The sequence below is a fragment of the Felis catus genome, chromosome D3 (genome assembly GCF_018350175.1).
Source record: "Felis catus isolate Fca126 chromosome D3, F.catus_Fca126_mat1.0, whole genome shotgun sequence".
NCBI lineage: Eukaryota > Metazoa > Chordata > Mammalia > Carnivora > Felidae > Felis > Felis catus.
The window spans coordinates 82,427,509-82,715,866 of NC_058379.1; positions in this window are offsets into that span (position 1 = coordinate 82,427,509).

Consider the following 288,358-nt stretch of genomic DNA (forward strand, 5'->3'; position numbering starts at 1 on the left):
ACCCTTTGATGTGGTATCTATTTATTACTCATGATTAATCAGAATAATGGCCTTCCAAAGACGTCCATATCCTGGTCCCCAGAACCGTAAGTATGTTACATCACATGGCACAGAGGTATCAAGATTGCAGATGGAAAAAAAAAATCAGATGACTGTAAAATAGAGAGATTACCCTGGATTATCTGAGTTATTCCAATGGGATCACAAAGGTCTTTACCAGAGGAAGAAGAAAGAACAGAAGAGCAGAGTGACAGGATGTGATAAGGACCCCATCCATCATTGCTGTCTTTGAAGATGGAGGAAGACATAAGCCAAGGAACTCAGATGGCTTCTGGGAACTAGAAAAAGAAAGCAGGATTCCCATCCGGAGTCTGCAGACAGGGATTCAGGCCTCTGACACCTGGGGTTTAGCCCAGTGAGACCTTTGTTGGAGTTTTAACAGAACCGTAAAAAACAGTGTATTTGTGTTGTGTTAAGCCACTAGTTTATGGCGATTTGTTATGGCAGCAAAAGAAAACGAATACAGATACAGTTATTTGAAGTAATTTCATTCATTGTCCACTCAAATAGCAACTATTTCATTTTTTTTTTTAATTGGGAATGAAGGGGCCAGGGTGGGGATGGTGTTGTTAATTGTTTCTATTTATCCTTAGATAAGACATGTGGAAATTATCTCATCTTTTTATCTGTGATGCACTTTACTCATTTCCAATTCTGAAGGCTGGGAAAACTTCGATTAATGGAACCCAATTACAGAGCTCTCCAGTTAATTGAAAACAAATATTTTTCCTTATTCAAAATACTAAATGTAAGGAAACTTATATGAGGAATCCATGCCAAAAAAGCAAATAAGCCATCCACTTAAAAAAATTATAAATGCTGCCTTCTAAAATTTCTTCAAAAGCAAAAGGAGCTTTACAGACAAGATTCTTCTAAAAAAGAAATAGATAAAATGTTAAGTTTAAAAAATTCTGATTTCATCTAATAGTCTGTCAAACTTTATAAATCAACTGTCTATTAATTCCATTTCTTTCATTTGACAGCTAAAACTATCATTTTCTCAGGATTGTTGGAAATGCATGAATCTCTATGATCCCATGTATTATTTAACCTCCTCTGCTTTGAAATGTCCTTTGAAATTTCCAAACATATCATCATGACTTTTCTATATTCAAGCTTATGTTTTAAATGAGATAAAGCCCAGTATTTTTAAATATGCAATTTTTCTAATAAAAAATATATCAAAATTCTTTGTTTTCCTTATTTGGGGGATTTATTTTCTTTTCCTTCACCTTAAATGCAGAAACCGTAGCAAGAGGGGATTATGATTGAATTGATTTTTGGTTTTAAAGATAACAAATTAAACACACACACACACACACACACACACACACACAATATGTTCAATTGTAATTGTCCAAGTCAAACTTTTAGGGGGAAAAAGTGTGTTTTAATAAGTTCATTAGCTATAATTAATTAATTAAATGTAATTTAAAGTTTATTTTTTAAAAAACTGACTAACACAAAAATAATGAAATTTTATGGTATTTTACTTTATTACCTTCACATTTCCATATCAATTGCAATCTATAGACCTAGCTGATGAGCATTTCAGACTACCTCCTGTAACCACCTAGAAACTCCTCAATGACTTTGATTTATTATTCTTGGTAGAAACTCTTTAGTTCACAATACTTATGTAATAGAGTCCATTTAGGTAAAGAGAAACTTTACTAAGTTTTTCAACTACAAGACAATTAATAAAGATGATTAATTATATAAGAACTGACTATTGAAGTGAGTAAAAGAATCTGATGAATATTTTATTTTATTTCAGAAAAAAGCAATTGATTTCTATGGTAGACATGGTTGTTTGGGATTCTTCTGCTGAGTGTACCGTTTCCTTCTGTAGTAATTTTTTTTTTCTATCATCACAACTCTGTCCATGTAGCTCTTGTAAACTGACTTCATCCACCACTCTTAGGGGTAAGACAAAATCCAGCTGTAAACTAATTTATGCTTCACATTTATTTGGCCAGATAATTGGTTCAAGGATTGGCAGATGAACCAATCAGAGCCAATAATGAACCCCCAAATTCTGAATTTGTGTTCTCAGAAAAAGACTTTCCCTTTTTAGAACTCACAAGATGGTTGAGAGACAGAGGGCTTTGTGTCCCATACGTCATACCATATGATGCTGGAGTTTATATCCAACAAGCAAGCACAGAGCTCAAATGTTGAGATAGGAAAGCCCAGCCTTAGGTAATGCCTGTCCCATGCCTTAAAATTTCAGATTATTTTAGTCAACAAATACTGCTTGAGCATAAGCCAATTCAGGTTGAGCTTTCAATTACATATTTTTGACTGAAAACACCCTAACCAACTAAGTACAATATATGCTCCATATGGGGTGCTGGTTTTAAATAAATGATTCACTGATATGTCTCATATACCAAGACAGTTTATTATATATAATAGAGGCTTAATAGCTATTGTTGGAGTTAATGAACTTTTAGAAAGTGAATTTTACCCAAGGGAAGTTTGATTTTGTAAACCTTAAAAATCACAATTAGTTAAATACTGTCATCTAAGTTTATGAATTTTCAGTCATTTCTAAATGAAAATAAAATAATCTCCTGCATGGTTTAATGGATTTTTATCTTTTGTTTTCTAGCTTTTACTGAGCCCAAGTTTCAATACGAACAGCATGATTTGAATAATACTTTGAATAAAAATACTTTACTTTGACAACTGATTAAAATTATTTATACTATGACATTGTTCAGTGCATTGTAGATTAATTAATTGCATTTTTGCCTCATTATCGTAAAAAAACTTCTAATATCTCCTCAGATATCTATGGGATACCATTAGAATTCACATCTTTTGATTATTAATAGCTATACTTAGTATACTTAGTATCATCATCTTTCATCTATTGACGGTCCAACAATGACTTTTCCACTTTATTTCATTATATCATTGCTATCCATGATACAGAAATGGCTATATCGAGCATACCAGAAATGTAACATTTATTTTCATCTTACTCTCTTTCTCTTCACTTTCATGCACTAGATCCTCTGAAACAATGGAGAACTTATTATTCTTTCATATTTTCTAATTGCATTGTAACCAGTATATTTAAATCCTGCATGGTCTTCAATTATGTCCTACATTCCTCTTGATTCTGTTTGCTGTTTAATCATAAGGATTCCTTTCACAAGCGTCTTGTCTGTATTTACAGTATACTGTTATATTTGAAAATATGAAGAATTTTCATCTCAAAATCTTTTTATTTTTCTTTTTTATATTTACATCATGTCTGTGAACTACAGAATGTATTTTTTTGCATCACTTGAGTTGACCTTTTTTTTTTTTTTGTTTAAAAACATTTTTTAATGTTTATTTATTTTGAGAGAGAGAGAGAGAGAGAGACAGAGACAGAGGCAGAGTGCAAGCAGGGGAGGGGCAGACAGAGAGGGAGACACAGAATCTGAAGCAGCTCCAGGCTCCGAGCTGTCAGCACAGAGCCCGACACTGGGCTCGAGCCCACGGACCACAAGATCATGACCTGAGCTGAAGTCGGATGCTTAACCGACTAAGCCACTTAGGCGTCCTGTGATTGGGATGATTTTTAAGGTCAGTTTTTTAAAGGCTTAATTTCCCTTCTCTCCCTCTCTGTCTCTCTCTCTCTTTATTTGGTTTTGAAATAATTTTAGACTTATAGAAGAGTAGCAAAATAGTACAGGTAGTTTCCATATAACCTTAAGCCATTTTTTCCTGTGATAATATCTGACAAAAACATGGAAAAAGGATCAAGAGTAAGAAATTAACCTTGGTGTAATACTATAAAAACTACAAAATGTATTCAGATTTCACCAGTTTTTCCACTAATGGCCATTATCTTTTTCCCTATAGCTGGACCCTACCATGCATTTAGTAGTCCTGTCTTCCCAATCTCCTTTAGTCCACAAGAATTCTTTAGCTGTTGTTTGTCTTTTATGACCTTAATGCTTTGGAAAGCATTGGTCAGGTATTTTGGAGAATATCCATAAATTTAGGTTCGTCTGATGTTTTCTCATGACGACACTGGGATAAAGGGTTGCAGAATACACTACCCCAAAACAGGCCACATTGGCAAATATCCTCTGTATACTCACTGTGATATCACTTATTCGATGAAAACTTGGCCTTGTCTTCAGCTTAGATAGTACTAGTTAGAGCGTGAAAAATAAGACAGGTTATGAATTAATAAATAATTATAGCGAAGTTACTATAAGGTCAACATTATAATTAGGTGCAGATTTATTTTTTTAACCATCCATCAGGCAAAGTGCAAAGTGTGATCCGCTAAGAATTTTATTTTTAACAAAAAAAATATTTGGGTACTGATTTTACAAAACAGTCCATTCTAGGGCGCCTGGGTGGCTCAGTTGGTTAAGCATCTGACTTCAACTCAGGTCACGATCTCACGGTTGGCGAGTTCGAGCCCCACATCGGGCTCTGTGCTGACAGCTCAGAACCTGGAGCCTGCTTCGGATTCTGTGTCTCCCTCTCTCTCTGCCCTTCCCCCACTTGTGCTCTGTCTCTCTCTCTCTCGCTCTCAAAAACAAATAAACATTTAAAAAGTTGAAAAAAAGTCCATTCTAAACACGAGAATAATTCATATAGTTGGATAGGACACCTGCTTCCCACATACATTTCCAATTACAAACATTGGAAAGAATTTGTTACAAATTATTTAACACACATTCTGGAGTGAGAGCTAAAATGTGTAAGTGTATAGCTGATTTAGGTGTAAACATATGAAGCAATATTGTGATCATGATGCATTCAGTGAGCTTCTGGTGACAACTTCTAAAAAGTGTATCTACAAGAATGATCTCATCTGACCTACGCCAAGCTCCTGCTGTCCTAGTATCCTGATGAGGATACTTTTCTAGGTGAATAGATCTCCATCTTCCTTTACTCCCACAATCCTCCAATTAGCTAATCTCCTCAATTTCTCCCACTCCATTCAGGGATAGGATAGCATTTTATTAACTAAGTTAATTATTTCCAGAGATTCCTTGGTGTCTAACTCTAAAAATGCTCCAATGTGACACAAAGAACGCACTTTTCAAAGGTTTACAAAATGAGGGCTATGGACTTGACTTTGAACCCGAAATTTGTGTTTATCACCCTGCATGACATTCTAACCTGGTCATCCTTTATCTACCCACTGAGATTGTCTGCCATTTTCTCAGTGAGAAAATTTCACAGTGGGAGCAGAATTCTATCCCCACTCACTATTTTTTGATGTCTCTAATCTCTCTCTGCTGTGTTCCCTGGTACAAATCATTCTCCAGAGTAGATGTATTAAATAAGTCCTTTGTAAACTGGAATATTGCAGACTAACCGTGTAGCATTCCTGGCTTTGGCAAGGTCCATTTATACACACCATTTATATACCACTTACAATAGTTTTCAGTGGATAAAGACTATTTTATTTTAAAACTTTCATATTTCATACTTAGCGTATGAAAGAATTTACCCATAATTAGGCCTCTACTGTTTAGAGTAGCTCAGTTTGATTAAAGTCTTTGCTGTCTCTCCATGACACATGCTGAGTAACATTGTTCAGCAGAACATCCCAGGGATCATTCTGTTTATACACCCCAGACCTACACTGGGTGTTTATTTAATACAGGCACGCACACACACACACACACACACACACACACACACACACACACACCCTGCATGTAATAGATGAAAAAATAGATCAGAAAATTAATTTGGCCAGTTACTAGATCAAGATTAGAATCCCAGTGTGTTAAACACCAGAGTGTTTTTGTTTTCTTGCTGTTTATTTGTTCGTTTCAGTTAGACCTTAGTGCCTCAAGTACTTAAACAGGAGAGGTTTAAGATAAGTGCACAGTTAAAATGGTAAGAGTGAAATCCAGCCTCTAAGAAGGGTAAGAGTGGTCTGAAAACACCTGTAAAATTTTTGTGGAAGAGCTAGAATGACTGGGTCTTCAACCATAGTTAGCATTTTGTGAGGCAAGTAATGGGTGGGGTGATAGGCGTGCATAAGTTCAACCAGAAAGAAAAACGTAATTGAATACAAGTGGGTTCATAGGGGTAAGCTTACAAGATAACATATAACCCATTTGGGGTGATGCACAAGGCATACTTGGAAATTAGTGTGCATCAACAATGTTTCATACACTGTAATTGAGAAGTCAATCCAATGTCTGTGTGCTTATAAAAAGCCTATTAAAAAATCATCCACTAAACTTCTATCAGTTTCATATATGAGGCTAAGTCTATTGTATAGATTATGGACATTAGTATTACTTTTCAAAACCAGCTTTCAAGGTAAGAAACAATTTATTTAGGAGCGGAGAGCAGAGACATTATATCGTATTATATCTGACATATTTATTATTTATATCAATTACATTATATCACATCATGTTATACTGTTATTTCAGCTTTCTGATGTATCTAGATGATTCTAAATCACTATACTAACACTGGGATATTTAACCTGAGCACCACCCATACCATATATAAGGCTTTAATCATTGTGCATATCATATCTGGACTTAATTTCTTTATCCTCATAAAATGGAACTAATTCATCAAAGGATTCGGAGGATATTGACCTATCATATATACATGAGGGTCACAACTTCTGGTACATGCTCAGCAATTGCTAGTTCCTTTCCTTCTTGGATGGTGTGCAGAATGTAGTGGTATAAACAAGGTACATGTATTCAGAGAACAGAAAGTCAACATGGGCTGGAATATTGGATAAGATTGAATGGAATTATATTAAATTTAATGGCTTTTTTTCTCACTTTGTAAAACCTACAAGATTCTCACCGGCAGCAGTCAAGAACATGTATGTACATGGGAGTGCCTGTGTAAGAATGTGTATATGTGTGCGTGGCACGCTATTGGCATATCAATATGGCAGATAAAGGAGATCCTTACCCACCTAAGAGAGGGTCCTTGTGGGTGCCAGGTATTGTCATTTCAACACGACAAAGTTGAAAAGTAACTGAAGGTTGCTTCCGGGTATATGCACCCTACTCCGTTACTTACTTCAAGGACAGTCCTCACACAGAAGTTTCCTACTCTGAAGGCTTAAATGCTTTTGTCTGTATCTCAGTGTGGGAAGCTCTCCTCCCCAGATTGCCCTGCTGGGCTAGGGGGGATTTGTTTTCACCAATTCCAGTGATTACTCCTTTTGCTGGCTTTTATGGCTGTGCACTTCCACAGTTCATTAAATAGTACAGATGTGGGCAAGCACAAAACTGAACCCACAATTTATGAGCATCCATGACATATATTGTTCTATTTACTCCCACATCAGAGCATCAGTTAGCTGCCTCAATAAACAGCAGAACAGCTAAATGTGGCAGGTGGCTTCCAAAAGAAAGAAAAGGAAGGAAGGAAGAAAGGAAGGATGGAAGGAAGGAAGGAGGGAGAGAAGGAAGAAAGAAAAGAAATGGAAAGAAGGAAAGAAAGAAAGAAAGAAAGAAAGAAAGAAAGAAAGAAAGAGAAAGAAAGAATAAAGATGGAAAGAAAGAAGGAAAGAAAGAAAGAATAAATAAGGAAAGAAAGAAAGAAAGAAAGAGACATAGATAAAGGATTTTCAGCCAGATGTGCTTAGTTTTTGCATTAGATAAATTTTACTTCTTTATTCTTTCTCTGAATATTAGAAATGTCACCACCTTTGAAAAGGTCAGGCTGACTTTAAATTAGTCAAGAATGAAAAAAATATATAATTACTCTAGGGTATCTTTTTAAAACTGCATTTGCTTCCTAAAATTTTACAACACTTGTAAACAGTAATCTAATTTGAAGTGCTGTGTGATTTTCTGTATTTTGATGCTTATATTGTGAAAAAGGAAATCAATTGTAACAGTTTGCAATGTCCAGCATATCTGATCTGCATGTATCTTTAATTTTTAAAATGGTCATACATTAATATTGTCATTGAATATTATCATAGAATGCTTAATTCTATAAGCCAAAGTTATCATAGAAATGTAATTATAAATCCTTTCTCACATTTAAATTAGCAAAACTCTCAATTACAATATAACTAAAAAACACCCTTCTTATTAATATATTTACTAATATATTTTCCTCATTTCTGAGCTTTAGCCCCAGTCTATTGTTACATTTATTGATGCAACATTCACTGTATTACAGAATTTTGCATTCTTTTAATGCCTTGGTTTCTGTTCATAAAAAAAACAGACATTGTGGCTTTGGAAATAAAAGGTGTTATTTTTACGACTCAGGGCTTTGTAGACGTCATATATATTTTCTTTTTTTATATATTAAGACGACTTCATCCAAAAGTCAAGGGTTGGAATTCTCTTCATATGCACTTTTCTTCGTATACCTTCATTTTGACATTGGGAAACTAGCAATTTCAATGTAAAATCTGAAATTGCTTTTCTTTCCCATGTTTTAAAGTAGAAGGATTTTTAGGGAAAGTCACATCCGATTAAAGTAGAAACTAACTTTGCTCACGACGACCTGTGCTCTTCTAAATGGACTCCCTCATTACTACGTGTAAACAATCATGTTCTCATCCTCTCGTCTCTGGTTAGGAACTGCGTTATCTTTTCTTATCGTATTAGAATCTTTGAAATATGGATTTGACACACTTTCACTGATAAGGCTCCTTTTAATTCTGACTGACAGGAAATATAGAAACAATTTAACCTATTGTTTTATGCATGCCTTTTCTGCTGTTCAGGAAAAAGAGCTTGTCTTGCAAAAGAGAGAGGAAACACATGCTTTCATTTCTTAAGTCCTACTGTTTCCCATTAGGACTCCTATACATGGTGAGGATATGGAAAACGGTCTTGTCTCAGTTCTGTGCACCCCATCCATAAGGAATAAAAGACCACTGCTTGTGTGCTTCGTTTGATTTTGGACACCACAATTTCAAAACCAAATAGTCAAGAGTGTCCTCTTAGTCTAGTTACCTGTAAAGAATTATACCTGCAAGCCTTCTGTGAATTTGGTCAAGGGATTAAGCCCACACATTCTTATGAGCACTGTGAAAAAAATTATAGTATCTAACTATATAGGAAGAACCATCAGTGGTACATAGTGGGTCACGATGAATCTCTAGTTCCTTATTTCTAAGGAACACCCTTAATGACTAAGCAAATGATCTTGGAGAGCATCACGTTAAGCTCTTGGTCAGGTCACCTGAGATACAGTAGGATATCAATGGCTTCTTTGGGGGCCATATAACTCTAGGTGTGAGTGTAGCTCACGCTTTCGCTCAAAATTAGTTTCTACTTTCACCTGTGAAGCGGGACCCGGTGCTGGTGTTCTCCAGGCCGAGTGTGCTGGAACTACATCCTGTTTGAGGATATCAGCTATTGTTTTACTTGGTTGAATGCAGCGCCTTCTTTCCCTGATGGCTGCTTTCTATCTGTGTAGGAAGGATATTAATGAGGGTTGAAAATAGATGCCTCATTCCTGTAGAGCCATGATACTTGATGGGAAATACCAGTAAACATCCTTTTAAAAAATGAAAGCAAGGGGAAGTTCAGGGCTGTTTTATCTTCTACTAGATAAGCTAACGTATGCCTCGAATCCAGTAAACTTTTATTTCACGTTAGCTCTATGATGAGAAAATAGAACAATGGAAAATCAGAAAAGTATCAAACAGAAAATGTTAAAAACATAATAATGCCAACCCAAAAGGTAACTTACATGCATTTTTGTATGTCACTGGGCAGAATTTCTTTTTTTTTTTTTTTAGTACAATTTAAAAAGTGACTAGATTGTCATTGAACTGACCTCCTATTGTTGTAGGCAAGCTGTTCCTAATATTTCAAAAACTACAGTGAATCATTTTCTAGATATATCTTTGTGAAAAAGACTGAATGTATCTCTAGATTTTTTTAAAAAAATACCAAATGAATTGCTCCTAATTTGTGCATTTTTTAAAAAGTTTCAGGTCGGGTGCCTGAGGGGCTCAGTTTGTTGAGCGTCCATATCTTGATTCTGGCTCAGGTCATAATCCTAGGGTCATGTGATTGAGCCGCGTGTTGGGGCTCTGCTCTGCGTGTGGAACCTGCTTGGGATTCTGTCTCCTCCCTCTGTCCCTTTCCTCCACTTCCACGCACTCTCTTTCTCTCTCAAATTAAAAAAAAAATCTTTAAAAATAAAGATAAATAAATAAATATTAAAAAATTAAAAAGTTTGGGGTACATAGGCGAAAAAGGTTGATATAATCATGATGGTGATTTTTAAAATATTTTATGTTAAAGGGATTATAGAATCACAGGAAGTTGCAAAAAAATAGTAAGAAATAATGTCCTTCACCCAGGTTCCTCCAATACTGACATCCCATATAATTACAGTACAATATCAAAACCAGAGAGTTGATACTGGTACAGTGAGTATATGTAGTTCAGGGCCATTTCATCGCACCTGTAAATTTGTATAACTGGTTCTGCAATCCAGATATAAGACGGTTGTATCAATACAAAGAACTTTCTGTGCTAGTCTTTTGCAGCTGTATCCGTTGTGCTCCATTGCGCTCTTACCCCACCAGCCCTAAACCCTGGCAATCCCTAATGTGTTTTCATCTGTAATTTTACCGTTTCAAAAATGTTAAACATATGGATAGTGATACTTTTATTAAGAAATTACCTGGAGTTTTCATAGAGAACAGAGTGCAAGAGAAAGCCAAGAAGATGTAGAATTCAAAACAGCGGTATTTACAAAGTGTGGGAAACAATGATCTTCCAAGCACTTAGAATACCAAAGCTTGCTTCTGGTTTTCTTATGGAACCTAAGGACAGACACAGGTAGTGATAATATTACTAATAGAATAGTTATGAGAAAAAGGAGCAGTGAGCATTCAGGAATAATATTAATAACAAATTGAAAATTCAACAATATATATTGAGGGGGATGATTCCCGTTCCTTCAAAAAATCCATGAAGAACAAATGAGCTTAAATATCTGGCTTCATCTGACTTTTAATTTGTATGAGTTTAGGTTTATTTAAATTTAAAAATTTAAATAAATTTTCACAATTACATATGTAATTCTCATAACCATACATGAGGAAACTGAGCTTGGGAGGTAAAGTGCATTTAGTTTGTGGAAAGAGAAGTGGCTTCTGAGGGTGATGTACTTAAATTCCTGATCTGTCACCATTATCTGTGTGCCAAAGGCAAGTTACCCACTTTGAATCCTGGTTCTCTCACTGTTAGAATGAAGACACTTCTAACAACTATCTTGCAGGCTATTCCTTACTCTTGTTGAAGAAATTGATTACATTCATATGTGTTTTATGCATCTACATGTGCAGATTTCTTCTTGCATTTGAAAACGCAGAAGTAGAACTGCATGAGAGAAATTAGTGTAAAGATAATGGACTTACAAAAACAAGTCATCATGATGTTAGATACTGGGATAGAAGTTTGCTGGGATCAGATAATTGAAACCAAGAATGCAAATCCTTTCTCATACGCGGGTCAGTTTCAGTTGGAAAATGTGTTATTCTTCCTTACATGATAGGATGCTGCAGAGAAATCCAATGAAAGTGTATCAACTTTCTCTTTTGTGAGATATTTAGAGAATCATCAGTATATGTAAATGTTTGCAAATGTAAATGTTCATTTTCTTTCCTGCCATCCAAAAGTTGGAAGGAATAAAAAGGATAGAGAAAGTAGGAAGAATTGTTTTCCCCGATTATAAGGATTGCATTTCCCAGTTGCCCATGGGGAGTTCAACACCGATTCCATTCACATATATCACCTTCCAAGTGATATCAACTGGCATCTGCTTTCTCTCTCTCCTTCTACTCTTACTTGTGACAGCATTTGTACAAGTGAAAATAAAATCGAGTTTTAGGTAAATAAGCTGGAGGGTTGGTTGGAGGTTTTTGTTGTTGTTGCTATTGTTTTGTAACTGCACGGACTCAGATTTTTCTTTGCAGTGTGTTTTAGAACAAATCACTTTCCTCTGAGTACCTGAATCTTTCTTCCAGGACAATCGTAGCTTTTGGATCAGAAGAAACCTGAGCCAACACCTCCCCTTTCCAGTCCTAACCTGACTGTGCTAAATCACCATCACCTCCTGCACGTAAAAGTCTGAGGCTACAAGGATGAAAAGTAAGGAGGTGATTATAAGGTGTAATTTAGCGTGCCTTTGTTAGTGTACCTCTCTGCTCTGGGGGACACGGGTTAAACAACAGAGACCGTGATATTTTCAAAACTGTGCTGTTAAATACTCACATGTGGCTTCAGAAGCGAAATATATGAGGAGATATTCTTCTCCCTGAGAACATGCTAATAAGGTTGCACTGTCCATAGTCTTTTTGGCGGCTAATGTATTTTTCCTATGGAATCAGCATGGTTCTGTGAAGTTTGGTGAGGAGAGAAGGTTCACATCTCTCGGTGGGAAGAACTTTGACGAGCAGCTAGGTCGAATACTACTATTTAATCATATCTTGTTAATTTGGGATGAATTATACATTCTCTTTTAAAGTATAATTGTATAGGTAATGCTATTCATTGTAGTTGTAGTTAATATTTATACCGTAATGCCATAAATACAGTAGCATAGAATCACTTCAAGTGTTCAACTATTATCTCATTGGAAAACTCAGAAGGGTGTCCTCAACTGATAAGACACTTCATGTGAAGAAGGAAGTTTCAGTAAAAAAGATGATGTGCTGCTAGGTAGAGCCTTCCAGGCATGAAGAAGACAGTTCTTATGGGCTTACTGGCATAAACGTGAAAAGCTGAGTAAGAACACAAAACCACTCACTGGTGACCGAACGTTGTTGACCAGGTGTAGTTAGACCATGACACTATAGTATTTTCACAAACTAGCAGCACATACTTATTGCTAAACACAGCGCGTGTATCTACGGCTTGCACTACTGATGGATGGACGTCAGATACCTCGTAACTTAAAAAAAATATTCTTCTGTCCCCGTTTGACTTGTTTGGAGGGTTTGAGGACAAGTGTAACTTTTCATTCGCTTTTCAAAAAATATTTATTAAAGTTTTTTTGGGAGCTCGCGTTGCACTCAGATCAGGGGTTCAATGGTGATGAAATCCAGACCAGATAAAGACCAGATTTCTGTGTTCATGGGACTTTTGGAATAGAACAAAGTGTATAGATTTCCTGCCTGAGGTTTAACAGAATTCTAATTGGAGCCTTTGGTTTCTTGTTGATGCTTTATGTTCAGGGATATCTATGTAATAGTGCGATCAATTGCAAGGTTAGGAAGGATTTCTTTTTTGTTAATGTTTATTTATTTAGTTTTAGAGAGACAGAGAGACAGAGAGAGAGAGAGAGCACGAGTAGGGGAGCAGCAAAGAGAGAGAAGGAGAGAGAGAACCCCAAGCAGTCTCTACACTGTCACTGTGGAGCCTGATGAGGGACTGATCTCACTAACTCTGAGATCATGACCTGAACTGAAATCAAGAGTCAGATGCTTAACTGCCTGAGCCATTCAGGCGCTCCAGGAAGAATTTATTTTTGACTCTATTCTTTTGTTGTCAAAGAGAGATTTAGAGATCAATTATGCCAATTATGTTTGCTTTTTTATTTGCTAGATTCAGGTCCAAGCTGTATTTTGTGATGAGTATTATTTTTGAGGATCAATATATTAGTTGTGATATTATTAAAAGGCAATCTCCAACTTTGGGCACACTCTTTCACCCAAATATTCAGACACACACACACACTCACACACACACACACACACACACACACTATATATATATATATATATATATATACACATACATATACATATATATATATATATAGAGAGAGAGAGAGAGAGAGAGAGAGAGAGACAACAGAATAAACAAACCAATAAATAAAAGGAACAACTTAAAGCACAAGTAATATTTTTAATTATTTCTCCTTAAATACAAAAGGAAAATTCAAAAATGGATTCCAGGGGTTGATTGATAACCAATAATAAAAGCCACTTAACATTATGTATATTTTCGTAATCTGCTAGGCTATGTCGTGAGGAGCTGTGCTGTGCAGAGAGCAGATACATTTAACACAGAGCTTCAGAAAGCTCTCCTAGGTAGGTTAGATGAGCACACAAGCAATAATATAGGTAAAAAATTTGTTTGGCCAAGAAAACGCAATTTTTCTTGAACTAAAGGTCACAATTCCCCATGGAGTGACTGTTGCCTCATTATCCCTTCACAGTGCTCCTCATCTGACAAACTCACCAAAAACATTCATCTTCTCTTAATCAATAAGAAAGCATTGTTGATGAAAAACAGATACCTCTGTATTTTAAAGCTGGCCAAATTTACTCAGTATGAGAAATACTCAGCAATTATTTCTCTAATGATGATTCATTTATTTGCAAGGTACTTGATTCTTCTCATTTCCTCAATTTAAGATAGAAAAAAATGGAAATGAGTGGACCACATTTTGTGAATAAAGTGAATGTGTTAGATATTGTATTCAGATTGTGGTTTGCGGATCATATTTCATTTAACATTTCATTATTTATGTTTTACAGCTACTCAAGGTTTGGCACATGAAAAATATTTTTGCTGATTATCTTAAGTTATTGATCACATACCTATAAAGTACATACACGTTTAGAAAGAACCAGGAGTTAAATCAACTTCATTTCAAGCCGTGTGGTCTCACATCCAAACATTTTAGATTAGGTGATCCCAGGTTAACATGAGTAGCAGTCTTATAGATTTTAAAAAGAAAGTTACAATGACAATGGATCCAGGGATGTGTATTAGAAAAGGAAAATTATACAATTCATACCTGTACAAGAAAGCCATGTTCGGCCACCCTTACTAGGATTCTTCCTTAAATCACTCTCTGGTCAGGATTCAACTGATAGGCAATCAGGAAGCTGGACCCCATGCAGAATTTAGGTCCAGGGTCACCACTCCAACTTGTTAGTTCCAACATCTATCAATGACCATCTTTAGTGCATAAGCAATTATTGAACTAAAATTTTAACTACTGCTTTCAGAAAAGTTGTATTAGAGTGTACTGTCGTGGCTAATTTTATGTGTCAACTTCAGTAGACAACAAGGCATCTATGTTATGTGTAGGTGTGCCTTTTTCCGGATGAGACTAGTGTTTGACTCCATGGACTCAGTAAATTGCCTTCCCCAGTGGAAGGCCTAAAACAAAGAAAGAGGAAGAAGGAATTTACCCCTTTTTTCCCACCTCACTGATTGAAATGGAACACTTCCTCTGATTCACTCCTGCCCTTGGACTGGGATTTACACCATTGGTTCTCCTGGTCCTCAAGTCTTCGGACTCAAAACTGAACCACACCACTTGTTTTCATGAGTCTCCAGCTTATAGACTACAGATCCATGGCACGTTGGAGTTCTTATAATTCCATAGTTGCAGAAGCCAATTCTTCATAATCTATCCTTCTTTCTATATATAAATATGCATATATTAACATATATAATATATAATATGTACACATATTTTGATATACATATGTATACATATAGGAGACATAGATGTACATATACAGATACAGATACATATGCATATACATATACATATATAGATAAGGTATATCCTACTGGTTCTGTTGCTCTGGAGAACCCTAACTAATACATATACACAAACACGTCACACTCCAGATACATAATTTAGTAGAAGGAACATATTGTTAAATTACTAAAAGTAAAATAATGTTTAAAAAGAAAATAGTGAAGGTTAGTGATAAAATATTTTATCAAAAGTAAATTAAAGCAAGGGGCAATATCAGACTATATTATTTTTAATAATTTTTATTAGTATTAGAGTCTAACAGTAGTAATAATAATAGCAACACAGATTTGTAAAACAATCCATCTCCTAATTTGAACCTCAGGAAATTTATTTAAATTTGATGTTATTTTCACTCTATAAAAGAGAAAAATGGGTGTTAGACCAGTTCAGAGACATGTCAAGACCTACCCAGAGGCACATGCCTGAATAAAGACGAGGCATCTACCCACTTTCCTGGTATGGCTCCTGCTCTGCCTGATACCAGCAGTAATGGAAAGTGCTGGAATTCTTCAGGCACTTTGCCCACTTCTTCAAACTTTGTGAAGACCAAACTCACAGGACTGTTAGCAATTAGTCTCTGTTTCCCTTTAACATCAAAACATGTTGTGTATCTTACACTTTTTGTTAGCTTTCGTATGTAGTCCTTCTTCATGTTATGTTGTTTTCTCAAATAAATTTTAAGCTCATTGTAGGCTCACGTGAAATCCGTTCCCAACTTTTAACATTCCAGAAGCTACTGTAGTGCTAAGATCACAGACGATTTCCACGCTTACAAAAGAAATTTATATTCACGTGTTTACTGATTAATTTAACTCCTCTCCTCCTAAATTTTTTTTCTGGAAAATGATGACAGATGAATGCCACACTTTAGGTATCTAATGTTTGCCCAATTGATCCCTGCCGTTAAGTGTATTGTTAGTAATAAGATTTATTTTTAGAAAAGATATTTTCTATGTATTACAGCATCTAATCTTGTTAAAATAAAGATGAAATAAAGGCCCTACTGGATGCGAATACAGATAGAATTTTATGTAAGAAATCGTAGCCTAAAGGACAAATGAAAATGGTTTCCTAGTCTCCCTACTGTGTTTTAATGGAGTTGTATCTAAACTAGCCAGTTTTACACCAAATATTTCAATCCTGAAAATTTGTTGAAGATCAATGGATCCATATGAGGAACATATATTTCCTGTAGTACTTCTCTACAGCTTATTTGTGAAGATTAAGTGGTTATATGGAATTTCTAAGATGTTTGTTGGTTTCTATCTATCTTCCTTCAACTTAATATATATACTTCGGGGGTTATTTCAGTTAGCGATTGATTCTTGTACATCATTTAGCGATGCTGTTTTCTTTTTAGCTCTTCTTTTCTTAAAAAAAGAGAGCACCTTTCTTTTTGTTAATTATGAAAATTGAGATAAAAATCACCATTTGAAAATGTTCTGGGTTGGGGGAGCCTGGATGGCTCAGTTGGGTTAAGTCTTTCAGTTAGGAGTCTTGGTTTAGGCTCCAGTCACAATCTCATAGTTCATAGTCACAGAAGAAGGAAGCGTAGGGGTGTGTGTGGGGGTGTTTATCTCAAGGGTAGTTGGGAGATTCAGATCAAAAACTTACATTCACCGTGATTCTGCTGGTTGTTACTGAGGGCTAGTGTCAAAGAAGTTTAAAACTTAAAATGTGTAAAAGTTCAAGGCCGCCACTGGTCCCTTGGCCTCACAAAATGGTGCTGAGGCAGCAATATTATGGAGTAATTTAGTCAACTCTCAATAGTGTTTCATGAATACTGTCAACATTTGCTCACATTTGATTGTTTACTGTTTAATTTTGTGTTTTGTTTACCTATTCCCAAATCAACCTTTTTATTTTGATACAGTGAGACCTGTCACCCTGTTTGTTTTTGGTGTCAAGATTTTCTGTGTGAAGATGGCCGATGTCAGCTTGAACTTTGTGCATATGTTCCTGTATGTTTTTAAGTTTTTTATTTATTTATTTTTTTTTTTTTAATTTTTTTTTTCAACGTTTATTTATTTTTGGGACAGAGAGAGACAGAGCATGAACGGGGGAGGGGCAGAGAGAGAGGGAGACACAGAATCGGAAACAGGCTCCAGGCTCTGAGCCATCAGCCCAGAGCCTGACGCGGGGCTTGAACTCACGGACCGCGAGATCGTGACCTGGCTGAAGTCGGACGCTTAACCGACTGCGCCACCCAGGCGCCCCTGTTTTTAAGGTTTTTAATGTAAACTTAACGTAGGACGAATTTTTAAATCCACATGGGATTGCCGTGCCTGGGTGGCTCAGTCGGTTAAGTGTCTGACTTTGGCTCAGGTCATGATCTCACAGTTCCTGGGTTCCAGCCCCATGTGGAAAACATTAAAAAAAAAATTCAAATCCATATGGGATTATTTTTATAAAATATATGATTAATGGAAAAATAGCTCTGAAAATTTATTTATAGAAATATATGTGATAGAATTCCCAATAAAGTTTTGAAAATAAAAATAGGGGCACCTGGGTGACTCAGTCGGTTGGGCATCTGACTTCGGCTCATGTCACAATCTCACGGCTTTGGAGTTCGAGCCTAAGTCAGGTTCTGTGCTGACAGCTCAGAGCCTGGAGCCTGCTTCAGATTCTGCTGTGTCTCCCTCTCTCTCTGCTCCTCCCCGACTCATGCTCTGTCTCTGTCTCTGTCTCTGTCTCTGTCTCTCTCTCTCTCTCCAGGAATAAATAAACATTAAAAAATAATTTAAAAATAAGTAAAAACATGGGTGCTCTTCTGCAACTGCTTTCAAAATCGCACATGTTTCACGTGCATTTTCCACATTCACCTTCAAAAGAACAGAGGTCACAGGGGCGGAAGGGACCACCCCTGGGCACAGATTCAGTCATTTCAGCAACAGTAACTGTGTGTCCCGCTATGCTGACAACTGGTCTCTATTGGCCAAGCTCACTTGTAAAATTCTGCTTTGCTCGACTCTTCACTCACCATCTGTAGCATTACGCTATTTTTCCAGATTCTGGTCCACAAAATAAAAATTAAATTTGTGTCTTAGTGAAGGGCTAAGAATATTATTTTCTAAGAAAAAGAGATATTTCTTTCCTACCCTCTTTATTTTGTCTTATCATTTTCTACATGGAAAGAAAAATGAACAAGCCAAGATGAAAGCTACATTTCTCAAATAGTTTTTTAAAGTTTATTTTGAGAAAGGGAGAGAGAGTGAGAGACGGTGCGAGTGGGGTGGGGCAGAGAGAGAGGGAAAGACAGAATCCCAAGCGGGCTCCCTGCTGTCAGCACAGAGCCCAAAGGGGGCTCGAACTCACAAACCATTAGATCATGACCTCAGCCTAGATCAAGAGTCAGATGCTTAACAGATTGAGCTTCTTAGATGCCCCTCAAATATTAATACTGAGAACTACAGAGAGACCTCTTATGATTTCGAACTTCCTAACTATTCCCCTATATGAATTACAAAAGTACAGCCTCTCCATTCTCACTAAGCATGATTGAATCTTTAGTTTCCATATTATTGGTATATCTATGGCCTCAGATTGTCAACAACAACAGCAACAACAAAACTCTAGAAACAGACAGCAAAAAGAACAAACAAATCACCACCACCCACCATTTTGCATGTTTGTGAATGAGGGGAAAGTCACATTTCAGTTTTCGCAAAACCAAGTAGATTTGAGAAAATCTGAAAATGCAGAATCATTGATGTATTAATGGTTGTGGTAGTCAATTGGTTACTTATTGGAAATAAAATCCTCATTATATGGATATATGGATATATGGATATATGGATATATGGATATATATATATATATATATATATATATATATATATATATATAAATTGGTAGGTGATGGCTTTCACCTACAATAGGGAAGCAGTCCAGTAAGGCTGATGGGAAATCTACCCGAATTCCAACTGTTGTCTTGGAACGAACTGCACGTTTTCCCAGTCCTATGTAGATACCTTCAACCAAATGTCTCAGGAGTGTAATCAGGGCAGGAGCAGGAACCCCGGGACTGAGAGTAGATGAGGGGAAAAAAAAACCCAGGAGTCATTTTCTCGTATTTTCCTCTTTGCAAAAACAGGGCTGATAAATATTAATCAAATGAGCATCTTCACCTGATGTTACTTGTTCTAGAGGCTAAAGATTAAAACCTTTGCCTGAAGAGCTGTGTTGGGTGAAGAGTGAAAAACCACAGGTTTTTGTTGCCTAAGGGTCTTACTTTCTGAGCTAGCTCATCTGCAAGAAATGTTGCTTGAAAGGGTAGCTGATACAGAGTTGAATCTGGTAAAAGCAAAAAAAAAAAAAATCATTCAAGGAGCAAATTACTTCAAAAGGTAGTCAATATGCTGGATTGTGAACTTCATCAGAAACAAAAATATTAGGACTAAGACTTAGAATCGGTATAACAAACCTCGTAAAAGAGGAAGATGTTGGCCACATGAATTAAGAGCAATGCAAACAGTGGAAAAGAGACAGTCAAAAAAGTGTTCCAATTTATGGAATTTTGATAGATAGCAAAGTGGTATGTCATTCCTCTAGAGAAAGAGGATCTATTCAGTAACTGGAGAAGGGAAAATAGTTATTTATAGGTAAATGATATAACCAAATTCTTCAAGCCATGTCCAAAAATAAAATCCAGACATTTAAAAAATTTAAAAAATTAGTAGACAATAAAAATACATATATTTTAGTCTCATATAAATAGTCTTTTAGTCTTTAGGGTAGGGAGATATTTTTAAATGAGATACACAAATTGACAATATGTAAAAAATAAAATGATCCATAAGACGAATATAAAATTGTGAAACTGTGCTTATCGAAAGACACTTTAAAGAAAGTATAAAAGAAAAATTTAAACAAAAATATGTCTTTGACATAGAAGCAATAAATACATTAAAAAACAATTTCTATGAGTGAAGTTTTTTAAAAGCTCAGAATTCCTTAAAAAGATAAGAAAATGTATGAATAAACGTCTCAGCAAAAGGAAGCAGCTGGCATCTACACACGTGAAGAGAGGGACGGCTGGGTGGCTCAGTTGGTTAAGCGTCTGACTTTGGCTCAAGTCGTGATCTCTCGGTTTGTGGGTTTGAGCCCCACGTCGGGCTCTGCGCTGACAGCTCAGAGTCTGGAACCTGCTTCGGTTTCTGTGTCTCCCTCTCTCTCTGCCCCTCCTCCATTCATGCTCTGTCGCTCTGCTGAAAACCATCAATGGTCAGGGAAATGCGCTTCTGAAACATTCTGAGGTACCATATTTTTCTCTATTTGATGGAAAAACAAAGTCTATATATCAACTGGTGCTGTGCAGGCATAGGCACTTGGCTTCTCCTCCACTGACTGTGAAAGCACAAATAAGAGCAACCTCCTCAGAAAATCATCTGTCTTATTTCTTAAAGTTGGACCTTCAAAACTTGTAATTGCCAGGAATTCTCTGCTAAGTTGTGTGACAATTTCAACGTATACAATTCAGTACATGGAAGAGAACAGTAATGCCAATCCTGTTCACGATGGCAATAACCTAGAAAAACCCAGAATGCTCACCCAAGGGGGAACTGATGGAAAGCTATTTATATTTATACATTGGGCTATTATAGAAAATCACTGACTACACATTAATATGTAACAATATGGATGAATCATAGCATCCTAATGGTAAAGTGGAAAAAATTAATTTTAACAAGTGATAGGGTGATATGTTTTATTAAACACAGAACAAATAAAATACATAACATATTGAGGGTATTTTTATTTTAGAGATACATATTAAAACAATAATTCTATTTTTAAAAAGCAAATGGATGATTGATATGGAATTCAGGAGGATGCTTACTTCTGAGAGGGGGTAGATAGGATGAGGGGGCATGTGTGTATATATGTGGAGATTATTTTCAAGGTATTATATCTTATTGGCAGTGGTGAGTTGTGGTGTTTGTTACATTATTAATGAATAACTAGACATAAAGGAAGTAAACAAAAATCATGTGTGTGACATGATTCAATGATTATAATTCATCAAAATTTATGCACATGAAACATTTTTTCAAATAAAATAAAAACTGATGATGGCCCAATTAATAAGACCATATCAATATCAATATCAATATCAATAATTTCCTTTGGAATTAGTGTTCTTTAGACTCATTTATTCTCTATAGTCTTGAAAGAAACGTGTTACGGATACATCAGTCAGCACAGAATTATACGTGGAACTGGATGAAATCATCACATTAATAGAATTACAATTGTGCAGCAACACGCTGCCTTCAAAATTACTGCTTTCTGATTTGACAAACATCACTGGATATGTTTTATAACAACTTAGTGTTTATCCACCCTAGGAAAAAGTGGAAGAGGCCATGTTTGGAGGAGGGGTACTTAATTCTTGTTCATGTGTAGTAATGACAATGTTGGACGATTACAAATTATTGTTAACGAGACACCCATTTGTCATAAATAGATACAGTTGTATGTGTTCATAAATATTAAATTTTGATCATTTTGAAAAACTTGTGAAAATTTGGCATAAACTCTGTGAAGGAAAGGAGACACAGATAATTGAGTTGGTGGCTTAAGGACACTTAACTAATTCAGGGAAATGAGTTAGAATTTAGATCTTCTTCCTAGCTTCCTATACTTTCCGTGTTTCGCCTCATATTGGCTGAGTGAAGAAAGAAGCACGTAGCCATATGCAGGAATGTTCTGGGATATATGATATGGATATACTTCACATCTTTGTGATATATCCCATTGTTTGGGATATAAGATAGGTCTGCTTTAATATTTAAATATGTATATATGTAAAATGTATATCCAGATAGCAAATCAGCTTTATTAGCACAAAAATCTGGACGTAAAAATAAATCACATGAATAAAGCTGTTGCATTTAGACAGTCACCTCCAAAATGTACCACTTTGAAAACAAGCAACAGAAATACAGGATACTCAGGACATCAGCACTCAAAATATTAACTTTTTACAAAGACAAAATATGAGTGATAATGGTGTCCACGCTTGGAACATTTTAGTATTGCTTAGAGGTGAAGCTAAATTAATCATGATAATTTGCTTTAAATTCTCAAAAGTTCCCATTACCATTTCTTTAGCTTTTAGCATTAATATTTTATATGCATTTTTATATTGGGAAATTCTGTCAGAGAAACTGTTACTATGAAAAATATTTTTTTTACTTTGAAAATTAACTTATATAGTGAGTAATGTGAAGACCACTATTTTAATTTTTCTTCGTAATTACTTCTTAAATTTTAAATTGCCCTTAAATTGCTATTGAACAGCCAAGGGAGGAGAAAAACTGTTCATAACAGGCAATAGATCTCTTAGAAGGAAAATGTTGAGGCCTGGAAGATAATCATAGGGATAGTTGGCAATTATTAAATAATTCCTAAAAAACACATTCCGTACTGTCTTAAGAGTGTGCGCAGACTTTTATGCTCTAGGGATAGAGAGTAAAAATGTAGTTAGGCAATGCACTTTTAGTGTATTTGTGCTATATATTTCATTTAAAGAAGCAGCTTAGAGGAAAAACCTCAAGACTTTTTGTAAGACCCTTCTTACCTCAAATCCATTTTCCAGAAATAAATTTAAATAGATCACAGAAATGAACAAACATGTTTTAAAAATCTCTAATACCCCTGAAGCTTTCATTCGGTCTGGTCCTGTCATTAACCCTATTCCCTCCCCCAAAACACTGATCCCCAAAGGGAGATAAAATAATGGTGAGAGTCGGGCGGTAACCTTAATGCCTGGGTGATGACAGAATCACTGAAAATGTTCCCCTCAGGTCTGCACGTCTACCAATTACCCTCATGGTAGAAGAATCCAGGCTTTGGCTTAAATTCATGGAGTTTTCCTCAGAGTGAAAATTTCCCTGCTATCTATCCTGTTTAGCCCTGTTTCCTTATCAGTGATTTACCCCCATATGGCAAATCGGTCTTAGACTTGTCTTCAAATGAGCGTTTAGAAGGCCAGCTCGTTCAGACAACAGATCCTGGAAAATAGAAGTCCTGTGGACAATTTTGGCCTAGTCACCAGGGTCGATGATGTCGAGTGAGGCGAGTTCACATTTTCCTGGGTAGAAAGGTGACGTTGACAGGGTTTGTCTAAGGACAAGATGTTTTAGTCTTAGGGGTTCCATGGCGGGGCCAGCAAGCTGTCAAGCACGACGTGATGTCCCCTCTTTCACAGTGGGCGGTGGTTGGGGAGAGGCTGTCCAGCTGTCCGGTCGGGGATGAGATTGCATACCCGCGTTCGCCTGGCGGCAGTTGTCATAGGATTTGGACCGCGCTCAGACACGGAGTGTAACAAACAGCCCTGTCTTCCCTGCCCTCCCATCCTGCCTCTGCCAGACCGAGCTCCCAAGGGGAGGTAAAAAAGCACACGTTGGAAGAACCCGTGTGCTTTGATTGCTGCATGCAGGAAAGCTGCCCGCAGAGAGGACCTGCCTTGGGTCTTTCTATGAACAAAACGTCAACTTTTATGGCATTGCAAGCCTAAAATTGGAAGAAGGGTGCTTTTTAAAGCCGTCGGTTGTCGAGAAATGAACGTAAACACTATTTTAGGTTCATTGGTGAGTATAGGGAGGTCATAGCGATTGAAGAGAAGGTCCTCGATTGGCCTTTGGACAGGTAATAACCGGATGCTCCTATGAGCGCCTGTATACTCCTCCCCAGATGTGCCTTCCTAACACAGACCATCATTACTCTTCATGGACCTCTGGACGCTTGATTTGTCTTTGGGGCTTTGTCATAGTTTAATGTCTCACTCCTTTCTTCTGGAGATATTCATCAGCGTACATTTTTACTTGTATCTCGGTGATTTCAGGCTTTAGGTTTTTTGTATATTTAACAACGCGGCCAAAATTCTATAACCAAGGAAGCAGGTGCTGAACTTAGCCAAGAGAATCAACAACTGAAATATGACTTCACTCCAGAGAAAGTTCATTCTTTGAATCAGTCTGACAAGCATTCAAAAACTAAATTTAAGAAGTTCAAAGAGCTATATGAAGAAACAGAATTGCTTAAATAAAAAGCCTGTGAAAGAATCAGGTACAAGGAAACAAAACTAGATAAAACTAAAGGGAGAAAGTCTAAGAAAGAAGAAAGAAATGTGGAAGAAATCATAGAGGTTAGTTACTTAAATGGACTCTTTACTTAAAAAAATATTTTATTTTATTTATTTTATTTTATTTTTTAATGATTAATTATTTTTGAGAGACAGAGAGAAAATGAGAGAGACAGGGTGAACAGGGGAGGGGCAGAGAGAGAGAGAGAGGGACACAGAATCTGAAGCAGTCTCCAGGCTCTGAGCTGTCAGCACAGAGCCCGATGTGGGGCTTGAACTCACGGACCGTGCAATCATGACCTGAGTCGAAGTCACACGTTCAACTGACTGAACTATCCAGGCACGCCCAAAATAATTTTATACTGTAGTTTTTATGGCTATGAGAGGTGAAACAAAATTCTGGACCACAGTAATGGATCCCCACCTAATAGAAGTAAATGGAGAATATTATATTTGGGTAGATTATTTCGTAGGAGAAGATAACTCGATGGAAAAACACATCATTAGACATTTATGTTACGAAAACAATCTAGAAATTTCAAAAGAGTAGGGGGTAAATAAGAAGCAGTATAAAAATTATTGGAAAATTTCCTTAAGCATTTATATGACAAATGCAATCTAGAAATATTAAAGGAACAAACTCAGGGTTACTGGAGGGGAGGTGGGTGCGAGGATGGGAAAAAATAGGCGATGAGAATTAAGGAGGGAGCTTGTGATGAGCACTGGGTGTTGTATGTAAGTGTTGGATCACTAAATTCTACACCTGCAACTAATATTCTGCTGGATGTTAAATAATTAGAATTTAAATAAAATGTAGAGGAAAACAAAACACACAAACAAAAAAACCAACCAACAACCAAAAAGTAAAATAAATGGCATGAAAAAATTACCTAAAAAGGCATGAGAACATTATTGCCATGAGAAAATACTGTATTTTCCGTATGTTGCCAATATTACTATTTCTTGTTGAATAGCTTCGTATTATCAGAGTGAGACCTCCTTTATCCAATGTGATACTTCTTATCTTAAACAATAATAACATGGAAACAAATATGGAAAAGCAAAATCTTACATATACAAAGTAAATTGACAAATTTATAATCATTGTGGATGTTTTAAACAGTTTCATAAGGAAAATATTTTTCAGAAAAAAAATGTTCAATCTTCCAATAAAACTATCCAGATTTAAATAACATATTCTTGACCCCAATAAATACAAAATATACATTCTAAAAATCAACTTAAAATTAATATATATTTTAATTTGTAATTGACATACCTTTATTAAATGGCAATATTAGCTCTAAGAAAGATCTTAACAAATCTGAAAAAGTTAGTATGATTCAGAACAAATTCAGAACAAGTTTGTTTTATTAAAACAAATTAGTTTTGAAATAAAAATTTAAAAATCTTAAAACATCCAGATGCTCTTCTAAAAATCTTGGGTTAAGGAAGAAATAATCACAAAATCTTTAAAAAAATCTTTAGAAAAATAGCAAACATTTGCGAAACACAATTAAAGTCTTATGTTGAAATGTATTTATAGCTAAGCATGCATTTATTTAAAATGAATGAGAAAGATTAAAAATAAATGTTAGAAGTTCAAATTCAATTGAAAAGGTATCTAAAAGGTAGTCTAAATATTTAAAAAGTATGAACAAAGGAATAATGTTTTCAAGAATAGAAATTAATAAAATGTAAAAAAGACCTGACCAACAAAACTAAATACTGTTTTTTGGGGGAAAATGACAATAAAATAGATTCAACTGAAACAAGGAAATTTTCATAAGGAAAAAAAAGAGAAAGGAGCAAACAGCGTTAATAAGAGTGGAAGGAGAAACAGAACCTCGAATAGAAATATTATAAATCCTAAGAGAATAGAATATGCAATATTATCACTATGTATTTAGATGCTTATACGAGCTTTCTGAGCTGTCTCCAGATTTGAACAGTGGTTCCTGCTGGGTAATAAATGATATACATTGTTTTTATATTTAATATAATTTTATGTATGATACATCATTTTTACCATTAGAAAACTTTAAATGTTCAATCAAGAAAATCTTAAAATGCAAATTCCTTTAGAACTGTAATAAAGAAATAAAATGTCTCAAGAAAAGATTCTGCGGTCCAATAAGTACGGTTATTTTTATCTTTTGTCATTCTTCAGTAATGTAGAAATCCAGTTACTGAAGTTATAAACCCTTATAAATCATTTATACTCACTTTCATTCAACTGTAATCATGTGCAAAGAAAACAAGGAAGAATCTTTTTTTACTCCATTCCACACTCTGATTAAATTACACTTATTAAAATTTTAAAAGTGACAAATAATACAGCTCCTTTCTTTAGAGCTTATGCCATAATCCCATCACAGAGTAGAACAGATATAATTCATAGGGCCGCTAGAAAAAAAATTATATTTATTCAATTTTAGGGAGAATACTCATGCTCAATATTCAGAAGAGGGGTGTTGTAACATTTCCAGCACTTACTTTGTTTTAGCGGGCATTAATATTAAACAGTTAACGAATACTTTTCTTCATTTCAATGTTCTTGCATTCGCTCTAGGATTTTGAAAATTGAATTAACTGTCTTGGTATGAAGAAAAATATTTGTCTTTATCTATAAAGGAGTTTGTGTTATTGCTTGGATGATGAGAACAGAGAAAAGGCATCGTAGGTATGATGTGGGTTAGGAATGGAAAAGTATCAGTGTGCACCTGCTTCAAAGGTAACGGCTTGAACATCTTTGTGACCGAATCGAGTGTAGTCTTGACGAGGAAGTTTCTCATTTCTGTAACTCTAATTGGAAATTAATATCTCTGAGAATCCAGAAAATGAATCAAAATATGTCCCTAGGAAGTCAAGTTCCCTTTCACAGGCTGTGTTTCAATTACTGACTGAGTTCACAGAAGAAAGAGTGAAGTCACAGTTTTAAACCTAGAAATTATAACAGTTAATGTTCTATACCTTAATAAAAACCAGATCTCCTCCTGTCTAACTGACCACATTGCTGTATTCCTCCAATCATGGGGTCAACCGACTACGACCTGATCCCTCATTACACACGGTCATTGAGGTGTACTTCTTCAATGTATTTATCAAAATGTGTTTAGATAGTCCATTTTGTAATTTGTTTAAAACTGGTTGGCCTTCACCTTCAGGGTTCAAGTTTCATAAGGGACCGTTTTGCCAATGTTGATCTTCTCTACCTAGTAGAGTGTAACTGCTATTTTTTATTTTTATTACAAATTTTTAAAGTGTTTATTTACTTACTTTTGAGAGACAGAAGTAGCACACTTGCTTTTGAGAGACAGAGAGAGACACAGAGAGAGAGAGAATGAGACACAGAATCTGAAGCAGGCTCCAGGCTCTGAGCTGTCAGCACAGAGCCGATCACGGGGCTCAAACTCACAAACCGTGAGATCATGACCTAAGCTGAAGTGGGATGCTTAACCGACTGAGCCACCCAGGTGCCTCATTACTATTTTTTAAATTGAATTTTAGCACACCTTTTAGGTGCCCCACACAATGTATTTTTTTTCATGTAACATATACAACATCAATATTGGAAGATAGTTATTACTATCTCCATTGTTTTAATAAGTGCAGAAATTGAAGCTCAGAGAGATTAATTAACAAGGTCCCAGCAGAAGTGACAAAGCCAGCATTTGAACTGTTTTGGCTGCCAGGAAGTTTCGAGTCTTTCTACTAAAACTTTATCCGTGTGTCCTTAAGGCCTGGCAAGTGCTTCTGCATAGTAGCCACTCAGGAAATGAGACACAAAATGTCAGTGGGTTAGTAGTCTTTTCTGGAGCAACCCAAGCTAGGAATTAAGTCCTAAACTTCCTGCTTTTCTGTTGGAAGACTGAGTAAGGTAAATAACTTCTCTGAGCTTTAATATCTACATCTGGATATCAGATGCATTGATGAAGACAATAATTACTTTGTAGGGCTTTGGGGCAGATTCATTGAGTTTCTTTATTTATAAGATAATATTTACTTGTACTTAGTAAGTGCCAGCCCTGATCTATATGTTTTATGCATAGGGTTTGAACTAATCATTGCAAGAATCCTATAAACTATGAGGAAAGGACTATTTATTCTTTCAGATTTAACAACAAGGAAACAGGAATGGAGATAATTCAGGTCCAGGCCAAAGTCACACATCTTGCAATTAGCTGGCAAGGTTCTTAATAACGACTGAATGTCCAATAAAAGCTAGCCATTATTTGGCAAAGAAAAAGACGGCAAAATAAGTGGATGGAGTGAATCTCCATGGCCTCATGCCCTCCGAGAACTAAGAATCTCATCAGCAACGATTTGGGAAAATAAATGATACAATGACAAAGCTCATTGGAAGACCATTTTAGGTTATGGGGAGCTTACCTATGTCGTTCTGTAATCCAACTTCCCTTCTTTCCATTAAATGCAATAGTTTTGGGTTTTTTTTTCACCCAACTATTTTTTTCTCTAACAATAAAAGTGCTAAATTGTAATCATGTCTTAGGTAAGGGTATACATAATAAAAATGTATTATGATTATAATGAAGGCAATACCCTTCTATTACTCTCGTATTTGTCTAAGAAGAGGATGTATATCACAGCTTTACCAATTCACCTTTGAAAAATAAATATCGCTTTACCTCTGTATTGTGGTGAGAAGCGGTGCTCGAAGAGTATAGGAAATTACTGGGATATTATATGGTATGTTTCATCAGTGCAAAACCTATTTTTCCAAAGACAGAGATCCTGTAATGGGCTATTATGTTACTCTTGTAGGCAACAGCACAAGAAAATGTTGGCAAGACTTTTTATAAAAGCAAAGGTGAAACTGGAAGAATGGAAATTCCTACAAAGAACTGTTTAAATTGTATAACAATTTCCGGTTCCACCGTAGTAAAAAAGTACTTATGAAACAGAGATGACAGGGAATGGAATGAGCTTCCAAACTGCAGTTTTAAGTTTCAACAGTTGGAAAGTAAAAGACTCCAGAAGTGACTCAAAATAGCACCAAAGGGAGCCTTGACCCAGGAGATACATACACTACCGATGGGGGGTGATTGTCACAGGTCACAGGGACACATGGATTGGGGGAGCATGGGAAAACAGCATGTTTCTCTTACAGGCAAGAGCAGAGATGAATCATGGAAAGACATGTACCTCCATACTTTCTCGAAGGGATGGGGAAAACTCTCATGCTTGACGATTTCTTTTATTTCCATACTTAGAACATATTATCTAAGACTTTAGTTACTTGTAAATGACAAAGAGACCAGAACCAATCCCTCCACCCCCCCCACCCCGCCACCACACACACAACACACAATCCCTAATCCTTTTTTGTGGACACTTCCAGTTTTGCAAACAATTCAAATAAGCAAAAGTAAATGACAGAGATGTAACTGCCTCATGGTCGTATCTATGAACCCAATGCCTAGTGATGGATCTGTGGTGAAAAATTAATGTAAATGAAGATCATCGTGGTATTTTGCTGAGAAAAGAGAGGCTATAACTTCAATCCCATAATATGATAATTGACTGATAGCTTTCTTAAGAAGCCCCGAAGAAAGCAGATGGGGTTATTTGAGAGAAATAGGCATCGTACAGAGTTTCTGGGAAAACAGAAAACTCACAAACGAAAACAATTGGACGCTCATATAACATGCAGTCATCTATAGGAGGGAAAAAAGGGGGAACAAAGAGAAGGTTTTCAAATGTACATTTAATGTCATTGTTAATGAACATTACATTAACATGGCAAGGGAGAAGGTCTATAGGTTTCTAAGTAGAGCAAAAGGTGTTTGTTTACTGGTAACGTGGAGTAGTATTTTGACAAAACTGTTGACTTTATTCCTTTAGGAGCCTACTTTCAATTACTCTACCAATCCTTCAACCAAGCACAATTTTTGTAAGTTGAATTTTTGTGGTTCTAGACTGCGGATCATATGGATATATCTTTTCTCTCCCTCTCCCTCTCTCTCCTTTTCTCCTGTCTTTTTAATATCCTTGAAGGCAAGATACTATTTCTTTATATGTCTTCATATCTTCAATCGCTTAGCAACTAAATCAATGGTGGCTGAGTAGAAAGAAATGACATATTCCTGAATAAGTAAAAATATCTTTGAATCCATCTGTTATAACTACAAGTTAGTAGTGTGTGTATGATTTGACTTTACAATCATTTATATTTAAAACTGTAATTTCAAGGGCTCTTATGTGATGGCAGACTCTCAATTATCCAAGCGCAGCTCACTGAAGAGTAGCAAGGCACTAACAAATGAAAAAGATAAATAACCCCAAAGTTCTATTAGTTTCTATTGGTTCTTAGTTTCAACCTTTTCTTCATTCTCACTTTCAGGAAAAGTTGCTAATAATAAATGCCATTAAATGTAGTCATTATAATCTGCCTCGTTTCCTGGCCTATATTTTTATGGAAATGTTAACGAGCAGTGTAACAATCAGAAGGTGGGTAATCACACATACAAAGAGAAAGAAGTTTAAGGTGTCATGAAATCTAAAATGTTGTACTCCCAGGTAATTGTGATTACACGATGCAGGTATTATGTTTCATTTCTGCTTATAAGCCCTTCTACCTGGAATGGTTAGAACTTAAGGTTAGACTTTTCTCCATGGTGATTGGAAACATGATAAGCTTCTGTCAAATCTATTTCTTATAGTTATTTCTGGCTTTGCATGCAAGCGAAGTGGAAATCGAATCTTGTGGGGAGGCTCCATTGTTACCAGAATCTATAATGGTACCAGAAGAAAGAAGACAAACTGTAAAAGAAATACTAAGAAAAAAGACAAAACCAAAACCAAAAACAAACCCCTGAATTATAGACTCTTAGGCCTAGAATACAATAACAGATCAATGCTGTACAGTGATTATTAAATGTTTACATTTTTAAAAGCAGATTTTTTTTGACGCATAAAACAGCCAGTCAGTGAAATAGACGTTGGTTGAGTTTCTCTGGTTGAAGCTGTGTTGAAAGTATAGCCTTTTCAACAACCTCCCCAGGGGATTCTGAAGTTCCTCTACAAAACCCCAAGACCTCATAGAATAAAGCTCAACAAACCAATGCTTTACTTGTATAGATGAAGCAGCTTAAGCACAAAGAATTTAAACAACTTTCCAAACATGCAAGGTGCAAAAATAGCATTGTCTAGTTCTGACAAGACCTAGGATCTGGATTTTTCTACTCACTGTCTTGTGTTCCCTTTTGCTGATCCACCAGGCACCATGGAAGGACATGGTAGTTTGGGCTTTCTGATTTCTATCACCAAGAAACCTCCAGGAAGAATGGAAAATTCTTCCTTTGTTCCTCCACTCGATCTCTGCCCTATAATAGCACCCATAATCTATTATTTGTTTACTTATCCATGTCTCTGTTTTAAGACTACAAAGCTCTTTGGAGAGAAGAACTGAGGATTCTTCACATCCGTATCCACACTATAGGGCACAGTGCCTGCCTCCCCACGTACTCAATTATATGAGCTCTTTTCTCTGTTATCTGCCCTATTGTGACCTAAATGAGAGATAATGCACATAGCTCAAACTTTGCAACATTTGACTTGAGACCTTTTTATGGGAGGAGAGTTCTTTAGCCATTCTAAGCTGGGTATAAATTATGTGTTATGAATGTAGGGCTATTATAATTTTCTCACAGCTATTATAATTTCTATTTGAGCCAAAGACTAAAAATAGTTTATATTATAAGCTATTAAGTGTTTAAAATAAATTTTAACAATGCTACACTGTCGGTTTGTGAGAAATAAAGGGGGAAAAACATAAAAAGGAAAAAAAGATGATAGTTCAAAACTCTTACCTAATAGTTAAACTGCTTTCTGGGCTTAGGAGAAACAAAATCTCCCATTATGGCATTATTACCCAAGAAGCTTTCTGGTTCTTACCAATTAAATCAAACGTTAGCTGGCAACGTTGCGTTGTAAGATATACTGGGACCCCGATATACACCGCTGAGCTAGAAAGATAATGGCACCCCCTTGCTGAACACATTGCCCACAGTGTAAATTCTAAACTCCCCAAGATGGTTTAGATATTCTTACGTGATCTGACCCCTGGCTACCTCTTTACAGCCCCTTCTCTCCACTACTCTTGCCTTCTACCCCCGATCTGATTCTATACTGCCCCAGAAATGCTTCACTTAATTGGAATCCTAACTCACGCTCTGCTCTCTGGCTGCCTGCCCATGACACATACTGACTAGAACTGACTCTTTTTCATCTTCCACTTTCCTCCATATTTGCCTAGATGTCACCCTCTACTTGAATCCAAGTCTGCTTCCCTGCTTCTCCTTGTGTAAATTTGTCATAATACTTGCTTTCCAGATTTTAATAATAATCACACTGCTTCTAATTCAGATATTTGACCGCATCCCCTGCTAGACCATTGATTACGATGATAGGATTTTTATCTCGTGTGATCGCTATATTACTTTTCCACGTGATCACAGACTTAGTTGCCTAAATGATACACATTTATTAGTTTACTATTCTGTAGGTCAGAAATTTGACAACAGACTCACTGGGCTGCAGGCAAGGTGTGAATAGCACCGCGTTCCTTTCTGGCGGGTCCAGGGGAGCATCTGTTTTCTTGCCTTTCTCAATATCTCATGGCTAACCACATCCCTTAGCACACGGTCCATTTCTCCACATTCAATGCCAGATATGTTTGCTCATGTCCTTCTTCCTTCTGCATCTAGCTGTCACCTCTGCTGGAAAAGTCAACTTTTAAGGACTCATGTAATTAGACCCATTTGGATAATTAGGATAATGTCCTCAGCTCAAGGTATAAATACATATTTTAGTACAGTTGACTCATTATATTACATTAGTTTCAGGTGTCCAACATAGTAATTGGTCAACTCTATACATTATGTCTTGTTCACCACATGTGTAGCCACACCTGTCACCGTCCAACGCTATTATAATACCATTGACTATACTTCCTAAACTGTGCCTCTTACTCCTGTGACTTGTTCATTCTGTAACTGGAAGCCTGTATCTTTCAACCCCCTTCCTCCATTTTGCCCATGCCCCCACCCCTTCCCTAAAGTTGATACTTTTAGTCACAGTGTCCCTTTTGCCATGTAAGGTAATATACGTATTTATAGGTTCTGGGGATTAAGGTGGGGACAACTTTGGGGGGCGTGTCATTATTCTGCCTAACATAGTGATGTAGCCTATGGTGTCAGTGAACTCAGTTAAAGTTTTGTGTTTTCACCATCACGCTAGTCTATAAAAGAAGTTCATAAATTGACATTTGGGAATATGCCACAAAAGTGTAATGACAATATTTTCATTTGTTTTTAATGTTTAGGTTCCAAGTTGGTCACAAGGTATTACAGTAACAATCTACAACTTTTTTTTTTTCCATAGCTCACGTAGAAGCAAGGGAAGAGGTGGCCCATGACAGCATCCACAATAGATATGTCTGACATTATAATACCATCATGGCTGAGCAGGTGGGGTGCACAGACCCTAAATGTCTATTTTGCACCAAGATGTACAATGAATAATTTATCTTTACACATTTAAAATTATTCTAATATCATATGAAGGATAGCTTATTAACCTGCTTAGTGTATCAAAATAATAAAAGATAATAATAATAATAATAATAATAAAATAATAATAAAAAATAATAAAATCCAAAAAAATACAACAATAATTCTAAAACTGATGACTCAAATGATTCATCATGTTCAATTCTGAAAAGATCAAGTTGATATTAAACAAGCTATTTTATCTGGTGCTATTAAAGCCAATATCACAAATTTAGTTTATAAAATGTTATCATCTATCACATAATATTAATGCTACTAATTAGGATTTTGATGGTTATAGCTTTAGATTGATTTAATCTGTAAATTGATTTGGTCTTATGGTAGTAAACGATCAATAAGTATAGGGATGTATTTGCAATTTTTGGTTTTAAACATATTTATGAATAATTGCATTTTTGCCCTTAAAAGTTCTTTTTTAAAATTATTTTGAAATATCTTTTTTTTAATTATTATTTGAGAGAGAGAGAGAGAGAGAGAGAGAGAGAGAGAGCGTGGGAAAGGGACAGAGGGAGAGAGAGGGAGAGAGAGGGAGACAGAATCTTAAGCAGCCTCCGTGCTCCGTGTAGAATGGCCACGGGCATCAATTCCAGGCCCTGGGACCATGACCTGAACTGAAATCAAGAATTGTTCACTCATCTGACTGAGACACTCGGGTGCTCCCCCTTAAAAGTTCTTGAGAATAATCAGTTGTACCGTCTCATGTTCTTCAAATCTCTTGTTTGGATGGATTATCTGTTCTCTGATCCACAGGATTGAATCCCAAATATTATTGTTAAAATGCTGAAAGGTTTTTTTTTTTTTTTTTTTTAATATGCAATATCCTACCAGAACTATTGCATGAATCCATTCTAAGAAACAGAGGATAGAGTAAAATTTCAGTTCAATTTTTTCTTCGGCAAGAATTCTCTCTCCTAGTATATTTGTGTCTTAAAAGAACATGCAAATTAATACTTTTTTTTTGCAAAATTCTTAACGATACTACCCTTAATTCAATGTTGAAAACACTAGCTCTCATTATTGAGTCTTACAGTGTGCTGCTCTAACACTAATCGTTTTGCAACCAAATTAACTGGCAGGAGAGGCAGTCTGTGTGGGTTTCAAGTGTTTTCAGCTGAGTCAAAGTTATCTTTTTTAGGTTGGTTACTAAAATCTGACTAATTTTTAGCTCATACCATATTGTACGTGATTTAGAATCTCCAGAATGCTAAGTGACAGATTTCTTGACTCTGATATTCTACATTTTCCCTGATGGATCGCACCCAAGCAGATTCAAAATACATCTATTTATTAGCAGCATAGAGCTATCAGAGACAATTTCAAGCCTTATGCAACACTATTATTCAGTTGTTCAGCCCCCTCATTTGCTCTTGGTAACTAAAACATAAGGGTTTGCAACACTGTATCCTTAAGCATTCCCAACATCCTATCCCACCTTTCTGGTACAGCAGAGATATCAAATGTTCTGATAGCTGGGCTGTTGCCAACTCAGAGAGCATCTCATGCAAAATTATTTTGAAAAATTAGATCAGGTCTCTGTAGAGTAGTTTTCTGAATGTTGAGTTTCTTACATTTAATACTAGTGATCCATCATAAAACATTTTTATTGCCTTGCAAAATTTTCTTTTTTAAATCTCATTTGGTATTTCCTGTTGTAGTACTTTGAAAGAAATTTACCACCTAGGCATATTTCCCAGAACCTGGGCTGAAGCTATGATTATCAGTTTCAAGTTGTGACCTATCTTTTAGGTGCAGAAAATTACAATGTGCTACATCATTTTACTCTGGGATTTGGATCATTAACCTTATGGACATTAATATCTTTCGGAGTCCTTGTAGATTTAACTTCCCTCTTGGTGTTTCAGTTGTTGTATGTTGAGACCAAAAGGGAGAAAACTTTGGCTTATATAACCTTTTAACTTTCTTTCCTTTTGGATTCATCTCTATGTTATCAAGGGATTAAAAAGCAAGTTGTCTATGCTCCTACTTCTAACACTGAAAGTTTCTATAATCCAGTAGATCTCAACAGTGTTATTTCTATCCATGATCCACAGCAACTTTATGTTTCTCAAGTATGAAAGCAGCCATTTAGTAGATTTCTTAACGTGTTAGTCATTTGTTTACTGAATGCTGAATTCATCAGAAGTTCTTTTTTCGACTTCATAAACCCAAGCAACAAAAACTTACGTTAGATATGTTAAATACGTAACATTGAATTTCCCCAAAGGATAGTGAATGCATGAATGTAGAAGGTTGGCATCTGTTTACGGGAAATGAGTAAAGGGATTGGGATGGGCAAGTCCATTCTTACCCATACTTATCTCTGTCTTCTCGCTCCCACAGTCCAGGGATTAAGCGCTATTTTGTTACAGTGAGGAATTCGTCAAAGTGTACACTTTAGATCAAATCAAGGAACAGATCAAGAGACAAACTTGGACCTCACCTCCTACTTATCTCCTACAGCACAAAGAGTCATCAAACATAAATTTACTCCTACTACCACATGACCCTCTACTGTGGGTTGTATCCCTACTTGTCTTCTCCATTTCTCCATAACAGGATAAGTGGTCACGCCTTTCTTACCACATTACCCTGCAAGGCTAATTTGTCTACCTTCTCTCTGATTCCTTTCATCCTTCCTCAGTTATGCTTCTGAACCTTATATCTTTGACTTCTGCCTTTCTACTATTATTTCCCCTACTTATGAGATATTTTTAACTTTTCTAATAAGAAATGAAAATCATAAAATAAAGAATACTATACAGTTTCCTCTGGTTAACAACCTTCTGACTTCTCTCTTAGAGTGAGTTGTTATCTATATTTGCTTTTCCATATGCTAAGAAAACCCCCTTTCCTTAAACCCAACATATTATCCATCCATCCCTAGTATTTTAGAAAATGTTTTAAAATAACCAGTGGCTTATTAAGTTTCAAATTAAATGTGTGTGTGTGTGTGTGTGTGTGTGTGTGTGTGTGTGTGTGAATCTATTTAATTAACCTGAATGTTTGGTTTCATTGAATATCATGTGTCTTGAATTTTTAAACTTTTGAAAATGATTATTTAAAAATCTTCCAATAATTCCTCATCACTGACAGGCTATATTACAACTCTTTAATGTGCCACATTTTGTTGGATGAACATTTATTCAGTAGCCATTGTCCAGCAGGCACTGTGGCTTGTACTCTCTATTCATGTCTGTATCTCAAATATAATCATGCACCATTTGTTTTTTAGAAAGATCACTGTGTTTGATTCTAAGGATGAGAAAATTGAATGGTGATTTAGGGTTAACTAAGAAATTATTATATCCTGGTTGTACATGATTAGGACTTGGTATAGAGTAGTGTCAGTGGAGATAAAAATAATAGATTCCATAATTATTTCACATTTAGAGTCAGTGGGACTTGGTGAGTTCTAGAATGACATCTTAGTTGATGGTTCAAAATTAGGTGGATGATATTACTAATAATCAGGATGAAAGCATAGGGGAAGAAATAATAATGGCAGACACAATATGGTAGTGAATATTATTTTAACCTCTTGAGTTTGAAGTGCTGGTTAGCAATCCCAGTGGAGAGTTCTAGAAGGAAATAGGCTATGGGGTTTTCAGCCTTAGAAGAAGTAACTGGGCTGGTGATTATGATGTGGAAGTTAATAATATCAGCTGAAACAGAAATATCTGCTGAAAAAAATTTAATTTATGATAAGGATAATCTGACAGCAATGAAGTATATTTTTTTAAAAACTAACTGCACATTTTGAGTGATGGGAATATATTTGTATCCGTAGAGATAATATTTCTTTGACTTTAACAAAATAGTAATACCGTTAACCATCAATTATGCTCTCCTTCTGAGATATCATAGTCAGTGTTGACTCTTGCAATCCTTGGATTTTAATTCAAGTCACTTTCCCCCAAAATAAATTATTTTATTCAAATCCTATTTTAATGAAAACAAAATGGATTACTGAATATCAACCCAGAAAAAACAAATATAAGAACTATTTCAGGAAATTAAGAGCATCAAGATAGTGGGAACAGAAAAGTCTTGAAGAATTTCAATTATTTCTTCTTCTACAGATAGGGCCAGGATAGGGCGGGGGCTGTCCGAGATCATAGCTTTTACTGGATTCGTTCCATGGTAGGGGTGGAGATGTCTGGGGTCATGCACAGTAACATATGATGAGTGTCCATTTGTGAGACAAGCAGCCATTACTAACCTTACTTACATCGGAAGTTGAAATTAGCAGCACATTGCTTTCCCTTAGGAAAATGCCATGCAGTCAGGCAAAATGGCAAGCATGTTGCATTTACTGCATCAGATTTACAGCCTGCTGCTCCTTCTGAAATTCATCCCTCAGTGTGCTACTTATCAGCCTGAAGCAGGAAGCTGGTGAATATAGAGAACCGTTATTTTTTTGGTTGAAGGTTCAACTTGGGCAGCAAGGCTTGCGATGGAAAGATACATTTTTCTAAAGAGCCAGCTCCTCCTAAAGATAAAGCCCCGGGGTGTCCAGCTTAGAAACAGCACTACTTTGTGCGTATGTAAAGAAGGATCTTAAGATTCATCTACATTTCAGAGGGGAACTCAGAGGGCAATTCTGACCACTTTGTAACTGGGCCAGCAGTCATCAGGAAATCTGTGATAAAATCCTGAGCTGGTATAAGGCTGAGAAGGAATGGTGATAGACATTATTGGGGTCTGAATGGTAATGGTGGAACACACATTTTAAGAACGTGTTTGGGTAAAAGGAAAAAAAGTGCTTTTCCCTTCTTTACATGTTACCTGCACCTTCCTATATTTTCAGACCCCATCCCCCCTACCCCAGCAATAGTCTTGAGTACAGAATGAAAGCAAGGCAGGGAAAAGGGTAAAACAGAGGAAGGATGAGCCCACTACCATCTCCGAGAAGAGTAATGATTCTGAGGTGGCCATGAGATGCTCTAGGGCCACATCTGGAGGGTAGAGTTTGTGACCAGCTTTGCGTTGCCTTAAATTGTTAATAGTAAGAGCTAAGTGAATATGTAAGATGTCTTAGACCTTGTAATAAGTGCTTTATGAACATCATTTCATTTATTTCTTACTCCCGCTGAAGTAGTGTGTCTGCTTAACAAATGAGCAAAGTCAAGTTTATTAGGCTCCATGGACAACTCGCATGAGATCACACTCCAGGGAAAGGATTGGGGATAAGAACGTGTAGTTTCACTTTGCTTCTGAGCCTCTGTTGCTGCACGCTCAGGTGCACTGTTTACTAACAGAATGGTGCCTGTCAGTGTCTTCAGGTGGAATTCTAAAACCGAAAACAAACACACCTAAACGACTCCCTCGGACAACTGAATAAGAAAGAAATTAGGGGAAGTTCCAAAGGGAGTATCAGAGATGACAAAAAGAAGTATCAGGAATTTTAGTAAAGGGACGAAAAAGGACACACTCCAGGGCTGGAAATACTCTCATCAAGAAAACAAGAGACTTGAGGTTTCCGTCTATCAAATTTCCCGGTACTTCGAAAATCAGAGTCCTTGTTTATGTCATGTTGTCTCTTTGACAATATTATTATCGGGGAGGAAGAAGGGAGCATAGATTAGGACCCACGCTTCTTTCCTTCTGAAGGCTGTGGTGGGGGGGGGATGCTTTTTTTCTGGAAGACAAGTGCCCTTTGCTCCCCATGTTTTAGGCACTGGTACTCATCCCCTTCCACGCACACATTAGTGAATTACTACTCTCCGTGGTTCATGCCACTAAACGGCGGAAGCTGTCCGAAGCCGCTACTGTTCCTTTTTACCCCATGTGGAATTACAAAGAGAACAGCCATTCCCCAGCCAAGTAACCCTTTCCCCCATAACTACGGACAGAGACTGTTGGGCACATCTTTTAACATCCCCCCTTTTGTATCATGGTTGACATGTCCAGCTGAGCAAATGGAACAGGTAAAATTAAGACACAAATCAATGGTTCAAGATTTCTGGAGACTATCAGGAATGCAGAGTGTTTCAGTTTGAGAGAAATGGGATACGCGTGAGCACCCTTCCTAAAGGGGACAGTCACCTTGTCAGCTACTCTGGAACTAGAATATCTACTAGTAGACACATCACCTCCAGAACGTGTCCAAGGCAATACTCAAATGGGATCGTCAACTCAGGATTTCATAAGGCTAATAGAAAGATATCTAGAGACAAAAATGACTCTTCAGTATGAAATAAACTGTGTGATAATAATGGAAACCTTTATTAAACTTGACTCTAGTCAATTATGTGCAGCATGTGAATCATGTATCTTGGAGAAGAACCTCTTCTGGCCGTCTCTGTCCTTTGCTTCAAAGTTAACTTTCAGGTACTCTGTCTATAATGTCTTCAAGTCAGTGCGTGTTTATATTCATATATTTATGTTTATATATTATTTTATAGACATTATTTAATAATACCTCACTCATCTTACTTCTGCCTAGATCCATACAAATACTGCAAATGCGACTTTCAGCGGGTGTTCTGGGAAAGTGCTTGTTTTAATGTATCTACCCTGTGGTAGTACTAAGAGTCTTTGGCAAGTTTACTTGAATTTCGTTAAGGCAAGCATCATTTCTGTGTTCAATGTTTCCCGAAAATATATTTTTTTAACTCCAAATGAACTCTTCGCTTAATGGTTAACTTTTGATTTGTGATATCAAATATTAACTTGCTTTCTTGATAAAGTTTTACTGCTTCATCTGGTAAGAAACACTTGTAAGGAAATAGAAAAATGTTGTTTTGAGAATCATCACATCAAATAATATGTTCATGAGAAGTACTTTATTTTTTTTTAATTTTTCTTCAATGTTTATTTACTTCTGAGACAGAGAGAGACAGAACATGAACGGGAGAGGGTCAGAGAGAGAGGGAGACACAGAATCCGAAGCAGGCTCCAGGCTCCCAGCTGTCAGCACAGAGCCGGACGCGGGGCTTGAACTCACGGACTGTGAGATCAGGACCTGAGCCGAAGTCCGACGCTCAACTGGCTGAGCCACCCAGGCTCCCAGAGAAGTACTTTCATATTTTTTTAATTCCTTCAGGAATGGCAAGCTGTTATTAAAAGCTATTACTGAAGTGATATCTTGCCTTATTCTCCTTGAAAGTTATAGTCCATATTAGAAATGTAAAACTGAAAGGAACTGACCTCTCTTCAGGCTAGAAGACTCCTTTTCTTTATATATTATCTTCATCGAGAATAGTTTATGCAGACAAATAAAGAATCCCCAATTGTCTCCTTGAAGATTACACATCTTGCTAGAAGGAGTTTCATGGAATCAGTCTTACAAACTCTGGTTAACGTCTCAGTCCGAAGTGCCTTCAGCACTTACACCCTCTTTTATATCTGGGTCATTGCCTTCAAACAACAGGCTGAGTTTATCCTCATTTTGTTATACGGAAAACTATTTTAAAAGAGAGAAATAAAGGATATCATATGACTCTTACTGTAAAATAACTATATTCCACAAAGTCAGGATGACCACTCTGCCTCCGGACCCACCCTAGTTGCCCACAGTACCCCTGGCTGGTGCCCAGTGCCCTGCAATGATTATTAGTATCACCCACTCTCACTCACAGATATATTTTGGTGGGGGTGTGCTGGATACTGCACTGTAGGGTCATCTACCCTAAAGGGAAACAAAAAAGGATTTCGTTAATAAGAAAGCAAGTAGAACACTCGCTTTCATTAGCTGTCACTTAATAAGTGGACTAAAAAAATGTTTCTTTTCAGGTTTTTTTTTTAAAATATTTATTTATTTTTGAGAGAGTGCAAGCTGGAAAGAGGCAGAGGGAGGAGTACAGAGGATTGAAACAAACTCTGTGCTGACAGCAGTGAGCTGATGTGGGGTTCGAATTCACGCACCCTGAGATCACGACCTGAGCCGAAGTCAGACACTCAACCGACTGAGCCACCCAGGTACCCCTAAGTTCATTCTAATAAAGATTCTATGACAAAATAGAAATGACCTCTCTGCCCATTTTGCTTTGGGACCAGGTTCCAGAAACCAAAAGAACCTGACAAAAAAAAAAAAAAAAAAAAAGAGCAAACTGCACAAGAGAGACCCTGTTCTGTGCTCTGACTCAGTCTTGTTGCAATCGCTCCCGAAGCAGATGTTGTCTTTATTCCAGTTGCCACATTTCAGTCTTCATCCAAGAAAAGCACTTCGGTTGTAAAGCATTTAAGAATATAAATGGAAAATGATTCAGAGTCGAACCAGAAAAGAAGCAAAATATAACAACCTTACTCATCCCCTCGGTGATTTTATTTCTGGAAGGAAGATTCTGGAAAACTCCAGATATTGGGTCTCTGAAGGTCTTTAAGATGAAACCTTCTGGGATATGATGGGTTTACAGCCTGCAGGATCCTATCCTTTCAACACAGGTTATCCTCACTACCCACGGGATGGCTTTGCTGTGTCACATGACTTTAGGGGGGGAGGGAGAGAGAATGTGGGTCTCCCGTGGGCAGGAGCACGCTCTGAAAACTAGCATTTTGGTCTTCTTTGATAGTTCTGTTTCTCAGTTGTTTGAAATTATAGGGAGGCCTTTTAGCATAAGGACTGGCATAAAAGTCTTTTTAAACAATGCTAATCATAAAGATTTTACAGGGAAAAAAGAAGCTGAAAAAAATTAGAAAATCAGCCAAGTCATATCTGATCTGCTGTGTCCTTCCTCTGTCAGTTGAGTCTCCGGTCACTTTAAATTAGAACTAAAGCATATTGCTACACTCAGAGTGTAGAGCTGAAATATCTCTTGGTGACACTAGACTTTATAAATTGAATTCATAATTAAGCTTAATCTTTTCAGAGATGGTAAAATTCTCTTGCTAAATGTGCCTCATAATTCCTTTTTCTTGCCAATAGGTGATACTGGCCTGAGAGGAAATCTAAAACCTTCATCATTTCTGACAAGGGGAAGCCACAGATTTTTTTTTTTTATGTGAACTTTCTAGGTCAGCAAAAGCTGCCTCCTACGTATGGCTCCTGAACTAGACGATAGACAGGTTTCTACTCTCTCACCACGCCTAGACACAAACAGAAAATAATCAGAAGTGTTTTGTTTGTATTATGAAAAGAATTGTAAACACAGGGTTCGAAGACCCTTCTTTAAATCTCTTCCCTCAGTTTTTCAAATAACAATTTCAGAACTGATGACGGGTGATTTTACAGACCGGTGGTGTTGATGGAGGCTACAACCAAATCTCCCCATTAACAAATATCTTCCACTTGTTGATACTGATCGTGTTTGGATTATCTCGAAGAGTAAGGGTCTAAGTCTCTATGAGAGAGAGCACAACGTACTGCGAGATGGAATGATGGATTATCATCTTGTCTCCAGCTTTTTACGTTATTCTTACATAATGGGTATAGGTGCCATTACTGGTGGGAAAATGTGGTATGTAGCCTAGAACTCTGGGGAGGAACGAAGGTCCGTGAATGAGGCACTATCATTTCCAATAACCGTTCTTAATATTATTAATTATGGAGCTTTGTCTATTAAATGATTCTTATTTTTCGAACTCTTGAAATAGATGAAGAGCTGCTTCTGTGTCCATTTGTAGTAATAAACAACTCCAGTGGAAATGTCCATGAAATAAATACATAAAATTAATTAAAATAAGCACAATAATGACACTAAGTACTGTTTACTGGGAGCCCGACATGCACCACGCATGATTCTATCACTTTGCGTACATTGTTATTGCTAAGTCAGCCTTATAACATCAGTGTTACTTACAATTTTCCCACTTTAGAGATAAGAATTAAAAGTATTTGGATTAGTAAAAATACAATTTTATTTTATTTTATTGTGAAAATGATTGACTTTTGCTATAGGAATGTGTCCCCTTAGGGAATTCATGAACCTCATATCAATGTTGTGGTTAAGAAGAAAATATTAGTTCTTATTATTAAAGAAGTGTTTATATAACTTTTGTTATTAACGTACTGCTTTATCAATAGTAATTTTAACCTTCTGATGTCTTGTCTCTTTTCTCCTCTTGTCTTCTCTTGTCTTCTCTTCTCTTCTTTTCTTTTTTTCTTTTTTTATTCCCTAATATTTAGGGATGAACATCTATCTTACTTCAGACACATCCTGGGCTAACGTCCTCAGTTGCAGCAGTCGAGGCTTCAACCTTCTCCAGTGTTACAGGTCACCTCATTTGGTCAGTCTGTGCCCCAATCAGTGATTACAGTTCAATGTTAGCAAAGGACACAGATTATGAATGTGTATGTGTATACACCACATGCATACACAGAAACACAGAATCAATGATAGAGCATAAGACTAAGAGTACAGTGTGGTTAAGGGACAATAATAATAATAATGATAGGGGCGCCTGGGTAGCTCAGTCCTGTGAGTCTTGATTTTGGCTCAGGTCGTGATCTCAGGGTTGTGGGATTGAGCCCCATGTAGGACTCTGTGCTGGGCATGGAGTCTGCTTGTGATGCTCTCTCTCTCTCTCTCTCTCTCTCTCTCTCTCTTTCTCCCCTTATCCCTCTTTCTTGTTCTATCTCTCTCTCTCTTTCTCAAACATAAGTAAATAAATTAACAAATCTTTAAAAAAGGAAATGAGGCTTGTCTCAACAAAATTCATCTAAACTTGTAAAAGACCACTAGATAAATTAAAGCAAGTTTTCCAGAACATGCCACTGAAAGTCATAGGCTTATTATTTGTATGGCTCTACGTAGAAGTTAAATGAAACTAGTATTATTAAAGATATAGATATAGATATAGATTGGGATATCTATCTCTCTCTCTACCTCTGCCCCTCTCCCCCACTCATGCTTCCTCTAACAATTAATAATGATAATAATAATAATAATAATAATAATAGAAGAAGAAGAAGAGGAAGATGACAAAACCCCTCAATAAAACCGAGAAAGGCACAGAGTCCTCGTCACTGCTTTACATATCTTGCTAAAGTTTGTTAACTTACATCACCAGGTTCTAACAATAATGTTAACCATTGTTAGTACACTTTCCCTTTGCTTCTTTTCCAGAAAGGTTTTCCTTCCTCCTTTTGTTGGTGGAATCATCAGAAAAGGAGAAGTATGACCTCGACTCTCCATGTGGTCATGGAGAACACTCCTGATAGTTAAAGCCTAAAACTCTGATCTGAGCACTTACTACCAAGACCTTTCTCCGACCGCCAGCTTCCGAAGTGCCCTTGCATGTATGTGTGACTTTAGGGAATGGTGACACAAAGCAGTGGAACAATCGGTCTTTTTTTTTTTGGCAAGAAAAGAATCCACGCTGTCATTTGTCTGGATTCCAAGCAAGAGGTGTTAACATCAAAACTCGTATAAAACAAAATCTTACTGAGAAAGGCTTTTGCATAAAGGCACCCCCTTTTTATTCTATATATAACTCAGCTCTCCATAAGTGTACTTAGTCCCCTTCATCCATTTCACCCAGCTCCCCCCACCCCCCCGGGGAGACCTCCAGTTTGTTCTCTATAGTTAAGAGTCTGTTTTTCTTGTTTTTCTCTTTTTTTAATTTGTTTGTTTGCTTCTTAAATTTCACATATGAGTGAAATCATATGGTATTTACGTTAATGTTAAAAACTTGTGTAAAATGAATTCTTGTTGAGAGTCTTCTCCAGCTGCTTTTGCATAAAGACAACCCCCTCCCCGCCCTTAATTCTCAGTTATCATCCTGGCTTGCTTCTGTGTGATTGCCTGAACGTTTCCGTGCATTTTTTTCCCCTACTTCAGTCAGTGGGAAGAACATCTTGAATTGTGCTGAGTCACAACGGTCCACAGGACGTTGTTGTGTGTTGTGTCAGGTTGGTTGAGGAGAAGGGCTGAAGGGAGGTGGCAAGCCAAGCTTTGGGGACAAGCTGACTCTGGAACGAACGCCGATTTAAGTTCCAATTTAAATTAAAGGACTATGAAGGGGGAGCCGTGCCAAGCCATTTCTATACTACTGCAAAATGTGGACCTACCGCAGATGCCATTTACTGAAAAGTGCATTTAGTGTCCTCCTCAAGCCATCCTTAACAACGAGTGACAAGACAATATGGTCTTGGCGCCTCGCCAGTCCCCAGAGCTAGTGCAAAGTTTGTCAGAACATCACTTTGCAGGGCAGGAAGCGTGAGGAGAACAGCTGACAGGAGGGGATGATGCAGCTGTCACGTCTGCTCCTGAAGAGGTTGGCTACTACCAAGGAGGGCAGAAGAAACGCCTCAAATAGAACAAAGCCTGACTTCAATGTTGGAGCTTAGCCATGGCCCACCTGGATCAACAATATGGAAACACTGGGCCGACACAGGGCAGTGAGGGATGAGTAAGGCTCTGTGAGGAGGGCATTCAGGACAGTGGAGTCTCAGTCTCCAACCATCACTGACCTTCACGGCTTAGGCAGTGCCTACACTCTCCTTGTCCCATTTATGACAAGTGAGCACCTCCAACGGCACCCCACTCTTCACGTTGGGTTCTTTAGGGAGTCTGTGTGTGGCTTACCTGGGCTTCCCAATCTGGGGAAACAGAAAATGCTCTTTGAGCCCCACATTCTGGAAGGAAAGAAAGGAAGTATATAAAGTTTATTAACACAGGGACACCTGGATGGCTCAGTTGGTTGAGCCTCTGACTTCAGCTCAGGTCATGATCTCATGGCTCAAGAGGTTGAGCCCCTCGTCGGGCTCTGTGCTGACAGCTCAGAGCCTGGAACCTGCTTCAGATTTTGTGTCTCCCTGTCTCTCTGCCCCTCCCCCACTCACATTCTGTCTGTCTCTCTCTCAAAAATACATGAATGTTAAAAAAATTTTAACTTATTAATATGTCCTAAGCATGCCTTGATTACAATGCTGAGCAAATAGATTGGTGTGTTTAAATGCTCCAATTTTCATTTATTTATTTTTGACAAAATAAAATTCCTCGTAGAATCACACGGAGCAGTGAAATGGAAAGGAGACATTGGGTTGGCCAGATAAACGAACCAAAATACCTCTAGCCGCAAAGAGAGACATTTCATAGCCAGATTATCCCCATAGCCTATAGACGGATCTAGAGGCTTTAAGATGCATCATGAAGAAATCTTGTAAAGTCTTGGGCCAGTAGCGCTTAGGGAGACGTCTGACTGATTTGTCCCAGAAAATTGCAATTTAACAAACAATATTAAGTGCGTGCTGTGTTTAGGGGTCTTTGGTAAGCCCTTGGGATACCGTTTATCATTAATAAAAGCAGTCACAAAACGTTAATGGTATGCCAAACGCCTTTCATCGTGTTCTACATCTATCGGTTCAATCGATTCTCATAGCAGCATCGAAGCTTTATTATTGTAAGCCACTTTATTACTTTTAACTGTAAATTACGTTCATAAATTATTATCTGATGCTTGCTATTAATGTGAAGAAATTGAGAGATGAACAACACACGGATTTTCCAAAGTTGCGTTGTCTTGCATATACTTTTGCTGACGCCAGGGCTCGGGTGAGCGACCGTGGCACTAATGCAGTTTCCCTGAGATGCTTTCTGTCCATTAGGGTTTGCCCCGGATCCTCTTCTCTCCTGCGCCGTTGATTGTTACTCATCCATTTTTGCCTTAACTATTAATCTTTGAGGTTCTGCGTAGGATCAGCTACTTATACGTTTCAAACTGATCTTCTACAGCCCTTTTTAATCACTAAAACTAAATGTGTGTATCACAAAAAATATTTTTGCTTCCTTTATATACATATATATAATATTACGTATCATTATATATATATATATATAATCTGCAGATGTAGGTACATGAATTGAGCTCCAGAGAAAAAGCCTATATAAAAATACCAGTGGATCAATTCCATGGCTACGGGAGGAGAATTAAAAATATCTATTTTTTTTAGGTTGTTTATTTATTTTGAGAGAGAGAAAGAGCACGCATGTGCATGGGTGGGGGAGGGACAGAGAGAGAGAAAAGAGAGAATCCCAAGCAGGCTCCACACTGTCAGCGCAGAGCCCTGCTCAGAGAGCCCGATGTGGGACTCGAAGTCATGAGCCATGAGATCATGACTGAGATGAAAGCAAGAGTCAGACGCTTAACCGACCGCCCCACCCAGGTGCCCCAGAAACACTTCTTTAGTTTTTGATGACTGCCTGGCTGGGTTATATCTTTAAAAACTTCATTACCCAGAAGCTCTTATGCTAGGATGCTTCCCAATGTCCAATGACAAAGCCCAACCTCCTCCACTTGACTTCTGATCTAACCGTATCATCTGGGGCCAAAATGTGTTTGCAGGATCACCCAAGCTTAGCTGATTAACTGTCTCATGCGCACCTACAGATAAATCACACTTACACGCTGAACAGTACCCAAAGTAGTTATGGGGCAGTGGTATCTCCTACTCCTTCCACAGAAGCAGCTGTCGGTAAAAAGCCTCCCCCCTCCTTATGTAAAGTATCTAATGGGAGTTTTCCCAAGTGCCACGTCTTAAACAGCAAGCTCAGTGCTGCCAAATTATAACCACACATCTTTCATATGGAATTAACCTATCGGGCTTTCTGTTGTCCTTTAGACCTGACACTGGAACATCACACCGAGATTCAACATCAGGATACCGTCGTCGTTAGAGCCCCCATGTCCTTCTGCAATAGACCTGGGCTAGACTGCTCTCCTCCAATTGGCGTTCTTGTGTCTGCATTCCACTCCAGAAGCGGCCTTTTCTCCCCACCTGTCCTGGATCCATAAGCATATAGAAAGCTATTTAGTATTTCTTTTTTTTTTTTTTTGGTTGTTTTTTTTAACCTAACACTTTCTTTAACTGACTTCAGCTCTGGGAGGGCTGGATGGCATGTTCTTCTTTCTCGATCTCACTCAGCATCTAACACTATGTCTCATGCCTATAAGACTCAACAGAAATTTGATACATGGATTAATGAATTACCAGTTGAGATTTTTATAAATATTAATGGTCTTGACAGGCCAGAGGATACTCTCTTCTTCTAGCTGCATTAGATGCATTCTTTCCTAGTTTGTTTTCCGAGCCCAGAGCACTTCCTTTAAGGCTTGCTTTTCTGAGTTATAGACAGTCTTGGAATTAAAAAAAGCATTTTTTTCCAAGGACTCTGGTCTTCATCACCTAGACTTTATCTATGAAGTAAAAGGGGTTCTGAACCCAGAGGAAATGCTCCTCCTGCCTACTAATCACTTCTTCTGGGTCTACTGGCTTTGGCATCTCTGATTTTAATATATCTGAAACTCAGTTTCCCTCATGATCCCTACACTTCGGACCTTAGCTATCTTGCAGCCTTATCAAAGACAACATTTTCTATTGGAGTTAAGTTTTCTTCAGTTTTTCCCTCTTTGTTCTCCGAAATGCAAGCATGAGAGGTAGCCCTTATGAAGAGAGATCGGCAGATATGTAGGTAAATAGTATGCAGTAGGAATTTGCATAAAGCTACTATCTAGGGATGTTAATATGACATATTGCTTAATTAGGATAGTAAGCCTTTAGCAGTAAAAGCTCATCTTTACAATTACTTCTTTGAATCAAATATGCTCACATACAGTTCAAGGATTTTTATATAGCATGCCATTCCTGAAACATTAAAATGTGTTCATTTCATCTTTTATTATTAGTATTTTACATTAGTGTCCCAATGTACATATGCTTGCCTCCTAAGGAGAGGAATTTTTAATATAACATAACTTAAGTATAAACCACACACATGTGGCCCTTGTATTATTGCCCCCCTATATTTTGAGAAAGAAATAAAAGATGTTTTCTCTATATCATTTCCTATTTCCCAACTTGCCTTTCTACATTCCTTTCTCCACTCCTATTTTCTCCCTATTTTGAGACAGCAATTTCTGCTGATAGAATAGATTTTTCTAAGGAAAATGTGATTTGTACTTAGTACTGTGTTTTGTGTTTAATGTTGCCAGGACTGATAAAAGGTTAAATTAAATTGGGCTCTAGTGTGTGAATTAGGTCAGTGTAGTAGGAAGTTTTTGCCTATTAGAAGAGCTTAACTTCCTTCTCATTTCTTCTTCTTCCCCAAATTATAGGGATTCGGGAATTGGTAGGCTACTTTTCTATAATAATCCATGATCCCACTGAAATCACTCAGCTAGAGCTATACAATCTGGCTTCAGCTTCTTGCCTAAAACCAGGATACTCCATTCTCAAAACTCAAAGAGAATGACAAACACACATATAACACGGTTTTTTTCCCCTAAACTATATTATTTAACGTCAAAGGATACAACTACCATGCATGGCCAAGGCCACAGAACAGTGTAGTCAACACAAGAGCTGTGTATAATACTGTTCTTGAGGAAGGACATGGAAGAAGGGTAGTTTTTTAGTGTTTCAAATAAGAAAGTAAGTTTGGAAAGTTAATGAAACAGCTTCCATTTCTGGAAATATGACTAACTGAATATGCAAAAAAGACCATCTTGCCGTAGATATATCCAGCTAAGTGAACAACAGATAAGAGAGATAGCAAAGGACAAAAATCCATTAGATTATCCCAGAGAAATAAATGGGATGACTCTCTGGGGTCACAGTTAGAGTGTGCCAGAGATTTTATTTTAATAGACTGAAGAATGGGACAGTTGACAAGGCCTGTGACCCATTTAATGTGATGAGCTGTATCAAAGGCACCATGTAAAGTGGCATCTTCTCCAACAGCCAAACCTATTGTGTGTGCACTGGAAAAAAACCCACACACCACAGGGGAATAGTATGAAAACTTGCTGGTTTCAAACTGTATTCTAGGTAGAGGGGAAAATATCTGCCATGTGATATTTTAATCACAAGCAGCCAACCTCATGCACATACACAACTCAGAATCACCATATCTATGGAACCCGACAAATCCCACAGCTAAATGGCAAGCAGTCATAGCTTGATGGTGACACTGGCACTTGGGTGGAACAGACACGTGCATTCTCCGGAAGAGTATTCTTAGATATTCTTAAAGCAAAGACGTGAAGAATTCCCCCAAATGAAATGTCAAGGGGTGTGAGCTCAAAACAACAACAGCGAATTGCCAAAGTGACCAAAGAGACCACTGACTGTGTCAGTGCAACCAATAAAAAGCAGATTCAAACATGCAAGAAACACGCCTTGCAATTAACGGGTAAATAATAAAAATGAATGTGCTTAAATATGTAAATATTTAAACTTATTTATCTTTACAAACCTATTTTTGAATTTATTTTTGACAGTAACACGAGAATACTGACCTTGGGGATACTCCTGCTGTGGACTCAATATTGTCTTCTCAAAATTCAGGTGTTGAAGCCCTAACTCCAAAGTGGTGGTATTTGAAGATACAGCTCTTGGGAAGTAGTAAGAGTTAGATGAGGTCATGGGAAGGAGGGGCCTTGGTCTGATGGGATTCATGCTCTTATAGGAAAAAACAGCAAAGAGCTTGTTATCTATCTCTCCACCATGTGAGGACACAGCAAGTAGGCAGCTGTCAGCCAGTTAGGAAGAGGGTTGTCACTAGGCCTGGATCACACTGGTCCCACACTGGCCCCCAGGCAGTTGTTTGTTGTTTAAGCCTGTTGTATTTTGCCCATGAAGACTAATACAGCTGCAAAGACTGTTTCCTTCCAAAGAGGATTTGTGCTTACTTTTACCAGATTCCTTGGCAACAATTTTTGCGTTCTTATTTTCTGATCCGTATTTGCTTTATATGAACACCTTAGGCTTAATTTCCCATATTTTGAGAATCGTAGGCTTTGGACCACTGCATAGCTCTTAAGGCAACAAGCCCTCTGCATCAATGAGATCACCGCTTCTCTCTCCCCCATGTAGCCAGATCTTTAGTCCAAGACTTCCATCTCTGGTTTCTAACGATTTCTACATTTCAGCATCTTCAGGTTGCTTTTACTCTCTTAAGAACGTAGTTACCTAGTTTAATCATTCATTCATTCATTCATCACGTAATCATACATTTAACCAACATGTAAATATTTAAAGTCCAAATCTGTGTCAAACACTTAAGGTGTATCCGTTCACCACCACCCCCCAAAGATGCCCCCTGCCCTGTCTTATGACTGTACCATTATTTTACTTTATAGTTTGAGGATACATGAAATATAGAATGACCCTAGAAATAAGTGAGCTTTCAAACATGCCAGAAGGTGAATAGCAGAACAAGAAAATTGTACTGGGCATGTTGTAAGTTTAGTAATTTGCATTGATCCTAATAGATCTCGTTAGGAACGTGACATTCACACAGAGACCAAAAAGGGGCAAAGGACTTGCCATGTCCAAATCTGAGAGAAGAGTGCAGCCCACAAAGCGAACAGTCCTTGCCAAGGCTCTCAGGCAGGAGCATGCCTACATTCGAGGAATGCTATCAAGGCCAGTGTGTCTGGAGGCTGAGATGAATGAGCAAAAAGGAGAGCAGGGAGGAGGAAGATGAAGAAAAGTAGCAGGGGTAGGTAGAAAAAGGATAGCGAGTTATCAAGGCTGGATAGAAGGGTTAAGTAGGCGTTTTGTTTGTTTGCTTGTTTGTTGTTGTTGTTTAATCCATTGCTAGATGTTTTGTTATAATTTGCCTACATTTCTAGTTGTTTCTAGATGGAAGTCTCATGGGCTCTAGGATTATTATTGTTGTTCTAAAACATTTCTCCCTTTTTTTTCTTTTTCTTAATTTTATTTATTTATTTTGAGGGGGGTGAAAGGCAGGGAGAGAATCCTAAGCAGGCTCTGCACTGTGAGCACAGACCCCAACATGGAGCTCAATCTCATGAACCACTAAGTCATGACCTGAGCCAAAAATCAAGAGTTGGTCCCTTAACCCACTGAGCCCCCCAGGTGCCCCTCTCCCCTTTTTTAAACAAAGCATCTAGTTTATGAACCATAGCCTAATAAATATCAATTCATGACAATACTCTTCTTTTACACATAAGGGGGTGATATCAGGATGAGCTAAGTAACTTGGCTACCACATCTTGTTAGGACTGGAGTGAGTGCAGTGATCTTTCCATGCTAACATAATAGATTTTACAATTACATTTTTAGTCTCCTGTGGGAAAAGATAGGACGTAGTGTCAGCACAGATAAGTAACTGACAGAGAGAAAATGAATACATTGGAAACTGAGAAGGTTTTCTGGCATTTCTATTTTTCTGGAGCCATAGAGAGTAAATCTTATCTCTGAGAGATGTAACAAATTTTTCATTATACACTCTGATCATTTTCTGTGTTCCTTAAGGTTGCATGATTTATCTAATATTCTCATTCTCCTCTACGCACGCACAGTTAAAGGATCTTTCCTGTGATATGACACTAACTGCTTTGTGCAACTTTTCATGATTTCCACATTCAACCGTAAGCATCTTGAAAGTGTTACTGGTACCTTATTGCTAGGGACTGAAATTTGTCCCCCCCCCAACCCCCAACATTCTTATGTTGAAACTCTAATTCCTAATAGGGTTGTATTTAGAGGTGAGGCCCTGGGAGGTAATTAGGTTTGGATATGGTCACGAAGGTGGCATCCCCAGGATGGGATTAGTGCTCTTATAAGAAGAGGAAGAACCCAGAGCCCTCTCTCCCCAGACAGGAGAATGTTGCAAGAAGCCACCCATTGGCAAGCCAAAAAGAGAGTTTTTACCAGAACTCCACCATGCTGACACTCTGATCTTGGATTTGACAGCCTCCAGGACTGTAAGAAATAAATATCTGTTGTTCAAGCCACTCGTTCTATGCTATTTTGTTATAGCGGCAGATGTTATTACTGTTTTCCTGTACTCCACGCAGTGTTTGACTCCAAATATGTGCTTGATACTATTTGTTTAATGAATGATGCCGTATTGAAACCATATCGTAATTATAATACTTGGTGGATCTGGGCAAGGAGTTCAATGAAATGAAAGAAGGCAGTTGTGTCGAGGGCGTATTTCCTTTTAAAAATTTGGCTTAATATCATTCTGAATAATAAAACTTAGACATAATGGAATGAGAACTACTAAGGATAGAAAATCTTCAAGACAAATAATCCATTTTGGGTGATTATTTTTATTCTAAGATGTAATTTGCAGTTATTTTGAAAGTTTTTTCTGTGGTCTAATTTTTTTTACAAAACGATTAATAGAATCTTTGCCAAAGCTACTAGATTGTGACTATCTTAAAAAAACAATATAACAAATAATAATGTTTAAGTGAAAAGGTTAAGACAAAGTAGCATTCATTGATATACACAAAGAGCAAAATATCTATAAAAAAGAAATTTTCTCAAAGGAAAAATTTTACTAGAAATCCTATAAATGCACATTTAAAAAATAACATGTACTCATTATTTTCTTCTAAATATTGTATTAGTAATTTAGAATAGGATACCTACCTTTTATTCTCCCCCACACTATTTTATATAATTTATTGGAATTTTATCAACAGAAAATGACATCCTATATTTATTTATTTTAATAACTACACTAATAGATTATTTCTATGTCTCATGTAGTGTTACATAGCTGGAGAGAGATTTTTTTTAATGACACATAATTGTGGCTATTTCATGAGATTGATAGTTCAACATAGGGTCAGACAGCATGATGAAATTTTGATGTAAAGAAGTTAAATAATCCTAACTCCAGAGATATCCATTTTGGAACATCACAAGAGAACTCAAACTTGTCTTCCTTCTCTCTCTCTCTTTCTCTCTCTTTCTTTCTCACATGAATAATTTTCAAATCCAGGAATTTCCCTGAGAAATTGAAGGGTTGGATTAAAGTGACTCCTCTGAACATGTTTTCCAGAACTTCTTGAAATCAAGAAAATAAAATTCTCACAGTTGGTTTCATGGAACTTGAGGTTTCCTTAAAAATCAGGCATGTTGGATGCTTATGATTTCCTTTGCAAAAATCTCTCTGTATTTGGAATATTTAAAAAAATTTTTTAAGTTTATTTATTTATTTTAAGACAGGCACAGCAAGGGAAGGGCAGAAAGAGAAGGAGAGAGAGTGAATCCCATGCAGGCTCCCCACTGGTAGCACAGAGCCCAATGTGGGGCTCGAACTCATAAACTGTGAGATCATGACCTGAGCCTCAACCGACAGTCAGACACTTAACTGACGGAGTCACCCAGGTGCCCCATTTTTGAATATTTTTTAAAATTTTTTTAATGTTTATTTACTTTTGAGAGAGAGAGAGAGAGAGAGAGAGAGAGAGAGAGAGCTTAAGCGAGGGAGGGGCACAGGGAAAGGGAGATAGAATCAGAAGAAGGCTCCAGGCTCTGAGCTGTCAGCACAGAGCCTTATGGGGGGCTCAAGCCCACAGACCACAAGATCATGACCTGAGCTCAAGTCACATGCTTAACCGACTGGGCCACCCAGATGCCACCATTTTTTTGAATATTTTAAGAAAGAAATCAAACAAATCACCAATAGACTTCATTGACTTATTTAATTTTCAGATGACAACATAAAGGTTCTCCTTTCCTGTCATTGAGCACAATACATATAGACTGCTTTTAGATGCCTTGTCAATTATGAAAATTGTAACACTATACTAGCTTAGTTTTTTTTCTCTTTCTCTGTTTTCTTTCTGACCTGGTATGTGCTAGCATTTTTTTTTTTAGTACAAATTCTGAATCAGAATGTGTAACTATGATTTAGATTCCTCAATTCCAAATTGTTGTGTGTATCTGTGGAGATTAGCTAAGTGACTCCATGGTATGGCCACCTTGGTGTCCATTCCATCTGGCCAAGCAGCCAGCAGGAACCTTAAACTTACACAGGTTCCCCTGTGTAAGAGCACGCGCTGGTTAGCAACCACAGTCACAGACAAATCCAAGCTCCTGCTAGAACATCCTCGACAGCCCTTATCACCAATGGGTCTCCACCCACTCCCCGGTGCCTGTATGCCTTAGGTGTCCCTTACAGAAGACCCCCTTGGGGCTTACAAAACTCCACTCTTGGTTTGATGGGACTCATCTTGTCAGAACCCAAAAGCATTCCACCCACAGACCCTAATAATAGCATGTGCCCAGGTCCTATACTCCCTCTGCTTTGACCTCCGTGTGTGGCCCTCGAGGCCTTCCAGGTAGTTTCTCCAGGACCTGTGAGTAAGAAACTACTCTATTTTCAATTTCTCTTGTGGTCTTTTGTTGAACTAAGACTTACCATCCGGCAGCCATCTGGTTCCACCTAACCAATGCCAATTTCCCAGCCATGACACCATGAAAGCAATGTCAGTGTTTTCATTAATTCACATTCCAATAATAGAAGTTAAAATTGTACTTATTAATATACATTAATAAGTATCTTTGCAATCTAGGTATTATGTTTGGAAGACTTTCTGTGGGAATTAAGTAAGTATTCGCCCCTTCCCTCTCGTTGACTGCACCATATAAACTTGCTTTGGCCAACAGAATTTTAGTCTGTTTAGCCCACTATTTTTTGCTCAATTGTGAAGCGCTGGCAGTTGGTAAGGAGAAGGACTTCCCTGGGGTAGCTGTTACCTTTTCAACCTGAGTCCCAGTATAAAAAATAGGTGAAGCAGGGGCGCCCGGGTGGCTCAACAGGTTGAGCATCCAACTTCAGCTCAGATCATGATCTCACGGTTTGTGAGTTCAAGCTCTGCGTCGGACTCTCTGCTGTCAGTGGCGAGCCGGCTTCGGGTTCTCTGTCCGCCCACCACCCCCGCCCTTCTGCTGCCCATGCTATCTCTCTCAACAATAAGTGAACATTAAAAAAATAGGTGAAGCAAACATGAACGTAACCACAGTCTAGAGCCATCTCTGAAAACCAGCAGACTCCTCACCTGCTGTAGGACCACGGCAGGTGACCCCACTCTCATATGAAGGGGACGGAGAGCTTCTGGTCATAGGCCACTGAGCTTTGGTTTATTATTCGGCAACTTTGGGTAAATAGATGAGTGAAAACACTTGTGAGTAATTTTAAAACACTATCACAATAGAGCAAATAATTTTAAAACATTTTTTTAAACCATAGGAAGGAACGAAGGAACGAAGGAAGAAGGAAGGAATAAGGAAGGACTGTAGGGAGGGAGGAAGGAAAGAAGGCAGGGAGGGACGGAGGGATGGAGGAAGGAAAGAAAGAAGGAAGAAAGGAAGGAAGAAAAGGGGGAAGGGAGGGAGGGGCAGTAGAATAAGCAAGAGAAGAAGAGACAACTTGTTATACTTATGTTAAATCTAAAAAACAAAATATCTGATTGAGCCTTTCACATATAATCGTAGGGGATATACTAAAATCAGGCTGGCTTTGAGAATAGAACTTTTAAAAATCTTGGGAATTTAACGGAAGTTTTAATATTTCAGTAGTAAACTTATGAGAAAAAATTGAAGTGGTCTTTTGTCACTTTTCAGGTCTTTGCTATCGTAACCACCCAAATGTGCTGATAGGGTAGAAAAATCTAATGTCTCAGAGAAGATTTTCTTTTAGTGCTTATAAAATTAACCTAAGGCATCTCTTTCTATGTTTATGCTGTTATGTTATTACCTTGTTATGTGTACAGGCCCTGACTTTTATAACCTTAGTATGCTAATGATTCCTTCACTTGGGATCCATAAAATATATATGAATTTCTTTCCCATTAACTACTAGGCTTCCCATAGTTTTCTGGTTTTCTGAATTATTAATAACAGCCGCCTCAGCTAACAGTCGTCGCATTCACCCGGGCACATTCATGAACCGCATGCCCGCTTGTATCGCTGTTAGGTGCAGTACAAAGTGAGGCAGAGACACCTGGCCCCTGCAGTCCACAAAAAGTCGATCTTGTAGGGAGGACTGTGAGTGGCATGGTTAAAAGGAAGAGCTTGTTGCTGTTTTAACTTGTAAAGACTAAAATATTCTATACGCGAGGAAGGAGATTGAGTTTTATGTCACAGAGAAGGGTGGGCCCTTGATGGGAGCTTCATCGATCTGAGGAATATGTTCAGAGACGTTTGGAGGAAAACGTTTCGGAACCAGACGACACTGAGTAGCTTGGCAAAAATAATGGAAGGTGGGGGTGGAGACGTTAGCAGTAGGAGGGAAAGCCGAGTTTATCCCAATCAGCTATTATTTATTCAGGTCTGAGGAGAAGCCTTTGGCTATTTGGTTCTTTGGATCTTTGATCCTTAAACTATTATCCTTGGAACATAACATAGAAATTTTCGCCCCGTAGGACTTCGCTGAAGGTCCAAAAACAAGCACACACACACGCACAAGCAATCAAACAAAACGAGCATTCTTCTTTTGCCTCAAAAGATTCAACAGCAGGGCGCCCGGGTGGCTCAGTCTCTTGAGCGACTGACTCTTGATTTCAGATCAGGTCATGGTTCCAGGGTCCTGGGATCAAGCCCCTCATCAGGCTCCATGCTGAGTGTGGAGCCTCCTTAGGATTTTCTCTCTCCTTCAAAGATTCAGTAGCTAGTATGATGGCAAAAACCACAAAGTACCTTTATCCCATTTCACATCCTCTCTGTCACCAGCGAAAGAGAACAGTTACAGTAATTTTGACAGATAATGAAAGTATTGATGAAACTTACAGTTTACTAAAAAAGATTTAAGATGACATCAGAGAAAATTCAAAGATTTGTCTTCCCATGAACCCCGGGCAGTTGACGTTTCTGAAGTAAGTCTGCTTGTGTCGACTTGTTTCCACCATATTCCCTCGTATTGGAGAAATACGATTGAAGCAGTGAGGCTCCTGGGGTGTGTGTGCTGAATGCTGTTCTCTTGGCTTTGGGAACAAGTGCTATGCCACAGGATTCTGTGTAATCTGAGGTTAATTTCATCCTTGATATCGCTCACCTTTTGAAATCTGACATAAACTCTCAGCTTTCCAGAGAGGAATAAAACAGAATATTTCATGCACTTACTTGAGACGGCATTAAAGGAAACTGAAGCAAGCCATGAATGTGTCATGATGCAATTTAGTGAAAATTTATCTTCACAGGGAATTGTTCAATTACAAGCGAAATGAGATTGGAAATAATCTTTTCTTCTATAAACCTTACACCTCAAAGACAATACATCTGCTTAATACGTTCTATTTATAAAATTCCGATCTTCACCTACCAGACTGAATTCAACAGCAGCCCTATATAGTATCATTGACACCTTCCCCCAAAAACCTGGATCATCACAGTGAACCAATCTCACTCGTTTGTTGTAATTAGCCTTTTCATGACTCAAAATACACTGATTACTGTTAGTATATTTTACAGCTGAAAACATTTACGCATTTGAGATTTAGACATTTTACTCTTTCAATTTGGCCAACAGAAACTTTTGTTTCCTCCTGTAATCCCCAAACGCAAGCAAACATATATATATATACCCACATATATAAATACAAATATCCTTAGTTTGGGAAACCTCAGTATTCCAAGTGTTTTCATAAATTATTCTACCATCTCAGTGATTGCCACTATAAGGCTGCCACTTTATTTTAAAAGCAAAAACAAAAACAAACAAAAAAAAGCAAAAACCAAAAAATTTAAAGGTAACGAGAAAAATCTTAGTAGGGAAAACTGTGCCTTGTCAATTGTATCATCTCTATGTTTGAAACCTCCCATACGATGGTAAATGGGACCAGGGAACATCTCCTCTGCTTTGCGACCCTTTCTTCTATCAGTCCCCGCATCTTTGTATCAGCAAAATGGGTCCCATGTCCTGTCCTGCCCCCTACAGTGCCCTGCTCCCTTGCCCCTACTCTTGCTTCCTTTGTTGAGTTGGTATTTATTTCACTTTTTAAATTTCCGCTCTTAAAGTTATATAGATTATTTTATATTATCACCAACCAGCCCAGGAAGAATGTTTCATGAATACTTTGCTCTCCAACTGAATACAATTTTGCTCTTAATGGAAGGTCCAAGATTTCTGTGTATCTCTTTATATTTGTTTACATATTCGTGTCTATCTTTCTGTATGTATTTATGTATACATACTAATCTTTATGTGATGGTTACAGATGTACTTGTACAATAGCTATACATTTTTAAATTCAAAACCGATTCTTTATCCCTTACAAACCTCTTTCGGAGCTAATCACAAAAAAATTGTAGTTTATGATAGTTATTGCTTAAGTAAAAATAACTGTTGTAGATATTGGTATTATTGATAAGGATTTTGCTTAGCTCTGTGGAATTATTATATTATGTTGTTTTTAGTGAAATACTAAACTGGCTGCTTCTTCAATCCATTAATAATATCACAATGTTATTGTAATTACTTTATATATTATCCCAGGTTTCCTATATTTATATTAATTTGGGAGAAAACATTTTTCCTAAGAGGGAAAATATTAATTATAGAGCACATACTAATAGACAAATTACTGAGATTACTAAACATTTTTAATGAGGCATTTTCCTTGTTTGTGCCTGACTCTAGAAGCCTAAATGTTCTTCGATGGGTCAGTTTCATTTGGATGCCATTTTGGAATTGTTGTACAATGGAAAGTTCCCTTAGGGAAGACTCCAGGTCAGCAATTTTCCTCCATTCACTAAAGAAGAAGCACAGATAATTCAGAAGGTAGAAAGTCAGATTTTGTGAGACTGAGAGTCAACGACAGCATCTAAATGTTCCTTTCATTTACTATTGTAATTTCAATGAGCTGGGGAATAGTTAGAAGTGTACTCATGGAAGCAAAGATAAAAAAACAAAATAAAACAAACACCAAAAAAAAACCCAAAAAACCAACCAAACAAACAAAAACACATGCTTTTACAATTGTTACCTTTCACAACAATAAAAAAAGGATTGCTTGGCTATACATTCTCCTGGTCATGGCAAGTACAAGGGAATTATTTACAAAATGTAACATTTACCCTTAACATGAATGCATTTCTTTTTATTTTGCCTGGGTAATGAGTTTCATTTATTTTGTGCTTCTCTGGAGTTAAAAAATATTTTTTCGGTAATATTTTCAGAGCCAGTATCAAGCATGTAAAATTCCCAACTAAGAATTTGTATTTTGCTTATTCCTAAACTCTCACATCTTCCTCCTAAGTGTTAGGTGACAGCCACAGGTGTTGTCAACATCATGTACTTCTAAGTATTTTAGACGGAATCAGACGTCTGTTCTGCCCTCTAGGAACTAAACAACACACTGTCAGCACCTAGCATTCAATTGTAAGTTGTGAACAATTGAACCGAAAAGGTGGGGGGAAGTCACAAGTTTTGTGGGTCTCACAGTTCACTATAGGGAATATACACAGAATTCAGAGAGTCATTCTGATCAAAAGACAACTGGGAATGCCTGAAAAAGGCTAGACAACAGCGCACATATGTTCTGATCAAACGTTTTAGTTGCAGGGATCAGGCACCAAGTGGACCTTGAATGGGAAAGCCTCCGTTGCCTCATTTCAGTCTTGGGCTGTCCCAGCAGCATACTTGTTTAGAGGCTTCATCGAGGGAGTAGGTTGCAAAATAGATATTGATGGCCAGGTTAAATGTTAACATACTTCATGAATATTCACGACTTGCCATTTGATGCTCGTCTATATAAATCACAGGTAAAGGCATCTATAGCGAATTCTCTTATTCCCAGATTATCAGGAAGGTCTGGAGGACTGAGTATCGACAAAGCCTCCCACTTACAGGCAGAGAAAGCTCAGGTGCCTGTTTCCTTCCAGCTGCTCTCGTCCCTGGCCTTGTACATTATCCAATAATTGCTCTTTCTATTTATTACTTGAAGTTTATTGCTTTTCTTTCGACCATGTAATCAAAACTGTCCTTCCTTGTGTATGTAGGGATCTGAGCAGTCCTGAACCTAATCAGAGTCCAAATACTTAACAATTTCCATGAATGAGAAATATCTCCACTGAATACATTTCAAGGTAATTCTGAAATTCAAATAAGCTTCCTTTGTTAAATGAAAAGTAAGTATGTAAGCTTCAGGTATTTAAAAAAAAAAACTTAACATTTATTTATCTTTGAGAGAGAGAGAGAGAGAGAGAGAGAGAGAGAGCAAGCGTGGGAGGGGCAGAGAGTGAGACACAGAATCCATAGCAGGCTCCAGGCTCTGAGCTGTCAGCACAGAGCCTGACGCGGGGCTCGAGCTCACGAACCAGGAGATCATGCGCTGAGCCATAGACACATGCTTAACTGACTGAACCACCCAGGTGCCCCACTTCAGATATTTTTCTTCTAGGAATATCCAAATAAGTACACTGAAAAAAAAAGTGGAAACAATAATACTATTTCCAAAAGTTTCCTGCAAAAGAAACAAGCTTGTAAATTCAATCAACATCAATTATAATTCATATGAGCCTTACAAAAATAAGATTTGACTGTGCAAAATTGAGCACATGCTTACTTAAACCTTCTTTGCCCATCAGTTTTCATGATACTGACACCCTTTTAAAGATCTCTCAGTTAATTGTTTCTATTCTTGAGAAGTCTTAGATCAGTACATTTTCTATTACAAGTCTTCACTAATTCACCAACATTCCATTTCCATTCTCTTCATAGGATTAACTATTGCTAACTGAGCTATAATTCCAGTAATTTCATTCCTTGCACATTCTTTCTTGCTCCCAAATGCTAAGCTATCTCTTCCCTCACTCTAGTTACCTTCTGCTCCTTGGTGTTCCTTTCCGGGATAACAAAAGACTTGGATGGATGAAGACAATGGATGACTTCATTCAATACAATCTCTTTCAATTGGAAGTGTCAACATTTTCTTCATTCACCTCATAGATTTACTCTTTGCTAAGCGTGTATCGTTTTCAATTTTTCCATTTCCTTTGTATGTGAAATCTGAAAGTGAAATAAAAACAAAAGTTGCGATTACATAATATAAGAAATAATTACCTCGAAGATGTCTCCAGACGCTATAGAAGGAAGATTTGGAGAATATGGATTATGGAGGCTTTTCATTTGTTTGTTTGTTTATTTATTTATTTTGCAGTTGGGTTTTGTTTTGTTTGTTTTAACTTGTGGAGTAAGAAGTAGTTTCAAGAAAGGGGAACTGATTCTCAATATTCAAAGGGATTTCCTTCCATCTTAAAGGAAGGTAGGTACGTATATGAGCATTCTTGTGTCAATAAAACAATAATTAGATATGGATTTCAAGGAAGCAGCATTTAGATATGTTAATTTCTCTGTCACTCTTCGTAACAGTTTTGATCCTTAACTGTTTTGGTTTCTTCTTTAACACAGACTGCTGAAGAGAGCATTGGCGGCCATACACCTATTTTATTTTCATTTCTAAGCACTGGAAAATCACACATTGTAAATGGCGGACTCTCTTACAGCTATGAAGGAAGTGGAACTTTAACATGGATGCCACAAAAGTAAGGGAGAAACACCAAAATTAACCTGGGATTTGGAAAGTATCCTGATTTCATTTTACTTCAATCCTGGAAGTCAGGAAAATATAATCTTCAGATTAAAAAAATTTGTTTCTCAAATATAACAAAGCACCCACTAGATAAAAGGAAATACATGCATTTATATTCTTTTCTGAATGTAACATTAACTTTATCCTTCAATATTTTGTTGATCTTTGTTTTGTGGATAATACCTATGTCAGCCTGGATGATAGTATGGTTTACAAACAAATTGATAGTTTAAACCACATTTTTTAGCCAAAATGATTTCTTTAAAATAATATAATTGTTGTTGCCAGTGTCCCTACAGTTGATTGCTTAATCCCTTCTTAAGATTCTGTTTTTATAAACTCACTTTTTTACAGTACACATGTGTTTTTTTGCAATTAAAACACACAAAAGCTGGGGCACTTGGGTGGCTGAGTTGGTTAAGGGTCCGACTTTGGCTTAGGTCATGATTGCACAGTTCATGGGTTCAAGTCCCATGTCCAGCTCTGTGCTGACAGCTCAGAGCCTGCAGCCTGCTTGGGATTCTGTGTCTCCCTCTCTCTCTGCCCCTCCCCTGCTCGCACCCTCTCTCTCTCTCTCTCTCTCTCTCTCTCTCTCTCAAAAATAAATAGACATTTAAAAATTTAAAACACGCACACACACACACACACGTTTACAGACTGGGAAGAATAACTGGACATTCTCAGATTTAATACTTTTTCATGAGCTCAAGTAAGATTAATACCAAGAAATACATATTTGAGAAATTTTTAAAAGCCTGATACTTATAATTGTTTTTGAATTTTCTGTGAAGTTTGGTGCTATTACATTTTCTTGAAGCCCAGGCATTTCCTGAGACTCTGCTTTTGGAGCACACACAGGTAAACGGAACACTACGCATCACTCCCATGGCGAATGAAACCAAAATTTCTTACTGTGGGTCTGAAGTGGAAATTGGTATAAAAGTGAAAGAACAGGACAAGGAGAACAAGGTCAGGTCTGTTACTCCAGAGAGGTTAAGAAATTATTGGAAAAAAAAACTCTAAAGAACAGGTTTGATGAGTGAGAGAAAAGACTAGTTGGCAATAACACCAAAGAGACCTGGTCCTCTGGGTGACTCAGTCAGTTAATTGTTGGACTCTTGGTTTCAGCCCATAGTCTCAGGGTTGATGAGTTTGAGCCCCATGGGCAGGCTCTGGGCTGGCAAGGTGGAACCTGCTTGGAATTCTCTCTCTCTCTCTCTCCCTCTCTCAAAATAAATAAATAAACATAAAAAGAAAAAAGAGACCTAAGTTCTGAGCCAAAATATATTCAGTGACATTCAGTTCAAATGCAAACTTTGAGGCCAACCTGTATATTGGAGATCAGATGGGAATGTGACATAAATTTTAATGTATTACCAGGTGAAATTTTAATCCTGTAGGAGATACATTTTTTTGTCAATATGGTGGTAGCAGGGATTTTTCAGGTGCACATAAAATTAAAATATATGTATTTTAAAATTATTTATTTCCTTCTTGACGTCCAGAATACTTGAGCACTCTTACAAGATAAGGCATCGAATAAAAATGAAAAAGGCAAAAATGGAGTAAGTAACGATGGTAGTAAAGGAGAAGAAAGGAAATAAGCATATTAGAAAGTCCAGAACAAGAAAAGCTAGTGAAATTGTGTATAAAGCTCAGCTCTGCTTTTCTGGGCAATGAAACAATGAAGGAAGATTAAACAGATTAAACTTCATTATATCATGTGTTTTGTCAATTTCACAAATATTCACTACGTTCAAATTGTGAGCCTAAAACGATGTCATGCATTAGGCAAAGGTAATAAAATATGTGTCTTGGCTGTAAGGGATACAGAATCTGTCTTAGTTTACATTTCCAGTAGAATCTTCACTCACCATTTTCCAATGTAATCGGTTGCTAGGGCTTTACTCTGTTAATCATGGATTCCTTTTTGATAACATGGTTCAAAACTTCAACTTTATAAATTTAATTTTCTCTAAGCTAAAGTCTTCCAATTAAATATGCTTAATTTGTATGACAGATACGTACATGGTGGTGGAAATAAATCAGTTTGCCAATGTAGCTTATATCTTTAACAGAGACACTGTGTGATCATATGAGGACTACTATCCTATATGTATACTTTGTTCCACTTCTAAAATATGGTTGTGTGAAATACCACATTAATATAGATAAAATAAGGGAACGGCCAAAATTCATGGTACACAAGCAATACAGCTTCACTCCAACTTATTGCTAAAAACTGATGCAAGGTTAAAACAAGTTAGCAGCGAAAAAAGCACATGAGCATTACCACAAGCAACATGCTTCTTCTAGTCTTCCCACAGTCAGTGAATATGCCTTTGAACTTCATTGTAGGGGAATAGATTAAAACAGTGAGGTGTAGTTTCTATGACTAATGCAATTGTAATGTAAGAAAGTGTATGCATTTTTATTTATTTATTTTGGGCAATGGAGAGACAGTGAGCATGTGTGAGCAGGGGAGGGGGAGAGAGAGAGAGAGGGAGAGAGGGAGGGAATCCCAAGCAGGCTCTAGTCTGTCAATGCAGAGCCCCACACAGGGCTTTATCTCACAAATGGTGAGATCATGACCTGTGCTGAAATCAAGAGTTGGATGCCAACCAGACTGAGTCACCCAGGTACCCTGAGAAAGTGTATGCTTTTAATTATAGGTGTTCTTTTTTCAGGTCAGACCATAGCTCTTTGAGAGTAGAGCCATTTTTTTTTTTACTATAATTCTCCATCCAACTTAGAACCTCTGGGAATCTTGATGTTAATTTATGGTGATATGAGCACAGGTGGAGTAGGGGGAAGTACAGTAAACTATTAGAGAAAGCAGAATGTCTTTGCCATTTAGGACTCTCAGTGTTGGAAGGCTGAAATGAAATATAAGACAGGTAAACTCAGTGTGTCTGTAAGATAAGGCAACCCACTCTGAAAGAAGTTTCTTCTTTGCCAAAGAGCCAGCGTTGCATTCAAAACATTTGGCTAAAAACTCCTATAAGCAGAATGTTAGAAATGTTTGCTCAAGTCTGTGAATAAGGAAGTGTTCATAAATATGTCTTTTGCATACACACAAAATAAAATTCTAATTTTTAGTACTATTTAATAAAACTTTTCAAAAAATACAAATGGCTAGATTCTTAAAGGTTGTTGTATTAACTAATAACCATTTTTTTTTCTAGATCTTCATTTTGCACATTTCTCTGAAGCATAAATGTCATTGACCACCTCCTTAAAGTGTATCTTCCTTGGTCTTTGCATTATTACATTTTCATTGTATACATGAGCCTTCTTTGTCTCACTCTCTTTTGCTGGCTGATATTTCTTCTTCAGACCTGGACAGGGCTATGCACTGTTTATTCACTGTTCATGTACTTAATAACCGTGCCTCCCCCTCTTCCTTTCCCTCCCCCCCTTTCTTCTTCTTCTTCTTCTTCTCCTCCTCTTCTATCTTCTTTTCCTCCTCCTCCTCCTTCTTCCTCTTTCTTCTTTTTCTTCTTCTTCTTTCTTCTTCTTCTTCTTCTTCTTCTTCTTCTTCTTCTTCTTCTTCTTCTTCTTTCTCCTTCTCCTTCTTTTTCTCCTCCTCTTTCTCCTTCTTTTTCTCCTCCTCCTAATCCTCCCTCTCCTCCTCTTCTTCCTCCTTCTCTTTCTTCTTCTCCTTCCTCTTCTTCTCTTCCTTCTCTTCTTCTTCTCCTCCTCCTCCTCCCCCTCTCCCTCCTCCTTCCCCTTCTTTGTCTCCCCCACCCCTTTTCCCCTCCCCCTCCTCCTCCTTCTTTGTCATCTCTTTAGTCCAAACCACTCTACAGATCTGCATTTATGTATATAGTTTATGTGCCATAAAACTAAGCCAATAAAGGGGCACCTGGGTGGCTCAGTTAGTTAAGCATTTGACTTGGTTCTCATGGTTCTTAAGTTTGAACCCTGCATCAAGTCTGCTGTCAGCACAAAGCCCTCTTCAGATCCTTTGTCCCCCTGCAAAAAAATTAAAAAAAAACATAAAAAAATAAGAAAAAAATTAGCATGTATTTTTTACCCTTGTCCTCACAACTGTCCAGGTTCAGCAACTGTGATTCTACCTAAATCCAACATCATCCCAGTATTTTTCTTCATAGGAAATATTTCTACGTATTTCTCCCCTAGCCTACATTCTCACCACCACATCCTGGTGTGGCCATTACTTCCTTATGTTAATGTAACCATTATCTCCTTTTCACAGATTTTTTCCTGTGGATCACTTTAGAAAAGTTTACTAACGTGCCTTTTGCATCATGTTATAGAAAATTTTTTTATTTTTTATTTTTTTATTTAAAAAATTTTTTTAACGTTTATTTATTTTTGAGACAGAGAGAGACAGAGCATGAATGGGGGAGGGGCAGAGAGAGAGGGAGACACAGAATCGGAAGCAGGCTCCAGGCTCTGAGTCATCAGCCCAGAGCCCAATGCGGGGCTCAAACTCACGGACCGCGAGACCGTGACCTGAGCTGAAGTTGGACGCTTAACCGACTGAGCCACCCAGGCGCCCCGAAAATTTTTTTTAATTTTAAAAATGTTTTTACACATGAAAGTATTTTAAAACTAATCTATTATTAAATTCATTTATTATAAGTCACAGTTATCATTTTTGAATAAGTGATCATCAATTCTGTGGCATAACTATTGAAGCATAATATAGGGACCAAATAAACAATGGATGATTTCTGAGTATATTTTCCTCAATTTTAAGGACAATAATATAGTTGCATATATTGAATATAGAACAGTAGTTAAAAGGGAGTCTTTGGAGTCTTATATGGCTTTGTATTATGGCTCTGCCATTACTAACTTTTAAAAGTTGATACAATGATTAGTAGAGGGCCTAGCGGAAAGTAAATGTTCAGTAACTGATAGGTGTTGTTGTTATTCTTCTTCTTCTTCTTCTTCTCTCTCTCTCTCTCTCTCTCTCTCTCTTTATATATATAAATTCGTTTTCTGGGTGTTATGATGTTTTGAGATCGTAAAATCTTTCTGGCTGGGGAGAGACTGAATTCCTCTTCTAGGTTTAGCTAACTCATAGAAACTTTCAAAAGGCTCAGAAGAAGCAAGTCTTTGACATGCAAACTAATCATTCTACAGCCATACTCCTTCCTCTGTGGGGTGCATGACATGGCTGGAGACAATATTTGTGGGCATTTAACAACCCTGGTTGGCAGGCAACTAGGGACCACCCCTATAGCTGAGTCCACCACCATTATTCAAAGTAGCCAATCCTAGAGTCTTTACTGTTTTCCTTTCTCAAGGAAATCTCAATAAAGGATCCGACTTCTCCCACCTTCTGCCTCTTGATCACCTTAGTGTCTTTCCTCTGTGGCCTCGCATGTGTTGTGACTCCTGTCCCTAGGAACTGTGTGTGAGTATAATAACCTTTGTCCTCCTGAGTCTCTCTCCTGTCTCCTCCCGTGGCCATATCTGGCTGACCATCTCATTAAAGAACACAAAACATTTACTGTTCTGGGTTTGGGGCACAGTATTCAGCTGGGAGCCACAGCAGTTCTTATGGTCTGGGGTCCTGGAAATTTTCCATTTTCTCTCTGACCATTTTTCTGGTTATTAAATGGTATTGCTTGCAAATGCCAGCTTGCTGCAGAGGTTTCTTTCTGAGGCAAAATGTTTTTAATCCCTTGGAGTATCTTCTACATAATGGATTATTCGAACGTCCCAGAGTACTGTCCAAGGTCAGTATAGCAATGCATCAGAACAGGATGCTGAGTCACAACGTAGGAAGATGGCTCTGTCACAGAAAACTGCTACAAAAACCACACGAAAAAAAAGTTGTTGAAACTACTTACGGTGTCAGCATGATTTCAAAGTAGTACATATCTCATTTGTTGACATGTCATTGATAGGAAAGCCATTCTCCTGCTACCCTGTTTCGTGTCTTTCCCATTCTAACTTTTTTTTTTCAGTTACCTTGTCTGCAGGTGCTCCATTTCTGGTCCTAAAAGTAGCAAACAAAATCTAACATACATGTGGTTCCCCACCCCCCCAGCAATCTTGAAAACAGAGCTGGTTATGCAGTGGTATTAATCAGATTCTGACTATCAAACTGTTACTAAGTTGGTGAGGTGCCAAATTATTTTTTATCATAGTTTCATTAAACACAAACGTTCATGTATTTTTTTAATGAATTTTTACATATTTCGAGCAATGTGTAAACCAGAAGGACATTATTTTGGCAAGCAAAGGCAAACTTACCATTTATATATAATGCTGCCAAATTTCCATTAAATTTGGTAAGACTTAACATCTTTCTTATATTTGTATTTTGTAGAGAATAGCCCATTTTTAAAGATTTTATCTTTAAGTAATGTCTACACCCAATGTAAGGCTCAAACTCACAATCCCAAGATCAAGAGTTTCATGAGCTACTGACTAAGCCAGCCAGGCACCCCAAGAATACCCCATTTTTGTTTTCTTGAGTTAATCATGGATTTATATATAACCCATCGTTAAAGTGATATTTTTTATATAAAATGAAATGTATGGACTATTGGATTTGGACAGAACATTGAAAATTAGTGAGCCTAACTTGTAATTTTCAGTCTGATAGGATTACTGTAAGTTTTGTTACTGACAAAGTTATGTTACTGACATAAGGGATCCTTTAACAAAATATTTTCAAGTTATACTAGTGGGCAAACCTAGGTCATCATGAACATATAAATTACTAAATTGGAATTCTCAGTAAGAGGGAACAGGAATCATGCACTGCACAGCCCTTCTCTAATTTATAGCCCACGCTGCCCTTAGAACCATCGATTTATCGAAAATATTGGATTATTTTCAAAAGAAAGCAGCGTGGCCCCAGAATGATTAAAAGTCTATGTTATTCTGAGAACTCCCAGAAAAAAAAAAGATATGAAATTTGGCAAAAATAATTTTGGATGATTTTTAATTTAAAAAATGAAGAGACGACTTCCAATGCTGGAGATGATCAATCAGATTAGCTGTCATCACCTATGGCTAGGTATAAAGGTCTAAAGCATTTCGTAGCTAATAAGTACACCTTGCTTGCTAAATAATAAATAAAAGAACAAGAGTGCACAATGGCAGTATCTAGAGATGCTTAAATCATGTTTCCTCCAGTGCCTCTGGGCCATTCAGGGCATTCAGCTTCCATCTGGCAGCCTTTCTTCTCCTTGACTTTTAGTCCTTGTAAAACACAAAGCAGACACAGTAGTCAACAAAAACAATTTATGTCACTCAGTGAAGATCACAATTTTCCTAGGCTTCTTTATAAATTGGAATGCTACCAAACATAGAATATTGATGCAAAATTTGGAAGAGTCTACATTTCTATGCCTACTTGTGTAGAAGCTTTATGTTACTCATGCAACACAAACATATATGCATATACGAGACTATAGTACGTACTATACTCATGATATGTAAGACATGAATCACATAGGACACACACAGAGCTTAATCTCAATTTTTTATATATGAAAATGCTAATCGAGTTAGCGTCACAAGCATATGATTCTGCCATTTTGGAGGTTAAGCCTAACTTTTTTTTTTTTAAGAGTCGTCAATGGTTTAAAATGGTCTGGACAATCATAGGTGTTATCATTTATTTAAGGAGAAACTTGTTTTATGTCTTACAAAGATATCTGCTAAGATACAGCTGGGAATAATTTAATTTTCAGTGATTTGAGGAAGAGCAGTGGCTTGAGTCTCTCTATTCTACTGCTTTTCTCATCTTGATTAGATCTCCTTGTGTGCCGCTTGTCTGAGACTAAACCAATCTGTCATTGACTATCTGGCTCTTGCAAACAACTTTGCGGAAGGCTAAAACTTTTGTTAGATGGTTTCTATTGTGAATTCTGCCAGAGATGCCCAGGTCCCTGTCATTATTCTATGAAGCTTTCCTTTTGCTTTTTTGAAATGAAAAATTAAACTATTACAGGCATGTGACGGCTACCAATTTACGGGTCTGTAGGTAGATCTTGCGATACTAAAAATAAAAATAAATCAACTTTAATTTTTGATATGTAAGTTCCATACACTTTTATATTCAGTTCTTTAAAAGTATTTATCATGTGTATTCATGTTTCTATACCACCCTACTATCCTGGTTCTCACATCAAACATTAAGTTCCTCAAATGTACAAGTTATCTTTTTTGTCCTCACCATTTTCTGCCTGTATTGATTAAGCGGCTGTGTTACAAACTCAAAGAGCAGGGTTTGTTACCACGTGAAAGGTGAAGGTTAACTGGGAGTGTTTCTATGTCAAGTTTACCATTCAAAATCTCAAAATGGAGGGACACCTGGGTGGCTCAGTCGGTTAAGCGTGGGACTCTCGGTTTTGGCTCAGGTCATAATCTCACAGTTCGAGGGATCAAGCCCCACGTCCCGCTCTGCACTGACGATGCGGAGCCTGCTCGGGATTCTCTGTATCCCTCGCTCTCTGCCCCTCCCCCACTCATGGTGTCTCTGTCTTTTTCAAAATAAATGAATACACTTGAAAAAAGATTTAAATCTCAAAATGGAAACAAGGAGATAATGTGTTCAAGATTTACCTCCTGCATAACTTTTCAATTCTACACGCAAAATTTCTTTTTTAAAAATAGTTTACGTTTTGTCTTTGACCTTTAATACATTTTCCCATAAATGAAAATATTTATTACTTTGTTATAGCATTTGTTATAACATTACTTTGTTATAAACCACATTACCTCCTATAACTCCAATAACTGAATTTGGGGTAAGTATAAGTAAAGCTCTATTTGCAATTGTTTGCTAACCACCTTCTGTCCCATGACAAAAATCTAAATGGAGGTTATCTAAAGGATGTCTAACCACTCATCTCTTAATTCAATAAAACTGTATTCTCATATATTAATCAGATATGAACTGTTGTGATAAACACACTTAACATGTCAGTGGTTTAATATATAAAGATTTGTCATTGCAACCATTGAAGGTTTGGGGGGAACTTTCCTCTGTGCTGTCATTTCATCACTGAGCTATTCTTCATGTACACCGGGGCCCCCAGAAGTTTCCACAGGAGCCGGGAAATGTCATGGAGCGCCAACGTCTTAGTTCATTAGGTCTGCTGTAACAAAATACCACAGACTGAATAGTTTATAAACAATAGAAATCTTTTGCTCACCATTCTGACGACTGGAAGTTCAACATTAAAGTGCCGGTATGATTGAGGCCTGGTGAGAGCCCTCTCTGATTGGTAGCCAGCGTCCTCACAGGGTGAAAGGGGATAGGGATCCCTCTGGAACCTCTTTTATAAAGGTATTCATTAAAGGCCAAAGACACTACCTCCTAATGGTATTACTTTGGGGTTTAGGATTTCAACATATGAGTTTTGAGGGGGGACACATTCAGACCATAATAGCTGGGAAGAAGCAAGCGTTGATAAGCAGTAGTGGCCATGGCTCTACCATGACAAGGTAGAGCAAATGAGTTCAACAAAATGTATCATATTACTTTAGTTTTCAGGAAAAAAAAATCACAGAACTATGACTTGCATACTTTTCTGTAATTTTTTTTGTAGTACACAGGTACAAAAAATGTATTTCTTCACCTTTCTGTATTTGCTGTTGAAGACACTGGTATAGTTTTTCAACTCAATTTTCAGATCAAATTGTGGTTGTATGTTTTATTATGTTATACTTCAAATTACTTTTTCATTTTTCATTTTGTAAATATTTATTTATTTACTTTGAGAGAGAGAGAGAGAGAGAGAGAATGTGAGTGGGGGAGGAGCAGGAAGAATGAGAGACAGATTGAATCCCACTCAGGCTCTGTGCTCATAGAGCTCACAGCACAGCACAGAGCAGTAGGACAGTGTGCAAAATGGCATATATGCTTCTCTTATCCACGGTCATCTTTACTGAGCAAGTTGACCTGAAAGGCCTTCATAGCCTGACTAAACTTTGGACACCAGGCACTTGACTTCCCGTTTCTTAGAGCTTTAGAAAACTCATCATTGTAAATTCTTTCTCTGTCCCTTTAAGATGTAAATATTTTATAACCTCATGACTGTCTGTCTTTTTCAAGTCCCCAGAAGCCGGAAAAATAGCGTCTGTATCACCCAGCCTCTGTGGGAGGGTAGGAGCTAACTTTGGTGGGCACCGGTTGGTAAAGACAGATGGCTTGTGACCCCCTCACCCCTACCCTATTTCTTAAAATCTCCCTCCTTTTGTTTTAGCAGAATTGAATTCAGACTGACTTCTGCTTCGTGAATTCTCCCTCCCCCAATGCAATAGCTTTGAATAAAGTCTTCCTTACCTGTTTAACTTTGCTGCAACTTTTGCTTTGATGACACTTTTGGTTATCAATATTTCCCAATATGTGTATCAAATAAGATTGCTGGTTAATGCCACTTTTAAAATACAGTTGGATTTCACCTATAGATTGAGTCGGTATTCTTCATCAAAAGCACACTTGTCTCAAGTAAAAGTACATAGTGCTTTATTATTACCTCTTACCTGATGCAGCTACTTAGGTACTTTCACAGATTTAAAAGTCATCTATTGGTTTCAGAGCCATTGCATTTAAACTGGAAGTTTAATAAATTTATTTTTCACTGAGCTCACCATCATTTTTTTAATTCTCCTGATAGTACCTTTACTTTTCCTCTCTAGGCAATGATGAAAGTTATGAATAACAGGAGACATTGTTTAGAGGTAACCTTTAAGGTTTACATTTAATGGTCCAAAACAAAGCTATCCAAAAGTAGGGACGACTGAAAAAGGCACAATTTAGTGAAGGACTTGAAGGAAGACAGTGCAATGCATATGACTAAAAAAAGACACGTTTTTATTTTCAGTGTGCCATTACTATTCCTGTTACAGCTACCAAATTTGATAACATACGTGCATTATAGGAAAGGATTGGTTAAGCTTTGTATAGAATTTTAAAAAAACTGAAAAATGAGGGTAAAACATCAAGTAATCATCAAGTTATTTAGCTGATTAGTGGTTTAAAAATCAGTGGATCAACGTTAATTGTTTTTCTATCTTGCTTGGCTATTTGTCAGTCTTATTTTTCCATACTGCATATTGTACGAGGAAGGAATGCTGTTTTCAGAGCCACAGAATGTTGGCTGCCCAGGCCTACATATTCCAAAGACAGAAAAGATTAAAAAGCATGGGAATTCTCAAAAATGAGTCAATTACTGTTCCTGAATCCTTTGGGTGCTCCCCAAAGAATTTCCCTGGCAGGAGTCTTTCTTAGTATTTTTATTTAATAGATAACAGTTGTGACAACTGCAAACTGACAAGCAGAGAACACATTGCAGGCTTGAGTTTTTCTGGGGTTATCAAATCTCTTCTGGTCTTTTTGGTTGTGCAGATTTATTTGTGCAAGGAGACTGTGAACGGAAGACCGAGCTTTGTATACATGCAAATTATCAAGTTCCCAGGTGCCAGCATTAACTGAGCACGCACATTTAATTGCTTACAATGTTAGAGACTTCAGGCTGGGAACTCCATGCGGTGAAAGAGCATTTAATTTACAGCAAAGGGTAAAATTCATGACACCTGTACCTTGTCTCTGATCTATCTAATAGCTGGCAATTTCTAATTGGCAAAAAATTCAGTTTCTAAATTTTAACTCGAGCCTTTTGTTATGTGCAGACTACAGTGAAGAAGCCATCATGTGATAGCCATAGATTCCGTCCTGGAGTTTTTTGCATTCAAGCATCTTTTAATAGTCAAGGTGCAATTGGATTTAAAGATATACGGTTATGAGATTACACTGAATCAAAATCCTAGATATTGAAAATGAAGGTTAGCCTTTGTATTTGATGACTTATTGCTTTAAAATAGTTTCACGGCTGGGAAACTAAATCTAGACAATTAACAGGGTATTTGTACATTTCAATACATTGCATTACATGTACATGACATGTACATGTACATTCAGTACATTACATTACATTTGTGCATTTCAGTACAGTAATTCCTTGTTACTATTTGTTTTCCAGGTTGATAACAAAGCCATGTATAATTTTTCTTAAAGCTGAAATAAAGTAAATGTTGGAAGGATGGAATGACTACATTGCACTCATTTATCTTCTTATCTAACATTAGTTTGCATTTAATAGTAAGAGCAAAGACATTTACCAGCGTGGAATTGTCTCTGCGATTTCAACATAACATTCGTATCTTCTGTGTTGCCAAATTAGTGCGTGGAATTGCTGTATGGCTTCTCTCGGTCTTAGAGAGTGAGCTGTGGAGTAGCATTACAGCTAAGTTTACCCATAAATGTAGAAACTTCATTCATTACCACCCAGCTGTGTTTGTTTAGCCAAGTGATAATAATGGATTGCAGTGGAATGCAAAAACAATGGCCTTATGGATTGGCTAGGAAAACAGCAAGCTAGTAAAGGACACGTTGGAATTCAATTTGAAGTTTTTAGCCTCAATTACAATGGCTAGGAAGTAGCAGAACAAATGCATCATGCTGCGATGAAATAATCTAAACTGTTTTAAGTCTTTAAAGTACATCAGAGTTCTCACAAAACATAAGAAACAGAATATTCACAATAATGGATTCTCCGAGGCAATATATTCATTTATTCAATTGTTTTTAAACAAATGTTTATTGGGTCTCTCCTATATCTCAGGCAGTGTGTTAGAAACTGAATATACTTAACACTTTCACATCAGTGTAATGATCTGAGACAAAAAGCAAGCTATACTTCTTTCAAAACAGTCTTGTCTAAATGCAGGTGGTCTAAGTTCAGTTTTTTTCTTCTTGAAAAATCATGCGATTCAGAATTAACTGCGAAGCGCCCAGAATAATCAGGAAATTTTTTCATTGATTACTTCCACCTTATTACAATTAGACCTCAAATTATCAGACTGTCGATTAATCTTCAGAGCAACAATGAAACAAGAAACTTTTTTTGACACATCCATAGGAAAACTGTGGTCGCTGGAGTAAGAATTAATGGCATTAAAGTACAGTTGTAATCTACTCTCATTATCTCAGGCTTCTAATTGGTCTGCATAGACTGCCAGGAAATTTCTCTTTGAGTTATAAAATGTTTTTTACTTGGAAAACTAGATGGCAGCGGCACTAACCCATTTATTTCTCCTTGCCTCGTATTGCCCACACCTGCAAATAGTAAGTAAGGCACCTCTATCATTATACCTCTGTGAATAAGTCTTATAGATCTGTCTCTCCATTGCTGTGACAACCTTTATTATCTACTCTTCTTTTCTGTCCTGGAAAAAACATCAGATTCCTAAAACATCATGCTAGGCTCACATGAATGATTATTCTCAAACTTGTGAGGCATAGTATAAACAGAAGCCACCTAAGGGAAAGTTTGGCAATGACCTCACCTTTGTGGGTTTGCTTTGAGGTCTTTTGGGGCACTTTTTATTTGGATGCTGCATTTGATATGAAATGACATTTGCCTTGAGCTTTCCTCTGCTAATGCTGATGCCACTGGGGTTGTGTCCAGAGTGAACGGGGCATGGCCTTTTGGGACAATATTTCCTTTAGAGGACTTTCAGTCTCAATTAAATAAGGGAAAATAAAATACTGATATGAATCAGAAGTGCCATAGGCATTTTGGAGGCATTTTAACAAATGTTATCCTTTTACAATTCTTCTGTTGTCACGTTTTCAACATTACAAATCGATGATTCCATTTTGAGAAATTTATACGAAGCACATAATATTTATTCATTCATTTATTGTTTTGAGCATCTTTCATATGCATCGCATAAACAAGCTGTAGACAAAGTTACAAACCACCGTGTGTTTAAGTAAATCTGAGGAGCAAACAAATTACACATCTCCTTACGGTGTTTCAAGCACTGTGCTGCTTAATAACTTAATTGGATTAGGGGTATTTTTGCAATGAAGGTAGGATTCGAACATAATCTTATTTGATTCAAATTATTTTCATAATGATGATGGCACTTAAAGCACTCCACAAGAACAAATAACAGTAGCAAAGACAGAATCATGAAGATTCACAAATGTTTATAAATTTGGAGGAAATCCTAATGGATAATAAATACCTTTAAATCATTCATATGAGCATATTACAAAATTAATCCAAATAAGTCTTGGACAGCATAATGAGGGTTTCCAGTTTTCTATGTTAAAAGCAGCCACCCATATTAAAATCACTCCATTTCTTATCAAGAACCTTATAGAAAAAAAATGACAACAAACAGAAATCACTTCAAACTAGAGTCTTGGGTAGAACTAGAGGAAGGAGATTATATATGATCAAGTAAATATAGATACAAGCAAGACGAGAAGAATTGACTGTGGACGATACAGCATTTCTAGGTTTTCGGTCTAATGCAGAGTGAAGAAGGCAAATGTATTCTATAGTAGAATGACCCAGATAACAACAAAGAGAGAGCTCACTGAAAGATAGAACCGTTTAGGACTGGATAGACAGTTGGCTACTCAGAGCAAGTCAATGAAAAGAGTAGGTTCTTGGAATGTTCAGGGCATAAGCAATGACCATATTTCAAAGATTCTGCTTCTGGAGAAGACATAGAATCATCTTAGAAAGCTGTGCCTCTTAAAAGCAGTATCCCTAAAGAAGGATAGGAAAAAAAAAACCTGGCTGATAATAAGGCTCTATTGAACAATGCAAAATCTAAGAATATATAATAGAATAGAGACTATATATATATATATATATATATATATATATATATACATATATAGTAAGACACACCATATTCACTTGCACCTACACACACACACACACACACACACACACACACAGAAGGGAACATATCATAAAGAAACTGCTCTACATCCTAGTGACAGACCAATGAACTACTGTATCAAGGGAAATATTAAGAAAACCAAATTTCTCTCCCCATATTACCCATAAGACTCTCCTGATAGTCACTAGTTCAAAGAATTTCAAAACATTAAAAACCTAATAGGAAAACTTAAATAATAAACTAAAAATAAATAATAATAATAAATAATAAGTTATAAAAAGTAATAATAAAATAAAACTAAATAACAGCTAATAATACTAATATAATATAATATAATATAATATAATATAATACAATATAAAAGTCAGTAGTCCCCTCTTATTTTTGAAGGATGCATTCCAAGACCACCAGTGGATGCCAGTTGTGTGGCTCAGGCAGTTAAGTGTCTAATTCTTGATTTTGGCTCAGGTCGTGATCTCACAGTCATGAGATGGAACCCCACATTGGGCTCTGCACAGGGTGTGGAGTCTTCTTAAGATTCTCTCCCTTTACTGCTCCATGTGTGTGGGCTCTCTCTCTCTCTCCCCCTCTCTCTCAAAAAAACAACACAAAAGAGGTCAGTGACATAGCATTATGATGTAAACATTAGGCTAATTTGACCCTAAGTCAGGAGGAGGATCGGTCTGCTTTCAAACTGCAGTCGACCTTGGAAAACTAAATCCACAGAATGCAAAACCATGGATAAGGGGGAAGTACTATAATGTAATAGCTGGGAAATATAAATACTATCCAAAGAAAAGGAAACAAAAGAACAGTAAAAATGAAGCAGCAAAAAAGTAATCTGGAAAACCTTTATGGCAGACAAAAGCAACCTAGAGAAATCCAGCAGCAAAATAGAGAAAGGAACATGAAAGTCCAGGATCATTAGAGAATAATGACACAAGTTATTGCAAATACAACAAAAAGGAAACATATCACAAATGCAAGATTTCAGAAAATATAGCATAAACTAATATATTTTGATATGGTAGATGACAAAACCCAGGACATAAAGTGCAGGAAAAAAAAATTCTCAGAAATGAATATTAAATTCAAGGTACCCAAAAGAAAGTAGATTTGACTAAAAGTATAATAAGGGACGTAGAAGATATAAATGAGAAAAACTAAGAAATAAAATCGACATAAAAAAAGTGAGGAGGGACTCCTGGTTGGCTCAGTCAGTGGAGCATCTGACTCTTGATCTTGGGGTCGTGAGTTCAAGCCCCACATTGGGCCAGGAGACTACATAATAAAAGGTGGTTGAAAAGGATCAAGGAAAAGGCAAGTCTGCAGTCTCTTGCATGCTGTATTCCACAGACTTCTTACTGGAGGCAGATGAGAAAGACTGTGGATCTGAGCAATGACCAGAGAGAGCCTCTCACACAATGATCAGTGTCGGGGAGGGACTGCTGTCTTGAAAGGAAAAGCAGAAAGCCCTGCCCACCCCTCTTGCTCAGATGATTCTCTCAAATGTCTTAGGTTTGCAGTAAAGAACAGGTGTGTTGCTAGGCAAAGAATCAGAAGACCAAACAGAGTGGAGAAGAAAACTCATGAGCCTAGGATCCCAGATAATTAAAAAGAATATGTTTATTTATTTTTAAGAGAGAGAGAAAGCCATCAGGGGAGGGGCAGAGAGAGAGAGGGAGACAGAATCCTAAGCAGGGGCTCGAACTCACGAACGCACAAACTCACCAACCATGAGATCATGACTTGAGCTGAAATCCAGAGTCCTGCACTTAACTGACTGAACCACTGAGGCGCCCTAGGATCACAGATAATTTTACGAGAGATATCCTACTGCAGACAGAGGGGCAGAAAACTCTATTATACAAGACATACCACATTTCTATAACAAAATTTGCCAAGCATGGTAAGGAGAGGCAGAAACACTGAGAAAGCTTTGCTGAGATTTATGGAAAACTCCAACCAGCACCAGCAAAATCAACACTTTTCTGGGGAACAGATTTTATTTTTTTAGAGCAGTTTTAGTTTCGCAGTAAAACTGAGCACGAAGAACAGTATTCCCATCTACCCCGTTTCCACACCCACACAGCCACACCCTCCACTGGCAACATCCCCCACCAGAATGTTCCATTTGCTACTATTTAAAAACCCGCACTGACTTATCAGCATTATCCAACCTCCACAGTGTATATTAGGGTTCACTTTTTGTGTTGTACACTTTATGGATTTTGACAAATGTATAGTGACATGTAGATGCCACTGTAGTGTCACACAGAATAGTTTCATGGCTTTAATATCCTCTGTGCTCACCCACTCATCCCTTCTTCTCTTCAACCCCTGGCAACCCCTGATCTTTTAACTGTCTCTGTGGTTTTGCTTTTCCAGAAGGTCATATAGTTGGAATCAGTTTGTAGCCTTCTCAGATTGGCTTCTTTTACTTAATAACATGCATTGGCATTTCTCCCATGTCTTTTCATGGTTTTATAGCTCATTTCTTTTTAGCTTTGAATAATATTCCATTAACTGGATGTACCATCGTTATTCTATTCACCTGCTCAAGCATCAATAGATGCTCATCTTGGTTACTTCCATTTTTGACATTTATGAATGAAACTGCTATAAACATCCAAGTGCAGATTCTTTTGTGAACATAAATTTCAGCTTATTTAAGTAAATACCAATGAACACAATTGCTGGATTGTTTCATAAAAGTGTGTTTAGTTTTGTGAGGCATTGCCAAACTAGTTTTCAAAGTGGACTTCTCATTTTGCATTGCCACCAGCAATGAATGAGAGTTCCTTTTGTTCCACATCCTCTCCATCATCTGGTGTTCACAGTGTTTTGGGTTTTGGCCATTCTGATAGGTGTATGTATGATTCTATAGTACTATCTCATTGTTTTCATTTGCAATTCCCTATATTTATTCAGATCTTTTGCCCATTTTTAATTGGGTTGTCTGTTGTATTGTTGAATTTTAAAAGCTCTTTGTATATTTTGGGTAACAGTTCTTCACTTTTATTAGATGTCTTTTGCAAAGATTTTCTTCTAGTCTATGGCTTGTCCTCTCTTTCTCTTTACATGTTTTTTTTTTCAGAGCAAACATTTTTTAACGATGTCCAGTTTATCAGTTATATCTGACATGAATCATGGCTTTGTTTTTATATCTAAAAAGTAGTTGTCACATCAAAGTCACCAAAGTCTCCTAAGTTTTCTCTTCACTAGTCATTTTGTAGTTTTATATTTTCCATTACAGTCTATGATTGACTTTGAGATATATTTTTTTCTTTTTCTCTTCTCTTCTCTTCTCTTCTCTTCTCTTCTCTTCTCTTCTCTCTCCTCTCCTCTCCTCTCCTCTCCTCTCTTTTCTTTTCTATGGTATGTGGATGCCTAGTTGTTCTAGCACCATTTGTTGAACAGAAAAAGAAAATATCTATAAGAAAAAAGGATAAGGATAAGAACATTTACCCACTGTATTGCCTTTGCTTCTTTAGACAAAATATACACATCAGTAGATGATATATAGGCGTTCTTTTCACATCTATGTGAAGCATTTAATAAGATAGAGCACATTCTGTTCCATTAAGCAAGCAAAAAACATTTTTAAAAAATTTAAAACATGCTAAATAGTTTTACTACGATATAATTATACTACAAATGAATAACTGATAGCTAGAAAAAGTTCAAAATATGTGAAAATGATACAACTTTAAAGCAACCCATATTCAAAGAGGAAATCAAAAAAGGAAAAAAAAACTTTGAATTAAATGAAGTATAAAACACAGTATTTCACAATTTCTAGTAAACAGCTGCAGCAGCTGTTTTTATATAATTAAAATGCTATAATGTAATATAATAGATCTTATTGAATTAAATGCTTACATTAGAAAAAAAGGCCTAAGATGTGCAATATAAGCTTTCATATTAAGAAACTAAAAACAATGGAAATTTTAAAAAGAAGGCCAATAGAAAAACTAAAGGTAATATAAGATAATAAAGTTTGAAACAATAAAGGAAATCAATGAAACAAACTACATTTCTTTGAAAAAAGAAAATTTATACACTTCTTGCAAGATTGTTTAAGAAAAAGAGTGAAAAAAATCATCAATACTAGGAATGAAAAAGGAGAAATCACTACAAATTGTAACATTACAATAATAGTAAGGATATATTATGGATGACTTTATACCAATAAATCTGATGACTTATATAAAATAATAGTGTAAACCACAAAGTCTTACTCAAAGGGAAATGGGAAATTGAATATTTCTGTCTCTATTAAAATCATTAAATTTTTAGCTAATATAAAATCACTGTCAAGAAAGAACATTCCATGCCCAGATAGTTTCACTGGCAAATTCTACCAATAATGTTATGAAGATATTATACAAATTCTAAACAAACTCTTCCTGATGTAAACATACTAGGAATATTTCCTAAATTATTCTAATAGATCAACATTAAGTTAATACCAAAACCGGACAGAGATATTGCACAAATAAAGGGCGACTGATATCTTTCATGAATGTATATGTAAGCAACCTCAGCAAAATATCAGCAAATCGTATTGGATAACATATTAAAAAAATAATACATCATGACCAAGTAAGAATTCCTCAGGGAGGCAAGCTTTGTTCAACATTTAAAAATCAGTTAGTAAAGGGGTGCCTGGGTGGCTCAGTTGGATAAGCTTCAGACTTCAGCTCAGGTCATGACTTCTAGCTCAGGTCTTCGTGAGTTTGAGTCCTGCGTAGGGCTCTGTGCTGACAGCTCAGAGCCTGGAGACTGCATTGGATTCTGTGTCTCTCTCGCTCTCTCTGCCTCTCCCCTACTCATGCTCTCTCTCTCTCTCTCTCTCTCTCTCTCAAAAATGAATAAACTTAAAAAAACATTATAAAAATATAAAAATAAATCAGTCAGTATGATTTGTCCATAAAATAGTGAATAAGAAAATCATATAATGATCTCAGTGGATGCTGAAATAGCATGTGACAATATTCAATATCTAATTAAAACTCTCAGAAACAAGTAGCTAAAATCTACAAAAAGGTGGAGCCTGGGTGGCTCAGTTGGTTAAGCATCCGACTTCAGTTCAGGTCATAATCTCCCAGTTTGTGAGTTCGAGCTCTGTGTTGGACTCTGTGCTGACAGCTTGGAGCCTGGAGCCTGATTTGGATTCTGTGTCTCCCCCTCTCTCTCCTCCTCCCCTGCTCACGATCTGTGTCTCTCTGTCTCTCAATAATAAATAAATATTAAAAAAACTTAAAAATAAAGTAAAATCTACAAAATGTTTATCGATATAATTTCTTTTTCTTCTCCTAAGTTCAGAAACAAGTGGAGAATGGCTGCCCTCATCAGTCTTATTCAACATCTTCCCAGAGTCTCTCACCAGCATAATTAGGCAAAGGACAAAGTGTGTGTGTGTGGGGGGGGGGGGGGGGGAGGCAAAGGTATACAGATTGGAAAGGAAGAAATAAAACTGAACAGGATCATCTATGTACAAAATACCAATGAACCACAAAAAGGCTTCTATTTCTAATAAATGAACTCATCAAAGTTGTAAAACAAAGGTCAGTAAAAATCAGTTGTATTTCTTCATACTAAAAATGAACAATTAGGTGTGGAATTTTAAAAATACCATTTACAGTAGCACCCAAAATATGAAATACTTAGGTATAAATCTAGCAAAATATACGTAAAATTTGTCTTCTGAACACTATAAAACATTGCTGATAGAAAGCAAATAGTATATAAATACAAAAAAAAGGCAACTTTGTTCATGGTTGTTAAATGCACATTTTCTCCATGTTGATTTATACATTTTACAAAATTGCAAACAACCTTCCTTTTTTTTAAGATATTGAAAAGCTGATTTTATAATTTACATTGAAAAGCAAATGAGTTAAAGTAAGCCACACAATTTTGGAAAAGAACAAAGTTAAAAGACTCAAATTATCAGAATCCAAGGCTTATTGTAAAGCTATAATAATTAAGTAGTCTGCCGATTCATATGCTAATCTCATCCAAAGCTTCCTCACAGACACACCCAGAAATAATGTTTCACCAGCCCAGTCAAACTGACACATAAAATTAATTATCACAGATTCTAAGCAGACAAAAACATATAACCATTATAGGATCGGGAGAAGCTTTCCAAGCAGAGGGTCTCGTAAATGCAAAGTTCATAGAGAAAAAAGAATTAGTAGTGTTAGAAGAAAGATTTTAATAGAGAGCATGGTTAAAAGCAGCAAGAAAAAAAAAATGTCAAAATACACATGCAAGATCTCGGAGATACCGTTAAGAATTTGGTCTATATCCTGAGAACAATGAGAATGCATTCAATATCTTTTGTTTTAACAGGGGAAGTAAATTCAGATTTGCATTTAAAAAAGATTACTTTGATAGCATGGAGGGCAGAAGTGTCCTAGGGATTTCTATTGGGAAGCTATTGTGGGATGCCTAGGGAAGAAGTCATTTAGTTGCATCATAATTCAAATTCAGCTCCTGACCTTGTTCTGCCTTCTACAGAGTCGGCAATGCTTTCCTTATTTTCCTTTTTTGTATTTCTCCCAGATTATCTTTCCAATTCCCTCCACTTCTTTGTCTCAGACCACCTGGGCTAAACATTGCTCCAATGTTAGCTTGCCATCAAGGATCGATTACCTGAATGCTATTCTCCTCGTGGGTTGTAACCCATCTGATCTCAACACTCCTCACAGGAGAGGTTCCTGGGCAACTCTGGGGAAAGCTAAAACAGAGATGGGAAAGACTTTCTCTAATTTTAAATCATACTTTTGTGGTCTGAGAGCTGCTTAGCAGTGGAATTAGCACAGACTAAGTTAAGGTTGGAGGACTAGAGGAGATGTGGGCAGCTAATTAAAACAGTTAATGAATTAAATTCTGATGGAAAAGAATTAGGAGTTGGATATTTTCTGTATCATCTCATTCCCTCTCTCCCTCCCTCTTTCCCTTCTTCCCTATTTCTGTTCTTGTATTTGCCTATTTCCATCCCCCCAGCATAATTGCACTTGAATCCAGAAGCTCAGTGGGACATTTTTAATATGTTTATTATTCTGTTTACCCATATTCTATTCTCCTTAGTCTCTGCCTTTCCCCCTCTATCTTCCTTCCTTACACTTTCTCAATCAGCTAAAATGCAATCTTACTGTGAATAGCTTGCTTTCTAAGGCATGCAAGATACCAAATGATTTGCAGATTTAGATAAGATAATGTGATTCACATTGATGATGTCATTATTCTCAACAGCTAGTCTTGAACATCTATTTGGTAAGATCCTGTGCTGAGTATATAATATGTAAGTGGTCACTTTTACAGGAAGATTAGTCAAAAAATACTAGAAAATCATTTCACTTAAATTTGATGAAGGTTTATGTGGGGCACTTTAATAACACAAAAAGTGACATGAGCTGATGAGATAAATGTATTAAATTTCAGCACATATGAGAAGGAAAATAACTCCAGGTAACATCAGTATATACTTGCATACACACGTACACACACACACACACACACACACACACGTGTAATTTACCATATGCTACTACTTCTAAAAATCTGATATGTGAGCAGTGATCAAATCTAAAATGGTAGGATTATCCACAACCCCGTAGTGCTCATCCTGGGATCTCTTGGCTTGTACTTTTTCTGACAGTGCGGCACTGAGCTCAGAGGGAATTGGTTGGTTCAGCGCAGCTGCTCATATTCTCTTTGTCGGCCTTTGGATTCTTTTATTCTACAAGTGTCATATTCCTGTTGGAAATTATTCATTGTGTCAGTGGCTTCAGGTGGGTGATGTCAAAAAATGTTGTAGGAGTATAACTTTTGAAATTATATTTTACCTTATGAATAACCAGGCTATAATGCAGACTGACTCAAGAACCTGTTCCATCAATAGAATATACGGTGGATATTTATCTTTTGCTTATTTTAACATAAAATACCCTAGTCCTGCCATTGTTGCTACTCAAAATGCATTCATCTTGCCAATCTTTGTGGATTTGTAGTCTACTACTAGTTTTTCTTTTTCCTAGTCAAAGCAAAGAACAGTTTAATAGAATAAAAATATAGGGAAAGTAGCAGCCAGTTATTCTAAATTTTTCCTGAGATATAAAATTAAATGTATAATTATTCAACTATATATGGAAGAGTATACCATGAAGTAGATATTGATGCCCAGAGAGTTTTCTGATGCACAATTTCAAATATTTATTTATTATCTTTGCTATGCTTCCTAGAATAATATTGAGTGAATTATCATGTCATATAACCTATTTTTTTTTTGCAGGAATCTTTAAGAAAACACTTCTGAAGGGATTGTAATTAAATATGTACATATGAGTTGGTCTGTTTTTACATAAATCTCTTTCTCATCATATTTAAACAGAAACACAACATGCAAAGTATGAATGGATAGAATGTGCTAAAAAGGAGAACAAATATGTCCCCCAAAGACACATACCTGTACGCTTCAGAGTAAAAGAACATCCCCCTGGATACCATTGCATAAAAGGCTTTTTGATTTTTTTAAAAGAAAAAAAACCACATATTATGTAAAATTAAAGGGAAGTTAAACTGTAAGCTTCCTTTAAGTCCTAAACCATGGTGATTTTTTTGTTTGTTTCTGTCCTATTTCTCCCATACTTGAAATAATCATATCTTATATATTGATGAGACATGTACACTCACAATGATAATACCACAGCATAATGTGCTTCTTTAGGCTTTTTTAGACACTTAAAATGCCTACAGCACAAGTAACTTCCATTTCTTGATTTTCAGGCTGTCTAGAAGTCGTATTCTTGAATTTCGAAACAATAGAATCCTTCCCTACGCAATAAAATGTGTTTGGAAAACCTAAGAAGTTTCCTATTCCCGTGTTACTGTCTTCAATTCTTCCAGTCTCTATGGAGTAGTGGGTGCTGGGAGGTGTTAGATTAATTAAACAATAGGAGTGCCTGGGGGGGGGGCTCAGTAATTTAAGGGTCTGACTCTTGATTGGGGCTGAGGTCATGACCTCACGGTTTTTGGGTCTGGAGCCAGTAGAGTGAGGTGACTTTAACGTGGTGATGGCAAACCCAAATCTAAGCCTAGAAATGTCACAAGGTTGGGAAATCAGAACTCCAAGAGCAACCAAGCACAGCCAACCAAGTTTAAAGCTGCAGCCCATCAAATGATTCCCTTTCTTTGCTCCTGCACTTTTCCTTAGGGTTTTCCCCCTGGCTCTTGTCCACGGTGTGCGACCAACAACTTGCAGTCTGGCGCTGCCTGATCCAAATGGAGAAGTGCTCAAATACACTCTTAAAAATTTTAATATGCCTCAATTTATCTTTTATTGGAGTGCAGGCTCTGACGCAGGCTCCTCAATAGGAGGACCACGTGGTGTCATTTCCAGGACGGCCTCTCTAAGCCTCGAGGTCCCGTGCAAAGATAGGGATACTTATCACTTCCCCTCTGTGTTGGAAGTACTGTTTGCAACGTTCTTTCCACCAGCCTACAAATAGCCTCAGCTATAATTATCCTTATTATCAGCTCTCTTCTCTAGTACTTAACAACCAGAATAATCTGATATTTCAGTTTAGGCATCCCTAGTCCAACACATCCCATCTGAAGGTGAAGGGAGCCTTGGGATGATCTTCTGTTACACTTTTGTTGTTTGTTGTTGGTTATCCACTGTTAATACAGCTAATTACAGCGGTCAACTAGGATTGTTTTAAAGTCAAGTGAGAGAGTGTTCTCTTTATTTGATATTGGTCTTCTTCTTCTATGGGTCATGTGCTAAGAAGACACCTTCGGTCTTCAGCCCCTGAGAAAAATCAGAAATCAAAGTGAGGTCTGTAAACAAGGGGTGACTCAGATGGTAAAAATCGTGTGCCAGCTCTACCTGGGTAAAAGATCCATCTAGGGAACAGTAAAACCTTGGATGGCAAGCACAATTCATTCCAAAAACGTATATCCAAAGCCCTGACATATCGAAGCGAATTTCAAGAACCATTGGCTCAGTTGTGATCATGCGACACTGGGCATCGCGTACTACTCGAATCGCAAGATAGCGCTTGTTTGTTTAGAAAGGTTTGCTCGTCTTGCAGAACACTAACGGGGACAAGTTACTCGCCATCCAAGGTTTTACTGTAATTTTCCTGGCGGGGGTGGGGTGGGGCGGGGAAGTTAATGGCAAACTTGTCATGTGTTGTGGTGATATACGATAATGGTATTACTCTCCTGCCTTTGCTGAATATTGGCTGCTTGATATGTATATCGATGATTTCATATACCAACAAATTGATGAGCATGATTCTCCGATTAGGTCTTTTCTTGTCATGCCTTTCCCAACAATTTGTTCCTCTTTATATGGTCTTCTTCTGGAAGCTTACTTGTTGTGTCTGAAAATTATGTGCTGTGAAGACTAGAATATTTTTGTATAGAATCTACAATGGCTTTTATTTGCATTCAGTTCCTGCACGTGTAGTGTCTGTTCCCTCATCAGACATAATTACAATAGGCAGGCTTGGAATTTACACACCTGGAAAGGTCAGCTGAGTTGGTTCCAAAGCATCACACCTTTACCTAATATCATTTCAACACTGCCAAGAAGGCAACCAGCTATTGTCATAGTTTAATTTATGCAGTTTGTATGATATTAGCACCCTTAGTTATTTTCCATGAGTGGTGTGAACATAAGCTTTTAAAACAATGGCATGAATTAAAGTTACAGAACACTTTCACCCTCATGCCTGAAAGTTCATTATCAGAACCTGTTTGAGGGTGACAGGTCGTCGCCCTTACTAGTGCTCAGTGCCCTGCATTTAAACAGTGGGGGCTTTAATCAAAGAGACACGCTTCCTCCCTGTTAGAGCACTGTAGTTTCACATCATAGTCACAGCTAGTGACACGGTGAAAGGTCTGTGCCCAACTCTTTTTGACATTAGACATCAATCACTTTTCCATCTGAGACGGTGCATGCACTATTAATCACTGAGAGAAATCGTAAATTTTGATAAAATGAATCATATTAGGTTTTAAACAAATGCCATGCCAGGACTTTGTTTCCACAAAGATGTTTGGTTGTTGTATTTCACCCCTGTGTACATACGGGTGTTTTGCTGTTGTGGGTATATATGTGTATTTTAATTTGTGAACATATATCCAATCACCCTGGGACACGGTGATACAGTGATTCACGCAGGTGAAGTGTGAATATACTTGCATTGTATTCCATAGGAGAAAGCAGGCATTATTAAGTAAAATTTAAATTGGAGGCGCCAGTAAATACTCCAAGCAGAGTAGAAAGGCTGAAAACATCATAGAATAACAAGCATATACTATGTGGTGACTTCACCCTGAAAAGATGCAAAGGGTCAACCGGTCTAGCTCTTGTTTCATGCTGATGAGGTATTTGGCAGAATTGCATTAATTCACAGGAGTTTTCCTTTAAGTGAAAATAAAAATGAAAACGCGACTGGAATGCTGAGTTCGTATATTAGTGCATGTAAAGATTAGGAGAGGGAAAACCTCACGTGTCTCTGGATACGAAGGCAGACTGCTCATCGCTTGTATGTCATCTACGAAAGGCCCAAAGGTGTGACCAGTTAGAGCCCAAAGGTAGTTGATAAGTAGCCTATTATACTCTTCACTGATGCAATAATTTCTATTGACAACTGAGCAGCAAAAATGTTGTCATTGCCAATGGTGGACAGAGGGGTTGCCTGAAAATGGGGCAAGGGCAGAGGTCTGGTGATAATTCTGTCTCAATCCAGAAATGTACACCAACTTGGTCAATACCGCTGGAGAAGTTTCTAATCAGAAACACTTTTTGTTTTTATGCAGGCAACTAGAAGACACTTCAAGGGCACATACACATGGTGATAAATGTTCACCTTTAGTTAAATGTATAATGTATTTTGTAACTCTGTATTCCTGTGAACCTTGAGGGTCAGAGTGATTTTGATCTCAGGACAATAGTTCTTGGCAACTGTAAAATATGGGTAGGAATTGCTGGGGACAACAAGTCATTTACAGGGATTCTTAATTGCCTATTAACACTTATTTAATGAGTGTTCTTCTTTTCCCTCTAGGCCTTTCAGCATCTAACTATTAATATATGGCCGGTAGTAGGGAAAAGTAAAATAGAGCCAAAATGAAGTAAATACTGTGTTCAGGATGAAGAAAACAAAAAAGTACTCGAGCAGGTATTTTTTAACCTAAATTAATTATATTAAAGAAGAGTCAGTAGTCAGCTTGGGGTTGTTTTCTTCACAATTCACATTTTCCTAATAATTTTTGCATATTTATTAATGTTAGCAAGAATGCCTTGTCTTTCTACAAGATAATATATGTACTGCCACAAGAAAGCCTTATAGTTTTTCTTCTGATACAATAGAAGATTTTATGAGAAAAATAAGCTCAGAGCATCCCGGAATACACAGCCTAGTTAGGACTTCAGATAAATCAAACACTTTCCTTGAAGATGCGTAACGTTCCCAAAGTACTCTACACCTAACACAACAGCTGGGACCAGATAATTGAGTTAGATGCCTGGTGGGCAATAAATCTAAGTTAGAGTCATCCAAGATTTATGCTCAGAATAAGGTAGAAAGCCAATCATAAACAAAACTAAACTAAGAATAACAACCACAATACCCCACGAAGGAAAAGAAACGAGTGAGGGAAAACAGTATCTTTTTTCCCAAGACTCCTTAAGTTCCTGGCAGAGAATTTGTGCTTGGTTATTTGGTTTCAGAGCAGCCACACTGCTGGTTCTGAGATTTCACTCAGAAATTGAGATTTCACCATTTCACCCTGCATTGCAGAGAAGTCAAATCCCCCAGGATCCCCTTCCTCAGGCAAAGAACACGGTAGAATCTGCCAACAATAGGCAATTACAAAAGATTTGGGAACAGAAGAAAAAAGCAGGTCACGATTCTCCAGATGCAGTTGTAGGTGTCCATGAGCAGATATGAGGTCCAAAATAGCTGCTTGGAGATTTTCTTAAGCACCACTGATGTAAGTGATGGAGGTCAAAATAAAAGGTAGAACTTTCCTGAGGTTGGTGAGATTGACAAGGGCTTCCGGGTGAGATGATCTTGGATTTTCAGCAATCGCTGGGTGAGATTTTTAGAACTTCCTGCTTTAGTGCAGCAGGCTCATATCACTGGTGGACAGCTTCGCTGACCCCTGTTCCCTTAATCTGTAAAAGGTATTGTAAGTCTCTAATACTTTCTGTTAAAACTGCTCACGTTCACACCCCATATTCTGAGGGATACGTTGTGCTCCATACATTCTCTTCCTCCAGGCAGAAAGTGGAAGTTGTGCTCCAGTTTAGAATTATTTTTTGGAGACAAAAATCTGAAAAAAATTGAAGTTTGCTTAGAGGAAGAAAGTAATTTTTGCATTCCTCCATTCAATCACTCAGTGTTTGTTATGCATCAAGTAAGGGTCCAGAAAGTGAGGAATATATCAGTGGTAAAAGTAATATCCAAACTCTCTGGCCTAATGAGGCATCCAATCCAGTGGAGTGAGAATACATTGAACGTGTAGTAGTGATCTCAGGAGAGAAGCGTCAGTAAGGAATTCAGTTAAGCGGGCAAGATTGTGTACAGAGTCTGGTTAGGAGGGAACTGCAATAATTCAGGGTGAGAGAGGATGATGGATTAAACCAGAATGGCAAAGTAGAATCATAAATTTATTTGATTATTGACTAATTCGTTCATTCAAAACACACTGAATGCTTGCTATGTGTAGGAAAGAACTATACAAGTCACTGGAGATAACACACAAAAAAATGATGCCTGACATGGTAGAATTCAAGTAAGAAACATGAAAAACAAGTAAACCATATATTACATTATGAGATTCTGTGTTATAGAATAAAGAAAAATCACAGCATGTATGAGAGAAATGCTGGGATTGGTGTGAACAGTATTAATTAGGGTTGTCACATTAGGCTTCTTGTCCCTGCGACTTTATGAACTGGTGCCTAGAGCTCTTATTTCCAGAGAGAGGAATGCTTTCACCAGGAAATACAATAATCCCATCGAGGGGACATTAGGACTGTTGGACTGATGGCTCCAAGTCAATAGGCAAAGAAGAGAATTTCTGTGTTGTCTGGGGTGAGTGATCCTGACCACCAGGGGAAACTGGGCTAGCGCTCTACCGTGGAGTTGAGGAAGAGGTCTCTGAAGTGTAAGAGATTCTGTGGACTGTCTCCTGGTATTCCCATGCCCTGTTATTAAAGTCAATGGGAAATTATAGCAATCAGATCCAAGCAGGATACTAATGGCCCACACTGTTCAGGAGAAGGTTTGAGTCATCCTACCGGGTAAAAACCAAAACGCAAACACAACCTTCTGGAGTGCTTGTTGATGGTAAAGGGAATTTGGAATGGATAATGGAATAGGTGGTTACACATACCAGCCACAACCACATGACCAGTTATAGAATTGAGAACTATGATTGTCATGAACATTTTTCTTATTTTATTTCTTATCTTTGTGTTTCTAGATATTTGGATAGATAGATGATAGATAGATAGATAGATAGATAGATAGATAGATAATAGGTGATAGATGATGGATAGATAGATGATAGATAGACTGATAGATAATAGGTGATAGATGATGGATAGATAGATGATAGATTGATTGATAGATGATAGATAAATTGATAGATAATGGATGATAGATGGTAGATAGATGATAGATAGATAGATAATAGACATACAATATCCCTTTAATAGGTAACAGATGTATTGACTTTACATTTTATATTTAAGTATCATAACTTCATTTAATTTTTTAAAGTTTATTTATTTATTTTGAGAGTGCGAATGGGGAGGGACAGAGAGAGGGAGAGAGAGAATCCCAAGCAGGCACCATGCTATCACAGAGCCTGATGTGGGGCTTGAACCCATGAACCAGGAGGTCATGACCTGGGCTGAAATCAAGAGTTGGATGCTTAACCAACTGAGCCACCCAAGAGCCCAAGTTTTGTAACTTCATATCACTACATTTAAGATATGGAATATCAAGAAGAGTAAACATCACTGAAGAACTTTACCTCCTCATGGGAAGGAGATTACTGCATTTTTTATTGTACATAGGATAGTTGTATCATGTTAGGTAGAAATATGACTTATTATTGCCTTTATTCAAAGATTAAGTATGGTCTAAGAGATGGTTTATCAGGGGGTCCTGGGTGGCTCAGTCGGTTAAGAATCCGACTTCAGCTCAGGTCATGATCTCACAGTTTGTGGGTTTGAGCTCTGTGTCAGGTTCTGTGCTGACAGCTTGGAGCCTGGAGCCTGCTTCTAACTGTATCTCCTTCTCTCTCTGCCCCTCCCCTACTCATGCTCTGACTCTCTCTCTGTCAAAAATACATAAACATTAAAAAAATTTAATAGATGGCTTATGGATGCCAAGATAATTTACTAGTGGACTTTGAGTATAGCAGATTGTCCTCCATAATGTGGGTGGGCCTCATCCCGTCAGTGGAAGGTCTGAATAGAAAAAAAGACTTACCTCTTGTCAGCAAGAGGGAATTCTCCAACAGACTGCCTTCTGACTTTACCTGCACCATAGTCTTTTCTTTTGGATTCTAACTACAATTCTTTCTTGGGTTTACAGCCTACCTGTCCCCCTCATTAAGTTTTGGATTCACCCAGCCTCCACCATCCTATGGGCCAATTCCATAAAATAAATCTCTTCTTATATGTATATACACACATTCTATTTGTTCTGTGCTTCTGAATAATTCTGATTAATAGAGGGAATAAGGAAATATGGCAGTAGCTGATGCATGGAGTGGAATCAAGAAAAAGTATCTCACTATGATAGAAATAACAGTATCTTCCTATGTATAGTCCTACAGAACAAAGAAACAGATGTGAGGTAAGAGAAAGCATAAAGATGAACTGTGGCGATGTCCCTGAGTAGATGTGAGGGAATGTGTCAGGGGCACGGACAGATCAAGATGGTGGTGAATGGGCAGCTGAATACATTGCTGACATAGTGGGAATATTGAGAAAATGGTGGAAAATGGCGGGATTCCAGAAACATTCTGAAGGTAAACCTACAGAATGCACGGGGGGGTGGGGGGGGGTGGGGTGGAATTGCTGAGTCTACAACATTTTTAGTAAAGAAATGTATTACTTTGTCCTAGCCATTCCTTTTTTATATAACTGATTTGAATGGTCAACTTTATTATATTGTGTTATATTATACTATATAGAATGTAAATGCTGCCTTTCAACAAGTATATGTTTTAAATCACCACTAATTAATTAACGAATACCAATTTAGTAACAAGAGTTAGAAGAAAATACTCCTGTGTGAATACATTACCAATGACAAATTTAGAGGTAAAATTCACCATTCACATGATATTCTACACACAGACATATTCTATATTCCATATACAGTTTAATGTGTGATGGGTTAGGAATTCCTTTCTACTGAGATGCTTTGGGATGTTTTTGATAATGGCCAGACTACAAAATGGGTTTCTGATTTCGTTTTGATTATTTTATTTTATTTTTTACAGTTACGGTGTTTATCGGGGTAGCACGAACATATAACATTATATTTGTTTCCAGGGTAAAATGTAATGATTCGATACCTGTGTATGTTGTGAAATGATCACCACAATTACTGTAGTTAACATCTGTCACCATAATAGCTACAATATTTTTTTTCTTTGATGACAACTTTTAGGATTTAGTCTCAGCAACTTCCAATATGCAATATAGTATTATGAACTATAGTCCTTATCCCTTACACTAAATTCTTAAGACTTATTTATTTATAACTGGAAGTTTGTACCTTTTGGTCTCCCTTCACCTATATTACCCTCCCCCCCACGCCCCAGCAACCAGAAAGCTTTTATTTTAAATTATGTATTTTCTTTTTTCTCTTTGTTTCTTTCTTTCCCCCACTCCTTCCCCCTATTTTTACTTTTTCCCTTTCCTTCTTTTCTTCTTTCTCTCTCTTCCTCTTTCTTCCCTTTTCCCTTCCTCTATCCCTTTTAAAATATCATTTAGCGTATCAACATTAACAGATATTTATTAAGAATTCAGTATGTGCTCCACACCATAAGTACTTTAATTAAAGTTTTTGAAGTGTAGACAAGTTGCTGTCCCTAAAGATTTCGGTCTTTATTAAAGAGACAAAATTAATGTTTATGGAACAATTAAAAGATGAGTATGAATGTTTAATTTTGTCAGTGCAAGTAATAATGTCTCTAAGAAAGGGGGAGTTTGGAAAAGGGAGAAATCTTTTTAGACAAAGTTTCATGAAAAGGCTGGCACTTGAGAAAGTATCTGGTATCATGTTAACATAGCTATGAAATATAATACATCACTTGTGGCTACATTCTCTTGTAATATATTCTTTTCTCCTGTCCCCTGTAATATATGGTGCAATCCTCATGGGGTTTTCTGGAAGCTATATTCTTCACATAGACAGAGTGAATTTTAAAATAGCTCTTTCTGAAGTTGTCTCCTGCAAAAATTAGGTCAGACACATACTGGTCAAAGGAAGAAAAAAAATGAGGGAATTACCGAGTTTCTGACAAACAATATGTCTTCTTACAGTTTTTGCTTTGAATTCTTCTTCTTCTCCTCTCCTTCTCCTTCTCCTCCTTCTCCTTCTCCTTCTCCTTCTCCTTCTCCTTCTCCTTCTCCTTCTCTCTCTCTCTGTCTGTCTCTGTGTCTGTGTGTGTGTGTGTGTGTGTGTGAGAGAGAGAGAGAGAGAGAGAAATACATATATCAATATATAACAGTGCGTAACCATAAGTACAACATTTAAGAATAGCTGAATGTGGATTTGACTACGATATGCCTTGTTGATGGTCGGTTTTTGTTGAATCTAATGGCGGTCCTCGGAAACAAAAAATAATATACAAACAGGGAGGGGGACAAAACACAAGAGACTCATAAATATGGAGAACAAACTGAGGGTTACGGGAGGGGTTGTGGGAGGGGGGGATGGGCTAAATGGGTCAGGGGCACTATTGCACTATATGCTAACTAATTTGGATGTAAATTAAAAAAAATTAAAAAAAGAATAACTGAATGTGGGTAAATGGTTATGTTCTGTTAAAAGTGACTTAAAAAGACAATTTAGGTGATACAAACCAGCTTTAATTTAACACTTCATGGAGAGGGCAGTCTTGTTCCCCAAGGGTCCAGAGAACTGCAAACTAGGGCAAAATGCAGGAAGCTTTAATAGGAAAGGTAGCGAACAAATGAGGAACAGGGAAGTGAATGTAGAGCCCAGTTGGCTTGGGATCTGGGGACTGGCTGACTGAATATGCAGGTTCCTGTCATGCATTTACAGGGACGTGGAAGTTATCGAAGTTTCGGTTTGCTGATGTGGCCTCCCAGGCAGAAGCGGCTCCATCTTGGGCCTAGAAATTTGTTTCTAGATCACAAATAGATCTAATGGGACACGGAATGAAAAGACTAAATCAGGCTGGCACATGGAAAGGATAGAGGCATGCCTGGTGCTGAAGCCAGACTCTGTTTTCCTTCTGATGGGGAGCATTTGTATTTGCCAAGGACAGTATTTGCTTAAAAACTCTACTAACCTGTTATCTCTACTCATCTTTTCCCTTTAGTGAAATGTGTTGTTTATCAAAACATGTTCGCTTTATTTGTCAGGCTGTAATTTCTGCCATGTGTTCAGTAGGTCAAAAAAAAAAAAAAAAGAAAAAAAGAAAAAGAAACTGCTTTACCTCCTAACTACTGATTTTGTAATAGAAACCAATTTGGAACATCTTCAAAGAAAGTCAAATTTTACAGTGGAAAAAAAAGGAGCCAGTTGTTCTGGATTTATTCTTTTCAACTTTTACCCAGATTTATACCGTCAGCTGCTAAAATTCTACTTATTAATCAGAATAGCTTTCTTTTCTCTATTTCCCTTCCAGGCCAGTGTATCTTGGATGGGCTTCCTTTTCAGAAGTGATCTAAAATGTGGCACAATGGGAATCAGCCTTTGCCTTGTCGTGCTTTACACGTTTCAGTTCTGAGTTTTTATGCAGCGGCACACTGCGGCTAATGACCTCAGCGCACCCAATCGTCTTTGGAAGACATCAACGCCTTTCTTTCTCCACTGCATTTCTAGCTGTTATTATTATTAGTATCATACGCACCGGCCTACGTAACGTTATTGCACAGTTAAATGACCCCTCCGCATACTACCCAGGCTGCCCCTAAATCCTATATTCTGCAATTCGTAATACATAGACTTAATTGGGTGCAATAATCTATTTGAAGATAGAATTCATTTCAAATGTTTCTGGTAATTAAAGCAAAATTCAAAGGCTACTATTTCTAGGTTTACACACCAAAGGTTATATTGAGAACACGAGAACAGCGAGACCCAACGTAGGCGGCCTGATTTCATACATGAAAGACCACTCTCCCCGGCAGAATATCTCCTCATCTGCAAAGCTGATGCCTGCAATTCCTTTAATGAGGACACATAGTATTTGATTCCACAATACCACTGGAAACTAAAAATACAAGTACATCGGAGAGGTAGCTCAGTGATTTATATTTATTCTATGCCATCAATGCCCGAGATCAGATCCTCTCTTGCAAGGAAATTTTGTTACGAGGGAATTAGAATTCTGAAAAGGAACAAAAGTGACCGTTCCTGAAGGAGGTGAGTTTGTTAAGCAAACGAAGACAGATCCTCTCAAGGTCCAGCTTCAACATACTGCACGAGGCCCCCTTGACAGCAGCACTGCTTTTTTTATTTATTTTTTATTTTTTTATCTCTTCTTTCCTTTTTTTTAAATTGCGGCATAATTGACCTGCGGCGTATTAGTTTCAGGTGTTCAAATGTAACGGACCGAGATTTGTCTACACTGGGAAATAATCACAAGTCTACTCGGCGTCTGCTGCCAGTAAAAGTTACAAGTTTGTTTTTCTTGCGATGAGAGCTTTTATTTAGGCTTTGACCCTTTTGGCAGTTTCCAAGGGTGCGTTACAATGTCATGGACCGCAGTCACTAGGCTGCAAGTCTGGACCTCTTGTCTCCCCTCCTCTCTAGCAACCTCCATTCTGTTCTCTGCATCTACGAGTTTTGCTTTATTCGCTCATTTTTTTTTAGATTCCACATTTAAATGAAATCATACAGTATTTGTTTTTCCGTCTGACTTATTTCATTACTGCCTCCATAAGCATCCCGAAGAAGTAAGCGCTAGTGTTCCTTGAAGCTGAGAAGGCAAAATGCTCACGAAGGGACCATATCCTCACCATTTAACATCTATGACCATTTCTGCCTAGCAGCTAAAGTACTCTTTTCCTGGTCACAGATGTGAGAAAGAGGAGGTTGCTGCTTAAGGGCGCCTAGGTCACTCGGTTGGTTGAGCATCAGACTTTGGCTTGGGTCATGATCTCACAGGCTTTTGAGTTCGAGCCCTGCCGTCGGTGTGGAGTCTGGGCTCAGATCCTCTGTCCCCCTCGCTCTCTGCACCTCCCCTGCTCCCTCTCTTTCAGAAATAAATAAGCATTAAACAAAAAAAGGTGAAGTAGGCGCTTACGTGTCTGCTAATTTTTCCTTTTCGCCCTCTCCAGCTTAAAAAAAGTGAAAAGTTCACAATCAAGAACATTAATAGATATTATCCTTGTGTCCTATATATTTTTTGGTGTCTGTGTGTATCTCTCTCTCTCTCTCTCTCTCTCTCTCTATCTATAGCTAATCTATAACTATATCTATATATCATCTATATATCTCTCTATATATATCATCTATATCTATATCTATATCTGTATCTATATCTATATCTATCTATACACACAAATTGGGTTCTATGCCTTACAAAGATAAAACTTTGCCTTGGAATGTGAACTCTTTTTTTTTTTTTTAATGTGATGTGAACTCTTGATTCAGGATCTAAAACCAACCAACAAACACAAATAGTTGTATGGTAGTTGTGATTATATATACAAGCGAATTATTTGTGTAGTCAGTATTCAAGAAGCATTTGCCAAAAACCTCTTTTCATACTTAGGTACTACTTTGTTATAATATTTTGCCACTGAGAGTTCCATCCAGAAGGGTTCCACTTGTTTTGTAATGACAAAATCATGAGGAAAGACTTGATAATATTTTATAAACAGTCAATATGACCGTTATTTCTGCCATCGGCTATGAAATGCATTGCTGAAAAAGAATTCCTGTCACTTCCCGGTACTTTCTAGCCTCTGTATTATTTTGTCTTGCTTTTATTTGCTTCTCTTGGCCACAAGTGAAGAGTTCCTAAAGACTTATGACTTGATAAACATCTGAGGGTAGAATTTAGCCTTTTGTATCGTAACAAAATTCCCTGAAGTATGTCGACAAGCAGAATGAGACCCAGGGCCATCTACCCCATACTTGTCCTGGATGCTGAAACACAAACTCAAATTCACAGTATACTTCAACAGGACTTTGCTATTTCTGGCTTCACTCACATTTATTTACCCTACCAGGACTGTCCTGGAAGCAACTGGTTTCATTGTTACTGGAATATCCTGACACTCCCAACAACTAACTCTTCAGTGGAAAACATCAACAGGGGGTCTGTACTCTAAAATTATTTGAAACCCTGGCCGAAATCCTAACCTTACCATTTGCACAAATCCTGGGCTGTTGCGTTACGATTCGTACCCAATGTTAATCAGTCTCCTGCAATGAACGATGACCTTTAAACCACACATCCAAATCTCAATAGTTCTGACTTTCTCTTCTTCACTCGGAGACCATCCTTTGTTGTGGAAAGTGATAATGAACACCTGGAAAATAGCATGAGCCATCATGAAAGCGGAAAATAGGTATACTGTTTAGCACATGGCAGGGGGCACATTCTGGCAAAGATGTAGATTGTCTGAAAATAGTTACAGAACATTGAAAAACTAAGGTAAGTTTATCTGGACAAGAATCTTAAAGCTTATATTATTTTTAGACCAATAGTTTCCTGTTAAACCAATTGATAAACTGGTATATTTGACAAAACTAACATGTAATTGTATCAAGTTTTAGAAATAATTTACTTTCCAAAAAGTAATAAAACCTGATTTAAAGTTTTCCACGTTATTTTGATTGTCCTATGCCTTCTTTAATGGGTCTGAGCTACTGATTTGGTGATCGTTTTCCCAAGAATTGCTGACGTAGTAGACAGGACAAAAGTTATTTTTGAGCAGAAACGTTTCAAAATCTGCACTTTGATATGACTGTGACAATAGTAAACAAAACCCTAAGCTTTTCAAAACTATATAAAGAAAGAACACTGATATTCTAGAATGTGTATGCCTGTGGAAAGAAAAGTAAAGGAAGTCACAATCGATTTCCAGTCTGAAAATTCCTGGTAGAGTGTTTGATTCTACTTTCTAATGCATTGACTAAATAAATAAGTAAATAAATAAATAAATAAAAAGAAAAAAAGAAAAGAAAAAAAATGCCTTAATTGTGAATGGTGCCACGCTAGTCATAATACAAGGAGAAAGTTTAGATATACGTTTATTCTCTAAGAGCTCCCAATGCTTCTGGAAGACATTGCTCATGATTTGAGTAGAAGAACAGAATGAATTTGAATAGAGCTAATGCTCTCTCTCTCTCTCTCTCTCTCTCTCCCCCCCCCCTTTCTTGTTAAAAAGGGAAAGGCAGGATCATGGCAACTACCTTGAACACTTAATCCCATATCTTTATGATATGTTAGTAGGTCTCTGTCTACACTGGGGGTTTTTGAGTAAAATAATTCAAACAGTCAAGTATAGGAAGGTTAAGACTGTTTCTATCAGATCCGCCTGTGTTCTATGTACCTGGCATGACACCAGGTACATAACAATTTCCAATGAAAATATTGCATATATGTCAAGTGAGCCTATAATAAAGGCATTGAATTTATACCAGAATAACAGTTGGCATGATGGGAACAACAGAGAATGGGAAGTGGGTGGAATTAGTTCTCTCCTTCCAGGATATGCCTCTCCCCCCACAGACCCAATGCTGTCCTCCTTCTGTATTTGGGGCCTTAAGTTCTCTATCGGTTTTGATACTCCATCTCAGTCTGGTTGAGCTGCTATAACAGAATACCGTAGAGTGGGTAGCTTAAAAAATAACAGAAATGTATTCCTTACAGTTCTGGAGGCTGGGAAATTAACCAAGGTGCCTTTACAATTGGTGTTTGGTGAAAGCTGGATTCCTGGTTAATAGATCTTTTCCTGTGCCCTCACATAGAGAAAGGGAGCCCTCTGTGGGGTCTCTTTAATAAGGACACTAATCCCCTTCATTAGAGTGGAGCTCTTATGACCTAGTTATCTCCCAAAGGCTTCGCTTCCAAAATCCACCACCCTGGGGATTAGGTTTCAACATATGAACTGTGAGTGGGGACAAACATTTGGTCTATAGCACCTTCTTTCCAAGTTAATTTCTATTTCAGCTCACAAGTGATAAACTAACTTGAGCTTCAACACTAATATGTTAAAGATGGACAGCGACACTATCCCACATTTGGGATGTTGGTGTTTTATAAAGCTTGTTAAGCAGTGGTCTGATACAATCTTATGCTTTGGAAGGAATGGTGCTGGAGGGGAAGACTTTTGGGGGTTTCAGTTATTTTTGCAGATTTTCAATCTGTGCTTGTAAAATGTAGTGAAAAAAGAGACTGGAATATGGATGTGAGAAATTGGCAAGTTGCACGTGCTTTTCCCATTTAGTTCTTATTTATATAACTTTGTGTTTCCTAACTTGAAAACAGTAATCTTATTTCATGATATAGGCATGATACCCACAAAAATATGCAGATATGTTTAAGTAATTCATTATTACTTCACCTAGAAAAATAGAGCTTCATTTAAGTAAGAGATTAAAAACTTAAATATAGTTTTGAATGGATATTGCTCCCTAGAATGAGAAGGATACAATCTTCAAGTATAAGAATTATTGCTTAGGCAAGGACAATATTTAAAATAATTTATAAAGGAGTTAGCAGTCATTTTATTCAGAGGTGATTCTGTCTTCAAAACATTCCCCTTGGTGCGCCTGGGTGGCTCAGTCGGTAAAGCGTCCGACTTCGGCTCCGGTCATGATCTCACGGTTCGTGAGTTCGAGGCCACGTCAGGCTCTGTGCTGACAGCTCAGAGCCTGGAGCCCATTTTGGATTTTGTGCCTCCCTCTCTCTCTCTGCCCCTCCCATGCTCATTCTCTGTCTCTCTCTGTCTCAAAAATGAATAAAACATTAAAAAACATTAAAAAAAACCATTCCCCTTCATTGGGTCCTGACTGATATTTTTCCTATAAATTAGATTCTACACCATCGTTGAAGTGTTTCTCAATCTGCCATGACAGAAGATCTCTTCCAACGAAATCCTACAGCATTTTCTTTTATATTACTGTCACTGCACTAATCACATATGTCCTCGTGTATGTTAAAGGAGTTTGGGTCTGTGCCTTATCTTTCCTAGTCAATAGTATCTTCAAAGGAACAAGCAGTATCTTCTTTATCTATATGCCTGCCAATTAAGTTTTCAATAATTTTCCATTAAATTTAATCAGATACTAATAGCAACTCACGTAATGCTAAGTGCTAGACAAAAATTTTAGTGATATATACATATAATTTATATATACATATAATTTATCATTTTAGTGATACATACGTATAATTTATTTCCTATAGTAAACCTGAGAGTTGTTACTAACTCCTTTACATATGGAGAAACTGAGACAGTTATAAGTTCTGTGCTTTGACCCTGGTCGTGCAGTCAGTAGAGCGCCAATGCAGGATTTTAACCTAGGCAATCTTCCTAGACTGCACACTCTACACTCTATGCTTTTCTGCCAGTTGCATGACAAAAGGCACATATTCAGGAATTTATGTAGCTTTTAATTCTGTATTTAATTTTCTTTTTTATTAATGTATATGAATATGCATTCATATATATTCATTTACATACATACACATATGCATAACCATATATAAAATCCTCATTACAAATACATGTACATTGTAAAAGAATCAGTATAAGAATTTTTTTCATAGAGAGTTCAATGCTCTCTAATCCTACGTAGGAGGAATAACCACTGCTAATAGTGGAGGGTTATTCCTCAAAACTTTGCCGGCATATGCTGAACTTGAGGGGACACATAGAAGAATGCTCACAAGAGCAGTGTTCATAGCAATCAAACAGTGCAAACAACATAAATGTCACTGATGGGGATGGAATGCATGCACTGAGATATCATCCTGATGGAATACTATATTTGCCTTAGTTTGGGTATCAGGGGAGACTGAGAAGAGGAGCTGGTGATTTATTTGGAAGTTGAACCCAGAGAGCCGGTTTGAAGGCAAAGGGATAGTAACAAGAGGCAGGAGGAAAAGTCAATAGAGTGCATGAATGAGTGGTTTTCCAGTGCAGGCATTTGGGGCTCATACCCCTTAGAGAGACTCTAGGGAATTATGTGCATTGGATGTCAGAATTTCAACAGTAAAGTTCAATCAATTCCTTCAATAAAGACAGCCTAGCATCCACGGACATGTTCTTTGTGGCATCAGCAACCTGATGGAAGTCAACGAGTGGCCACTTTCAAATGACCATGTCTTGATGACCACCTAATTCACTTACTTCTTACCTGCTAAGTGTCTACCTGTTAATAACCTTGCTTTGCACATCAAGGGGCTTCAATAAATACGTGAAAACATGATTGAACAGGTGAACACATTTAGTGTATGATTTGGTAATCAGGTTTTGTTTTGTTTTGTTTTGCAATGGAGTTAACCTCTAACACATGTCCTGTGATTTCCTTTAGACCTGTTGTAGCCAATGGCTCAGGACCTTCTGCTTGAGCTGTGCCTTCCAAAGCCTGAGCGCATCTGTGTTCACTTAAGATGCTTTGAAATTTGAGCAACATGATAATTCTGACAAATATGAGATCATTGAAACAGAACATGCCATTATGTTGTCATGAGAAACAAAGATATGAATGCCTCCCAGGTGAGTGCAGGGAGGTTCGTTTGACGAAAGTCAGGCTTCATTGGCAATAGGTAAATAAATGAATCTCCACTCCAGTCATCCCTCACTTAACTCATGAGTGATGAGAGAACACAAAAAGCAAATACCTTTTAGATTGCTTCTCAGTCTATCAGAGCATAATCTCTTTGATACTTCAATGTTTTATAATCTATATTTTGTCCTTTTTGATGTGTTCTTGGGATCTAGACACTGCTCCTGACTTATCGTCTTAGTCCTCCCTATAAATTGGGTTCACATTATTCCTCTTGGAAAGATATTCACCTATATCAAATGAACATTTCAATAAGATGCTCCCATTTCATTTTCAGCTGATTTAAACCAGCAGCTGGGCTCCAATTTGCAAGTTGAATTTGCCTGCTCTAAAATGCCACAGCTACAAACTAATACAAAATTTGCTGTCCTTAATTCTCCTAGGATTTGATAACTTGCAACAGGGGGTTGGGTAAAGGAACATTCATATTTATTTCTTGAAGGGCTGGAAAATTATCTTTCCTTAAAAATGGAGAACAATTTCAAGTGATGTGCATGCATGTATAAATTTAAACTGCATATGTACACCCAGAATAAAATCACACAAGGCAAGATGATTATGTTTTATAATTGAAGGTTTTGCATTGAATGTATTTCCCTACATCATATTTATGATATTTAAAATACCCAAATCCAGAAAGCCTGCATAAGTAGACAGTCATAAAAAGAATACATTTTAATATAGTAAAAAACGTAAACAGCAAAAAGCTTCTCAACCATTTTTAATATTTTACCTATTAACAACCACCTAAAGAATAAGTGGCAAAATACTGTTCATGTATTATATTTTTCCATTTAATGGTTTCAAATTTAAATGTGAATACTCGTAATTGAATAAATAAATAAGTGGAAGTTTTATAGTGATACACAGTCAGTATGTATTGAAGTGTCATTTTATCAGTGTTAGTTATTTAAATTATTTTCTTATATATAGTATTTCCATAATAAAGGAGTAAATTATTTTAAAAATAAATAATTATAGGGGAAGATAAATATATGTGCTTACCATCAGACATAGGTTTCTTTATCACAAAATATATTTTTAAAAAGCTGTCCACAGGGCTCCTGGGTGGCTCAGTCGGTTGAGTGTCTGACTCTTGATTTCAGCTCAGGTCATCGTCTCGGGATTCATGGGATTGAATCCCCCATTGGGCTCTTTGCATGACAGCATGGAACCTGCTTGGGTTTCTCTCTCTCCCTCTCTCTGTCTCTCTCTCTGCCCTTCCCCAACTCACGCACACACGCCTGTGGGCATGCTCTTTCTGTCTCTCTCTCACTCTCTCTCTCTCAGAACAAATAAACTCAAAAAGTGTTTAAAAAATTATCCAGTGAACAATTTTTTAAGAGTTTACTCATTTCATAATCTCTTTATAGTTCCCCTTAGAGCCATACAAAGTGCAATGAAGTGTTTGGGCCTATCTCTTTTGAAGATTTCACTAGTATACAGTAGTTACCCACTTTCCCGAACACCGTTTTACTCATCAAAAGCTCAGAAGTAGCCAACCGCTACATCCCATCTCATTCCATTCATCTCATCCCATCTCATCATCTCATCAGTGGGCATCTTATCACAGAATCACAAGAAGAAGGGCGAGTACAGTACAACAAGCTCTTTTGAGAGCGACCGCATTCACATAACTTTTGTTATGGTATATTGGTATATTGTTACAATTGCTCTCTTTTGTTATTAGTCATTGTTGTTAATCTCTCACTGTGCCTAATTTATAAATTAACTTTTTTTTAAATTTTTTTTTCAACGTTTATTTATTTTTGGGACAGAGAGAGACAGAGCATGAACGGGGGAGGGGCAGAGAGAGAGGGAGACACAGAATCGGAAACAGGCTCCAGGCTCTGAGCCATCAGCCCAGAGCCCAACACGGGGCTTGAACTCACAGACCGTGAGATCGTGACCTGGCTGAAGTCGGATGCTTAACCGACTGCGCCACCCAGGCGCCCCTAAATTAACTTTTATCATAGATGGGTATGTATGTATAAGAACAATATGGTCTACATAGGGGCTGGTACTATCCATGGTTTCAGGCATCCAGGTGGACTTGGAAGGTAGGTTTGCACCATGCCAATCTCAGCCTTTCTCTTCCTGGGGCTCCCTGTGTCAACAAAGGAACAAAATTATAAATTCCTTTGCCCCTTCATCCGCCCAGAAGAATGCAAGCAATCCCCTGTTTGCCAGCTTTGCAAAGACAGTTGAGATTACACGTGTGGCATTTGTTTCGGACATTGCACCGACTCAGTTAAGGGACGGTGCTGCGTGTTATGGTTCCTCCCTGAAGTTGCTGACCTGGATGGCAAGGGAGCTATGCATTAGAAAGTATTTAGCATGGCTTTGACCAACTGTCCTTCGATGAAGCCCCTTAGTCCAATACCTGCAAAACACTGAATGCTAAGTGATTTTGTAATTGAAACACAAAGAACAGAAATGCCTTTGAAGAACACAGCTGAAACAATGATTTGGTATTGACAAATGATCACATATTACTGAACTACTACATTATGTCGTCTCATATAATCTAAAATACATTTTTTCATAATATTGTTTACACGAACGTTCTGCTGTAGGGAAACACTAATGACACCTGGCCACTGCACCAGGCCACTATTATACTACGAATATTTGTGAAAGAAGGAACGTGACTTTAATATATATGAAATAGTAGACACTTGTCAGATCAATAGAAGTAGACATTCTAAACGGCAATGATATTTTATTCCTTCTAGAAAATTGGAATGAAATATAGTCAAATATATTTTTAAAATTCTCACTTAAGAAAATATTATGCAGAGTTCTCAGAGATATAAAACTGTTAATATTTGTTTAGTAGGGAAATCATGTGATTAGTTCATTAGACAGTCTGTTAGAGCACATTTTTCCCAAGAGCTCTGTTTCATAGATTTAGCAACATACACAAAAGAGTTAAAGTCATAGCTGCCAGGATCTCACTAAGGAGCAGTTCTGGTGCCCACAAGATCCCCAGTGCCCACACACCTTTCATTTTCTTGCTAAGATAATTCAAGGAAACCCAATAAACATATTTTTTTTGGCTAATGTGCTCACGTAAATTAGAAATACTCATTAATTTAAGAAATGGTATTACCTATGTAAGTATATATCAGTATGTGTATGAATTTGTAGATAGACATACTGTTTCCTTCACTAGTATTAGAATATTTGACAGCATTATTTTAGATATTTAAGAGCAAATATTTTGGCGTAAGAGCTGTACTAATTCCACTTATAGGTTCCTTGGCTTGCAGCTTCAAGACTCCAGTCCACTTCCATCATCACGTGGTCTTCCCTGTGTGCGTCTGTGTGTCTTTTCATCTTACACACCATTCAATGAATTTACAATTCCACTTGAATCCGGTATGACTTTATTCTAACTTGACTAATTAAATCTGCAAACACCCTATTTCCAAATAAGGTCACATTCTGTGGTTCTGGGTAGGTAAGAGTTTGAGGAGGATGCTATTCAACCTCGACAGCTCGCTACCGAAGAACCAGAGGAGGAGTAAACTGGTGTTCTGGAAACTATGTGCTGTTAGAAGCTCTCTTTCCCTCCTCTCAGAATATCTTCAGTGGTTTTGACTCTGAAAACAGATTGCCTCACATCGGTGTAAGGGAAATAGAGGAGACTTTTATATACGCTGCCTTAAGAAAAGCATCTCATGAAATACGTCGTTTAATTCTATTGGAATATATGGCTTTTTAGAGAGCATTTTGTTTGCCCGTGAGTCCAGTAATTGTACTGGCACAAGTTTTTTTTTTTTTTTTTTTTTTTTTTTTTTTCGTATCAGCATCTAAACTCTATGCCAATCATCTTTGTGTAATTTGGGAAAAAGATTAGAGAAAGACAGTTCTTGCAAATTTTTAGTTATTTGACTTAAAAATCCTGGTGATTTCTTTCTACTCATTGCAGGGCACTGAATGGTATGTATAATTTAGGAACAGAGAGAAAAAGAAACATTCTTACGCTAAATCTTACAATATATCCCTCTCTGAAATACCCCCTTGGCAATCTGAAGAGAGATAATTCTGTAGGTTGTCACATGATTACTCTTAGGTGACCTCTTTATTTCTTTTCTGGAAAATAATCTAATTGTGTTTTCTAATTATCTAATCATGGGCTATGCTTTAAACCCATATCCTTTGAACCTTAGGAATAAAACAAAAGAATTATTTGGATCTGTTTATAAAAGTATCTTCACTTATCAATTCACATAATAAACAGTGGTACTTTATTTCTTTTCCAGCAAGTTGTTCTTTAAGAGTTGTTTAGGAAAACAAACAATTGTGAAGATATATTTCTATGGACTGAATATATGAAACACCATGACATTTGGAACTGATTTCAATAGATATTGAATCCAAGAGCCTACTCAGTTTTTTTTTTTTTTCAGGAATTTTTCTAAACCTCACTTAAAGTTATTTGGAAAACGTGGGATTCTTGAGGTAATTGAGGAACACCTTACAGTTACATTGAGGAAGCTGGCATTCCACAATCTGCCCTCGTGAAAGTTCTTCAGACCCCCTGGTGGGTCTGTCCCTAAAAAGATGGCAGGTGATGTTTCTGATTGACTGAATATAATTATGACTGAATAAGCATGCTTATTTTGTTCTTGTTAAAGAATACATGATGTGTGGATGATAGTTGGCAAAATGTTTACAGTCATTTGCAAAATGTTTCGTTGAACTGAACCACCAAAATTAATTTGAATTTGGGGAAAAGTGAACAACATGGAAAACAGCCTCATAACATTAATCCAAACTAAAGTTGTTTGGTAACTAAACTTTAATTAAGTGCTAGGCTGATTTTTAGGAGACAAATACCTTTCCAAAAAAGAAAAGAAAAACAAAAAACAAATGACCTCAATTCTGGATGTTTTTGATTGTTTGTTTTCTGGGTAGTCATGCCTAAAACACATGAACAGCAACTGAGGAAATCAATATAAAATTGGGAAATACCAATAAATAAGGCAGCCCGGCATCTGGTACACCTCAGACAGTGGTTATATTTTCAGGGAAGGAAAACTGTTCTATTAGCCAAAGTGTCAGTAGCAGCCTACTCTATAAATAGTGTTGTAGTTATAAACTGCAGAAGAGTTTTTACATGTATCTCACAATTGAAAATGCTGGTCACATCATTCTTTTAAGCCATATTTTCATATGCTTTCCAGTTTTGTTACATATTTGGATATTATTTTTCAGAATTAGTCTCCCTTTAAAAATAAATATATTATGGTTGTTCCATTTAAACTCATTCAATCCTTATGTTGATATCTTTTGCCTAATTTTTAGAGAAGGAGACTTGTGAGTCTACGCTTGACCTTCCTTACTGTCCTTGATTTTTTCATCAAAACACCTTACATGTTGACTGAATGATTTCATAGGGAAGGAGACAGTGCTGAACATAAGTGCTGTGAGAGACAGCGTAAGAGGAGACTGAGATCACCTTTACTTACATGATGTGGTTTTGGAATAAACTAGGATTTTCTAACATCAACCACTTCTGCCAGGAGCTCGGTTACTTACATGTCAAATGATTCACGGTCACTGATGATCAGCCCGCCGATACATAACATTGGCAGAGTGGTTGAAACATTTGTGATTTTGAGTAGTTAAGGGTTGTCTAAATAGCTATATTTATTGCAAGTATTATGTTGCAATATTATGGGTTTTGGGATTGAATGAGATTGAATGAGGATTGAATGAGAGGATTTTTCTTCATTCAAGGGAAAACATCCAAAGGTGTTTGAGGTGTTGAGAAAGAGATTTCAAACAATTATGGGATCATTTAAAAAAAATAAATGTTCTATTGGATCTTCTCTTGGAGCAGATTTTCAAGAAAAATAGAGTTTTATGTCGCTAAAATTATTTTGTTAAAAGCAGGACAATATGGGGAAAATGATAAAGGCTTCACGTGAAAATTTAATGCATAAGAGAAAAAAATACTCAAATTACAGGAGAGTTTTTAAAAGAAATGCTCGTCCTTTATATCTGATATCACTGGTGGCCCATGTGTGCCTAAATGTGGACCCAGCCACGTCCTTGTCCTGTAATGAAGAATTTGGAATGAAAGATATGAGATAGTTGAGATCACTAAAATAAGTTAATATTTTGTTATTTAAGAACTTGGTGATTGAAGTAGATCATACCAAACCATATTCAATTAATCATTTGAACCTGATATGCTAATATTTGAAAAAAATACTCAGCATCTTGTGATAGTTTGTGTTTTTAAATCAGCATTTATAACTGATGGTTTTTTTTATTGTTTCTGTTTTTAATTGATAAAATACTATACTGAAAAGCAATGAGAGGGCTAATAGAAAAAGGAACCAATTTTTGTGTGTGTGTGTTCCAAACAATTTTTAATGCTGTTCTCTTAAATAAGAATTGATGTCCACGGAGCACTAAATATTGTAGGAAAAACCCTCTGAAATGAAAGAAAGAGACAAAAAAAATTGAAAGCACAAAACTCATAAGATACAGAAACAACATAAGATCTGGAGGAAACATCAAAATAATTGTAACTAAAATACTTAGGGGATAAGATTTCACATCCATGAGTCTAACAAAAATATTACTAATGTATATATTATTATATTATTAATTAGCAACTAATAAATGAATAACAATAATTAATCAGTATATTATATATTTAAATGCTTTTTCCTTTGACATATATAAATTGAATAAATGACATTATATCCCAGAATGTATTCTTTTTTTAAAAAAAATTAGTGTTTATTTTTGAGAGAAAGAGAGACAGAGAGTGAGCAGGTGAGGGGCAGGGAGAGAGGGAGACACAGAATCCGAAGCGGGCTCCGGGCTCTGAGCTGTCAGCACAGAGCCCAATGTGGGGCTCGAACCCATGAACCCTGAGATCATGACCTGAGCTGAAGTGAGCCTTAACTAGTTGCCTAACCATCCAGGCATGCCCCCCCACCCCCCCACCGCCAGAGTTCTTTCTTAAGACATATATTTCATGAAATGGCAGTAAATTTTCAAGGAAAAAGTGATCTGGTGAACAAATAACTTTGGTAAATGTTGTAGGTGATAAAATTAACAGGTCTCAATAAGGAAAAGTGTTTTGTTCTATTTGAAATGATTCTATGAAAAATCTATCCCTCAAACAGTGCAGTGTGCAGTTTGCCACAGTGTTTGGCAATTGAATGAGCCACTTTGAACAGATCATCTAAAGGGAATAGTTTACTCAAAACAGGCCCTGGGAAATGCTGACCTGTGCTTTACTGAGTTATTTTACAATACAAATTGCTTGTTTAATTTTTGTATATAATCTGAAAGGTTGATGTATTTCATGAAGTGTCCGTTTTTAATGCAATATGTTAAATTTTCATTTGTTTTTTCCCTTGGCTTATATCTTAACTTTGCCATATTCAAGTATCTTATACAGTGAATGATTTAAATGGTACTTATTTTTTCACTAGCTTCTGGAGTAAAATGTTTACTAAAAGTAATAATGGAAAAAGGTAATACGTAAGAGCAGAGTTTTTTTGTGAATTATTTTGTATTGAGCTTCTATGATTTCATAGCCTTGGGAGGAGTGTAATGTAAGCTAGCTCTCAATGACCCATTTATCTCTAAGCTGAAGATTCTATGCGCCCAAACTATTTCTCAAGAATAGAATATCTAAATAAAGAAGAAACCTTAAAACCCTTACAGATTAAGTGATATAAAGAAGAATCTAAATAAAAATAGTCCATATAGGCATGAAACAAATTAAAGAAACGAAAATATAACCAATGGATTTCTAAAGTCCAAGGCAATTAAGACTTTAATTATCAGAGAAGTAAACTGCATTATGTTTTGTTTGTTTGTTTGTTTGTTTTTGCTTTAAGCCTTTCATCAAGATGTGCAGGAATAAACCCTTTAGAGTTTGATAGTTGCTTCAGCTCCATGGTGTCTGTCACTTCAAGGTCTGTGACTTTGCTATTCCTCTACATCCAAACCTGCTTGTTATCAACCTTGAGCACCCTGTCCTGAAGAGTATTTCTTGGTTTTGCCCAGCTGGCCAATGGCATATAGCCCTCTTCAGAAAACAGATGATTTCAAAATTAACAGTGGCTGTTTTTCTGTGAAAAGAAAAAAAACAATACATAATCTCTTTGAGAAATGTTTTCTTTCACATTTTCTATCCCCAGCCCCAACATCCTCCACTAGCAGGGACAGTGTATAGTTCCATCAGAATTCCAAAATGTTTATCGCAAAGACTATGTTAAATGTGTCCCATATGTGAATATAACTTTGTATTTTTAGAAAGGAAAGCATTAAAATATGGACCCAAAGGAAAAAAAAACACACCAAAATTTGGCACCATTTTTAAAGTAAAGAATAAAAGTGATCTCGCAAATTATTATTTCTGTATGATTTGACAAACATTTATGTTCAACCTACATAAATACACAGTCATCCGATAGATACACACATATATTTACCAACTTCTCAGTATTATATGTATCACCATGTTCTATTTTGCCATTTACTTCTGTAGCATCCTTTTCAAAAAGCATTTAAATTTCATGGTATTTATTTTTTTAAGTTTATTCATTTATTTTGAGAGAGAGAGAGAGAGAGAGAGAGAGAGAGAGAGAGAGAATCCCAAGCAGGCTCCACACCATCAGTGCAAAGCCCCATGCGGGGCTCAAACTCACGAACCATGAGATCATGACCTGAGCCAAAGTTGGATGCTCAACCCCCTGAGCCACGCAGGCGCCCCTAAACTTTGTGGTATTTATATTGTTCTATAAAGACAAATTTACAAGCATTTATTCTCATCAGAGAATTTCTTCTGATCCGAGACAGACATTATGACACTGATAGAAGGAAAATGAGCAGGACACTCTATCAGTAGATACTGTTTTCAAAATGCATTCATAATAGATATAGATGTATAGATGGCCAAAAGAACTGATGACAAGTTTGTAGAAAAAATTAAAAAGCATGAAAATTCGGTATGTGATGCCAGTTCTAGAATGTACAAACCTTACTTCAAACCAGAAGCACAAAGTGGAATCTAATAATTCCCAATTTCAGAAAGCTTCTAAGTCCCTCAGATTGGTGCCTTTCCCTCAGAAATTACAGGTTTCGATTCCAATCTGGCATCATACAAGAGAACACAAGCCCTTATTCTGGCGATACAATCTTCAAATCAATGAGCTCGCATGGTTTTCCCAGATCCATCATATGTTTTATGGCACAGCATATGAAAATCGGAGTAATGTGGGATGCCTGGGTGGCTCAGTGGGTTGAGCATCCGACTTTGGCTCAGGTCGTGATCTCATGGTTCGTGGGTTCGAGCCCCACATGGGGCTCTGTGCTGACCGCTCGGAGCCTGGAGCCTGCTTCGGAATCTGTGTCTCCCTCTCTCTCTGCCCCTCTCCTGCTTGCCCTCTGTCTCTCTCTGTGTCTTTCAAAAATATGTAAGAACATTAAAAATTAAAAAAAAGAATTGGAGTAATGTAAACATGAACACAAATAAATATGTTAAAAATCCCTAAATGTTCTTCTTTTGTCTTTGTTCTGATTTCTGCTGGAGATGAAATTGTTACTACATATGAAGAACAATTTTGAAATTTGAATTGTGAATATTTGATTTGGAAACTTAAGTTTAACATCATGAGATTTATTGTGATTCATCCCACATCTTTAACTATATGCACTTAAACTCATTTTCACAGGGTTCTCCTATTCTAATAAAGCCTCAGTCTACTCTTTCTAGCTAATAATGTCATGGAATATGCATATTTAAATATCATAAGCATTAAAACTAAACCTCCATTTCAGGAAGAATTTACTGTGTTTTAAAGTGGATTATGCTTGATCCCCTTAGTGTCTTATTGACTTAGGAAAAAAAAAATGTTTTCAGCTCTTTTGGCTTTTGAAAACATTTCAATTTTAATATCTTTTGCTTCACAGCCAGTACTTAACTATAAACAATGCAGAATTAAAGAAAAGTAAGCATGTAAAAACAGAACTTACATTTGGACTGACTTATTGAGATATAATTTATTTATTTTTTTTTTGCTTAGTTTGTAGAGGCCTACCTTCCTAATTATAGGAAGTAAAAATCCTTGCTTTACAAGTAGTGAGTATAAGTAAAAGTCTGTATTACATAGGATACAGACGTTGAAATATCTGTGGGTGCTTCCTGATCTTATAAGATATAAAGGGTGTTTAAGTAAAAAAAAATGCTTCTTTTTGGTCTTTTAGCTCTTGCAAAGTTTAACTATGTTTCCTATAGTAAAAGAATGATGCATAATTTGGGAGGTTATATTTATCAGTGAAAAGTGACACTATCAGACAATGCTCTGTTCTGGCTTTTTACCTCGTTTGTTTCAAATTATGAGTCCACCCTAACATAGTGTTCTTACTGGGGTAAAACAATGCTTATACGATCATATCAAAACACACAGTACCTAAAGAGCTAGGAAGAGTTAAATATGGCATTCAAAAATTAGCTTTTACATGCTTTTGAAAAGTAATTAATGAGATCAGACGTTTTAAAATATAACTCTCTTACTTGTCATTTCTTCTATAGATAATCTGTCCCCTTTTGAGTATTTGAAGTTTTATTCATCATTGGATTTATTTATGCTCTATTTTCTGGACTTTATATTTAAAAGGTGTTACAGTAATAAAAAACTAACTAGAATATGCATTCTATTGTAATCTATACTTTTATTCCATTTTGTTTTAAGAAATTCATTTTCAATTCCTAAACATACATGCGTACTTGAAATATTGCCCTATGCTCTGTGGACAATGTACAAAGCAAACACAATATTTTTCAGGAAAATTTCATTTGAAAAGTGCAGGAAAGAATTTATACAATGCTATCCCTTGCCACTGAATTCTTAAATCAGGACTACCAGAAGACCAGAGTGTGATTATTTCTATTCTGAAACCAGAAAATGGAAACAAAAAGGGGTAGTCTTATAGCTACACTCGGTTGCATATGTGAGCATTTATATGTGCAATCTACAATGGTTATTCATCTATACGTATAATTATGTATATATACATTTGTATATAGTGATAAATTTACATACGCAATATGTGTGCATGAATGGTAGATGCTTACAGATGTCCCCATATGTCTGCCTTTCTCCATGGTAATCAGAGACTTAGCTAAGCTGTTGGTGCTAAGTGTTGCCATGTAAATAGATCCCAGCTGATTGGAGGGGATATGAATGAAATCTTTAAATCTACATTTCCGGACACACTTAGTGAACTTGCACTCTTCAGTGTAGAAGAGCTTATCCTTTATTTCTTCTATCATGTTCCACAAGCTGGAATGTAGATATGTAGCTGCAGCCTTTCTCAACTATGTATAATAGAGGGTAATACCATACACATGGTGAGCAAGAACATGGAAGGCTTGGGGTAGTCTACCCCAGCCAGGAACAATGCCAACTGCTGTAATATAGAAATAAACACCTTTCATGTTTAAATCACTATATTCTTGCCTTTTTAATATAACAGCTTTTCTGTAACCTAAACATCATGTCTATTTGATATCTAGAAGTGGGGAACTCTTATAACAATGGTCAGCGGTCAAGTTAGAAAAAAAAAAGACACAGCTATAGCAAACTGGAAAACATGGAACCATTTTTACAGTAGAAAGGGAAGCCAGATAAAGAATTGCATTCTCATTCAAGACATCACTCGTTTTCACAATTCTTTAAGTAGTTCTGCTACTGGAAATTTCTTACGGGTTATCCTTCTCACCCGGATACCAGTTAGAGCTATGTTGTTAGATGTCTTCTCTCATCCATTGCTGCCTACACACACTCTCTCTCTTGAGTTACTAGGGCTTTTAAAATATCCTATAATATCATGCCATGTTTTACATATTCCAAATGTGCAGCACTTTTTCTTCCCTTGGTTCATGAGATAATCAATGCACATGTTTATCTGAGTAACTAGTATTTACAATATGCTAAGATTGGTGCTGGAAAGGGAAATATTGAAGCATATAGGTCTAAATAGCCTATTTCCAAGAGCCATAGTACAAGATTTGAGAACTAATTGGGTAAAGTTATCTGCCTTACATGTTTAATGCTTGCTAACGGTGTTGGTGTCGTTTGTACATTACTCCTTTGAGATAGTATTTGTATTTTAACAGCTATTGTCCATGATTTAATTAAAAAAATTTTTTACATTTATTTATTTTTGAGAAACAGAGTGAGACACAGCGTGAGCGGGGAAGGGGCAGAGAGAGAAGGAGACAGAATCTGAAGCAGGCTCCAGGCTCTGAGCAAGAGGTCAGCGCAGAGCCCGACGCGGGGCTCGAACCCACGAACTGGGAGATGGTCACCTGAGCCGAAGTCGGACGCTCAACCGACTGAGCCACCCAGACGCCCCAGTTTTTTTAAGTTTACTTATTTATATTGAGAGAGGCAGAGACAGCACGTGAGCAGGGGAGGGACAGACAGAGAGGGAGAGAGACACAATCCCAAGCAGGCTCCACCCTGTCAGCACCGAGCGTGACGCGGGGCTCCAACGCGCAAAACTGAGCTCCAGACCTGAGCCGGAATCAAGAGTCAGACGCTCAACAGACTGAGCTACCAGGTGCCCCTGTCCGTGTTTTAGCCAAAATATTAGGATGATGACCACCTTGCCATGGTCTGAAGAAGAGACTCTAGACACGTAGTCCTTGTCACAGCACATGCATTGAATTAGCATCTGTACGAACCACTGGTCACATTATTGACCCCTTAAAACATCACCAGTCTGCATAGAATGGAACTCTAGGCTTAGATTAGAGGTCCTATTTCAAAGAATCTTAACATGAGAAAAATAATGAAAAATATTTTGTTAATGATTAGTGATTCATATTAAAATGATAATATTTAGGGTTAACTAACTTGTTACAATGAACTTCATCTTTTAAAAAACTTTTTACAAATGCGGCCGCTGGAAAGTTAAATGACACAAAGAGCTTGCATTTGTAGCGTGCATTCCATTTCTGTTGGCCAGTGCTGCTGTACAGAATTTTCTTGTTTTCTCAATTAAAAATTTGATAAAAGGAAGATATGCAACTATGTACTGATGAGTTTATTTTAGAATTCTGGACTTTCATTTAATAGAAGAGGACTTTGTCTGCTAGAAGGTAACTCAGCAAACCTTGAAGGGGTATAAAAAATGTAATTTAAAATTAATACCTAAAGACACTTCAAGTGAACTCTAATTTTTTTCCTTAGTGTTTATTTCACGCTGCGTGAAGGAACAAGTCTACGTATACTATAAAGCAATTTATGTATTTATAATCTTTTTGAAGTTTATTTATTTATTTTGAGAGAGAGAGTGGGGGCGGGAGGGGCAGAGAGAGAGGTGGGGAGAAAGAATCCCAATCAGGCACCTCGCTGTTAGCCCTGAGCCGGGCCTGGGGCTCGATCCCACAAACACTGAGATCATGACCTGCGGTGAAATCAAGAGTCAGCTTCTTAACTGACCGAGCCACCCAGGCGCCCCTAAAGTAATTCTTAAAATGCTACCTGTACTTAGGGTCAAGCATAAAGTTAGGCAACATTTGAATATAGTGTTTTATCCAATAGGAAAGCGTAGTTCACACACAGTGGGCACAGACTCTGGAACTACTAGTAAAATTGCGAGACTTCCGCAGAAGTTAATTCAGTTGAAGGAAGAGGGCTGGTTAGAAATTCACTGGGTTCTGTGCCGTGGGGAGCGCATTTTTGAGATTTCACTTATAAAGACAGGAGTTCTGTTCCTGGCAAAATGACAAAATTGAAACAAATTTCAAAGGAGAAAAATGCCCCTCTAATAGGCCTCGTCCTGGTTTGGTCAAGGCTCAGAAACAAGAAGGAAAAGCACCCCCGGGGTCTAGCCTAGCCGGCAGGTACAGGACGCTTGGCATGAGAACAGGTACTCTCAGAAGCGCAGATGCTGTGGGTGCGGTAGTCGGCTGAGAACACTCGGAAACAGCAGAAGGAGCAGCTGAAATTCTCCAGGCTCGGTATCTTGTTCCGGCAGAGGAGAAAAGCCACTCCTAGGCAAAATTAAAGGGCGTTGTGAGACAGAACCAGACAGCAGCTAGCCAGCAATCCGGAAGGGATTTTTAGGAGCGGGACAGGAATGTGTCCCCTAACCACATGCCTAAGTGTCCCTGTAACATGAGTGAGGAAGAAAGATACATTTACACGGAGCCGTGATGCTCATTAATTATAGTATTCTGCCCATCTGTCTCTCTTTCTTTTTCTGTTTGGTAACTTAGAAAATGACATCCTGTTCTCATTATAGAGAGTAGATTTAGGCACTGTCAATGAATTTTTCTTTCTTTTCGTTTCTCTTTATTTATTTATTTTTTGTCTTGAGTTAAGTAACTCCTTCAGCTATTAAAGCTATATTGGAACGCATCCAAATATAACTGCATATGTAAAAATAGAAATGATATTTGGAAATTTCACATATTACAATTGCTGCCAAAATTACTCCACTCAGTGGATAGACAATACATCAGTATACCTTACAAACTGCTTTCTGAAGGAGGCTGTTACCATCTGGGCAGACTACACATGACATCTACAATAAACGCTCAATGCACATTTATTGAATCATGTCTAAAAATAAGGGATTAAACCGTTGTAATGAGGCATCAGATCTTAAATTATAGTATATTTCTATATTGTCATTCCTTGGTTTTTGAAGAATTAACTGTAAGAACGTTGCAACAATTCATGTGAATCCAAATGTTATTCAAGACATCACATTCCATCTGAGAAATGTAGAGACTTGGAAAAGCCTCATTCTCTTCCCCCACAATGATTAAAAAAAGAAAAAAAAGAGGGGACAAATTTCCAATTAATAACATTTCTTGAAAGGATCAGCACAGCAGATTCAGGGCCAGCAAGTCAGCATCTGGGGAGAGATAGGTCCCTACAAGGGAAAGACCTAAGCATTTATATGTACACCTGGGACAGGTGCTGCTGAATGCCATCTAAGTCAGGGAGAAGATCCAGCTAAATATTTTTAATGAATCAGTAATGACCAAGTCTGGCTGGTGTGAGAATGTCGATTTCTGGGGGCTTCTGGGATAAGAAGGTTTGCCTGCTCTTACCATCCTTCCCTCTCTTAAACCCACTAGCCCTAGAGAGGAATCTGAAGAAGGTTTCCTCCAGTTTTTGGCTGAGGGTAGGCACAACAGCCAAGCTGAAAACCTACTCTTCTCCATGTGTCCTGTCCACCCTTTGAATCAAAAGCCTTATTATTCAGAGGAAAGAAGAAGAACCCTTAGGGCTTCTGGAAACTGAACAGACAGAGAATAGGAAGGAAAACAACCAACCAACCAACCAACCAACCAAAGAAACAAATAACCCAAACTGCATCTCTGGGAAAGGGACAGAACTTGTAATGCTATAGACCTAAGAGTGGGTACACGGTGCCTGCCAATGACTGTGCCTTTATCAGAGAAACAAGATGCCCCACCTTCAAATTTGGGGTGGTGGGCACAGAGACAGAGAGGTTAACCTTTGAATGTTTAAATTTTCCTTCAGTTCTATGAGATATCTCAGTGTCTTTCCACCACGTTATATATATTTTTTCTCATGCCTGATATTACCCATTTCTCGCAACGAACATGCTTACAATGGTATATCAATCTTTGATATTTCACTGGGATAATATGTTTTTTACCCGTATCTTCCTGTTAACTTCCCCTATGTCTTAAGCTCTTGAAATTAGGACCATTATTTCCAACTTTGTACTAAGCCTCTTTTTTCTTGAATATCCAGAAAAAAATCTCAAACAGAATATGTAAAATGGCATTCATAACATTCAATTCTTAACTCATTCCTTACCTTGCATAGTAAATGAATTCCCATTTGCCGATTTGCCCCAGCCAGAAATCGATACCTTTATCTTTGATTTTCTTACTCCAGTGAATTCTCCAATTGCCCAACATCAAATAAATCACCAACTTTTGTCCATTTTCAGAAACAGTTTTGCATTTACAGTCTTCTCCCAGTCTGTCCTTGTACTTTTCCAGACATAACTGTCACTTCTGAGCTATTGCAGAAGCCTCCAATCTGCTCGCCCCTCTCTACCGTCTTCTAACGTCTATCAACATAACACAGCTGTCCTTTCTGTATGAGTTTGTTATCATTGCTGTAACAAATTACCACAAACTCAGTGTCTTAAAACAAAGCAAACGTATTACTTACAGTTCTAGATATCTGATATTTTGGACTTCTGAGTCCACAATCAGTTCCAGGAACCAAAATTAAAGTGCTGCAGGGCGGTTTCATTCTAAGATCTCTATCTGGGGCAGAATCTTGTTTATTTTCCCTTTCCGGCTTCCAGAGGTGTCTGTGTTCCTTGGCCCTTGGCCCCTTCTTCCACCGTCAAAGCAACAAACCTTCTTCAAATTTCTCCTTTCTCTCCCTTTTCATCATCACATTACTTTCTCTGATCTGCTATCTTGCTTTCCCCTTATAAGAATGCTGGTAATTGCATTGAGCCTACGTGAACAATCCAGGATAATCTCTCCATCTCAAGGTACTCGACTTCCTCATATCTGCAAAAGTCTTTTGGCTATATAAAACAACATGCTCACAGATTCTGGGGATTAGGATGGGGACATCTTAGTAAGCCATTATTCAGGTTGCCACAACATCTACTAAACCAAATATGAACATATGGTACTTGCTTATATCTTCCAATGACTTTCACCAACACCCAAAAAGTGCTACCACATTTTTCAAGTGCAAAAATTCAATAAGTTAGCATATTATTTATTTAAGTCATTGCAAACTTCCAAATGTTTGTGTTATATATTGGCTTTACTATTATAACTGCATGCCTTATTTTTAATATTTCATATATCTACATGGTTATTTTTTTCTTCTCATCATACTTCAAAACTAGATACAGACATTCAAAAATATGTATTACTGGGGCACCTGGTTAGCTCAGTTCGTTAAGCTCCTGACTTCAGCTCAAGTCATGATCTCACAGTTCATGGTTTGAGCCCCACGTTGGGCTCTGAGCTGACAGCTCAGAGCCTGGAACCTGCTTTGAATTCTGTGTCTCCCTGTGTCTCTGCCCTGCCCCCACTTGCTCGCATGCTCTCTCTCGAAAAAAAAAAAATAAACGCTTGAAAATTTTTAAATAAAACAAATATGTATTGCCAGCCATAGTTCTAAGTGCTGGGGATATGGCAGAGAACAAAACATAAGGAATATATATAATAAACAATATGAATAAATCATAACATAACTTAAAATTAGTTGTAAGTGTCATAAAAACAAAGTAGGATAAGGGAGAGGGACTGAAGGCCACAAAAGAAGCATTCCAAACAGGTGATCAGGTGGCAGTTGACGAATATCTTAAATGTTGAGAAGAAATGAGTCACACAAACGTTTGGAAGCAAATTAGCCCAGGGAAAAAGGAAAGAAAATATTAAAGTTTTTATAAGTCTCGATAATGTGTGTTAAAGTATCTCAGAAAAGTCCAGAATGGCTGGGGCATAATGGATAATAGCATGAGAGGAGATTGGAAAACCAGGTAGGGGGGCTCCAGGTCATGGAAAGTCTCATAGACCATGAACGATCGCTGGGGGGTTGTCGAGGTTTAACCAGAAGCCATTTATATTTAAGTAGAAGAATGATACAACCTCACATAGTTTTGGAAAAATGATACAGCTGTTTGGGAGAGAGTAGAATAAATGGGAGTAAGATGGGGGAAGAGCTATTGCAGCAAATCAGGCAAGACGTGACTAGGAACCAGGAGAATCATCCACTGTATGGACTGAACATGTAACACGTAACAATATTTTTCTGGCTCTGGGGATAAGTGCTAACAAGACCAGAGTAATTAGTACCTCCTTTCTAAATTATGACATGAATCCTCAGAACAGAATTTGCTATTTCAGTCAAGTTTCCATTACTCTTTATCTAACTGTCTTCTGACATATGATTGATCAAAGCAGGACTTATTGAAGTGTTTGCTCCTTAAATCAGACTTCGGTCTTTTTATGGATAGGATTGATTATTTTAAGTTCAGTGTATCTTCTACACTTTTTGTCCCCAAATCAAGCAAAAGTAGAGGCATAGCAGAATGTTTTTATTTTGTTTTCCGTTTTAAATAAAGAATGCAGACAAATGGTCTTCAGTGAATTGCAATCATCACTGACAGGACCAAGTCAAAAGAGCTTATGGCAAATAAAATTACAATGAAATTACATCCTTACTAGTCCAAGGTAATTGATTCAAACAGGTAGATAACAGTTGATATTTTACATCTATTGCCCTTATTTGTTAACATGGGAAGATATGTGTGTGTGTGTGTGTGGGGGGGTGTTATAAGGCTTTTAATAAAAATCAAATGCCTTAGGTTTCTTCAAAGTCAAGCATGTCTTGATAAGCAGAGAAGTGTTTCAAATACTTTGTACCTGTGCCGAGAGTGAGTGGTGAATTCCGTGTTTGATCTCAGTTGATTCAATTTTTTAAATATAGTGTACGCAATATTTTTACATTGATTATGTTATTTCCTACTCAATATTTTAGCTTGTGGTGATGTGTAAATTAATATTTGTCTTTGACATGTATACTGATCGAATGAGAAGACTGATTCAAACAATGGCTTTGGATAGGAAAAAATCATATTTGTCAAATTCTCACATTAAATGAGTGGAATAAAGAATGAATCAGTAACTGTGAAAATATTGGAGGTTGGTCTAAAATTACATGTCTTGTCCAAGTGGGAGAATTGACAATATTTTCAATTACTTTTCACAGCAAGAGTCCTTGAGCGAATCTATACCATTGGGTTCATATGCGAAGTTAGATGTTCTTGCTGCAATATGATACAATATTTCAGAAAACCTCAGTATCTGCCCTTCAAGAATAGTTATATAAAGATGTAGGCTTATTTCTCAAGACTATTTAGTAGTATCAGTTTATAATGTTCACAAATGATGTATTAGCTTCTACATAAATTATTAATATAATCACATTTCCATGCAGAATCACAGCAATAATCTCACCAACTAGGTAAAATATTTTCCTAGCTATCCCATAACAATGAATACAAGGATTCTTCAATTTTAATATACAAATAAAGCCAGCTATTGTTTTTCTGGTCAAAATTAAGTTTGTAGTCAAGTAATGCTGATCATTTATTTGATAATAAGAGCTAATTCTACTTATATCGATATTTAAGTATCATGCTTTTTTTTAAATTGGGGTATAAAGGACATATTACATTAGTTTCAGGGTGCGCAACACAGTGATTCAATATTTGTACGTATTGCAAAATTATCAGCACACTGAGTCTCGTTAACATCCATTTGCCTGGAGGATTTTCTTTTACATTTTCTACAGTGTGAATCTGCTGGCGATGAGCTCTTCTAGCTTTTGTGTATCTTTAGACATCTTTAGTTTGCTTTAATTGTTGAAACATAACTTTCGTGGGGCAGAGCCATATCAAAAATCACAAGAGGTGTTTTAAAAATACCTTAGCTACTGCTTGGTGTAATTTGCGGTAGTCTCCCATTACCTGGCACGACCTACCCAGTTACGCATGGGGCCAGACTTCTACATTAACTACATCCTTTGAATCTCTTAGTGTGGGTATCTACTTGGGTCATTCCCTTGGGATACATTATTGCTTTTTATGTATTATCTCGAGAGTGGGGAAGGGGCAGTTTCAGAGGCTTCCACATGTATTTTCCCATTATAGTAGCTCTTGTCTTATTGAGAGTGTTATACACAACCAAGAATGTCCATGTAAGTCATTTATGTGTCATCTGAAGAAATGACTATGGGGTGCTCCATGTACGCAATAGGCAGATGTGGGGATGGTTCTGGGTTAAAACTCTAATTACTGTTCGAGCCTCATGTTTGCCCTATATCCCACTGCCCTCGAACTTGACAGCCGACTTGCCCAGTGTATGGTTACCCCAGAAAATGATCATAGGTTTCTTGGAAGACTGGGAAGATAACACCTGGAAAGGTAACTTTCTTCTAGTGTTACAAGGGCCATCTAATGGGGATCGGACCTCTCCATCCATGGAACTGACTTAGATCTAGAAATGGATAAAATGTTGGCCTCAGCATCTTCACTCTTAATCTCTTCTAATGATGCATTAAATATTTTTCACTGTCCATCAGTGCAGCTCTCGGAGACACGCAGTGCAACAATCCCATCTTTTTTTAAAAATTATTATTATTTTTAATGCTTTATTCATTTTCCAGACAGAGAGAGACAGAGCGTGAGCAGGGGAGGGACAGAGAAAGAGCGAGACACAGAATCCGAAGCAGGCTCCAGGCTCTGAGCTGTCAGCCCAGAGCCCGACGCGGGGCTGGAACTCACAAACTGGTCATGACTCACAAACTCAGATCATGACCTGAGCCAAAGTCAGACGCTCAGCCGACTGAGCCACCCAGGTGCCCCTATAATCCCATCTTTACAGACACTTGCTGATCATATCCCTGATTGACATTCCAAGCTTGTTTCCAGCTAACACCGTCATACTCACCTTGCTTCTGATGGTTAAATGCTGCCAACTGGCTTCCGCTCTTCCAGGATCTTATTGTTCCTATTGCTACTGGGGATACCAGAGGGCCCAAATGGAATCACTTGTACTAAACTACACATGAGCCACCTAAGATTTAGTACCTAACCTAACTGTAGTTTCAACCTTCCAGGAATGTGATACTTTATCAGTCAACATTAAGTTACCTGGTCAGCACTAGTGAGATAATCCACCCAATAGATCCCCTTCTTTTCCCCTTAGGAAGGTGATTTTGCCTCAAACGGTGTATTCTCTACTAATGATTTTCTTCTTTTCTGCTCACTTTCTATTTTTAAAAACTATTCCATTTTTGCAGCTTGACAGGGCTTTTTTTTTCTGTTGTTACGTGAGATGGCGACCAATTCATGAATTGTTGGATAAAGCCAGTTTCATCCTTAAATTTACTCAACTGAATTTTTTTCCATGCGAATGAAATGGCTACCACTGGGGCACCTGGGTGGCTCAGTCGGTTAAGCCCCCAACTTCATCTCAGGTCATGATCTCACAGTGCATGGGTTTGAGCCCTGCGTCGGGCTCTGTGCTGACAGCTCAGAGCCTGGAGCCTGCTTCCAATCCTGTGTCTCCCTCTCTGCCCCTCCCTCTCTCGTGCTCTGTCTCTCTTTGTCTCTCAAAAATTAAACAAAAATTTTTTTTAAATAAAAAATAAAGAAACAGCTACTACTGAGATTTTCTGGTATTTTAGAATCTCTCTTCCCATTGCATTTACCCACTGGTTATTGGAAGCTGCTCAGAGCCCACGCAGAGTCCACTTAGAACCATGTTCTAAGTTGGATTTATGATGGATTGATTCTAACACACTGATTTCTCTGAGACTCTTGAACCATTTTGCTAGCTTGTTATGACAGTTCTGGCGTCTGTCCTCCATTTATTATTAACCATCACTTTTGTCACTTTTTCTAAGCTTGCAAGAGCCAAGCATAATAAAATTGTCAACTGGGTCCTCGCCAATGTTTTGGAGCCTGTATAATGTTCCTGTATAAACTCTTCCTTACAATTTTATATTCCCCCTTTCTTGTTCTAACAACCACAGGATTCATTCTCAGACACATTCACTAGTGCATGTTATTCACAGTATCAGCACCTTTAATATACAATCTTTCTTCTCCATTTATAGTTTTGCCATTTCCCCAGGACAGTTATGCCGCAATTTGATCCAAATTACTCTATCATGGTCAGGGGGAGAGAGGACAAACTCTGTGGTGGAAAAGAATTTTCTTGTAAAGTATCTTCCTAGTTTAAATGCCCTGCTTTTTCTTTCAGCAAGAAGGTCTCTCTGTTTTTACAAGGGAGGATGGACCATATTTGGAGATTCAAATGGTACAGGAGACGTGAAGGATTCAACATTCTCAAATGCATCTACCAAGATATTCTCATACCATCGTGAAGGGCCCGGCTCCTTCCTTGTCAAAGAGACTTGAATGTGTGAGACTTCCCTGAATGTTTGCCACTCTCAGAATTAAATGCTGTACCCGGTACTGGGCTTTGTCTGTTTTCGAACAGAGATGAGGCTCTATATAAATACCGTGAAGTCTTTCTCTCACACTTGGCTTTCAATTGCTAATCTGATTATTGAAGGTTGTTATTTCTACTCTTAAATGAATAAGTCATGCTGAGAAATAGCCATCCGGTTCTACAGTTGCTATTTCTTCCATACTTCTCAAATTTCTGAGACTGGCACCTGTATCCAATCCAAATTCAAACACATTGGAATCACGTTGCTCTGGACGCCATAGACGTTCATTACCCACCTACTACCAGAGAGGGGGGAGTCCTTGTGATTAGCTGGCAAGTGATGAGGATCCAGGACATTATCCTTTGAGTCTGTTTTCTAGGAGCACTTACAGCACTGAATGCCTTAGATCAGCTTCCCTAGAAACAGAGTGCAAGATGGGAATTCCTGTTCGAGTGATTTATTGCGGGAGTACTCCCACTGAGAAATGGACTCTGGAAATTCCTCCACAGAGTTGGTCCTGCCTTGAGGCAAGGAGTCTGCATCTTGTACGCAAAGTCCACTCCAGGTGGGGAGGGATGGTTCCCTGAGTGAGCTGGCTCTCTTTGGCTGAAGAAAATTCTCTGGGAAAGGAGGCAGCTGTGAATTTTTCACAGTTAACACCAACAGGCTGAGGGACAGATGCCCTTGCTGGTAAGAGGGAACTTGGTGGGGTTCCCCCAGCAGCCACTTTGGAAGTATAACACCATAAGCATCCTGTGGTTCTTGAGGCTAAATGCTTTTAGGGCATCGATTTCACTCAATAATTATTCACTGAGCACTTACAGTATGATAAATTCTGTAATTGGCCCTACCTTACATACAAAGCATAGTTCTCTATTCTTATAGAATTTGACAGTGGAACAAAAGGTACTCCAGTTATCAAAGTTAGGGCAAAAGGCAGAAGTTGCCATAGGCCTAAAGTACAGGAAGATTAGGTCAAAGAATTTTTTTTTAGAGATATACTTTAGAGGGTTCATAGTATAATAAGAGGGCTTTTTTTTTATATTGCAACATATAAGAAAAGCTACTGTCCTTCATTATGAAATTAACAGTTTTATGATAGTCTGTTCAATATACTTCTATATTTATTTATTCCACATCAATTTCTGTGGATATAGAAGTATATAGGAAAATACATAGTTGTTGATTTCATGAAGTTAGTGTCAACATTTTATTTTGAACAAATTTTATCTTCATTTAACTGAAATGATTAAACAGCGATTTTTTTAAATTAACGATTTTGTTGTTGTTGATATTGTTTTTAACAAAGATTCTCTTAGTTTCTAGAAAGGAAGTGAAGTTTTACTGAGTGAGAATAGATGAGGGGCTGCAAAAATAGGAATTCCTTGCACACGTTTCTTATCTTTATTTGTATACATTTTAACAACTACTTTTTAAGCAGTACTAAAATACATTACCGATATTCTATTATTCCCAAACGTCAGTGGATATTGGGAGAATGCAAGCATCAGGGGGATATTTCATTTAGAAAACAAAACAAAATACTGCAGTGTAAAATCTAAGAGTGCCTAGAGCAGGGTAAGCCAAGTCAAAGGAAGAAGGAGCTTAGAAAAATGTATAATTATCCTGATTTTTCTTTTCTTCTATATGATTGTTATAATTCCCCCCTCTCTCCTTACGAACCCTCTGAGGAACGTGCATGGATATTATGATATTTAGTTTATAAGGCAGAAGATTACATTAAAAGTAAATTATCTTTTCCAAGTTATAGATATTTGATGTTAGTTGATATGACAGTTGAGATAACACTATTTGCACCTCAAAGCTTTTTATAAGAACTATTGCTTCATGAAATTAAAATATCCTTGACTTCTCAGGATAGTCTCACAACTAGTATTTTTTAATTATTGTACAAGCAACAGATTATGTCCTCTTCCATGTATCCTGTCAGTCTGTGTTGATAGATGTCAATTCACAAGCATATCCCGGTTTGGGTTGAAGTCAGTCTCCATTTCATGTTTGCATTTGAATTTAGGTCTGTCACAAGTGATAAAGAGTGATGAATGTGATATTGCCATGTTGAAAGATCATTAAATGTCACTCTGTGTCCTGGCAGCCAAATGGCTGGCAGAAAGTCAATGATGCAAACTCGGTTTGGAGAGTGGAGAGTCGAGATGAATCTAGGGCAGCACAGTCATGCAAGCTGTGAACAATCAATCAATCATCCCATTCAAAGGACGAGTGAAATGCGATTTGATAAAAATACCGTGTGAGTACCCACAGTGGTGGACATCTAGCTTGGAAGGGTTTTGATTTACACTTACAACTACCTAGTTGCCAGCAGCTAGAACGGTAGGCTGGGCAAACTATGTATTTGATCAATTTCTTGGAATATCTTTTGACTTCAGATGTTCTGCATGCACCTTAAGTCTTCAACAGTCTTAAACAACTTTCTTGCTTTCGAGAAATGGCCTGTAGATGGGCTAAAGTGAATCAAGTGTACAGTCAACCTATTAGAGGTACAATTTATATACCCTGATAAAGAAAGCATTAAATGTGAATGGCAATGCTATTTCACTTCCTCAGTGGCTTTCTACAATTTGCGTATAATTTATTTAGCTTTCCGCTTTCCTCGCTGTTCTTCCATTGCTGTGAATTGATTCCGGGAAGTTCCTAAATATAAATTTTACTTAAAACAGGGAGGAAATGCTTACTCAATATTAATATTTATTTTCAAAAAGCTTTTAAGGCCATAACACAAAATATGGAGCACGTTTTATACGTTTATCCAGTAAATTACACCATTTGCGTTTTGAACGTAGGCTAGAAAATGAAAAACATTGCTATTGACTACTACCAGGTATCTTTTAGGTTGATAAATCTGTTTAATCAAGCTCACTTCCATTTGTTGAAAATGGGGAGTATAAAATATACAAAGTGAGAGGTGAATCAGGGGCATTATGACGGAAGAAAGTTGCATTAGTGAGCGCTTTCTGTACTCAGATATTTGATGCAGACTATTTTAGAATGACTTATGAATTTGTCAGTATAAGTATACTGAGAACAATATTATCTGTTTCAAGTCATAGCCATATTTTAAAAACTTTACTAGACTGTACAGGTAGCAGACATTCTAAATCAAACTTTGATAGTTATTTTCTGAGGTAAAATTGGAAACTCATTTTTTGCCCTAAAATTAATGTCAATGAGACTCAGAAAATTCAGCAGTTTTCATAAAAAATGTCCAGTTTAACATAACCATCCAGGGTTTTTTTGGGGGGGAGGTACAATTAACACAAAAGATAAAAATAACTGGATGGATATCTTAGTTTAATTCCATTTGCAATTAAAATTATCTGATCAAATTCCTGAATTCTAATTTGTAGGGAGCAACATGTATTGTTTTGACTAACACTTAGATTCCCACGTAGATTCTCCTAGAGGAAGAATGCAGAAAGTCTAGGTGGTAAAGATAATATATAAGCAAAGATTTGAAGGAGATGAGGCCATGAAGCAAAGAGAAGCCTATCCCAGCCTCAAGTCTGAGGGCGCGTGGGTGGCTCAGTCAGTTGAGCATCCAACTCTTGATTTCGGCTCAGGTCATGGTCCTAGGGTCATGGGATTGAGCCTCGAGTCAAGCTCTGTGCTGAGTGTGGAGCCTGCTTAAGATTCTTTCTCTCTCTCCCTCTGCCCCTCTCTCCCACTCACGCGCTCTCTCTCTCTCTCTCTCATGGGATTTTGTGGCAGTCAGGACTTAAAGGGACTCCTGAGAGAGTTTGTGAAGTGAGAAAAAAACTGTATCGGAAGGTAGAGAAAAGAAGAAAAGAGGGCCCTGTTACCGTAAGTAAGCATACATATAATTCTGAAAGTTGTGATTAACTTTTACAACAACAAAAAAAAAACAACTACGTGTTGCCATAAGTGTGTAGAAGGTGGCAACTCAACCAAGTGTCTGGATTCAGGTAAATTCTCTGTGAATAAATAGTATTTAATCAAGGCTTGGAAAAGAATCTGGCATCATACAGGTAAGATGGGGGAATGGAGTGGAAATGCAGATTGTTTCCTAGGCAGAAGGAAAGCTTGGAAGGAAATGCACTGTGTTCATTATGTAAAACATTTTCCATGAATATTCAGATGTCTTCAAGTCCTTATATCTCACAAAACCTCTTAAAGATAATGTATTTGCTATTTATTATAGTCTAATTTCTTTAAAAAAATTATTTTAGAGAGAGAGTGTGCAAATGGGACTCAGCATGCAGTCTGGTGCAGGGTTCGATCCTATGACCATGGGATCATGACCTGAGCCAAAATCAAGAGTTGGATGCTCAACCAACTAAGCCACCCAGGCACTCCTGCTCTATTTTCTTAATAAATGAATTTCTTCCATGACACTGTGTTGTCAGTGCTCTAGATTTTGGCCAATCATATAGGTGTGAAATGATCTATCATTTTTTAAAATTTCCAATTCCCTGATGATATATCTTGTGGAACATCTTTTCACGTGCTCATTTGTCATCACTGTATCTTCTTTGGTGAGGTCTGTTCAGGTCTTCGGCTCATTCTTCAGTCAGGTTACTCATTTCATAATTGTTGAGTTTTGGGAGTTCTTTGTGTATTTTGGATAATTGTCCTTTATCAGATTTTTTCTTCGCAAATATTTTCTCTCAATGTGTCTCTTATCTTCTCATCTTCTTGACATTGTCTTTCAAAGAACAGAAAGTTTTAATTTTAATAAAGTCTAGCTTACCAATTATTTGTTTTCTAGTTCTGTAGTGGGTGTTAGATCTAAAAAGTCATCATCATGCCCAGTTAAGATCTTTTTTCTTATGTTGTTTTCTAGAAGTTTTATAGTTTTGATTTGACATTTAGTCTTGTGAGGACTGTAACGTCAGTGTCTAGATTCTTTTTTTTTCTTGCATGTGGATGCTTAGTTGCTCTGCACGATTTATGGGAAAAATGTCTGCTCTATTGTATTGCGTTTTCCTTTATCTAAGATTAGTTGGCTATGTTAATGTGGCTCTGTTTCTGGGATCTCTATTGTATCCCATTTATTTCTTTGTCTATTCTTTTACCAATACCACAGTATCTTTTTTTTTTTAATTTTTTTTTCAACGTTTATTTATTTTTGGGACAGAGAGACACAGAGCATGAACGGGGGAGGGTAAGAGAGAGAGGGAGACACAGAATCGGAAACAGGCTCCAGGCTCTGAGCCATCAGCCCAGAGCCTGACGTGGGGCTCGAACTCACGGACCGCGAGATCGTGACCTGACTGAAGTCGGACGCTTAACCGACTGCGCCACCCAGGCGCCCCCAATACCACAGTATCTTAATAACTGTAGTTTCCTAGTAAGAATTGAAGTAAGGGGCAGTGTCAGTCCTCTAACTTTTCTTCGATATTGTGTTGGCTATTATGAATAAATTTCGTTACTGGTTTTACTATTATTTTGTCATTTTGGTTTTTTCTTCTGCTTAACTCAGTCTCAGGTAAAAAATAAATCCCCCAATTCCTTTGAGATTTGTGGAGAGCAGGGATTATGAAAGTGAATTACGTGTAGCTCACTGTTACCTGGAGAGGGAAGCCTCTTTGAGTCCTCAGCTTAATATGGCGAGGAGTTCATATACAATTTCCATTGTAGAGTTAAATTATCACTCTCTTTCTGCCCACTCCATGAGACTTCTGAACCAAGACCTACCTTTGCTGAATTATCAGGGCTAAGAGGACAAAAACATGTTTATGCTCAAGGATTTTGCCTACATCTCTTCCTTTAGGACTTTCCTGAGAATTTGTCTGACCAGTTTCCCATTATCCTGACAGCTCTTCTATGCATTTAGGTCGTTAAGACTATTTGCCTGCAGTTTTATTGTTTTCCTTGTGAAAGTTGGTTCTAATAAAGGACTTGATCCGAATTATTAGCAGCAGAAACCCTCATCTCTGAATCTCTAGTACTTTATAGTGTGCTTGACACAAATTAAACACTTTATAATGAAAAACTGAATGGTTGAGGAGTGCTTTTATCAATGACTTTTGGGCTTTTGTTACAAAGTATGCATTTCGTAATTTAATGCATTTGAAATCAATTACTCCTGAAGTTCTGAAAATGGATAGTTTTTATAAAATGAGAATCTCCACTTCAGGTGTATGTTGAAGCTCAAAGGCTTCTGTGAACTTGTAAAACAATTTTCCTATGGTTGAATTTCCTTGGCATGAAGCTTTCTAAAACCAACTTTTATGATTCTCACTAATGTCTATCAGCTGGAATTTAGATACGGTGGTAAAGTAACATTTAACAGAGTTTATTATTTATAAATAAAGATAATTGATGTTCAAATGCAAGGTAGCATAGTCTTTTGGCATCCATAATTATCTTGAATCATAACGGTGTTGCTTCATCCAAACGCATTGGAGCTCAATGTTGGTTTCCTCAAATACTTTTCATATACCTAAATGAAGCATTTAAGTTTTCGCACTGTGGTCAGTTAAGTCATTTGTGTAAGTGAATAAAAACAGATAACTCATGAAGTTGCTATGAGACTTTTGAAGGTGTTTTAAAATTTTACATCAAGAGTACTCCATAAATATTGTGATTCTATTAAAATATCAGAGAACTTTTATAGAAATTTTATAGAAACTAGTGGATAAAATATATCAAGTAGTCAATTTCAGCAGATGGGGACAACAGGGATACTCACTGAGAATTTTATGAATGTCTTTTAAGTACCATATATATTTTATGACATACCCTGAGATAATCCCCATTGAGTCATAATATTGTACTGGATTCTTCTGGTGTGTAGGCAGTACCTACGATTTGCTTCAAACCAATATAATGTGGTACTTTCTTGGTTAGGTAATGTTATATGGCAAGAGTGAAGGGATTTTACAGACATAATTAAAATCCCTAGTTAATTGGCTTGAAGGTAACTGATAAGGGAGATTAGCTTGGGGACTCCTGACCTAATCAGTTAATGGAACCTCTTGGGATCAAAAGCAGGAAGCAACAGAGACTCGCTCCTATTGGCCTTGAAGAAGCAAACTCACATGTTAAGAAGAGAGTCCCCCGTTGTTGAATATCAAGCAATCTCCAGGAACTGAGGCCTCAGTCCTACTACGTCAAAGAACTGAATTCCACCAATAACTCGTCAGTTTTTAGAAGTGAATTCCAAGACTCAGAGGACATCACAGTTCTGGCCACCGTTGTGGTTGAAACCTAATGAGCTCCTGAACGGAAGGGCCAGTTAAGCTGTGCTCACACTCCTAATCCCAGAAACTGAGGCGGTAAATGTGCATTGTCTACAGCTGCTACACTTGTCATATTTTACTACACAGCAGCAGAAAATAAATATGCAGATACTCATTCACATGTTCTTCTAGAAACAGGGGTAAAATCAAATTATCTCCTTAAATTCTATGTAATAGAAAATTTTAATAAGCCTTTTTGAATAAATAATGAAATATAAAGTAACTTAGATTAAAAAGAACGGAATCAAATTATTATAACATTTTGACATCATCATCCTTTACTGTAGCCAAAGACTAATTATTAACAAGATCATGGTAGTGAATTATGATAAACTGATATCTGAACTGATCTCAATTATTTCTAATTTTTATCTAATTAAGTAATTAGTTAATTTTCCTTTCAGAAAATATTCAAACAAATTAAAAAAAAAGACTATAATCATTGCTTCAAGTCTTCACTCAAGAAGATAATGAGAAAATTTTGATCTACAACTCTATTTCCTGGGCTTTTATGTAGAAAACCACACACACACACACACACAACACACACACACACACACACACACACACACTTAAGTATTTATAAAATTTACTATTTTCATTCACTGAAAACATTTTTCAATCAATGATATATCTACACCATTACTTAACATAATATATTTTAATTTTAAATATGCATCTATATTATCTTTAAAATTATTTAAGAGTCTCATAAGTGACTTCAAAATACATTAAACATATTCTATATTTCTGACTATATCTTTCTAAATTTCTTTTTATTTTAAAACCATGAAAAACCCTTATTCACATTTATCTTAATACATTTTCTGCTTAGGAACCTTTCTAAAAATAGAACTGCTAGATCAAATTGTAATAATATTTTATGGACCTCTGATGGGCATAGTCGAACTTCTTTCAAGAAATGTACCAATTTACACGCTCCCAAATAACATTAAAAAATGTCTCTTTCCTTATAGCATCACCAGCACTAATTATTAAAATAAAATTTAAAAAAGTAGACAGCATATTACTTTGGAATAGTTTTCATTTGTAATGTTTGAATACCTTTAGTATTGAATATTTTTATTTTTATGGACCAGTCTTTTCCATTAACAAAATATTCATTTTACTCTTTGTCTATTTTTATTGAAGTATAGGAAATAACTTTACCATGCTTTTCTTATCATAGATTATATGTTTTTGTCTAAATGTTGTTTCCCTGGTCATCTATTTAGAGTCTTATCACTTTGATGGTTGTTAGTATTATTTTTGAGGATTTGGGTGATTTATTCACTTGCTGGTTGGTTTCTTGCCTTCCTAACAGATACTTAAGTATGAGATTGTGCTTTGAAAGACTTAAACCCCTTGGCAAGATGTATAGATGTAATATTTGCGAAATGTTGGGTTGGGCCTTAATGAAATAACTATATATAGTTGCACTTACAGTTATGTAATTAGCCATATCTATATATAGATATGGATACATATATAGATATAGATATAGATATAGATATGGATATAGATATAGATATGGATATAGATATAATTTACCTTGTGCCAACACTGAGAAAATAATTTCTCTAATAATTTGATGTTACATTAATGCACATGCATACTCTGTTGAAAACAACATATGTGTTAAAATACATTATAAATCTTATATGCTTTGTAGAATTAGCTTAAAATTATATATATATAAATGTGTGCATATACACACACTTATAGATTATATCTGTATGTATATACATATATATGTATGTGTATATATGTATATATAATCAACTTTAATAAGTTGGTTATGTTATCCCCATATTCTCAGGTCTAGCATATACTGTAACTAATGTCAACTAGCTTAAGGGCTCTATTCTATACTCTGGACAAAGGAATGACAGGGCTCAATGACTATAAACATTTTTCAGCCAGGATACCCTCTGTTGTGGTTTCCTGAGCTGGTGTGCCAGTGATTTCACTGTGGCCTCCTCCTATGCCATTTATTTCATGTTCTGATAAACCATATTTCCTCTTGAAAGCTGACAAAGTCTGAGAAAGGAATGCTACTAGGCCTCTGGGGAGATGGGATACAGGTATTATATGTTACTCTTTATATTAAAATACAAGATCTTTGGTTTCTGGAGACCATCCCAATGGAGTTGCTTCAGGAAGGCTATGCGAATCGGAGCTGACTTCAGTCCTTTGGTGTTACTAAGTTCTCCGTGAACACCACCACATCAGAGAAAGGCTTCACTGGGAAAGTGGTGGCTACAGTTGTCATGATGTCAGAGAATTCACAGAGTCCACAGGTATGATTATTAAGGTATAGTGCCAGGAACTCCTCTCAGTAGGGGCTGTGACATCACGTACCCTGGTAATTAATAGTCTATTAAGCCTCCCTACTGTCAGAAGCTCATTACTGAGAGCTGCCTCCTCCAGACACGTGTTTATTTCTTGTTTGTGTTCCAGTGATTTGTCAGATGGATTCTTTTTCAACACAACATGTTCTGGTCACAATAGTGCTTAAATTTGTTTTAAAATATAGTCACAGTAGCTTTTAAAAGACATGCAGGGTCATACCTCATTTCAGATCACATCAGAGACTTATTTTTCTTGTTGATAAGATACTGTATATGAACATAACATATTATACCAAATATGTTTTACTGAATGAATCATTAGGTACAATTTGTATTTACGTGCATGATAAAAGAGCATCAAATGTCCATATTAGTATTAAGTTTCATGTTCTGTTTCGCTTAAATATTCCCACACAAATGTTCATATATGGAAGGAATACATAGTAGGGAATGCTATTTGCAATAACATAATGAAGGACTGTTGTCAGTGTCTACTGATGCCGAGCTTAACGATGGCACACACAGAATTCAAACAAATTAAATTTTAGCATCTATACCAAATCCTCAGTGTTTCTCCTGAGTTTTTTTCAAGTTAAACAAATCAACTCGTCTTGGAAAGTAATCCTCGTTGAAATGATAGTTTACAGTAGAATATGAAATAAGATCTATTTTAGATTATTATTTATATCAGGACTTATGAGTGTTCTTTTTTGGATAATCATAATGGAAATCAATATGCTGTACTGTACTCTAAAAAGAATCCAAAGCAATAGATCAAATTGCAACGGTCTTTTTATTTATGTATTTAGAGAGGGTTGTACCTTGATGTGTTTTCACATGTCTTTGCATTTGCCGAGTTTTATTATTGAATCAGTGGATGCATTGGACGTTAAAGGAAGCATATCATTTTGCTGAGAGAAGAGAACAACAGCCACCAAATGGTATTGCCAGGATTGTCTGGGGACAAAATTTCCTTGCCGTCTCTGTATTCATCTATGACCTCCATTCTTAAACGTTTTGGTGTCAGGACGACTTCACATCCTTAAATCATACTGAGAGATAAGAAACCTCTCAAGGACGGCAGAGTATGGACCTCTGCAAACGTATCCCTCCATGAACAGAGTGTGAGCTCTGGCAAAAATCCTCAAAATCAATGCATTCTGAACTTTGAAAACTAACAGTAGGGGGAACCTTTATTCTAGAAATACTGCCGAAATTCTTTGGAACAGTGAGCTTTGTGGCATTTTGACTCATTTTTATCTCATGCCCTTCTCCCTTTCTGAGATAGCGTTGAAAAGCACCAGCCTCACAGCCACAGAGGCCGTGAAAACCAGCAGCCTAGCGCCCCAGTAGGGGAAGAATGGGCTTGGAGCCTCTGAAAGCACCACCCCGAGATAATTGTCACCATTTGACCCGTCTGGCATCTCACAGGAAAGCTCTATTATCAAGGTTTGCCTTAACTGACCTGACTCAGAACTTCCTTGGTGTGATCAGCTGTGGCCCTAGGACTTTTGTCAAAAACAATCAGTGGGAATTTGCTGAACGTCACCGCTGCCTCGGGTGGTGTTCCCAGTTGGAACTACTATGGGACTCACCAAAAAACCTTAAAGAACTAGGAAATGCGATGTTCACAGGAGGGTCTGACAAAGCTCTGACATATTCCTGGCAGCGCAGAAGTCCACAGGCGCGTTCAGAGCTGTGTGTCTGACCAGGACACTAAAGACAGACTTATGTACCCAAATGCGCACATCTTCATATACACAGATAATATTGGGAAGGATGTATCCTAAGAAGTTCACACGTATTTCCTCAATGGTAGAGAATTTAGTGGCTCTTCTCTTTCTCCCCCACTCGCGCTTTCTCTTTCTCCTTTCTTTTTTCCTTTTTTGCTTATCCATTATTATCCATAATAACTCTACATTACTTTTATATTAAAAAATAGGAAGGCAAAGTGCATTCTTACCCAAATTATTCCTGTGTGATTCATTACTGGCTGCAACCTAAATTAGTCAAGAAAAGATAACTCATATTCCTTTGGTCACCTAGTCAGTTGAGATCTGCCAGAAAATATCAACATTTTATCTGATGGCCTTCTCAGCCAGTGACTTGCATTTGTTCCCCTTTAAAAGATGTTCGAAATGTAGCTCATATTAATTGACATCAGAATATTGTTTTCCATACCGTGCCATATTATTTACCATAAATAGTATTTGTCAGTAAAGTTTTGCATAATTGTGGGGCCTGAAAAAGTTAATGTGGCTTTTACGTACATTTTAAGATACTCAAGATCCTTAACAATCTGATATAGATAATTCGTATTATTGCCCTATTCTGAAACTTTTAGACACTTTTCTATTTTAATTTTGTTCATTTTAACAAATATTCACGTGTCTGCAAATAAGTACAACTCTCTGTTATAGGTGATAAAAATTGAGAATTGAAGATTAATAAAACATTATTAAGGAAGAATAAGCCTAAATAGCACAGCATATTTTGAGCTGCCAATGCCTCAATTAAAGATGGAATAGTTTTCCTGAGCTGAAGTTCATTTTTTCTTACTATTATGTAGACTACGTCCTCTCATTGGAAAGTTGCTTTTTCTATAAATTGCAGCTAAGCAACATGATTAGGACATACTCACCTGCAGCTTGTTCTTATAAGTAACATTAGAAAGCAACTACAGAAAATATAAAATTTTACTTCACTTCAGTATAACATGTGGAAATTTGCTGTATTCCCTGAAGATACGCTGCTGTTTATACAAATGCAAAGTGGCATCTTCAGTCAGACAAATCCGTTCCCATCTAATGGAAAACACCAAATCCTTAATTGTGCTAACAACATAAGTTTGCGCATAAGTGGCTTAAGTCACCTTATAAACATGTGTTTATAGAATTAGATGATCAGTTTATTACGTTAGCATCCTGCTGACTCTAAAGCAAAAGTGCAGTATATTCATTATGTTGTTATTTTATTCTTTATGAGTAATGTGGTAGTCGGTTAAATATAATTAAGAGTTTAGCAAAAGAAAAACGCTAGCAGAATTAAACAATGGACTAAGAGCCATTTCTTATTATAAAATAACCACTTGCAAAGATTTAATAGAAGAATCAGGTTCATTGTGGAGAAGAGAACTCTTTTAAACCAAAACAAACAACCACACAACAACAACAACAAACCCTGGAGCTTAGGAATTTAGCTTCTTGTTGCAAAAAAGCAGCACACGTATTCAGGAAAAACGACAAAGTCTCCGAAAATGACACTAACTCTCGGGATCAACACTTAGGATAAAGACAAAACCAAAGTAGAAACTGAAAGTGATAAAAAAAAGAATTAAGAAATTGGGGCGCCCGAGTGGCTCAGTTGGTTAAGTGTGTGACTTCGGCTCAGGTCATGATCTCACAGCTCGTGTGTTCAAGCTCCGCATCGGGCTCTGTGCTGACAGCTCAGAGCCTGGAGCCTGCTTCGGATTCTGTGTTTCCCCCTCGCTCTGCCCCTTTCCTGCCCTCTCTCTCCTTCTCTTTCTCTGTCTCAAAAACAAATAAACATTAAAAAGAATAGAATTAGTAAAGTACTTGATGTAATGACCATGCTCAGATAACCTTACTGCCATCCTGTTGATGGGTATTTCAGACACTAGGGTTGTTAAAAACTCACTTACATGTTGGTTTAAGAACATGAAATTACCTGCAGTTTCACTACAAAACCAGTGTACGAGGATGGTCCTGGCCTGCATAGAACATAAAGCACCATTGAGGAAGAAAGAGACACAACCGTGATTAAATAGCCTAGGATTTTAAACCAAGCGAGAAGTTTGTATTCAAAGTGAGGTTTAATATGTGGCAGGAAAGTCTAGACAAAACTGAGAGGACTGAGTTTGAGGAACCACATTAGATTGGGTGATTAGGGATAGCAACATGTGTCCTGGAAGCTGAAAAGAATCTTGTTATTTAATTGATTTATTTTTAACCACTGGTGGAAAGTTTGACATAAGGCGTGTGAGTATGTGTACTTTATTCCTGTCCCATAATCGGTATTAGGCAATATATTTCTTTTTATCTCTGCCTTTAAGGCTAAAGGTAATTTGTAATTTTAGGATTTATGGTAGGAATTTTAAATTAATGCACGTGGATAAAGTATTATATGAATAAAATGTTAAGTGCCATTACATAAATTCAATTTAAAGTGGTTACATTTGCTTTCTAATCTGCTGATATTTGTTTTAGGAGGCCCTAGTTACCCTGCATTAGGTATATTCATCCAAATAAAGTTAAAAGCAATGCTTGTAATAGAGGAAACATAACTAATAGTGAAAATCAATACAGAATTACATTAGTGTGTGTACAATCTGTTTCATTGTTGAGAATTAATTCTAATTACAGTAATAAAAGACATTTAACTGACATTTTCACCTATCATTCGTTTCGCTAAGGAGAAGATGCATTGTTCTCAAGTCTTTTCAGAGACAAATGTTTTACTGAATTCTAAGTATGATAAGCTTTCATGGACTGAGAAATATCAGGTCAATGAGAAGCACATTAGTATATTTTTCTCTTATTTCTAAAAAGGCAGATGCTAATTAAAAGTACTGTGGTCCTTAATTCTATGCTTGGGAAATTATACGCATCTTCTTATCTAATATCCCTATTTATGAGCACTATTTAAAAGTTCTGAGCTAAATATTAAAAATCTTGTATTCAATGAATTGTTGATAATTAATAGAAGTTACAAAAGTGAAAATTCCGAGTGTAATATTTTAAATTATTAAGGGTGGGAATTTAATTCTTATTAAGTGCTCACAGTTAAGTTATCAAAATGTTATTTAAGTGAACATCTAAGTAACATTTTCTGATTCTAGGTAAACAGAGATAAGTATGTCGTTCAGTTTTGTACCAGGTACGGATTTAGGCCAAAACGCCCAGTGCCCGTGACTTTGTGTTTCCGTCACTTCTTTCTGGGAATCGTGAGATATCCCTTCCTTTTGCAAAAGTTTAGGATGAGAGGGGCGCCTGGGTGGCTCAGTTGGTTAAGCGTCTGACTTCAGCTCAGGTCACGATCTCGCGGTCCGTGAGTTCGAGCCCCGCGTCAGGCTCCGGGCTGATGGCTCGGAGCCTGGAGCCTGCTTCCAATTCTGTGTCTCCCTCTCTCTCTGCCCCTCCCCTGTTCATGCTCTGTCTCTCTCTGTCCCAAAAATAATAAACGTTAAAAAAAAAAGTTTAGGATGAGAAATTTGATGAGTAAGTAGACTTATTAAAATGCCTTGACTTTAAAATGTTCAATGCAAGGCGCCTAGGTGGCTCTGTTGGTTACGCCTTTGACTCTTGATTTTGGCTCAAATAGTGATCTCTTGGAGGGAAGAGTCAAATCCTGCATCCGGCTCTGTGCTGACAGTGCAGACCCTGCTTGGGATTCTCTTTCCTTTTGTGTCTGCCCCCATACCCCCCACTGTGATCTCTCTCTCTCTCTCTCCCTCTCTTTCGCTCTCTCCCTTAAAATAAATAAATAAACATTTAAAAACAATAAAATGTTTACTGCAAATTGTCTTTGGAATTCTGCTAGAGCTGACGATTGAAGGAGAGACTAAAATATGAGGAAAATTGATTAAAAATAAACTTTGCTTCAGTAATAAGTTTGAATAGCTCTGGGTGGCTTTAGGAGAGTAAGAAAAAACACGTAAGTATATTTTATTTACTTATTTATTTATTTATTTATCTATTTATTTATTTAAAAGTAATCTCTACACCCAATGCGGGGCTTGAACTCATGACCCTGAGATCAGGAGTCACACATTCTTCCTGACTGAGCCAGCCAGGTGCCCCTAGGAGAATAAGAAATTCTGATTAATGTTCTAAGTTGGGACTAGAAGGTAGCGCTAACAGCTGGCTGAATGAGAAGGGGTCCGTGAAGTAGCTAGTCAAATAAAATAGGACTATCAGATGGCTCTGATGTCCCAGTAAGAACTTTTGTGCACATTACATGAAACAGTGAACAAGGAAACACTTGATTAACACCAACAGAACTGGGCATTGGACTACTGCTTTTGGATTTTGCTTTTGAATGCTTTGGATATCGTTTCTGGGTAAGCCAGACATCCACGGCCCTATGCAGGGTCCCCAGTCAGTTATCTGGATCAGAGCCACAGTACCATTTGGCAGAGTAGCAAGTGTTATAAATGAAGCATCAAACTCAAGGCTAAAGGTTTGTAAACTGATGTGTGGCTTGCAGTCTGTTCTGCGTGCGAGACTTGAAAGCTATCGGAGTCATCCCCTAAACAAATTGCATTAGTCATTCTTGTGCGTCAGAGTTATTCGCAGGTGCACGCACAGGTTAATTCGTAAAATCAAACCACCAAACTGGGTAATGGAGAGCAGCGTTCAAAATCCCAGCTTCATAAAAATCAGAAAGTTGAAATCGCCCCTGTGGAAAAGCCAGTTATTGTTTAAAAAGGGCTGAGGGGCCACCTGGGTGGCTCGGTCCCTTACGCATTGGACTACTGGTTTCAGCTCAGGTCATGATCTCATGGTTTGAGAGGTCAAGCCCCACATCGGGCTCTGCACTGACAGCCTAGAGCCTGCTTGGGATTCTCTCTCTCCCTCTCTGTCTGCGCCTCCCCTGCTCGCTCTCTCTCTCTCTCTCAAAATAAATAAATAAAATTAAAAAGAATGCATAAAAAGGGCCAAGATACAGCATTGCAGGCAGTGATGGGCCTTTCCAGCGGGGGTCCTTCTTTCCTCAAGGGGGCGCTGTGCACGTGAATGCATGGCCAGTTACCATAGTTCTTCCTTGTTGGGGAACCTGAGAAATTCCCTGCAAAGCTCAGAACGAGTTTTCAATTTAGAAAGTTATGTTGAGTAAGAAACTGAAGAATTTTGCAATTTATCTCAATTTTATGATTCTGAGAGGGTCATGACAACAATTTTCACTTTTTGTCTATTTTGTTTTTTAAATTTTTTAACGTTTCTTTATTTTTTGAGACAGAGAGAGACAGAGCATGAACGGGAGGGTCAGAGAGAGAGGGAGACACAGAATCTGAAAGAGGCTCCAGGCTCTGAGCAGTCAGCACAGAGCCTGACGCGGGGCTGGCTTGAACTCCCGAACTGCGAGATCATGACCTGAGCCAAAGTCGGACGCTTAACCGACTGAGCCACCCAGGCACCCCTCTTTTTGTCTATTTTGAATAAAATTCACTTTTGTTAGGAGTGATGTAAAATGGAGACCCTCACAAGTCACCAGAGACAAAGAGAGTCTTGAAAACATTTTTGATATCATATGGTCGCTCAAAGAAACAAAATTTGTATCAGCACGATCATTTTATTTTTGTTGATGCAATTGCTTTGGTTGTAATAAACTTGACTGAGCTCATCTAAACAAATAATTAGAAGAAAAAAAAACAATCATGAGCTTTTGCATAAAATCAATTCAAATAAGACTCAACAAAATCCGGTGTTCTCTCCTGTCAAATTTTGCTAGGACATATTAAGTGCTGCATGGTGCCCCGAACGTTCCAGCAGAATATCCACTATTTTCTGATTTATAGTGAAGTCCAATATCCAAAATTACACGCCCAATGTAATTGTTGTGCAAACTGATCAAAAAAATTATACATACTCAGCTCAAAGCTTCAAGGCAAGACATTTCTTTGAGATACTGTATTCAGAATGTATTAGCAGTTACAAGCCCATCTAATTTAATAAAACAATATGTACATGTGAAACTTTTCATAATGTAATTTCATCATTATTGAACCATATAGTGATCCTTTTCCAGGTGAGAATTCCTTTTACTATTATGTCAGAAAACTGAAAAGCCACGAACCAGATTAGTAGGTGATACACTTGAAACAAATAGCAAAAAGTTTGAAGGATAGCTTGACGGCATACAGAATTATCAAAGATAATGCCACACTAAACTTAAAAAAAAAGGCACAAATACTTAAAGTAAAAAATGATGGAACCTCTAATGGAAAAATGGTGTCTGGTCAGCAGCCCCATTCAAAGCTCTTTTCATCTTGTCCATACCCTTCCCATCTGCCACACAGAAAAATGCATGAGAGCAACTCATGAGAGAAAATCAGAAACCAGGATTTAAGTTGTCCTATCACCAGAATCAGGGAGGAGTTAAATAAAGGAGAGTCTAGCTAAATGAGGTTGCTCAGAATCTAAGAACAGTACGATCTGCATTTAGGTCAGAGGTACTCTGTGCTTTCAAATTCCCTGCCCCACATTTTTCAGGCACTCCCAAGAATCTAGTAGAGTCAAGTGCAACTTTGGACACGTTTCTCCACTTCATGACCATGCATTTTACCATCAGCCAAAATGCTGATGCCAGATGATGACTCTCTGTTCACCTTTTGTCTTTGAGAACATGACACTCTGAATAGCAATTAAGCAGGAAATAAGATTGAACTGCTGGAGTGAAACAAGAAATTCGAGAGGAAAATCTGACCAATTGAGTTCTGTGGGCAGGGCAGAAAGATACCATTTGGAAGCCGTGCATTTTGGATATTGAAATCTCCATGTGCTCTGGTGTTCATTGTATAAAGATCCTACACTTAAGAACTTTCAGTCCAAAAAAATGGTATAAATGGGAGAAAACTTAGAAATGCATCAACTCTGCAAATCACTTCTACAGATGAAAAGACAGAGAGGTTGCCAGATGAGAAGCAAAATTTAAGCTCATACTAATCTTGAGTTTTACAAAGATCAAATGGCTTTGTGAGCTAAAATTAGAGAAGAAAAATAAATTTAAAAAGGCCAATCGTTAACATACTCTACAGTATTCTAATATTGAAACTATGAATTAAGTAATATTACAAACACCTAGTCATTTGTGAATGGTTTTTCGAAGAATGACATTTTTAAATTCGATGAAACCTGCTTTACCTGTAATTGTTCTTTTTTGTTTTTCTTTCTTTTTCTATCGAGAAGTCTTTGCCAACTTCATTTCCACTTCTAACTATGTTCATGATTTCTTTTTACGTACTGGAAAAATTGAGTATATTTATAATTGGTACCTAACTGCCCTTGTCTCTTAAAAGGGCATTGTCTCTTGTCTCTTGTCTCTCTAAAAACATGTTTCTATCATTTTCTGTTTCTGTTTCTATTTCTTAATTTTTTTATCATGGTCATAGAGCAGAGTTTTCTCTTTTTGGAAATGTATAGCAATTTTTATTAGATGCTGGAATTTATGATTATATATTATCAAAGGCAGAATTTTGTTGTACTTTAAAAATAGTCTTGAAATTAGTTTTAACCACAACTTCCAAAAAGTAGAACAGCTATATCTACTAAGATTTCATGAAATCCTTTTCGTACAAGGGGATATTAATAAAGTTCCTGGTTGTGAAACATTTCCTTACTTTCAATATTTTATATGTCTTTGAGACTATAATTTGTATCATGGGAAAAAAACAAATATAAAATAACTCTCAGTTGGTGTGTTTGTTCAGCTCTTTTTGTCATGGAATCTTAACATAAATACATCAAAAAAGAATGTGAAAGAAACTACACACACTTTTTTTTTTTTGTAATTTCAAGATTAAGAGTAGCACCAAAGTGCCCCGACCCTTCTTCTAGAATGTTTCTCCATGATATCAAATTCTTGCATTTAATGATATGGGTTTGTTCTTCCAAATTGAAATACATTTGATTTGGCTCTTCACAAAATTCCCTTACAGACTACATACTCTGGTTGCCTAAAAATGACTCCCTATTTCCTCCAATGTTAGATAATAGAATAGTCTGGAACGCGTGGAGAAAAAGTGGAGTATTTTCTTGGTTTTCAAAAGAGTGACCAAAGTTTTTTTTGTTCCCCATTCTTTTGTGAAAAATATGGTCCATGAATGTCAATAGTGAATGATATTCTTTTGCATTGTCGTTAATTGAATTATATGTTGAGCCAATTGGTATTTTAAATCAAATTTACAAAATCAATTTTAAACAGCTAATTCCCTACATAGAGGTGCTCCAATTCCTGAAATTTATTAGCAGAGCAAATATAGCTAGAGATGAAATCGAGGGTAACTTTGCAATTAAAGTGCAGTTGAATACAAGAATTAGATTAAAATGACTTAAAGTACAAAATTAAAATTTGAGGAAATGAAGCTATTAAGTAATGTCTGTATTCCTATAATGTATTATTACTTTTTGTTAATCATTAGCCAATAGTCCGAGCAACTTCATAAACTTGTATGTTTAATAGAAATAACAATGAAGAATGAGGTGAGGTAGATATCTTATTCACATAGTGCTTATCCACAGTATTTTGGGCTTCCTTTCCGAACGCATTCATGTTGCACAGAGTATAAGTACGATGGAAATACATTCAATCTATACAAAAATATATCTAATCAATATCTATAATATATTCTAATATATTTACAATGTTAATATTTTACATGAGAATAAACCTGTGTCTAAAGTATAATGTGTTTATACAGGGTAATATATATATACCCACATACACTTATCACATTCTATATTACATTACATGCACATAATGTATATATATAATATGTATTATATGTCATAATACATTAGATATACTATAGATATCTGGTATCTGAATATATAAAATATAGCATATGTTATATATTCTGAATATATATAATATACACATATAATGGTATATATAGCATGATTGTATATTATATTACAAATAATTGATATTATGTATTATAATACATGTTATATTATATCTACTATGCATAGTATATGTGTATGTGTCTATGCATATATTGCATACATGCATATATTATCCATGGTACAGTTTATTAAATTATTGAAACCTTGTAAGTGAAGACATGTGCATTGCACTTATGGTTTTGTACGTGTGTGAACTTATTCAGGTCTTCACTCTCTCCATCCATGTGACAAGAATAGACTCCTAGGAATTCTTTTTGCTAAAAAGTTCTTTGTTAATTGTTTTAATGTACCAGCCTTTTATAAGATCTTATTATTTAAAAATAATAACTTTTACAAACACTTATTTAAAATTAATTTCTGTATTTTGATAGCAAAAAGTAAAAACAGATAAGGACAAATCTATTTCTTCATTCGTGCTTTATATGAAACTCTGTAGCACAATACATAAAATGTTAAGATTGTTTAATTGACAGAATAGTCTAGACAGACTTGTTAGAATGGCTGGTGCATGAGGGAGATGAAATGTTTTTTCTTAAGCTCGGTCCATTTACTCCATTTATCTGATTTTTTGTAGAGTTTCATATTTTCTGCATCATTTTGGATGCACTCCAGCCATGAGAAAGCCTTGAAAACAGTATGCAACAGATCTCATCTGAACCGTGTTAGAAAAGTCACCTGATCGGGCCACGTTGCCTAGACAGGCCCACGGCACTGAGGGAGGAAAAAACGGCCAAGCAATAAATGCTAAGACGGCCATGTGTGCCATGCAGAACATGAACTAAAACCTGAAAACAGTTTATATTCCAGGTATGTATCAAACTGCAGATGTCATGTAAGGGTATTTGCTGATGGAGATTACATGTCACACGGAAAGGTCCTTTAAGGAAACTTCCAAGGTGATGAGCCATCATAATAAATCAGCCAAATGATCCCAGCTGATGAAAGGAGATTCTCCTTAAGATCAATCATCATGAACAAGCTGCCAACAAAGTAGCCTTGCTGCTGATCTGATGCCAGGCTCTGTGGAAGATTTCACACATCCTTGAAATGCAACTAGTGTAAAAATCGCACACTCCTCACATAGACAGTTTGGCTCAGAGAGAGGTAAAGAGAGAATGGTAGCCTTTTGACCCCCGAAAAAGAGGTGCATAAAGCTCTGTGAAAGAGACGGCGTCTGTGTGTATATGTGTGTGAGTGTGTGTGTGTGTATGTGGGCGTGTGTGGGCGTGAGTCTGTGTGCACGTGTCTGTGTGCATGTATGTGAGTGTGTGTGCACTCATGTGTATATGCACGCATGTGTATGCACATGTATATGCGTGTGCACATATGTGTGTATGCATGCACGCATGTGTGTATGGGTGTGAGTCTGTGTGCACCGTCTGTGTGCACGTGTGTGTACGTGCATGTATATATGTGTGTGCACATGCATGTGTGTGTGTGTATGACTATCAGGAGGAGAGTCGAGTCAAGAGTGGCATAACAGAGGTTGAGTAGAGGAGACACGGGAGGGGCAGGGCAGATAAGGGCTCTGACAGTATTTCCACACAGTACTGACTTCAACCAGCCAGAAAGGACTCACCGAAGAGTCAGCAGCAAGGAGCTGGTTGGACTCGTTGAATTGCCACAGTCCCCAACCACACCACGGCTACACACATTGTTTAATATGAAAAGTTGCCGTATTCCCCACCACGGTGTCCGTTTGAACCGCAGGCATCACTTGCAGCTCACGGGCCCTAAAACCCTCCCTCCACATAGAAATGCTGGTGCGCCAGGGTGCCTGTGGTTCAAACCTGAAGAATTCAGTAAGTGATTCTCAGGATGGAAAACAGAGGTTTTTGCTGGAATCACAGGGAAGTCGCATGCTTGGAACACAATTTAAAATGTGTTTGTTTTAAGCATGACAATCCATTCTGAATGATCATGACTAATCATGGCCTTGAACGTGTGCGTACGTGCTCAGGCTGGCTCAAGAAAACAGCCAGGGCTGGGACCATTACTGACCAGGGTCGGCATCAGGAGAACCGAGGCGTGCTCTTGGCTCTGTCTTAGACATTGAGGAAGTCACTGAACCAACCTGGACTTCAGTTTTCTACCCTCAAAGGGAGATTCTTGCCCTTGATGAAAACCCTTAATGAACTTGGTGAAACTTACCATGCTCTGCTCTCCATTATTGAAATGAGTTGCCCGCGTTGTGGATCTTGCCAAGGAAAAATATCACACAGAAGAGTATCTTATTTTCCTATCTAGAAGAGTATCGTATGTTATTATCTAACCTAAGTTTCATTTTTTGTATATAGCTTAATTTGAATATTCTCTTAAATGTCTGTGAAGTTTCTAGTGACGTGATTCTTGATCCCTTATTTTTATCACATAAATTGTGGTCAAAAATCATACAATCCCCCTTAATAATCAACCAGTGAGTAAACATTATTGTAAATCTTTCTCCATCGCTTTTCTGTAAAGATTCGACTTTACCCTTAATCGTCTGACTTGTTTTCTGATTTTTTGTAGAGTTTGTTTTCACAGTTATTTTAAAAAGCCAGACACTCAATTAGGAAATCTAATAATTCTAGGCAAATGTTTGAACAAATACCAATGTGGTTATTCTTTACTAGTGTTTGAGGTCAAAAATCCCACTGAGGAGACTTCCCAGTGTGCCATGTGAATGCTTGTATTAATGAATAAAACATGGCATATTTTCAGAAATATGATTTATTGAATGTCAAACCTTTGCAATAGTCTAGGTCCTTTAATTTCCTCTCCTCATAATGGACATTAGTGAAATGAATCGAGAGTAAGGAGAAAGAGAACTGAGAAAAAAGCCACTTGTACAAAGTGAAGTACAACTTCCCCTCTGTACAGATTAACTGGTCACATTTGGGAAAATAGATTAAATACACTTTTCGGTTCTATCCTATTTCCTGGTATGTGCCGATTGCTTATACAGGTTTTTGATCATGATGAATCTTACTTCCTAGTATATTTTTCTCCTTTCACTGAAAACGTTTTCCATATGATTTTAATGTAAACACTTCCATCGATAATGTTTCATCATGACAGCTGAGCTGTGTTTTGGAAACTGAAAGCGTCATGGGCACTACTTTCTATCAACTGGAAATCTCTGCATCTGTTGCTAGTAAACTCAGATTCAACGGGAGAAGAAGATGAATGACCTTGTCGATATTTCTTTTTCTCATCTTCCATGTCAACAGATTCTGTGTTTAGGGTGAAAAAAGATATGTCAGAGGGATTATCAATTCCAGCATATGTCGTGTATGTGGCGTCGTTGTGCTATTTGCTCTGGGGAGGATGGAATCTTAAAGTGTGCAATTGAGTCTTGGGACAGACCCTTGATGTTGCTAGTGAGACAGTTATAGTGGACTAAGAAGCACAGACGTTTGGTTATAAATCAGGCTCTAGTGTCATAATAAAGTTTATAGAAACTGTATAAACAGCATACAGCTTATGTAGGAGGAGCGATCTTTGTCCTTTTCTTGCCTTCGTATTTTTATTTCTACAGTGAAAAGTTTTGAGTAGTTGGGAAGCTGGTATGTAATCCTCATGAGGGAGGAGGAATAATATTATCAGTGAAATAGGGAAAAAAAGCGCACAAGTCACCTCTGCAACTCAGTCCTTCTGACATCTCTCTTTCAGTGAGCTTGTCTCCAGAATGGCCACCCTTCGGTCCATGCAGGAAAGAAATCTGGGTAGAATTCTTGCCCTCTAGAGGTAACTGTGAAAGCCAGTCTTTGTTTCTGTCTCTGTCTGTCTGTCTGTCTCTTGCTGCTCTCTCTGTCTCTGTCTCTGTCTCTGTCTCTGTCTTTCTTTCTCTCTCTCTCTCTCTCTCTCTCTCTCTCACACACACACACACACAAACACACACACATACACACAAAACAATAAGTAGTTGTATTTGCAGATTAGCAAACCAGATTTTCATGGGATTCCAGTCAAGGAACATTCAAGTGTCCAGTATTCAGTACTCAGGTGAAAATGACACCTGCTAATTTAAAGATTGATACTGATAAATGCCAACACATGCTATTCTGGGCTTTATTTTCAAAGACTTTCTGAATTTAAACTTAGAATTTTTAAAATGTGTAATGGTAAACTTATTTGATTTGCATTTGATTAAGTTTACAAAATGAGAAATCTTATACATATTTCTGAAGGTTTACATACTTAAACAAATTCTCTACAAAGTTTGAGCTAAGCCATCAGGCAAAAAGTCTAATATTATATAAAATGCCAGTGAAATATTAGGATAGACCAAATTAACTGTTAATGTTAAAATAAATCTGTAATAATGAATATGAAATGGGAATACAGGAAAAATGATTTTGGAAATGAAATGGAGAACAAAACAATACACGACCGCCAACAAAGATTAATCAGTATACCTTAATCCATATACAAGAAGACAGCAAAACAACAAAAAAAGGTTTATAACTTGTATTATAAAATTAGATTCTGAACATTTTTTCTCATCCTTGATGCTAAGAAATCTGATGCTACTTTAGATTTTCTGGAATACAACACACTCCAATTTTTTTCCTGTAAGACACCCCAGGTATTATGCTGGCAAATATTCACAGCAAAAATTAAAAAAAAATGATTGACCCATAGTCATTTACTATGAAGTTTATATTGAAAAGAAGATACTTTCTTACATATTTAGATTTTTTCAAACAGGATCCCCAAATCAAACTTGTGACAGAATCTGTTCCAAAACTTTATTTAGTCAGAGAAGATTTTGGTTCTCTCCAGAGTATGCTTATTGGACTTTGCGATCAGGGAGGTAAAGATTTATAATATAAAACTCAAATCTGCTCATGTTTAATTAGCTATTATTTTCAAGTGTTTGCGATACCTGTATTACATGCTGTCTGTAGCCAGCTGTCTTGATGTGCGCTGACATCGATAACATGTCCATGCCGAGATGCCTGGGTGGCTCAGTCGGTTAAGCATCGGACTTTGGTATGATCTCACGGTTCATGAGTTTGAGCCTCCACTGGGGAGCCTGCCTAGGAGTCTCTCTCTCCCTCTCCCCCTCTCTCGGCCCCTCCCCTACTTCTCCTTCTCCCCCTCTCTGTCTCTCTCTCAAATTAAAATACAATAAAACCTTTAAAAGATAGCATTATATTTCCTTCAGGACACTAGCTATGGTAGGAAAAGTCTCAGGGCAACATCGAAGGATGCTGGACAAGATTTAAAGATTTGGAGGTCCTTATCCTGCAAAGAACTGGCTCATTTAGAGCCTATTATACTCAGAGTGTGGAATTAGATACTGTTATCTTGACAGGCTTCACCAAACCACCTTCATGACCTTCAAATCACAGTGTTCTTAGCAGATACATAAAGATCGTTTGAGAAAAGAAATGTCTTGAGAGTATCCTTTTTTTTTTAAGTTTATCATGTAGCAAAATTCATCTTATAAAAGTCACTGTGTATATTTTACTTTCAGTATTCATGCATTTGTTTGGGATTGTGTTTCTGTAAGGACTACATATTTATAATTTACATTTCAAATATTCCACCAGTGTCTTTCCCTCATCATTTATAACCGCTGTAGAGATTACTGAATACATCACAGTTCCATGGAGCAAGTAAGACACTTTAAGCACCTACTATTATGTTAGGAAACAAAAAGAAACGTTGGTCAGTGGTGAATAAAGTTAGGGAGACAAATTTTAGGAAAGAGGACTCCATTCACAATATGACTCTGTAGCATTTCTACTGAATAGTCATCAGTAACCGACAGAGTGCATATAGATGAAGGTAGGTTATTGCTTTTTGAAACTCAGAGGGGGAAAAAATCAGTATCATAGATAAAGATTTCAATTCCTGTCCTCACTACTTTGCAATTAAACCAAAGTCATTAATTTTTAGCCTCAAGTACATGACAATTCAGAATTTTACCTCTGTATGCAAAAACTCAATAAAATGGGCCATGGTGGGAGATCCACTGCATATGCAAATTTGCATGCATTAGAAATAGATTTCACTTCACAATGTCATGGTAAGTCACTGTAATAGGGAACTACTGCGATTTTCTAAGAAAATCGCATTTCTAAGCATTCTGTGCTAAACTTTAAGTTGCTTCCTAAATAATTTGGCACTTGAGAGTTTGGATTCGTTTCTGAAATATTCTGCCAAATTTCTGAGCCCCAGATGATCACTTTTGATGCTTATTGTTATTACCTTTAGATTATCTTTCAAGATACGGAGACATAGGGTGAAGTAGGAGACGTGGGTTCTGTCCCAGCTTTGTCATCAGCCAACTGTGATTTGGAGGAACTATTTGGGCTTCATTGCCCCCCAAATAGTGAATGTCTTGGGATAAATGACCTCTAAATGAATCCCTTTGTAATTAAAATAAAAGATCATTTATCAGGATCTTGCCCAAATTCACACAATTTTCAGAATCTTCAATTACACACTTATCGATAAATCCCAAGTCAGGGGCACCTGGGTAGCTCAGTCAGTTAAGCGTCTGACTCTTGATCTTGGCTCAAGTCATGATCTCAAGGTTCATGAACTCAAACCCAGCGTCAGGCTCCTCACTGACAATGTGGAGCCTGCTTGGGATTCTGTCTCTCTCTACTCCTCCTCTTCTCTCTCTCACTCTGTCTCTCTCAAAATAAATAAATAAACTTAAAAAATAAAGTAAATCGCAAGTCCGTGGTTAGCGTCTGAACAGTTACAAACCATTAGATAATTAGTTTTTTTCTGTTTTCTAGTTAATATATTCCTAAATCCAGAATATTCCTAAATGTACTTGGCAATATCAGTGGCTACATGAGTCTGTGGCCCTGCTAAAGATCCTGGAGAGGGAAGATTTCTCTCCTTGACACAGTTGCATTTAACTGCAGATGTGAGTACTTTTGTCCCCAATGAGTTTTGTAGTTAAAGGGGCAGGGGATGGGTTATTTCTTTTGATTTCTAGGTGCATTTTGTATTAAGTCTTCTGGAAGAATCTAATTTAACCTCCCCCTTAAGAACACATTCATAATTCACTGGAAATTGAAACTCTATAAAGGTAAAAGCGTATCAGCTGTAGTTGGGGTGATTTTCGTGGATTAATCTAGATTTGAAGACTTATTTTTTTCTATAAAATTAATGAGAAGGCTATTTGCATTGATTTTAATACCATTCAAGGAACAATTAGTACATATATTAATATCATACTGTCTTCTCCAAATGTATGCACCATCTAAGGTGTTTTCATCTTTTTGATTTGGTGTTTTCATTTTCATTGGATAGATATCCAGCAGTAGAATTGTTGGATCATATGATAGCTTTATTTTTAGGTTTTTTTTTTCAGATGTCTTTATTTTTTGAGAGAGAGTGCAAGTGGGGAAGGTGCAGAGAGGGGGGACAGAAGATCTGAAGCGGGCTCTGGGTTGACAACAGTGAGCTCAATGCAGGGCTGGAACTCATGAGCCATGAGGTCATGACCTGAGCTGAAGTCAAAAGCCCAACCTACTGAGCCACCCAGGTGCCCCAAGTTTTTGTTTCTTTCTTCCTTTTTTTTTTTTTTTTTTTTTAGGAAACCTCATACTGTTTTCCACAGTGGCCACATCTATTTAGTGAGTTATAAGGGATATAGTTAATAAGAAGGAAACCAAACTTCTAATTAAAAAGGGAGGGATCAAAGACATGATACTGAACAAATAAATTGGTAAATTTCATGTTAAATTTAAATAAACATCAACCACAAAAGTCCATATAAAGATAATGGTAATTTAGTTATAAAAGGGGAGCTAAAATTCTAGATGAATCAGGAAACCAAAGATCACATTTAAGTATCATGTGAAGGAAGAACTTCAGAGCTCTTGAAAACATTAAACATTATTAGGCCAAGAGTGGTTGTTAAAAGTTTTAATGGTAAATAGAGTGTATAATGTCCAAACAAGAAGGATCAAAAGGGGAAAATAAAATACAGGAAAATGGATCCATCCAAAGTCTTGCCAAATAAAACTTAGCAGAATCTTACAGTGCAGATATTAGAACTTGGTGAAATGATAAAATATTCCATTCAAAGGCAGTGTCTACTGTCACTGTCACTTTTCTGCATTGTACTGGAAAACCAATTCAGCTAAATAAGATATGAAAAAATGTATAAAATGTACAATAAAGGAAATAAAATAGTCATGGAACTTCTATGATGTGATCCGTTGTAGCATACAACATCAGAGAAACTCTAAAGACAATAAACATGACCAGTAAGCTTGTTGGGTATAAAGAGTCAATATATGATAACCATTAGAAATTTATATACTAGAAAAAGTTATGGAATATTATTTAAAAATACATTTCTAGGGGCACCTGGCTGACTCAGTCAGTAGAGCATGCAACTCTTGATCTCAGGGTGGTGAGTTCAAGCACCACACTGGGCGTGGAGCTTTACTAACTCAATCAATCAATCTCTAATAGTGACAAAACAATCATTAGGATAAATTTCACAAAATCGTTCCAGTTTTGTAAAAAAAATTCATTTTATTAAATAAACATGTAAAAATTTAAGTAAAAATACAAATATCCATAAATCCCAAATCACAAAGAGAATCACTTTTTTCCCCCCAAATATCTCATAATCGCAGTGCAATCAGGCCAGCCTATCCAAAAGTTTGCATAGAAGAGGAAATGATCAAGAGACAAGTTTCATCAAGAAAAATCATGGTCAAAACTTGCCATGTTAGATAAAGTTTATTACAAAGCCAGTAATTCAAACACTATGTGGCATAGGAGAGACATAAAATTTATAAAGAAGAAAGAAAAAAAGCTTTATAGGTATAGGCACTTAGAATATGATGAAGATATCAACAAAAATCAATGGGCAAAAGATGATCTGGTTAACTATTTGTAAAAATACTGTTTTATGACATATTACAATGTATTTTATGTAAAAATGCAAACAATATTATTTATATTTAGTGGATAAAACAATACGTTAATAGGACATACACACGAAGATTTTCCTATATATAAATGTGAAGTCAGTGTGATAACCACACCCATCCATTATAGCATCATTTAATAAATGGTAGTTACAAGTGTGTCTGATATTCCTTGTTGTCTTGTATTTTTGAAATTTTTCATGATGAAATATTTTATTTTATATTTAAGGATAAGTGAAATGAGAAGAAAGAGAAAATAACACATCCCAACCTTCTTCACTGCTTCTTCTGAAGGTAAGTGTCTATGACATAAGACACAGCATTTATTCTTCAGTCCTCACCATGGAGTGAACTACCAATCCTCTACCCATGTAATGAAAACATCTACTGGAGTTTTATAGATTAAAAATGTTGAGTCCCCCCCCCTTTTCTATACTATTTTTTTTAAATGTCAAATGGTATTTTGAATGAATAATTTCTATTTCATCTCTTAAACTTGAGTCAGCACAATTTCACTTTCTTGCTGTAAGAATGACATTTTTTTTTTTTTTTTTTTTTTTTTACCTCCAGAAATCGTTTGAGGGATTAGAGGCTGGGAAGAGTAATTGCCTACAACATTAAAACCACCCACTGTGATTTGTAGGACTTCAGCCAAATCGGGTGACTCAGTGACAAACTACCACCTTTACAACTCCAGGTAATAGAAGACGAGCAGATCCTCACCATCTGTACCTAATTTTATTTTCCATGGAGAGGAAGTATTATCTCTAACCCTCTCTTGCGGCTTAATTTGCCCTCTGAGATGGAATAAACCATACTGCAGTTACAAAGGAAATGGACATATGTAAGTGATTTCTGAGAGAACTTGGCATCCTTTTCTCCCCGGCGCTGCTGCTTTTCATGAACCTGCATACTCTGGCCTCCTTTCTGATCCGTTCCATTTTGGGAGCCAGCCGTTAGCACCCCCTCATAGGCCGCTTTTGGCAGCTAGAGGCCTGTAAGAACGCTGGCCAGCCTCAGCTGCTTACGGAGCAGATGTTTGGGCAGTCACATTTTTGAAATTTACATTCTCTGTAGAACAGAGGGCGGGTTTTGAAGATAATTTTGTCCACATCGCACTTTCCTCTCTTTTGATTATTAAGCACTTAAAAGGCCTAATATTTGGACATTTTCTGCTGATACCGCTAGGTATTTGCGGCCATCAAAAACGGCGTGAGAGTCTAAAATGTAACAAGCAATCCGTAGTTCTGATGGTACAAACAGAACCCAGATGTCAAACTATGTAAAAAGTTCACTCACTAAAAAATCGGGAGGAAAAACAATTTAACATATTATTATACCCATGCTATAAATTTGTTAAGTTAATAATAATATTTTAGGAACATTATTCTTGGACGTTTATAAAGACCAATTCTCCCCGTACAGGATACACAGACGATTAACTCACGGCCTCTATCTTCTAAAGGGCTAACAAAGTGGTGTCACAGAGAGCGAATAGAAATAACGAAAATACAAGTTAGATGAAGAATGTATATACATATATATGCTAACATATATATAGTGGAAATAAAATGCCACTTGTGTGCGATATGCACATAGATAGAATGCCACCTGCGTCTTGTATGAGTATAGTATACTGTATATAGTATACCACGGTTTGAAACGAAAATGTTGGAATTATTCTGTAATGTTTGGTTGCTTGTTTTATATCTTGATATTCACAGTTCTTTTTAAAGATTGAGTTGGTTACTTCTGACTATATGAGGGGGAAGCACATCTGAGTTTTCTGTGAAGCCAATTCTGAAGTCTAAAGAAAGAATAAAACATTGCTGTTTTCTTTAAAATGGATAGAATATGCATACGCAGACACACAGAACGTTTGCGCACAGCTAGAGGTACCTCGGAGTTAATCCGCGTGTACTGGTTTAAACAAGATTACTGCCCCTCCTTATTTGCCAAAATATCAGATAATGTCTTTAGTACTTGGGTGTATATCCCTGTAACAGCTAGGAGTAAAGTGATGTAGATTTCACCGTAGCAGTTAAGACTGTGTCAGGCCTTCAATTACCATACTATACTGTTAATGGTTTACAACTTAGTCACAAAGTGTCCTTCCCCTCTGAGGGGGAGGAAAAAAAAATAACAACTTGGCTCATCAGGTCCCAGAAGGAGAGGAACGATTTTTAAAAAGTGATTTTTTTAAGATGGGCCATTTTAATTTTAGAGCATCTTTGAAAGAATGTTTTAAGGACATTTTCTACTCCAGAATTTTTAAAAGGGGAGTGGTTTAAAATGCATTGAGCCTTAGCTATGGAATAATTGCTTGAAACTGGGTATATTTCTGATGTTGATATTCTTTCATTTCTATGATAATTGAAGTCCCAGTTCAAAGACACTGTGTTACATGCTAGTAATGATGATTTAATCGCTCCTAAGAATCCTCTGAATATTAAAAAACAAAAAACAAAAAACAAAAAAACAACCACAACTGAGAGAACCATTCGGAATTTAATCCCTGAAACTTACGTTGCAACTAGCTACATCATGGACAGCAGCAAAATTTCTAACATCAATTTTCCACATAAACTTTATTTTGATGAATGAAAATACCACGTAGTCAGGAATTTAACCTTGTACCAAAGACGTCTGGCCATGGCCTTTGGCTTCTGGGAGAGCATCTCTAAGTGCTCGAATGTCATGCCTGGCTGGAGTGGCTTTGTCTGCCTGGGGGCCATGAACCAGCCAGACAGTAGCAGTGTGCTTTAGAGTGAGGCTCAGAGCAGCACCAACAAAGGGATGTGGGCTGGGGCTTTGAGTCACGTGGTAGAAGCCAACTTCTAGAGACAGCTGCCACGTGGACAGACCCTTGTGCCTACCTTAGGGAGCGCTATAAATACCCTGGACGACAAGTACTGCCAAGCATATTGTTGCACAGACAGAGCACGGCCGGAAGCTGTACATTTGGTATTCTCCTGGCTTTCTTCTTCCCTGCGTTTATTTTAATCTTTATTCTTTCCCTATGATAAGCCACAGCCACAAGTAAAACCACTTGCAGTGAGGTCTACGCGTCCTAGGGAATTGTTAACCCCAAGAGCCATTTGGGGAACCTCCTGAACGGCGATTGTTGTCAGAAGTGAAGATGGTTTAGTGTGGACTGTTTCTTGGAACTTCAAAGTTGGCGAAACTCTCCTGGACACTCAAAAAACAAAACAAACAAACAAAAAAAACCCCCTTCTATCGAAGATGTATCTTTTGCATTGCCAACTACCTCATGATTTGCGAACCCACCACTGGAAAAAGTCAGAAATCAGTGAAAATTCCTATAAAGAATTTTGTGTGCTTTTTCTCCTTATGGTAAATTAACCATAAACTGTACAGTCATCTTAAAAAAATTTTTTTTATGTTTATTTATTTTTGACAGACAGAGAGAGACAGAGCATGAATGGGGGAGGGGCAGAGAGCAAGGGAGACACAGAATCCGAAGCAGGTTCCGGGCTCTGTACCAACAGCCCAGAGCCTGGATCCTGCTTCGGAATCTGTGTCTCCCTCTCTCTCTGTTCCTCCCCCACTCACACTCTGTCTTGCTGTCTCTGTCTCAAAAATAAAGAATTAAAAAAAATTTTAAATAAATCTTTTAATGGCTTCTGACATGGACTTATTCTTTGTTTCCTATCATACTTATATGGGCTATATTTTCTTTATTTTACTCTACAAGGAATTTATATATATATATATATATATATATATATATATTCTTTTTTTTTCTAATTCAAATTAATTTTTTTAAAAAATGCATTTGAAACTTCTTTTTTTTTAAATTTTTTTTTTCAACATTTATTTATTTTTGGGACAGAGAGAGACAGAGCATGAACGGGGGAGGGTCAGAGAGAGAGGGAGACACAGAATCTGAAACAGGCTCCAGGCTCCGAGCCATCAGCCCAGAGCCTGACGCGGGGCTCGAACTCACGGGCCGTGAGATCGTGACCTGGCTGAAGTCGGACGCTTAACAGACTGTGCCACCCAGGCGCCCCTGAAACTTCTTTTAATAACATCCAAAATATACACATAGGGAAATGGCGACGTTTATATTACTTTTTTTTATTGTTTCTACTTTCTCAAACAAAATTTTGGTTCTTATTGCCATAATCTCTAAATACACTACCATTATTTTTCTTTTTTTATTGGACTCATCTTCATGAATTATCATCCTGCTGTCTCTTCATTATATGTACATCTCCACCTGCATCCCCCACGCCTTCCATATTTTGGTCCAGTGAATTCTGGGAAGAGCTGTCTCAAGTTTGTTCTTCACATCACTAATTTAATTTTCTCTTTGGTATCAATTTTCCATTCAATTTACATTCAAACACAAATTCTAATTCTATATTTTTATCTTTATTTTCCTTGCAATTCTATTATATTTAAACATCTTTATCTTCCTTACAATTCTGTCATGTTGAAACTCAGTAAGCTTACTTGTCTGGGTAGAAGACAAAAGAATCATGAATCCTCTCATTTTCATCTTTTGTTTCCTAAGAGCACATTTCAGCAATTTCAACTGAATGCAAAACAGATGTTTTCTAGCACACGCTTCATTCATGCTCTGCCATCAAAATCACCATCTCTCTCTGCATTTGCTTTCCTGTCTTTGTGCAGAAGTTTTCTTGGGCTCAGGTCAGGGTGTTTGTTTGTTTATTTATCTATTTATTTCTCCTTCAGGAATTGCTTGTGGGTATGGAATTTTTAATAATACTGGGTTTGTAGATAATTCTTGATTTCACTGTTACCCGTTAAAACACTCTTTTAGAGCTTAAACTCAAGTGCTGCTTACTATAAACATTTTCAACCCAAGAGAGATGGTGTTCAAACCGTGTTAAATATGAACTCATTGACCCATTGCCTAATTATAGAAAATGGTGCATTTTTTTTCCTGGATAGTAAGGGCAAGTAAATTGGGAAAAAAATATAGGCACAGAGACCATTTTTTGTCAGATAAATATTAAAATGTAACATTTGAACATAGGGGTAAATAAACACATATTTATGTCCATGTATGGGTGTGTGTGTGTATATATATACACACACATATAATATATATATACATATACATATGTACATATATATACACAAAAATTTTATACAATATAATTGACAAAATCCTAAAAATCCTTGAGCATCTTATAAATGGGGTTTCCTCAAGGCTATAGGATGTTAACAGAAGACATCCAAACGGCATTTATTCTATCTATATATTCTATATACATTTATAGAATATACATTCCATATGTATTATTATATGTATATACAGATATATTCTATATGCATTCAATCAACATTTCTTCCATATATAGACAAATATATAATATATATAATGCATGTGTAATATATATAATACACATATATAAGATTTATGTGTAATGTACATATAGAATAAATATTGAGGGTCTTCAGTTAACATCTCATACCTTTGAAGAAACCCCAATTATAGGTTGTTCAAGGATTTGTAGGATTTTGTTACTGCATAAAAATACATATATATATGTATATATATTTATGTACACATTCATATACACCTATACACATGTATATATCCAATATGTATATTTATTGATTCTGTATATAATTCCACATGCATTATATATCATATATTTCATTCCATATGTAATGCACGAATATGGAAGATAGGGAGAGAAAGACTGACTACTGGTAGTGAAATCAAGGAAAAAAATTCTAACCAACCTGGAATGGAAGTAAGGAGTCAAGCAGAAACAAGAATTAAAACAAGAGGCTCCAACTATTATGCCATTTCCTATATGAAATAGCTCATGTCTTTAGTGAAACACTGCAGTGATGACATACTATGATGTCCCAAATTTCCTGTGACTTGATCAAGACTGATATTGAAGTTATTGATATATTTAAATATAAAATCAATATTTTTATAACAAATCATTGTTTTCTTATATTCCACCTATCTGTTCTTTCTTGCATAAAATGCGGTCCTAATTTTTAGGATAGCATAAGATATATCGATAATACACCATAAAATTAGATTTGAGGGAAAGGGGACCTCAGGTAACTTCATAAAATTTTGACCAAAATAATTCACTTTTCATAAGTGTATTATCTCTTCTGATAAAAAACCTAAAGGACCCTGAAGCTGGTGATGCATAATTAAATCTGTGAAATATTTCATTCTGTATTGCAAAATCAGCCAATATTCCTCTTCAAGTTTAATGCAATGAGTTCGAAAATGGAAGGAAAAAATAAACTAATATTTTACAATGTGCTTATCTGAATGCCTTAATACTGCCTTAATTTTTTTTTTGTCCAATTTCCCCTTTGGTTTACTATGAATCTTTTGTTATCTTTCACAGTCAATGTTTAATATCATCCTATTCAAGGCCACTTGTGAGCAGAACAATTAGGTATGCCAAGGTCTAAGCTCTAGTCCAATAGAGAAAATATTTTAGGCTGTGTGTGTGTGTGTGTGTGTGTGTGTATGTGAAACCAAATAAATACACAAACAAAAGATTGGTGCTCTTGACCTGCCAAGTTATACTGTTGATGCTATATGTTCATTAATTATTTATTAAGGTCCTCCTTTGAACGTGGCATTATGCTATTCACTGCTACCTTGTACAAATGAGTAATGACTTAATTCTTGGTCTCCAAGTGGTCACAGTTTAGAAGGGAAGATTTGAAAGAGACTCAATTAACAACAATGCCCAGCTGACTGTGATAAGTACCTGAAGGGAGGTGGGCACTAAATGCAGAGTAAGTTTAGAAGAGGCAGGTCTGTCTGCTCTACAAGGAAGGATGAAGGCTCTGAGGAGAAGTGACATTCAAACTGAGTGTTGATGAATGGGGAAGATTTGGATGGACAGATAGAAGAAAATTACATTCCGGGTCTCGTGGAATGCATTAATAAAGAATCAAAGTATGGCAAACGTTTGAGAATAAGCCAAATGTGAGCTTTAGGTAGAGTATTTGTATGGAGCTCAGAGGGTTTGGGGACACACTGTGTAAGACTGTGAATGCCAGGCTGAAGGGTAGATAGTTATTTGGAGTCTGCGTACAACAAATGTTAGCATATGAGTTTTCTGTTGATATCTCTTTGTGAAGGACAAAAATATATAAAAATAGATGACATATTTTCTTTAGGAAAATTTTAAAGCCAGCTTGTTTAGTTAATAGTGAGTCCTGTGACATCTAGTTTTGATTTATTTTTAGAAATTTCATCTGAAAGTTGTTCATTTAGACTGTTTATTAATGCACTTTCACATTAAAATCTAATGGTTTTATTTTCATGTTTAAAGGGAATGATTTATCGCACCCAGATGGAGAGTACGTGCATAGCTGATATTCCAGCTATCCACTCTTTTTTTAATGTTTATCCATTTGTTTATTTATTTATTTATTTATTTAGAGAGAGGGAGAGAGTGAGCAGGGGAAGGGCAGGGAGAGGGAGAGAGAGACAATCCCCAGCAGGCTCAATGCTGACAGCGCAGGGTGGAGGTGGGGCTCAATCTCACCCATGGTGAGATCATGACCTAAGCAGAAATCAAGACTTGGGCACTTAACCGATTGAGTCACCCACGAGCCGCCATTTTTGTTTTTAATGTCTATAGGTCCTATTGCCTTTAGAAATCTGAGCTATTATCATCGGCTGGTGACAGCCATCCACATGTAAAACAGAATATCGGGAGGAAGAAGGAAGCTATGCCTGGAGACTTCACACTTTTTAAAAGCTGGGAACATCCCTGCACAATCCATTGTTCAATGAAGTGATCATGTAAATGAGCAGAGCGGGAGCAAAAAGGAGCAGGCCCCTTCCACCACATCCCAATCAGACCTGTGTAGCTCAAAACCAGGCGCGCTGGATGATTCCTTCCAGAACGAAATGAAACGATGTATGGGCAAAGAACAAGGCACAGGTTATATTTTTATGACCATTAGCTCTGTGCTTTCCATAACTTGCGCATAGTCGGATGTGAGGTGCGCTGGCTACACGCACCGCTTTGTGTCTCGTAGAGAGGATAATGTTTTTATTTCCAGTTTTCTAGGGTAAAATTCAACATAGCAATATATCTGGAATAGATGCTCAGAATGGGCATGGTGGCAGGTGTATGGAGGCTCTTTCCGATCTCTGATTGGATCTCTCTGACCCAAGTGTCAGTTCCTTAGCTGTTGGCTGATGGGAGGGTATGCGGTGGTCCACGTGGACTGGGGAGGTGGCAGCTTACTCGGGGAGTAGGTACTGCTTATCAGCCAGCCGTGAATTGTTCACTGTTTAACAACTGCTGGGCTGTCCTGAAGCATGCCTCTGTATTTCAGAGCAATCCAGAGCTCCTAGAGCCTGCTGATTATTATTAATTGCATTAATTAATTAAAGAAATGAATATCTTTGTCTTTTAGTAAGCAGGATGTCTTTATGTTGGCTCTATAACTTTTTAATGTGATTATCCTATTGTACAGTGACATTTAAAATGATCATCTCAGGGCTGCTATACAAGGGGTCTCCCCTAAATTTATGTAATTTGGGCATTTGGAGAAGGGTTATTGGTGATCCTGTGAAATATTTTTTCCTATGTATGGTTTATTTGCTCTCGGTTTCGATCTAAGTCCCACAACACTGCCTTTCCTGCTTGTTAATGTTTCTCAAAGCCCCACAGGTATGGAGCTGTGTATCTAATTACATGTTTTAAAGTACTAACAATTCTCTGTCTCATAACAGCCCTTATATACGCCACTCAATGGCACAGAAAAAAACACAACTGGAGAATGCATGTTTTGGGGGGAGGGAAAATGAGGAAGGAGGGGAATTCAAGGAAGTGAGAGAATTGGAGCACAAGAGAATGAGAAGAAAAGAAAGAAGGCCAAGGCCAACTCTGAAGCCAGAGATCACACTTCCAGGGACAGAAAAAGGCCACAATGCAAATATCCATGACCAGCTGAAGGGAACACCCTGAAAAGGTTAAAGAGGAGGAGGAGGAGGAGAAGAAGGAGGAAGAGGAGGAGGAGGAGAAGGAGGAAGAGGAGGAGGAGGAAGAGGAGGAGGAGGAGGGACGAAGAAGAAGAAGAAGAAGAAGAAGAAGAAGAAGAAGAAGAAAGAGGAGGAGGAGGAGGAGGAGGAGGAGGAGGAGGAGAAGGCAAAGGAAAAATGGGGAGGAAAACAAAGGAGCCTTAGAAATAAGAGGAAAACAATACAAAAGATAAAAGGGAGAAAAACATGGAAGGGAAAGAAGAGATAGATGAGATGAAAGGAAGTGAAAGTGATCACAGGAGGGAGGCTGGGAGACAGGCAGGCTTGGACAAGACACTAAAGGGGAAATCAAAGATGTTGAAAGAAAAAAATAGGAACCCCACAAAAAGGGAGTTGAGAACAAGGTAAGAGGCCATCCCACTCTGGGAGAGAATTATATCCTTCGATGTTACTGAGTATTACCAAGTTGATGCTTCAGAGACCACGGAGTGCTTAAAAAGAAACCCCAGCATTCTATAGTAACTGAGAGAGTTTAGAGACTTTAGCTTCATCAATAATTGTCTAAAAAGAAAATAAATAAACTAGAAAGAACCACCCTGGGAAAACCTCCATAGATAGTCTAGTGATTAGTTCTAGAATGTTAATTAGAAAAAAAATTATTTGTTCTTTTATCCACCAGTCATAAAGAGATACACTGATAATATCAATCAGCAGCCATTTGATTAGATCTTAATACTCAGATAATACAAATGACTACTGAATCACACATGGGCGGGCTAGCTGAGCAGCTGGGGGAACAAGAAACAGTAAGGGAAAGATTTAAGCTGCTTTAGGCAGCATAACTGCTGGAAAGAACTAGAATGTGAAATGTACCTCTGGCTAATTATAGCAATCCATGAAATAAAAATTTAAATTTACTAGAAATGAATTAAGTCCATCCACTTAAAAATATATCAATATAGATTCTGGGGGCATATATAGCCTGGGGTTGTGCTTTACTGATTTTGTTTTCAGGTATTTTGTTGCTGTGAGAAAGGACTGCGGGTCATCCGTAGATGGATATATTGTTTCTAAGTCTGCAGGCAAGAGTGGCAGTCAAGGCCATAAGAATATATATTAAAATGTACATTTGCAACAAGGTTAAGTTTTAAAAGGATGACTGCTGTTGAAAGAACAGGTGCAGGAACAAAAATAACTTATTTCGTCTGGTCTTACCTCACGCTGTTTTGCTCTTTACTCCCATCATGCTTTATACGATAGCAGTATTGCTCTGTTACCTAATGCGGTTTGTTGTGGATGGTGCTTCCTTAAATAAGTGTTGTTTCAATAAATCCATGGATTAATTATGTAATATGTGTTCAAGAGATTGGACACAATCATTGATCAGACACACAGGCAAACGAAACACAGGAAGAAATAAAAAGGAAGGAAGGAAAGGGAAAGAAGGAAAAAGGGGAAGAGGGAGGCAAGAGAGAAAATAATTGCATTAAACACTTTTAAACAATTTGAATGTGAATCAAAACTCGATAAGCAATTTGAAAAAGATACTATAGTCAATATGGAGCAGGCTCTAATAGGACATGGTATGTTGTTTTGAATATTTGTGAGGGGTTTTTTTTTTAAGAGCATGGGAAAAATGAAAATGATCCGATACAGATATTTAAAGAGAAAGAAAATAAAGTCTTTAAGCAGGGATGAAAGCAAACAACATTTAAGCTGGAAAAATCAATACTGATGACCCGAATACAACTTTTTTTTTTTTCTCTCCAAAACTCTAAAAAGAGTAGCAGCCTGCCCTAATCCACATAGTGCACGAATTCTCTGCATTTTTTTCAGGTACACTTAGAAGGATTTGTAAAACACCCCCATTGGATGGTGCTTCTAATGAATTCCTATGGCATTATTTTGCTTACAATTCCAACTTGAGCTACTAATTACAAATATGACTGAAAACAGATAATGGCTAAACAGGATAGTTCAGGATGAACAGGAACAGATAAACCCCCAAATGTCTAAGTTTTTATCACTTGTTCAACAAACATGTGTTAAGTTCCTATTATGCACTGGATGCAGTAGTTAAACCAGGCAGGGGCAGTGAGGAGGGCAGCCTGGGCACTTTCATGGCAGAAGTTGATAGCACTTGTGAAGAACGTGGTCCTGAGTAAAGAGATCTTTGAGACTCAGTATAGTTCTGGTAATCCATTAACACTAGTCTTAGCTGTGTAATTAACAGGTAGATCTGTGAAGGGCTGCATGAGAAGGGGGTTAGGGCTCCCCCATGCTGGATTCCAAGCCAGGCAAGAAATAACATTTAGACAAAGTGGATTAACATAAAATGTTGTAAAGTTCAGAAGAACCTTGATCCAAAAATCCTGAGAGTCACAGCAAAGAGAACATTTCCCGTTCAAGATGGCTTCCTTTATAACAGATTAGCTAATTGAATCTCATGAGAAAAGGAGACAAAACTCTTTTAGATTATGGGTCAGATTTTTTTTTATTTAAAAAAAATTTAATGTTTATTTTTGAGAGAGAGAGAGAGAGAGAGAGAGAGAGAGAGAGAATGAGAGGGGGAGGGGCAGAGAGAGAGGGAGACAGATTCCGATGCAGGCTCCAGGCTCTGAGCTGTCAGCACAGAGCCCAATGTGGGGCTCCAACATGCCAACCAGGAGATCATGACCTGAGCCAAAATTGGACGCTTAACTGACTGAGCCACCCTGGTGTCCCAGGTCAGATATTTTCTATTTAAAAAATAAAACTCTGTTCAGCAAGTTATTCCTAGAAAAACATCCTGTGGCATAAATGGAGTCACTGTGTAGCAGTCACTGATTCTCAAAGCTGGTTGTACTACTCAAGGATTGAGTGTGTGTGTGTGTGTGTGTGTGTGTGTGTGTGTGATTTGATTTCTGTAGGGACCAGATGGAGGTACTTCATCAAAGTTCTTGAGGTGAATTTAATGTGTATCCAAGGTTATGAACAGGGTTGTGAATTTAAATATAATCTACTGTAAGAAATTCCAATCATGTTGGGGCACCTGGGTGGCTCTGGTGGTTAAATGTTTGACTCTTGGTTTCAGCTCAGGTCATGATCTCCCAGTGTATGGGTTTGAGCGGGGGCTCTGCTCTGGCAGCATGGAGCCTGCTTGGGATCCTCTCTCTCCCCCTGTCTCTGACCCTTCCCTGCTCTCTATCTCTCTCAAAATAAATAAATAAACTTCAAAAAAAAGAAAGAAATATTGATCATGTTTTGGGTCAAGTTTTATCCTTTATGTGCCTGTTAGTGTGTGTTTGTGATTCTATGTGTGCACGCACATGTTTCAGTTTGCCTTGAGATTGTTGGGTTAGGAGCGAGGAGAAGTTATTCTCAAAGGGAAGTTTCATAAGACAGTTGAATTTTGGAATTAGATGAATTTGGTAAAACTCCTGGTTATTCAACTTTTGAAGTATAACTTGGATATATTATTTAACCTAACCATATCCCAACTTTGCCATTCATAAAAACAGTATAAAAATAGGAGCAGCCTCTTAAGTGTGTTATGATAATTAAGTTAATGTACGTAATAACCTCCTTTGGACTTTGTGCCATTATAAGGCAATGGGTAATGGGGAGCACATCTTGAGAAATGTGGGAGGGGCAGTGCAGAAACTGAACCTTGACTCTTCTTGTAATTCAGGAAAAGAGAAACTGATAAGAACATAGACACAGGGTAAATGAGATGTTAAGAACCAAGTGTTTATAGTTGTACTAAGTATTGTGATCATCTATTAATGTATATAATAGGATGCTCTTTTTTTAGTGTTAGGAGGAAGGTGGTAAGTATGTCCTTCCTTCAATTGTCTTTTGAACTAGAATCTTTCCTGGAATAAATAAAGCTCAGAGGAAATTTTCATGTAACATTATATCATGCTAAACAATTGATAGTCAAAACAGCATTTTGATGTGGCAGATGGATGACAAATAAGATTTACTGTAACAAAAAAAAAAACATTTGTCTTTATAGTTTGTGTATTTCATGTCCCCAAGCCGAGCAGTTAACCTGAGAAGCCATTGGAAATACTAGATTTTCTAATTTTATATTTCTATTGTATTATTTGCTCCAACAATGCTTCCAAATGTTTTAACATCATGTTGAAGGAAAAATTGAGGAAGTCTTTAAGAAAAGGTTTTTTTAATGAGGTTCTTGACTGATCTGAGTAGCAATACAAATAAATCACACAAACATTATAAAATATTTCCAAATGCCTTTTCTATACTTGCCCATGTGCTTTGCTCTGTGATCGATCAGAGGAATGAAGCGAGAGTTGACCCCAGCTTTTGTCAATTCAGGAGATGAGATGGCGATAATGTTGATGAGAGGATTCTTGAGCATTCGATTCGATGTTTCTGACAATATTTACAACACATTTTGAAACAAGAAAAAGAGAGAAGAAGCTGAAGTAAACAAGGGGCATCACAAGGAAGTGGGATTGAAGAAGAGTCATGGAACTAGGGTTTGCAAGATGAATGGGATTTGAATAATGAAATCCACAAAGGCAAGAAGAATGAATAATGTTGCAATCATTTTTTTAGGCCACCCAACTCTCCAGGAGATAGAAATGTATTTTGTATTTCACCTTTTCTCCATATATATTTATATATCCACCTCACCATACACACACACACACACACACACACACACACACACACAGATAGATGATAGATAGATAGATAGATAGATAGATACAGTAAGAAGGAATTGGTACTGTGAGAAACACTTTCATGTGCTTAAGTTTCTCAATTTAAGAACATCCCACTTCCAGAGATTCGACAACCTTTTACACTCTGCATCGCCCATGCCCTAGGTGTTTGCTACCAAAAAAAATGTGACCAATTATATGTGCTCTTGTTAATGCCAATGTGGCTGGTGAAACAAGCCATATTTTCTCTTTTTTATCAGTGAGGCCCAACTGTAATTTCATAGTTTTTGACCGTTTGTATTTCCTTTTTCATGAATTGCTAACTCAGGTTCTCTACTAATTTTCATTTATTTGCTCTTAGTTATACATAAAACTTTATATTATATTAACTTTTTACCATTTCACGCATACCACTTTCTCTTTCTGTGTGCTTTTTATGTATATCACACATATTTTAAAGCAGTTGATTTTCTGTGATTCTTCTATCGTAAGAAAATTTCCTTCCACTGTAAGACAATGGAAGACACGTACACGATATATTTTCTCTCGTGGCTTAAAGTTTCCTTCCTGCTGTGACTTAAACTTTCCTTTTCCTGATAAAGAAGTTCTTCCCAACTCCAAGTGTATATACATATGATAGAAAATTGTTAGGTAGAAATGACATTTATACTATTAATAGGGAGCATAGACTATATTGATTTATGTTTAAGAATATACCACAATGCTTGTAAGCATGTAGAAAATGTGTTAAAAATGTAAAGTGCGTTATATCAGTCAGCAATTGCTGTGTAGCCAAAAACAAAACAAACAAAAACCAAAAATCAAACCAAGAAAACCCCAAACCCAAACAAAAACCAAACCCCTCAGCGACATATGACAATAGTCATTTTCTTCCTGAGGATCTTCTTGTTGTCTGAGGCGTCCATGTTCCTGCAGCTTGGGGTTGGCTGTGAGCTTGTGGACTGACCTACTACATTTCACTTGTGGCCCCGGTGAAGCTCTCTTTGTGGCAACAACCGTGGCGCAAAAGGGAGATTTCACTGCAAAAGTATATTTCAGATTTCAACTAGCATTAGGTTTGCAAACATTCCTTTGGCCAATGTACGTCAGGGGCTGATAATCAAGTTCAAGGCTGAGGAAGAAAATTTTACCTTTAGCGGAGAGGCTTTAATGCAATGTGCATGGGGAGAGGGTGGGGTAAAGAAATAGCCCTACGATTCCATCTAATTCGTATATACACATCTAAATACACACACATTCACATGAGAATAAGTATATATGAAAATAAGTAGAAAGTGTGGTGGAATTTGTTGACTGCCAAATGCTTAATCATATTTTTTAGAAATAATCTCCAAAGAGCAAACTTCTTCTACAAAGACTGAAATTAGTACTTCTGTACGAAAAAGTCACATTCTATACCTTGCTTTAAGTATGAGTCTTCGGAAAAGTTTTATAAGAAAATGAACCATGCCCATATAACTGAAATGATTCATCTGTTCCAATAGTTGCTTTACCCCACTTGGACTGTCTCACCACTGAACTACGTTTACCTGTGTCTGCTCAGTTATAAGACGTAGAACCCATGTATCACTCAGGAACCTAGACTGCGGTCTTCTATTTCATTTACTTTTTTTCTACCCAAGTTTGATAGTGAGAAACTTCAACAATGTATTTGCTATCTGATGTATATCCAATGCTGTATTGTTGACCAATTTTTTAAAGGTATCTGCAATATCATCCCTTGGGATTGTGTCCCATAAAGTTACAGATTTGGGGAAGAGTTTTCTATAACAATATGATCTCCAGATATTTTTCGCATTTCAGACTTTAACTAAAACTCAGAGGCACTTACATGCCTGCGTGCCTGTGTGTGCACACGTGCATGTGCGTGCACACGCATGCACACACACACACACACACTGCATTTGACCTGATAAAGGCAACTTTGATTAAAAAGGAAAAAAAGGGTAAACACAGGTTAAATGGTAGCCAAATAATCCATAGACCTTTTAAAACGTATTATCAAGCGATCAACCTGGAGGTAACTAACGGGTGCCAAATAAATGCCTCAAGAGTTGCCAAGGATCCAGATGCTCCTACTGCTAAATTATCTCCTACAGATTGGCACGGGCATCTTACAACTGGCACAGCCACAGGTATCACTCACACCACACCGCCATATGGTTTGAGCTAATTATTTAAAAATAGTTTGCTTCTTATGGGGCAAATGTGATTATTCTGTGTACATTGATTTTATTCTCCGAGGAAATCAGTGCTTTGTTTTTTTTTTTTTTTTTTTTTTGGTATGGCCTGAGAAGGAAATAGTATGTATGAAGATAGACTTGTTTCACTCAAATAGATTATTACATAAAAGTGCCAACGACCATTCATCGGTGCCAGTTCTTGCTATCCGTGCATATACATTCTCTTCCCTCAACCCCTTTCGTAGGTTGTTTTCTAGGACTCCAACAAAGGGGGTGAAATATTAAAATGTAATCATGTGTTTAAAATATTGATATGCTCTGGAATGTGCAGCTCAAGAAACAAATACACCTGCTTTTGATTTGTAATCTGTGCATTTTGTATCTTAGATATAAGATACTAGATATAAGATACTGAGGCAAGTGCTCGTACCACGGTGAAGTTAATTGATTTGTATGTAATTGAGAATGCTGGGATGTATTAGTAAGAATTAAAAATATTGACACTCTTTCTACTCTATTTTCCCATTATCCAAATAGCATTTTGAAGTGTGTTAAATGCATGACAATATTTCCTACCAAAGCCAGTGAATTGAAGAAAAACATCTTAGTGTAGTAGGGCAAATTTCAACAACCACGTTACTTTCGATTCTGTACAATGGCTACACTATTATTTTCCTCAATGTGTCATCAATTGTTCACAATATGGGCTTTTGTTTATCTAGAGATAGAAAAACTTTAAAAACTCTTATCTTATTTTAGACATATCTCTCATTTCCTTAGATATTACGGAGCACTGTGCCAAGAGAGAAAAAGGACTAGAAAGAACCAGAACAACACTTTTGTAAGGTTCATACAAAATAGAAGAGCTGAGGCACTTTGCTATAAACACATCTTTTTCATGTATTCAAAAATATTTTATAGTGTAGGTGGCAAATTTATTTTGGAGAGAATTTTGAGGAATGAAAGAGTTTAACATGCCACAACCGAGCAGCTTGTGCTGGTGATAATCACTGGGTAATACAGAGCATAAAGACACATGAAAGCCCCCCAGTTTCGTTTTCCATAGGCTGTTGAAAATTAAAGGCAGAGCTCCCTTCATGTAATGCCAAGCATATTCAAGAACACACCTATTGAAATTAAATCTAAAGGAAAAAAAATTGAGTTATTTACATGGTGTTGTCAGGACATTCGTATCCTTACTTGACAAGGATTTCTTATTCAGAGGTTTAAAGTGAGTGTTCTCTAAGACTTAACGGAATTGGAATTCTACAAAAAGAACAAAAAAGATTGCCATTTTCTTATGACGCTCCCTGCAGAGTGCAATGGTTTTTGCAATGTCAGCATATACCCGAGAACATACATGCATCCAAAGTATACACATACGATATATCCATACAGATCTAAATTTACTAATCCACTGTATAAGTTATTACATTCTGAAGTTAAATAGTTTATATTTTAGATGGCAAGTGTACACACTTATGTGCATCTCTCGGGAAATTTTGTTTTCTGTGTCATTCACATGCAATATTTAACCTAAGATTAAGCAACATTATAATAAATATATTGAGGTGCGTGTGTATATATTGAATCCAGTAGAGAACCAGCTACCATCTGAAACGCGAGCATGGGATTAAAAACATTATTACTATTAAAGCAACGAATACCAGATTTTTGAAGAGACTTTCAGAGCGCCGGATGGTTTTCTTTAGCCAGACGGAAGACTTTTCCCCTGGGACCTTGTTTGCCGGGAAGAATACTGGGTGGGAAAGTATCAGCAGCTGGCATGATAATGAGTCCACCTCACTGCAAATGAGTTCATTATTATTCCATTCCTGCAGTCTTGTAATTCACAGTTGCATGTCATTTATACATAAATAAAAAAAATAGGTATTATATATAGCTAGACTCTGGCAATCTACAAGAGCAACATTTACAAACAGAAGGGACAAACTGAGAAACATACAAATGATAATGGCAAAACATGAAGTTTAAATGTTCCATAGCACAGCCCTGCTTAGAAAACAAAAAAAAAAAATCAGAATCAAATCTGTATGAATTTGGATTTCCCATAATGGGGATTCAGCTTCGTGTTATCATGCGATCAGCCAGAGGTTGGGAGATAGTATGGCTTTTTGACAGTAAGTGATTTCTCAGGAATTCCTTTGTAGGAAAGAGAATTCCAGGTTAGCTTAATGTGAAAAATAAGGCCACGTACACACGGCAATTAAACTTAACAGTAATTGGAAATAAACAGTTTTTGTTTCTTAATGCTGCCTGACTTTGGCATGTAAGAGGGCAGAATTTGGGAATAAGACAGAAAAAAAGAAGCTTTGAAATAGATGGTTCTGGGATTTGGCAATGCACAGCTCATTGGGGACAGAACGATGAAAAAGTGAACATCCACACATTCACACCTGGTAGAGACTTTGGAAATGTAAACCATTTAAACAAAAGTAAACCCAAACATGGCTTTGTTATAATGAAAAGGAAATAAAAAATGAGTGTTTTAGATAATAGGTGGTGTCAAAAGTCTGTCGTGGATGTCACCAAACATATGCAATATGTAAAAGGAAAACAGTTTAAACAGTTTAAAGTTAAAAAAAAAGTATAAGAAATATAACTTAAGACATCATATCTAACAAACTAGAAATATTTTTTGCTAGTTAACATAATACATAGAAATAGAAAAATAAGCTTAATTGTAGGGCTCTTGATAAAAAGATAAGGTATAAAATTAAAATAAATTAACTTTGTGACAAATTTATTGAGTGATGACACCACTCAGAAAATTTAGAAAGTGTCAGAGTAGAAAGATCTGCGTGTTAACACATGAAGAAAAACAATGCTGACATACAGCAAATTACTTAATTATGAACCAGGAGAAAAAAAATATATCAATATTTCCAGTAAAGGCAAAACAAAGTTATCCTGAAGGTTATTAAAATATTTTCAAATAGAGGCGCCTGGATGGCTCAGTCGGTTAAATGTCCAGCTTCAGCTCATGATCTCATAGTTCATGGGTTGAAACCCTGCACCGGGCTCTCTGTTGACAGTTCAGATCCTGGAGCCTGCTTTGGATTCTGTGTCTCCCTCTCTCTCTGCCCCTCCCCTGCTTGTGCGCTCTCTCTCTCTTCCTCTCTCTCTCAAAAGATGAATAAACATTAAAAAAATTTTTTAATATTTTCAAATAAACTTGTGTTTGAGAAATTAAATCAGTATTTGATAAAATAAAAATCTGTTTTAAGCTTTTCAGAAAAAATGAAATACAATTAGCAAAATTTATGTAAATTGAGTTCCTAGAAAATATAATTGTTTACCTAACTACAGAAAATGGGAAATTAATATTAAACTATTATCCACGATCCAATTATCCTCATTATCTACAAGTAAAATTATATTTTAAAACACAATTTGTTTCTCTTTCATTATTCTTCGAAAATTGAAACCATGTGGGGTGCCTGGGTGGCTCAGTCAGTTAAGTATCTACTTCAGCTGAGGTCATGATCTCCCAGTCTGTGAGTTCGGGCCCTGTGTCAGGCTCTGTGCTGACAGCTCAGAGCCTGGAGCCTGCTTCAGATTCTGTGTCTCCCTCTCTCTCTGCACCTCCCCCACTCGCTGTCTGTCTGTCTCTCTTTCAAAAATAAATAAACATCAAACAAAATTTAGAAAATTTAAACCATGTGAGCATATTGCAAAGTAGTCTAGGATATAAAAAATAAGGAAACTACTAACAAATTAATCTGATGAGGTTTACAGACCTATGCCTCTTTGGCAACAACCAAGGGACACAGCTGGACAATAAGAAATCTTGTCATAAGAGAGACATAGATAAACTATAGGGAATTTAGGAAATTTAACAGAATCAATAGCAGGAGATATTGATTTATGAAACAATATTATAGAAATAAACATGCTTAAAACAGTAAGCAAAGGTTAACCAGCCATTGTCAACAGTGTATAGATATTTAAAGAATACAAGCAAAGAGGAAGGGTACTTATCTGGAATACAAAATGCTAAGACAAGATGGGTTTTCGAAAGTGGGAAATTTATTTTATACATACATGTAAAACATTTTCAAATGATAAAATTACCCTTGGCTTACAACGATTTAAAATTATTACTGGTACAGAACATCTTTCCAAGAAGATGAGAGGGATATTATTTTAACCTCACAGAATAACATGGAGTAAAGGTGAAAGCATTAGCTACTTGTTTACTCATAATAAACAGTATCATTTGACAGACTGCGCTTTGAAATCCATACTCTTGACCCCAGAGCCATTTGTATACTTCATAGACCACCAAACCCCTTCTGGTTCTGGTCCAAACATCTCATTTAAAATTACCTTGACATGATTTGCATCTAAACCGCAATAGCAATAAGAGAATCAAATCAAAATGGCTAAAACCTCATTATGGCGCTTACTGAATAAGTATAATTATAAGTATAGTACATAATACATCTATTTTTTCTCATTCTTTTACTCTAATCTATCTACACTTGAGAATTCATGGCCTCCTTATCAAAGACTGAAACAAAGAAAAGTCTTTCATAGTTCTCTTCTTCTAGGACTTTCTTTGCTATCTTCTTTGGAATATTCTTATCTCTTGTGCCGTTTCATAATAATTAAAGAGAATTTTAGGCTCTTCGAAGACTCAGTAAGACTAAGCAAGTCCCTTGGAGAGGGACTAACTGAAATTTGCCTTCTTCCACTAAATTCTGCACTTCGTCAGCCTGGTTATTCCCCACCAGTGGCGTATCTTTGCCTGAAGCTACTGTTCCAGTCAGCATTGTCTTTCTCTGGGTGCCCTTCATACCATATTAGCGGGTCTCTACCAGACTGCTTCGGGTTCAGGAAATCCCAGTACTGAACAAAAGTTTTATAGTTGGTCTGAACAGAAAATATTATTCTGTTACAAGAAAGTCACAAATGTCATGATGCATTCTGTATAATACTGGAAATTTTCCCACCTGGCTGGACAGCCTGGTATTTTATGGTTGATTTGTTACCCACTATCATGTAAATTACATTCCTCTAAAACTGGAATATCTTTTCTAAATTTTTGTAATGTGTATTCTGCAAACCTTTGAAGTATATAATATCTATTCATGTGACATGAATTTGGATAAACTCTGGTATCATCTGAAATTGTGAAACACAAATATCCTTGCAAACATTTCGATTCATTTCATATATCCGAACACACCATATGTTATTCAAACACTCTGAATATCCCCATAGAATTTTTGCTGCCATGAATGCTTTCCATTATTCTACTTAGAAAAGCCAAAAGGAAAAAAAAAATAAAATGAAGGGAATCTTTAATAACTAGGAAGAATATAAAAGTCACAAGTTACACCTGTTGGGAATTAGATTGTTAATAAACAAAAACATACCAAGTTGAGTGTGTGCGCAAGCCTGGAATGGAGATTCTCAAGGGTAAAATATTATTGCCTCCCAATTTTTTTTTTGGATTCAAGAGAGTAAATAGTTGGTCCACTCCTTCCAAATTGTAGATGGATAACATTTGATTCATACATTTTTTTTCTTTCTTCTAAAAATGCACTTAGTACAAAGGATAACAACATATAGTTGCTCCTGAAATTGTTTTTTTTTTTAATTTGTAAACTAGAGTTTTACAGTCCTCAACTTATCATTCTGTGATTTGTTTTCTCCTACCCCTTGTATTAATATTAACATCCATTACTTGCCTTAAAACATCAATGTCTTGATTAATCATTAGCTTTAAAATGCATGTATCTTCTGGGTCCATATCCCCCTCCACTGTAGTTGTAAACCTGCAAACCACCGTCCCCCCCTAATCACTGACTCTGTGTCTTTCTGACTCACTTTAACATTACACAGAGGCAGTCTGGCATGTGCTCAGCAACAAAACAGCGCATGCACATCAGCTACGGTCTTTTCTTAGGAGTCCACGAACAAGCCACTGGAGGGGATCACCAGACCACTGCACCCACAGACGCTTTCCGATGTTTGCAGATTTGTCTTGGATGTCTGCCTAGCTCGTGCTTGGAGTGTCACCAGCTTCTCAAAAATGATCCCTGTCTCTTCCATCTGCACTTCTCTGCAGGCTGAAGACCGCGTGGTGTCTCAGACAGACGACTCTCTATTCCCTCGCCTTCTCCGTCTGCACTCTTCCCCAGACGCCCCTGGACACATTCATGGTAGGCTTTGCTCCACCGAAAGTAAGTGAACAAGTGGATGCCCACAATTACAGTCCAGCAGGTGGAGGACCAAAGGAAGGGAATGTTTCCACCTCCAGGGTCCCACACCACTTGGACTTAGTGAAGCACGCTTCTCCATAGAGTTCCAAACGCATAGACCAATAGAGGACCATGTGTTTCAACGGTACAGGTTTTATACCTTTGTGGGCATCAAAATCATGGGATAATTCATTCGGGGCTCAGAGAGTTGAGTATTTCTCTCTTCTTTTAGGCATATTTGGGAAGAATGTTTTGAATAATTGGGACACAATACTCAATTAAATTGTGAAGTTGGAATTGGTGTATAGAATGACGAATGGATAAAGAAATTGTGGTCTATATACACAATGGAATATTACGTGGCAATGAGAAAAAATGAAATATGGCCTTTTGTAGCAACGTGGATGGAACTGGAGAGTGTGATGCTAAGTGAAATAAGCCATACAGAGAAAGACAGATACCATATGGTTTCACTCTTATGTGGACCCTGAGAAATTAACAGGAACCCATGGGGGAGGGGAAGGAAAAAAAAAAAAACAGGTTAGAGTGGGAGAGAGCCAAAGCATAAGAGACTCTTAAAAACTGAGAACAAACTGAGGGTTGATGGGGGGTGGGAGGGAGGAGAGGGTGGGTGATGGGTATTGAGGAGGGCACCTTTTGGGATGAGCACTGGGTGTTGTATGGAAACTAATTTGTCAATAAATTTCATACAAAAAAAATAAATAAATAAAAATAAATTAAAAAAAATAGAATGATTAGCGATGCTCTTATCTTTTTAAAAAAATTTTTTTTAATGATTATTTATTTTTGAGACAGAGAGAGGCAGAGCATGAGCAGAGGAGGGGAGAGAGACAGACGGAGACACAGAATCCGAAGCAGGCTCCGGGCTCCGAGCTGTTAGCTCAGAGCCCGATGCGGGGCTTGAACTCACCAGCTGTGAGATTGTGACCTGAGCTGAAGTCGGACGCCCAACTGACCGAGCCACCCAGGCGCCCCAGCGATGCTCTTATCTGATGGAAGTGACACGTTGAAGAAAGTTAGGGAAGGTTTGTCTCGCCTTCAACAGAAACAGAGATGGAGAGTAACCCTGAAAATAATTAACTAAAAAAAATAATTTATTAAAATAAAGATGAAGAATTTAATTAAGGGGACGCTAAAAATCACCTCAAGTCATATGACTATTTAAGGAGTAAGAGAAGAAAATATAATATTTATTAAAAGAAAATAAAAATAATATAGCCACATTTTGCAAAACCTGTTACATTAAAATATAAAATCCATATAAATTACAAATGTGCTTGTATACATAGTAATTTATACACATACTTTATATACATAGTAAATATGCCATTGTTCTAAAAAATTGCACCAAAATCTGTGAACAGACTGAGTCCATTGTGTAAAATAATTAAATTTATCAAGAAAGTGAGAAGTGGTAATAACATGTAAAACAAGATCTTTTCTGTATAAGCTGAATATAATTTTTCTTTTAGTGAATGAAAAAATATGTACTGTTTTTGTTGTTTATGGCTCAAAGTGTTTTCATAACAGACAATTCCATGTGTAGGCCTATAGCATGCTGAAGAAATCATAGAAGAATTGCCATATTAGCATGAAGTTTCCGATGAACGAGCAGCCGTCCTAAAGATAATATTCACGTCCAGCAACAGAAATGAAACTAAGATAGAGAAGTGACTATTGATATATTCAAAAGCAGGAAACCTGTAATTAAGATGTTTTAAATCTAATAGTAAGTTTAAATCAAATGTCAGAACCCCAAATCCAAATGTAAAGATTACATAATCTGGACAACAAACTGGCAACAAACAAAACAAGTGATTAATTTTACTGACAAAGGAAGAACAGAAAACAAATCAAGAGAAATAGTTACTGATCATTGTTTTCTCCTAAGTAATCTTAAGGAATTCCCAAGAAAAAAATAGGCTAATTTTTCTTTCTTTACTCTTGAATTAAAAAAGCAAAAGGAAAAGAAAACTCAACAGATGTCCAAGGATTGGCATCTTTTCATTAAATATTATTAATATCCAATTAGCCATTTTAATATCAAGTCTCCTGGTCTTTATCTAGTTCTGGTTATGTTCAGTTGTGTTTTTCATTGTTCGTTTGCTATTTATAGCATGTTATTTAGCTAAAAATTGTCTTTGTTGTGTCTTCTAAGTTGTTGATACTTTGTTCAACTTCTTCATGATGTTCTTTTCTTCCTGTTCAAGCATCTTGTTTTATACATTAATGATCACATGGTCTGTCATTTTGATTCTGCTCTTTGTTCTAATGAAGATTTCAGCTACATAGTTGCATTCTTGTTTTCCTACACATTTCTTCTGTCCTATGGATATTTTAAAATCATTCATAGTTATTTACATGGTTTTTGTTTCCTCTGGATTTGAATGTATCACTTTGCAGCTCATATCCATTTTATAATTCAGTGAAATTTTACTGAAAGCCCAGAACAGACATTTTCTATATTTTCCTTCCATTTCCTTCAATATATTTATTGCAGAAGTGTGTTGTGTTCTGCGTTGGCAGGACTCTGTTCCTTCTTCACGTTACATCTTTCTCTCCTTGCTTGTATGTACTTATACTTGATGTTGTTTACCCTCAGGTTGTAGATCTTCCTTTTGGTTTCCCTCTGGTTTATAAGCTTGTTATTTCAATCTTCCTTTCTGATCTTAAACTCCCCAGTTATCTTATTGTCAATAAGCTGTGTCAATAGCTACTGACACTCTGCCAGGCAGCTTGTTGCCACATGCTTCTAGCTGTTAGTTGAAACTTCATTGGGATACATCTTTATTGGAGTCTTTTTCATGTCTGGCCCCCATGAAAGATACTATCTTTGGCCATGCTCCTCCTCCTCCCTGATGCCGTTACCTATAGTGTTGTTTTTAAGCCATACAATATTTCTCTGTTTTCACTACCTTTAACCACTGTGTGATCTCTGACCCTCCCAAGGGCCAAAGCCCTAACATGCTGCTCATTCACACAAGTAAACATTTTCCCAAATGCTTGTGGTCTTTCCTACCTCAGCCCTTGCAAGTGTTCCTACAAAATCTCTTTTCTTTCCAGTAACACTGATTTTTATCAGTCAGGGCTCGTACACTGACGCTCAATGCCCATTGCATATGGCACTCAAAATTTCTTTGGCCAGTCTTTTGATGCTTACTAAAAAGTTCTAAAGTTATCTTAAATTATTTTGGTGTCATTTACTACCTAATTGTATCAAATTATTTTCATTTAGCTTGCCAACTAGCTTTAGAGTATTCATTTATTTCCTTGTTTCTTATTTGTGAATTCAATCACTAAACCATTATGGAGGGTCCACCAATAGATTTTGATTACCAAGAGAAACATCGGGAATTATTTGTTAGTAAGGGATGGAAACTTGACTAGAACTAGCCTAAGTAAAATGGATACTATATAGATTAAAATAACAATGTACAGAAAAGACAGGAGCACCTGTCCTTGAAAATCCTCAAACCAGTGGCCATTATGGAAATCTTTCTCCTTTCCCCCAATATATTTCCAGTCTCTTTCCCTTTGTATATTGGCTTTATTCTTTTCCAGGGAAGATTTATTTCTTCCTCCCAAAAGTTGCCGACAGTGTGTATTCTCCTGTTTGGTTGAGTGTTCTATAGATATCTTTTAGGTCTAGCCGGGTTATATTGCTTAAGTCTTCTGTTTTCCTATTGATCATCTGTCTTCTTTTCCTGTCATAACTGAAAATAGTGTATTGAAGTCTCAAAATATTAATGGTTAAATTTTTTTTTCTCCCTTTAGTCCATCCAGTTCTTGCTCCATGTGTTTTTGGGTAATGTTGTTGGGTGCCTGTTTATGTCTTTTATCATTATTGAACATCCCTTCCTATCTTCAATACTATATATACTATAGTACTCAATAATATATATATATATGTTTTGTTTTTACATTTATCCTGTCTTATACTAATATAACTCCTCCAGTTTTCTTATATTTCTACTTGCATGGCTTTTTCTATACTTTTATTTTTACTCTATACTTTTACTCGTATAACCTATTTGTATTTTTGAATCTATACTGTACCTCTTCTAGACGCCCCCTCCCATACGCACAGCATCTCGATTTTTGTCTAGTCCAATAAATGCTGCCTTTGATTGGATTGCTTAGTCCATTCACATAGAATGTTATAGATACAACTGGATTATGATTACCATTTTACTTTTTGTTTTCTATATGCTCATGTGTTTTTGGTTTCTCTATCCCTCCTCTATTGCCCTCCTTTTCATTAAATGAATATTTTCTAATGTTACAATTTAGCTCCCTTAATGACTTCTTCACTGTATTTTCTGAGTTATTCCTTGTGGTTAATCTAGGGTTTACCATATACATCTTATCAGAATTGATGTCAGATTTATATTAACTTAATTCTAATGAGGTATTGCTCTTATATAGCTATATCCTTCTTCTCCCATAAATGTTATTATTATTATTATTATTATATGGTAGAAACAGTAATGCATTGCTATAATTATTACTTTATGTATTATTGACAGAAGGTGATCTTGTACATGGTAGAATATGTTGTAACTACGCCTGTCCTTGTCAAACTTAATCATTTATAAAAAGAAAAAGAAAAAGAAAAAGAAAAAGAAAAAGAAAAAGAAAAAGAAAAAGAAAAAGAAAAAGAAAAAGAAAAAGAAAAAGTTTTCTGGCCATTTTGGGGGCCACAAGACAGATGGTTTTTCTGATACTCTCCCTAGCTTATTACTGGCAACAAAGTCTTAAGTGGTGGCGTCCTACAATACATGAAATATGAATAAAGGACTGTGTTTTAACAATAAATTTAGGTAGGGTTTTGTTTCCTAGATGTGAGTTTTTACCTACTAAGATATACGGGGTATCTTCAAAATAACATCTGGTTGGAGATGAAGCAGATGGCCAACAATGAGGCTTTAGCCAAGAAAAATAATAAAAATATTTATGGGGCGCCTGGGTGTCTCAGTTGGTTAAGAGTCCAACTTTTGCTCAGCTCATGATCTCACGATTCGTGAGTTCCAGCCCCACATCGGGCTCTGTGCTGACAGCTCAGAGCCTGGAACCTACTTCGGATTCTGTGTCTCCCTCTTTCTCTGCCCCTGCCCTGCTCACACTTTGTCTCTGTATCTCAAAAAGTGAATAAGCATTAAAATATTTTAAAATATATACATTTGACAACAATAATTTAATAAAAAAACATTTTGTAGACCGAAACATTGTATTTTCCTAGCTAAAGTATAAAAATTCATGTGACACGCCTGATGTTATGCTTATCATTTGTTTTAGACAAAATATAAGTGAATAAAGGCATAAAAAGCTGTATTCAAGTTAAATCTTGACAATCCTTGAAATGGTACTTTATTCTCAAAGTATAAATTAACATTCGCATACTTCGCATTTACCTAGAGACTCTCAGACACGATCAAGTTGATTCTAGAGTAAAGAAGATACACTTGTATGTTATCATGGTTTTCATGTTAGTTTTCTAGTAGTATGCTAAATATTGAAAACACACAGTCTACAGGATTTGTGTTTTAGGTCAAAGAGTGCATTTTGGGAACATATAAGGAAAATAAATGTCTACAGAGTAATTAAATTGCTCTCTTTAATAGGTTGGGCAAAGAAAGAATTTCACCGTATGTGATTGAAGCATTAGTTGCTTCATGCAAGACAATCATGAATATATTGAGTTTCATTTTCTTGCATCAACAATTCAACTTCTAACGTTTACTGATTTTGTTTCTTATAGGCCAGATCCCACTCTAAGCACTTCCTGGGTGCTGTTCATCAATGGTGACTCCAGGAAGTCATGCTATTATTATTTCCATTTTACATCCCAGAAACAGAGACCCATAGACTAGATCCTCTACCTAGTAGCTGATAAATGGAAATTCTGTCAATGTTGCAAGTTTTATTTATGATGTAGGAAAAAGTGGTAAAATTCATAAAACGTGTCATGTGTATTTTTCAATTAGAGAGGATGCTAATAAGATCATATAGCCACAGAACTCACCTGGGTCGTGTTGGATGTAATTCTTTAACTCGATTGCGTTTGTGAAATTAATGCCCTCTCATGTTATTGAATTAATCATTTTCTTTCCTCATTTTGCAACTGTAAAATATTGTAAGGTAAGACCAAACAATAAAGACTTGATTCTTATCCAAACTACTTATTATGTGCCCATTATAGAAACACATTATTGTCATTATATTAGGTTTTACTTACATGTCACCTGATCAGTAGTGTTGCCAGATGATTCATGACAGAGTTTGATGCAATGCTATACTGAATGTTGTGTGCTAATATTCAAGTTGATAGAAGCATTGCTTCCTCTTTCTGTTCCTGATATGAGAATATAAATGGTAAACTCTTTCTTCTGTATTATGTATATCTTATATACGTGACATGACAATGTGACATTCATAAGAATTTTTATTCATACATGTAATACATGTGTCATCAGTGATAGCCGTCGCTCATTTTATTGGCAATACTTATATCAGAAATCTTACATCAGCAGGTAAATATTTGATTGTATATATACTTGTATGATACATATTTTACAGGACCTTTGAGAATGTGCTAAGTTTTAAAAAATTGAAAAGTTTTTAAAGGACAAGACACATGACCTGATTTTTTTTAACATGACCTGAGTTTTGACACCAGGGAGGACAGATATATCCACCTGCTGGTAATCAAATGTCAATCAAAAGTTGAACAGGGTGTCTCAATTTAAGTATCATTTGATTTCATCTTGTGCATCGTCTCAATACCAACATTATTTGAATTATTTATAAATTACTAGCTAACTAATATTGATAGACTTAGGAAGAACATAAATAATTACAAAAACTATACGTTTCAAACTGTATTCCATTGCTAGGAAGCATGTCAAAGAAGATACCCATACTTCAAATGTTCTCTTATACATTCACATTATTTAAAAATAGTTTCTATTCCGTTTTTTTCCCTCTTCGCTCAGCTTCCTTTTGTTACATTTATTTGCTTGACTAGTTTCTGACATTCAGGTCAGAAAAGCTTTTCGAATGTTCTTAAAATTACAGCTTTTGGGACTTGGCTGCACAATCATAGAAACCAAACAAGAAGGAAATCTTCCAGATTATCAACTCCATTTCCACGGGAAAAGTACCAGCTGACTCCTAATTTAGATTAGAGTTTTATGTGGCTTAACTACAGTCAAGTGATGGTTGTTGCTTTTTTCTTTTTCTTTTTTTTGAGAAAGACTACTAACAGTCATAAACCATCTTCAGTTTACTTTTCAAAAAGTTCCCTTGTACACATAATTCAAGTTATATTGAAAGCTAAAAACTTTTTGTGGCTAAGATGAGTAGCTGAAATTTGTCATAAATTTGGCAGCTGTTATTGCTTTAATGTTATATCATTAATTACGTAAAAATTAATCAAAATAATGAATTCAAACTAGAAACTAGAAGTTTACTTTTAAGGTGCATAGTTTTCATGAAAACATCCCATAGAAGAATTTTCTATTACATTACCTGTTGTTCTTTTACCATTATTTTGCAGGTTGAGGTTACCAGCACAGAATGTGATTTTCTCAAATGGATTGTTATTATATAAAGAATAATTCAAGTCTGAGGACTGCCCTTGAACTTCAAGAATCTTCAAGAACTTCCAGTGGAAATGGAGTTGATAATCTGGAAGATTTCTTTCTTGTTTGCTTTCAACTTATTTGGAATCAAATAAATCTGTTTCATACACTAGAAAATTATCTACTATATTAAGTTGTGACCAGAAGCCCAATGAAGTAAGGAGCCACATAAGTTTTGTTCACCATTATAAATGCAGCTTCTAGAAGACTGACTAGAACACAGTAGGGAAGGCTATTATTAAAACTTACAAGGGAAACAAAATATGAAACATTGAAAGTATATCAGCCTCTTCTCTGCAAGTGTTTCCAGGCTAACCAGTGTGTTTGGAACAGGATTATCTGGTGGTTCTCCATTGAAAGCGTGAGACTTTAGCTTCATCTTAAAGAATAAACATATTCAGGGAAGTGAAATAAGGAGAGAGTGAATAATATTTAGACAATAGAGATGATTTAAAGGCAATGGTCAATGGTCAAAGTCACAGACTTGATGATAGTTGACAGGAAGGAAAGGACTCCTTGGAGAACATGTCTTGGGCATATGGCTGTGTAGTGCCTTCCAGACAGCGTGTCAGGATCCTTGAATGGTGGATTGAAGAGTTGAGGCATCAATATAAGGGTTTACAGGTTTTGAAACAACTTTTTTGAGGAGGGACAGAGTAAAATGAACAAGTTTACAAGATTTTTCTAATAAATATATCTTCCGCAAATTAGAGGAAAATCTAGAGGCAAGGAAGCTAGTTAGGAGCCAGACTCGATAGTGTTACCATGGGATAAATGCAATTTTATCTTCAACATGTTTTAGCTAAGATTATTTTATGTTTTGCAAACAGGGTGTAGCTAGAGCCCATAGGTATTCTAGGTGGCTTTGAGCGCGTGGGGGGAGTCGATATGGGAGAGGCAGGCAGTGGACGGGCCGGGATACTCTGAGAGTCAGGTAAGCCCCAGACATTGTCTGCATCAGGCCCCAGCCTGCTGCCTGACCACATTCTCAGAAGAAGCCCCATCTCTCAGGATCTTAGAAGTGTCACAGAGTGTCATAGGGAAGTCTTGGATACCCGAGGTGTCTGAGGCTCTATATTAATATCATTACAAACATGCACAATAAAGTGCTAATCACATGAATGATATTCTGGAGATAGGGTCAACAAGACTGGTGATGAGGGAGGTATGAAAACAGAGAAGGGACGATAAAGAAGAAACTGAATGAGTGTTTAGCCCAGAGAAATTGACATTATGGATAAAAGAGTATCACATAAATGGTTTCATATGGGACTACAGTAGTGAAGGAAATTTTGACATTGAGTTCTTCTTTACCAAATATACCTGGATACATTTATTATTGTGCATACACTTAATTCAAGGTGCATGCTAACTTGTTGAAAGAAAGACGCTTTTCAGCGGGCAGAGGGCACTGAAAATTGTTCCTCAACCTATTCAAGGCACATTGTTATTGATTTATTTCAGAAATTTAAGCCTTGGCATTTTCTAAGTCATTGCAGTATTTGAGTATATTGTGATAATAATAATAAGCAACCAAAAGCTTCAGAAGTTCTTTAAAAAGTTACTGGAAGTTTCAGTCTGAATATCCGAACGGATGGAATTACCAATAAGTTCATTAGTTATTTTCTGCTTTAAAAATATCATAAAAATAAAAAATAAACATACCTATATATCAAAGCAATTAGATATATCTATTTCAGCTATGTTTGTAGTTAATGGCATTTCGCTGATAACTTGTAAAAGAAAATTGAACCACATACAGCTCTCAAGGTGAGTATGGCATGCTCAAGTTGTTCGTATTTTAAATTTGCGCAAAAATACTACTGACAACAAAGGTAATATGTAGTTACTGGGCTAAAAGGGAACTAGAAAGCTCCTAAAATATGAAATTGTATTGCAAATCAGTCTTGACCTTAGTCATACCGGTCAGATGTGGCATTTTCCTATTTTTAAAGCTGTGGTAGAACAGAATCCGTCTTGGTAATGCACAGCAATTCTGATCAAGTCCTACCGTCAGTGTAGGCTGGTTTGAAAGAGAACCTTAGTTTCTGCCGAGAGCCAATCCAATGGAGGAATGAAATTCTATTATTTATAGTTATAATCACAATCAAAAGAGAAGTAGTTCAGTCAGGATCATTTTATGTTAATAGAATTTGGGTACATGAAGAATACATTTATCATTTTTCTTTCTTGAATGGCATGATTTTTTAGGGCATGCGCAGCAAACTACTAGCAAACTTCTTGGTGCGCCCACTCTGATGAGCTCTAAAATGGAAAGTATCATGCTGAGGTAATAAAGGTGAAATTTCCTAGGAAGTGAGAGAGCCAATTATTGAGAAAATACCGTCAGGTCACCTTGCTCATAATTCTCGAGCATGTCTCCGGTGCATAAATTACCAATTCGCAGTTTGTGTTCAATATCATCCGATCTAGGCGGAATAAAATGTTGGCTTTGACAGTCATCTAAACTGAAAAGCCATTTTCAGAGTCACGGTCATGAATAATGGGGCTGGAGAGACCACCAAGTAGACCCATCCTCTTCTGATTTCTCACGCCCGCCTCTCATTATAGCCACCTGACCCTAAAGCTCACCTCTCACCCGTGACCTTTATTGCCCCTTCTCTCGTCTACCTTCGAGAAGAAAATGTGCCTCACCCGTTACAGCACCAGGACCCTTTGGAATGATGTAGGTAATAGATTCTAAAATATTATTTGAAATATAAAATAGAGGTGACAGGAGATATTTCCATTCAACAGAATTTCCACGCTTTAATGTTCCATAATATTTGATGAAAATTACTCAAAATGTGTTAACCCCATTTCTCTGCCTAAAATTGTAAGCACACTTTGTAATAACGTATCGTTTGTATATATTAAGAAGATTGGAGAACAACGGAGTAATAGTAAATCTTGGCTCTTGAAACAGTCTTGTTTTTGGTTCAGATGCGGTCCACGTTTATTTATTCATTTATTCAATACGCTACTTTCTGTAAAAGCTCCTAAAGCAGCATATTTACTAGCCCGCAACTTATCAAAGGCTTCCTAATCCTTTGCTCTGCCTCCTTAACCTGAATTAAGTATTTTCCTGAACCTCATGATTATCATTTCCTTATCTACTTTATTTCATAGGGCTTTATTTTATCTCTAGGTATTGCTCAGACGCAGGTTGATGTCTTAGCCGTTTTTGACATGTTTAAAAGTGCATGATGTCACATATCATTTTTTCAGAGTGTGTGGCTTAATTTTACTTTACTAAGATTTATCCATATTACCACTTAGAGCTGTGGTGGGTATTGACTGCTACCTAATATTTCATTATGTTCCTATATCATTGTCTTTCCTGTTTAGGGATATTTTAATTATTTTCAGTTTTGCTATTATCGAGAATGCTGTTGGCAGTATTGCTTTTTAACTAATGAAGGTGCATCTGGGTGGCTCAGTCAGTTAGGCATCCAACTCTGGAGCTCAGCTCACGTCCTGAGCTCATGGTTTGTGAGTTCGAGCCCTGCATCTGTCTCTGTGCTGACAGTGTGGAGCCTGCCTGGGATTCTTTGTCTCAGTCTCTGTCTACCTCTCCCTCCCTGTCTCTTTCTTTATCTCTCAAAAGTAAATAAATAAACACTTAAAAAATAAAATATACATAAAATTTTGGCTAATGAAAAGTGATAACATTGCTTTTGCTTTTATGAAATAATAAGGAGGATTTTATTTTAAAAATATATTCTAGAGGCTCTTGGGTGGCTCAGTTAACCATCCAATTTTGGCTCAGGTCATGATCTCACAGTGCGTGGGTTCGAGCCCTGCCTCGGGCTCTGTGCTGACAGCTTGGAGCCTGGATCCTGCTTCAGATTCTGTGTCTCCCTCTCTTTCTCTGCCCCTCTCCCACTCACGTTCTGTCTCTCTCAAAAATAAATAAACATTAAAAAAATTAAAAAACAAAAGAAATAATGGATGAGCAGAGGAGGAGGAGAAGAGTGAAATATGTCTTTATCTGATGGTACAGAAGCAGAACAGTGAAATTTCTTATTGTCAAATGTGAAATAGCAAAAATCTGGTGTTACATATGCACAGAATACTCTAGCATATTGATTTCCTACTGTGCTCTTACCAACTTGTGGTCTCCTGGTGGTATCTCTAAGCAGCCCAGTGGTAGGTACTGTGCTAATTGAGATGAGAGTGGGAACTCCAAGTTGTTTTTCTTTGTCCCTTGAGAAGATCCCCTCTGTCCTCCTACATGGTATGCCCGGGTACAGCTTCAGATTTCTTTAGAAATGTGTTGTTGCTAAAAATAATTAAGAGAAACAATCTAGAACATTGCCATTTTACCTTTTAGAATTTTCAAATATCCCAACAAGTTTGGCAGTAATCAGACTAGAACTAACCAAGAGAAAAGTGAATGCATTTTGAAGTACATTCTTTTGCTTTAAAGATTATTATGCATAAATTATTGACAGTTGTAAAAGCAACCCCAAATAAATATCTTTACCTTATGTTTATGTATTTTATAAAGAATAGAGGGGCGCCTGGGTGGCGCAGTCGGTTAAGCGTCCAACTTCAGCCAGGTCACGATCTCACGGTTCGTGAGTTCGAGCCCCGCGTCAGGCTCTGGGCTGATGGCTCAGAGCCTGGAGCCTGTTTCCGATTCTGTGTCTCCCTCTCTCTCTCTGCCCCTCCCCCGTTCATGCTCTGTCTCTCTCTGTCCCAAAAATAAATAAACATTGAAAAAAAATTAAAAAAAAAATAGAATAAAAATAATAAAAATGGTGGGTAAGAAAAAAGGAGAAATATTAACAAAAACTGTCTTGTTTAATAAAAAATGTGAGGTATGAGTTGACAGGGAAATATGTTTCTATTGGAGGCAGACGCTGTAAAATCAGACCCGGGCACTTAGTGTAGACCCATGGGGAAACTATTTCAAGTGAGTAGTTATTAAGCCCTTAAAAGAAAAGGTTACTAGACACCAAAAGGAATTTCATTAGAATAAAGATTTCTTGAAGATTAACCTCATTTCAAATTATAATTTGCTTGTAAATGGATAGTCTAACCCACCATCATAGAGTTGATCTATCTGAACTTCAGCAAAGTTCTAAAACTATTACTTTTTTTCTGAAAAAAAAAAAAAAAAAACAAAGCTACATGACCCCAAATTTGGAAAGTGGAAATAAATATAAAGAAGAAAAAAATATTCAGAATTCAGGAATTGAGATGTAAGTACTTTTAATATGCTACTATCTGGTTTTCCAAGATCTCCTTCTCTCTTATTGGATAATGTATAGTTTACTATATATATATATACTATATATATTTATTTATATATAAACTATATATATAGTTTATATTATAATATAATAATATAATATTATATTATATATAAATTAGCTCTTTATATTTGTTTGGTCTCGATTCTTTTTACAAGTACCCTTACTTCATAAGCATTTTCCAATTCATTAATTTTTTAAAATTATAGTTGCTATCTCTACAAAACATTTTATCTATGACTACACCATAATGCATTCACTCCACTCCTATTAATGACCATTGAATTTTTCCACATCTTTGCTTTCATAAATAATGTTGTTATTAACATAGTTGTCAATTTCTCTGGTTATTTCCTTAGAATATATTTTTAGAAGTGGAATTTATGCGGTATGAATAATTTACGACCCTTAATTCAGGTTGCCAAATTACTTTCCAAAGTTCGTAGCCATATTCACTTACACCAGTTATGTGGAAGTATCTTTCTTACTGCACCCACATTAGCATTTAGAATGATATATTTCTAAACCAGTAATGCACTTGACAAAGTCTTTAATAAGCCCCATATGGAATGTGGGCTGGATGATAACATAGACAGGAAGATTCATAACTGTTACTTGTGTCTCTTATGAGGACACAGCTATGATCTTGAATACTTGAATCCAGGGTCACCTCCTGCAGGTTCTTGAAAAATATTTTGCAGACAGAGGATACTCCAGCCAAATGTACTTCCTTTACACTGAGTAGGATACTGACTGAAAAGGTAGATTTTCGTCTTGGTAAATTGAGTTGAAGGAGATGCTATAAATATAATTTTGGCCAGACAAGATGTAGTCTAAGCAGCCTTGTCTGTGTTTCCCGGCAGTACAATGTGGTACCCATTCCATGACTTTCTATAGGTGACTTTGTGTCCTCCCAAAATGTTAATGGGAGGTGGTGACTCTATTCCGTGAGTGCATTAACTATTCTGGTACTAGCTTCACGGGTGATTCTGTGACTCTCAGATAACTTCTCCACAAGATGGAAAATGTCCCCAAATAGTTATTACTACCTACAAAGAGCTTAGTGCGTGCTTGTCTTTGTTTAACTGCTTTACATGTATTTACTTATTTAATCCTCAAATAACCTAAGCAGTATGTAACACTATCATTTTCATTTTTTTTTCAGATTAGGAGAGTGAGTCAGAGCCATGGGTAACATACTTGTACTCCCAACAGTGAGGAATCATGGAGCCCAGAGTTGAATTCAGGCTCCTCGAGGCCAGTGCCTTTATCCTTAAGCACCTAAGTACTTCCTGCACAAACACATGCAGACGCACTCACACACACACACACACCCACACACACACACGCCCCCCCACACACCCCCACACACAGAAAAACAGACATATGTATGCATACACAAGCACACACACATTCAAAATAGCTACCATTGCTTTTCTGAGGAGATTTTTAACACCCTTAGTCCTCTCATTTAAAATTCTACCTGTAGCCATTTGTTTCCCTTAGGTGTTCTTGGTGGTCACCATGATAGTTTGGCCCGTAATATGGGAAGGGATTCTGGTACATGGTGAGGAGGGGGAGAGAGGAAGAGAAGAATACTCTCTTGTGATGTCAGACCAACAACTGCTTCTCTCTCCTCTTTTAAGAGAATAATGTCAAAACATATGACACTGAATCCTGTGATCACAGGTAATTCATATGTTTATGACTCACTCAGACATATGCTGAGGGGCGTGGGTGGGACCCAGCAATAAGGAGACTTTGTGAGGTCCTGTTGTTGGGAGGAGAGGAGAGAAAGAGAGAGAGAGAGAGAGACAGACAGACAGAGACAGAGATGGACAAAGAGAAAGGGAGAGAGGATAGATCTCGGGCACAGATTGCAAGACAGATACCCTCTGTGGGAGTTTTGATTAATGCTGGGGTACACTGATTTCTGGGGCCTATCCTTATCAGGAGGATCAGAGGGACCGGGAGAAACGGTTGTCTTTCATGTGACCTTACCTGATGTAGCAGAGTAAGTGCAAAAACGTTTGCCAATTTCCACCCTAGCAGATGTTTAAAGGTTTAGCCAAGTGTACTTTTGTTGTGAGTGATTTAATCCTTCCAACTCTATTTCCCTTTCCTTCTCCTAGAACTGAGAGTGTGTTTCCAATAACTTGCTTTGCTTTCTTTTTTCTCTCTCACACTCTAAATAATTGAGATTTACAAGAACAGTGAAATGAAAATATAAGGCACGACGGGATGGAGATCTCGCAAAAACCATTCCTCTGGACCTTTACCACAGCAAGGAACAGACCTCAAAATCAGGGCGTGCCACAACAAACATTTGCGTCTTGCTCCCTTTACAGGGGACCGTGGGTGGCTTCCTCACGGCCGAAGGAAAAGCTGAGATGGAGAGCAGGGGGAGGAGTGGACAAGGCCCACAGAGTCTCCAAACTTTGGGAACACATCAAGCTTCTGCTGGGGTGTGGTGTAGATTACCATAACTTACGTCACACTGGCCAAAGCATGACTCACCAAGCTAACCAAAGTCCAATGGCCAAGATGTTCATCCCGTCTATAGAGCAGAAGAGTAAGGGGAGAGAGCACATTCGTGCTGAAGACCTCCAGTGTTCATTCCGTGGTAAATATTCTACTGGGTTAGATTAAGAGCTAATTACCTGCGTTGACTTCAAATTTTCCTTTTAGTGAGGTTTTCTCTGGTGATTTCATTGTGTGTCTGAAAATCCACAGTTTGCGGAGGGGCAGCGAAGAGCTCCCGTGGCAGGACCTGGGACCCGCTTCTGTCGGGGAATTGACCCGTCTGTGATCTTTTATCCCGATTTTGGGCAGAGATGTTTGACATCTGACTATTTTTTTCCTTAATCTAAGCCCTGAGGAGTAAGCAGCTTGTGTCTAAGGGCTAGCTACTTCCAGGCTCTAAGGATAAAAATTGTGAAATTGTATACATCTCATTATTTTATGGGAGAAAGAACACTTGCAACATGGCAAAAGTTAAAAACCTCCTGTCTTCCAAACCATACTGATCGTCTAAAATTTCCCCACATATTATCAAGTGGAACACAAAATACTATTTGTATAAAATTCATAATTTTCTGGAATCATTTAGCATTGGAATCACTGTTCCTGTTTCAACCCAACAGATAATTTCAAGCCTTTAACTTATGGAGCATTGTATCACTTCCAATTTTTTCTTATTTTTCGTCTTTCTCAATACAACCATCAAATCTGATTTGCCTAACGGGAGCAAAAGTTTCCCCTTGAGCAACTTCTGCTGGGCATCATCTGTTAAAAATACTCTTTGTCTCCTCAGTTCATAAATGTTATATTAATATCACCCAAAACCGAGTTCTGGACCCATCTTTCCGGTGTTTTGGTACAGAGTCAGGGAATACATCATGGTAGCCTTATAAATTAGGCAGCTTATTTAATCAACCCCTACATCTTCTTTTTCTAAGTGCCTCTACATGTCTAGGAATTTTGGGGAAAAAATGAATATCATTGATAATAAAGTTTTGTGACCTTTAATTGTCTTCTAGTATTCTAACCATTGATGCTTATTCTACTGGAAGTTAACTCACCTAGCTGCCATCTGAAAACGGTCTCTCTCATGGGCTTAGACACCTCTTCTCTCTCCTGTCTTCTTACCATTGTATTTTTAGCCTGGCCCTTGTGTAATCTGGTGGTCAGCCAAGGTTTGGAGCAGCGATTACACTCAGATACATGGGCTCGCCCTCTGTTTCTTTGCTTCTAGGAATGTCCAATTAATCTCCAGCTGCTTTGGCAGCCTTGGACAATATCCTCTGACAATTCAAGCACATACGACTTTAGCTGTCTACTAAACTTTACTCTGTGAAGCAGAAAATTTACAAATCTTGCCTGATGCAATTCTTTCGAGAATAGATTCTATTTTGGTTTCTGCCTACTTTTCCACCAGATCCCCTGCACATACTTAGACTACCTTCAGCAATGATGTGGGCAGAATTTCGTCTTTGTAATCTGAGTCTTACTCCTTCTGTAGTCCTCTTGCTGCCAGGATGTTTCCCTTTCTATTTTGGCTGATCCATCAGTCTTGAGCTCAGATTTTCTGTTTTGCTTTTTTTTTTTTTTCAAATTAAACGACCAAGCTGCCTCACTTGTTTTACCTTCAAAGCCCTGGGGGGTAAGCAGTTGTACTTAGGTCAGATCCTTACACCTTCCGCTGGCAGTACTTCTTACTTTTCTAAAAATGTTTTTTTTTTGTTTATTTTTTGAGAGAGAGAGAGAGAGAGAGAGAGAGAGAATAAGTGGGGGAGGGGCAGAGAGAGAGGAGAACAGAGGGCTTGAACTCACAAACCAGGAGATCATGACCTGAGCTGAAGTTGTACACTCAACCCACTGAGCCATCCAGATGCCTCCCAATGGCAGTATTTCTTAAATAAAATTTATATTTTATATATTGATGCCTTAAATAATATTTAACTATTTTTCATAATGATTATCTGCAGACGGTTCAAGTGAACATTTCTCTCTGTCAGTATTACTGAGTTTATTCAAATGTTACTGTAATTTCCTATAGATTGTTAAGTATACACTTCCCAGTAAGTTATTATTGTATTGCTTAAAGTTCTTATATTTTTGATCTTACGACTATTTAAACATGTGAGATTATAAATATATATATGATATATACATCATATATATATATATATATGTAATGAAATTTAGTATCTTAATTTTCTTTTCTTTATACAGTCATTCAACATCAGAGTTCCAGTCTTCTCTTAACTTTGTGACTAAGATTACAAACTGCCCAACATGCTCTGTGCTGACAGCTCGGAGCCTGGAGTCTGCTTTGGATTCTGTGGCTCCCTTTCTCTCTGCCCACCCCCCGCTCTCTCTCTCTCCTCAAAAATAAAATAAAACATTAAAGAAAAAAAAAACTACCCAACATGATATTCTTCTCCCAGTGGGAACTTAATACATTTTGACCACCATTGGAATATTCTTTGGTTATTGAAAACCAAAACAAGGCTGCTATATATTAACTATGTACAAACAAAGGAAGACAGTACTAGAACAGTAATATACAATCAGAATCTAAAAAACCTTGAAAAATATGTCATGGTTAGGGAAATATTTTTTCAGTGAGAAATTAGAATTCTACTGAAATGTTTTATCATGGTCATACCTTGATTTTATTTTTTATTTGACTGAAAATATTTTAATGAATTTATAATCTTATTATAGATATTTGTAAAAAATCATTTCATTTCATTTTATTTTTTATTTTAATGTTTATTTATTTTTGAGAGGGAGAGAGAGAAAGTGTGAGCAGGAGAGGGGCAGAGAGCGTGAGAGACAGAATCCGAAGCAGGCTCCAGGCTCTGAGCTGTCAGCACAGAGCCCAACGTGGGGCTTGAACCCACAAACTGCGAGAGCATGACCTGAGCTGAAGTCAGACGCTTAACTAACTGAGCCACCCAGGCGCCCCCAAAATCATTTCATTTTAAATAAGTGTAAGGCCTAAGAAAAATGGAAAATAAGATACAAATATAGTTCCTTTTATTTTGCAGAACATTAGCAAAAGTAACCAATAATATAGGAAGAATGTTACTGATTCATATGTATGTAACCACTTCTTGAAGAGTTTGATTATGTGTTTCTTTTTCCCCACCAGCTTTATTGCGGTATAATCGACAAAGGAAAATTATGTTTATTTAAGGTGTACAACATAATCAAGCTAATTAACACATCCATTACCTCACATAATAATAATAATTAATAATATTGATAATGATAATGATAATGACAATGATAATGATAATGATAATAATTTGCGTTGGGGGCAGAACACAGGATCTCCCGTCTTAGCAAATTTCAAATACACGATACACTATTATTAACTAGAGTCCCCATGTGATGCACTAGAGGCTTATTGCCATCTTCTGATGCCACAGCTATTCCAATGGGAATAGGAAGCAAGAAATTTAAATCGTGATTCACCAGCTAAGCTTTTCCTTTTGTAGTCATTTTATTAACTATAAACTTAATGTTGGCCTCACTGATTTCTCCATAATGAATTTGTTTAAACTAATTAAATAATAACTGAGATTAAGAGAAAACAAAAGTAAACTTACTTAGCATCAACATATAAATCAGTGAGCAGATTTGGATGAAATGGATTTGGGATTCACTTAAAGGAAATTAGTAACATGGGGCACCTGGGTGGCACAGTCGGTTAAGCGTCCGACTTCAGCCAGGTCATGATCTCGCGGTCCGTGAGTTCGAGCCCCGCACAGGCTCTGGGCTGATGGCTCAGAGCCTGGGGCCTGTTTCCGATTCTGTGTCTCCCTCTGTCTCTGCCCCTCCCCCGTTCATGCTCTCTCTCTCTCTCTCTCTCTGTCCCCAAAATAAATAAACGTTGAAAAAAAAATAAAAATAAAAAAAAAGAAATTAGTAACAAAAGAAATAAGCTCAAGATGGATCAATAAGGGCATTTGTTATTTAATATGTTAATAATTCTATTTACAGGCCAAAAGTGAATTTCAAAAAAAGGAAACTAATTAATTGCCGCAAAAATATGACTGATGGAAATGGACTACAAATATAGAGGTTATTATGTATATAATGATAGATAATATAAATATGATGTGTAAAAATGAACACCTTCCTATGTGATACATAGCCATTATAAAAAAGGCCAGGAAATTTTAGTTGATAATTCCTACTAGGAGTTAAGTTAATTAAGATGTTGATCTCCTGTATTTTGACATAAAGGAGGCAAATAAGATAATTGTTTTCTTGATGTACAACCTAAAGAAAAAAAAAACCAATAATGGACTTACTTGTCCTAGATACGTCAAGTGAGCATTATCAGAGTACTGGCATGTACTGGGTAAATGTCTTTTTCAATCAAGCCCCTCCAACTGGAGGCATTTGCAAGACTATGTAGTAGTTTTTACCTCCAATAGGACTTTGGTAATCCCACCATACCTGGATATTAGCCCATCAAAATATTTGAAGGTAAATTGTCCGCTACCCCCATAGTAAACAGAGAGATAGTCAATCTGTGAAAAAATTCACAGGATTCGATTCAGCTAATTGGGTAACATCTAGATGTTTGAACTGATATTTATTTTTAGTGAATGATTGGTATTATGCAAACTAAACTGTGCTGTGATTTTAAATTTACAGCCCTACGGAATGCTTGGTAAAGCATCATAACTCCTGTCTGGTGGGCAGCTCCTGAGTTGGTTGCCAGGGACGCCAGCCTCCTGACACCCACATCTTTGTGTAATCTCCTCCTCTTGAATGTGAGCTGGGCCTTGCGACCTGTTTCAACAGACGATGGCAAAAGTGATGGGATGCTACATCCAAGCTTAGGTTACAGAAGATTTTGACTTCCATCTCACTTGCACGCTCTCTCTGTCGCTTTTGCTCTCCTTGATTCCATGAAACCAGCCGCCGTGTTGCCAGCTGCTCCTGTGGAGAGCAGGTTTACATGGTAATGGAGTGTGGATGGCCTCCAGCCACAGCCACCTGGGAACGGAAGCCCCAGTGACATAGAAGGAACTGAATCCTGTCAACAGCCACATGAGTGAACTGGGAAGCAGATCTTTCCCCAGTCAAGACTCGACTGACCACCAGCCAACATTTTGACTGCAGTTATGAAAGAGACCCAGAGGACCCAGTTAATCTGTGCCTAGATTCCTTACCCACAGAAATTATGGGTGAATAAATACTGCTGTCTTAAGCAATGAGGTTTTGGGGTAATGTGTTATGTAGCAATAGATAAGTAATACAATGTCTACAGGAATCTCAACAAGTTTGGCCAAAATTATTAAACTGCTTTTAGTTGAGGTAAATGTCATGATGGATGTTAGAAATACCAGGAAAATCTACAATAGTATATTAGAGGTATATCAATATTCGAACATAATATATAGCTGTTAGTATATGAGAGGTACATTAATATTAAAACATAATACACAGCTATAAACTTATGGATATAAGGTTAGCTGATTCATCCATGTCGTTGTTTATTCAAACTTTACAGTCTTTCTTTTTTCGACAATGAAAAAAAGTTATTCATTCTGAACATTTCTTTCATTTGGATGCATCGTACTAAGAAAACAATTGCATTTTATATTAACATTATGAAATGAGTTGCCATAGGTTCTCTTAATCATACCTGTAGTTAGATTATATTTTCTCATTAGAAACAGAGATTGAGAATGGTTCCTGTGATAGGAAAATGAAAACAAAAGCAAACAGGTAAAACAATACAAAAAACCAAGTCACCTTGCTTATTTTCTAAGTTACTACCAATACTCTCTCCCAACAGTTTATAAAACACGTATAACTCATCTACTGATTCTCAGGTCAATGCTCTTAAAATATAGGTTATTTTAAAAACAAAGGCAACCAAAAAGTTGTAACTCACAATCCCTTTAGTGATAGCATCAAGTTTATGGTAATATGTAATTTCAAACAAACAAACCCATCATCTTGGGAAACTGAAATTGTATTTAAAAAAAAAATTAACGTTTATTTATTTTTGAGACAGAGAGAGACAGAGCATGAACGGGGGAGGGTCAGAGAGAGAGGGAGACACAGAATCTGAAACAGGCTCCAGGCTCTGAGCAGTCAGCACAGAACCCGATGCGGGACTCGAACTCACGGAGTGCGAGATCATGACCTGAGCTGAAGTCAGACACCCAACCGACTGAGCCACCCAGGCGCCCCCTGAAATTGTATTTTTAAAAAAAATTCCTTTGTAAGAGAATTAACTTTGATTACTGATTGCTTTTTTTTTTTTTCTGCTTGATCTTTTTGAGGCATGCAATTAGGGGTTAAAAACATAAATGCTGAAAGTGCTGAATTTTTTTCAGATTTATTTTCAAACAGGAAGAAAAGACCCCTCTCTGAGTATAGCTTTTGTATATATTACACAATGCTGCCCAAATCCTAAGTAAGAAATATCTAAGCATATGGCTTCAACTTTCAAAGGGGCTCTATTATTGCCCACAGCCAGTGAGTAATACACCTCTACAATTTTAATACATATAAAGTTATTTATTCTGTCGATGGCTGCTTTATCTTGGATTAAGACTGTCTTCACAGGAGATACAAACGGCAGCCATGTGAGATGAAAAACGTGTTAATCAACTTGGCTATGGCAAAGATTTCACAATGTGTACATAGATTAAATCATCACATTGCCCACCTTTAAAAAAAAACACATTGCACAATGTAAGTACATACGATGTCCACCACACCTCCACAAAGCTGAAAACAAAAGATAACCCTGATTGCAGAAAATCAAAGCTGATTCAGGACACTTAAAACTAAAGCACGGAAGTGGAAATCTAACAAAAATAATTTTTCATAAAAAATTTAGCAGACTAAATTTGAAGCTACGCACTTTTATTCCCTCTTTCCATTGCAAGTCGCCTGACAAGTACGCAGAATTGTCTGTTGCGGTGATTTTTAGACCATAATTGTTTCTTATTTTTAGCTACAGATCCTTTTCTTGTAACAAAACCTAGGTGCCCAGTATATCAACCAGGCAAACCAGTACTTATTTTAAAATCTCGTAACAGAAACCGTTAAATTTCTACTTACAGTAGTGTAGAGGACTTGACCCCAAGTGGACCCTGAGTAAAATGATGCTTTTATTGCATTACTAGGCTTTCATAAAGGAAAAGAAATGTCAAAAGAGCCAAGAAAAGGAAAGGGAGGAAAGGATTTGAAAAACTAAGAAAAAGGAAACCCAAAAAAGCAAACACGTAAATATAAGCAAACATCATTATTACAAACTAATAAAGCTTGTGTGTAATTAATAGGGCCTCAAAACAGGGTAAAACTTAAGTGCTGAAGAACAATGGAATGTAAAGCAGTGTGACGAATGGATAAAGAAGATGTGGTTTATATACACAATGGTATACTCCTTGGCAATGAGAATGAAATCATGCCATTTGCAGCATGCCATTTGGACGGAACTGGAAGATATTATGCTGAGTGACATAAGTCAGTCAGAGAAGGACAGATGTCATATGTTTTCATTCATATGTGGATCTTGAGAAACTTAACAGAAGACCATGGGGGAAGGGAAGTGGAAAAAATAGTCACAAACAGAGAGGGGTGGAGGCCAACCACAAGAGACTCTGAAATACAGAGAACACACTGAGGGTGGATGGGGCCACGGGGGAGAGGGAAAAATGGGTGCTGGGCATTGAGGAGGACACTTGTTGGGATGAGCCCTGGGTGTTGTATGTAAGCCAATTTGGCAATAAATTATATCATATGAAAAAGAATATAGAGCAGTGAGGGTCTGACTTGAGCTTGTATTCTAAAGACTTATTGCTTAGGAATCTGATTAATATGCACACTTTATATTCCCTTCAGTTCATGAGAAAAACACTGAAGAATTATTGTTAGGAAATTAAAACAGTTTTTATAACTCCCAAACTGGAAAGAAGACAGAAAAAAACTGAAACAACCCACAAAAAAAGCAATAAAGGTCTATTCTAAAGCAGCAAAATACATTCAAAATATGTATAGTAAAGCATAAGTTCAAATTTATTATTAAATTACAGCAAATGTAATTGATCTAAGTTGAGAAAAAGAGGTTGAATAGATTTTTTAAAAGATTAGTTATAGGTTGTATACAAGAAGCTAATCCCCAAAGATGTACACAGAACTGGAAGCTAATGAAAAGGAAAAAAAAAAAAAAAGATACATAAGGGAATTTTAGCTTAAAATTTGAATTATTTATGTAAAATTTCCAATTAGCCAAAAAGTTGTAAAATAATAAAAGCATGAAGCTAATAAATTATTCTGAACATTTACCAATATCAACAGAATGTAAGTTCCATGAAGGCAAAGTTTCTCACTAGCATATGCATGTATTAAGGTAAATACTTGCCATGTAATAGGCACTCAATGAATATTTGTTGCTTGAGAAAAAGGCAATGACATTTTCTGAGTCAAATCAATTAAATCAGATGTCAGTAACTAAAAACAAATAAAAAGCATATATCATAGAAGTAATTCTAGATAACACATGTTGAAGAAATAAAGATAAAATTTGGGGCGCCTGGGTGGCGCAGTCGGTTAAGCGTCCGACTTCAGCCAGGTCACGATCTCGCAGTCCGTGAGTTCGAGCCCCGCGTCAGGCTCTGGGCTGATGGCTCGGAGCCTGGAGCCTGTTTCCGATTCTGTGTCTCCCTCTCTCTCTGCCCCTCCCCTGTTCATGCTCTGTCTCTCTCTGTCCCCCCCAAAAAATAAATAAAGGTTGAAAAAAAATTTAAAAAAAAAGATAAAATTTGAAATTGAACTATTGAAAACTAAATGATTTCGAAAATATTGCACATTAAAATGGAAATTATCATGTACATATTATGTACATATCTAACAAAGATTGAAGTTTAATGAGAATAATATAAAAATGCACTTCAATAAATCTGAAAATTAAAAAAAATAACTTACAAAACCATGTCTAGAAGAATTTTTTAGAGTAAATAATTTTAGAATTATTAAAGAAATTTATTCAGTAAGGTGATATTGTGATTTAAAAATTTTTTTTAGATTTATTTATTTTTGAGAGACAGAGTGAGACAAAGTGAGAGTGGGAGAGGGACAGAGAGAGGAAGAGAGAGAGAGGGAGACACAGAACCTGAAGCAGGCTCTAGGCTCCGAGCTGTCAGCACAGAGCCCGATGCAGGGCTCGAACCCACGGACTGTGAGTCATGACCTGAGCTGGAGTCAGACACTCAACCAACTGAGCCACTCAGGAGCCCCTAATATTGTGATTTAGAACAGCAAATATATACTTGATCTTCGCCTAATTTGTGGCACAGAACTAGCTCCTCAAACCCTTAGCAAGTGATGAGAACAGCAAAGGCATCTTGTGTTATGTTACTGAGGTGACTTTTGGACTGCACCCAAGGGGTGGGAGGGGGGTGGGAAGAGGAGGGGCTGTAGGTGGAATCAGGCGGTGGGACTGAAAGTTCCAACCCTCTCATCTTGGTTGGTTCCCTTAGGGGCTTTCCAGAAGTCACCGCAATACATAAACCCAGTTGTGGCAGAAAAGGGCTCGTTATGAATAACAAGACACCAATTTCACCTGTATGACTGAAGTCTTTCGGGATTAGAGGACAAGAGACAAATATTCTGAAATATAATGTTCCCATTGCTCTTACTGCTCAAGAAGGAAATTCCAAGGATTTGGGGAGCTGTGAGCTAGGAATCATGCACGGGGAAGACAAATGCATATGAGAAATACTTTTTGGTCATCTGAATGACCAAATATATATTTCTTATAAATTACGATATGGCACATATTCAGATTGACTACCTCACAGTCAATAGAGTCTGGGCTGTCTGAGCATCTGTGTTCACTGTCTGGGCACGACCCCAAGTTAGGGTGGTCTAGGTCTGCTGCACATCTCTGGTTCTCAGATCCAGGCTAACAGAATAGCAATTATCTGGGTATGTCTTCCTCATGGAACATTGGGGTCCAGAGCTAAGACAAACCACCCTAGGACTTTAAGTTCATTAACATTCCATTGTTCAAAGTTGTCACATGACCAAGCCCCAAAGGAGTGGACCGGAGAAGTATATTCCACTGTAGGAGAGGATGTTTTTTTCCTCTACCCTTTTAGGTTCTTTTGGTCTGTTAATTAAATTGACCCAAGACAGATTTAACAGGGGAAAAACAAAATTCAGTTTTGTATGTATGGGAGCTCTGCAAAGACATGAGAGGCTCAAAGACCGACAATTTAAGTTTATATGCCATTCTGAGCTAAAAAGCTGGCTTCAAAGGGAAGGAAGACAGGAAGATAGGATAAGCAAATTGGCCATGTCATGCAGAGACAATGGGACCCAGAGAGGAATTTGAACAAACAGGCCTTGCCAAGCTCTGCCCCCCACCACCCCACTTTACTATAGTTAACCCACGTGTTCTGTAGTTATCTCTGGTGATAGTTATCTTCCTAAACCAGGCCCTCTTTCTAAATTTTTAGAGGCAGTTAAAGGGGAGATAAAAATTTCTTCCTGAGTGTTTTGGGGCCTTGAGTGTCTTCAGCTCAAAATCATCCAAATGCCAAAGTGGCACATTTTGGGGAAGCTTGTTCTGAACCTCTTTACTACCAGAGATGCCTTCAGAATAAGTCTTTGCTTACCAATAATCCAATCGGTAACAAAAGGCAATACTCATGTTGACATTTTTATAAATTACAAGAAAGCATAACTAAGCAGTAAATTATAATGATATTGACACATATGGTTCACACTTTATAAGTTCTTTTATTTTTATTTTTTTTGAAAAGCAAAGGAATGAGAAATACTAATCTAATATAGCAGTTAACTTCCTGGACGAGGTGCAAAAAATGGGTTGGGTAAAGAAAGTGAGTAGAGTTAAGAACAAAGTTATTAGTAATATTCTTATTTTGGGAGTGATGCATTCAAAGTATTTATTTAATTATTAGGCATCATATTTTCAAATATTGAACATATCTGGTGTGCGACAATTGTTGTTACATAATTTAAAACAAAATGTGAAGTGCATAATTTCTTCGGACATAAAAATGAGTCCTGGCTCTACTTACCATGTGGCTTAGAGGAAGTTCCTAAGCCGTGTGAGCCCTTTTTTTGTCTTACAGACACTTATATAATGAAAGTAATAATGCACACACAAAAGTTGTTATAATAATCAATTGAGACAGCATGTATAAAATGTTTAGCATAGACTACATGCTCAGTAAATAGCTCCTGTATATTAAGAGTTGCACTGTACATCTATTCTCCCTCTCATCATGAATATTTAATACTATCACTAAAGCTAACAGAAGCATTTATGTAGTTCCAGAGAATAGCCCGCTGCAGAGAACACTCCTAACCGTTCTCTCTGGGAGTCTAAGTCCGATGCAAAACGCACAACTCTGGCAGACAAACCAATCTACGTGCCGCCAATGAATGAGCAGATACAAGGAGAGTTCGCAAAACCGTGCTAAGAAAGTGGATGCTCACACAGCTGTGGTGTGCTGGCGTGCATCCGTGGAGCAATGGATGGGAGAAACAGAAGACAGCAAAGCATGAAAGGACGGAAGGAGTGATGCATGTAGCAGGGGGGCTGGGTATAAAACCCAACTCTGCCACTAACCCGTGAGGGGCGTTTAGCTTCCATCTCTAAGTCTGTTTGCATGTCTGTAAAAGAAAGTTAATAATAAGAATTTTCTGAGGTGCCTGGGGGGCTCAGTCGGTTGAGCGGCCGACTTCGGCTCAGGTCATGATCTCGAGGTTCGTGGGTTCGAGCCCCGCGTCGGGCTCTGTGCTGACAGCTCGGAGCCTGGAGCTTGCTTCGGAGTCTGTGTGTGTGTCTCTCTCTTCCCCACTCGTGCTCTCTCTCTCAAAAATAAATACATATTTTTTAAAAATTAAAAAATAAGTAGAGTTTTCTGGGGCGTCTGGGTGACCCAGCTGGCTGAGCATCCAACTCTCCATCTCCGCTCAGGTCGTGATCCCAGGGTTCGTGGATTGAGACCCGCATGGGGCTCTGCACTGACAGTGTGGAACCTACTTGGGATTCTCTCTGTCTCCCTCTCTCTCTCTCCCCTTCCCCTGTTCATGTGCTCACTCTTTCTCTCTCAAAATAAATAAATAAGCATTTTAAAAATAGAAAAGGTGATAGTTACAACGTGATATTGTAAATATTTTATCAGCATTAGAGGGAAGCATTATATTTCTGAGGCAAATACCAGGAGATAGAAATTGTGGGTAAACCCACACATTCTTTGCCAAAAACTGCTAAAGAGCACAACCTCAGACTGTACTTTCATTATTAACTTTTACTTCAAAAATGTTTAGGACGTGATGATAATTTTATTTTATTTTTTAACGTTTATTCATTTTTTGTGAGGCAGAGAGAGACAGAGCATGAGCAGGGGAGGGGCAGAGAGAGGGAGACACAGAATCCGAAGCAGGCTCCAGGCTCTGAGCTGTCAGCACAGAGCCCGATGTGGGGCTCGAACTCACAGACTGTGAGATCATGACCTGAGCCGAAGTCGGGCACTTAACCGACTGAGCCACCCAGGAGCCCCCATAATGATCATTTTAAACAGTTGAACCTATTACTTCAAGTTTTTCGTTAAAGTAAAATATTAAAAAAAATATTAAAAAATGTGGTGATATAAATATATTCTTGAGTGTGCATCAAAACACTGTAACCTTCTAGAAAGTACTGCCACATAGCCAATATGTGCATGAGAATGTAGTAAATACATAGGGGTTGGATTTTAGACGTTCACCCTAATGGCTCATAGAGTTGAGACCAATACCAGTCTCAAGATCTGTTATAAAATAAGTCACATAGTATTTGTTAAAAATCTAAGTAAAAAAAAAAATAAAAATAAATCTAAGTGAACCAAAATAAGATCATACCTGCAGTCGCTTTCTAAGCTCTGTCTTCTGCTTGAAAAATTCTAATAACAAAACTTGTCAATAACAGCAAAGGGATACATTCATGTAAAAATAAATCGATAGAGAACAAGGATATGAGAATTTCATAAAGTCATTGTCAGAGTCAGCATTTGAACCTGCATCTTCTGACTCAATCCACGTCCTTAAGCTTTGGGTCATACACCCTTCCTTCCATTTCAGAGCAGTTATATTGTGAAAGGTTATCACAACCCTATCCTCGTCCAAGGAAATTATGTTCATAGAAGTTACAAAATCCATTTGTAAAGGTTCGGCTTCAGAATCCAGCCTTTCTCATAAAATCCAGTCCTCATCCTCATAATACAGTCTACCAACAGTTGGAGTTTCGAAAACTGTTTCAACTCCAGCTTTCTTCCACTACATAAAGTATACATTTAGATAGAAGAATAGTGTCTTACGTCCAGCAGACCTATCGTTTCCTGAATTTGTGAGAGTCCTGAGCCATCTATTTTCCAAGCTATTGCCAAACATCTCTAAAAATTTTCAGTGTGATGCCATACAATGGACAAAGGGTAGAATCTGCTTAATTATTTCGAATTCTAGCTTTACTATTTTTCATATAATTGCTAAGAACATAACTGCATGCATGCTTGCATATCTCCTCGCCAGATTTGACGTCACAGCTCCACAAATGCTGACGGTGTCACTGTACCAATATTCTCCATGGTTCTGGTAACACGTACAGTATTGGCAGATATTCTTGAAGTACACTTGCAAACAGAATATGGCAAAGGAGACAACTGAGAATAGGGGGAAAGAGAGTATGAGTAGTTGATCCAAAGCTTTATAATGCTGTGTTTTAGAGGATTGCCTGTGATCTAAACCTGTACTAATCGAAAAGCATGCTGTAATATTGTCCTTGAAACATAAAACAAACAATTTTGGCCACCACATATTTTTTTTTCTCGTCAAACATTTCAGCGATTAAGGTCCTGTTGGCAGCTTTAAAGCCTCTGCCAAAGTTAACAGAGTCTCATATTTTTCTTTCACATTTGCTCTGGCAAAAGATGTGGATCTTTGATAAGTGTCTTTATCTAATTGCAGCTTGTCTTGTCATTATTGACCCTACTTTATGGAAGAGCAAATAAATTTCATGAAGACCTTAAATATCCCGCAAAAATGTATACTATTGCTTTGTACTTTTGATCACTATTACACAAATGATTGATAGACTAATTGTGGGGAGTGGGCTTAGTGATTATTTCTTAGATCCCATGCTTGCAGAACATTCTGTCTGAGCCTAGCATTGCACAGGCTGGAAGAGGTCGGCAGAAAAGTATTAATTAAAGGAAGTTCTGAAGAAGCTACAGAGACCAGACCAGAACCCGGAGGCAGCAACAGAAGCCTCTTTAAGGAACGAGTGCATTGCTGTAGAAAGATTACCCAGTTTGGAGTAAGATAGATTTCAAGTCAATTCCCAACTCTGTCACTTACTGCCTTGGTGAACTTTGACAAATTACTCTGTGCGTGAGAAGCTCAATTTTCTCATTAATAAAATGTGATTAAGAGTAGTAAGGTCTCTGGGGGCGCTGGGGTGGCTCAGTCAGTTAAGGGTTCCACTTCCGTTCAGGTGGTGATCTCCAGTTCATGAGTTTGAGCCCCACATCGGGCTCTTTGCTGTCAGCGCATAGCCTGCTTCAGATCCTCTGTCCTCCTCTCTCCCTGCTCCTCCCCTGCTTGCACTCTGTCTCTCTCAAAGTAAATTAACAAACTTAAAAAAAAAAAAAAAGAATAGCAACCTCTTAGGATTTTTATGAGGATTACATGGGAAATTCCGTATAAGTCCCTTAGCTCAGTGCGGAACACACAGTAGGTCTATTAATTAGAGCACAGGCTAAGCTGTTAGGACAAATATTTAAAAAAAATACAGTGCCTCAAACTGATGGCAGCATATTTCTATTTCATATAACAGTCTGGTGAGCAAGGGTCCTGGGAGGGTAGGTAGCTCCTCTCAGTAGGAAATTCAAGAGCAGACACACGTTCCTTTCATCTTGTTGCTTTGCTGACACCTCAGGTGTAGTGCTGTCTGCATATTCAAAGCTGGCTTTCACTGTATATCAATCAGAGTCCCAGCAGGAGACAGTGGACATAATCCATTGGTATGTTTGAAGTGACTTTCCCCCTAAGGTCAAGAACAAGACACGATGTCTCCATTCTCACCATTCTAATTCAACACAGTACTGGTAGTCCTAGCTGCAGCAATCAGACAACAAAAAGAAATAAAAGGCATCCAAATCAATAAGGAAGAATTAAAACCTTCACTATTTGCAGATGACATGAAACTCTATACAGAAAACCCAAAAGACTCCACCAAAAAGAAGCTGCTAGAACCAATAAATGAATTCAGTAACGTAGGAGGATCCAAAATCAATGTACTGAAATCTGAATGCAGTTCTATGCACCAATAATGAAGCAGCAGAAAGAGAAATTAAGCAAATAATCCCATTGACCATGGCACCCACAATAGTAAGACATCTAGGAAGTAACTAATAAAGGCACACTTTACAACAGCAGGATGAGGTTAAAGAAAACCAAAAAGATTTGGTCAAACACACAAGAGGAGGCCATGGCACAGAGCCTCTGGCAACTGGTTTGAAGGGGAAGAAGGAGTATTTACCAGAATCCGTAGGAGAAAGCCATTCGACAGCACTTGTGATATCTGGCAAGGCGAAGCAACGACACACAGCAGTCCTGAAATGGACAGAACCGGAGAAATAAATACCCAACCTTGTTTTCCTCCCACCCTAGATCAGTGTCTCCTAGTGGGGGACATCATCCACATCTTCATCCCAAGTACAAGGAAGCCCGTGGGTGCTGTTCAGAAGGTCAGTCTCCCAGAGCACAGAGTATAACAGAGGGGCAAAACAAAAACAAAAACAAAAAGACCATGCATAGTGCAAGACTTTGTCCATCAGAAGCCATTTTTATCATTTGTCCTGAAGAAAAAATATGTTTCCCAAACAGCATAGTAAATCCCACCACCTACTGTGTATTTGCAAAGCAATGTCCGTTTGGTCATGCTCTGACAACCAACTGCAGTTACTATCACATTTATATGACTATTGTCATATAAGGTAACAGGGAAAATGAACAATGAACTAGCCACTATTGCCCCTCTCCTTTATTTTTCCCTTCTTTCTGCTACTAAGTTGGCTGGACTGAATTCTTTACATGATTATCTAACCCAGTCATCATATCTTCAGTATCCATTGGGCCTGTCTTATTGGTTTACCATGTTTTTCCATGATTAAGACTGCTGGACAGGAAAGGACCAAGCACTGCTTTAGTGAATATTCTTTGTTCCATAGAGTTCTTCTAGCCATGCTCCTCCTCGTTTTACAACAGCCCAGTTTCCCTTCAGTGACTGAGTTAGAACATGCCAGCCAATGGAGAGTCTGCCTTTTTCTTTTTTCTTTCTTTTTCCTTTCCTTTCCTTTCCTTTCCTTTCCTTTCCTTTCCTTTCCTTTCCTTTCCTTTCTTTTCCTTTCCTTTCCTTTCTTTCTTTCTTGTTTTAGAACCATAAGGAGATAAATATTACCAAGTTCTGGTCCCAGTTTCCCATTTAGCATAACTACATTACTGTCAAAAAAGTAATTACTGTCAAAAAAGTAATTCTCCTTGGGTACCAGAACCTTTAAATAAACTGAAGTTCTAGTGATAGAAAGATAGAAAGCAAAAAATTTTTACAGTATTTTATGTGGAGTAATAGTGAGAGGGGTCATTCCCACTGCTACCCCATTTGGTTATGGGGAGGAAGGTAACCTTGCAAAGTGTTGTCTCCTATACATGATCCTACAAGTGAGACTTTTAAAGTAAATTTACCTTTATGAGAAGACAGTTGCTTCTGTGTGACAACATGAGAAAAAGGCCATACAAAGGGGCCAACTCAGTAAAAGGGATGTACTCGTGTAGAAGCAATGTTGTGTGTTATACTCTGGCAATAGTAAGATAGTTGTTAGGTCCAAGGAAGGACCTAATGCATTCTGGGATGTATATGTGTTGCTAAGTCATTTATGATATTTCCTACCTCTTGTTAGGTATAATTAAAGTAAGATTATTAAGGATAATAGGTATAAATATAAAAATTCAGTTTGGGCCTTTATAAGAAAACCATAGAGTGGGTGGCTTAAACAAATTTTGTTTTCTCACAGTGATAGAAGCTGGAAGTTCAAAATTCAGTTGTCAATTGATTCAGCATCTGGTGGGAGGCATCTTTCTGGTTTGCAGAGGCCATTGTCTTGCTGTATACTCACATGGTAGAGAGAGAGAGAGAGAGAGAGAGAGAGCGAGCGCTCTGGCCTCTCTTCCTCTTCTTTCAATGGCAATAATTCCATTATTCCATTCATCTAAACTTAAATGACCTCACAAAGGCCCACCTCTAAATACCATCGAGTTGGAAGTTAGGGCTTCAACATATCACTTTGTGGGAATACAAACATTCAATCCATAGCATTTATTAATATAATAAACAAGCACGGGAGGTCACCTGATTCTCTTTTCTTTTACTGATGCAAATGGGAGCACAAGTTTTATACTGATTTTCTCTAGTAACTACAATCTTTCCAGAACCACAGCTATCGATGGCATCACCACCAGATTGTTTGCTATAATCTCCTAACAGTCAAAATGCAACACATAACCAGCAGCATTTGTATTTGTCTACTGGGAGTGTGTTAGAAATGCAAATTCTGACACTTCTTCCTAGACCTTTTCAATTAGAATATGCATTTTTAGCAAGATTCCCGAGATTTTTATGCAGATTGAAGTTTAGAAGTACAGTTAAAACTCATATTTTTTTTTCCCCACAGGACCCATTTTGGTCTTGGGCTAACCAATCAATTTAGTGAGGATCTTAGAGAAATCAACGTCTCTAGATTTTTCATCACCTCGAGGTGGCTTCTAATTTTTGCAGTTCCCCAAAGCAGCGATATTGCCGTTGGTTTACTATATTGTATATTGGTGTGAGTGTGGAAGGCATTTCTACTATTTTCCTTTTGTCCCCTCTACTGTGATAGGCATCGTTTCAACATTCAGAAAGAAATATCCCCTCACATAGGTCAAACCCCTTAGTAGTCTGCTTATCAGTCTCATTTGTAGGAATTTCGGGAGCAATTAACAATTACAAAGACTTCATCAATCAAAAAACTTTGAATACCTGGCCATGCTTGTGACTAATTGCTACCACTTTATCCTTCTGCCCACTTTGTCTCTGATTTTAAGTGCCATACGAAGGTCTTTATCTACTTCAATCCCATTCTTCTCATTTAAATCAAGAACCCAAACTGGTGTGCTCTTCCCATTTTCATATCCCACCTAGAGAGGAGCTACCCTTGAATTTTGCTTCTGTCTCTGAGGTATTTTTTGCTTGTTTTATGTGGAGATAACGCCCGTGGTGGATTCAGCCATTCCGGTAGATACGGCTTAAGACCAGGTTAGCAGTTTGCACGTAATAGATCCATTTCAATATTCTCACATTTGAACCTGTGAAATCGTTTCCGTAGAATATGCCAGAACACTGCGGATATTTCATTTTCATTGACACTATGTGAAGCAATTAGCCCCACCCCCACAACAAAAACACCACTCTCCAGGGCTCAAGCTAACACTTTAAATCCAGAGGCTTGAGTAAGTGCATCTATGTCCAAACAACTCCAAGTTGATAAGGTATATCATGCTTTGCATGCCTCCTCTAACACCTTCAGCATACGGTCTCATTAGTCAAGTTCATGTTGATCAAATTTGACAATGTCATACAAGTCTTTCAGTTTATAGGCTATTTTCTGCCAGGTCTTGTACTTTTTATATTGGCAATGGGCTAGGAACGAACTCTTATTGTGAGCATGGAGGAAAATGAGGGAATGTCAGGGTGGGTTCTGGGGACAATGCCCTTAAATGGTAACTGCCCAAGATGGAGTAATTTAAAGGTTTTTCAATGGAAAACAAAACAAAACAAAACAAAACAAAACAAAACAAAAAAAACCCCAAACACCTAGCTCCCTCAGACAGAGGGGAGACAGAGAGGGAAATTCCACATAATTTGAGAGTTCAGTTTTTCAGCTTCCAGTGTCTCATACCCAATATCCAGGTTTCAGTTATTCTCCATCACTTCCCTTAGCCTAGCATTACCTTACCTGGGGGGGATAAGCATTTAATTGGTAGGATGGGTTCACAGCCCATGAAATCAGACGCCGAGCCTGATCCTCGGGCTTATCTTCCCCACAGCGATTTTCGGACTTGGCATTCACAGTTTGAATTAGACTGCCAAGGTCATCATTTTGGTAGTTTTCCTCTGTCTTATTTTTAGGCCAACAGAAGACACCACTTGCCCTACAATCCTTACATTTACTATGATCTCCTGAGCAACTCGATCATACCCGCTTTATCTCTAGTGCTTTTATCTGTACCCTTTTTTCTCTCAGCAAGGAAGACATTGAATATGTGAGCAAATATATCATAAATGTATTTAAGTGTTTGTTTCTTGGTGCTACTTCCGGTATTATTCACGGTGTCAGTGCAGGCGTCAGAGAGTGGCGGAGGTGGGTTGGGTCCCACGCAAGCTAGTTACAAAAGCATAGGTAGGATTAAGTGAACCCAACGGGAAAGGAGCTATTACCAAGCCTATGTGCTTCCATGTTATTTCAAAATAGAAAATAAATTAGTCGAATTAAAGAAATACAATTTAATTATGCGGAGCAGCCACTTTGGCCTAGTTGAAATAGTATACAGGCTTTAAACAGTTGGACACCCAATTTCTGTGAAGAATACAAGAGATTCTTTTCAGTGAATTTGTTTCCAAATTCTACAATAAAAGAAAACCTAATAGCTTTCCACTAAAAATAAAACAGTGTCCATCACTGGCCTCGATTTATTTATTTTGTTTTAAATCATTCACCTTCTAATGAAAGGCAAATTTAAATTGGTGCTCTTGATAGATATGATTTACTAAGTCATATTTATGTTTCAAAGAGGTGAATGGGTCAAAAGCAGTCATTGGAGTGAGCTAATGTCTTCTCACAACTATTTTTCTTACGTTTTCTGTGCGAGATGATGTTCATTTGTTTGAAAAAAAAAGGAGTGTTATTTGACTGAATTGGGTAACAGAACTGACATCAGCTTAAATACTTTGGTGCTCAGTGATTTTATACCCCATATTTGGGTTTTACAATAGTGTGAATTAATTCAATTTGTAAGGTGCTATAATAGAACAAAGGTAATTATGAAGGATGTGTCAGCCTCAGCTAAAATATGACTACTTTAATGTGCCTCTTGAAAAATATATCTTACCATAATTGTGGCGAAAGAAATAATATTTTTTATAAATCTCTTTTTTGGAGGTAACACACATCAAAAGTGCATATTGTTATACAATAATATGCAAATAATAAATAAAAACATTTCTACCTTGCTTTATATATAATCAGAGGGAGTAAGCATAGCTACAGATTAGTCTCCCTGGAAATTGGAGACAGAAGTGAAAAAATATATATGCATACTTATTTATAAGGGTTAGCAGATATAGCTAACTGTAGAGACATTAGGTAGAAATAAATTTGAGTTTAGGTCCTTAAAGAAATGTGGAAAATACTCAATGAAGAAACTTCAACAAAAACCATAACTAAAGCTGACTTTCTAATGTGTGAATGTGTGCTCTTCTTACAGAATTCATCTTCAAACATTTTGACACACACACACACACACACACACACACACACTGATTCTCTTTTTCCAATCTCCATTGGCTATTTTGTAATTTTTCAGTTAAACAAAGCAATAAACAAAAGAGAAATAAAATAAAATGAAAATAATGTCTATTTTTCAGTGGAATACATTCAACGCTGGGAAAATTAAATGCTGAGTATTTACTTATAATACAATAAACATTTTCCACTGTGATTCCACTATTTATGGTTTTGTTTTCTAGCTTAATTAGCAGAACTTCTATCAATCATGCACTTTCGGGGGGGAAATGTTTCATCTGTCCTCATGTCGCTTGGAAGTGACTCTTACAAGAGTTATTCTCCTCTTTCTCCCGCTTGACTAGAGTCCTAGAAGTTAAGTTAAGCAATCAGGGGTGCCTGGGTGGCTCAGCTGATTAAGCATCGGTCTTTGGCTCAGGTCACGATCTCATGGTTCGTGAGTTTGAGCCTCACATTGGACTTCCTGCTGTCAGGACAAAGCCTGCTTCAGATCCTCTGCCCGTCCCCCCCCCCCTTTCTGCCCCTCCCCCCTCTCAATAATAATTAATAAACATTAAAAAAAGAAGTTAGTGATTTTAGATATGTACATCTTTTGTGCTAACTCAAACTTTCTCTTGGGCTGTTCTGACCTCTATATCTTGTGGGGGGGAGGATGATATGATTAAGAAATCTATATCCATAGGGCCAAGCCATATTTAATAACGCAGCTTTGACAGATATGAGGATTTTATTTTGATCTCAATGTATTCTTTTTATAATGACCCATTGATGAGTAACAAATCACTTTAAGATCTTGTGTCTTAAAGCTAAAACGACAATAACTTATCCTACCCCTGAATTGGTACTTTGTGCCAAACTGGCTGCAAATGGCTCATCTCAGCCACGCAAACATCAGGTAATGCGGCTGACCTGAACATGGAGAATCTGCTCCCAGACTGGCTGCCTCACATCTTTGGTAATTTGGTAATTTGCTGGTTGTCAAGGGACAACTCAGCTGGGATTGTTGGCTTGTCCTCTGTATGTGGCCTTCTTTATAGGGTTCCACAGGTGTGGTGCTGGCCATTCTTCACAGTATGGTTGCCGAGTTCCAAGATAAAGTGTTCCACAAGACTGGGAGTGAAAGTGTATTAATTAGCGTTTTCCAGACAAAAAGAACTAATAAGATATATACGTCTTGGAAGAGACTTATTACAAGGATTTGGCTCACACGCTTATAGAGGTTGAGAAATCTCAACATTTACCACTTGCAAGCTTGGAGTCCCGGGAGAGCCAGTATTGTAATTCAGCCCCAAATCCAAGGACCTGTGATCTAGGGAGCCAAGGGCAGGAGAAGATTGATGTCTCTCAGCTCAAGCCATTAGTCAGGAAAGGCCAAATTCTTTCTTCCTCAGTTATTTTTCTCCCATTTAGGCCCACAATGGAGTGGATGATGCCCACCCGCATTGGAGAGGGAAAGTCACTTTACTGAGTTTCCTGATTCAAATGCTAATTTCATCCAGAAAGAGTCTTACTGATATTCCCAGAAATAACGTTTAACCAAATATCGGGGCACTCCATGATCCAGTCAAATTGACACATGTAATTAACTGTCATGGGAAGCCACCTGTTTCATAAGGTTTGGACCCAGAAAATAACAAAACACAACTTCCACCATATTCTGCTGATCAAGGAGTCCCTAAGCCAATCCAGACAGCCCAGGGGGAGGCACGGATCCCCCATAAGAAGGAGGCACATCTGTAGCCTTCTTTCATCCATCAGTTCTTGCCCCAGGAGGGGATAGAAGAAATGCTCTTTATCAGCTACCTGGCAATATCATCCATTATCATTTTGTGTATCTGTGTAATATAAATTGGTCAATAATAGCTTTAGTGTTTTATTTATGCTTTTCTTTATAAATGATGAAACATAACTGATGAATTGACTTTATCTGGTTCTCCCAGTGAATCCATGGCTCAAAAATAATGAACAGACGACGATCTAGAATATTTCAGAAGTAATTGAAAAGCACATGCTTGCTTAATTCAATTAAATATACTTTGAAACCCTTTCATAGATTTTAGGACCTGTGCGGCCAAAGAAGCGTCTGACCTCAAGAAACTGACAACACAGGATAACGACTCGTGCAAATAGTCACAATACAAGCCTGAACGAAATAAGCACTGCATTCAGCTCCATTATATACTCAGGGATGTTCTACATTTGTGTTTTCAAATGGAACACATGCTAGAATTTCTTTTTATACTTTGCATGAGCATGTTGGAGTTCCTCAAAACACACATTGAAGACCTTTTCCCTTCTTGCTTTTTTTTTTCTATTTGAAAATCTCATTCATGATGCTGCTTCATTCAGCCAACCAATGACTTTGAAGTTTTTGTTTTCTGTCCTGATTTCTCATCTTAGCTCCAGACAATATATCCAATTGCCTTCCTAACGTTTCCGCATAGAAGCATTAAGCACACTTCAAATGCTCCCAAACTAACTCATGGTGTTTGCTCCCAAACCTAACCTGGTCTGTCTCCAGCATTCTTGTTGTAGAAATCATGGATCTGAATAAGCCCAGATTAGGATTTATCTTTGACAAGCTTATCTCCCTCAACCTCCCTACCATATTTATTTGTCTCCTACACTGTAAATCCCACAAAGGCAAATATTTTGTCATTTCTTGTTTATCACCGCGTCCCCTGTGCCTTGCAGAGTGTCGGTATACATTTTGCAAAATGAAATCATTGTCGTGACTCTGTCTTTACTTTGGAAACGTTTCCGTTAAATTCAGAAAAGCAAATGGAGCTCTGAAGTGCATATGGCCAGAAACACGTAAGAATCTATTTTCTTAAGTTTGAACATTTATAGAAAAGAATCAGAGTACAGTAAGAATTGTTAAGGACAAAAACATATATATTTGTGGAAAGAATTACATCTTACAGATAGTGGGGTAGTTTCAGGATTCTTTAGGGACTGTACAGGCTTTTTCCCAGAGGAAGCACTAAATTTAGGACACTCTGAATTCACATCACAAAATAGTCAGGAGATTTTATAGTTCAGTCACCAACAGAGAGAAATGGCAAAATAGCACAAAAGACTGTTTCTCACACAGTGTAAATCATGTAGCAAGAGTAAGATTTTCTGTTTTCTATATTATCAACAGAGCTGAAAGAAATTTCCTCAGAGACAGGTATCACAGAAGTAGACAGGCCATTCAGATGTCCTTTAAACCTTAAATACTGATGGGCCAGGTATTATTATTGTTCCTCTTCCTATTCATCAAGTTTCAAGTCACCTCATAATGTTTTTATGCCTTTTTGTCAGGGAATCATTTCCCTAGTCTCTGGATAAAATTTCTTTACTCCTAAATTCCTGTAAAAAGTGGGTTTCTGACAATCCTTTTTTACTTCTCCGTGGCTCCAGTGAGTTCCAATGATGCCTCTAGTTGAGAAATAATTTGTTATTTACTTTTTGTCTGCAATAGTCAGGTTCTTAAAAGTGAATGTAGTGTTTATCTCTCTCTTTCTCCATATATATATATATATATATATATATATATATATATATGACATAGACCTACTTGAAAGGAAGAGAGAAAGAAAGAAAGAAAGAAAGAAAGAAAGAAAGAAAGAAAGATGCTATCCAGATAAAATTTAGGAAATGAATGCAGCACGCTCTTCTGTAGGACACAATACAGGAAGTGATAGAGAATACCCCATAAGAGAAAAGTCATAGAGAGAATATGGAGGCAAAAACTGACATTAGTTTTTAGCAAATGTCTATTTAATGTTTCCTGTAGATATAACAAAATAAGCTCATCAGATATTTTGTAAGTTCACTTAGAGTCGTGTTTTTGAGCGTGTTTTCCACAATGTATGTAAAGAAATATATTATGCATAAAGACTCTATATTCAAACACACACACAACTGAAAAAACATTCATAAATGATACATATCCTTACTTTCTGTGATGAATTCCAAGATGTCGCCATTATATTCTGTCCTATGTTGGTTTTATAAATTGATTTCACAAATCATTAGCTGGTTACGACTTAGTTTGAAAAGGCAGTGGCAAAAAATGTCCTGGATTGTGTATACTCAAGGCAGCAAGGTGTTGTGCAAAGTACCTATAAATAACCATTTGCAATATTAGGTAACCCTGCAATGTGGTTCTTCATTAGCCATTAGCCGTGATGCACTAGACATAAAGGTGAAATGCTGAGTCCAGGGTCTTTAAATGTATGGGACTTAGGCTTTTGCGGAGTCTCTGTTAATGGCAAAACCACAAAACTCATGCAAAGAGATTTCCTGACTCATTTCATCAGTTATGTTTCAGGTAAATAATTTAGGTAAGTGACTTTGAGTCATTATGTCTTAAATGGGTCCAAAATCTTTCAGGGGGGAAAAGGACATACTTGTTTAATGCCCGATTTATAAGTATGAAATATTTTTCTTTTCCCATCAAAAGTATTTTTCTTAAACCTATTTTTTGTGATTAAATTCTACCTTACTAAGTTTCACAAGCTGATTTTTGTCGCAAAGAAAGATTTTATACGTTTATAGTATAACAATTTTGAATTAAAACCACTGAGTTAGGTAGACATTTTGTTTTTTTGATAACATTATTGATGTAAGAAAAAGTAAAAATTCTTTAGATAATTTTTTAAATTTTAATACAAGATTTTTCATTTACATTTTAAATTAAACAGAAACAATTTTAAAGAGGCCAAGACACTTAAAAGTTTATAAATTTGAGGGTGCCTGGTGCCTCAGTTGGTTGAGCATTTGACTTTTGATTTTGGCTCAGGTCAAGATCTCAAAGTCGTGGGATCCAACCTTGTACAGGGTCCGCCTGCTGAAGAACCTCTCCTTCTCTCTCTCTCTCTCTCTCTCTCTCTCGCCCTCTTCCCCCCTCACACACTCTCTCATTCTCCCTCTCTATTAATATTTTTAACGTTTATTTAGTTTTAGTTTTGAGAGACAGAGACAGAACAGAAGAGGGGCAGAGAGGGAGACACAGAATCGGAAGCAGGCTCCAGGCTCTGAGCTCTCAGCACAGAGCCTGATGCGGGGCTCGAACCCACGAACTGTGAGATCATGACCTGAGCTGAAGTCGGAGGCTTAACTGACTGAGCCATCCAGACGCCCCTCTTTTTTGAAGATTTAAATAAATGTTGGGGAGTTAACAGAATAAAGAGAAAGGGGTCAGTAAAAAAATGAATAAATACAATTACTCAAACTACAATAGGGGAAATTTAGGGCAGTGCGCCCAGACCTGTGCACTGCAGTAACCTAAAACACACAATTCTTGAGCTACTACTTATGTTTTTAGCTCAGATCTGGAATGCAAGAGCATATCCACAAGTCAGAATTGAAAATGTAGTTTTGATATACCTCACTGTGGCACATTACACTTCTGAAGGTACATTCACTTTAGATATTTTTGTGAAAGAGTAAACTAATATTTTATAATACTATGTAAGGACTTGCTGAAAATGTAAGTCTCTCAAAGAGCTGTGCAATTTATGGAAAATCATAGACAGAAATATAATGATCTAGAAACAGAGGTGACAATTTTACTAAGACCCAAATTATCTGCTAATATTTAGGAAAGGCAAAGGCCTTTTTCTCCACAAGTTCTCATTAGATTTCCACTTTGCCTTTGACTTATTGCATATTGAATACTGACGACACCAGCTACAAATGGACAGCATTTTTGAGGCAGAAATTAAACAGAAATATGTGTCAAAAGGAAATTAAACATACAAACATAGACAACATTCATAGTTGCTTTCACCACATTTTAAGATATTGTTAAGGCTATCATATATGGGAAAATAATGAGAAAGCTTTGTAAACAGCAAAATATTTAAATCTATGAGGATCGTATATTTCAGAGATTTCATTATGTTACGTGTGTCCATGTTAGAAATGTCTGGTCAATTCAAAATGAAAATAAATGTAAAAATGATCAAATGAGCAAAAAAAAAATAGCAAAACTATGATTGATAGTTTTATCAATGGTTAATCAATGGTTAACATAGTAAACAAATAAATATTTAGTATATGTTTATTAAACTTCTATTTCAGTAGTTGAAATTACTGGAGGGCAGTAGTTAAGGGCATGATCCCTGAGTCCAAACCCTTGTTCTAACTACAGTGAAGAGAAACACTGCAATTTTGAAATTACAGTTTCATAATGACCAAAAAAAAACCAACCCAAAACCCAAAAACAAAACAGTTGAAATGAAACAAACAATCAAAAGGTTGCATATGTGATTGTTTATTCCCTCTCTTAGAAAATAGAAAAAGAGAATATATCAATAACAATTAATTAATCCAATTGTCCTGAAATGGAAGACGGAATGGTACCAATAGTCCCCCAAATAATAATGTAGAGAGTTTTTCAATAATGATCAGCTCAATGAAAATATTCACAAATATAACCACATAAATCATAGTTCTCACCTCTCCGGAGGTGTAGAAGGTGGCAGCAAACTCCATAGGGACAGTCCAACAGGTCACATTAGCTAACTGAGGCTGAGACGGTTTCCTTGTCTTGCATTTGGTTCGGCAAGAAGATCGTAACCCTGCAAATACGTCCGTAGCCATAGGAAAGTATCAAAAATAACTGAGAAGTTAAATCTAGGAAGCCATAAAGTAATAAGAGTGATAATAGTAGCAATAATAACAGAAATAAGTAGTGGTAGGAATAGTAGTGATTTGAAAAAATGCAGGTGTAGAAAAGCGAATATTAAATTCAAACAGCTTGTTTTTGCTCTGCGACCATTGAAACATCCTACAAGTTTAGACTATTTTTAAAATTTTTTTTTCAAAGTTTATTTATTTTTGGGACAGAGAGAGACAGAGCATGAACGGGGGAGGGGCAGAGAGAGAGGGAGACACAGAATCGGAAACAGGCTCCAGGCTCCTAGCCATCAGCCCAGAGCCTGACGCGGGGCTTGAACTCACGGACCGCGAGATCGTGACCTGGCTGAAGTCGGATGCTTAACCGACTGCGCCACCCAGGCGCCCCGAGTTTAGACTATTTTTAAATGGAGCTAAAGTAAATGTATAGTTTTCGTAAAATTAAAAATTTAAAAATTAAATTATTTAAAATAACGTTAAGAAAAATCTTACTGAATAATTAACGTTTATAAAACTGGGAAGTTTAAATGTTAACTTTTTTTCTTTATTATTTATGCTACTTGCTTTTAAATTTTTATTTTTCATTATTTATTTTTTATCACTGAAGATTTTATTTTTTTCTTGTTTTTTTTATATGAAATTTATTGTCAAATTGGTTTTCATGCAACACCCAGTGCTCATCCCAGCAGGTGCCCTCCTCAACGCTCATCACCCACCCCCCCTCCCTCCCACCCCCCATCAACCCTCAGTTTATTCTCAGTATTTAAGAGTCTCTTATGGTTTGCCTCCTTCCCTCTCTGTAACTTTGTTTTCCCCCTTCTCTTCCCCTCTGGTCTTCTGTTGAGTTTCTCAGGATCCACATAGGAGTGAAAACATATGGTATCTGTCTTTCTCTGCCTGACTTATTTCACTCAGCATAACACTCTCCAGTTCCATCCACATTGCTACAAAGGGCCAGATTTCGTTCTTTCTCATCGCCAAGTAGTACTCCATTGTATATATAAACCACATCTTCTTTATCCACTTGTCAGTTGATGGAAATTTAGGCTCTTTCCATAATTTGGCTATTGTTGAAAGTGCTGCTATAAACATTGGGGTACAAGTGCCTCTATGCATCAGCACTCCTGTATCCCTTGCATAAACTCCTAGCAGTGCTATTGCTGGGTTATAGGGTAGATCTATTTTTAATTTTTTGAGGAACCTCCACACTGTTTTCCAGAGTGGCTGCACCAGTTTGCATTTCCATCAAAAGTGCAAGAGGGTTCCCATTTCTCCACATCCTTGCCAGCATCTATAATCTCCTGATTTGTTCATTTTAGCCACTCTGACTGGCGTGAGGTGGTATCTCAGTGTGGTTTTGATTTGTATTTCCCTGATGAAGAGCGACGCTGAGCATCTTTTCATGTGCCTGTTGGCCATCTGGATGTCTTCTTTAGAAAAGTGTCTATTCATGTCTTCTGCCCATTTCTTCACTGGATTATTTGTTTTCCGGGCAGGGATTTTGGTGAGTTCTTTATAGATCTTGGATACTAGCCCTTTTTCCGATATGTCATTTGCAAATATCTTTTTCTATTCCGTCAGTTGCCTTTTAGTTTTGTAGATTGTTTCCTTTGCAGTGCAGAAGCTTTTTATCTTCATGAGGTCCCAATAGTTCATTTTTGCATTTAATTCCCTTGCCTTTGGAGATGTGTCAAGTAAGAAATTGCTGCGGCTGAGGTCAGAGAGGTTTTTTCCTGCTCTCTCCTCTGGGGTTTTTGATGGCTTCTTGTCTCACATTCAGGTCCTTTATCCATTTTGAGTTTATTTTTGTGAATGGTGTAATAAAGTGGTCTAGCTTCGTTCTTCTGAATATTGCTGTCCAGTACTCCCAGCACCATTTGTTAAAGAGACTGTCTTTTTTCCATTGGATATTCTTTCCTGCTTTGTCAAAGATTAGTTGGCCATACATTTGTGGGTCCAGTTCTGGAGTCTCTATTCTATTCCGTTGGTCTATGTGTCTGTTTTTGTGCCAATCCCATGCTGTCTTGGTGATTACAGCTTTGTAGTAGAGGCTAAAGTCTGGGATTGTGATGCCTCCTGCTTTGGTTTTCTTCTTCAATATTACTTTGGCTATTTGGGGTCTTTTGTGGTTCCATACAAACTTTAGGATTGCTTGTTCTAGCTTTGAGAAGAATGCTGGTGCAATTTTGATTGGGATTGCATTGAATTAAATTAACATTAAGAAAAATCTTACTGAATAATTAACGTTTACACAACTGGGAAATTTAAATGTTAATACTGTTTTTTTTCTTTATTATTTATGCTACTCGAATTTAAATTTTTAAAGGATTACTGGTTAAATAATTTTGTAAAATGGATCAATTGCACAAATATTATCTTGGATTAAAGAATTTAATAATATATGCTATTTCTATAATAACAACCCAAGGAACAAGTTCATAATATCAGTATATCTGTATCCTCAGTGCCCTGTTTTCTTTAATCCTATAAAAGATTGTATCATATCAATAGGTTGAGGCAGAAAGAAAGAATACATTTTACAATATTTTGATGATGTCTAATAAATTTTCATCAGAGATGGAAATTATGGTACAAAAAGAATAATCTTCTTAGCTAAATTATAGCTATTCTGAAAAAGATAGAATCTTTTTTTATTTTTGAGAGTTAAATTCTGAACTAAGTTTTTCAATTAAGAATTAAGAGCAAATTTCAGTTGTATAACCTGAAAATGATGACGTTGTAGAGCACTGAAAATTTAAAGTCTGTTGGATTTAGCTTCTTTTTTTTTTGTTATCTCATAGTCATATACACTTGGGACTGTAGTCTAAAATAATAATTGATATGGTCCTTCACACTTTATAACACTTAGGAGTAAAAAAAATGATACTGATAAAAATATTAATATACCTCTTCTCTTAAAAGATGTCACACGATTTTAAAAGTGTGGAAAGGAAATCTTTTGCTCTTGATATGACCTTTATCTTGTCATTTAATTGTAATATTTAAGAATGATCCCTCAAATGATGGTAATGCTATCATGGGTTAATCATTCCAAACTGTGTTCAGAATGTGGAAGGAAAGAAGAGATTAGGTTTTGTGGAAAGTAATTCTAAAACTTTCTAGAAAGTTTTTACAGACTGTAGACATCATTTGAAAGCATTTAGGAAGCCATTTTGCCTTCTTGAAATAGCACGGTCTCTTTTCTTGCTATGACAGATACATGGCATATCGCCCTGGGATATCTGGTACCACGCAGACAGCGTTCCTTCCATTCTGCAAGAAGACCCCACTTTAATAAAGGAAACTAGATTGAAGGACACGTTGAATTTATTTGCATAGAATCCTCATGGCTACTTGATGGGGATTGTATTTGGCTACAACCTGAAGCAGGTCCTCTCTCGGAATGAGGCAAGCCGTGTTCAATGCACACAAGAGCTGGTGTGGAGATACTCAGCTTCTAGACCTGGCTCCATCACACCTGGAGCCACCAGTCTGGGTTCGTATGTTAATCTCCTTGAGTTTTGCCATCTGGAAAATGATAGTGAGATTACATCAGTGCTTTTCAATCCATGTTCTGCAGAATTCTGAAGAATTCAGTCACAACCTGGGGGCCCCCCATGTGGTCTCCGGAGAAGAAACTGAGCCTTTATATGATTTTTATATTAGAGTTTGCCCAAAGATTTTTGAAGTTCGAAAAGGAGTACAAGCTGGTGGAAATAAATGGATTAAATGATATCTAGGAAACGTGTTTTCATTCTCACTATACGTGTTTCATGCTATTACATAACCTCAACCCGGATTTGACTTACTGTATCTGCTTAGGGGCATGATGTCCTATTATTATTATTATTTTTAATAAAAGCTCCCTACTAAGGTGTTCCAAAGCAGATCTCCTGTGACTTATTATACAATGGATATTCATCTGAGAGTTGAATATATTTGACAATGTCCATTTTTAAAAATTAAACTTTTAAAAAAAGAGTATCTTTCTCCATATATCCCATCATTACCCCCAAAGAAAACAGGTTATAACAAACGTCACTTGAATTCACTGCTTCTACTGATCTTTTGAATAGTTTGGCGCATGGTCAAATATAGAAACTTACTGAGCTGCTCCCCCCAAAATTAAAAAGCAAAAAACAAAAAAAAAAAAAGAAATCAAATTATAGAGGCAAGTCAATATTCATTAAAATTAAAGTGAGTCATTTAATGTTTTAGAAATAAAAAGTAAAATTTAGGGTCCAAAAAACTGAGTAAATTAATGAGAATTCCTAGAAACTCTAAACATTCCTTTTTCAGTTTTTGTCCAAATAACCCAGTAATTTTTAATTTTGCATAATTACAAGAAAGACTAAAAACTGGGGGGATAAGACACAGCATATAAAATCTTCTTTATATTCATATAAATATAATATAAATTTATAACATTGTATATGAGTAAACATTATGTACACACACACACACACACACACACACACTTTGTACATTTAAATCAAGCAACCACAATCTGAAGAAGCAGCCACTGTCATTGACCCACTCTGGAAAAGGCCATCTCAAAGACCTTTTCTTTCTGTGTCTTTGCTTGAAGGCTTTCTGCAATCCCCTGAGAGTTTTCTCAATCTTCCCTCAGGTCAGACAAGAAGCACCTGGGATTTAATATTGCCCAGGAGCAGTCTTGGACCAATTAAGGACAGGATTTTCTAGGAAACTGTAAGGTCTTGTAGTTGGTTTCTCAGAAGGTCCCAGTGAGACTGAGCCCCATTGCTCACAATGGCAACCTGATCATTAACATACCTTTTCTCGGCTTTTCTCTTCTCCCTACTTCCTCTCTTAGGCTTCCTGAAGTCATATCTCAAGTAAACTACCCGCATTCAGATCCTGTCTCAGGATCTGTTTTAAGGAAACCTAAGGTAAATAATGAGTATTAACTAAATTATCAACATATTTCCAAATAAGAACTTACATTTGTGTAACGGGCTATTGCTTTATGGAAATATTACTTTAAATGGAATCCAGAGATATTCCTTTTTCTCAATTTTATAGAAATGCCAGAGGAATCTATAGCTGGAAACACATTAACAACTATTAAATCCAATTTATAATCTATGTGAAGAAACTGAGAACCAGAAAATTGAAATGTACACGCTACTCAGGGGCAAATACTAATTAGTAATTGAACAAGAATCTACTATTTCCTTTTCCAGAAGAGTTTTGTCCATTCTATTGAATCTGTTTTAACTGTAGATATTCTGTTTTTATAGAGGGATATCAATATAAAGTATAGAAATACTGTTTACTTTCCAAAAGAAAAATCATTTATGATCTTAATTTTTTACTCTATGGTGCACTAAAATGATACTTTCCTTAATTTAAGTGGCCCTTTGTCAAAGTTATCATGTAATGTTTGAAAACACAGATGGAAAGTCTGTGTTAAGTACGCATCCCTATAAACCAAATCTAAAGCCATGAACTATTTACAGAAGTTGCTCTGAGAAATAACGGTTTTTTAATTCATTGACTACCCTTCTGGCTGTTTTCATCTTCCTATTATTTCTCAGTGTCCTAAATGATGGTCTTTCTAACCTTTTAAACCTACCTTTGATAAACCGAAGTTCTCTCTTTAAGATATACATAAATATAAACATACTTCAGGGTATACTTTCCAAACACCTCTAAGAGCAAAACAAATAATTCCAAGGCCTATTTACTTGGCTGAAAAAATTCAGGCTGTATCTCTTTTGTAGTGAAGCAGCTAAAAGTGCTATTTACCTCTTTTAGGCTTAGTCAGGCACTTGGACTCTGCTTCATGAATGCGATATTTGGGGACCATCCCAAGATTTGAGTAGAGTTTATTTTCAGAATTGGAAGATATCCCTCTCTAGCTTTTACCTTTTTCAGATTTTTATTGTCACATTCCAGCTACTGAGTTCACCCTAAAATGTCCATTAAGACATTTTTTTTTAAAGAGAGTGATAGGTTCTATCATATTTGGGTCTGCCTTTGGACAGGAAGCCATGAAAATGGGAGAATGATCTGTTTTTGTGTTAGCATCAAGTCTCCTCATGTTTCTGCCTGTTTTTGTTTATTCATTTGTTTATTTGTTTTTGTGTTTTTCTCACTGTCCTATGCCTTTAGTAGGTGATTTTTTAAAACTTTTTTTCCCCAGAGTTTAGACTTATTATCTCTCAGAGGACTGACTTGGTAAAACGACTCACTCTAATATTAGAAGTGTAATGCCAATTCTGTTTCGTTTAGCTCCTAGCAAAACCTTTGTCTACTAGCTGATTTGAGTTAGATACTATTAAAGCTTTGTTAACTCCACAGGGCAGATGTTAATAAAACTTTCTAATAAGTTTTAGCCATCCCCTGCCTTCCTTCTATCCAATTCTCTTAACTCATAATAACCAACTGAGCATGTTTCTCATCAATTGCATGTTTACTCATTCGGGTGATTCGGCTCCTTCCAGAGGTCCTACGTTGTCAAATGTTTAAAGCTTGTAAGATGTTATATTCGTAATAAATCTCCTCTCCAACAGTTTTCCTTGCATTTACACATCTGTCATTTTTCTAGTTATTTATAAAACCAGGATAGCCTCTCCATTAATATTTTAATTAACTAATTAACTAATTGTATCCAATATCTCTTCAATTCTCTGCTGACACATGCATACTTGTCATTGCACAAGAGAGTTTAGGTGAAACTTCCATTAAATATTCTTCTAAGCTTTCAAAATGAATTAATTAAAAACCAAATTATTCAAGTATCTATAATGATCTCTCTGGCCCTACCCCCTAAAAACGTTTTGATATCCAACGATCCTAATCTTTGGTTTAAAATTTTCACCAGTACGTTTAAGTTAATAATTAATTCACTTTCACCAGAGCTTCCAGGTTTTTTAAATGTGAGAATATAACAATACATGTGAGCTACGAAATGCCTACTCTGTAGCTTATATCTTATAGAATGTTCAACCAATGATGGTAAAGTTCATAAAATAAATTTATGACTTTGTAGTTTATGGAAACACATCAAAAGCAACAACCTTTGTATTCTAAGTTGGAAAATTAATTTTTATTGAAGTTTTATGTTTTCTAAAACATTCCCTTGCAACTGTCAAATACCAGGTGAAAACTGATCACAAACATACAAGTGAAACACTTACAGATTTTGATAACTTCCATAAAGACAGTAGGAGGCAGAACAAAAGAAGGGCTACTTTCATCAGGAGGGGCAGAGAAGGCTCATTGAGCTGTCACTTAACCAAGAGGTCATTTGTGATGAAAATCTAACCATGCAGAGAAGGATCAGTGAGTGAGGACCCGAGAAAAAGCTAATGGAGCCAAAGCATTGAAAATCACTGTGATTCAGCATTTTATGAAGATTTTATTTTTTAATGTCTAGATTCCAGAGAGGGAGGGAAGAAAAGAGAGAGGGAAATGTGAATGAATTGCAGGGGATGATTTTGAGGGTGGGTAGGAGCCAGATCATAGCATGACTTGTAAACTAATGTAAGGAATTTAGATTTATTTTATTTTATTTATTTTGTATTTTACTAATTTTTTTTTTTTGGAAAGAGACACAGCAGAGAAAGCACAAGCAGGGGAGGGGCAAAGGGAGAGAGAGAATCTGAAACAGGCTCCACGTTGAGGGTGGGGCTCATGACATGGGTCTCGATCCCACCACCCTGGGATCGTGACCTGAGCTGAAGTCAAAAGTCGGATGCTCAACCGACTGAGCCACCCAGGTGCCTATAGATTTTATTTCAAATACAATCACAAGCCTTTGAATGATTTAAAATTGAGGAATGATATGATGTGATCTCCAAACATTCTGGCTTCTGAAGGCAGATGAACAAGAGACGGATCCCAGGTCAAGTTGGAGAACAAGTTTTTTCTCACAACCTCTGTTGTTTCTTCCCTCAGCTCGGATCAGACATGCCCATCCTTGTAGCCCTTCTCTCAGAGAGGCCTGCTTATTCCCCCAAATCCTGAGCCATCGGGCCCAAATTTGTTAAATTAAGCTTCTCTCTCAGAGGATTTAGTAACCACAGTAACACAGCATACAAAGTGTCAGTTATCTGAGCTTCTTTCTAAATGCTCCACTTTGTAAGAATTAAGCCCGGATAAAACTTTTGGTGGAGAATCAAAAGCCATGCTCTCCAGTAGACTATTCTTTAATATATGCTATTTTCTCCAGAATGAATATCAAATAGGACTGGAGAATTGCATTTAGTTTTAAATATATGTAATAGTTACCAATGCTTTACAAGTAGAATGTGTTACATAAATAATGTAACCCTGGTTCAGGATTGACTTGTCTTATCTGGCCCACACAGCCACGATAAACAGCTTAGGGCTTTCTCTCTCCGTCTCCGGAGTTCCTTTTACAGCCCTAAAGTCTACTCCTCACTGTTGTTGTTAAGGAAAAAGAATTTTTTATTCTGACAACTCTGATAGCCTGTGCATTTTCTTCAAATGAGTGAAAGAAAGATATTGTGGGGAGGGATTTGATTTGTGACACAAAGCTGCGTTGTCTTGGCTAAAGGAGAGAGCATGGAGCAAATTTACATTAAGTGTGTGCTCTTTTGAAGGAAGAAATCAGCATTTGGATTCGAAATATGTCGCACGCTATTTTGATGAAGGGAAAGCCATTTCATTCAACTGTGATTTTAGTTCTCACTAACAAAGGCTCACTCCAAGCATTCATTTCTACTTCTGAATGTTTTGTTGGTTCAGCTTTAAATCTTCCACAGTGTCCCTTTCTTCCCTGAGAGGTAGATTTCAGACGACGTTGGCTCTGCTGTTAAATTTTACAGCTCGGTGGCAATAAAATATCAAGGAAGCTATTTCATGGCCTTTTAGCAATGGAGATAGATGGATTCAGAACAAAAAAATGTATCTGGTCATGTAACTCATCTAACATATGCCCTTCTTTAATTGATGCCAGATCTGTTACCTGTACAATACAGGCTTCAAAATGGATTTTGTGCATCCACCCTGGTTACATTTTTTTTTTCTGTCAATGAAACATTTGAAAAATACTGAAAGGTTAAACCACTGGTGGTCATGGTTAATAGGAAACATTTGAATAGCAGATGGTGGGATAAACCACAAATGCACAGCTTGTGTAAGTTCTCGGGCCCCAGGAGACAGAAAAATGGACTCAAGCATAGCTGTGTCTCATTTACTAAAACACATGTTACCTTTCTTGCTTTCAAATAAAAGGAATTCTGGTAACATGGCTATATCCACAGCAATAAAAGAACACTATAAATATGAAGATAGTCCCCCGGTCTTATTGTCTTTCTATTTGCTTTGATGATTGCCAATGACCCTGAACTTCATACATTGTCTTTGTGCTAGACCAGGTGATATGACTTCCAATGTAGCTTTTGGCAATAAAAGAAATTACTTCATATTTAAGGTCAGCTACATAGGTTAGTCTGTGTGGCCACAAACTCCAATAGTTTCTTCACACCGTGGAGAAATTAGGTTGCTTTTGGCTGTAACAACATGAAAAATCCAACTCAAATTGCTTTTGAAAATATAACAGTGATTCCTATAAATGGGAGTTTAGAGATGGTTACCTTTACAGTTGACTTAATTATTGAAGATTTCAAGCTCCATTTAATCACATTTCTCTCATCTTGGCCCTCACTGTTCCTGGTCTTAACCTTCGTGTGCCTGGCCTTAATCACAGATCACCAAAAACGGCTGGATAAATTCCAGGTGGCACATCTGAATGGCAGAGACTGTCTCTTTCTGTTAGTCTCAATTCCAAGTGAAGATATATTGCAGATGCCGGGCAGAAAACTTCTCACATCTCATAGGCCCAAATTAAGTCAAATGCTAAATCCAAAATGATGCTTTTAAGCATGAGCGATACCACACACTGACTGGCTTAAGCCTGATTTCTGAACAAACCAGTAGTAAGATCAGGACATTTCCATAACTGACTTTAAATAATTACAGCTCACTCTGAATGGTTATATGGTCGTCAAACACACTGTCAATGCGCCCTCACCCATGCCTTAAAACATGGGGGTTTCTGAGGTGAGTAAACATACAATCATTAGGATATAGAGTTTTCATTGAGCATTGGAAGCTGGGGGACAGAGGAAATAAAGTTCCCTTCACTCACACCCTCTTTGGTTTGGTCGATCTTTTATTCTATCTGTCAGTTCAGTTATTTCTATTTGGGAAGCTGGCACTGAAAGGTCTAGAAAGGCCCAGATGTTGTAACAGAAGACATACAAATATGCCATCTTTATTGTAGACCCATGGAATGAAAGTCTCTCTTTCTTGTTTTATGTAACAGACATGGTAGTAAGAGCTAAAGGAACAAAAACAGACTATACCCTAAAATATAGTGGCTAAGAAAGAAAGGAAGAAAAAAAAGGAAGGAAGGAAGAAATGAAGGAAGGAGGAAAGAAAGAGAGACAGAAATGAGGAAAGAAAGAAAGAAGAAATAAAGGAGGGAAGGAAGGAAGGAAGGAAAGAAGGAAGGAAAGAAAGGAAGAATTAGTCTGTTTTATATGTAAGTCAAAGCAAAATAAAATTGTGTCTCATATGTTACCCAGCATATATTGAAAGAATAAAACACTGTACAGAATTAGAATCATCATTCATAGCTACTTAAAACAAAACAAAACAAAACAAAACAAAACAAAACAAGCAAAAAATGTGAGGGGCACCTGGGTGGCTCAGTCAGTTAAGCACCTGACTCTTGAAGTCATAGTCTCATGGTTCATGAGTTGGAGCCCCACACAGGGCTCTGCACTGACAGTGAGGAGCCTGCTTGGGATTCTCTGTCTCCCTCTCTCTCTCTGCCCCTTCATTACTTGCTCTCTCTCTCTCTCTCTCTCCCTCTCCCTCTCCACATCAATAAAAAGAAGGAAAGAAAGAAAGAAGAAAGAAAGAAAGAAAGAAAGAAAGAAAGAAAGAAAGAAAGAAGAAAGAAAAAAGAAAGAAGGAAAGAAAAAAGAAAGAAAGAAAGAAAGAAAGAAAGAAAGAAAGAAAGAAAGATGAAATCTTATGAATTTGGTGCAGTGGAAGATGGGGGATGTAAAGTCCTAGCCTCATTGCTCTCCTTCCTAAAGTCTTTAACATATCTATGTTCATATAAATGTATAAGATTCCATATTCTACTTATGTCGTACATATAAAATATGAAATCTCGTTCATACTCATCTACCTTAAATTATAAAATACGATATTAGGTTATAAAATCATATACTTGATTTTTATTTACCCTAGTATGTAGCAGCCTTTATTTATTTATTTGTTTGTTTGTTTGTTTATTCATTTATTATTATAATGTTAAAATGTAATCTATTCAATCATTATACAATTCTGAGCATTCAACATTCCTGGTCATGGATGATACATTTTTGCTAGCTTTTCTAAAACAAGAGAGATAAGTAACAAAATCTTGTCATCATAATTGGTTTTCTTTTGGTAGCAATTCATGAGTTTAAATATTATTTTGAGCATTCTCAGCATCAAGGATAAATGAGTCAGAACAGAGTATAGTACTGAATTTTCACTTAAATGGAAGTTAAGTTCCAATGTCGGGAAATAAAGTATAATAAACATTGGAGGAATTGACAAAAGATAAAGAAAGATAAATAGGGAGCAATAAATTATATCCAAAGCCTTCTTTTTCCTTATCTGAAAATATTCTATGTAGGCATCTCTGATTCTAATGTGCTATGAACCAATAATTATAATCCCTTCTGGATAACACATGATCTACTACAAAGTGAAACAAAGTGAGTCTATCAAGTTTTCTTGAACTCTTTTGTGTATAAATTTATTTTCTTGCTCTTGATATTGTCCTCAATCATTTCCAACATTATGATTACTAAAATTAATTAATTGGGGCTTGTCTTTTAATAGGAACAAGAAGAGATTCTAAATCAGTGCTATCCAAAGAAATATAATATGATCCACAAATGCAAGCCACAGACATAATCTTAGGGGCACCTCGGTGGCTTAGTCAGTTAAGTGTCTGACTCTTGATTTCAGCTCAGGTCATGACCTCACTGTTCTGAGATTGAGGCCCACACTGGGTATGGGTATAGAGTTGGGAATAGAGCCTGTTTAAGATTCTCTCTCTCCCTCTCCCACTGCCCCTCTGCTGCTCTCTTTTTCTCTCTCTCTCAAAAAAAAATTACTATAGAATATTTAACATTTTTTGTATAAAGTCTTCAAAGTCTATTATGTTTTTTTTACACTTACAGCACATCTGAATTCAGACACATTTCAGGCTCTCAATAGCTACATGTGTTTGGTGGCTACACAGTTGAATAATGCAGCTCTAATGAAATCTATATGAACTTACCACATTATTGAAAAATAGAGTATATGTCAGGAATGAGGTAGCACAGGGAAGAAAAGCCAACTGTCTTAGCTCTGACTGCCAAAACAAAACACCATAGACTGGGTGGCTTAAACAACAGATGTTTATTTTTCACAGTTTTGGAGGCTGGGAGTTCAAGATCAACGTGTCATGATCATCCAGTTTAGATGAGGATTCCCTTCCTGATTTGTAGATGGTCACCTTCTAGTTATGTCTTCACATGGCAGAGAGAGATAGACAGACAAGCAGACAGAGAGAACAAGCTTTCTGGTATCTCTTTTTATAGGGACATGTATCTCATCTTACAGGCCCACACTTATGACCTCATCTAACCCTGGTCACTTCCCAATGGCTTCATTTCTAAATACCATCACACTGGGGGTTAGGGCTTTACCATATGAATCTAGCAAGGGCTGGGGAAGACACACACATTTAATCCATAGCACGGTTGCTGTGGTTCTATATTATTATAGTTACTCCCCTGACATGTGAGTTTATGGTCATCATGACCCTGCGAATGGTTTTCTATTGGATTTTTTAGGAGAAGAACATTTTCTTTGAGATGTGGGTTTTTTTTTATAACTCCTTTTATACATATCTGTAACTGCAGACTCTAAAAGAAAAAATACAGTTAAGTAGAAACATATGCTCTCCTAAAAAGTGTTAACAAGAAATTAAGTGGAAATTGTTTTACCTAGGAAATGGCACTATCCTCGTTGGTCTACTTATCTTCTTTAGCATTTTTAAAGCAGAAATTATCTTAATGAGGAAATATTTTAATTAAGGAGGAATAGTTCATTTGGGGGAAATTAGCTGACTGGTTTGTGATTTAACTTTTCAAGCACAGATTTTTTTTTTCCTCCTGAGTTCCCAGATCTACTAGCAAATTACCTTCCATGATTCACAAAAAAGATTGAGATAAAGCTGGTCAATATCTGAATTTTGTTTCACATTATGGTCTCTGTGTACTGACCTCGAACTCTAAACTCATTCACCAGTATTTAGAATATCTGACTCAGGGCTTAATTGGTTCTGCTTTTTATAATGTCTGATAGTGTGAGTTGTAAAGCGGCTATAAATGACTGAAAAAATAACTTCAAATATATCCCTATTACTCTGTAAGTAGATATGCAGTTTTTATTGTTAAAATACAATGGAAGAAACTGAGGGAAAAGTATTTGTTTAAAGTCAGACAGGGGCGCCTGGGTGGCGCAGTCGGTTAAGTGTCCGACTTCAGCCAGGTCACGATCTCGCGGTCTGTGAGTTCGAGCCCTGCGTCAGGCTCTGGGCTGATGGCTCAGAGCCTGGAGCCTGTTTCCGATTCTGTGTCTCCCTCTCTCTCTGCCCCTCGCCCGTTCATGCTCTGTCTCTCTCTGTCCCAAAAATAAATAAACGTTGAAAAAAAAATTTTAAAGTCAGACAAATCAGTTGTAGTGTGTCAATGCTTATGTGTCCCGGGTCCCAGGGCCATGTTTGATCACTGTGTCTTCCTGAACATCCAGACCATTGAAATCCGATTAGCTGCCAGTGTTGGCATATTACTGTTAAATCACATCCTCAGGTTTGGCGACATGGGCATCAGGATGAGCTCTAATCAAGGGTTTTCAGATTTCCCACCACTTCATCTGCGGTCAACCCGCACTTAGATCCAACGTTTAACAAGTGCTGGAAAAGGACTTCTACCTTTGTCTCATGAAATCTGAAGAGACTTCAGTGCAATTGAATGAGATCAATTTCCCTTTTTGTTTAAGTTTATTTACTTTGAGAGAGATAGACAAAGGGGAGGAGAAGATAGAGAGGAAGAGAGAGAATCCCAAGCAGCTCCTTGCTGACAGCACGGAGCCTGATGTGGGGGTCGATCTTACAAACCGCCAAATCATGACCTGAGGAAAAATCAGGAGCTGGACACTCAACTGACTGAGCCACTCAGGTGCCCCCTACTTTCCTTTTAATAAATAGATATTCATATGTATCTGAATTACTAAATGGCCACTTTTCTTAGCAAGCACATTTTTAAGAGTAAATAAATGTAAAGTTAAGGAGGATGGGGATGCCTGGGTGGCTTGAGCCAGTTGAACGTCTGACTTTAGATCAAGTCATGATCTAACAGTTCGTGAGTTCGAGCTCCATGTTGGTCTTTGCACTGACAGCACAGAGCCTGCTTTGGATTCACTGTCTCCCTCTCTTTCTGTCCTTACCCTGTTCTCTCTCTCTCTATCATAAATAAATATTTAAAATTAAAAAAAAAATTAACGTTTATTTATTACTGACAGAGAGAGACAGAAGATGTGCATGGGAGGGGCAGAGAGAGGAGGAGACACAGAATCCGAAGCAGGCTCCAGGCTCTGAGCTGTCAGGACAGAGTGCGACTTGGGTTCAAACTCACAAACCACGAGATCATGACCTGAGCTGAAGTCGGACACTTAACCAACTGAGTCACCAGGCGCCCCTAAAATTTGTTTTTAAAGATAAGGAGGAGAAGGAGGAGGAGGAAGGTAGATGGTGGGGAAAAGGAGAAGAGTATGGGAAAAAGTTTAGATCTCATAAAAACAGTAAATTGGTGGAAAATACTCCATTCTTTACAGTTTCAGAAGTCTGATAATTTAGGGGCACTCAGAAAACACTATGGATTACATCAAAGAAATGGTCATTGGTGAACTAAACTGGCAGAATATTGCTCTCATTCTTCCTTATTTATCTTCAGAAAACAGTCAAAATAATAATGTCCCTGATCCATCAGGATCAAATTACCAAGTTACCCATCTACAGAAAGCATAGGGTTTTTCCCAGTTACTAAACTAAATCCTTTAGATGTTTTAATAAAACAAATAAATCCAAAATGTTACAATTTTAATTGCCTCAAGTAACTTTACTGTGTGTTTATCATTTTCACATTGATCATTTAAGGAGTGAAGGAATGAGAATTGAAAATTGTTGCTCAGCAAAGTGCTAACAGATTTATCTTTAAAATAGTTTCCAATCATTTTGTTAATTCAAAAAAATAAGTTGTGTTTTTTGTTTTTGTTTTTGTTTTTTAAAGGTATGATGCACTAGGTCAAGGATTCCATTTAATCCAAAGCCAGGGGAAATATGTTGAATGTTTCATTCTCTTAAATAGCACTGTGCTTTATGATTTGAGTTGAGTGTCTACAGAAATGTGCATTTTTCTACCGTTTCCACTTTAACAAGCCAGTGGGGATGGTTGAGATTGTGTTAGCTTTTTAGGAACTTTCTTGGTCTCTAGTGTAGAGGATCAAAGGCAAATAAATAAAGTCAGGTTATAAAAATGAAATTAAAAACTGCATCAGGAGGCTTGGATATTAAAGCAGCTCCAGAGAACAAAGTTCCCTTACTTGTCAAAATTAGTGTGGGCCCAGGGAAGTTAGGGGCCTAATTAATACATTTCTTCCTTTTGAACTGAGTTTATGGGTTCACATTATTGAGTGCTTGCTGTATATACCAAGTACTTGACTTGTATTTTCTCTTTTAATATCTTCAAATAACCATATTTAGTGCTGATATTATACTAATTTTATAGAAGAGGAAACTGAAGATCAGAAAGGGAAAGCAAGTATCCCAAGGCTACAGAGTTGGTAACTGTTAGTCTAATCCAAATGGGTGTAACGCCAGAGTTTAGCTCTTCAAAATCTTGCTAAATTTTCTCTCTTACTCCCTCCAAACCTTAGTTATGATTAATTATCTGGAAAATCTGTGTTGCTTAAAAGCAAACCAATGCACATTAGAATAAAGGTGAATTGTACCCACCCACCTTCACAAGTGAGAAAGCAACTTGAAATTTTCAAATGAATTACAAATGTGCCCTTTGATACACTAAGGGTACCATATATATTTCTTTCTCATTCAAATAGCAAACACTGGAATAATGGTTTCATTGTCATGTTAAATAAGTTCTAATCAGACTTAATTAAAGAATCTACATCTTGGCTTTTCAGAATATAGAGATATAATTCATATTAGAATCCCAGACATTATTATGAGTGATTTGGCATATTTGAAATGTTAAACTGATTTGAGGTAGGCAACATTACAAATAAAAATCGAATGCCTTTCCAAAGGATATCTTTGACTTGCTACATGGTTAGATCATTGCCAAGTCTTTCTATCCTCTATTACTTCTCAGGTAGCAATAACAGCAAATATAATATATCTACCCCTTTAGAATGATGCCTTATAATTTTACTTTCAAGAATTGACAACTTCCTAATGAAAGCATATTTTAGTGAAGAAGCACACAGGTGTTCAAAGCAAGTAAAATAGAGTTTAAAGTGTCTTACTTGTAAGGTTGTATCATTCTTGGGAGCGAAAGAAAATGTCAACAGGGTGCTACTCTTTTTTCTTTGAACGAACTTTACGTGTTGAATTGACCTCTTCAGTGCATATGAAGAATGAGGCGTGTGTTCAAGATCGAATGAGATGGTAACCCAAAGGATAAAAACCAAAGTTCTTTTTATTTTTCAAGAAGAAGGAGGACCTACCATTTCTTAAAATTTTCTCTTAGTTAAGTAGAAAAATTCAATGACAAATTTTTTTAGCCTATCTTTGAGCACAAAAGAGGAACCAGTTTCTGCAGTGGTGCTGAAATTATAAAAATGAATGTGACATGGTCTAAATATTAATCGAGCCTAGAGTTTGAACAAAATGAGTTGAACTCATTTTGTTGAACTGTATCTCACAGATTGCACATCTGTGTATGTGCAGTGAGCCAAGGGCTTGCAAAGTCCAAATTATGCCCCAATAACTTCCCTAAGGAAATTTTCACCACTGACATCATCCTTTTGAATATAGTTACCACTTCCAAGATGCTACCATTTCGAGGAAAGGATTTAAACAGTATGTCTGTGCTCCTCCTAGGAAAGAAAGAAGATAAGAGAACGGCTCCAATTTCATGGGGAAAATAAGAAAGGCAGGATTCTTGAAAAATAAATGCAGTGGATTTTCCTCACAGGTGGGTCGTGATCTATGGAATGCTTTTAGCAGAATATGCCTCATTCTTTCTTTTTTGTTTCAGCTTCATTGAGGTATAATTAACATATAAAATTGTAAGATATTTGAAGTGTATATCGCCGGTGATCCAATTTATGTATATAGTATGAAAGGGTTCTCTCCATTTAGTTAACACACCCATCACCTCACTTTTTTTATTCTTGGGGAGAACATCAAAGTTGTACTCCTAGTAAATTTCAATTATACAATACAGTGCTATCAGCGGTAGTCACTGTATTTCGCCTTAGATTCTTAGACCTTATCCATCTTATAGCTGAAAGTTTGCTCACTAATTCCCTCACCTCCCAGCCCCTGGAAACTACTTTTCCACTGTTTCTGAGTTTAAATCCTTTTTTTTTTGTACATATAAGTGATACTATGAAGTATTCGTCTTTTTCTGTCAGAATTATTTCACATAGCATAATGTCTTCAAGGTCTATCCATGTGGTTGAAAATGGCAAAATTTATTTTTTTTCCTAATGACTGAATAACATCCCATTGTATATGAATCACATCATCTTTATCCATTCACCCCTTAGGTTGTTTTCACATCTTGACTATTATAAACAATACTTAAATTAACATGGGAGTGCAGATATCTCTTTGCTATCCTCTTTTATTTACTTTGGATATGCTTATTTCTTTAGAATTGCTTATGGTAAGCAACTTACTAATCTATGGTTTCTAGCACCTGACTCCCAGGAAATTGTCTTACCAGCCATGTATCTATACGAAAACAAAATGAAGACGTTGAATGAACTAAATGTCATTTTGTGTGTAAGTGAGGTGATCACAGTGCCAGCTGGAAACTGCAGCTATTATCTTGGGCGAAGACACATCAGATATGCAAAGAAAGGATCTGGGGACTTTCACTAGTAATGCCTGGGACTAAAAAATATCTTTGATTATGCTTAAAACTGGCTTGACAGTTTGATCCTTTGTGTTACCTCACATTCTTGAGAGTATGGGATACAGATCATCTAGCAGAATAATGTACTGAAACTTGTATATGTGGTAGTTTTCTCCATCTATTTTGACCTCTTCTCCCTGCCTTTGTATCAGCCCACGTATCAATTGCTGTCCAAATATTTTATGAAATTCCTTGACTTACACATTTTTGTAAGAATGTAGAAAGCAGAAACATACTAAATAAAACTTTTATTTCTTAAGAAATTGTTGTATTTATCCTGGAGGAAAATGAACTGTCTTTAAGAAGCAAGATGGCAGAGGCGCTCTTGGGGGACTTGGTTGAGCATGTGGCTCTTGATTTCTGCTCAGGTCATGATCTCAGGAATTCATTAGATCGAGCACCGCATTGGGCTTTTTACTGACAACACAGAGCCTGCTTGGGATTCTCTTTAGCTCCCCCTCTCTCTGCCCCTCTTACCCCTCCCCCCAAAATAAATAAATAAACATTAAAGAAAAGAAGCAAAAGCTTACCATGTGCTGTAGAATGAGGGGAAATGGTTGCAGCTCTCAGAAGAATGGAACCTTGGCGGTGTTACAAAGCAGTGCTTGCTGAAGGAGCCATGATTCCAGGTAATCTGGTCTTTAGGCATAATGCTCCTAGCTTTAGCAAAAAGCGTAACAAAAACGAAAGCCTCTAGTCCCTGACTGATATGCCAGGAAAAAGACTGCTGATACGTTTAACAGGACTAATTCAAGTTTTAAAACAAAGCTATCAAACATTTGTGATCAGAAGTTCTTCCCATGTACTCTGTGTATTACCAACTTATCTTAGATAATGGTGAAATTCTGATAGTGGGTAAGAGTCCCAGTAATGAATGGGATGGAATTTTTCATCAACTTAGCAAAAAAAAAGTGGTTTTAATCTACATATAAATGATAACAAAGAAAATGTATTTTTTCTACCTGGATTTTTAGACTGGTACATATAGGAACCCAAGATCTGTTTACTACCGAGTAAGAAATCATTAACAAGAGGATATAGAGGTAATAAGCAAGAGGGTTGATATATATTGTTTTTTTAAACATCAAAGAGAGCTAAAGAGATAAACAGATATAATCATATGCCAACACAAAGATTTTTTTTGCCCTTTTTAAAGTTTTTATTTATTTTGTGAAAGAGAGAGCACACAAGTGAGAGACAGGCAGAGAGAGAGAGAGAGAGAGAGAGAATCCCAATCAGGCTTTGTCCTGCCAGCAGAGAGCTCGATGCAGGGCTTGAACTCACAAACCATGAGATCATGACCTGAGCCAAAATCAGAAGTCTTGCACTCAACTGACTGAGCCACCCAGATGCCTCCATAAAATGATTTTTAATATTTGTTCTGTGGAATCTTATGATTCTATGGAGGCTCCTAACGGTTGTGGATATTGAGGTATAAGTGGACAAGGCAGTGAATATTCTGTCCTGACTTTATTCTGAAGATCTCAAATTTCCTTCAAAAGCCCACAGAGGTTTGCCAAGTCTTTGCCATACTTTAAGTCAGTGTCACTTCTTTTTCTTTCATCAGCCAGAGAAGGCTTTCTGCATTGAAGGGTTGAGAGGATTAGGTCAGGCCAACCTGGAAATTTCCCTCACCGAAAATCACCCATACCAAATATTGAAACTGAATCACCAGAGTGATAGCTCATCCCACAGTATTGGGAGTTAGGTATGGAATCTTAGGGTAGCGGCATGCTTTTTTAGAATTCTGCCTTCCACAGATGTCATGGTTGACTAAAATGGCCCTGGTTTTGAATCCTTATCTGCTCGAAGTTGTGACCATGGGCAGAATTCCACAGTTCTAAGAGCACATTCTTTGAGGCACTTTTAACTAAGAGTTGGCAGGAGATAAAAATGCAAATATTTGCTATAAGAAATTTTTGACGTTACCTTGTCCAACAGTGAAATTTCCGTGTAATAAACTTGTTATTGTAGAATGTATTTGATGAAAAAAAAATGAACCCCCAGTATGGATATTGATATTAAGTCTTTGCTGTGAGGAGAAAGACCACTAAGTGGTCTTAAAGTTTCCTTTCAATGCTGAACTTGTATGGTTCAATGACTTTGAGGATTATTTGCTATATAGCCTCTAAAATGTGAATTTGCATGGTTTTAATAACAACTTTGAATCAGTTAACATGGAATTTTTAAAAAATTATAATTTTAAGAAGAAAGGCATATCGTGACATTATCATGAAAAGCAAATGGGCAGTTTCTCCAATAACAAATTTCAACGCTAATCTAGATATGCTCTATTCACATACAGCTTTGAATATGTTTGGCTTCCTCTTGGCCGAATCGTAACACAGGGAAAAATGTCATGATGAATAATACCTAATTTTGACAGTGGACTTTCTCATTTTCCTTGCAATCTTTACAGCTAAACACTTACTTAAAACAAAACAAAACAAAACGAAAAAACCTGATGAGGCCAGCAGATTCACCTCTACTCTGAGTGCACGGAGACTCAACAAGGACAAGATGGACTTTAAATGAGAGGTTAATAAGAGAATTCCTCACTAAGTGGATATAAAAATAATTAATTGAAAGAAGACATATTGACTTTTGCTAAAGACATTTCTGGAAGGAAGCTGAAATTCTGCCGTCCTTATGACCTCGGATTTTATACTTGAAAATGATGAAATTGTTGGAGAAAAGAGATGATACAAGCAGAAGGCGTGGAGCAATAGGTTAGAATATTCAGCAAGGTGAACTCAGAGGGAAATGTGTCATCGATATTCTTTCAATATGTCATGTAAGCAAATGGGCACCGATCCCAGAATAGTAGATACTAGAAGGAAACAAACGCTGTGGCATAAAACGTTAACTATCTGGCACATGTTTATGGATATTAATTTAATTAAGTAAACATTTATGAGAGGCTACTATGTACACATCTTCCAATTTGGCACTGGGAAATTACAAACAACAATAACAACAACAACAAAAAAACCCACGAGAAAATAAAGAGCTCTTGATATAGTGGAAAACAGGTAAGTTCACGGGTAACTAGAATATATTATAGTTACAACAAATTACGTGATGCAAATATAAATAATTATGGAAATCACAAATGAAGGAGTAGTAAATTAGCACAGGAAATTCATAAAAGGACTCCCAAATGTTTGAAATTTGAGAGGGCTTTTAACAAGATTTCAAGGGGCTAAAATGAATAGGATGAAATGCCAGTTAGATGGAATAGAATGGAATATGAGCAAGACCATGGAGCCATTCCCAGCGCATGCTCTGGTCAGAAGGCATAAATGCTAGGGGGAAATGGACAGGAAGGTATTTTAAATCCAGAGTGGGAGGGTCTTGATTATTGAATACATTGAGACTTCTCTATTACTTAAGGGGAAATCTGACTATTTGGCCAAAGAGATACAAAATATACTATCTCTCTTTTTTTTAATGTTTATTTATTCATTTTTGAGGGAGAAAGCAAGTGGGAAAGAGTGCAAGCAGAGCAGGGGTAGAGAGACAGAGAGAGAGAGAGAGAGAGAGTGTGTGTGTGTGTGTGTGTGTGAGAGAGAGAGAGAGAGAGAGAGAGAGAGACAGGGACAGAATTCCAAGCAAGCTCTGCACTCTCGTGCACATTAACTCTCAAACAGCAAGGTCATGACCTGAGCCCAAATCAAGAGTTGGACGCTTAATCCACTGAGTCACCCAGGTGCCCCTAAGATATACTGTTTCTTAAAATATAACTTTACTGGAAGTGTGAAGGACAGGTACACGAAGGACCTTGAATGTAATGACACGAAGACCTGTTGTGGCACTATTCCAGATATTCAGGCCGCTTATAACAAGAAATTAACATCAAATGATGTCGGACAGTATGAAAAAAGGCCAAAGGACTGAAAATATTTCGTTTCTTCTTCTCTGTTTCTATATTACCTTTCTACTTGTATTCACTTTTTAGTTTGAATTAACCTGATTAGAAGAAAAGATGTAATAAAAAAAAATAGCTCTAAATTTCAGAATGGTGGTTTCACCTTTGATAATTTCTGTCTACTCTCATTAGATTGTGTTTCAGCTTCAATTATATGAGATCATTTTCTGAAGATTTAAAAATGTGTAATAAAAGACAACCAAGTTTCTATCCATAGGTAGTTAAGAAAACATATGCCTCTCTTTATTCAGAATTCAAATAATAATGCAGGCTTTAACTAGGCAACTCATTCTCTATGGATTTGACTTACAATGGTTGATATGTACATACTGTGTAAAGAACCTCAGATAATAATTAATTCTTTCTTAAAATTCAGTAATGCTGTAGATTAATATAATGCAGTTTTTAATCTTCCATCTTTGTTGACCTGTTTTCAAAGAAATGTTCTTTTTGAAATAATGCTCATAAAACACAAATGGTTGAAAATTCATTATTTTATATTACTGTGCTTTTATAGAACATAGTAAGGGTACAACATATTTAGCATTAATTCTTAATAATGTTTTTGGGAGAAGTAATGAGAAAAATTCTCACACTGGGCATGTGCCTTTAACAACAGCCACTTGTACAGTATATTTTTAAAATCATTTTTACTAATTTCAACCTCTTCTACTGCCACCTCTAGACATAAACCATACATCTTCACAAGCCTAACCCTTCATGTAAATCAGCACAATAATGACAACACAGTAAGATTCAGGTATTTCACTAATTGACTGATACTGTCTTCTTAAATTTTCATAACCACACAGAGAAATATGTACTATTTCATCATTTACTAGATGAGAGAATTGGTTGAAAGTGACTAGAAAATCTAGTAAAAGTCTCCATTAGTAAACTGAATTATCATGAGGGTGGTGGTTGAAAAAGCCTTATATCATACAAAGAGAGAAATGATGGGTGGGGAAAGAGAAAAGAAAAAAAAATGAAAAAAAATTAACCAGGCAGAGAATCAGAGAAACTATACAGTTTAATCAAGAGAGAGAGAGAGAGAGGAAACTAAAGAAGGAGATCCAGAAGAGGTGTAAAAAGAACAGATTACAAATGTCTGCTTAAACAAACCAAAAACCAGAACAGAGAAGGGAAGAAATAAGAGTAAGAAAAGAAAGAAAAAAAAAATGTTTCCGTATAGCGACCATTGTATATGCATGCATGGATGTTGACTACAATACAATATTAATAAGCTCTTGTCGTATACTGTACTTAACGTAACTGGCAATATGGCAGCAGAGGAAAGGGTCTTTATCTGCTGGCAGCCTGGCCAAGAATGAAGCTAAGCATTCCTAAGCTTCCTCTTGTATGGAAAAGCAAAGGACTGTCCATAGTTGCTCAAAATTATGGGGCCTATCCATCAGGAAGAGCTAACAATTGTAAATGTTTATGCTCCCAACTTAGAGCACCCAAATATATAAATCAATTAATCACAAACATAAGCAAAATTATTGATAAGAGTATGGTAATTGCAGGGGACTTTAATACTCCACTTACAATAATGGACAGATCATCTAGGCAGAAAAATCAATAAAGAAACAATGGCTCTGAATGATACACTGGACCAGATGGACTTGTCAGATATATTCAGAACTTTCAATCCAAAAGCAGCAGAGTATGCATTCTTCTTGAGTGCACATGGAACATTTTCCAAGATAGATCACATACTGGGTCACAAAACAACCCTCAGTAAATATAAAAGAATTGAGATCATACCCTGCATATTTTCTGATCACAACACTATGAAACTTGAAATTAACCACAAGAAAAAAGTTGGAAAGCCTCCAAATGCATGGAGGTTAAAGAACATCTTACTAAAGAATGAATAAGCCAACCAGGCAATTAGAGAAGAAATTAAAAAATATATGGGAGCAAATGAAAACACGACAGTCTAAATGCTTTGGGATGCAGCAAAGACAGTCTAAGAGGAAAATACAATGCAATCCAGGCCTATCTCAAGAAACAAACAAACAAACAAATCACAACTACAAAACCTAACTTCACACCGAAAGGAACTGGAAGCAGAACAGCAAAGAAACCCCAAAGCCAGCAGAAGAAGAGAAATAATAAAGATTAGAGCAGAAATAAACAATATAGAATCCCCCCCCCCCCCAAAAAAAGCCCAGCAGAAAAGATCAATGAATCTAAGAGCTGGTGTTTTGAAAGAATAAACAAAATTGATCAACTTCTAGCCAGACTTCTAAAAAAGAAGAGAGATAACCCAAATAGATAAAATCATAAATGAAAGAGGAGAGATCACAACCAACACCACATAAATACAAACAATTATTAGAGAATACCGTGACAAATTATATGCCAACAAACGGAACAACCTGGACGAAATACACAAATTCTTAGACACCTACACACTTGCAAGACTCATACAAGAAGAAACAGAAAACTTGAACAGACCCATAGCCAGCAAAGAAATTGAATAAGTTATCAGAAATCTCCCAACAAATAAGAGTCCTGGGCCAAATGGCTCCCCAGGGGAATTCTACAAGACATTTAAAGCAGAGTTAATACCTATCCTTCTCAAGCTGTTCCAAAAAATAGAAATGGAAGGAGGGCTTCCAGATTCATTCTATGAAGACAGCATTACCTTTATTCCCAAACCAGAGACTCCACTAAAAAGGAGAATTACAGGCCAATATCCCTGATGAACATGGATGCAAAAATTCTCAACAAGATACAAAAAAGCTGAATTCAACAGTATATTAAAATAATTATTCACCATGATCAAGTGGGATTCCTGGGCTGCAGGGCTAGTTCAATATTTCCAAATCAATCAATGTGATACATCACATTAATAAGAACCATATGATCCTGTCAATAGATGCAGAAAAAGTATTTGACAAATCACAGTATCTTTTCTTAATAAAAACCCTCAAGAAAATCGGGATAGAAGGAACATAACATCATAAAAACCACATATGAAAAGCCCACAGCTAATATCATTGTCAATGGGGAAAAACTGAGAGCTTCCCCCTGAGATCAGGAACACGACAGGGGTGTCCACTCTCACCACTGTTGTTTAACATAGTGATGGAAGTCCTAGCCTCAGCGATTAGACAACAACATGAAATAAAAGGCATCCAAATTAGCAAAGAACAAGTCAATCTTTCACTTCTTGCGGATGGAATGATACTCCACACGGAAAACCTGAGAGACTCCACCAAAATGCTGCTAGAACTGATACATGATTTCAGCAAAGTCACAGGATATAAAATCAATGTACAGAAATGAGTTGCATTTCTATACACCAATAATGAAGCAACAGAAAGAGAAATCAAGAAATCGATCCCATTTACAATTGCACCAAGAACCATAAAATACCTAGGAATAAACCTAACCAAAGAGGTAAAAGATTCATATGCTAAAAACTATAGAAAGCTTATGAAAGAAATTGAAGAAGACTCATAAAAAAATGGAAAAACATCCTATGCTCATGGATTGGAAGAAAAATGTTGTTAAAATATCAATACTACCCAAAACAATCTACACATTCAATGCAATCCCAATCAAAAGTGCACTGGCATTCTTCTCAGAGCTAGAACAAAAATCCTAAAATTTATATGGAACTACAGAAGACCCTGAATTAGCCAAATTAATATTGAAAAAGAAAACCAAAGCAGGAGGCATCACAATCCTGGGCTTTAGCCTCTACTACAAAGCTGTAATCATCAAGACAGTATGGTATTGGCACAAAAATAGACACATGGCCCAATGGAATAGAATAGAGAACCTAGAATTAGACCCACAAATGTATGGCCAACTAATCTTTGACAAAAGCAAGAAAGAATATCCAATGGAAAAAGACAGTCTCTTTAGCAAATGGTGCCGGGAGGACTGAGCAGCAATATGGAAAGGAATGAAACTGGACCTCTGTCTTACAATATACACAAAAAGAAACTCAAAATGTATGAAAGACCTAAATGTGAGACAGGAAACCATCAAAATCCTAGAGGAGAAAACAGGCAACAACCCCTATGACCTCAGTTGCAGCAACTTCTTACTTGACACATCTCTGAAGGCAAGGAAAATTAAAGCAAAAAGGAACTATTAGGACCTCATCCAGATAAAAAGCTTCTGTGCTGCAAAGGAAACAATCAACAAAACTAAAAGGCAACTGGTGGAATGGGAGAAGATATTTGCAAATGACATATCGGATAAAGCGTTGGTTTCCAAAATCTATGAAGAACTTACCAAACTCAACACCTGAAAAACAAACAATCCAGGGAAGAAATGGGAAGAAGACGTGAATAGACACTTTTTCAAAGAAGACATCCAGATGGCCAATAGACACATGAAAAGATGGTGAACATTGCTCACCATCAGGGAAATACAAATCAAAACCATATTGAGATACCACCTCACACCCGTCTGAGTGGCTACAATGAACAACTCAGGACACAATAGATGTTGGGGAGGATGTGGAGAAATGGGAACACTCTTGCACTTTTGGTGGGAATGTCAATTGGTGCAACCACTCTGGAAAACAGTGTGGAGGTTCCTCAAAAAATTAAAAATAGAATTACCCTACAACCCAGCAATAGCACTACTAGGAATTTATCCAAAGGATTCTGGAGTGCTGGTTTATAGGGGCACACTGGCCCCAATGTTTATAGCAATGCTATCAACAATAGCCAAATTATGGAAAGAACCCAAATGTCTATCAACAGATGAATGGATAAGGAAGATGTAGTTTATATGTACAATGGAATACTACTTGGCAATGAGAAAGAATGATATCTTGCCATGTGCAGCAACGTGCATGGCACTGGAGGGTATTATGCTAAGTGAAATAAGTCAGTCAGAGAAAGACAGATATCATATGTTTTTACTCATACGTGGAACTTGAGAAACTTAACAGAAGACCATAGGAGAAGGGAAGGGTGGAAAAAAAAAAAACAGTTTCAGAGATGGAGACAAACTATATAAGACTCTTAAATACAGAGACAAACTGAGGGTTGATGGGAGGGGTGGTGGGGGGGGGAGGGGAAAGTGGGTGATGGGCATTGAGGAGGACACTTGTTGGGATGAACACTGGGTGTTGTATGAAGCAATGAGTCATGAGAATCTACCCCCGAGGCAAGATCACACTGTATACACTGTATGTTAGCTAACTTGACAATAAATTATATTTTAAAAAATTTAAAGCAAATAACATCAATTGAGTAAATACAAAATGCCAAGAATATCACAAGAGGTTGTATGTATATTTTCTCTTTGTAGAAGTTGTGTATATATTTTCTCTTTGCTTTCTCCATTACCTACAGAGACTAATTGGTTTTAAAGGTGACCTACCTGAATCAAGGTAAGAGTCAGTGTATAAATTATTCAAATTTAAAGTAGCATATGGGAGAGTCCATGTCCAAAGTTCTTTTTATTTTTTTCATTTTGCACGTTTTTTGTTGTTGTGGTGGTGGTTTTTTTTGTGTCTTTTTTGTTTGTTTGTTTTGTTTTGTTTTGTTTTTTACTTATTCCATGTGCAGGTGCATGAAAGAAACAAACCATGTGAGAAGTTTTCTCTTGGAGGTGTGAAAAGAATTTCACATACATCATCTCATTTAGCTTTTATAACAAGGCTTAAACCACTACCTCCATCTTTAAAAAAGAAGTTGAAGATAAATTGAAAATCAGATAATCAAACAGGAAATCAAACAAGAAAGATTCATGATAGAGGCTTGACCACACATCTAATTTCCATGATGGCAACTTATTTTGAATGACAATTTTCAGGAAAATAGTTATGATCTCATTCTTTATTTGTCACAAAAGGATTTTAATTCAAATAAAACTTCCTTGACAATCCATTTCATTCTGAAATGGTACAATGAACAATAGTACAAGCTGGAGAAAGTTGAGGCCAAAGAGTTCTATGTTACAGAAACTCCATAATTTTTCCAAGCTCCCCACTCTTTTCAAAATCATGAAAAGGGACTATTTTTAGAAAAAAATACGTAGAAGATAGAAAACACTGAATATTGATATGTCTTCCTCAAAGTGACTGCTTTATTTTGTGCCTGTGTATGGAGAACTAATAACCCACTCCACAAATTCATTCAAGCTACTGTAATTTAGCAGGGATCTGCATCTGTAAGTTTTAATTATCTGTTTAATCAGGCTGTGAATAACCTAAAGTAGGTTAATTTTTGAAATCCTACTTGGAACAAATGTTTTGACTAAATTTGAAACTTAGCCAACACCTGGTGAGATTAGAGGCAAGAAGCAAAGCAGACAAACTGACTGAAACGATGTTCGCCATTATCCATCACTTGGCTTTGTTTTGAGAAATCAACAGTTTTACAAACACAATGCTCGCGATTAATTAAAAGGGGGTCATTAAACCAAACATTGTGTTCTTTTAGATATGATTATTTGATAACAGTGTGTTGTTATGTTATGCCAGCTTCAAGAACAGACGGTTGGAAATGTTAGCTGAGACAATATTAAGATGGACAAGCATAGCGCGGTACACTCTGAAGAGTTACGGGACCATGTCTTCTACTCCGGGGCCTCCTAGGTCTGTTGGTGTACCTGAGTCGTTAGAATATTTGAACTGTTCAAGGGCTACATATGTTTTTTTTAATTTTTTTTTCAACGTTTATTTATTTTTGGGACAGAGAGAGATAGAGCATGAACGGGGGAGGGGCAGAGAGAGAGGGAGACACAGAATCGGAAACATATTTATATAACATCAAGGCATAATAGTCCAAGGTGTCCTGATATTTGTAGTTAATCTCAATGCTTGTTACTACAGTTCTTTAGAGACACAGTGCACAATGCCATGGGAATGCTAATTTCAATATTCAGTACTTAGAAACTGGTCTTTTTTCAAGAGTATTTGCCACAACTATTGTATGGGAAAAGCAAAGGAATTATTTTCACCTGCAGAATTGGGAAAGGAGACTTAAGTTCACTCAACGTTTCACTCAACGCTAGGGAAAATACTGAACATTTATTGCCGCAACACGCGATACTGAAGTTCTGCCTTTGAAGGTTATATAGTGATCCCCCAGAGAAGCAGTAACCAGCCATTTTAGTATGATAAAGGAAAGAGTTGTCTTGTTTTAGTACTTGATCGAGGTACCTACATTTGGAAATTTTATGATCAAAACTCAAGATACAGCATTTTATGGCAACGATTTCACTTAAAAGCTAGAGGCTGGATTCTCCAGGCACATTATTCTCCTTGTTGTGGGGAACATCTGTTGACTGCAAAGAGAAATGGCATAAAAAGACAATTAAAATCCTAACTCAGGTTGAAGGGAATTATACAAATTTTGCTATCAGGAGTAGACAAAATAGCCTATTAAGCAGTACCGGGACAGATTTATTATTTCTAGGTAGGTGATATTCATTATAACTACATAAAATACAGCTTAATAAACTATTATTTTCACAATAGATGATAACTACATAAATTATTTTATGCTGAATATCTAAAGTGACTGTAATTGATATGTTCTTATATTTTATTAATTAAAATTACCAATTTAATATTGAGTAGGAAATATTACTTAAATGTATATCTACTTTCCTAAATTACAGCGTGTCCTTTATAGAATCAGTCATATGTTCACTTGAGATATTTTTCTAGACTTTATAAATATAATTAGTATGGATTTAGTCAAACTTTGATTTTAATAGATTTTTAAATGTCTCTAATGCCAGTTGTAAATTACTTTTATTTATTATATCTGCAATATGGTCCAAATGTATGATTCTGTTTGTCATGATATATGTAGTTAACTTTAGAATGCCTTAATTTAGACAGCATGGCATTATTGTTTGTTTTAGGTTTACCCAAGGGAGATCCACTCTCCACTTCAGAAATACACAGTGCAGGAATGATTAGGTGGTGTTCAACAAGGGGACCCCACTGAAGTGTAAGCTGTTAGATGTCGTCATTTTTTTTCCTCTGTTATCAACAAAATAGGCCTTTCTAATTAGTAGCATAAATATTCAACATGAATTTTGGATGATGAAATCACTGTCTTGTTAGTCATCCCCTTAATGGGTATTAAAAATGGTTTTCACTGGGAAAATTAGTATTATGAATTGGATATATGAATCTAGCTTTTCACCTTCACCCTTAGGGAAAGAGGCCCAGCTTTGATATCTAAATAGTCCTTTGACTCTTGATCATGTGAGCCTGATAAGATGGCTAGTTGAATGTTGACAATTTTGCCTTAAGGGGATCTTTCATTCTAGGTACTTTCAGAGTGACAAAACAGGCAGAGCACTGAAGCTTGAGGGAGATAATAGACTTTTTTATGTCTGCCAAAGACTTCTGACTAACTTGTCTTATGGAGGCACAATTTGCCTTCAGATTTTTTTTTCCATTATAATCTTGAAGGGAGGTTGTAAAAGAATAGCTCATTTACATTTAAAACTATGTCTACACAGTGATATCTACCAAGGAGTATCTAATATTTTTGTGTTCCAAAATTGTCTTAAGTCAGTTCTCAAATCTACTGACAGAGTCTGGTTTCTGTGCACAGAGTCCAGGTTTTGAGGGGTTAATTTGGAGTTCAAATTCAATCTTTTTCTCTCTCAATAAACTTTTTTCTTTCAGGATTATATAATCCCATAGGAAGGAACTTTATCAATTCATATAAAGGCCACTGAATTTCCATTCTGGCTTACCATTACCTTCTTTTTAGCCATAGCCCTAAATCTTCTCAAAGAACTGTCACAACAGGATCTCACTGTATACCTGGTATTCTCCACAATAGACAAATATACACCTTATCTAAAGTAGTGAAACTAGTGAAGAAAAGACCCCAAATAAGGGATGATATTATAAAGTTATAAGGGAAGAATACCTGGGTAAACATGAAAAATATAACTAAAAAAAATACAGAAAAGAAAACGAGAAAGGAAACAAAATGGTATACTACAGAAGCATAGATATAAAGGAAGGAAGTAATGGAGGAATTGAGGAAGAAAAAAATATGATATATACAGAATAACAAAGTGGCAGAAGTAACTTCTTATCTGTAGTTACTTTAAATGTAAATGGATTAAACTCTCCAATTAAAAGGAATGGCCAAATGGACAAAAAACAAAATCCAATAATTTGCTCTCTATAAAAGACTCAATGTATATCCAAAAACACAGAAAGATGAAAATGAAAGGATAGAAAAAGTTATTCCACACAAATTGTAACTCAAACAGAATTAGAGTGGTTCTACTAAAAATCATTTCTAATAGACTAATTCAAAAATGATTACAAGAGACAAAAAAAGGACATGACATTATGTACTGATAATAGGTCAATCTGTCTGGAAGATATGAATTATAAACATACAAACAACTAACAACACTGCACCAAAAAATATTAAGCAAAAAAATGTGATAGAATTAAAGGGAGAAGTATATGATAATATACACGATAATAGCTGGAAACCTCAACATATCAGTTTTAATAATGACTAGTAAAACCAGGAAAAAGATCAACATGGAAATAAAAACTTGATCAAAACTATAAACCAACTAGCCCTAACAGAAAAATACAAAGCACTGCACCCCAAAACATAAGAATAATGATTTTTCCCTAGGATACATAAATATTCTCAATGATTAATCATATGTCAAACTCATAAAACAAGCTTCAGTTAAGGTCAAAAGATTAAAATCACAAAAAGTATGGTTACAACCCAAAAGATAAAATTAGAAATAAAAATAAGGAAAACTGGAAAATTCATAAATCTGTAGAAATAATTACCCACTTCACACCCACTAGGATGGTAAAAATATTAAAAAAAAAAAAAAGAAAAACACAGGAAAATAGCAAGTGTTGGTGAAAGTGTAAAGAAACTAGAACCTTCCATAAATGCTGGTAGGACTGTAAAATGATGCAGTTTAATGGTACCCCAAAGAGTAAATGTAGAATTACTCTACGAGTCAACAATTCCACTCCGAGGTATATACCCCAAAGAATGGACCCCGGGGACTTGTCCAGATCCTTGAAGCACACTGTCCATTGTTGCACTATTCACAGTAGCCAAAACCCGCATGTCTATGATAGATGAATGGAAAAACAAGATATGGTGGGTGCATGCAAGGAAATATTATTCTGCCTAAAAGAGGAATGAACTTTTGTTGCATACTAACTACCGTGTGGATGAACAGTGTGGATGACCCTGAAGAATCCAGACTCAAAATGTCACCTATGTGTGGTTCCATTTATTTTTTTTTTAATTTTTTTTAACGTTTATTTATTTTTGAGACAGAGAGAGACAGAGCATGAACAGGAGAGGGTCAGAGAGAGAGGGAGACACAGAATCTGAAACAGGCTCCAGGCTCTGAGCTGACAGCACAGAGCCTGATGCGGGGCTCAAACTCATGGACCACGAGATCATGACCTGAGCTGAAGTCGGACGCTGAACCGACTGAGCCACCCAGGTGCCCCTGTATGGTTCCATTTATATGAGATGTCCATAGTAAGTACATCCAGAGACAAAAAGAATGACTGGGGGCTGCCAGTGGCTGGGAGAAATTGTCAACATGGAGTGACTTGTTGGTATGAAGTATTCTTTTAGAATGATGCACATGTTTGGAAACTTGACAGAGGTGTTGGTCGCACAACATTGTGATGTACTGAATGCCCCTGAATTTATGTTTTAGATGATTAAATCTATGTTATGTGAATTTCACCTCAATTAAAAAAAAAAAAAGCAGTCAGTCCTTTTCTTCAGTGTCGCAGTATGAAGAATAGTCATAGCAAAGCTTTAGGGTCACTGGACTCATGCCCTCTCAATCTCTAGAAGACATATTGCAGAGTCTGTATTCATGTCACTGTCACATGCTAATACCAGAGATAGAAACTATACGAACTATAAACTCCCTTTTATGTAAATGAGTAACATCTCATTTGTTCTTTTACTGCAATTAAGTAAAACCACCAAATGGAGAAACCTTTCCCTGGATAATGACTTCTTTTGCTATCGGTTTCATTAACACTTAGTTGTGTTTAGTATTATGCCTTAATAAACTTACTTTTCAGCTATTTTGTCAATACATATTTATTAAGCACTTATTCTCTGTTCTTAGAATACCTCCGTGAATTAAAACAAAGATTCCCCATTAAACAGAGCTTGCATTCCAGCAAACAGAGCTAGACAATAAAGAATGAATATTATAAATAAATTATGTAATATGTTCATAGAAGCAACAGGAAAAAAAAAGTTTAGATTACAGCAAGGAAACCGTGTGATTGGTGTATAATTTTTAACAGAGTGTAAGGGCCGATTGGGAAAAAAACAATTCTGCCTTCTTTCATTGGATTATAGATTATGAAAGTTCATAAATTAAAAAATAAACTATGGTGTCTTCAAACTTTAATTTTTTACTTACATGATTCCTCCTTTTGCATTTTGGAAAATTAAGACCAATTTTTGTTATATTTGTTCGTTTGTTCCCATGGTAGCTTCCTACCTAAATTGTTACATAGAGCATATAACAAATTTATGATTTAAAACCCACCAAATCAGTAAAAAGTAAAGAATATACTAGCATAACATTAAAATCTGTGTAGTGATTAATCACAAGGTTGAACCAATCTTTTGCGTGCTTATTTGTCTCTGGGATTTCCAGTTTTGTGTAGTGCCTGTTCATTATTCATGATCAGTTAAGAGGTAGATTGCCTTTGAAAATCTGAATATTTAAATTAACCTTTGCTTAAGATTCTCATTAAAATAAATATTTATAAGTAGTTACAGATATGTTTTACACTTGAAAATCTAAATTACTTATTAACACATCATTTTACTTTATTCAACACTTCCTTAAAGCAAGCCAGTTCAAACAGCGTTTACCCACATCTTTGAATCCACATTTCACCTACGTATGCGGCACCAGCATTGGGAACCTTTCTAAGGTCTTCACGTCCATTGACACAAGTAAAGTTACGTTAGAATCAATATCCCACATTTTCTATTTCCATTTCACCAGCAAAGAGAGGACCTTCAGGACACTGGTAAATTTACACTAATAATATCTGAGGAGGTATATGGAAAGTTCACAAACAGACCTACCCACAAGAGTCCCCACTCTGTTTCTACCTTGTTCTTTGCTCTACCCCAATTCACCATGGGAGCCCCCTGGGGCTGCTTCCCTGCTTGGGTTGCTTTTGTGACTCACAACAAATAGACGGTATCCAAGTCAGGGGTGGTGCCAGCCAAGGCTTTCAAAGTCTTCTATCCACCTCCTGGCAGTCACTGTTGAGTTCCTTTACAGAAGAGCAAGGGATCCATTTCCAATGATTTTGCAAAATCATCAAGAACCTAAAGCAAGTATGATGGGCACACATTCTAAAAATTTCCTTCAAGAAAATGACTTCTTCCGCACCTTGCCTTTATTTCCTCCTTTCACAGAGAGCAGCACTTAGTTCAAAAAGATCGGGCAGGTGGGGTGCTGGGGTGGGTCAGTGGGTTGAGCATCCAACTCTTGGTTTTGGCTTAGGTCATGATCTTGTGGTTTGTGAGATCGAGCCCTGGGTGGGACTTTGTGCTAACCAATAACAGTGCAGAGCCTACTTGGAATATTCTCTCTCTCTCTCTGTCTCTCTCTGTCTCTCTCTGTCTCTCTCTCTCTCTCTCTCCCTCTGTCCCTCTCTCTCCTCTCTCTCCCTGCCCCTTTCTTGGGTGTGCACTCTGTCTCTCTCTCTCTTTCTCTCTCAAAATAAACAAATAAACTTAAAAGAAAGCTTACCTTAAAAATAGTCACACAGGGCACAGATTCCGTAACCTACTTCCTCATCTATTTATTTTGTCTCACTCTCCTGGCTGGGGCATCTCCTTATCCAACATAACACAAGCATTCAAACAAATACTTCTCACATTTGCCCACTCTTGCTGATAGATGCTGAGGCAGTGTCGACTAGCTTTCAGCAGGCACTCAGTCTTCAAATCTCCGGTCTGCAGCAGGTGCATACTGGTTCACTGGGACAGGTGCTCTCCGGGGCTGCCAATGACGGGCCGTGACAGTGGATAAACTTCCTGATCTTCTCGTTTCTCAGTTCCCCTATTTCAAAATTGAAAAACGTAATAAGCCTGTATATCAGTGGAATTAAGCAAGATGACTCATAGCAAATGTTTCCGGCATTGGCAGGTGTATATTGTTCCTTTTTAGTACATTTTACCTTTATTTATCTTCAGGAAAAAGGATGAGATGGATTTAGATGCTAGGCATTTTGAACTTGAGAAAATTCAGAACTGTTTTTGCTACTTTTATTTGTCTTTGTTATAGTCTCCTCCTTAAATGTGAAATATAAGGTATAATAACATAACATTAAAACTCATGAATTCATCAAAGGATTCTGATGGTACAGCATTAAAATATTTTATGCAATGAATAATGCTTACTGTTTCCTTGGATTTTCACCCATTTTCATAAGTTTTTTTTTTTCCTGCTGGCTTTTAGGAGCTCTTTATGGATTTTATAAACGAATTTTTTGTCAATTATGTTTACTCCAAATATCTTCTCCCACTATACATGGTATCTTTATTTCCTTCATTTATCATGTCTCGGATTTAATTTGGTTAAATTTATCAATAGTTTTCTTTGCAAAATATTTTCTTTACTTTCTGGCTCATTTAAATAAGTATTTCCTACCCTAAGATCATGAGAATATTTGCCAATCTACATTTTTCAAAGCTTTGTAGTTGGGACTTTTCCTTTAGTTCTTTAATTCACCTGGAGTGTGTGCGTGTGTGCGTGTGTGTGTGTGTGTGTGTGTGTGCAGTATATGAAAAGGGTCCAAATGTTTGACTGGTAGGGATTTAGATACACATTATTTTCAGCACTGCTCTACAGTGTCTCCTGTCATATATTGAAGGGCCCATATATGATGCATCTCTAGGCTTCTCTCTTTTGTACAATTAATTGGTACATTTGTTTCTACTAGTCCGTAGCCATATTTATCAGAATGTCTTTAAAAATAATCACTTCCTGGTAGAGTCAAATTCTTCCTTCTCTTCCTTCTCCTTTAATAAGAGAGCTATTTATACTTAACTTCTGATATCACATGTAAATTTAATTTAAAAAAATTAATGTTTATTTATTTTTGAGAGAGAGAGAGAGAGAGAGAGAGAGAGAGAGAGAGACAGAGCATGAGCAGGGGAGGGGCAGAGAGAGAGGGAGACACAGAATCCAAAGTAGGCTCCGGGCTCTGAGCTGTCAGCACAGAGCCAGACATGGGGCTCGAACTCATAACCCGCAAGAGCAAGCGCATGACCTGAGCCGAAGTCCGTCACTCAACGGCTCAACCGACTAAGCCACCAGGAGTCCCCATCACATGTAAATTTTAGAATTAGCTTGTCGATTACAACAAAGTTCATATAAGAAAACTTAAAAAGACTTTGATAATTTGTGCCAAATTTATAAATAATTTTTAGTTGAATGTACACCATCTTATATTTTTCCCCAGCATCATGGTATGTTCCTCCATTTACTTACCTGCTTGACTATATTTCCTTGGAATTATATATTTTCCCCATAGAATTCTTGGCAACTTTAAAAAATATCTGTATTTAGTAAAACTTCAATTTATTTTATTTATTTATTTTGTAATGTTTATTTATTTATTTTGAGAGAGAGAGAGCTGGAGCAGGGGAGGGTCAGAGAGAAGGAGAGAGAGAATCCCAAGTAGGCTCCGTGATGTCAGCACAAAGCCTGATGCAGGGCTCAATATCACCAACTGAGAGATCATGACCTGAGCAGAAATCAAGAGTAGAACACTTAACCCACTGAGCTACCCAGGAGCCCCAAGTTCTATTAACTTTAACTGGATCTTTCTTTTTTTCCTTTTTTTAAATGTTTATTTTTTTTTTAGAGAGAGAGAGAGAGAGAGAGAGCAGGAGTCAGGGAGGGGCAGAGAGACAGGGAGACACAGAATCTGAAGTAGGCTCCAGGCTCGGAGCTGTCAGCACAGAACCTGATGCAGGGCTCAAACCCACAAACTCTGAGAGTATGACCTGAGCAGAATTCAGATGCTTAACTAACTGAGCCACCCAGGTGCCCCTGGAATCTTTCTTAATGTGAATTTTATCAGTTTGTTGTGAATATGTATGTATCAGAGTTGGCAGACTAGATCTGGTCTTTTGCCTAGTTTTGTAAATAAAGTTTTATTAGAACACAGCCACACACATTCGTTAATGTATTGCTAACACTACTCTTGGGCTACAATGACCGAGTTGAGTAGTTTTGAAAGAAACTTTATGGATTGCAAAACTTAAAATATTTACTATCTGGCCATTGACAGAAATATTTGTTAAACTTTGGCACATAGGGATTTATTGAAAATGTTTTTGTTTTTTGTTTTTGTTTTGCATACGGCAACTCTTCCAGTTCCATTAATTAATTGTAAACGATTATCTCATCTGCAAGAAATAACGGACTTATTTCCTTGTTTCCAATTCTTTCTCTCTCACTTTACTAAGTGACTAGAACCTCTAGTACAATGTAAAGGGAAAAAAAATGAAGTCTATCACATGGATAACTTTGTTTTTTATATTCCTAGTCTGATAAAATGTTTTCTTTTAAATCTGACTTTTTTCAATGTGCTTTTTTTTAATTTTATTTTTTATTTTTTTGCATTGGTTGAGAGGATTACTGGACATTCTTGATTTTATCTACTAATGTGGTAGAATATATCAACTGGTCATTTGCATTTCTGGAATAAATCGAACTGCATCAAGATATATTTTCTTTTTAATCCTTTTTAAATTTGGCCTAGTTAATTATAATTTATTTTCAAATTTTTGATGTCCTCAAAAATTCTGAGTTATTTTCAGAGGGATGATTAGTCTGAATAACCTAGTCTATATTACCAGAAATGAGATCCTGTTTTTATGATTTTGAATACATTAAGATGTTCCAAGTAGTATCATCTTCTGTACAATTTTATCTTTAGACACTTCCGGAAAGGAAAACTGACTTAAAATCAGTAACTTTTTAAAATTAAGAGTTCAATAAAGAATTTTTTCAGTTTATGGCTCAAATTTTAGTTTAGGAACAATGAACCAATTTTCTTTTTATATTAACTGAAATGTATAACTTAAATGTTAACGTAAGTGCTTATTTTTTTTAAATGTTTATTTATTTTTGAGAGAGAGAGAACACGGGAGCAGGGGAGGGGCAGAGAGAGAAGTAGACGCAGAATCTGAAGCAGGCTCCAGGCTCTGAACTCTCAGCACAGAGCCTGATGGGGGGCATGAACTCACTAACGGTGAGATCATGACCTGAGCCGAAGTCGGGCGTTCAACCAACTGAGCCACCCAGGCGCCCAAACTTAAGTGCTAAGTTAAATGTAAACTTAAGTTAACTATATCACAAATACTATTGTCCATGTATTTATTTCAACATAAACATAAAGCAAGTATCATTTATAAAACATAAAACATTTGGAAATAATAGTTTTCTCTCTAAAATAAAAATCTGTGGGGCGCCTGGGTGGCTCAGTCGGTTGAGCATCCGACTTCGGCTCAGGTCATGATCTCGCGGTCCGTGAGTTCGAGCCCCGCGTCGGGCTCTGTGCTGACAGCTCAGAGCCTGGAGCCTGTTTCGGATTCTGTGTCTCCCTCTCTCTCTGACTCTCCCCCATTCATGTTCTGTCTCTCTCTGTCTCAAAAATAAATAAACGTTAAAAAAATTAAAAAAAATAAGTAAATACAATAAAATAAAAATCTGTGACCTGCACTTTGCTACACTACATTGATATGACCATGATTTGGGATGAAATTGTCTACTCTACTAACCCTGAAGTTCTGTGACTTTTATTGGTAGGAATACAAATTGACTCTTTTCTGCTTTATGTTGGGTGCTTACCTAATTTTGCCTCCACACGGTATTCTGAAGCCTGCATTTGTGATCTGCTTACTCTAATTTTAGGTGTTTATTCTGTTGATTTAATCTTAGGACTGAGGAATTTATTCAACCTTCTACATCACCCCCAAAGACGGCTTGAAGTTTGACTCTCCCTACTATTTCCTGAACAGAAATCTTCGTGACATGGGGCTCCTGGGTGGCTCAGTTAAGCGTCCGACTTCGGCTCAGGTCACGATCTCACTGTCCGTGTGTTCGAGCCCCACGTAGGGCTCTGTGCTTACTGCCCAGAACCTGGAGCCTGTTTCAGATTCTGTGTCTCCCTCTCTCTCTGACCCTCCCCCGTTCATGCTCTGTCTCTCCCTGTCTCAAAAATAAATAAAACGTTAAAACAAAGAAACAAACAAACAAACAAAAAAGAAATCTTCGTGACAATAGACCGTTTTTCCTTCTTGGAACTGATAGGACTACACTTTCCAACACTATGCCTACAACACAAATACGGCCGCCACCTCAACAAGAAACGACCTGTCGGTTTTGTTTCGTTTCCGAGATGCGGTTAGGAAATAGTATATAATACAAATGTGTGTCAAATGGAATTAAATGTTAGTTTGGAATGACTCTTTTGCTTAGATTCACATAAATTATATTTGAACTAAGTAAACTTAACCACATCAGGCATTTCGTTTTGCTTATTCATCCTTAGCCCCACTGTGAGAAGTGAAACCTGCTATTATGCAGGTCATTCAAGTGCTATTAACTTCAGATTTTTCTAGACCACGAATGTAGCACTTTTTTTTTAAATTTTAATATTCTCAGAGACTAGCACAGAAACTTGTTTGATAAGAGTGGTAATCCCCAGCTTTACCCAAAGCTTTAATTAATCAAGTAGGTGCTTGCCAAATTAATTTGCAGGGGTTTTTCTTACCTAATCTTATGTATCATCAAATAACGTTTCCATACTTGAGTCAGTTTGTAACCAAATTCTTGTTGTAATTAGCCTGGATTGTGAGGGTAAGAAAATAATATATTATGTGTTATATGGATATGTACTTATTAACATAATGTCTGCATATGTGTGTATAAGTAATGTCAATCATTTTTAGAGTTTGTGTGGAATCATTTAGAGTTTAGGGTTGTATGGAAGCAGTCAAGGCCACAAAATGTTTAAATTTGGTAGCACTATCTACTGACATTGTTGTCTTAAATGCTCGCCTATATTAAGGAGATTCCTTAGATGCCTCTCCTTTTAATTCTATTTGGCCTGTAGAGCAGTCAAAATTTAGCTGATAACTTTGTGAAAATATCTTCCGTAGATCAGCATAGGCAAGGACAGGAGCTGCAGTCACTGAACATTTCCATACGATAGTATATGTATAAAGATTGTTTTTAAACATTCATGTTATAAGCAGAGTAGTATTGAGATTTTAATGTCATTGCTAATGTCACATTCTATTTCTATGTTCAAGGAAAAGTGAATCAAGAGGAAATTGTCAGGGCCATATTTACTTCTATGTTTATATCTTAAGAAGAAGATAAATATTCAAAATTTACATTTCCTCCTCGAGGTGAAACTTTGAGAAAAAGTATCAGTTAGGTCTCTTTGGGTTAAGCATGGTTCACTAAGATTTTAAAAGTACTTGAGATTCATTACTTTCTAGAGGAGGCTGTTTATAGATGATCTTTTCTATTATTGCACCAAGTTTTACAGTAACTAAGCTATGGTCAAAAAAAAAAAGTCTTTGAAAATATAAGCTACGTTTTATATCATTTTTGGCTAAAAACCATTTAAAAGCTATAGTTTAGGGGTGTCTGGGTGGCCCAGTTTGTTAAGTGTCTGACTCTTGATTTTAGCTCAGGTCATGATCTCATGGTTCGTGAGTTTGAGCCCCACATTGGGCTCTGCGCTGACAGCAGCGGATCCTGCTTGGGATTCTCTCTCACTCTCTCTGCCCCTCCCCTGCTCATGCTCTCTCTCTTTCTCAAAACAAATAAATAAGCTTAAAAAAAAAAAAACAACCTACAGTTTAAAAGGTCTCATTGGAAAATGTGATCTGGCTACCACTACATAAAGAATTTGGATTCTAAAATTCTAAAACTCCAGGGGCGCCTGGGTGGCTCAGTCAGTTAAGCGGCCGACTTTGGCTCAGGTCATGATCTCGCAGTCTTTGAGTTCCAGCCCCGCGTTGGGCGGGCTCTGTGCTGACAGCTCAGAGCCTGGAGCCTGTTTCAGATTCTGTGTCTCCCTCTCTCTGACCCTCCTCTGTTCCTGCTCTGTCTCTCCCTATCTCAAAAATAAATAAAACATTAAAAAATTTTTTTTTAAATTCTAAAAGTCCAGCACAGAAATTCAAATATGCATTTTGAAAGGCATAAAGAATATAGAGTAAAAAAGACAATGTATCTCAGGACTTCAGCATGTATAGAGAATTTTTCTTTTTATACAATCTAAAAATACCATTAAAACAATAAAAAGTAAAAAAAACCCTTTGACTCTAGAGAATCCTTAGAAACAGCAGAACAGCTAATGAACTGGCTATGCTGGTCAAAAAGAACAGAGCTATAAATTATATCCCCAGACTAAAATGACCAAATGATAAACACTGCCTTTGTGCATAAAAGAAATGCATTGTTTCTCCTCCCTCCCCCCGCCCCATTTTGTAAAGCTCTAATTTTATTGAGGCCATAAACAGAGATTTCAGATGTTGAGTCCAGATACATAACTGTTGAGTCTACCTTCAAGAAGATCTTTTTATAAGGTGGGAGTTTATTCTTTAATGTTTTATGGTGATGTCTGGGTTGGTAAAAGAATTATAGCATTATTTGAGGAGTTAGAGATTATTGACAAATGCATATGGTGACAAGACCAATAGATCTAGGTCTAGAATAACCAGATTATGAGGCCATAGTTTTACAATAAAATTTAGAGAAAAAAGTAGAGGAAACTGGCCTTCATTTTCACTGCAAATGCTACACTAAACTGACAGCAAAAGAAACGTAAATTAATACACATGATATAGTATTTGAGGAATATGGAAAAAGTAAGGGAAAGGATTCACCAGCCACCCATAAATGCAAAACTAGACGGTGAAAAGCATTGCTTTAAAGGTATGCTTTAAAGTATTTTTACTACAATACCTTGTAAATTATTTTTCCACTTAGGCCAATACAAAATTAAACCAAGTACACAAAGCATTATCACTATTAAGTGGTAAGCCCGAGGTTTTATCTGGACTCCAAAAGCTGTCTCTTTCCTATGTGCCACATCCTTGAATAAATCAGTTTTTGAGATTAAATTTCAGAGCAATCTTTACTTTGCAGATGAAAATGAGTCACTGTGAGACATACAAAGACAATCCAGGACATGTGATGCATGTCACAGAGCACACTTGGTACTTTTTTTTGGCTTTCAGAGTGATTCACTAATATGGCACCTTAGCTATAGAGTGGAATTATGGTTCTTTGATCAGTGGGGGAAGCTCATTCAATCATGCCAAGTTTAAAGTCAAAAACCATAAAACTACTCACTTGGTATCTTTCTTCAAATGGAAAATAATTTATCATGAATCGTTGTACCTATCTATAGGCTTTAAGCCCGACATTTTATGGTTTTTTGGCAAAGATCCAGTCATGTGGCTTATTACAATGCTGCCTATGTAACATGGGCAGAAATACAAAATTAAACATTTTGCTCAAATGTCCTTTCAACGATTAGAGAGGAAAGTAGTTTTTTAAGTGCCACACTAACCCAGAGTATATCATGTCTTATTTTCGAAAAGATACGTACAGAATACAACCTCCTAATAGTTAATGACTGTGGATCGTGTTAGAGCCAGGAACTGCAAGATGTGGTGTGAATACTTGAGACGGGTTATCTCTTAGGAACAGACCATAGGACATAGATGATTTATTTCTCCTAAACACTTTGTAATTTTCTAAAACTGTTTAATATCTGTGGTGTCAGAAGATAAAAATAAAACTTGTTTTAACATTACGACAGCAGTACTCTTAAGTTTATATTCCTGGAGTGGAGAGGTGCCTGCCTGGACTAATAAGTTGTAAACACTAAATACATTTAAAATGGCTTCTTAAATTATGGTGTGGAATTCAGAGAGTTTTTCTTAAGACACTAAATAAATATTTGTATATTCATGCTCTTCATTGATACATACAGTTGATTTCCATTACTGAAAAGTCAATACTCACTGATATTCATTATATAAAAATATATCATTATGTGGTGTAATTATTAAAATGCATTATTAGAGAATATTTTTTAACAGATGAGCCTATCTTCAAAAAAATAGCAATTCAATATGCTTTGTATTATTTACCACTTAGTTTGCAAGAAGAAAGACAAAAGCCAGAGAATACATTTTGTACGAGATAAGTGACCCTATTTGTCCCCAGGGATCAGCTTAGTCCTTTTAGTCAGAGACATGATTGAATATAAATCTGACTATTTGAAGCACTAGGAAAAGCAAAGAAATGGAAAGAGAGAAAATCCTTGAACTCTAAATTCTCTTGTAGTCTAAAGTGATATTGATTTAAGCAACAACAACAAAGAAAACACACAAAGCAATCCACACTACACAAGAGAGCCAAAGCTTGAGTTTGTGGAAATGATGCGGTGGAGACTTGTGGGAGCTTTCACAGCAGATGGCCGTGGACGCAAAATTTGGCCCTTGTCGAATTGAGCCTCACCCTTTACCCCTTTATTCAAATCCTTGGGTCAGAATCCCGTAATTACCCACCCTCGTCAATGTGAAAGTCATTGTTTCCTAATGTTTACATTTTGAAAATTCAAGTAGTAATGCCACTGAGTAAATGAGATTCATATATATTAAATTCCTGGATACAGACATGCAAAATGTTGGTGTTCTCTCTGTGCCTGTGTATTTGAGGTAGTCTCTATATAATTAGATGTTTACACACAAGTGTACTACAATCACGAGAATACTATTTTCTAATTCTGGAGCTTTATTAGTTATGAAATAGGTAATTTTTTCTTGGTCATTTTTTATTAATATGAGTAGATTATGCAAACAAGCATAAGTTTAAGTTAATTAAAGTTTTTTTTTCTTTTTTTTAGTTTATTCATTTATTCTAAGAAAGAGAGAGAGCACAAGTGTAGGAGGGGCAGGGAGAAGGAGAGACAGAATCCCAAGCAGGTTCCACACTGTAAGTGCAGAGCCCAACGTGGGGCTCCAGCTCACGAACCCTGAGATCGTGACCTGAGCTGAGATTGAGAGTCGGATACTCAACCGACAGCCACCCAGGGGTCCCTAAATGAGCTAAAGTTTTATATGCAGCTTGACACTTTGCCAAATACTTGCTGTAGCATTAACTCGTTTAATTCAAGCATGTTATGGCCTTTAGATGTACTTCCGCTGTATGAGATGATGACCATATGGAAGGGCAGCTATTTGAATGCCTTGACCAAGATCGTGTAGCCTAAATTAAACCAAACAGCCTCTGAGGACAGTGAATTCTTGCTCGTACACATGTTCCACTTCACCACACACACTTGCGTGAGACGTTGTAGATATGGTGGCGACAAGTTCTGATTGATCACTTATGCTGCTACCTGCTCAAGATAGTTGGAGGTTAGAAGAGAAGAGAGTCAACAGTTACAACAAGAGAAAACATGAAAATGTCCGTGTTTAGAAAACTTCGCAGAGAACTTTAAAAATTTTACTGAAGATAAGGGGTTAGGCCCAACAAATAAAGGAGGAAGAAATAACTGAACACTTACGATGACAATTTCCAAATCACATCCTCAGTACTAGAGAGGAAGCAGAAACCAGGTCAGAGATGCTTTACCGGAATAGAAAGTTGTAGTGATCTGGGTAGAAAAATAATGCTCTTTTCCCTCGAAGATATGAGTAACGGGGAAAAGAGAAGATTTATGGCAAAGATTTTTGCATGAGAATGACTTTGTCTTATTTATTTGTCTCAATATTTATTGGCTTTCATTTTAATGGTATTTAAGATTTCCTTTTCTTTCAAAGAAATTTTATGTGTATGTAGTATGATGTACATATTTATTTTACACAAACCAATAGTTTTTGGGATAAGTATATATCCATGAAATATTGCTAATGGATTAGTTAATTAATTAATTGGTTAATTCACTCACTCATTCATACATTCTACCCGCCAGCTTCCTAGGCTCCAACTTGGAAAGGGTGATGAAGCCGTTAGGTAAGAGCCAGGAACCTGCAGTTTAATAGGGGCACCTGGTGAGCCTGGAGCAGGGGAGAACCGGTAAACAACACTTTGAGAAACTGCCTTCCGTGGTGGGAGGTTGGGGAAAAGCTAAAGTGAATGTTTGGATGATTTCAGGAAGCGAGGTTAAAATAAGGAAACTTTTAGATTTTACAAAAGTTGAGATATTTATAAATGCACACATACACATTTATTTTTGTAGAAGACAGGGGTTAACGTTTGACATTGAGTTTCACATGCCATTGAGTAAGGGGCCAACTATACTCAGGAAATCATTGCATTTGGGTAGAGAAGTGTCTTAAGGTTTTAGCGTCTCATTCAGTGACAAGGATTAGGGGCGCCTGGGTGGCTCAGTCAGTTAAACACCTAACTCTGACTTTGGTTCAGGTCCTGATATGGTTGGTGATTTCGAGCCCCCCATCGGACCCTGCGCTGATGGCCCTGAGCCTGCCTGGGATTCTCTCTCACTTCCTTTCTCTCTCTGCCCCTCATTGACTCTCTCTCTCTCTCTCTCTCTCTCTCTCTCTCTCTCTCTCTCAGAATAAATAAGTAAACTTAAAAAAAATACAGACAGGATTAGAGCAGTTTGTTAAGAAAGGAAAGAATATCAGACAGCATGGCAAGTGGCAGAACCATGTGATGTAACCGTCAGGCCTGTGCTCTCAACAGCGTTCATGTGAAGGGCATTTAGAATACTGTGTATTTAGAAGCTGGGCTCCTCCAGCCGGCGTTGTCAGCAGATTTCGCCCATTTACTTGCAGATTCAATTTCCACTATTAAAACCACAATCTTCAGGCCCTTCACCATCTAACAATCTCAATACACATATTTTTAAAACAGAAATCTTCTTAAAATATATAAGCAAAGATCATGTATACTTTTGCGAATTGTTAAAATCTGCAATTTAAAACTAGTGCAATTATACATTTAATCTCTTTCAACTGAATTTCCCTGAAAGACAGGAGAGAATGGAAGGACAGGTACAGAGTAAGAGCTTCCGAGTCTGAGCTCCTGAATTTACATCCTGGATAGAGTCCTGGGAGATATTGGCGTGGGTAAGTTGCTTAGCGTCAGTACTCCCATCTATGAAATGGAGGTAATAAGATCACCACTTATAAGTCTGCTCTTAAATGAGTTAGGGTTTAGGCCACGGCCTGGTACAAAGTATTCAGTGTATTTTTTAGCTGCTCTTAAAAATTAGTTATGATTGGGTGGCTCAGTCGTTTAACTGTAGCACTCTCGATCTCGGCTCAGGTCATGATCTCACGGTTCATGAGTTCCAGTCCCCTGTATGTCTCTATGTTGACAGTGTAGAGCCTGCCTGGGATTCTCTCTCTCCCTCCACCTGTACCCCTCCCTCTGTCTCTCTCAGAATAAATAAACATTTAAAAAGGTTATTACTAATGCCCTCTGAATTCACTTTCAACTCTTATTTTTTAGATTCCTTTAACTGAGATTAACTTGATTCTTAGATTCCTTTAACTGAGATTTACAGATTCGCGCATTCAAAACAGTAAAAACATCCATTAACTCTCTTCCATCCATTAACTCTCTTCTGTCTTTCCGAGCCCTCATAGATGGCTCCTGGTGTTCAAAGGTCACTTGGAATCGTGAGACATGAGAACAAAGATTCAATTCAATTCTACAAGATTCAGTTCATTCTGCTATTTATTTACATGACTGAGCCTGTGGGAAAAGCAAAGATAACTAAATTGCAGTTTCCAATCTTGAGTTCATAGATGGATTGGAAATGTCTGTAGCTCATGAAATGTCTCTAATATGAAGCAGCATGTGGAACTATAACTGGGGAGCACTGATGAGGGAAAATGGGTTTTACTCACTCTAAGATTTTGCCGCTGACAGAACACCCTTCCGAAAGTTAGGGGAAAAAAGCAGGTCCTTATCAATTAGGTAAGATAGAAGGTGCTGGTGACCTGAGAGGAAAGGCAACAGATTAAACATCAAATAAAATATTCCAAGAAATCCCTAGAGCATACCAACTTTTCAAATGGAAAATTTTCAAAAACTTTCCCCTAGTTTATCCTCCTAAATGGAGTGGGGGGATAAAAGATGTCTGTGTCCCATCCAGATCTCCTTAGTAGTGTATCCACATGACATTTAAAGAAATAAACCGGTCTCTCTGAAAAGATTACTTTCAGAGCACAGCACTTCTAGAAGAGCAAAAAAGAAGTTGTATAAACACATTCCTCCATTTGTGTATAAATATGTTACATTTCAATGACAAATCATCACATTTTAAATGTACCATTTAGAAAAATGAACCCGTATGCAGTATTTCAAAGCAAGTTTTGCTCTTTTATGGCTTGTTTAAGGATGACTAAGACCTGAATGTTGACTTTGATAGCTTTGGAGATTTGAGTAAAACAAATATTATCTCGTATCTGAAATAGATGCAACAGAGAAGGGCCAGGATGATCGAAAAAAAACAGTACACCTGATTCCATTCAACTAGGCAAGAGGGGGGGTAGTAGAAAGTGTTTGGGGGCTGTGGGGAAGATTAATGAAGAAATCCCTGAGATTTCAAAAGAGAGATCTTTGAAAGCTAGCTGAGCTACTGTCCACAGGGCAGCAAATGACAAAGGCCCGGGAATGGGAGATAAAAACACGTAAGCTTAGGTCCTTCTACAAATTCAAGAGTCATTTACTCATACATTTTTCACATGGCACTCTTGCAATTGGAATGATTCCAAAGCAAATGACTTTAACCTGAAAGCTCATTTATAGAAAAAAGCTGACATCCACCCCACTTGAAATCGCTCTGCAAACGTTGATAAACAACAAATCTCTATCAAAGCATCATTGTGACATAGAAAGTGGAAATCTTTGAAGACCTATCTGCAGATATTAAACTAAGATGCTTCTGTGGTAATATTCAAAGTTTGGGTTTTACCTCCAACATACTATTTACACTAAGAGAGTAAATAAACTGTAGTTATTATTTTTTGCTTCTTCCCATTTAAACAATTAATACCCAATTACTGATTACCTGTATCATGCTAGGTATTGTATTAAGTAAGACACACACACACACACACACACACACACACACACGAAGATAAGTTCATAGAAATTGTGTCTTGACTTAGTTTGGAACTCACTTATTTTTCTAATTTTAATCCCTGAAATTATGAGCAATGGAAGCCAGGTTATTATCTGAATTTTGCTGCAGGAATTTTTCTAGTACTGGTTGTGGCCACTTCGATTCACCTTTAGGCAAGACTGCTGTACATTTTACTTTAAAGAAATTGTAAGTTATCAGCCTTTTGTTCAAGCTGAATTATATATTTCTGAATTGGTTGTCTACATTGTTTTGTTAAAATTGGGAAGATCTATTGTTTTGATTTTGCAGGATGTGGTTTACAGTGTTGTTTTGTTCTCGTTTTCTGCTTTGAAAGAATAAAGATTGCACTCTGTGGAAATACAGATATTTGCTTTGGAGGATAGGGTGTGTGTGTGTGTGTGTGTGTGTGTGTATGTGTGTTGCTGCTATCAGTGTGTCAACGTTTGGGGTTACAGGCTGAGAGAACAGGATGTGGAGCATGAAGTCTTTGGCTTAGCAGGTTGATTCAGAGCCTAACAAAGCACAGCTTAGAATGTCAAGAAGAGAGTCTCTATTCCTGTGCAACGTGAGTGCTGTCTGACAGCCTGAGCACTTTTTATATTGACACGAGGATGTCATCTAAGGCACCTCCAACAGTGGCAGCACGGAGGTTCCTCGGGGTCGGTTTAAGGACGGTTGAAAGTGCAGGGCAGGGCAAAATATACTAGGTGCATCTGGAGACTGTGAAGGATGATGTGGCGTGCAAACAAGAACACGTATGTCTGGGTAATTTGAGCAATCATGTCAAGAACACTTTTCATGGGAAAAGGGATACAACCTAGCAATGTTTGAACATCTTACTTTTTTGATTAGGAAATGAAATAACTCTCTAATTTTTCAATTAATTGTATATTGCCCTTTCCTCAATGCTTCTGGACCTTTGCTCTTATTGCTTCCTCCACCTGGAATATTCTTTTCCCAGACCTTTGCATTCCTGTATCCAACACCTCATTTATATGTACTTCTGTATTGCTTCCCAGAGAGATTCCCAAAACCACTCTAATCTGAATGTTTCTCTTTGCTTATGTTATTCTTTCTTAGGACTTTGTGTTTCTTCATATCACTTGTCACTATGTAACAGTATATCACATTTGATATGATATATAATATAGTAATTTATTTATTTTTGAGAGCAAGAGAGACAGAGCATGAGTGAGGAGGGAGCAGAGAGAGAGGGAGACACAGAACCCCGAAGCTGACTCCAGGTTCTAAGCTGTCAGCACAGAGCCTGATGCAGGGCTTGAACCCATGACCTGTGAGATCATGACCTAAGCCGATGTCAGGTTGCTTAACTGACTGAGCCACCCAGGTACCCCAGTGGTCAAAATGATTTTAAACAAATAAAAATATCAACTTGTGGTTCACCAATTATCATTTTTCTATCTGTCTAGTCTACTGTTCACCTTGTTTATTGAGTTGATGTTATTCATTTCTCTATTTCATTAGTAGAATATCTATTTGATCTGGCAAACAATTTGAAGAGATTGACCTTGATATCTTAGCTGAACAGAAAATTAGGTAAAGAGGTGAAGAACTTGTTAGTAGGAGGAAATGACATAAGTCTAAGGGTAGAAGGTTTGGATATTTTTAAAAGCCATTGCACATTTTAGCCACTGTGACTGGCGTGAGGTGATATCTCAGTGTGGTTTTGATTTGTATGTCCCTGATGAGGAGCGATGTTGAGCATCTTTTCATGTGCCTGTTGGCCATCTGGATGTCTTCTTTAGAGAAGTGTCTATTCATGTTTTCTGCCCATTTCTTCACTGGATTATTTGTTTTTCGGGAGACTATAGATGCAGGAAAGGATGTGGAGAAACGGGAACCCTCTTGCACTGTTGGGAATGCAAACTGGTGCAGCCTCTCTGGAAAACAGTGTGGAGGTTCCTCAAAAAATTAAAAGTAGATCTACCCTATGACCCGGCAATAGCACTGCTAGGAGTTTACACAAGGGATACAGGAGTGCTGATGCATAGGGGCACTTGTACCCCAATGTTTATAGCAGCACTCTCAACAATAGCCAAATTATGGAAAGAGCCTAAATGGCCATCAACTGACGAATGGATAAAGAAGATGTGGTTTATATATACAATGGAGTACTACTTGGCGATGAGAAAGAACGAAATCTGGCCATTTGTAGCAATGTGGATGGAACTGGAGAGTGTTATGCTGAGTGAAATAAGCCATACAGAGAAAGACAGATACCATATGTTTTCACTCTTATGTGGATCCTGAGAAACTTAACAGAAGACCATGGGGGAGGGGAAGGAAAAAAAAATTAGACAGGGAGGAAGCCAAACCATAAGAGACTCTTAAAAACTGAGAATAAACTGAGGGTTGATTGGGGGGTGGGAGGGAGAGGAAAGTGGGTGATGGGCCTTGAGGAGGGCACCTGCTGGGATGAGCACTGGGTGATGTATGGAAACCAAATTGACAATAAATTTCATATTTAAAAAAAAAAAACATTGTAATGAGGGGCACCTGGGTAGCTCAGTCAGTTCAGTGTCCTACTCTTGATTTCTGCTTAGGTCATGATCTCACAGTTTCGAGTGTTTGAGTCCCATGTTGGGCTCTATGCGAACAGTGAGGATCCTGCTTGGGATTCTCCCTCTGTCTCTCTCTCTCTCTGCCCCTTTCCTGCTTGTGCTGTCTTTGTCTCTCTCTAAATAAATAATCTTAAAAATCAAAACAAAAGTCATCGTAATTACAATAAAGAGTAAGAGGAGCAGAAGATTTGGAGGGTATATTACAAGAATGGACATAATAATATTTTAGAAGCAGAGGTGTTTCAGGTGATGCCAAGTGTTAGTATTCAAGCTGGTAGGAGGCTAGAGTAGAAAGAGAGTGAAAACTGATAGAAATGAGGAGGTTAAGGAAATAAAAGATTCCAAAGAAGCTGTCCATTATAGAATGAAATAAAGTGCTGTGAATGAGAAACAACAATTCAGTCATTAGTCAGAAGATCATAATAAAATATAAAATAGAAGATAGTATGGAGGGGTAGCAGAAGCAATATTTGTATATGAAGCTAAAATGTCTTTCAAATAGAATAATTTCTTAGGTAGAAGGGGACACAGGAATGGGGCTTACGTTAATGTGTAGTTTTCGATATAAATATCTTTAATTTATTAGATTTAAAAGGCGTATTAGTCAGAATAGATAGAAGTGCAGGTGGTACAAATCAATCCCAAAATTGAGGTTTTATTTTGTACTCATGTTATATGTAACATTCGGGATAGTGGGCTGTCTGATCCATATATCAATCAGGGACCCAGACTGAGAGAGGTGTCACTTTCTCATAACTGCATGATCTGGAAAGAGACCTCCCACTGTCACAGAAGCAGAAAGAGAAAGAAATGGAAGGTGATCAAAAAATCCTAAATGCAAAGATCCAAAAGTGACACAGACCACTCCTCCAAATCCATTGGCCAGAACAAATCACATGCCCCTAATTAAGGAAAAGGTTACTGACCAATATGGGGAAGCAATAAATATCTTTTCCAATAAGGGATAGTTGAAATTAACTAAAGGACAGACAGGAGAATACAGTAAAATCAATTTATATTTACCTACAGTAATGTGTTGGAGAACCGAAATATGCGAATTATGTGTAGCTATCGTTATCTGGAAACATAGCCACATGGATAAACATTTCAGTACCCGCACATGACGAAATATGTAGATTAATCTTGCTATTTACTCATGACTTCCTTTTTCATTTATTTTCTTTCATTTCATTTTTTATTTCCTTCTACACATGTATTAGTCACTAGTTTGTTTCTGAAAGTATGTGTGCGTCATCTGCTACCCAAGAACAGATGCTAAGGAAAGGAAATACTTTGTTACAGCTTTAGCTACTCATATGGAATGATGTAATTGACAGCCATGTCCATCCCTTTGTTTTACTTCCTGGATAAGTATTGTTATATTAGTTTATTTGGATTGGCCTTTCATTCAGGCAAGATTCACCAAGAAGCTGTACATTTCACAACAGCAGTTATGAGACACATACTTTTATACTGGATAAGAAAAAAAGATAATAAAATTGTCAAAGTGTATTGGGGAAAAAAAAAGATTCGTTCAAGATATTGACCTTTCAATTTCTGAATCAGACTTGCTTACTGACAGGAAAAAAAAAAGAGAGATTTCAGGACACAAAAGAAGTATAATACCCAAGACGAGTAAAGCGAATTGATTCCAAACTGAGTAAAAGCAAGAAAGAGAACAAGCCAGAGAGGGGACACGTTAGGCAGCTTCAAATGGAGAAGATTTTATTTTATTTTATTTTATTTTATTTTATTTAAAAAATTTTTTAATATGAAATTTATTGTCAAATTGGTTTTCATACAACATCCAGTGCTCATCCCAGCAGGTACCCTCCTCAATGCCCATCACCCACTTTCCCCTTCCTCCCACCCTCCAATCAACCCTCAGTTTATTCTCAGTTTTTAAGAGTCTCTTATGGTTTGGGTCTCTCCCTCTCTAACTTTTTTTTTTCCTTTCCCTCGCCCATGATCTTCTGTTAAATTTCTCAGGATCCATATAAGAGTAAAAACATACAAAATCTGTGTTTCTCTGTATGACTTATTTCACTTAGCAGAACACTCTCCAGTTCCATCCATGTTGCTACAAAAGGCCATATTTCATTCTTTCTCATTGCCAAGTAGTATTCCATTGTGTATATAAACCACAATTTCTTTATCCATTCATCAGTTGAATTTTATTTTGTTTATTTTGTTAGCTGGGTTGGAGAGTTGCCTAATTTAAGAACTGGTAATTTGAATTTTGTTTTTGGTTTGTGTAAATGAAAGTTTCCCTTTCATAGTGCTTGGGAGATGTTAAATTAAGCTGATTTTCTCATAAAAAGCCCCATCTTGAAGGGTAGGAATTGCTTTTAGGGAACGACTTTCAAACATCATCCGTAGCCATCCCCCAAGAAAACACTGTCTTTTCACCTACCAAATATCTGCCCTATTTTCCTCATTTTTTCCCCCAAAGTATTCATCATTGTTTCAAATGGAAACTGTCACTATTTCCCAGCACTGCTTGAACAGATGACCTGGACTTTTATGTCTCCATATAATTAAAGCTTTAAGTTGTAATATCACCATTTGAAGATTTCTGATAACCTTACTGAAATGCATCTATGTTAAGCCCAAACATAGTCTGTTCTCTTGAACTATTCTTTGAATGCCATTTTACACTTCAGGTGCTGTCAATGGTTTATTGCAAAAGGATAACATTTCAATGGTAGGCTTCTTTTGAAAATGAGGAGTTTTCCTTAGGGATGACTTCTCTTATGTTGTGGTTGGAAGTCTCAAAAAAGGTGACTTTATTTCACATCTTCAAAAAAAATGAAAAAGAAAAGGCAGGTTTTCTAGAAGAAGTAAGAAATAAGTGAATTTTATCTAGTAGTACCAGAACATAAACACCCTTCAACAAGCAGGGCATGAATTTTTAATTCCTCCCTTCATATGCAAACAACACATAGAAGACAGAATAGATTTTACCATATCTATACTTCTCTTTAAGGTTTGACTTACTGTCCTGTTTTGTTTTGTTTTTAATTCTTGATTTCTGCCTTTTATTCGTTGGACCTGAGGTGGTCACATCAGATGTTTCACCAGATTTCTTGGAGTGGGGGTGGAATTCAAGGACTGTTTAGAAACATGGTTGCCAAGTAAGTTGACCTCTTACATCTACTACAGTCCTTCACCTTCCAGTTCTCACTTAGGCCTTCTCTTCAAAGCTGGACTTCTACAAAACCTAGAATCGATATGACATTCTGGCTACTTACATATAGTTTGTTGGTTTTTTTGTTTTGTTTTGTTTTGTTTTGAGAAGGCAACAAAGACCAAAAAAGGATTATGTACTAAGAAAAGCAGTCCATTGTTCCTGGCATAGTGGATGAAATAAATGTAATGTGTTGTGATGGAAAAGAATTCTACAAATTTCCTTCTGAATCCCTTGGAAAATAGTGAGTAGCCTCAGGAAGTGTGTTTCAGATAGCCAAACATCTCAGCATTAGTACCTGCTTCAGACGTGTTTTTGGTTTTTAAGATGGTTCAGTTAACTCTCAAATATCTCCTAAATGAAGAGAACAAGGGATTATAGTCGGATGAATTCCTATTATAAATAATTTAAAATTTTTAATTGGACTTTATTTTTTTTAATTATAAGAATATATAATACAATAACAGCTAGAATCCTCCTTTTCATAAGTTCAGGTATAGTTACAATGATGCAAGTAATGTTCTAAATAACGACAGCTGAAAAGTGTATAAGTAAGACTTGCATTTGGAAACCTTCATACTTGGAGCTGGCTGTACCCAATGTTAGTAATTCTCACACTCTCATTCTGCTAGTATTTTATTAGTATTAGTATTTTTCATGTCAAAATGAATATATATGTATGTATATATATATATACACATATATATATATTATTTTTTGAAAACAAGGTGACAGAAAATTTTAAGAGAATAAAAAGTGAAAGTATTTATTTTCTATGAGCAACTTTGCTCTAGCAACTGAGTATGCACATGTTAAGGTTGAATAGATGTGCTAAATCCTTCTCTACAAGTAGAAGAATCACTCCAATATTGCATGTGGATATTAGAGAATCTTATCATTATATTTAATTCTGGAAAGAAAAAAATCCTACCTTTGTTGTGCTTTAATTTGCTTTTAATGATGAGTAGTGAGATTAAGGAACTTTCTAAATTTGCATTTTATTTACTGTTCATTTCCTATGTAGCTATTACTCATTTCTTTGGATTGTTGTATTTTAATTGCATGAGTTTTATAATATGAATTGTTGGGGAGCCTGGGTGGCTCGGTCGGTTAAGTGTCCGACTTCGGCTCAGGTCATGATCTCGCAGTCTGTGAGTTCTAGCCCCGCGTCGGGCTCTGTGCTGACAGCTCAGAGCCTGGGGCCTGTTTCAGATTCTGTGTCTCCCTCTCTCTCTGACCCTCCCCCATTCCAGCTCTGTCTCTCTCTGTCTCAAAAATAAATGTTAAAAAAAAATTTATAATAGGAATTGTTAATAACATGAGTAGCATGACTATATGTACCCTATATGCATGCTTTATATAATATTTTATACTTATATTTAGAATATGCAGATATAAATCTATGGATTATATATATGTAATCCATATATGGATTATCCAAAGGTGTATATATATATATATATATATACATATATATATACACACATACATCCAAATGTGTGTGTGTGTGTGTGTGTATATATATATATATATGTATATATATATATATATATACATACTTTATAATATTTAATCATATACTAATCCTTCAAATTTAATTATGTTGTCTTTGGTTATTCAGATACATTATATTTTCATAGGGCACATTTTTTTTGTCATTTCTTTATAGTTTCTGAATTATAGGCCACCGAGAAAGCCTTGTCCATATTAAGAAAGGAGAGATAAGTCGCATTGCAATAGAAACCAAAGCACTCTAAGTTCCCTTCAGGCCGCCTGACTCTAGCCTTTCTTTACCTTTGAACTAATTTCCAAAAATTCATTGTCTCCTAGAGCACTCCTTTTTGGGTTATCCAATTCTAGCCATGTTTCCTTTCTGCAACTGTTTTCCAACTCTCCATACATATGCCTTTTCTTTGATGGGAAGTAGGGTTTTGTAGTTTGATTATTTTGTGGTCTCTGGAAATGGATTAATGATTTATAAAGAGGTCTGATGGATGGGAAATGAAAATGAATCTGGTTCATTAGCATGTTCTCTTTTGTTTGTTTGTATATTGTTCTATTTTGATCTTAAAACAGTTAAGAATTTGTGCCCACCGGGAAGGGAAAACACCATTTTCATAGGTTAAACTAGTGAATTTTTGTGTTTCTGTATTTCATCTTTACCCATGGCCGAAATTTTAGAATTGAAACTACAGACTCTTTCTGTCTGGATTTGTATGTCTAAATGTCTGTGTTTCATAAAGACCTTTACCTTTCACTGTGTGACCAATTACTATTTTCCTATTTTCAAATGCTCCTTATAAATTAAATTGTAACGTCTCTAAAATTAAAGGATCTGTCTGATTGGTGCATAGAGATAAATAAGTGCTATTATAAATTGAAAATTCCTAAGATACCCACAAAATAAGGAAATTTTACTCCTAATGTGCTTATTATAATAGAAAATAAATATACGTTTACAAAAACGAACGCAAATGGTTTTAGAATTGAAGTTCACAAAATATAGATAAATCTTTGGCAAATAAGACTAATATTTTGGGGGTGCCTGAGTGGCTCAGTCAGTGAAGCAACCGGCTCTTGCTTTGGCTCAGCTAAGCTACAGACTCTCGGTTTACGCTTAGGTCATGATCTCACAGCTAGTGAGTTCAAACCCTCATTGGACTCTGCGTGGACAGTCCGGAGCCTGCTCAAGATTCTCTCTCTCTCCTTTTCTCTCTGCCTCTCTCTCTCTCTCTCTCTCTCTCTCTCTCAAAATAAATAAGTAAACTTAAAAAAAAAAAAGGACTGATATTTTCACTTTAAGAAAAACATCAATCTCTTCCCTGATTTGTCAATGTTAAAGTATCATACAATCATATGTTTATATTCTACTTGTGTATGTTCTTCCTAAACTTATACAGGTTCACTGACCAAATGAATCAGCACACTTTTGGTTAATATTTAAGCCTGTGAAGAAAGTAAATTTGTATTTCATCACATTGAATTATTATTCTGACGGTTTCAATATAATTGTACGTGTAGAATGTCACCTTAGATAGCCTTTCCCAAGATTTTAGCCAAGAGCACTTTGGATCGATATTATGTTGTGTTAATTTATTGATAATTATTGGATACCTGGGATGTTTATATGCATGATAAAATACTGAAATGTTGATCACTAACCAATATTTTAAGTTTATATCCATTTGGGTTTTTTCTTTTATTTTTCTCTATTATAAAGAAGTTCTATCTTTAGAACTTATTTTATACACCACAGAGCAGGTCGGCGAGTGAACATGTTCATTTTTGCTTCTTTCAGAAGTTGTTTAAAGGATAGTTGTAGCTATTGAAACTTGCATTTTGTGTGTTCATGAGCTCTGTTAGTCTATTAAGATGCTGGTGTGTGTCAGACAGTTCACAATGGTCCATTCTATAGTTTTCTTTGTGAAATAGAAGTTACTTTGATTAAAAGTTATAATTAGTGTACATAAATGAGACTGCTAGGAACAATAATAGCAGAAAGGTCCAAGTTTGTAGAGAAGATAATGAAATAGGTTTTTGTTTATCAAGGGAAAAGCAGGCAGTTTTGTCCTAAAGCCAAAGGTTTGGCCATTCCAGAATGAGAATGAAGAGAGTGAAGGACAAAATCTGAAAGGTGATAAGAGGTGTAGGTTCGTGCAAAGGAATTTTATTTGGCTTGTGTTGTCGTAGGTGCAAATGAGTCCGAAAGGAAGCAATAAGATGTGTTAAAATTTTGCCAAAACTTGTAAACCAAGATTCAGTGAAATAAAGACTAATTACATAGAATTGAATGAACTAATTGAATGAACTGTAGCTTTTATGTTTTGTTTTGAGTATTGTTGATGTTGCTTTAGTATCCTGTTTTCTGGATATATTAGGAAACCCTTTTTCTTCTTAAGCAATCTATCACCTAAAATAATTTAATTAATTTCTGATTTTGTAAGCCACAACAAATCATTTTAAAATGATAGCTTATGTTCCCTGCCTGACCCTCTCCCCTCAGAATTGAGAAACTCTTCTTAAGTCTCACTTCGCATAGCAATACAGTTATTTGCAGAGGTACAGTAAGAAACCGTTCCCTTTTATACTAGGATATAATTGGAAAAATTGGTTTAACAACCAAGGATTTTCCTGGAATGTCATACTTGGGAGTGATGTTCATTTGGTTAGACATGACTGGTGATTTTCCAGAAACCAAGGTTGACCTTACAGAGCAATCTCACACAGCCGTCTTGGGCAACTGGACTGGTACCTGGCTTACAGGGTTCCCAGCCTTATAGATGAATAGAAAAGTTCACTTCCTGACAGACTCAGGAGCCTTAGGGTATTTGGGGACTTTGAGAATTTAACTAAATGTATAGCTTTTACAAGTAAAACCTGGTGGAGTCTCTTGGCTTGGATTCTTAGCCCGAGTATAACTCAAAAGACAATTTTATAATGCTTATCTGAGATTCCTCGTAAAACTTGCAGCAGAACAAACTTGCAAAGGACTCTATGGCAGATTTACATTCTTGCTACAGCTATGTAAATACTCAGTACAGATCTGATGAGAAAAGCCTTGTGTAATTAAGAATAATCTTTCTTCCAGACTGTTTATCGTAGAATGAGGGGCAAACACGTGTTTCAACAGAACCCTGTACTGTCTAGACCATACGAGGTCATCCATGTTTGAGCTCTTGTACAACTGTTGTCTATATACAATACACTTTCAGATTATCCATGTCTAAAACTCTTCATGGTTTTTGAACGATTTGACATAAAGGAATAAATACATATGTTTATTTAATTTCCTTGAACCATTTATAATGTCTGCCTGGTTCAGTGAATGAGTTAAATAATCTTTAACGTATGTTCACTTTTACATCTTTATGACGGTCATGATTTCACCTTTTCATGAAAATTGCCTTTAAACGTGAATATTTCTCTAAAAGTATGTTAGGTTTCATTTTTCCTCCCGGAATTAATATGTATGCATTTATTGGTGTTTCTGTTTTGTTTTGTTGTTGCTTATTTATTTTTTAATAGACTTTGTTTTCTAAAGATATGCAAGCCATTTATTGAATAGTCTATAATGCTTCACATTTTATCATTTTCCAGATACCCCTATGTACATTACTATGTTTCCCAACCCTTTTATCCATAGCATTGTATTTCTCTAAATATGCCCACAACCAGACTATTGGGTGTGTGTGTGTGTGTGTGTGTGTGTGTGTGTGTGTGTGTTACTTTTTTTATTCCTATAATTATAGAGTAGCATTTGTTTATTTTAATTATTTGTCTATTTATTTTTGAAAGAGAGCATGAACAAGTGCGCACACATGAGCAGGGGGGGGCCATAGAGAGAGGGAGAGAGAGAATCCCAAGCAGGTTCCACACTCTTAGTGTAGAGCCTGACGTGGAGCTCGATACCACAAACCATGAGATCATGACCCAAGCCCAAAACAAGACTCAGAAGCTTTACCACTTGAGCCACCCAAGTGCCCCCATAAGAGACTCTTAATTATAAAGAACAAACTGAGGATAGATGGAGGAAAGGTGGGTGGGGGATGGGCTCAAGGAGGGTATTAAGGTATTAAGTAGGGCCTTAAGAATGGGTGTGAAGTATGATGGGTATGAAGGAGGGCCCTGGTGATGAGCACTAGGTGTTATATGTAAGTGATGACTCCCTGAATTCTACTCCTGACAGCTATATTACACTATATGTTAAGTAGCTTGAATTTAAATAAAATTTTGAGAAAAGAAAAAGAATCTGCCAGGGAAGGTTTATTTTTAAAAAAATGCCATCAATTTTTTTTTACAATGACTGACAAGAAAAATAAAATAAAGCTCTTTTGTTGTAATCCTCAGTGGAAGCCTCTCAACAGACAAATTACATCAAGAAAATAGATATTAGGTGAAATGAAACACATATTTTTGAAATTTTAATTGGAATTTATTTGTATGGAATGGAAATTCTTAAGATGTTGATGATCAGTATGGCAGATCTAATGTTATTTTTGTGTCCTCATATGCCCTTAGTACAATATAAGGCAAAACAGATTTTTCACACAAGCATAATTAACACAGAGTGTTAGTTTCAAGTGTACATTACAACGATTCCACAATTCCATACATTTTTCAGGGCTCAAGATAAGCGTCTATCCAAATTGGTGTGGAAGAATTGAAACTTGCACCATTTTCAAATGACATGATACCATGATACCTGAAAGGTTCCACCAAAGAGCTACTAGTACTGATAAGTGAGTTCAATAGAGTCGCAGGACATAAAATTAATATATAGAAATCTGTTGCATTTTTGTATACTAAGAATGAAGCAGCTGAAAGAGAAATTGAAAAAAAAAACAAAACAATCCCATTTACAACTGCCCCAGAAAAAAAGTAACTAGCTAGGGACAAACTTAACCAAGGAAGTGAAAGACAACCTCTACTCTGAAAACTGCAAAACACTGATGAAAGAAATTGAGGATGACACAGACAAGGAAAAGATATTCTACGTCCATGGATTAGAAGACCCAATATTGTTAAAATGTCCATACCACCCGAAACAATTCATAAATGTAATGTCATCCCTATCAAAATACCAACAACATTTTTTACAGAACTAGAACAAATAATCCTAAAATGTATATGGAACCACAAAATACCCCAAATAGCCAAAGCAAAGGTCAGCCATATAAACATAAATGTTCAAATAAAAAAGCAATAATCACATCATTATTACTTAGACTTTATAGGGCTGAAATGTCTCACATTATAAAACATTTACTCTTCAATATTCTATTACCTCGATATAATAATAACACATAAATGCATTTCCTATTCATACCAAAGAAGAAAGTGGGACAGGCAGTTCTTGGAGTTGCTGGCTATTAGAAAATAGTAAATTCCTTCTTGAGGTTAAAGGAACCATCTTGATTTTGGCTCAGGTCATGATCCCAGGGTTTTGAGATCAAATCCACACCAGATTCTGCTGAGCACAGAGCCTGCTTAAGATTCTCTCTCTCTCTCCCTCTTCCCCACTGGTACTCCCTCTTTTTCGCTGAAATAAATAAATAAGTCTTTAAAAAAACACATTTTTTTTTACCATGGACCTAAGAGAAATCTCTAATTTGATAACCAAGGTCAGATAATTATTTGTTTTAGATGGCATTCACCCACACCTTCATTTAAGCAATAGATTACAGCCTCTTGGCCTATAACTAATGGTAAAAATCTATAATTTAGAGGTGGTATATAGGAATGGAGAAGGTATACATTGAATTAGTGTGAAAACAAATTATTTCAAGTAATTTTTTCCAGATTTATTAGGATATATAACACTGTATAAGCTTAAGATGTACAACATGATGATTTGATATAAACATGATTGTAAAAAATTACTATAATAAGGTTGAACACATCACATGTTTTTTTTGTTTGTCTTGTTTTGTTGTTTTTGTTTTTGATGCGATAGAAACATTTAAGATCCAATCTCTGAGCAACTTTCAAGCACACGGCTTAATATCCTAACTATAATCACCATGCTGCACATTAGATGCCCAGAACATATTCTTACAACTGAAAGTCTGTCCCCTTTAACCAACAATTTCCTATTCCCTCCACCATACACATACAAGCCTCTGGGAGCCATCAGTCTATTCTTTTGTCGCTATGGGTTCAGCTTTATTAGATTCTACATGTATGTGAGATCATAAAGTATTTGTCTTTCTCTGTCTGACTTATTTCACTTAGACGACTGTCTTTCATGTTCATCCATGTTGTCATAAATAGCAAGAAGTCCTTTCTTAGGGCTCAGTGATATTCCATTATGTACTGTTTTCTATATGGGATGGACCAGCTTACATTCCCACCGACAGTTGATAAGGATTCCCTTTTCTCCACATCCTCGCCAACGCTTACCCCTGCTCTCTTTGATAGTAGCCATTCTAAGAGCTATGAAGAGATACCTAATTATGGTTGTGATTTGCATTTTCCTGATGATAGGTGACTTTGAGCACCTTTTCATGTACCTGCTGGCCATTTGCATTGTCCTCCTTGGAAAAATGTCTATTTAGTTCCTTTGGATTAGACTGTTATTATTACTATTTGCTACAGAGCAGTATGAGTTCCTTGTATATTTTGGATATTTGGCCCTTGACCAGAAATATAATTTACAAATACTTTCTCCCATTCTATAGGTTGCCTTTTCATTTTTTCATTCTGCAAATTGTTTCTTTTCTGTGAAGAAACCTTTTAGTTGGATGTAGTCCCACTTCTTGATTTTTGTTTGTTTGTTTGTTTTGCTTGTGTTTTTAGGATTACATCCAAAAAATAATTGTCAGGAAAAATATCAAGGAGGCTCTTTCTTATGTTTTCTTCTAGGAGGTTTATAGTTACAGATTTTATATTTAATTCTTTAATTCATTTCAAGTTACATTTCGTGGGGGGTATAAGATAGGGCTTCCATTTTATTCTTTTGCATTTGAATATCCAGCTTTCCTAACTTGGAAAAGCTCTCAATTTGCTAAAGAAATTATTTTTCCCCATGGAGTTTTCTTGGCTTCCTTGTCAAATATTAGTTGACTATATATGCATGGGTTTATTTCTGGGCTTTTGATTCTGTTCCACTGATCTACACGTCTGTTTTAGTGTCAATATTGTTTTGATTATGAGAGCTTTGTAATATAGAGGTGACCCTTGAACACTGCAGGGCGTTAGGGGTGCTGACCACTCCTCTTCAAGTGAAAACTCATGTAGAAATTTTGACTCCCTCAAAACTTAACTATAAATCACTATTCCATTTTTTTTACATTTATTTATTTTTGAGAGACAGAGAGAGACAAAGCACAGGTAGGGGAGGGGCAGGGAGAGAATGAGACACAGAATCCGAAGCAGACTCCAGGCTCTGAGCTGTCAGCACAGAGCCCAACACGGGGCTTGAACTCACAAACCGCGAGATCATGACCTGAGCCAAAGTTGGACATGCAACCAACCGAGCCACTGAGGTGCCCCCTGCAAATCACCTATTGTAGATCAGAAGCTTTACTGATAACAGAATCAATCAACACATATTTTGTATGTTATGTGATTATATACTGTATTCTTACAATAAAATCAGCCAGAGAAAACAAAATGTAAGAAAATCATAAAGAAGAGAAAATACATTTACAGTACTGTACTATTTTTATAAAATATATCTGTATATAAATGAACCCAAGAAATTCAAAGCTGACTTGTTCAAGGGTCAACTGTAGTTTGAACTCAGGATGTGTGGTGCCTCCAACTTGTCCTTCTGTCTCAAAACTGCTTTGGCTGTTCAGGGCCTTTGTGGCTCCTACAAATTTTAGAATTGTTTGTTTCTATTTCTGTGAAAAATACCATTGGAATTTTGATAGGGATTGTATTGAATCTATAGATCATTTTAGGTAGAATGAACATTTCAACAATATTAATTCTTCTTAAACATGCACATAAAATGTCTTACAATTTACATGTGTTTTTTTATCTACTTGGTTAAATTCATTCTTAAATATTTTGTTGTTCTTGATTCTTTTGTAAAAGGGATTATTTTCTTTGTTTCTTTTTCAGATAGTTTGTCGTTAGTGTACAGACGCTTGACCAATTTTTGTAGGTTGATTTTGTATCCTGCAACTTTATAGAATTTGCTTATTATTTGTAACAATTTGTTTGTTGTTTGTTTTTATCTTGAGAAAGATACAGAGAGCAAGCAAGGGAGGGGCAGAGAGAGAAGGAGACAATATCCCAAACAGGCCCCACACTGTTAGTGCAGAGCCCCATGCAGGGCTCGAACTCAGGAATCATGAGATCATGACCTGAGCCAAAATGAAGAGTCAGACTTAACTGACTGAGCCATCCAGGCGCCCTGTTTGTTTTACGGGGTCTTTAGGGTTTTCTATATACAAGACTGTGTCATCTGCAGACATAGACTATTTTATTTCTTCCTTTCTAATATGGATGACTTTTATTTATTTTTCCTGCCTATGTGCTCTGGGTAGGACATCTAGTACTATATTGAATAGGAGTGACGAAATGGTCACCGTTGTCTTGTTCCTGATCACATAGGAAAAGCTTTCAACCTTTTACCATAGAGTATGATCTTAGCTGTGTTCTTGCTACATATGACTTTTAATATGTTGAGGTGTGTTCCCTCTTTATATAATGTGTTATCAGAAATGGATATTGAAATTTGTCAAATGTCTTTTCTGCTCTGAAAATCTGAGGCTCTGGATGAGCTTTCTGGTCAGGTTGGTTTCCTGGGCTCTGAAATCTGGAGTTAGCTGGGGTTACAGGCTTGTAGGGTCTAATAGAGCAGGGCTGCTGGCTAGATTCCACCACTGGGTGGGGCTAAAGCCTGGGTTCTGCAATCATCCCTGGTTGGAGGGGGGGGGGCCTTAGGCTATGGTCCCCAGCTGGATGGTGCCACTGGTTTGACTCTTCCTTTGGCATGACCACAGACAAGGTTTTAAATTTTTATAGGGACATGGTCTGTGCTTCATGATCAAGTGGGTTCAAGGTATACTCCTAAGTTGGGTGGGGCTGTAGGCTACAGCCTACAACTGGGCAGGGTCACATGCTGTTCTCTGTTATGAGGCAGGGCTGTAAGCTGGTCTCCATTGCTAGGGAGTACTGTAGGCTGGGTTCTGAGGCTTCAAGGATCACTTCATGGGATCATGGGCAAATGGGACCAAAGGTTGTACTCTATAGTTGGGTGGGGTTGTCCACTAAACTCTCTGTCCCAGAGGGTTTGTAAGATGTGCTCCTCAGCTGTCCAGGGTCTCAGCCCAGGCATCCTGAACTGGTGGGGCTTGAGGTCATGTTCAGCAGATGGGCAGTGTTGCTGATGGCTTTCCTATCTGGGTGGAACTGTAGGTTGTGCTCCACAGCCTGTATGGCCCATTTACTGGGGACCCAAACCAGGAAAAACTGTCACTCAAGATCCTTAGTTAGATGAGAGCGTCCTGTTGGCTCTGTAAACAGGCAGTCATTGGCCAGGACTTCTGTTTGTGTGCCACCCTAAAAGCACACCGTCCACCAAGATCCACGTGCTCATTTCTCTAAGCCCCTCCCCCTTCCTCCTCTCTAACTCATCTCTGGGGGTCTCATCCTGGTTATTCCACAACTGGTCTTTTTAAGGAAAGACTTTAGTGGGGCTCCCAGGAAGTATCCTATATTGTTGAGGAAGCTAGATGTTCACCAGAAGCTCTCTATTTTTCCCCTGGGGAAAGGTAAGCCTAGGGGTAGCCTCTCAGTGAGGCACTATGCAGGCCTCAGGGAGGGCAACGCAGTCAAAGCAAAACCTCTTTTTCTGGTCTTCTAATGTGGTGTTTCTTGGTTTTTGTGGTCCAAGGAAGCACTTCAGCCTCACCCTCAGGTACTGAGAATTTCACAGAAGCATATTGTCTATGGATATTTTGGTATTTCTGTGAGGAAAGCTTAAGTCAGAAATCACCTATTCTGCCATTTTGCTGAGGTCATTCCATTCAGGTGATTTTTCAAAACCTTATCCCACTAAATTCAATACGATTATATTTATCAATAGAGTATTTTTTTTAATCTTGAATTTTTACCAATTTTAATAAAGAAATTCTTTCTTCAGAAATTTCGTGGCCAGGAGATAACTTTGTCCAGATATCTCTTTGGTCTCATTTGCTGTGGTTTGTGTTAGTGATAGTAGTTTCCACAACTTCCCACTGGATTATTTCATTCAAACTCAGAAACTGATTCTGAAGTGGTTGTTTTCTCCCTGCAAATGAGACTCTTGCTCCTTTTTCATTAACTGAGAAATTACATATGTCTGTTGCTCAAAAAACCTCTAGGGTAAGGTTCTAGGTGAATCTTTAACATTGTGAAAAACAGCTTGCACAGAATTTGAGACCTGACCAAACCTGCTTCTATGGCATTTTGATTTGATTTTCATGAGAACCTGCAATTGATAATTCATTTTTTTTTCAATTGGCAGACAGGGAAATAAGTAGCTATGTTTAATCAATAGATGGAGTGATACTGATGACTGCAGGTAAGGTCAACAAAATATTCAAGAAACCAATTCATTTTTTTTTGCAGCTGCAGTGCTTTTTGAAAACAACAAATATGGTAGAATGAATTCAAGCCAATCTATTTTCTATTTTACCTTGTGTCTCACTGCCTGAACCATTCACCATCTGTGCCTTGATTTGTCAATTACATCTTCTAGACTCATATTTTTACAAGTTTCCATAAGAATAGAAATGTCACAATTACTACAATGAAAAGGTAAGGTTTCTAATTTTCTGGTTAGTTTTTTTTCGGCAGAATTGGAGAAATAAATATTCAAAGCAACAATAGATGACACCCACATCTCTATCACAAATATAAATAATTTCATCAATTGCATGATTCACACTGGCCAAAACTTAATATCAAGCTTGAGGCTCCCTGAAGCTGACTGAACCAGCCCTCTAGTTAAAGCATGAATCTCTTTCCAATAATACCAATAAATGGTCATACACATGAGGAAGTCCATTGCACTTGCACATAATTTTACTTTTTAAAACCATTCTACTTTGGTGATGAGTTGAATTTTTCCCTCTAAGGAACCCTTCCATGCATTTGATATGCATTATTCCCATAATTTTGCAAGATGTATTTTATTACTCTATTTTGCAAATGAGATGCTGAGATTCAGAAATACTGATTTTCTTGCTCAAGTTCATAGAACTAGTAAGCAGCAGAGCTAAAATTCCCATCCCACTCTGCTTCACTCCATATTTTCCCTTTGTTAGTTCTCTGATCGTATTTCCCTGGGTGAATTTCTATGCCTTGAGCTAACAGTGACACAAGAGAAATATGGAAGGCACTTGTTGGGAGGAGAATACTAAACATTTATTCATAGTGTATTGATGTAGTGCTTGGTTTTGAATACAATTATTTTTAGAATTGCCATATGCAGTCCCCTAATGGATCGCTCCTGACCGCCACTAATAACAATTTTTATTTATTAGCGCGAACTGATGAGAACGAATTGAAATAGAGAGCTGAATAGTTGTTACCTAATGCACATTTCCAGATAATAAAAGCAAAATACAAATTAAATTGCTAGGTGATTTAAAAGCTATTTTATACTCTACAGACTTGCCATTGAGTCATTTTTTTGGAGTACAAAGGATCAGATATGGTTTTATCTGCTTATCAGATAAACATTTTCAACTTTCATTCTTACTTGAATTACTGCTACCATTTTTAAATAAGTATAAAAGCATAAACTACTGAGCTATGTAAAGTAATGAAAGCTGCCAAATAGATTTCAATAAATAATCTTGATAAGACTTGCAGTTTTTAATTAGTTCAATCAGCATTCATGGAGAATATAATTATCACAAAGGACTCTCTTCTGAACAGTGCCCCAAGTTTATAAGTATTTCTGAAAAAAATGCCTTAAAGGCCATTTTTAATTAAATGTAGACTTCATTTCCCCTTAAGAACAACTTGTGAGGCAAAAAATAGGTATAAATACATTAAAATGAGGTAAAATAAAAGTATTCTAACATTCAGTGATTTTTTTTTTTCTGTCCTTCAGGGAAAGTTCCTACCAAACATGACCAAAGAGGGTTTTACAAGTTTAGATAATTGTTTTAGTTACAGAGGTGAAATATGTAGTAGACCTCTAATTATGTAGAAGATCCTCTCCTATAGCCACATGAATAAACCTGTCTCTCTGTAGATCATGTTCCATATTTCACATATCAAACAGTCTTCATAATGTTTCCCCACCCCATGAGGATACGACACCCAGAAAAATCTCAGAAGTCAGTATGAAACAACGATTCAAGTTATTAGTCATCCAATACAAACTCAAAAAAAAAATAGGATTTCTTGTAATTTTTGTGTACGATGACAATAACAATCACTACAATCATTTATTGAATATATTCCATGTAGTGTCATTT